We start from the raw sequence: 223884 nt of genomic DNA on the forward strand, positions 1-223884 counted from the left end.
TGCTGTATGACTATGTTTCGGACTCTAATTCACCAGCTGGTCTTACTGGGATATTTGAAGTGCTATAATTTTGCTAGCTTTGGGCTGTATGTAAATCAGATGCTGCCCAATGACCTCAAGCTACTCCAGTGATCTAAACATTCGGAATTAAAAATCTGCTTAAACAACTAGAACAATTACAGTTTAGCTGAGTGATTCCATGAAAGATTGTGCGTTGCAGGGTGAATGAATGAGGTTATGTTTACAGCGGAGCTCAAAGGAAATGCCAAAGACTTGCAGGTTGATAGGTAAATTGGTCATTAGCAATTGCCCCAAGTATAGGTAGGTGGCAGGGAAATATAGGGACAGGTGGGGATGTTTGGTAGGAATATGGAATTAGTGTAGGATTAGTATAAATGGGTGGTTGATGGTCGGCACAGACTCGGTGGGCCGAAGGGCCTGTTTCAGTGCTGTATCTCTAAACTAAAAAAAAACAGTAGATTTAACATCAGTCTTCAGTCTTGCAGTGTGACTGTGATTTCCACTGAGGCACACTTAGTTTTTGTGTTCCCATTCCCTCCCGACGGTTTACCACTGTGCTGCCACCACTGATGGATCTGTGTTGCTGGCCGGACAGGATATACCCAGGGGTGGTGATGGAGGAGTCTGGGACGTTGGCTGATAGATATGATTCTGTCAGTTTGACTATGTCAGGCTGTTGCTGATGGGTCTGTTGGACAGCTGTCCCAATTATAGCACCAGTCCCCAGATGAGAGTGAGGAGGACTTTCCAGGGATGACTGGGCTGAGTGTGCCTTAATAACATGCCTGGGTCAGTTCCCAAGGGGCATCTGATCAACTTATTAGTGAGCTTGTTGAGTGGCTCAGTGGGAAGCACTCTTGTCTTTGACTTAGAAGGTTGTGCTTTCAAATCTCACTCCAGGGCTTAAGCACAAAAATCAAGCATGTCACTCGAGTATAATAGAGTGTTGGGTGAGATGTTATACTGCCTATCCTCTCAGGTAGATATAAAGGCCCTTTCCTGAAGGATATTAATGAACTAGATATTCTTATTGGTTCTTGGGATGTGAGCATCGCTGACAAGGCCAGTATTTATCACTCATCTGTAATTGCCCGTTAGACCGCTGCAGTTTGTGTCGGGTAGGTACACCCGCAGTGCTGCTTGGGAGGGTGTTTCAGGATTTTGACCCAGCGACAGTGAAGGAACGGCGATATAGTTCCAAGTCAGGATGGTGTGTGACTTGGACGGGAACTTGCAGGTGGTGGTGTTCCCATGAATTTGCTGCCCTTGTCCTTCTAGGTGGTGGAAGTTGCGCTTTGGAAGGTGCTGTTGAAGGAGTCTTGGCAAATTGCTGGGGTGCACCTTGTAGATGGTACACACTTCTGCCATTGTGCGTCGGTGATGGAGGGAGTGAATGTTTAAGATGTGGAGTGAATGAGTGGGGTGCCAATCAAGCGGGCTGCTTTGTCCTGGATGGTGTCGAGTTTCTTGAGTGTTGTTGGAGCTGCACCCATCCAGGCAAGTGGAGAGCATTCCATCACACTCCTGACTTGTGCCTTGTAGATGGTGGACAGGCTATTGGGGAGTCAGGAGGTGAGTTACTTGCCACAGAATTTCCAGCCTCTGACCTGCTCTTGTTGCCACAGTATTTATGTGGCTGGTCCAGTTCAGTTTCTGGTCAATGGTAACCCCCAGGATGTTGAAAGTGGGGGATTCAGCGATGGTAATGCCGTTGAATGCCAAGGGGAGATGGTTAGATTCTCTCTTGTTGGAGATGCTCATTGCCTGGCACTTGTGTGGCGCAAATATTGCTCGCCACTGATCAGCCCAAGCTGATAGTACCATAGAAAAAGTACAGCACAGAAAGAGGCTATTCAGCCCATCCTGGCTACCGGCTGAAAAAACTAGCCGCCCAAACTAATCCTACCTTCCAGCACCTGGTCCATAGCCTTGCAGGTTACAGCACTTCAGGTGCATATCCAGGTACCTCCACCACTGATCAGGGCAGTGAATTCCAGACACCTTACATCTGTGTCCACTGGTAACTGACCTCCCCGCCAGGGGAAACAGGTCCTTCCTGTCCACTCAATCTAGGCCCCTCATAATTTTGTACACCTCAATCAGGTCACCCCTCAGCCTTCTCAGTTCCAGTGAAAACAACCCTAGCCAATCCAATCTTTCTCATAGCTGCAACTTTCAAGCCCTGGCAACATTCTTGTAAATCTCCTCTGTACTCTCTCCAGAGCAATTATGTCCTTCCTGTAATATGGTGACCAGAACTGTACACAATACTCCAGTTGTGACCGAACCAGCGTTTTATACAGTTCCACCATTACATCCCTGCTTTTGTATTCTATACCTCGGCCAATAAAGGAAAGCATTCCATATGCCTTCTTCACCACTCTATCTACCTGTCCTGCCACCTTCAGGGACCTGTGGACATTCACTCCAAGGTCTCTCACTTCCTCTACCCCTCTCAATATTCTCCCGTTTATTCCCTTGTTTGATTTGCCCTGATGGGTTGGGTTTTTACAACAATCTGGCAGATTTATTGCTAATTTTATTTGGTGTCAGCTCTCAAATTACCAGCGTTATTGAATTTGAATTGCTATGAGCTCCACCAGCATCAGAACCTCTCGGCTAAATGTACTGTAAAAGGGATAGCAGTGTGGTTTGTTTTACAGAATATTAGACTGCACATTCTGGCTGCAGCACTTCCCAGACACTGTGATCTTGTTTATTTGCGTGGTGTGATTAATGAGTTTGCATCCATGAGGTTGTAATGCACTGCACAAACTCGTCAGTGGCTCAGTCCTGCTTTACGGCAGCTGATAAATTTCTCTTTCTCTTTGCACTTTTGCAAGACTTTTGTTTCTATTTGATTTGCAAGATTTGATTTTCTCTTTGGAAAGTATGTGAAGCACTTTTACAGATTCCTAAAAGCTATTCCCTGCCCCATCTCAGGGTTACAGGTCAAAGGGGGCTTGTGCAGATGATTTTAGGTCAGTTTCAGTCCAACTCTTTGGTATCCTGTTGTAGACGTTTGTGACTCTGACTCTGATGCGTCATGTTTTGCACCCCATATCGCTTGGCATTCCCAACCACAGCTTTTTATCAACTGTTAAACAGCTTGTGAAATACTTTATAAACACTATACATAATAAAATCTAAATATAGTCAGAAAGCTGAAAGTAAATGGTTGCCTTTCAGCTCCTCTCATAGTCCACTGGGTTAATGTCCTGGTGCAGTACTGATGCAAACTGTTCAAATCCTGGCATGTGGTGAGTTAGTGGCTGTACAATCTTTTACCTCCACCCGAGAAGGCAGTTTAACATCTCAACTGAAAGACTTCATCAGTGACAGTGCAGCACTCCCTCAGTACTGACCCTCTGACAGTGCAGCACTCCTCAGTACTGACCCTCCGACAGTGCAGCGCTCCCTCAGTACTGACCCTCCGACAGTGCAGCACTCCCTCAGCACTGACCCTCTGACAGTGCAGCTCTCCCTCAGTACTGACCCTCTGACAGTGCAGCACTCCCTCAGTACTGACCCTCTGACAGTGCAGCACTCCCTCAGTACTGACCCTCTGACAGTGCAGCACTCCTCAGTACTGACTCTCCGACAGTGCAGCACTCCCTCAGTACTGACACTCCGACAGTGCAGTGCTCCCTCAGTACTGACCCTCCGACAGTGCAGCACTCCCTCAGTACTGACCCTCTGACAGTGCAGCACTCCCTCAGTACTGACCCTCCGACAGTACAGCACTCCCTCAGTACTGACCCTCTGACAGTGCAGCACTCCCTCAGTACTAACCCTCCGACAGTACAGCACTCCCTCAGTACTGACCCTCCGACAGTACAGCACTCCCTCAGTTCTGACCCTCCGACAGTGCAGCACTCCCTCAATACTGACCCTCTGACAGTACAGCACTCCCTCAGTGATCTAATTGGCTGCCGCGTTCCCTACATTACAAACGGGACTACACCTCAAGCAGTAATTCAACAGCTGGTGTTTTTTCTGTCCTTCCTTTTGCTGACAGCAAGCAGGATGTGTCTGAGATGTCTCTCCCCCACTCCCCTCCCCTTCACTTGCTTAAAACCTAATTCTTTTCTAACCTTTGCTAGTTCTGATGAAAGGTCACAGACCTGAAACGTTAACTTTGCTTCTGGCTCCACAGATGCTGCCTGACCTGCTGAGTATTTCCAGCATTTCTATGTTTTGTGTCTGAGTGTCCCTGGGCTAGTAAGTGTGCCGCAATCAGCTCGGCATCTTGCTGCTGGTGGTTATCTAGTGGCTTCTGCTGGAGAGTGACAGATGGTGACAGGATCAGGCTGGGCAATAGTTCCCACACTGTCTGTCTGGTCTCGTGCCTGAAGAATGGGCACTCGGGGGCTTGTGGCTATACTTGTGGAACTGAACCCCAGGGGCTATCGAGGTCCCTCAGGACAGAAAAGCACAACTATGGTCAAGCCTTTCAGCGAGCTTAACTTCAGGGGAAAAAAATGTGTAAAAACTAAATTATGGTACTTTTTGTTTGCCTTGAAAGAGAAACAGATTTGCTGCATGCCAGTTGCATAAATTTAAACAATCTTTCTTTGGAATGTTTTGAGTGATTGGCTCAGAGAGAGAGTGAAAAAGGGAGAGTGACAGAAATAGAGGGAGATGGAGGAAGTGGGGGAGGGAGAGAGACAGGGAAAGTGAGTGGGAGAGAGAGTGGCAGAGGGAGAGACAGTGAGTGGGGGGAGGGACACAGAGACAGAGGGAGAGGCAGAGACAGATCAAGAGAGACAGAGACAGGGAGAGTTGGATAGAGCGAGGCAGAAACAGAGTGACAGAAAGAGGGGAGACACAGACACAGAGAGAGGGAGAGACACAGACAGAGTGAGAGAGCGAGAGAGAGAGAGAGAGAGAGAGAGAGCCAGCACGACCGATAGAACATTGACCTTAAATGGTAAAAGCTCCCAGGAGTGAGAGAGAGGCTGGGCTCATAATAGCAGGAATTAGTCCGTCTGTTGGTTGTGTGTATGTAGGGAGATCCAAATAACCGAGATCTGAGGAGTTTGATTCCTCTGGCTGTGAGCAGATGTGAGCTTCTTGTGCCATTTGCCGCCGACAAGGTAGAGTACCTTTGCCATTAGTTCGAAAAAAGAAATTGGAGGAATACTGAAATCAGCCCTCAGCTTTTAAAGATAAGATCTTGGTGATGGAATGAATTAGCTGCATGCAGTAGTTAAACTGTTTAAAAAAGTAGTTACATGTTTTCATGTGGTTCAGTAGCTGTACATGTTGTCAAATGTGTTGCAATCCTCTGGGAGTTCTTTGTGTGACTTGTTGCTGCGTGTCACTGAAGGGGGAGACAGCAGAAAGAAAACAGCCAAGGTTGTTCTTTATAGAGAGATTTGCAGGTAGCGCTCTCTGTAGTATAACCACAGTGAACTGTAGGTGGACTGTACAGGAATGCCAGTGAGGGACAGGTCATCTGGAAATTGGGTCCCTCTCAGCTCGATTGTGTGTTACCTGTTACAGGATTCCTTCTGTCTATTCATCAGCACCTAGTTCAGTGTAAGCTCTCATCTCTGCATCCAAGAATTTATAACAGAGCACAGCAGTATTAAAAGCAAAGTACTGCAGATGCTGGAAATCTGAAATAAAAACAGAAAGTGCTGGAAATACTCAGCAGTGGCATGAGAAACAGAGTTAACTTTTCAGGTCTGTGACCTTTCATCAGAACAGTTCTGTTGAAAGGCCACAGCAGTATTAACATGGGGGAACGCACTAGTCTTAACATCTTATGACGATATACCGTTCTGATGCTATGTCCTGATGGCTCAGTGGGTTTCATCCGGTGAGTGGAAGGTACCAAGTTGGAAAAGCAGTTGGTGTTGGTGCTCATTCATGAGCAGAGGAACACAATCCAGGGATTCCACTGGCCTCTCATTGATGCTTGAAGTTTGTTAGTGTGCTGGTTAAGTTCTACATACCTATCTGTCTTGCAGCAAGTGTCTGTTTCCCTGTACTTTCTGGCATACTCGCCAGCAAGTTGTACGAAATGACTATCAGAGAATTTTAACAGCACAGGGGGAGGCCATTCGGCCCATCATGCCTGTGCCAGCTCTTTGAAAGAGCTCGACAATAGGCCCCACTCCCGTGCTCTTTCCCATATTCCTGCAAATCTTTCCTTTGAAAATTCCCTTCTGAAAGATAGTAAAAAACAATCCTTTTCTGCCATGGATTTCTGCATTTGGGGCAAGATTTTAACTCATTCAAAACCGATCCAGTTGCACAGAGTTAAAATCCAGCCCAATATGTATCAGATGTCAGAACAGCAGGTCACCCATGTCAAGCAGATTTTCCCCTTCTGCATCAATAGTTGCAGGGGGGGCTCCTCATACAGCAAGAGTCAAAAACACTGTCAACATTTCTCAAGGATGGAACAATTTAAGGGGATGGAGAGACCTGGGGGTAAATGTGTACAAATTGAGAATGCTGTTTAAAAAAAAAGCATGCAGGAGTCTTGGCTTTAGAAACAGAGGTTAGGGTACAAAGCAAGGGGCTTTTGCTAATCCTCTATAAGTGACTGGTTAGAGTCAGCTGGAGTTTTGTTTTTTACCAGATTGATACCTGGAATGAGCAGGTTGTCTTCTGAGGAAAGGTTGGACAGACTGGCCTTGTTTTCACTGGAGTTTAGAAGAGTGAGGGGAGACTTGATTGAAGTTTATAAGATCCTGAACGGTCTTGACAAGGTGGATGTGGAAAGAATGTTTCCTCTTGTGGGTGAGTCCAGAATGAAGGGGCACTGTTTTAAAATTAGGTATCACCCTTTTAGGACAGAGATGAGGAGAGATTTTTGCTCTCAGAGGGTTGTGCGACTTTGGAACACTCTGTCTCAGAAGGTGGTGGAGGCGGGGTCATTGAATATTTTTAAGGCGGAGGTAGATAGATTCTTGTTAGGCAAAGGAATCAAAGGTTATTGGGGGTAGATGGGAGTGTGGAATTCGAAACACAAACAGATCAGCCATGATCTTATTAAATGGCGGAGCAGGCTCAATGGGCTGAATGGCCTACTACTGCTCCTAATTCATATGGTCAAGGGCAATTAAGCATAGGCAACAAATGCTGGCCTTGCCAGCAATGCTCAGATCCCATTAAAGAATAAAGGAAAATCAGCAAACATCCACCTTTTTGACCTTATGATTGAAGGAAGGTCATTGATGAAGCAGCTGAAGATGGTTGGGCTTAGGACACTACCCTGAGGAACTCCTGCAGTGATGTCCTGGGACTGAGATGATTGACCTCCAACAACCACAACCATCTTCCTTTGCGCTAGGTATGATTCCAACCAGCGGAGAGTTTTCCCCCTGATTCCCATTGACTCCAATTTACTAGGGCTTCTAGATGCCATACTCGGTCAAATGCTGCCTTGATATCAAGGGCAGTCACTCTCACCTCACCTCTTGAGTTCAGCTCTTTAGTCTATGTTGGGATCAAGCCTGTAATGAGATCAGGAGCTGAGTGGCCCTGGCAGAACCCAAACTGAGCGTCAGTGAGCAGATTATTGCTGAGTAGTTGCTACTTGATAGCACTGTCGACGACACCTTCCATCATTTTACTGATGACTGAGAGTAGACTGATGGGGTGGTAATTGCTTGGATTGGATTATTCTCCTTTTCATGGACAGGACATACTTGGGCAATTTTCCACCTTGTCGTGTAGATGCCAGTGTTGTAGCTGTACTGGAACAGCTTAATTAGGGGCGTGGCTAGTTCTGGAGCACAAGTCTTCAGCACTACAGCTGGAATGTTTTCAGGGCCTGTAGCCTTTGCAGTATCCAGTGGGCTCCGCTGTTTCTTGATATCACGTGGAGTGAATCGAAGTGGCTGACGTCTGGCATCTGTGATGCAGTGGACCTCAGGACGAGGCTGAGATGGATCACTCACTCAGCACTTCTGGCTGAAGATTGTTGCAAATGCTTCAGCCTTATCTTTTGCACTGATGTGCTGGGCTCCCCCATCATTGAGCATGGGGATATTTGTGAAGCCTCCTCCTCGGGTTAGTTCTTTAATTGTCCACCACCATTCATGACTGAATGTGGCAGGACTGCACAGTTTTGATCTGATCCGTTGATTGTGGGATCGCTTATTTATTTATTTAGAGATACAGCACTGAAACAGGCCCTTCGGCCCACCGAGTCTGTGCCGACCATCAACCACCCATTTATACTAATCCCATATTCCTACCACATCCCCACCTTCCCCTACCACCTACCTACACGAGGGGCAATTTATAATGGCCAATTTACCTATCAACCTGCAAGTCTTTGGCTGTGGGTGGAAACCGGAGCACCCGGCGAAAACCCACACGGTCACAGGGAGAACTTGCAAACTCCGCACAGGCAGTACCCAGAATCGAACCCGGGTCGCTGGAGCTGTGAGGCTGCAGTGCTAACCACTGCGCCACTGTGCCGCCCTATCTCTGTCTATAACATGCTGTTTCATGTTCAGCATGTATATAGTCCTGTATTGTAGCTTCACCAGGTTGGCATCTCATTTTTAGGCATGTCTGGTGCTACTCCTGGCATATTCTCCTACACTCCTTATTGACCCAGGTTGTCCCCTGGCTTGAATGGTAATGGTAGAGTGGGGGATATCCTGGGTTACAGATTATGGTTGAGTACAATTCTGCTGCTGATGGCCCACAGAGCCTCATGGCTGCTTAGTTTTGCGCTGCTATATCTGTTCTGAATCTATCCCATTTAGCACAGCGGTAGTGCAACACAACACCATGGAGGGTATCCTCAGTGAGAAAATAGGGCTTGATCTCCATGAGAACTGTTCCTGTGAGGAAGAAGGATAAGTTTGGCAAGTTTCGGGAACCTTGGAGAAAGAGGGATATTGTGAGTCTAGTTAAAAAGAAAAAGGAAGCATTCGTAAGGGCTAGAAGGCTGGGAACAGACAAAGCCCTTGAGGAATATAAAGACAGTAGAAAGGAACTTAAGCAAGGAGTCAGGAGGGCTAAAAGGGGTCATGAAAAGTCATTGGCAAACAGGATTAAGGAGAATCCCAAGGCTTTTTATACGTATATAAAGAGCAACAGGGTAACCAGTGAAAGGGTTGGCCAACTCAAGGACAGAGGAGGGAATCTACATGTGGAGCCAGAGGAAATGGGCGAGGTACTAAATGAGTACTTTGCATCAGTATTCACCAAAGAGAAGGACTTGGTGGATGATGAGTCTAGGGAAGGGAGTGTAGATAGTCTCAGTTATCTCATTATCAAAAAGGAGGAGGTGTTGGGTGTCTTGCAAAGCATTAAGGTAGATAAGTCCCCAGGGCCTGATGGGATCTACCCCAGAATACTGGGAGGCAAGGGAAGAAATTGCTGGGGCCTTGACATAAATCTTTGCATCCTCATTGGCTACAGGTGTGGTCCCAGAGGACTGGAGAATAGCCAATGTTGTTCCTTTGTTTAAGAAGGGTAGCAAGGATAATCCAGGAAATTATAGGCCGGTGAGCCTTACGTCAGTGGTAGGGAAATTATTAGAGAGGATTCTTCGGGACAGGATTTACTCCCATTTAGAAACAAATGAACTTATTAGTGAGAGGCAGCATGGTTTTGTGAAGGGGAGGTCGTGTCTCACTAATTTGATTGAGTTTTTTGAGGAAGTGACAAAGATGATTGATGAAGGAAGGGCAGTGGATGTTATCTATATGGACTTCAGTAAAGCCTTTGACAAGGTCCCTCATGGCAGACTGGGACAAAAGGTGAAGTCACACGGGATCAGAGGGGAGCTGGCAAGATGGATACAGAACTGGCTCGGTCATAGAAGACAGAGGGTAGCGGTGGAAGGGTGCTTTTCTGAATGAAGGGCTGTGACTAGTGGTGTTCCGCAGGGATCAGTGCTGGGACCTTTGCTGTTTGTAGTATATATAAATGATTTGGAGGAATATGTAGCTGGTCTGATTAGTAAGTTTGCGGACGACACAAAGGTTGGTGGAGTTGCAGATAGTGATGAGGATTGTCAGAGGATACAGCAGGATATAGATCGGTTGGAGACTTGGGCGGAGAAATGGCAGATGGAGTTTCATCCGGACAAATGTGAGGTAATGCATTTTGGAAGGTCTAATGCAGGTGGGAAGTATACAGTAAATGGCAGAACCCTTCGGAGTATTGATAGGCAGAGAGATCTGGGCGTACAGGTCCACAGGTCACTGAAAGTGGCAACGCAGGTGGATAAGGTAGTCAAGAAGGCATACAGCATGCTTGCCTTCATCAGTCGGGGCACAGAGTATAAAAATTGGCAAGTCATGCTGCAGCTGTACAGAACTTTAGTTAGGCCACACTTAGAATATTGCATGCAATTCTGGTCGCCACACTACCAGAAGGACGTGGAGGCTTTGGAGAGGGTACAGAAGATGTTTACCAGGATGTTGCCTGGTCTGGAGGGCATTAGCTATGAGGAGAGGCTGGATAAACTCGGATTGTTTTCACTGGAACGACGGAGGTGGAGGGGCGACATGATAGAGGTTTACAAAGTTATGAGCGGCATGGACAGAGTGGATAGTCAGAAGCTTTTTCCCAGGGTGGAAGAGTCAGTTACTGGGGGACATAGGCTTAAGGTGAGAGGGGCAAAGTTTAGAGGGGATGTGTGAGGCAAGTTCTTTACACAGAGGGTGGTGAGTGCCTGGACATTGCTGCCGGGGGAGGTGGTGGAAGCAGATACGATAGCGACATTTAAGAGGCATCTTGACAAATACATGAATAGGATGGGAATAGAGGGATACGGACCCTGGAACTGCAGAAGGTTTTAGTTTAGGCAGGCATCAAGATTGGCGCAGGCATGGAGGGCCGAATGGCCTGTTCCTGTGCTGTACTGTTCTTTGTTCTTTGTGCGGTGGTTACTCCTACCAATACTGTCAGGAACAAATGCATCTGCAACAGGTATCTTGGTGATGACAAGGTTAAGTAGGTTTTTCCCTTGCGTTGGTTCCTTCACCACCTCCCGCAGGCTCTGTCTGGCAGATATGTTCTTTGGGACTTGGCTGGCTTGGTCTGTAGTGGTGCTACTGAGCCACTCTTGCTGATAAACATTGAGGTTCTGCACTCAGAGTATACTCTGTTCCTCAGTGCTTCTTTCAAGTTGTGTTCAACATGGAGGAGTACTGATTCATCAGCTGAGGGTGGGCAGTAGGTGGTAATCAGCAGGAGGTTTCTTTACCCTGTTTGACCTGATGCCATGAGACTTCATGGGGTCCAGAGTCAATGCTGAGAACTCCCAGGGCAACTCCCTCCCGACTGTATACCACTGTGCTGCCTGTCTTGTCATTGGGACAAGACATACCCAAGGATAGTGATGTAGGAATCTGGGACATTGACTGTAATGTGTAATTTGGTAAGTATGACTATGTCAGGCTGTTGCTTGACTATTCTGTGGAAAAGCTCTCCCAATTTTAGTACCACTCCCCAGATGTTAGTGAGGAGGACTTTGCAGGGGTCATCCAGTTTTATACTTTCGTTGATTTCTAGTAGTTTTGAAACAACTGGTTTGCTTATCCACTTCAAAATAGTTTCCCTTCCCTTCTGTGTAACAGTGAGATTTACCTGCAGGTAGCTCTGTGTCACAGAATCAAATATGGAATGACGTAAAATGTACTGGCCATTCAACCCCAACTAATCTATGCTGGTGTTCATGCTCCACACGAACCTCCTCTCACCCCTCTTCATCTCACCCTATCAGCGTATCTTTCTATTCCTTTCTCCCTCATGTGTTTATCCAGCTTCCCCTTAAATGTATCGATACTATTCACCTCAACCACTCTCTGTGGGAGCGAGTTCCACATTCTCACCACTCTCTGGGTAAAGACGTTTCTCCAGAATTCCCTATTGGAGAAACGTAGCTTTAGAATATGTTCAGGCATGACCTGGTAGCATCATAATAGAGCAAAGAGAATTTGGCCCTGTCTAAGTGTGCTAATCATTTTATGTTATGGAATTACATAGGAATACAAAGGCCTGTTTCTGTGTTGTAACTGCTTTCAGCCCAACCAGTCCATGTTATCCTTTACCTTCCGCATGAGCAGATAGTTCTAATCACATATACCTGCCCTGTGCCCATATCCGAGGATTCTCTGGGAAGCCAGGGAGGAGATTGCAGAGCCGTTGTTGTTGATCTTTATGTCGTCATTGTCGACAGGAGTAGTGCCGGAGGACTGGAGGATAGCAAATGTTGTCCCCTTGTTCAAGAAGGGGAGTAGAGACAGCCCTGGTAATTATAGACCTGTGAGCCTTACTTCGGTTGTGGGTAAAATGTTGGAAAAGGTTATAAGAGATAGGATTTATAATCATCTTGAAAAGAATAAGTTCATTTGTGATAGTCAGCACGGTTTTGTGAAAGGTAGGTCGTGCCTCACAAACCTTATTGAACTTTTCGAGAAGGTGACCAAACAGGTGGATGAGGGTAAAGCCGTGGATGTGGTGTATATGGATTTCAGTAAGACGTTTGATAAGGTTCCCCACGGTAGGCTATTGCAGAAAATACGGAAGTATGGGGTTGAAGGTGATTTAGAGCTTTGGATCAGAAATTGGCTAGCTGAAAGAAGACAGAGGGTGGTGGTTGATGGCAAATGTTCATCCTGCAGTTTAGTTACTAGTGGTGTACCGCAAGGTTCTGTTTTGGGGCCACTGCTGTTTGTCATTTTTATAAATGACCTGGATGAGGGTGTAGAAGGGTGGGTTAGTAAATTTGCGGACGACACGAAGGTCGGTGGAGTTGTGGATAGTGCCGAAGGATGTTGTAGGGTACAGAGGGACATAGATAGGCTGCAGAGCTGGGCTGAGAGATGGCAAATGGAGTTTAATGTGGAAAAGTGTGAGGTGATTCACTTTGGAAGGAGTAACAGCAATGCAGAGTACTGGGCTAATGGGAAGATTCTTGATAGTGTAGATGAACACAGAGATCTTGGTGTCCAGGTACATAAATCCCTGAAAGTTGCTACCCAGGTTAATAGGGCTGTTAAGAAGGCATATGGTGTGTTAGCTTTTATTAGTAGGGGGATCGAGTTTCGGAGCCACGAGGTCATGATACAGCTGTACAAAACTCTGGTGAGGCCGCACCTTGAGTATTGCGTGCAGTTCTGGTCACCGCATTATAGGAAGGATGTGGAAGCTTTGGAAAGGGTGCAGAGGAGATTTACTAGGATGTTGCCTGGTATGGAAGGATGGTCTTACGAGGAAAGGCTGAGGGACTTGGGGTTGTTTTCGTTAGAGAGAAGGAGGAGGAGAGGTGACTTAATAGAGACATACAAGATAATCAGAGGGTTCGATAGGGTGGATAGTGAGAGTCTTTTTCCTCGGATGATGATGGCAAACACAAGGGGACATAGCTTTAAGTTGAGGGGTGATAGATATAGGACAGATGTCAGAGGTAGTTTCTTTACGCAGAGAGTAGTAGGGGCATGGAACGCCCTGCCTGCAACAGTAGTAGACTCGCCAACTTTAAGGGCATTTAAGTGGTCATTGGATAGACATATGGATGAAAATGGAATAGTGTAGGTCAGATGTTCGGCGCAACATCGAGGGCCGAAGGGCCTGTACTGCGCTGTAATGTTCTAATGTTCTAAAAAAGATCCCTCCAATCCCTTTTCCTTCATCCACCTCTCCAATCTAATGCTCAATATTGATAGTAGTTTCTGCCACAAACATGACCCCTGGGTTATTTCGCTGGTGTGGACGAGGTGGTGATGGCACGAGAGGCCTTGACTTTGAAGGAAACAGACAGAGCCAAGTTAACAGCTGGTGCGCATGCATGGGTTACTGTGTTAACAGCCAGTGTGCGCATGCACGGGTCGGTGCGTTAACAGCCAGTGTGTGCATGCACGGGTCAGTGTGTTAACAGCCAGTGTGCGCATGCACGGGTCGGCATGTTAACAGCCAGTGTATACATGCACGGGTCGGCGTGTTAACAGCCAGTATGTGCATGCACGGGTCGGTGTGTTAACAGCCAGTATGTGCATGCACGGGTCAGCGTGTTAATAGCCAGTGTGTGCATGCACGGGTCGGCGTGTTAACAGCCAGTATGTACATGCACGGGTCGGTGTGTTAACAGCCAGTGTGCGCATGCACGGGTCAGTGTGTTAACAGCCAGTGTGCGCATGCACGGATCGGCGTGTTAATAGCCAGTGAGTGCATGCACGGGTCGGCATGTTAATAGCCAGTGTGCACATGCACGGGTCGGTGTGTTAACAGCCAGTGTGTGCATGCACGGGGGTCGGCGTGTAAACAGCCAGTGTGTGCATGCACGGGTCGGTGTGTTAACAGCCAGTGTGCACATGCACGGGTCGGTGTGTTAACGGCCAGTGTGCGCATGCACGGGTCAGTGTGTTAACAGCCAGTGTGTGCATGCACAGGTCGGCGTGTTAACAGCCAGTGTGTGCATGCACAGGTCGGCGTGTTAACAGCCAGTATACGCATGCACGGGTCGGTGTGTTAACAGCCAGTGTGCGCATGCACGGGTCGGTGTGTTAACAGCCAGTGTGCGCATGCACGGGTCAGCGTGTTAACAGCCAGTGAGCGCATGCACGACCTGGCGTGTTAACAATCAGTGTGTGCATGCACGGGTCAGTGTGTTAACAGCTAGTGTGCACATTCAATTGTGGGTGTGTTAACAGCCAGTGTATGCATGCACGGGTCGGTGTGTTAACAGCTGAAGCGCATGCACGGGTTGGCGTGTTAACAGCTGGTGTGCATGCATGGGTCGGCGTGTTAACAGCCAGTGTGTGCATTCACAGGTCGGCGTGTTAACAGCCAGTGTGTGCATGCACGGGTTGGTGTGTTAACAGCCAGTGTGTGCGTGCACCGGTCCCTGTGTTAACAGCTGGTGCGCACGCACGGGTGGCGTGTTAACAGCTGGTGTGCGCATTCACAGGTCGGCGTGTTAACAGCTGGTGTGCGTGCACGGGTCGGCGTGTTAACAGCTGGTGTGCATGCATGGGTCGGCGTGTTAACAGCTGGTGTGCATGCATGGGTCGGCGTGTCAACAGCCAGTGTGCGCATGCACGGGTCGGTGCGTTAACAGCCAGTGTTTGCATGCACGGGTCGGTGTGTTAACAGCCAGTGTATACATGCACGGGTCGGTGTGTTAACAGCCAGTGTGTGCATGCACGGGTCGGTGCGTTAACAGCCAGTGTGCGCATGCACGGGTCGGTGCGTTAACAGCCAGTGTGTGCATGCACGGGTCGGTGTGTTAACAGCCAGTGTATACATGCACGGGTCGGTGTGTTAACAGCCAGTATGTGCATGCACGGGTCGGCGTGTTAACAACCAGTGTGTGCATGCACGGGTCGGTGTGTTAACAGCCAGTGTATACATGCACGGGTCGGTGTGTTAACAGCCAGTATGTGCATGCACGGGTCGGCGTGTTAACAACCAGTGTGCGCATGCACGATCGGTTTGTTAACAGCCAGTGTATACATGCACGGGTCGGTGTGTTAACAGCCAGTATGTGCATGCACGGGTCGGTGCGTTAACAGCCAGTGTGTGCATGCACGGGTCGGTGTGTTAACAGCCAGTGTATACATGCACGGGTCGGTGTGTTAACCGCCAGTGAGTGCATGCATGGGTCGGCGTGTTAATAGCCAGTGTGCACATGCACGGGTCGGTGCGTTAACAGCCAGTGTGTGCATGCACGGCTCGGTGTGTTAACAGCCAGTGTGTGCATGCACGGCTCGGTGTGTTAACAGCCAGTGTGCGCATGCACAGGTCGGTGTGTTAACCGCCAGTGAGTGCATGCACGGGTCGGTGTGTTAACAGCCAGTGTGCGCATGCATGGGTCGGCGTGTTAATAGCCAGTGTGTGCATGCACGGCTCGGTGTGTTAACAGCCAGTGTGCGCATGCACAGGTCGGTGTGTTAACCGCCAGTGAGTGCATGCATGGGTCGGTGTGTTAACAGCCAGTGTGCGCATGCATGGGTCGGCGTGTTAACAGCCAGTGTGTGCATGCACGGGTCGGTGTGTTAACAGCCAGTGTGTGCCTGCACGGGGGTCGGCGTGTTAACAGCCAGTGTGTGCATGCACGGGTCGGTGTGTTAACAGCCAGTATGTGCATGCATGGGTCGGTGTGTTAACAGCCAGTGTGCGCATGCACGGGTCGGCGTGTTAACAGCCAGTGTGCGCATGCACGGGTTGGCGTGTTAACAGCCAGTGTGTGCATGCACGGGTCAGTGTGTTAACAGCTAGTGTGCATGCACGGGTCGGTGTGTTAACAGCCAGTGTATGCATGCACGGGTTGGCGTGTTAACAGCCAGTGTATGCATGCACGGGTCGGTGTGTTAACAGCTGGTGTGCATGCACGGGTCGGTGTGTTAACAGCCAGTCTGTGCATGCACGGGTCGGTGTGTTAACAGCTGAAGCGCATGCACGGGTCGGCATGTTAACAGCTGGTGTGCATGCATGGGTCGCCGTGTTAACAGCCAGTGTGTGCATTCACAGGTCGGCGTGTTAACAGCCAGTGTGTGCATGCACGGGTTGGCGTGTTAACAGCCAGTGTGTGCATGCACCGGTCCCTGTGTTAACAGCTGGTGCGCATGCACGGGTCGGCGTGTTAACAGCTGGTGTGCATGCACGTGTCGGCATGTTAACAGCCAGTGTGCGCATGCACGGGTCGGTGTGTTAACAGCCAGTGTCCGCATGCACGGGTCAGCGTGTTAACAGCCAGTGTGTGCATGCACGGGCCGGCATGTTAACAGCCAGTGCATGCATGCATGGGTCGGCGTGTTAACAGCCAGTGTGCGCATGCACGGGTCAGTGTGTTAACAGCCAGTGTGTGCATGCACGGGTCGCTATGTTAAAAGCCAGTGTGCGCATGCACGGGTCGGTGTGTTAACAGCCAGTGTATACAAGCACGGGTCGGTGTGTTAACAGCCAGTGTGCGCATGCATGGGTCAGCGTGTTAACAGCCAGTGTGTGCATGCACGGGTCGCTATGTTAAAAGCCAGTGTGCGCATGCACGGGTCAGCGTGTTAACAGCCAGTGTATGCATGCACGGGTCAGTGTGTTAACAGCCAGTGTGTGCATGCACGGGTCAGCGTGTTAACAGCCAGTGTGTGCATGCACGGGTCGCTATGTTAAAAGCCAGTGTGCGCATGCACGGGTCAGCGTGTTAAAAGCCATTGTATGCATGCACAGGTTGGCCTGTTAACAGTCAGTGTATGCATGCACGGGTCGGTGTGTTAACAGCCAGTGTGCGCATTCAAGGGTGGGCGTGTTAACAGCCAGTGTCTGCATGCACGGTTCGGTGTGTTTACAGCCAGTGTGCGCATGCACGGGTCGGCGTGTTAACAGCCAGTGAATGCATGCACGGGTCGGTGTGCTAACAGCCAGTGTGTGCAACCGCCAGTTGTTAAACACAAGACACATCAAATCACTGATCACACACTGATCCATCCCAACTCAACATCAGGAGAGAGTTCCCGATTTCTACTACCTTTTAGCTGAAGAAGTGCTTCCTGAAATCACCCCTGAATGGCCTGTCTGGGGGGAATTAGAGCCAGGGGCACAGTCTCAGAATAAGGGGCAGGTCATTTAAGATTGAAATGAGGGGGAATTTCTTCATTTAGAGGGTGGTTAATCTTTGGAATTCTCTGCCCAGAGGGCTGTGGAGGCTCAGTCATTTAGTATGTTTAAGACTGAAAATGATAGATTTCTACATATTAAAAACATCAAGGGTTACGGGGATAGTGCATGAAAATGGTGTTGAAGTAGATCAGCCATGATCTCATTGAATGGCAGAGCAGGCTCGAGGGGCTGAATGGCCTACTCCTGCTCCTATTTCTTGTGTTCTCTAATTTTAAGGTTGGGCTCCTTTGTTCTGCACTCCCCCACCAGAGGAAATAGTTTCTCTCCATCTACCCTATTAAATCCTTTAATCTTTTTAAACACCTCAATTAGACCACCCCTTAATCTTCTGTATTCGAAGATCTATTCTGTATTCCTAGTCTATGCATCCTGTCCCATCCTGTCCTGTTAATTTAACACTTTTAGCCCTGGTATCATTCTGGTGAATCTGTGCTGCACCCTCTGCAAAGCCAATATATCCTTCCAGAGGTGCGGGGTGTGGTAGCCAGAACTGAACACAGTTACTCTAGCTGGGGTCTAACAAGAGATTTATATAACTGTAACAAGAAGGTAAACGATTAATCTGGCTTTTGAACAATATTTACAACAGCAGCTTGCATTTATGTTGTGCCTTTAACGTAGTAAATTGTTCCAAGGTGCTTCACATGCATGTTAATCTGACATAAATTTGACACCAAGCCACATAAGATATATTAGGGCAGGTGAAAAATCTTGGTTAAAGAAATATTTTTTAAGGATCACCTTAAAGGATGAGGTGGGGGGTTGTGGTGGTCGAGGTATGTAGAGAGGTAGAGAGATTTAGGGAGAGAATTCCAGAGTTTAAGAACATAGAATAAGAACATAAGGAGCAGAATTAGGGCATACAGCCATTATCCAATATTCATGACTAAACATCAACTTCACTTTCATGCCCTATCCCCATATTCCTTGATTCCCTTGGTGCCAAACATTTATCAATCTCTGTCTTGAATATACTCAATGGCTGAGCATCCACAGCTCTCTGGGGTAGAGAATTCCAAAGATTCACAACCTTTTGAAGTGAAGAAATTTCTCCTCATCTCAGTCCTGAATAGCCAGCCCCTTATCCTGAGAATATACCCCCTAGTTTAAGCCTCCAGCCGGGAGAAACAACCTCGCAGCGTCTACCCTGTCAAACCCTCTAAGAATGTTTTACATTTCAATGCATTCTTCCAAACACATTCTTCCAAAGAGTACATAGGCCCATTCTACTCAATCTCTAATTGTAGGACAGCCCTCCCATCCCAGGAATCACTCCAGTGAACCTTCATCGCAACCTCTCTGGGGCAAATATATCATTCCTAAGGTAACGAGATCAAAACTGTAAGCAGTACTCCAGGTGTGGTCTCACCAAGGCCCTTTATGATTGCAGCAAGGCTTCCTTACTCTTATACTCCAAATCTCTTGTCATAAAGGCTAACAGACCATTTGCCATCCTAATTGCTTGATGTACCTGCTTGTTAACTTTCTGTGATTGTGTTCATGGACCCCCAAATTACTCTGACTCCCAACATTTACTAGACACTTACTTTTAAAAAAATAATTTGCTTTTCCATTTTTCCTACCACACATTCCTAATTTCACACCTCCCCACCTTCTTCCCTACTCATTTAACGGCACAGGGGTGGCACAGTGGCGCAGTGGTTGGCACTGCAGCCTCACAGCTCCAGCGACTCGGGTTCAATACTGGGTACTGCCTGTGTGGAGTTTGCAAGTTCTCCCTGTGTCTGTGTGGGTTTCCTCCGGGTGCTCCGGTTTCCTCCCACATGCCAAAGACTTGCAGGTTGGTAGGTAAATTGGCCATTATAAATTGCCCCTAGTATAGGTAGGTGGTAGGGAAATATAGGGACAGGTGGGGATGTGGTAGGAATATGGGATTAGTGTAGGATTAGTATAAATGGGTGGTTGATGGTCGGCACAGACTCGGTGGGCTGAAGGGCCTGTTTCAGTGCTGTATCTCTAAACTAAACTAAACAGTTTATACCCCTTTGCAGTCTCTTTGCATTCTCCTCACAGCTTAACTTTCCAACTTAGTGATGTATCATCAGCAAATCTATTGGATCTATTACACTCAGTCCCCTCATTTTCTTCATTGATATCGATTGTAAACTGCTGAGACCCAAGTACTGATCCTTATAGCACCCAATTAGTTAGAGTCTGCCCTCCTGAAATGACCCAATTGTTCCAACACTCTGTCCATTAACCAATGCTCAATCCAGACTAATATATTACACTCTAATATTGTGTACCAACCTTTTGTGCGGCATTTTATCAAATGCCTTCTGAAAATCCAAATATATTACATCCACTAGTTCCACATATTGATGCGGTTAGTTGCATCCTCAAAAAAAAAACTCCAACAGATTTGCGAAACACAATTTCCCTTTCTTAAACAAAAACAAGAAATGCTGGAATCACTCAGCAGGTCTGGCAGCATCTGTGGAAAGAGAAGCAGAGTGAACGTTTCGGGTCAGTGACCCTTCTTCGGAGTTCTGAAGAAGGGTCACTGACCCGAAACGTTAACTCTGCTTCTCTTTCCACAGATGCTGCCAGACCTGCTGAGTGATTCCAGCATTTCTTGTTTTTGTTTCAGATTTCCAGCATCCGCAGTATTTTGCTTTTATTTCCCTTTCTTAAAACTGCGTTGCTTCTGGCTGATCATATTGTAATCTTTGCAAGTGCCTTGTTACCACATCCTTAATACTAGATTCTAGCATGTTCCCTAATTCTGATATTGGGCAGCCTGGCCTGTAGTTCGCTGTTTTCTTTCTCCCTCCTTTCTTGAATAGCGGGATTACATTTCCTACCCTCCAATCATAGGGTTCATTCGAGAATCTAGGGAATTCTGGAAGATCAAAACCAATGTATTCACTATCTCTGCAGCCAGAACTTCTAAAGTCCTAGCATGTAGGCTGTCAGGTCCAGGGGATCTGTCAGCTTTTAGCTTTTAGTCTGATAGAGGTGTACAAGATTGTGATAGGTTTAGATAAGGTAGACAGAGAAAAGCTGTTCCCATAAGCTGATGGTATATGGACTAGGGAACATAGATTTAAGGTTTTGGGAAAGAGATGCAGGGGGGATGTGAGGAAGAACATTTTTACACAGTGAGTGGTAATGACCTGGAATTCACTGCCCATAGGAACAGTGGAAATAGTGACGATGAATGATTTCAAAAGGAAATTGGATAGACATTGAGAGAAATAACCTTGCAAGGCTAAAGAGATGGGAGTGGAGGGTGGGGGGTGGGGGGGTAATGGGACTGATTGGATTGCTCTCGGGAGAGCAATCTCAATGAGCTGAATGGCCTCCTTCTGTGCCATAATGACTCTATGACTCTACTCCCATTAATTTTCAGTACCTTTCTTTATTAATATTAATTACTTTATGTTCTTCACTTATTGGACCCTTGGTTCATAATTTGCAAGATGTTGCTAGCAGGTGAATGCATGGCTACCAATGGTGGAGCAAATGCTTGGGGGGTTGCGCAAGAGGCTAGAATTGGAGGGGTGCAGAGTTCTTGGAGGGTTGTAGGGCTGGAAGAGGTTACAGACATAGGAAAGGGTGAGGAAGAGAATTTTAAATTGGAGGTGTTTCTGGCTTTATTTTTCTTAAGTGGTTTCCAAATCCCAACAAGACAATCTGGTAATAATTTACACATAAATAAATGTTATGTTTCCAGTTACTGGTCTAAAGAATGAATTTGAATTTGAAGAAGCTGTGATTAAAAATGGATGTGGGACAGTATTCATCTCCTTGGACTTTTTACATGTGTTTGTGTTCCCTTCGGAAAGGTTCGTGATTGAAAATTGAATTGTTAGCTCCCTGGATAATGCTCATTCAATGCAATAGTTTCAAGGCTTGTTTCCAAATCAGTGGTCCGTGGGTTTGATTCCCAGGACTGCTTGTCAGAGTTGGAATCAAGTGCGTCACTTCTTGACCTTGCTTTTAGGTTGAACGGCCACTGTGCGTGGAGCCTTTCACCATAGGGGATAGAAAAATTGAACAGCTCCCACTTCCCCCTCCCCCCGGCTCTATCCTCACCCCTTCACATCCTCCCACTAGAATCAAGCTCTTTGCCAAAAATACTGAAGCAGATGACATGTGGAGGGAAGGGAATCTGGGAAAAGTCAGAAAAAAAAAATGTAAACACACCACTCGTACAATCCAACCATGGATTTCACACAATATAGTGGATGTTGCAGTATGAATTTCCTGGTCTGTAACCATAAAAATGTAGCCTCCAAAATGCAGCACAAAGCCAAAGGGATCAGAGCAGGGAAAAGAGAATTGGTCCCTTTGTGCTTTAATGGAAGTGGTAACAGACCATGCCTCAAAGCATTGTTCCTATATTATTTGACCCGAACCTGAGCTTCTGACCATATTTCCGTGCCATCACTAAGACCACAGTGGCGCAGTGGTTAGCACCGCAGCCTCACAGCTCCAGCGACCCGGGTTCAATTCTGGGTACTGCCTGTGTGGAGTTTGCAAGTTCTCCCTGTGTCTGCGTGGGTTTCCTCCGGGCGCTCCGGTTTCCTCCCACATGCCAAAGACTTGCAGGTTGATAGGTTAATTGGCCATTATAAGTTGCCCCTAGTATAGGTAGGTGGTAGGGGAATATAGGGACAGGTGGGGATGTGGTAGGAATATGGGATTAGTGTAGGATTAGGTGGTTGATGGTCGGCACAGACGCGGTGGGCCGAAGGGCCTGTTGCAGTGCTGTATCTCTAAACTAAACTAAACTAAACCACCTATTTCCACCTCTGTAACATTGCCCAACTCCACTCCTGTCTTAGCTCATCTGTTTCTGAAACCCTCATTCATGCCTTTGTTACCTCTAGACTTGACTATTCCAGTGCACTCCTGGCTGAACTTATCATCCTCCTTAAACTTGAGGTCATCCAAAACTCTGCTGCCCACATATTAACGCACACCAAGTCGCATTCACCTATCACCCCTTTGATCACTGAATTATATTGGCTCCTGCTCCAGCAATACATTGATTTAAAAATTCTCAACTTTGTTTCCAAACCTGTCCATGGCCTCGCCCCTCTCTGTAACTCCAACCATCCCTACAACCCTCCAAGATCTCTGTGGTCCTCCACTTTTGGCCTCTTGTGCGTCCTGATTTTAATCACTCCATCATTGGCACCAGGCTTTCTGTTGCCAAGACCCCAAACTCTGGAATTTCGTCCCTAAACTTCTCTGCCTGTCTATCTCTCTCTCCTCCTTCAAGACACTCCTTAAAACCTACCTCTTTGACCAACCTTTCGTTGTTCGCTGTCAAACTTTGTCTGGCAAAGCAGCTGTGAAGTGTCTTAGGGCGTTCTACTATGTTAGCGGTGCTAGATAAATTGTTGTTCTCCTATTCAGTGCTTCATTTTCAGATAGCTAAATTAATTGAGTCTATTTTCACCCAGTGAAGCGATGCCTTGCGATTTTGACACCCTGGACTCATTTAAATCAGTCATGAGGCCAAACAGGCTGCTCAGTGAAAGTAGCTGGATTGAGGCCTGGATGGCTGCCAGCAAAGTGGGTGCGTGTGGTGGGTGGAGGTGGCGGGCGATGGGTCCCAAGGTAGATTATTCTTGTGGGTCTCGGTGGTTCCTGTTTCTCTGCGGTCCACGAAAATAATGCAATCTTTCCTGTTCTGTATAACCTCTCAGTTCTGATATTGTTCTTGTAAACCCTTTTTGTACTCTCTCCATTTCCTCTATATCCTTCTTATAATATCCCTCAAGAAATGAACCCCACTGCTTGGCCATGTTAACTGGACTAGTAATTCAGAGGCTTGGACTAACAACTCAGAGAACGTGGCTGGGCCCCTTTGGTTCCACTGCCTGTGGTACTAATTAGAGCCTACAGGGTACAGACTACAAACAGTACAGACCTAAAATGGCAATCGAGGGTCTTATTAAGTCATAAGACAATACCATTCAAATTCCCAAACTTCTGTAGTGGAAATTGAACTCAGGTTCTCTCGAGTTATTAGTCCAAGCCTCTCGATTACTAGTCCAGTTAACATGGCCAAGCAGTGGGGTTCATTTCTTGAGGGATATTATAAGGATATAGAGGAAATGGAGAGAGTGCAAAAAGGGTTTACAAGAACAATACCAGAACTGAGAGGTTATACAGATCAGGAAAGATTGAACAGGCTTGCGCTCTTTTCTCTAGAAAAGAGAAAGCTGAGGGGTGACCTGATAGAAATCTTGAAGGTTGTGATAGGGTTCAATGGGGTAGATGTAGAGAAGATGCTTCCAATAGTAAGAAGACCAGAACTTGAGGCCATAAATATAAGATAGTCACTAATAAATCCAATAGGGAATTCAGGAGAAACGTCTTTCCCCAGAGAGTGGTGAGAATGTGGAACTCGCTACCACAGGGAGTGGTTGAGATGAATAGTATCGATACATTTAAGGGGAAACTGGATAAACACATGAGGGAGAAAGGAGTAGAGGGATATGGTGATAGAGTGAAGTGGGGTAGGAGGAGGCTTGTGTGGAGCATGGACCAGTTGGGCCGAACAGCCTATTTCTGTGCTGTAAATACTTTATAACCACCACAACCTGTTTAATTGTGTGTATAGATGTATGTAGTTTAAAAACATTCCAATAATAAGTGCCAGTAATTAAAGGTGTGGACAGACTGATAGGGGGTGACAAATAAATAAATGTAATTTGTTAACACCTTGTAAACTGAAGAAGGAGGCAGAGATTTGGCCTTCTGCCAGTTTGATGCAAATATAATTGGATTTTGCTCCAGAACTGCCAAACCTTCAGCTGACTTGTGATATAGAAAGTGGAATATAAAGGAGAACTCCCCTGCTTTTCTTCGAAATAGTGCTATGGGATCCTTTAGGCAGACAGGACCTTGGTTTAACATCTCATCCAAAAGGACAACACCTCTGACAGTGCAGCACTCCCTCAGTACAAGTCCTGGAGTAAAGCTTGAACCCACATCTTCTGAGTTACAGGCAAGAGCGCTACCAACTGAGTCACCACTGACATCATTTAAAGCACAGGAAGCAGGATTCATTTCATAAACGCTATAATATGGAATAAGTGATGAAAATTTGATCATTTTCAATTCACTCTTGGGATGTGGGCATCACTGGCAAAGCTGGGAATTATCGCCCATCTCTGATTGCCCCTTGAGAAGGTGGTGGTGAGCCGTCTTCTTGAACCGCTGCAGTCTGTGTGGTGAAGGTGTCCCACGATGCTGTTAGGGAGGGAGTTCCAGGGTTTATACCCAGCAGCGATGAAGGAACGGCGATATAGGTCCAAATCATGATGTTGTGTTTGAAACTCGGAGGGGAACTTGCAGGATATGTTGTTCCCATCACTGTCACTTGGAATTAAAAGGTGAACATGTTACTCCAAGAAAATACAAATAAACAGTGGGATAAAGAACCAGCACCGGATATTTAAACATAAACAGCTGCTGAACATGATGGAAGAGGGAGAAATAACAACATAAAAGTCCTCCTTAGCACAGCAGAGCCAAGTGCTGATGGTATCAGTTTGGCTTGTTTGGTAACACTCTCACCCATTGAATCAGTAGATTGTCAGTTTAAACCCAACTGTGTATAATCCAGGCACTGATAGACTTAGTAAGCCACTGGACAGTTATAGCACCCTTTTCTTATGAGAAAAGGAATATTGCTTGAGGTACCCTCTTTCACATGAAATATTAAACCGAGGCCACATCTGCCAATTCTATGCTTCGTGTGTGGAACTCTAGACTTCAATTTCTTTTGTGTTCTTCTTTGAAGATGCATGCCAGGATTCAGTTCCACTAGAATCCAGTGCAGTCCATCACCCCGGGGCTCTAGGTTATGTGTGAGCTGAGGCCCAGTATAATAAAGCCAAGCACCTCACTGTGACCATACCTGCGACACCGCATGTACGAAGAATAGGGCTTGCATTTCTATAGTGCTTTCCACATCCACAGGCCGAAAGGGTGATGCATCAGTTTTTTGAAGAGCAGTCACATCTTGTGATGTTGGCAAATCAAGGACCCACGGAAATTTGTGATATTAAGGATCTTGGGATCTTGCTGTGCACAAGATGGCTGCCACGCTTGTTTTCATATATCCATATTATGTAGACCTGTTTCTGTTACACCTGTATAGAACCTTGGTTAGACCACACTCGCAGTATTGTGCACAATTCTGGCCTCCATGGATTCTTTTTTATTCATTCCTGGGATGTGAATGTCGCTGGCTGGGCCAAAATTTCTTTCCCATCCCTAATTGTTCTTGAGAAGGTGGTGGTGAGCCACTTTTGTGAACTGTTGCAGTTCATGTGGTGTAGGTACACCCACAGTGCTGTTATGGAGGGACATAGAGGCTCTGGAGAAGATGCTGAAAGATTTAGAAGGGGGATAACAGAACTGAGAGGTTATAGCTATCAGGCAAAATTAAACAGGATGGGGCTGTATTCTCTAGAAAAGAAAAGGCTGAGAGGTGACCTGGTAGAGGTCTTTAAAATTATGAAAGGGGTTTGATAGGGCAGATGGAGAGAAGTGGTTATCTTTCAAAATTCTATAGATTCTGGAAAGGTTCCTGCAGACTGGAAAGTAGCAAGTATAACCCCACTATTTAAGAAGGGAGGGAGAGGGAGAATGGAGAACTACAGACCTGTTAGTTTGATGTCAGTAGTAGGGAAAATGATAGAATCTATTGTAAAGAATGCAGCACAGTGGCGCAGTGGTTAGCACTGCAGCCTCACAGCTCCAGCGACCCGGGTTCAATTCTGGGTACTGCCTGTGTGGAGTTTGCAAGTTCTCCCTGTGACTGCGTGGGTTTTCGTCGGGTGCTCCGGTTTCCTCCTACAGTTAAAGACTTGCAGGTTGATGGGTAAATTGGCCATTATAAATTGCCCCTAGTACAGATAGGTGGTGGTGGGGATGTGAGAGGGTAATGGGATTAATGTAGGATTAGGATAAATGGGTGGTTGATGGTTGGCACAGACTCGGTGGGCTGAAGGGCCTGTTTCAGTGCTGTATCTCTAAATAAAAAAAAATAAAATAAAAAAAAAAGAATGCGATAACTAGCCACTTAGAAAATAATGGTAAAATTGGGCAGAGCTGACATGGATTTGTGAAAGGGAAATCATGTTTGACAAACCTGTTGGAGTTTTTTTGAGGAATTTACTTGTAGCATAGATAAAAGAGAACGAGTAGATGTGGTGTATTTGGATTTTCAGAAAGCTTTTGATTAGGTCCCACACAGGAGGTTAGTAAACAAAATTAGAGCACATGGGATTGGGGGTAACACACTAGTATGGGTTGGTTAACAGATAGAAAGCAGAAAGTAGGAATAAATGGGTCATTCTCAGGATGGCAGGCTGTTACTAGTGGGGTACCACAGGGATCAGTGTTTGGGCTATAGCTGTTCACAATCTGTATAAATGATCTGGATGTGGGGATCAATTGCAATGTTTCCAAATTTGCTGATAACACAAAACTAGGTGGGAATGTGAGTTATGAGGAAGCTGCAAGGAGTCTTCAAGCAGACTTGGACAGGCCAAGTGAATGGGCAAGGACAGGGCATATAATGTGAATAAGTGTGAAGTGATCCACTTTGGTGGAATGAACAGAAAGACAGAGTATTTCTTAAATGGTGAGAGGTTGGGCAGTGTTGATGTCCAAAGGGATCTGGGTGTCCTTGTTCGTGAATCACTAAAAGCTAGCATGCAGGTACAACAATCAATAAGGAAGGCAAATGGTATATTGGCCTTCATTGCAAGGGGATTTGAGCACAGAAGTAAAGATGTTTTGCTGCAATTGTATAGAGAGTTGGTGAGACCACATCTGGAGTATTGTATACAGTTTTGGTCTCTTTATCCATGGTTTTTCTGTGGTTCTATGGAAGTATATACTTGGCATAGAGGAAGTGCAACAGAGGTTCACCAAACTTGTTCCTGGGATGGCGGGACTGTCCTATGAAGAGAGATTGAGGAAACTGGGCCTGTATTCTCTAGAGTTTTGAAGAATGAGAGGTGGTCTCATTGAAACCTACAAAACACTTAAAGGGATAGACAGGGTAGATGCAGCTAAGTTTCCCTGGTTGGGGAGTCTAGAACCAGGGGACACAATTTCAAGGTAAGGGGGAAGCCACTTAGGACAAAGATGAAGGGAAATCATTTTACTCAGAGGGTTGTGGAAGCTCAGTCATTGAATATGTTTAAAGCAGAGATTGACAGATTTCTAAATACCAATGACATAAAGGGATATGAGGATAGTGTGGGGAAAAGGGCATTAAAGTGGATGATCAGCCAAGATTGTATCGAATGGTGGAACAGGCTCAGTGGGCTGAATGGCCTACTCCTGCTCCTATGTTCCTATGTGATGGAAATTTATTAGATGCAAGATTTTAGTGACAGTATACTGGGAATTGAAGGAAATCAGTATTCGTAAGAAGGTTGTATTGGAGAAATTAATGGGGTTGAAGGTTGATAAGTCCCCAGGACCTGATATTCTACATCCCAGAGTGTTGAAAGAGGTAGCTATGGAGATAGTGGATGCATTGGTGATCATCTTCCAAAATTCTATAGATTCTGGAATGGTTCCTGCAGATTGGAAGGTAGCAAATGTCACCCACTATTTAAGAAGGGAGGGAGAGAGAAAAAACAGGGAATTACAGACCTGTTAACTTTATACCAGTCATTGGGAAAATGCTGGAATCTATTCTAAAGGATGTGATAAATGGACACTTGGATAATAATGATCTGATTGGGCATAGTCAACATGGATTTATGAATGGGAAATCATGTTTGATGAACCTGTTGGAATTTTTTGAGGATGTTACTAACAGAATTGATAAAGGGGAGTCGGTGGATGTGGTATACTTGGATTTTCAGAAGGCTTTTGATAAAGTCCCCCACAGGAGATTGGTTAGCAAAATTAAAGCACATGGGATAGGAGGTAATATACTGGCATGGATTAAGGATTGGTTAACAGGCAGAAAGCACAGAGTACGAATAAATGGGTCATTTTCGCGTTGGCAGGCTGTGACTAGTGGGGTACCGCAGGGATCAGTGCTTGGTCCCCAGCTGTTCACAATATATATCAATGATTTGAATTTGGGGACCAAATGTATTATTTCCAAGTCTGCAGATGACACAAAACTAGGTGGGAATGTGTGTGTTGTGAGGAAGATGCAAAGAGGCTTCAAGAGGATTTGGACAGACTTGGTGAGTGGGAAAGAATGTGGCCGATGGAATATAATGTGGAAAAATGTGGGGTTATCCACTTTGGTAGGAGGAATAGATGTGCAGAGTATTTCTTAAATGGTAAGAGATTAGAAAGTGCAGATGTACAAAGAGACCTGGGAGTCCTTGTCAATAAGTCACTGAAAGCTAACATGCAGGTGCAGCAAGCAATTAGGAAGGCTAATGGTATGTTAGCCTTTATCGCAAGAGGATTTGAATACAGGAGTAGTGAAGTCTTGCTTCAATTGTACAGAACCTTGATTAGACTGCTGCTGGAGTACTGTGTGCAGTTTTGGTCCGTTTACCTTAGAAAGGATATTATTGTCATAGAGGGAGCGCAACGAAGGTTCACCAGACTTGTTCCCAGGATGGTGGGACTGTCCTATGAAGAGAGATTGGGGAAACTGGGCCTGTATTCTCTAGAGTTTCGAAGAATGAGAGGTGATCTCATTGAAACCTACAAAATACTGAAAGGGATAGACAGGGTAGATTCAGTTAAGGTGTTTCCCCTGGTTGGGGAGTCTAGAACCAGGGGACACAATTTCAAAATAAGGAGGAAGCCACTTAGGACAGAGATGAGGAGAAATTTCTTTACTCAGAGGGTTGTGAATCTTTGGAATTCTCTACCCCAGAGGGTTGTGGAAGCTCAGTCATTGAGTATGTTTAAAGCAAAGATTGACAGATTTCTAAATACCAATGACATAAAGAGATATGGGGATAGTGTGGGAAAAAGGCATTGAAGTGGATGATCAGCCATGTTCATTTATTTTCTTTTATATATTTATTTAGAGATACAGCACTGAAACAGGCCCTTCGGCCCACCGTGTCTTTGCTAACCAACAACCACCCATTTATAATAATCCTACATTAGTCCCATATTCCCTACCACATCCCCACCATTCTCCTACCACCTACCTACACAAGGGGCAATTTACAATGGCCAATTTACCTATCAACCTGCAAGTCTTTGGCTGCAGGAGGAAACCAGAGCGCCCGGTGGAAACCCACACAGTCACAGGGAGAATTTGCAAACTCCACACAGGCAGTACCCAGAACTGAACCCAGATCACTGGAGCTGTGAGGTTGCTGTGCTAACCACTGCGCCACTGTGCCACCCTGTCATATTGAATGGTGGGGCAGCCTCAATGGGCTGAATGGCCTACTTCTGTTTCTCTGTTCCTATTAGACCAGTAGTAGACTGGGAGCAGACAGGCCATGAAAAAGAAAGAAAAAGGATTGGGGCGGCACAGTGGCGCAATGGTTAGCACCGCAGCCTCACAACTCCAGCGACCCGGGTTCAGTTCCGGGTCCTGCATGTGAGGAGTTTGCATGTTCTCCCCGTGACCGCGTGGGTTTCCGCCGGGTGCTCCGGTTTCCTCCCACAGCCAAAGACTTGCAGGTTGATAGGTAAATTAGCCATTGTAAATTGCCCCTAGTGTAGGTGGGTGGTAGGAGAATGGTGGGGATGTGGTAGGGAATATGGGATTAATGTAGGAATTAGTATAAATGGGTGGTTGTTGGTTGGCACAGACTCGGTGGGCTGAAGGGCCTGTTTCAGTGCTGTATCTCTAAATAAATAAATAAATAGATTGCATTTCTATGACACCTATCACAACCTTGGGATGTTCCAAAGCATTTTACAGCCAAGTAAGTACTTTTTGATGTATAGTCATTGTTGTAATGTCGGAAACTCGGCAGTCAATTTGTGCACAGCAAGCTACCACAAACAGCCATATGATAATGACCAGTTAATCTGTTTTAGTGCTGTTGGTTGAAGGATAAATATTGACCAGGACACTGAGGAGAACTCCCCTGCTCTTCTTTCAATAGTGCCATGGAATCTTTTACATCCACCTGAGAAAACGGATGGCACATCACTTTAATGTCTCATCCAAAGACGACGCCTCTGATAGTGCAGCATTCCCTCAGTACTGCACTGGGAGTGTCAGCCTAGATTATGTGCTCAAGTCTCTGGATGGGACAGTAGACTGGGAGAAGTTTGTATAGACAGAGAGTAGACTGGTGCTAGACTGGGGTAGACAAAAGGTAGACTGGGAGGGTCAGTAGACAGTAGACGGCGGGTAGACTGAAGAGATACTGAGGATAGACAGAGGGTAGACTGGAATGTGACTGGCTTTTTTTCTCATTTTCAATTGGAAACACTGGCTCGTTAAACAAAAATGATGTACATCAATCTCAGTTTTATTTTCAGGGTTAACCTTTGTTTTGGGAGAAGTATAAATAAGTGAAGATATCATTGTGAATCATGCCACTGTAATGTACCAAAACATTACAATAAAACCAGTTAATAGAATCATAAATATATCTTTTTTATAAATTCACCAGGTTTTATAAAGCACCCAGTAAAAGTGACATTACCACTTCGAAATATGAAATGTTTGTGTAAAATTTCATTGGGTCAGACAGGATTCCTTTGTTCTGCTGTTGCAGACAGATCTCGTGAGGTGTTGCTGATAGATGGAGTGGAGTGTAGAAACTGGTGGTATTGCTTAATGTCTCCTCATTCTGATCTGGTGTACAGTGCACACTAGAGTGAGTGGTCAGGCTGTTGGAGCTCAGCAGAGTTGGGGAAGATGGAAGTGGAGAGCAGAGGAAGTTAGATGTCAGGATAACACACTGAGGGGTGCGGAAATTTAAACTGGGAAGAGGATCAGAGCAAGTGGGAGGTAGAGGAACAGAATGGGTGGTGACGGTTGATATGGGAGAGGGGAGCAGAATTTTAGCATTAGAATCATCAGACATTTCGAAATGTAGGGGCTTACTTATAACAGCAGATAACATGCACTTCAGCAGCATAAGCAATGGCCCAGTGTTGCATTTACTAGGGAAATATCATGAGTTTAATAGTGCTTGCTGTTATTAATACTTAACTTAGCCGGCAACTTGTGACGAGAAAGTGATACACCGTGAGTTGTGAATTGCCACAAATTGGTGTACACCTTTGCACAAACTGCAGTTCGTCCTCAAGCTCTGTGACTATCATCAAGTTGCTGCATTTACACATTAACTACCCATTAAACTTGCCGGGGTTGGAACTGGAACTTAACAACACTTTTAATTTCGAGATTGTTCCTGCAAAGCCACTCAACCTCACCAACCCAGAAAAGGAATAATTTAAACTGTGGAATTTTATTTTTAATTTAAATATATATGTATTTATTATTTTTTTCTGACCTGTCCTTTCTGTCTTCTTTTCTTTCTCTCTCTTTTATTCCAATTTTTCTTCACTGTCTCTGTTTGTTTGTGTTTTTGGACCTGATTTGACTCTAATTCACCCGATTTCCTTTTCCATCATACTTGTTTATCTCTCAATCTTTAAATGCCATTGGTTAAGGAGATAGACTGTTGCACCCGTCTGGCACTGAGGTCCCAGAGGGCCCGTTGCCCTCGCTGTGTCTGTGACCAGTTCGCACTTGAAGCAAGTAACGATGCATAAAATAATTGGAATTGAAATGTGAGGGGAAATGTCTAACTAACGGTTAGGGGCAGATCATGAGATGCTCCACTCCATTGTACCAGAGAACCATAGAAAAATTACGGCACAGAAGGAGGCCATTCAGCCTGTTGTGTCCATGCCAACTGAAGAATTTAGCCGCCCGATCTAATCCCACCTTCCAGCACCTGGTCCATAGCCTTGCAGGTTACAGCACTTCAGGTGCATGTCCAGGTACCTTTTAAAAGAATTGAAGGTTTCTGCCTCCATCACCATTCCTGGCAGTGAATTCCAGACACCCACCACCCTCTGGGTGAAAACGTTTTTCCTCATGACCCCTCTAATCCTTCTAACAATCACCTTAAATCTGTGCCCCGGGTAATTGACCTCTCTGGTAGGAGAAACAGGTCCTTCTTGTCTACTCTATCTAGGCCCCTCATAGTTTTGTACATCTCTATTAAGTCACCCCTCAGCCTCCTCTGTTCTAAGGAAAACAACTCTAGCCTATCCAATCTTTCCTCATAGCTGCAATTTTCAAGCCCTGGCAACATTCTTGTAAATCTCCTCTGTACTCTCTCTCCAGAGCAATTATGTCCTTTCTGTAGTGTGGTGACCAGAACTGTACACAATACTCCAGCTGTGGCCTAACCAGCGTTTTATACAGTTCCAGCATTACATCCCTGCTTTTGTATTCTATACCTCAGCCAATAAAGGAAAGCATTCCATATGCCTTCTTCAACACTCTATCTCCCTGTCCTGCCACCTTCAGGGACCTGTGGACATGCACTCCAAGGTTTCTCACTCCTTCTACCCCTCTCAATATCCTCCCGTTTATTGTGTATTCCCTCGCTTTGTTTGCCCTCCCCAAATGCATTACCTCACACTTCTCTGGATTGAATTCCATTTGCTACTTTTCCGCCCACTCAACCAAACCATTGATATCATTCTGGAGTCTACACCCATCCTCTTCACTATCAATGACACGGCCAACGTTTGTGTCATCAGCAAATTTCCCAATCATGTCTCCCACATTTAAGTCCAAATCATTAATATATACCACAAACAGCAAGGCACCCAACACTGAGCCCTATGGAACACCCCTGGAAACAGCTTTCCATTCACAAAAACATCCGTCGACTACTACCCTTTGTTTCCTGTCCCGGAGCCAATTCTGGATCCAACCTGCCACATTCCCCTGTATCCCATGGGCTTTCATTTTATTGACCAGTCTGCCATGTGGGACCTTGTCAAATGCCTTATTAAAATCCATGTAGACCACATCCACTGCACTACCCTCATCAATCCTCCTTGTTACTTCCTCAGAAAACTCAATCAAGTTAGTAAGACATGACTTTCCCTTAACAAATCCATGCTGACTATCCCTGATTAATCCGTGCCTTTCTAAGTGGCAGTTTATCCTGTCCCTCAGAATTTATTCTAATAATTTTTCCACCATCAAGTTCAGACTGACTGGCCTATAATTATTTGGCCTATCCCTTTTTAAACAATTGTACAATGTTCCCAATCATCTGGTACCTCTCCTGTATCTAGTGAGGATTTGAAGATAATCCTCAGCGCATCCGCTATTTCCTCACTGGCTTCCTTTAACAACCTGGGATGCAATCCATCTGGCCCTGGTGATTTATCCACTTTCAGGGATGTCAGACCCTCTAGCACTTCCTCTCTCATTATGCTTATCGTATCTAATATTTCACACTCCTCCTCTTTAACTACAATGTCTACATCAACCCTCTCCTTTGTGAAGACAGAGACAAAAAACTCATTAAGAACCCTGCCCACATCTTCTGCATTCACACATAAGTTCCCTTGTACATCTCTGACAGACCTTACCCTTTCCTTAGTTATCCTCTTGCTCTTAATATACTGATAAAACATCTTTGGGATTTCTTTGATTCCTTGATTGGTCCAGCAAGATCTGGGCCGATATTTCAGTGAGCAAGTGGGGTAATCTATGGAACAGGCTGCCAACCAGTTACTATTGATCCATTCAAAGGCAAATTAGATTTCCTCAGCAGGCAATATTTTGGGCCCCAGCCTATAAGTAATGTGAGACACAATGTGCGGTGAGTGTAACGAGCTTGGGAGGAACAGGTGACTCTGGGCCTATGTTTCCCAAAGCTCTATCACTGGGGGTTTTCCTCACCTCATGTCTGGGTCTGTTGTAGAAACATAGAAAATAGAAAATAGGAGCAGGAGTAGGCCATTCGGCCCTTCGGGCCTGCTCCACCATTCAAAAAAGATCATGGCTGATCGTCTAATTCACTCATTGATAGAGACTCATTGTTAGAGATTGATTGTTGTGATTGGTCAATAACTCCATTACCATTGGACCATGTGACTACCAGGTTGGTAGAAGGTGAATTAGATGAACCCTGGTCTCTAACCTTCTCGCAATCCCGAGGTTCATAAAATCCTGGAGTGCTCTACCTCACACCATTGTGGGTGTCCCTTCACCACACAGACTGCAGTGGTTCAAGAAGAAGGCCCACCATTACCTTCTCAAGGGCAAGTATGAATGGGCAATAAATATTGCCTACCAACTGAGAACAGATTTAAAAAAGGACCCTTTCAGCTGGAGTCATTGGGAATCTGCAGTGATGCTGAGCAGGAACCCTGGCTGACTACTCATCTCACAATCCTAGGATCTCTCAGGCCACATAACGCACCCCTACCACTGTCTTAAATTATATAGCTCAGAATGTGGAACCAATCTATATGGCTCCATACTCTATACAGGTTTCGGAAACATAGTGTTTAAGGACTGGCTACCCAGGGAGGTCACATGCCACCATGGTGATTTGGTAGAATCAAAGAATAATGTAGCACACAGGCCATTCAGTCCATCAGGCCTAGTGTGAGCTCTTTGAAAGAGCCATCCAACCCTCCGCTCTTCTCCCCCTTGGCCATGCAAATTTTCTCCCCTTCCAAGTATGCGTCAATTTGTCTTTTGAAAGTTATTATTGAATCAGCTCCACCGTGCTTTCGGGCAGCGTGTTTCAGATCACAACTCGCAGCCTGAAAAAAATTGTCATCTCCCCAGTGCCAACCACCCCTCTCCCTCCCCCAACACCGCCCCCACCCGTCCCCCGCCCCCAGGTCTTTTCCCAGTTGTGAACATGAATTCAATATGTCTAGTAATCTGCAAAAAAGTGACCATAAAAAGCTCCTGGCTTGTTGAAAAAACTCAGCTGTTTCACTGATGTCTTGGTGTCAGTTCCATGTGACTCCCATCCCACACCTCATACTTTACTCAATGCTGCCTCTAGAGCAGGGGAGGCAAACTCACACTTGCAGGGTGGGTCTGGTCAGACATCCTGGCACTGGGCGTGGGCTGCATTCAACCCAAGTTAATTGGATCCATTTGGGTAGAAGTCAGTTTACATTTATCTGTCCTTTGGCCATAAAAAGAGCACACAATGTAAACCAATTTCTAAACACGAGTTCCTGCATCTGATCCCTGGTGGCAGGATGAAATCAACGTTGGATTAATTTAAATACGCAAAGAAGGTTCCTGTGCCAATTTCAGCAGCCAGAAGTGAGGCAAACTTCTTTTCTAATCAGGTGATGCAGGACTGACGTACACATGAGATTAAAAGCCAAATCCATTCATCACATTAGCTTTTTGTAAACGCTGCTGCTGCTCCCGGCTCTGCAGGAAATGGTGATCCCTCTTCCCAACCAAACTCCGAATGCTCTGACCCCAAATCTTTCTCTCTCACCAATCAAACCCCATGCCCCTAACCCCTAATCTCCCTCTCTCTCCTGCCCAGTCTCCAATCCCCTGATCCCCAGCTTGCCTCTTGCTGTCCTGTCTGAACCATTAATCTCTACCTCTCTCCCTGCCTAAACCCCAATCCCCGAGCTCCATTCCCTAATCTCTTCCTCTCCTCCCCAGCACCTTATCCCAGTCTCTTTCCTCGGAACCATCGGCTCCTCCCTCTCCCCTTTCCTTGAGTCCCAAACTGCTGACTCCCGAGTCAGTAGGTGGGGAGTGATGTGACATCATGGAGCGCGGGGTAGAGGGAAGGGGGAGAGGGGGAGCAGGGGCACAGCCTTGTGTCCCATTCGGGAAGTTTGACTCAGCTCCTCCTTGGGGCTGAGATAGTTCCGTGGTCTGTATGTTTGACTGCATGCTCCCAGATCAGGGGCGGAAAATAACTGGCAATGTTGTCAACTTCTCAAGATCAGATACCAAAGTACTCAAAATGTAGCTCATTTTCCTCTCGCTCTGCTTTACATAGAAACACACACCTTGCTTACATTGATTGGAGTTTGGCATCACCTTCATAGTATTTGGATACAGGACAGTGTGAGCCATTCTTCAAAGTATCTTCATCCCATCTACCCACCTTTGTTCCATAACCTTTAATACCATTGCCTCACAAATATCTATCAGACTCAGTTTTGAAATTATCAATTGACCAAAAACTTCAACAGCTTTTTAGAACCATAGAACCGTAGAAAGGTTATGGCACAGAAAGAGGCCATTCAGTCCATCGTGTCTGTGCCAGCTGAAAAAACTAGCCGCCCAATCTAATCCCACCTTCCAGCACCTGGTCCGTAGCTTTGCAGGTTACAGCACTTCAGGTGCAGGTCCAGGTACCTTTTAATTGAGTTGAGGGTTTCTGCCTCCATCACTGTTCCTGGCAGTGAATTCCAGACACCCACCACCCTCTGGGTGAAAAAGATTTTCCTCATGTCCCCTCTAATCCTTCTACCAATCACCTTAAATCTGTGCCCCCTGATAATTGACCTCTCCGCGAGGGAAAGCAGGTTCTTGCTGTCTATTCTATCTCGGCCCCTCATAATTTTGTACACCTCAATTAAGTCATCCTTCAGCCTCCTCTGATCTGAGGAAAACAACCCTAGCCGATCCAATCTTTCCTCATAGCTGCAGTTTTCAAGCCCTGGCAACATTCCTCTATGTACTTTCTCCAGAGCAATTATATCCTTAATGTAATGTGGTGACCAGAACTGTATACAATACTCCAGCTGTAGACTAACCAACGTTTTATACAGTTCCAGCATTACCTACGTGCTTTTTTATTCCATACCTCAGCCAATTTGTTTTTATTCGTTCATGGGATGTGGGTGTCACTGGCTAGGCTAGCACTTATTGCCCATCCCTAATTGCCCTCGAGAAGGTGGTGGTGAGCTGCCTTCTTGAACTGCTGCAGTCCATGTGAGGTAGGTACACCCACAGTGCTGTTAAGAAGGGAGTTCCAGGATTTTGACTCAGCGACAGTGAAGGAACGGCGATATAGTTCCAAGTCAGGATGGTGTGTGACTTGGACGGGATCTTGCAGGTGGTGGTGTTCCCAAGCATTTGCTGCCCTTGTTCTTCTAGGTGGTAAAGGTCACGGGTTTGGAAGGTGCTGTCGAAGGAAGCTTGGTGTGGAAAGCATTCCATATGCCTTCTTCGTCATTTTATCTATCTGTCCTGCCACCTTCAGGGACCTGTGGACATGCACTCCAAGGTCTCTCACTTCCTCTACCCCTCTCAATATCCTCCCGTTTATTGTATATTCCCTCGCTTTGTTTGCCCTCCCCAAATGCATTACCTCACACTTCTCCAGATTGAATTCCACTTGTCACTTTTCCACCCACTCAACCAAACCATTGATATCATTCTGGAGTCAACAGTTATCCTCTCCAACTGCACGGCCAATTTCTGTGTCATCTGCAAATTTCCCAATCATACTCTCACATTTAAATCCACATCATTAATATATACCACAAAAAGAAAGGATCCCAACACTGAGCCCTGTGAAACGCCGCTGGAAACTGCCTTCCATTTGCAAAAATCATCCATCAGCCATTACCCTTTGTTTCTTGTCACTGAGCCAATTTTGGATCCAACTCATCACGTTCCCCTGTATCCCATGGGCTTTTACTTTTCTGACCTGTCTGCCATGTGGGACCTTGTCAAATGCTTTGCTAAAGTCCATGTAGACAACATCCACTGTACTACCCTCATCAATCATAGAATCATAGAAAGTTTAAGGCACAGAAAGAGGCCACTTGGCCCATCATGTCTGTGCCGGCTGAAAAATGATCCACCCTTTCTAATCGCACCTTCCAGCATTTGATCTGTAGCCCTGTAGATTACAGCATTTGAGGTGCATGTCCAGACTCCTTTTGAATGAGTTGAGGGTCTCTGCCTCAACTACCCTTTCAGGCAGTGAGTTCCAGACCATCACCACCCTCTGGGTGATAAAGTTTTTCCTCATCTCCCCTCTAATTTTTCTACCAATCACTTTAAATCTATGCCCGCTTGTCACTGACCTCTCTGCTAAGGTGAATAGACCCTTCACCTCCACTCTATCCAGGACCTTCAAAAAAAAATTGTACATTTCAATCAGATCTCCCCTCAGCCTTCTCTGTTCCAAGGAGAACAACCCCAGCCTATCCAATCTTTCCTCATAGCTGCATTTTTCCAGTCCTGACAACATCCTCGTAAATCTCCTCTGTACCCTCTCTAGTGCAATTACATCCTTTCTGTAATGAGGTGACCAGAACTGCACACAGTACTCAGGTTGTGGTCTAACCACTGAGTTATACAGTTCCAGCATAACCTCCCTGCTCTTATATTCTATACCTCAGCTAATAAAGGAAAGGATTCCATATGCCTTCTTAACCACCTTATTGACCTGTCCAGCTACCTTCAGGAATCTGTGGATATTCACTCCAAGGTCCCTCACTTCCTCTACACTTCTCAGTATTCTCCCATTAATCATGTATTTCTTTGCCTTATTTGACCTCTCCAAATGCATCACCTCACACTTCTCCAGGTTCAATTCCATTTGCCACTTTTCTGCCCATCTGACCAGACCATCAATATCTTCCTGCAGCCTACAGCTATCCTCTTTGCTATCTACCACATGGCCAATCTATATGTTATCCGCAAACTTCTTGATCATGCCCCCTACATTTACATCCAAATCGTTAATATATAACACAAAAAGCAAGGGACCCAGTACTGACCCTGCGGAACGCGACTGGAAACAGCCCTCCAGTCACTAAAACACCTGACAACAATTACCCTTTGTTTCCTGCCACTGAGCCAATTTTGTATCCATTTTGCTGCATTTCCCTGGATCCCATGGGATTTTATTTTTTTAACCAGTCTGCGATGTGGGACCTTGTCAAAAGGCTTGCTAAAATCCATGTAAACTACATCAACTGCACTACCCTCATCGATCTTCCTTGTTACTTCTTCAAAAATTTGATCAAGTTGGTCAAACAAGATCTTCCCTTAACAAATTCATGCTGGCTTTCCTTGATTAACCTGTGCCTTTCTAAGTGACAGTTTATCCTGTCTCTCAGAATAGATTCCAATAATTTGCCCACTACTGAGGTTAGACTGACTGGCCTGTAATTATTCGGTCTATCCTTCACTCCCTTTTTAAACATAGGTACAACGTTAGCAGTTCTCCAATCCTCCGGCACCACACCTGTATCCAGTGAGGACTGGAAAATGATGGTCAGACCTTCCACTATTTCCTCTCTTGCTTCTTTTAACAGCCTAGGATGCATTTCATCCAGCCCTGGTGATTTATCAACTTTCAAGGATGCTAATCCCATTAATACTTCCTCTCTCCCTATGTTTATCACATCCAGTACTTCACACTCTTCCTCCTTAACGACAGTATCTGCATCATCCCCCTCTTTGTGAAGACAGATGCAATGTATTCATTAAGAACCATACCAATATCTTCCGCTCCTACACATAGGTTACCTTTTTGATCTTTTATGGGCCCTACTCTCTCCTTTGTTATCCTCTTACTCTTAATGTTTTTATAAAACATCTTTGAGTTCACCTTGATTTTGCTTGCCAATATTCTTTCATGCCCTTTGTTTGCTTTCCTAATTTCCTTTTTGATTTCACCCTCCACTTTCTATACTCCTCTTGGCTTTCTGTAGTATTGAGTTTTCGGTGTAAGACATAAGCTTTCCTTTTCTGCCTTATCTTACCCTGTAAGCTCCTTGACATCCAGGGGGCTCTAGATTTGGCCACCTCACCCTTTTTCTTTTTGGAATCATGTTTACCCTGAACCCTTTGAATCTCCCCTTTGAAAGCCTTGCACTGTTCTGACACTGATTTACCTTCAAGTAGCTGTTTCCAGTCCACTTTCGCTAAATCACTCCTCAGCTTAGTAAAATTGGCCTTGCCCCAATCGAGAACTCTAACTCCTGTTCTATCTCTGTCCTTTTCCATAATTATGTTAAAACTGACTGAATTATGATCACTACCACCAAAATGCTCTCTCATTGCCACTCCTTCCACCTGCCCATCTTCATTTGCTAAAACTAAGTCTAAAACTGCACCCTCTCTTGTTGAACTTGCTACATACTGGGCAAAAAAGTTCTCCTGAATGCACCTGAAGAATTCTGCTCCCTCAATTCCTTTCACACTAAAACTATCCCAGTTAATATTGGGGTAATTATAATCCCCTACTATTACTGCCCTATTGTTTTTGTACTTCTCAGAGATTTTCCTACATATCTACTCTTCTATCTCCCTCTGACTATTTGGGGGTCTATAGTACACTCCCAGCAATGTGTTTGTCCCTTTTTTGTTCCTTAGCTCAATCCATATGGCCTTATTTGATGAACCTTCCAACATATCATCCCTCCTCACAGCTGTAATAGTTTCCTTGACCAAAATTGCCATTTCCCCTCCTTTTTTATCCCCCTCCCTATCGCGTCTGAAAACCCTGTAACCAGGAACATTGAGCTGCCATTCCTGTCCCTCCTTAAGCCATGTTTCTGTAATAGCTATGATATCATACTGCCACGTGTCTATCTGTGCCCTCAGCTCATCTGCTTTATTTGCTATACTCCTTGTTATTTCCTCAAAAAACTCAATTAAGTTAGTAAGACACAACCTTCCTTTAACAAATCCATGCTGATTATCCCTGATTAATCCGTGCCTTTCTAAGTGACAGTTTATCCGATCTCTCAGAATTAATTCTAATAATTTGTCCACCACTGAGGTCAGACTGACCGGCCTATAATTATTTGGCCTATCCCTCACACCCTTTTTAAACAATGGTACAACGTTGCAGACCTCCAATCCTCTGGCATCTTGCCTGTATCTAGTGAAGATTTGAAGATGATCCTTCGAACATCCGTTATTTCCTCCCTGGCTTCCTTTAACAACCTGGGATACAATCCATCCGGCCCTCTCGTGGATTTATCCACTTTCAAGGATGTCAGACCCTCTAGTACTTCCTCTCTCATTATGCTTATCGTATCTAATATTTCACACTCCTCCTCTTTAACTACAATGTCTGCAGCATCCCTCTCCTTTGTGAAGACAGAGACAAAGTACTCATTAAGAATACTGCACAGTGGCGCAGTGGTTAGCACCGCAGCCTCACAGCTCCAGTGATCCGGGTTCAATTCTGGGTACTGCCTGTGTGGAGTTTGCAAGTTCTCCCTGTGTCTGTGTGGGTTTCCTCCGGGCGCTCCGGTTTCCTCCCACAGCCAAAAGACTTGCAGGTTAATAAGTAAATTGGACATTATAAATTGCCCCTAGTATAGGTAGGTGGTAGGGGAATATAGGGACAGGTGGGGATGTGGTAGGAATATGGGATTAGTGTCGGATTAGTATAAATGGGTTGTTAATGGTCGGCACAGACTCGGTGGGCCGAAGGGCCTGTTTCAGTGCTGTATCTCTAAATCTAAAAATCTTCTGCATCCACGCATAAGTTCCCTTGTGCATCTCTGATAGGCCGTACCCTTTCCTTAGTTATCTTCTTGCTCTTAATGTACTGATTAAATATCTTTGGGTTTTTCTTGATTTTACCTGCCAATATTTTTTTCATGTCCTCTCTTTGCTTTCCTAATTTCCTTTTTTTACTTCACCCCTGCACTTTCTATACTCCTCCAGGCTTTCTGAAGTATTACATTTTTTGTGACTGTCAGAAGCTTTCTTTTCCTGCTTTATTTTACCCTGTATGCTTCCAGATAACCAGGGGGCTCTAGATTTGGAAGTATCATCCTTTTTCTTTGTGGGGACACGTCTACACTGTGCCCGTGGAATCTCGCTTTTGAATGCCTCCCACTGGTTTGCCAAATGTAGCTGTCTCCAGTCCACTTTCGCCAGATCACCTCTCAGCTTTGTAAAATTTTCCTTCCTCAATTTAGAATTTTTACTCCTGTTCTATCCTTGCCCTTTTCCATAATAATGCTAAATCTAGCTGTATTATGGTCACTATCTCCAAAATGGTCACCCACTGCTACTTCATCCACTTGCCCAGCTTCATTTCCTAAGACTAAATCTAGAATTGCGCCCCCCCCCCCCCCCCCCGCCTCTCGTTGGGCTTATTACGTGCTGGCTAAAAAAGTTCTCTTGAGTGCAGTTCAAGTATTTTGTGCCCTTTGTGCCTTTCACATTGTTTGTATCCCAGTTGTTATTAGGGTAGTTGAAATCCCCAACTAGTATTGTCCTACTGGGGGAGAGAGTTCCAGATTTCCACTATCTTTTATGCGAAGCCCCCACCTTCAACATCACGGGGGTTACCATTGACCAGAAACTTAACTGAACCAGCCATATAAATACTGTGGCAGGTCAGAGGCTGGGAATTCTGTGGTGAGTAATTCACCTCCTGATTCCTCAAAGCCTGTCCAGCATCTACAAGGCACAAGTCAGGAGTGTGATGGAATACTCTCCACTTGCCTGGATGGGTGCCGCTCCAACAACACTCAAGAAGCTCAAAACCATCCAGGACAAAGCGGCCCGCTTGATCGGCACCCCATCCACAAACATTCAACATTCACTCCCTCCATCACCAATGTACCTTGACAGCAGTGTGTGCCATTGACAATGTGCACTGCAGCAACTCACCAAGACTCCTTTGACACCACCATCCAAACCCACAACCTCCACCACCTAGAAGGACAAGGGAAGATGATCTGTGAGAACCACCACCTGCAAGTTCCCCTCCAAGTCACACACCATCCTGACTTGGAACTATATTGCTGATCTTTCACTGTCACTGGGTAAAAATCCTGGAACCCCCTTCCTTACAGCACTGTGGGTGTACCTACCCCACATGGACTGCAGCGGTTCAAGAAGGCAGCTCACCACCACCTTCCCGAGGGCAATTAGGGATGGGTAATAAATGCTGGCCGAGCCAGCGACGCCCACATCTCATGAACGAATAAAAACAATTGCTTCTTTATATCAAACCGGAGTGGCCTAGCTGTAATTTTAGGGTTATGCTCCCAATGGAATGCTATTTAAAATCCAGTTACAATATTCATTCTTATACTGCAAATATATTTTTGGTGCACTTTCTGAAAGTGAATGTCAAAGTGACATTTTTGCTTTGCTTCTAAGGACTTTGCCACAACTTGTTGCAATCACCAGTAAACTGGTCACGTTGATGGGAATGTTTTAGCCTGAAGTAGCTAAAAGAATGTATTCTGACCCCTACAAATGCAAAAAAAAAATCACTGATGTTCTGTTGCTACAAACATGGTCTGCAGTCTGTGACTGTAAGAGTAAGAAAGAAAGACTTGCATTTATATAGCACCTTTCACAGTCTCAGAAAGTGCCAAAGCCCTTCACAGCCAATGAACTTTGAATTGAAATGTAGTCGTTGTGATATAGGAAATACAATAACCAGATTTGTACACAGGCCAGTGTGTACCATCTTGACAAAGTACCACCTTTTGATCTGCATTGAATTAATGATTCTTTTTCTAATAATTCAAGGGATGTGAGCGTCGCTAGGCAGGCCAGCATTTGTTGCTGATCCCTCATTGCCTTTGAGAAGATGGTGGTGAGCTTCCTTCTTGAACTGCTGCAGTTTATCTGGTGCAGGTACACCCACAGTGCTGCTCGGGAGGGAGTTCCAGGATTTTGACCCAGCAACAGTGAAGAAATGACAATAATATTCCAAATCAGGATAGTATGTGAATTGGAGGGGAACTTGTAGTTTGTGTTCATAGAATCATAATAGCATAGAAGGAAGCCATTCGGCCCATCAAGCCTATGCTGGCTCTCTGTAGAGCAATCCAATCAATCCCATTCCCCTGTAAGTTTATTTCCCTCAAGTGTCCGTGCAATTTTGAAATCATCCATCGTCTGCGCTTCTGCCACCCTCGTAGACAGTGAGCTCCAGGTCATTAACACTCACTACATAAAAGAGTTCTTCCTCACATTCCCCCTGTATCTCTTCCCAAAACCTTAAATCTGTGTCTCCCAGTCCTTGTACCATCAGCTAATGTGAGTAGCTTTTCTTTGTCTACCTTATCTGAGGAAGGCTGTTCTTGCTTTAGAGAGAGTGCAGCGAAGGTTTACCAGACTGATTCCTGGGGATGGCAGGACTGACGTATGAAGAGAGATTGAGTCGGTTAGGATTATATTTGCTGAAGTTCAGAAGAGTGAGGGGGGATCTCATAGAAACCTATAAAATTCTAACAGGACTTGACAGGGTAGATGCAGGAAGGATGTTCCCGATGGTGGGGGAATCCAGAACCAGGGGTCATAGTCTAAGGATACGGGGTAAACCTTTCAGGACTGAGATGAGGAGAAATTTCTTCACCCAGAGAGTGGTGAACCTGTGGAATTTGCTACCACAGAAAGCAGTTGAGGCCAAAACATTGTATGTTTTCAAGAAGGAGTTAGATATAGCTCTTGGGTTTAAAGGGATCAAAAGATATGGGGTGAAAGCGGGAACAGGTTACTGAGTTGGATGATCAGCCACAATTATAATGAATGGTGGAGCAGGCTCGAAGGGCCTACTCATAGAGTCTTTCCTGTCTACTCTATCTAGACTCCTCATAATTTTATACACTTTAATTAGGTCTCCTCTCACCTTTCTCTGTCCAAAAAAACAATCTTAGCCTATCCGATCTTTCCTCAGAACTAAAATTCTCCAGGCAACATCCTTGTAAATCTCCTCTGTACCCTCTCTAGTGCAATCACATCTTTCCTACAGTGCGGTGACCAGAACTACATGCAGTACCCTAGCTGTGACCTAACTAGTGTTTTATACAGTTCCAGCATAACCTCCCTGCTCTTATATTCTATAACTCTACGATTCTATAATATATCCTGTCACCTGCAAAGATCGATGCACTGAACCCCCAGGTCCCTCTGTCCCTGCACACTCTTTAGAACTGTATCATTAAGTCTATTTTGCCTCTCCCTTTCCTTTCTGCCAAAATGCATCACCTCACACTTCTCTGTATGAAATTCCATCTGCCACTTGTCTGCCCATTCTGCTAACCTATCTATGTCCCGTTGCAGTCGATTGGTATCATGCTCACTGACTGTCACACCTCCAAGTTTGGTATCATCAGCAAATTTTGAAATTTTACTCTATATTCCAATATCTAAGTCATTTGTAGCGATCAAACAAAGCAGTGGTCCAAGCACTGACCCTTGCAGAACACCACTGTCTACCAAACACTAGTCTGAAAAACAACCATTTACCACAAGCCACTGTTTTCTGTCCTTAAGCCAATTTTTTTATCCAAGCTGACACTGACCTTTATTTTCCATCAGCCTCAATTGCGTTAACCAGTCTTAAAATCCATACAGAAAACATCCACTGCATTCCCTTCAGCAACCTTCTCTGTTACTTCATCAAAAAGTTCAATTAATCAAACACGAGCTGCTTTTTACAAATCCGTGCTGGCTTTCCTTAATTAACTCAAAGTGCCTGATGATTTTTTTCCCCCTGATTATTGTTTGTAAAACCTCACTCACCACTGATGTTAAACTAACTGGCCTGTAGTTACTAGGACTGTCCTTACACCCTTTCTTGAATAAGGGTGTCACATTTGCCACTCTCCAATCTTCTGGCACCTCCCCCGTATCTAGGGAAGATTAGAAGATTTTGATAAACCCTTCCATTATCTCCATCCCCACTTCCTTTAGCAACTGACCAGGCAATTAATCCACTCTATGCATTGCCAGCCTTTCCAGTACATCCTTCCTAACAAGATCTGCCTTTTACAAATCCATGCTTATGTTCCTGCAGTGTTCCCATGCATCTGCTACCTTTGTTCTTGTAGGTGGTAGTGAGTGATTAGGATCTGGAATGCACTGCCTGAGAGCCTGGTGGAGGCAGGTTCAATTAACTGTAGAGAAAAGATTTGCCAGGCTACAGGGAAAAGGCAGGCGAGTGGGTATAGGTGAGTTGCTGTTGCAGAGAGTCGGAATGGACATGACAGGCAGAATGGTTCCCTTCTATGCTGTAACCTTTCTGAGTGCTACTTGCCTCTTATCAGCCCAAGCCTGATGTTGTCCAGTTTCTGCTACATTCAGGCATGGACTGCTTCATTATCTGAGGAGTTACAAATGGAAATGAACACTGTCCAATCATCAACAAACATCCCCACTTTTGACCTTATGTTGAAGAGAAGGTCATTGATGAAGCAGCTGAAGATGGTTGGGCCTAGGACACTACCCTGAGGAACTCCTTATTTTTCGCAGAAATATCTGGAGCGGAGATAATTGACCTCTAACAACCACAACCGAGAATTTTCCTTCTGATTCCCGTTGACTCCGGTTTTGCTAAGGCTCCTTGATGCCATACTCGGTCAAATGCTGCCTTGATGTCAAGGGCAGTCACCCTCACCTCATCTCAGGAGTTCAGCTCTTTTGTCCATGTTTGGGCCAAGGCTATAATGAGTTCCAGAGCTGAGTGGCCCTGGCAGAACCCAAACTGAGCATCACTGAACAGGTAATAAAAAGAAGAAATGCTGTAAATACTCAGCATAAAGGCCTGCTACCCTACCTGAACCCGACGGGACCTGATGACATGTGTCGGGTTCAGGTTGCTCTTCTGGGTCTGGCTTTCGGACTCGGGTTGGGTCGGGCCGGGTCTGGGTCAGACACACACAGCAAGAAGTGTTAAAAGTAAAAAACCTACCTGAGCTGGGAGTCTGGGATGTCAAAGAAGGAAACTCTGAATCTGCGCAGTGAGCTCATTCAGCAGCTTCCCGAAGATTGGGAGTCGCAAGGTAGGTGAAGGGAACATTCCGGTGATCGGGTCGGGTCGGGTCGGGCTGGTCGGGTGCAGGAAAAAAATGGAGGGACTCGGGTTGGGCTCGGGTCCGACATGGTCCTGTTGGGTTCGGGTTGGGGTTTTTTTCGTGACCTGATGGCCTTTAACTCAGCAGGTCTGGCAGCATCTGTGGAGAGAGAAGCAGAGTTAACGTTTCAGGTCACTGACCTTTCATCAGAACTGGCAAAGGTTAGAAATGTATTAGGTTTTAAGCAAATAAAGTGGGGGTGGGACAAGAGATAGCAAAAGGGAAGGTATTGACAGGACAGGGTCACAGAGAATAACTGACCAGAAGGTCTTGGAGGTTATATCAGTGAACAGGTTATTGGTGAGTAAGTGCTGCTTGATAGCACTGTCAATGACAACTTCCCTCACTTTGCTGTTGATTGAGGGTAGACTGATACGCTGGCTGGATTGGTTTTGTGCTGGTTTTTGTGAACAGGACATACCTGGATGTTTCACATTGCCGGGGACATGCCAGTGTTGTAGCCATACTGGAACAGCTTGGCTAAGGATGCGGCTAGTTTTGGAGCGCAGGTCTTCAGTACTATTGCCGGAATATTGTCAGGACCCATAGCCTTTGCAGTATCCAGTCCCTTCAGTCGTTTCTTAATATCACGCGGAGTGAATTGGATTGGCTGAAATCTGGCATCTGTAATGCTGGGGACTTCAGGAGGAGGCGGAGATGGATCATCAACTCGGCACTTCTGGCTGAAGATGTTTGCAAATGCTTCAGCCTTATCTTTTGCACTGATGTGCTGGGCTCCCCCATCATTGAGGATAGAAATGTTTGTGGAGCCTCCCCCTCTGATTTGTTGTTTAATCAACGTGACTCCTGACAGCGCAGCGGCCCGCCGACGTCATCAGAGTGCTCGAAGCTATGGACATGTACAAACAATCTCCTGCTCTCAGTGAGATGCTGCACATGCGCAGTCTACGTCTTGCCAGGTCTAATTGACGCATGTGCGGGAAAACGTCATCACTTCCCCCCACTCAGCTACTCTCTCCCGCCCCACTGGCCGCTCTCCCACCTCGGCCACTCGCTCCATGCCCAGCGCTTTCTCCCCCTACCCCCTCCTCCCTACCGGCCACATCACCCCTCAGTCGCTTGCTCCAGACCTTGCCATTGCTCCCCCCCCACTCTCATCAGCCCATTGTTCCCCGCTCCTCACTTCCTGCGCCCCCCTCCCTCACCACCCTGCTCTCCAGCTGCTCACTCCCTGCTTCCGCCTCCCCTTCAGCTGCTAGCTCCAGACTGTGCTGTTTCCCTCCTCTTGGCCACTCGTTCCTACGTCGCCCCGTCACCCTTTGCGGCCTGCCTTGCTTCTTCGGGTGGTGCGCGGAGAAAAATTGAACATGAGAGCGAGTGGCTAAGAGGAGGGAAGTGGTGCAGCCTAGAGCTAGCATCTGGAGGGGGGGAAGCAGGGAGCGAGTGGTCAGAGAGCAGAGTGGCGGGGAGGGGAAGGGGACGGGAAGCGAGGAGCGGGGAACAATCGGCCGAGGGGAGGGGAAGGGGGAGAGCAGTGGTGAGGTCTGGAGTGAGTGGCTGAAGGAGGGGGGAAAATGGCGAGGCTGTAGCGAGTGTGAACTCGCTTGGGAGAATGGGAGATTGCGGACTGGAGGCGGGGGTGGGGCAAAAATTCAAAGAGTTATTTCCTCTATAAACCTCAGAGTGTAAATGTTAACTTTACTGTCCCATTAAAAAGTTGCTTTACATTCCAAATTTCATTGGTAGTATCATACCAGAGATCCGTCTTTGTCAAAAAAAATCAAAACAGTTGAGCTGGAGACATCTGAGAAATTATACAAATGAAGCAATGGCAGGAGGGAGCGGGGGACTGTTGGGGGTGGGATGGAGGCAGCGATGGTAACCTTTGAGGGGATTTTTCAGGTTGAAGTTGTTTTTCTGTGATAAATTGAGCAGCGCCATCTTTAATCCTGGCAGCTTCCTGACACTGACGTTTCAGTGGTATGAACGACATTTCTGCATGTGCTAGTACTGCGCCACCTAGTGGTTGTCTTGTCTGCAAACACAGCCTTGTTTAACTGGCCTCCGCCATTCATGACTGGATGTGTCAGGACTCCGGAGCTGTGATCTGATCTGTTCGTTGTGGGATCGCTTAGCTCTGTCTATAACATGCTGTTTCCGCTGTTTACCATGCATATAGTCCTGTGTTGTGGCTTCACCAGGTTGGGACCTCATTTATATGTAAGCCTGGTGCTGCTTCTGGCAAGTTCTCCTACATTCCTTATTGAACCAGGGCTGGTCCCTTGGCTTGACGGTCATGGTAGAGTGTAAGATATGCCGGGACATGAGGCTACAGAGTGTGGTTGAACGCAATTCTGCTGATGCTGCTGGTGTCCCGCAGTGCCTTGTGGATACCCAGCTTTGAGCTGTTAGATCTGTTCTGATTCTATTCCATTTATCATGGTGGTAGTGCCAAATAACCTGATGAAGTGTGTCCTCAGTGTGAAGATGGAACTTGCTCTCCACAAGAGCTGTGCGGTGGTTGCTTCTACCAATACTCTCATGGACAGATGCAACTCCAGTAGGTATATTGTTGAGGTCAAGGTCAAGTCGGTTTTTTCCTCTTGTTGGTTCTCTCGCCACCTGCCCCAGGGCCAATCTGGCAAATATGTCCTTCAGGACTCAGCCAGCTTGGTCAGTAGTGATGCTACTGAGCCACTCTTGGTGATGGAAATTGAATTCCCCCACCCAAAGTACATTCAGCATCAAGGACAAGCTTTAATCTGTATTGAAGCTAATAGAAAAGCTTTGCCTGTCAACAAGAGTCACTGCTTTCTAAAGTAAATCATTGTTAGGTGCTTTGAAAAGTTTCTGAGAGGCATGATCCTCTCTCTTTCTCATCTAGTTCTTAACCGGGGCCAGGAAACTTGAGTGCAAGGGGCTGGGTGTGGGAAGGGGGGAGTGCATGGGGTTTAATAATTTCCTGTACCTGTCCAAGGCACCTCCTGACTGCTAGACCATGGATTTTGCCTGTGTCCAATACCTGTGACCATGGCCATGAGCTGTGGGGTCCCGCTTGCTGATTGAGGAGAAACTTTGTTTTGGGTTTTTATTGTATAGTTTGTGTAAGAAGTGCAAATATATATATAAAGTTTATCTCGAAATTCTTATGTTCCTATTTTCCAAAGTGACTCACATTATGACCTAAGTTACATTTTTATGTTGCAATGCTGACAAATACCTTCGGAACATTAGTGAATGACTTCCCAATGCTGACTTTGTCTGTTTAATTATTAGCCTTACTCTTTGCTTACATCATCTCACTGTCAGGTATATGCTGATATTGAACTGCTGGGGAATGTCTTCCAGCAGCTGTCATCTCAACTGTTAGAGTTTCCTCACTGGTTGGACTAAGATTATGTGCCTTCAGTGCAATGCATCGTTGCAACAACATGTATTTATAAAGCGCCTAGAATGTAGTAAAATACCCCAAGGTGCATCACAGGAGCATTATCAAAATTTTTCACTGAGCCACATCAGGAGATATTAGAGCAAGTGAACGAAAGCTTGGTCAAACAGGTAGATTTTAAGGAGGGTCTGTAAATAAGGAGGAGGGAGAGGTGGAGTGAAGGAGAGCTTTAGGGAGGGAATTACAGAGCTTGGGGCCCAGGCAGCTGAAGGAATGGCTGCAAATGCTGGAGCAATGAAAATCAGGGATGTGCAGGAGGACAGAATGGAGGAGCACCAAGATCTCAGTGGGTTGTAGGACAGAGGTTGTGGTTCAGTGCACTCATGCCTCTGAGTTAGTGGACTGTGGGTTCAAGTCCTACTCCAGTGATTTGAACCCATAATCCAGGCTGAACTCCCAGTGCTGGAATGCTGCACTCTTGGAGGTACTGTCTTTTGGATGAAATATTAAACCAAGGACTCATCTGCCCTTTCAGGTGGATGTAAAAGATCCCAGAGCACTATATTGAAGAAGAGCAGTGGAGTTCTCCCAGTGTTCTGGCCAATATTTATCTCTCAAACCACAGCTAAAAAACAGATTATCTGGCAATAATCACATTGCTCTTTGTGGGAACTTTATGTGTGTAATTTGGGTGTTGTGTTTTCTACATTACCTCAGTGACCAAACTGCAAAAGTACTTTATTGGTTGCAAAGAACTTTGGGGCACCCTGAGACTGTGAAAGGTGCTGTAGAAATGCAAGTCTTTCTGCCTGTTTCTGTGCCAGTGTTTATGTGATGTAAGATATATGGAGACCAGAAATGTGCACAGTCCTCCAAGTGTGGTTGAACAAAATTCAACACATGCTTAACATAAACTAGACTGTGACCAGACCTGGAAGAGCACAGTCATGAGAGGAAGTGGTGAATATCAAGAAGAGTGAGTGAAGCCACAGACAGCAAGAGACAAAACAGAGAAGGAAACAGCCAGAGAGACAAACCTATAAGTTAAAGAGAGAAGAGAAACAAACAACAAATGGAATGATAATAATGTGTGCAGAAACTGAAAGAGCTCCTGACTGAGATCCTGGAAGAGAACCTGTCCCAGCAATACTCGCCGGCAGTGAGTAAAGGAAATCAAATGTTGGGAAATATTTAAAGGTCGACATTGAGCCAAAATAGTGAGGTAATCCTGACACTTTGCAAATCATTGGTGTGACTGCACTTAGAATACTGTGAATAGTTCTGGTCACCAGAGATCAAAAAGGATTGCAGCTATTGAAAGGATACAGAAGAGAGCAACTAGAATGATTGAGGAGATGGAGGGATTGGATCATGAGGAATGATTGTGTAAATTGGGCTTGTTCTCACTAAAGAGAAGGCTGCAAGTTGATAGGATGCTGTTTTTAGGATTCTAACGGGACAAGAAATAACATGGAGCATGACAATCTGTTTCATCTTGTCCAGAACAGTGGAACCAACGCAAATAGCCTGAGCTTGAAGTGGATAAATTCAAAACTATTCTGTGGGAACAAGATTTGAGTGAGTGAAGGGGGTCAATCTATGGAACAGGATCCTGAAAGAGATAGGGAGGCAGGGGGTACAAAGGGTGTTGATTCATTCCAATGCAAATTAGAGAGAATTCTTTTATAAACTGTATCCCAAAATATTACATGATCAGTAATTTGAGACATGGCATGATGTGAGTGTAACGAGCTCGGGAGGAGAAGGTGACTTTGGATCTATGGTTCCCAAAGCTCTCTATCACTGGGGGTTTTCCTCACCTCATGTCTGGGTCTGCTGTAGACTCATTGATAGAGATTGATCGCTGTGATTGGTCAATAACTCTATTATTGTTGGATCAAGTGACTACCAGGATGGTAGAATAGACCTGAATCTTTTTGTGCATCTCGCAATTACGAAGTTCCTGTATGTAGTAATCTAGGAGTGACCTTATATAATGTACATTTATGAGTGAGAGCTAATCCATAAACAACATAAGACCCTCACCAAGTTACAAAACAGTTTAGCATGGTCACTTCAATTTCACAGAACCAGATTTACACATTCCCCTAAACGAAACCCTGTTTTGTTCAAGTTAGTTTGTTTGAAAAAAATGGAGTAATTTTTGTTTGATATCAAACCTACAATCAGTTTTTCTCTTGCGATACAGAAACAGGAAACAGATGTGTGGCCTTTATCTCAGGAGATCCTTGTCCAATTACGTCAACAGTCCTACGATATCCACACTGGACTGTACACAGAACATGGCAGCTGGGGACTGCATGTGCCTCTCCTCGGTAAGAAAGAAATAGTTTGTATTTATTGCACTTTTCACAACCTTAGGATGTCCCAAAGTGCTTTACAACCAACGAAGTACTTTTGAAGGGTAGCCATTGTTGTAATGAATCATAGAATGTTTACAACATAGTAGAGGCCATTCAGCCTGTCGTTTCTGTACTGGCTCTCTGCAAGAGTAATTCACCTAGTCCCACTTCCCAGTATTTTTCCTGCTGCCTGCAAATTTTTTCTGTTCAGATAATTGTCCAGTTTTCTTTTGAAGGCCTCAATTGAATCTGCCTCCACCACACTCTCAGACAGTGCATTCCAGATCCTAAACACTCACTGAACCTGCCTCCACCACACTCTCAGACAGTGCATTCCAGATCCTAAACACTCACTGAACCTGCCTCCACCACACTCTCAGACAGTGCATTCCAGATCCTAAACACTCACTGAACCTGCCTCCACCACACTCTCAGGCAGTGCATTCCAGATCCTAAACACTCACTGAACCTGCCTCCACCACACTTTCAGACAGTGCATTCCAGATCCTAAACACTCACTGAATCTGCCTCCACCACACTCTCAGACAGTGCATTCCAGATCCTAAACACTCACTGAACCTGCCTCCACCACACTCTCAGACAGTGCATTCCAGATCCTAAACACTCACTGAACCTGCCTCCACCACACTCTCAGGCAGTGCATTCCAGATCATAAACACTCACTGAACCTGCCTCCACCACACTCTCAGGCAGTGCATTCCAGATCCTAAACACTCACTGAACCTGCCTTCACCACACTCTCAGACAGTGCATTCCAGATCCTAAACACTCACTGAACCTGCCTCCACCACACTCTCAGACAGTGCATTCCAGATCCTAAACACTCACTGAACCTGCCTCCACCACACTCTCAGGCAGTGCATTCCAGATCATAAACACTCACTGAACCTGCCTCTACCACACTCTCACGCAGTGCATTCCAGATCCTAAACACTCTCTGAACCTGCCTCCACCACACTCTCAGACAGTGCATTCCAGATCCTAAACACTCTCTGAACCTGCCTCCACCACATTCTCAGACAGTGCATTCCAGATCCTAAACACTCTCTGAACCTGCCTCCACCACACTCTCAGGCAGTGCATTCCAGATCCTAAACACTGTCTGAACCTGCCTCCACCACACTCTCAGACAGTGTATTCCAGATCATAAACACTCACTGAACCTGCCTCTACCACACTCTCAGGCAGTGCATTCCAGATCATAAACACTCACTGAACCTGCCTCCACCACACTCTCAGACAGTGCATTCCAGATCCTAAACACTCTCTGAACCTGCCTCCACCACATTCTCAGACAGTGCATTCCAGATCCTAAACACTCACTGAACCTGCCTCCACCACACTCTCAGACAGTGCATTCCAGATCCTAAACACTCACTGAAACTGCCTCCACCACACTCTCAGGCAGTGCATTCCAGATCATAAACACTCACTGAACCTGCCTCCACCACACTCTCAGGCAGTGCATTCCAGATCCTAAACACTCACTGAACCTGCCTTCACCACACTCTCAGACAGTGCATTCCAGATCCTAAACACTCACTGAACCTGCCTCCACCACACTCTCAGACAGTGCATTCCAGATCCTAAACACTCACTGAACCTGCCTCCACCACACTCTCAGGCAGTGCATTCCAGATCATAAACACTCACTGAACCTGCCTCTACCACACTCTCACGCAGTGCATTCCAGATCCTAAACACTCTCTGAACCTGCCTCCACCACACTCTCAGACAGTGCATTCCAGATCCTAAACACTCTCTGAACCTGCCTCCACCACATTATCACACAGTGCATTCCAGATCCTAAACACTCTCTGAACCTGCCTCCACCACACTCTCAGGCAGTGCATTCCAGATCCTAAACACTGTCTGAACCTGCCTCCACCACACTCTCAGACAGTGTATTCCAGATCATAAACACTCACTGAACCTGCCTCTACCACACTCTCAGGCAGTGCATTCCAGATCATAAACACTCACTGAACCTGCCTCCACCACACTCTCAGACAGTGCATTCCAGATCCTAAACACTCTCTGAACCTGCCTCCACCACATTCTCAGACAGTGCATTCCAGATCCTAAACACTCACTGAACCTGCCTCCACCACACTCTCAGACAGTGCATTCCAGATCCTAAACATTCACTGTATAAAAAAGTTTCTCCTCATGTAGTAGTTGCTTCTTTTGCCAATCACCTTAAATTGGTGTCCTCTGGTTCCTGATTCTTTGGCCAATGGGAACAGTTTCTCCCCATCTACTCTGTCCAGAGCCCTCATGGCTTTTTGATAACCCAGCAGCCAATTTGCGCACAGCAAACTCCCACAAACAGCAATGAGATAAATGACCAGATCAGCTGTTTTAGTGGTGTTGGCCAAAGGATAAATATTGGCCAGGACACCAAGGGGAACTGCCTGCTTTTCTTTGATTTTTACATCCACCTGAGAGGGCGGACTTGGTCTTCGTTTAATGTCTCATCCAATAGACATAAGAGCATAAGAAATAGAAACAGAAGTAGGCCGTATGGCCCCACGAGCCTCACCAGCTTTCAATAAGGTCATGGCTGATCTTCGACCTCAACTCCATTTTCCTGACCGATCCCCATATCCCTTGATTCCCTGAGGGTTCAAAAGATCTATCGATCTCTCTCTTGTATAGTCAACGACTGAGCATTCACAGCTCCCTGGGGTGGAGAATTCCAAAGTTCACAACCCTCTGAGCGAAGAAATTTCTCCTCAGCTCAGTCCTAAATGCTGACCCCCTATCCTGAGACTATGCCTCTGACAGTGCAGCACTCCCTCAGTACTGACCCTCCGACAGTGCAGCTCTCCCTCAGTACTGACCCTCCGACAGTGCAGCACTCCCTCAGTACTGACCCTCTGACAGTGCAGCACTCCCTCAATACTGACCCTCCGACAGTGCAGCACTCCCTCAGTACTGACCCTCCGACAGTGCAGCTCTCCCTCAGTACTGACCCTCCGACAGTGCAGCTCTCCCTCAGTACTGACCCTCCGACAGTGCAGCACTCCCTCAGTACTGACCCTCTGACAGTGCAGCACTCCCTCAATACTGACCCTCCAACAGTGCAGCACTCCCTCAGTACCGGCCCTCCGACAGTGCAGCACTCCCTCAGTACTGACCCTCTGACAGTGCAGCACTCCCTCAGTACTGACCCTCCAATAGTGCAGCTCTCCCTCAATACTGACCTCCGACAGTGCAGCGCTTCCTCAGTACTGACCCTTCGACAGTGCAGCTCTCCCTCAGTACTGACCCTCCGACAGTGCAGCACTCCCTCAGTACTGACCCTCTGACAGTGCAGCACTCCCTCAGTACAGACCCTCTAACAGTGCAGCACTCCCTCAGTACTGACCCTCCAATAGTGCAGCTCTCCCTCAGTACTGACCCACAAACAGTGCAGCACTCCCTCATTACTGACCCTCCGACAGTGCAGCACTCCCTCATTACTGACCCTCCAATAGTGCAGCACTCCCTCAGTACTGACCCTCCGACAGTGCAGCACTCCGTAAGTACTGACCCTCTGACAGTGCAGCACTCCCTCATTACTGACCCTCCAATAGTGCAGCTCTCCCTCATTACTGACCCACAAACAGTGCAGCACTCCCTCAGTACTGACCCTCCGATAGTGCAGCACTCCCTCATTACTGACCCTCCGATAGTGCAGCACTCCGTAAGTACTGACCCTCTGACAGTGCAGCACTCCCTCAGTACTGACCCTCCAATAGTGCAGCACTCCCTCAGTACTGACCCTCCGATAGTGCAGCACTCCCTCATTACTGACCCACAAACAGTGCAGCTCTCTCTCAGTACTGACCCTCCGACAGTGCAGCTCTCTCTCAGTACTGACCCTCCAATAGTGCAGCACTCCCTCATTACTGACCCTCCGATGGTGCAGCACTCCCTCATTACTGACCCTCCGATAGTGCAGCACTCCGTCAGTACTGACCCTCCGATAGTGCAGCACTCCCTCATTACTGACCCTCCGATTGTGCAGCTCTCCCTCAGTACTGACCCTCCGATAGTGCAGCTCTCCCTCAGTACTGACCCTCCGATAGTGCAGCTCTCCCTCATTACTGACCCTCCGACAGTGCAGCTCTCCCTCATTACTGACCCTCCGACAGTGCAGCACTCCCTCAGTACTGACCCTCTGACAGTGCAGCACTCCCTCAGTACTGACCCTCCAATAGTGCAGCACTCCCTCAGTACTGACCCTCCAATAGTGCAGCACTCCCTCATTACTGACCCTCCGACAGTGCAGCACTCCCTCAGTACTGACCCTCCAGTAGTGCAGCACTCCCTCATTACTGACCCTCCGACAGTGCAGCTCTCCCTCATTACTGACCCTCCGACAGTGCAGCACTCCCTCAGTACTGACGCTCCGACAGTTCAGCACTCCCTCAGTACTGACCCTCTGACAGTGCAGCACTCCCTCAGTACTGACGCTCCGACAGTTCAGCACTCCCTCAGTACTGACGCTCCAATAGTGCAGCACTCCCTCAGTACTGACCCTCCAATAGTGCAGCACTCCCTCATTACTGACCCTCCGACAGTGCAGCACTCCCTCAGTACTGACCCTCCAGTAGTGCAGCACTCCCTCAGTACTGACGCTCCGACAGTGCAGCACTCCCTCAGTACTGACGCTCTGACAGTGCAGCTCTCTCTCAGTACTGACCCTCCGACAGTGCAGCGCGTCCTCAGTACTGACCGTCTGGCAGTGCAGCACTCCCTCAGTACTGCAGTGGGCATGCCATCCTGGATTATGTGTTCATGTTTCTGAAGTGGGACTTAAACTAACGACCTCCTGATTCAGAGGTGAGACGGGGTGCTATAGCCCAGTGGCCTTGACTGATCCATATTATTCCCGTGGTTTTGCCGACATCAGAGAACAAACTGAGCCTGAGATGTTGGGAAATTTGTGAGCCACAAACTGTTGTCCTTTCACTTGCTACTGTTAGAAATGCCACTTACCCAGAGCTCAGTATTCATTTCTGTTATGCTTTGATGTTACAGATGCCCTCAATCTAGAACATTCTGGGAGCTGTCAATCATTAAGAAGCCACAAGCCTTTAAGTCCATTGTCACTCAGTCAAAGTCAATCAGAAGGAGAGAATCTTTCACCATCAAAGGGGCTTTTGACAGAAGAGAAAGACACACAAACCATAAGCAGGTGAGGCCAGAATTACATTTTAATTGCCACATCAGAACAAGCAGTGCCGACAATGGAATGTACTAGTATCAGAATGCTGTGGTGATACCAACACTACCACTATCGTGCAGGTGTCTTTGATGCAGCTGCAGCACTGACCCTCCAACAGTGCAGCACTCCCTCACCAACAGTGCAGTGTTCCCTCAGTACTGCCTCTCCCCCCCATACTGCCCCGCCAACAGTACAGTGTTCCCTCAGTACTGCCTCTCCCCCATACTGCCCCTCCAACAGTATAGTGTTCCCTCAGTACTGCCTCTCCCCCCATACTGCCCCACCAACAGTATAGTGTTCCCTCAGTACTGCCTCTCCCCCCATACTGCCCCTCCAACAGTGTAGTGTTCCCTCAGAACTGCCTCTCCCTCACCAACAGTGCAGTGTTCCCTCAGTACTGCCTCTCCCCCCATACTGCCCCACAAACAGTGCAGTGTTCCCTCAGTACTGCCTCTCCCTCATACTGCCCCACCAACAGTATAGTGTTCCCTCAGTACTGCCTCTCCCCCCATACTGCCCCACAAACAGTGTAGTGTTCCCTCAGTACTGCCTCTCCCCCCATACTGCCCCACAAACAGTGCAGTGTTCCCTCAGTACTGCCTCTACCCCCATACTGCCCCACCAACAGTGCAGTGTTCCCTCACTACTGCCTCTACCCACATACTGCCCCACCAACAGTGCAGTGTTCCCTCAGTACTGTCTCTACCCCCATACTGCCCCTCCAACAGTGCAGTGTTCCCTCAGTACTGCCTCTGCCCCCATACTGCCCCTCCAAGTGCAGTGCCCTCAGTACTACCTCTCCCCCCATACTGCCCCTCCAACAGTATAGTGTTCCCTCAGTACTGCCTCTCCCCCCATACTGCCCCACCAGCAGTATAGTGTTCCCTCAGTACTGCCTCCCCCCCACACTGCCCCACCAACAGTACAGTGTTTCCTCAGTTCTGCCTCTCCCCCCATACTGCCCCACCAACAGTGCAGTGTTCCCTCAGTACTGCCTCTCCCCCATACTGCCCCTCCAACAGTTCAGCGCTCCCTCAGTACTGCCTTTTCAACAGTGTAGTGCTCCTTTAGTACTGCTCATCTGACAATGCAACACTCTATCAGTACTGTTTCTCCAACAGTGCAGCACTCCCTCAGTACTGAGGTACTCCGACAGTGCAGCACTCCCTCGGTACTGTACTGGAAGCGTCAGCCTGAATTACCTGCTCAAGTCTCAGCAGTAGGACTTGAACCCATGATCTTCTGACTCAGAGGCAATAGTGCGAACCATTGAGCCACGGTTGGACAGGGTACTGATTAGATTGGAGCCAAACAAATGAGGCTAGTTATTGCAAAATAAATAAATTACTTTGCTGTTTAGAACTTGTAGGAGTAGCTGTCAAATTTGTTATTTATCTTGTTTCTTTTTTTTAACGTTAAGGAACAATTCGAACAGAACTGCGTCCCAGGAGGTCGTCGAGGAGCAAAGACTGAACCTAGAGTCTGAAGCACAGCCTCCAGCTACTGCAGTGAGTCTGTAGTTTCCTGATCTCCTCCTCAAAAGTAGAGCCCATTACCAGGGCAACTTGATCTAAATTCAGAATCTATCAAATACTTCACCATGTTTGGAACATGGCCCCCTGTGACCATTAGTTCCTGGAGACTTGAGCCTGTATTCCGTAGGGACAGGAGCAGCTTATTTAATCCAATGATCTTTATACGAAAACATAATTTAGCTTGATCACCCACCCACTGATCCTCATCACTGCCGAAGCAAAATCAAACCTAGCCAAATACTTTAATGACACAATCGTATGTCAAAACACAGTTCGAATCATCGAACCAGACAACATAGAAGGAGGCCATTTGGCCTGTCATGCTTGTGCCGGCTGTTTGAAAGAGCTATCCAATTAGCCCCACTCCCCTGCTCTCTTCACCATAGCCCAGCAAGTTTTTCCAATTCAGCTACTCATTCAGTTCCCCTTTTGAAAGTTACTATTGAATCTGCTTCCACTGCCCTTTCAGGCAGCACATTCCAGAACAACTCACTGCATAAAAACAAAATTCTTCTCATTTCCTTTCTTTTTTGCCAATTACTTAAATATGCCTCTATTTTCTACAGGCAATTTATTGTATGGAATAGAACGCTGGAGAGGCAATTTCTGCAAAGCCTCTAATTGGCCTGAAGTTGGTGAATTCACTTTTCCTGTAATCTATTGATTAACAAAGTACAGTTTCCATGCTTGTAAAATCTAGAATTCAGCTGGGCTGGCGATGAGGGGTGAAATACACAAACAACAAAGGATGTGTTGAAGATATAACCTCATTTCTGGTCAACACATCATATTTGCTGCTACCTAGCCCAGTTATTGGATTGGATGTACTGCTAGGCAGAGAGTTATTTGTTTCTTTCCTGGGGCTAAACAGATGCCAAATCCTGGCAGGCCTCAGAAGAGGATGCTTTCAGAGCAACAGGTCCATGGGTAACCAAGGAATGGAGCACCACTATTTTAGTCCTAAATGGACTGCTTTTTTCCCCATCTTTCTTCAACTTTCCAACCTTGTAACTCATCATTCCCTGCACAAGGAGGCAAACAAGAGATTTGATAGTCTGTCTTTGAGTGTCCTGTTTACAGTTTTGGGCACCGCACCTTAGGAAGGATGTACAGACTTTGGAGGGGGTGCAGTGCAGATTCACCAGACTGATAACAGGGCTTCAAGTGTTAGATTATGGGGAGAGATTACATAAACTAGGCTTGTATTCCCTGGAATAAAGAAGGTTAAGGGGTGATTTGATTGGGTGATTTTGGATTTTGAAAGGGATTGATAGGGTGGCTATTAGAATTAGAATTAGAGCATTACAGCGCAGTACAGGCCCTTCGGCCCTCGATGTTGCGCCGACCTGTGAAACCATCTGACCTACACTATTCCATTTTCATCCATATGTCTATCCAATGACCACTTAAATGCCCTTAAAGTTGGCGAGTCTACTACTGTTGCAGGCAGGGCGTTCCACCCCCTACTACTCTCTGTGTAAAGAAACTACCTCTAACATCTGTCCTATATCTATCACCCCTCAACTTAAAGCTATGTCCCCTCGTGTTTGCCATCACCATCCGAGGAAAAAGACTCTCACTATCCACCCTGTCCAACCCTCTGATTATCTTATATGTCTCTATTAAGTCACCTCTCCTCCTCCTTCTCTCCAACGAAAACAACCTCAAGTCCCTCAGCCTTTCCTCGTAAGACCTTCCCTCCATACCAGGCAACATCCTAATAAATCTCCTCTGCACCCTTTCCAAAGCTTCCACATCCTTCCTATAATGCGGTGACCAGAACTGCACGCAATACTCCAGGTGCAGCCTCACCAGAGTTTTGTACAGCTGCAGCATGACCTCGTGGCTCCGAAACTCGATCCCCCTACTAATAAAAGCTAACACACCATATGCCTTCTTAACAGACCTATTAACCTGGGTAGCAACTTTCAGGGATTTATGTACCTGGACACCAAGATCTCTCTGTTCATCTACACTACCAAGAATCTTCCCATTAGCCCAGTACTCTGCATTCCCGTCACTCCTTCCAAAGTGAATCACCTCACACTTTTCCGCATTAAACTCCATTTGCCATCTCTCAGCCCAGCTCTGCAGCCTATCTATGTCCCTCTGTACCCTACAACATCCTTCGGCACTATCCACAACTCCACCTACTTTAGTGTCATCCGCAAATTTACTAATCCACCCTTCTACACCCTCTTCCAGTTCATTTATAAAAATGACAAACAGCAGTGGCCCCAAAACAGATCCTTGCGGTACACCACTAGTAACTAAACTCCAGGATGAACATTTGCCATCAACCACCACCCTCTGTCTTCTTTCAGCTAGCCAATTTCTGATCCAAAGCTCTAAATCACCTTCAACCCCATACTTCTGTATTTTCTGCAATAGCCTACCGTGGGGAACCTTATCAAACGCCTTACTGAAATCCATATACACCACATCCACTGCTTTACCCTCATCCACCTGTTTGGTCACCTTCTCGAAAAACTCAATAAGGTTTGTGAGGCACGACCTACCCTTCACATAACCGTGCTGACTATCGCTAATGAACTTATTCTTTTCAAGATGATTATAAATCCTGTCTCTTATAACCTTTTCCAACATTTTACCCACAACCGAAGTAAGGCTCACAGGTCTATAATTACCAGGGCTGTCTCTACTCCCCTTCTTGAACAAGGGGACAACATTTGCTATCCTCCAGTCTTCCGGCACTATTCCTGTCGACAATGACGACATAAAGATCAAGGACAAAGGCTCTGCAATCTCCTCCCTGGCTTCCCAGAGAATCCTAGGATAAATCCCATCTGGCCCAGGGGACTTATCTATTTTCACACTTTCCAAAATTGATAACACCTCCTCCTTGTGAACCTCAATCCCATCTAGCCTAGTAGGCTGTATCTCAGTATTCTTCTCGACAACATTTTCTTTCTCTACTGTAAATACTGACGCAAAATATTCATTTAACGCTTCCCCTATCTCCTCTGATTCCACACACAACTTCCCACTACTATCCTTGATTGGCCCTAATCTAACTCTAGTCATTCTTTTATTCCTGATATACCTATAGAAAGCCTTAGGGTTTTCCTTGATCCTATCCGCCAATGACTTCTCGTGTCCTCTCCTTGCTCTTCTTAGCTCTCCCTTTAGATCCTTCCTGGCTAGCTTGTAACTCTCAAGCGCCCTAACTGAGCCTTCACGTCTCATCCTAACATAAGCCTTCTTCTTCCTCTTGACAAGCGCTTCAACTTCTTTAGTAAACCACGGCTCCCTCGCTCGACAACTTCCTCCCTGCCTCACAGGTACATACTTATCAAGGACACGCAGTAGCTGCTCCTTGAATAAGCTCCACATTTCGATTGTGCCCATCCCCTGCAGTTTCCTTCCCCATCCTACGCATCCTAAATCTTGCCTAATCGCATCATAATTTCCTTTCCCCCAGCTATAATTCTTGCCCTGCGGTATATACCTGTCCCTGCCCATCGCTAAGGTAAACCTAACCGAATTGTGATCACTATCACCAAAGTGCTCACCTACATCTAAATCTAACTCCTGACCGGGTTCATTACCCAGTACCAAATCCAATGTGGCATCGCCCCTGGTTGGCCTGTCTACATACTGTGTCAGAAAACCCTCCTGCACACACTGGACAAAAACTGACCCATCTAAAGTACTCGAACTATAGTATTTCCAGTCGATATTTGGAAAGTTAAAGTCCCCCATAACAACTACCCTGTTACTCTCGCTCCTGTCGAGAATCATCTTCGCTATCCTTTCCTCTACATCTCTGCAACTATTCGGAGGTCTATAGAAGACTCCCAACAGGGTGACCTCTCCTCTCCTGTTTCTAACCTTGGCCCATACTACTTCAGTAGACGAGTCCTCAAACGTCCTTTCTGGCGCTGTAATACTCTCCTTGATTAACAATGCCACACCCCCCCCTCTTTTACCATCTTCTCTGTTCTTACTGAAACATCTAAATCCCGGAACCTGCAACATCCATTCCTGCCCCTGCTCTACCCATGTCTCCGAAATGGCCACAACATCGAGATCCCAGGTCCCAACCCATGCTGCAAGCTCACCCACCTTATTCCGGATGCTCCTGGCGTTGAAGTAGACACACTTTAAACCAAGTTCTTGCTTGCCAGTGCCCTCTTGCGTCCTTGTAACCTTGTCCCTGACCTCACTACTCTCAACATCCTGTACACTGGAACTACAATTTAGGTTCCCATTCCCCTGCTGAATTAGTTTAAACCCCCCCGAAGAGCACGAGCAAATCTCCCCCCCAGGATATTGGTACCCCTCTGGTTCAGGTGAAGACCATCCTGTTTGTAGAGGTCCCACCTACCCCAGAAAGAGCCCCAATTATCCAGGAAACCAAAACCCTCCCTCCTGCACCATCCCTACAGCCACGTGTTCAACTCCTGTCTCTCCCTATTCCTCGCTTCGCTATCACGTGGTACGGGCAACAACCCAGAGATAACAATTCTGTTTGTTCTCGCTCTAAGCTTCCACCCTAGCTCCCTGAATTTCTGTCTTAAATCCCCATCTCTCTTCCTACCTATGTTGTTGGTGCCTATGTGGACCACGACTTGGGGCTGCTCCCCCCCCCCCACTTAAGGATCCCAAAAACACGATCCGAGACATCACGAACCCTGGCACCTGGGAGGCAACACACCAACCGTGAGTCTCTCTCGTTCCCACAGAACCTCCTCTCTGTTCCCCTAACTATGGAGTCCCCAATGACTAATGCTCTGCTCCTCTTCCCCCTTCCCTTCTGAGCAACAGGGACAGACTCTGTGCCAGATATCTGTACCCCATTGCTTATCCCTGGTAAGTCGTCCCCCGCAACAGTATCCAAAACGGTATACCTGTTGTTGAGGGAAACGGCCACAGGGGATCCCCGCACTGCCTGCTGGTTCCCACTCCTTCCCCTGACGGTAACCCATCTACCTACTTCTTTTACCTGAGGTGTGACTACCTCCCCATAACTCCTCTCAATAACCCCCTCCGCCTCCCGAATGATCCGAAGTTCATCCAGCTCCAGCTCCAGTTCCCTAACGTGGTTCTCGAGGAGCTGGAGTTGGGTGCACTTCCCGCAGATGCAGTCAGCAGGGACACCCTTGGCGACCCTTACCTCCCACATTCTGCAGGAGGAACATTCAACTGCCTTAACCTCCATTCCCACTATTCTAAATGGTGGCAGGTGTCTCGGACAAGTGGACTTAACGTTAAAATCAGAGCCAGACCATTCAAGTGGGAAGTTAGGAAATACTTCTTCATGCAAATAGTGGTAGAAGTGTGGAATTCTCTCCCACAAAAAGCAGCAGATGGTATTTCAATTAATCATTTTAAATCTGAGCGATAGAATTTTGCTTAACAAAGTTATAAAAGGATACGGAGCCAAGGCAGGTGGATGGAGCTCAGATGCGGCTCAGCCACAATCTCATTGAATGGCAGTTGAATGACTCAAAGGGCTGAATGGTCTCCTCCTGTTCCAATGATCTGTGGCAGTGTAGCTCACCTGGTCTGGGATGACTCTCCCTATGTCTTCGTCTCTCTGGCTTGTGCTCTTCACCTCCTTTCTGACCACATGATTGGAACATAGTCTTTGCAATACTGGGAGCATAGGAACAAGAAGAGGCCATTCAGCCCCTCAAGTCTGTTCCGCCACTCACTTAGATCTGCATCTTAACTCCATTTACTCATCTTGGTTCTGTAATCTTTCGTATCCTTACCAAAATCTATCAATCTCAGGTTTTAAAATTTTTAATTGGTCCCCAGCATCCACAGCTTTTTGGGGGAAAGAGTTCCAGATTTCCACTCCTCTTTGTGGGAGAAAGTGCTTCCTGACATCACCCCCGAATGGCCTGGCACTAATTTTAAGGTTATGGCCCCTTGTTCTGGACTCCCCCCACCAAAGGAAATAGTTGCTCTCTATCGACCCTATCAACTCCTTTAATCATCTTAAACACCTCAATTTGATCACTCTTTAATCTTCTATTGTTGCAGGAGGAGGGCAATGTCTACTGCACAGAACAGTGCAGTTCAAGAGATTTGCTAAATGATAAAAAAGATCATCTTCTACCATTCTGGGAGGTGCATGATCCAATGATAATGGCATTGTTGACAAGTTCAGAAAATGACTGAATAATCAAAGAGGGAGCCAAAAAAAGGATAGGAAATCACATACTCATTCTGTTTATTTTAATTGCAACTTGAAGTCTGGAGTGCATTTTCAGTCACAGTGCCTCAGTGTTCAAGCAACTTTAACCTGGTTTTGACAGGCCTTCCCTTTTATATACATGCAGCTATCAGAAGACGAAGGTTCAGCCCAGTGCTCCTCCCTTCGAGCGTTACTGAGCAGTTTCGCTTTGCCAAGGCTCGACCCATCTTGCTGTTCCATTGGCTCTCTGACTCGCAGTCCGCATTGTATTGCACCCCCAACCATGCCCACCCTGCCTGAGGAGGAAGAAGGAGGCGAGCACCAGGATAGAATGCAGAGTTCTTCATCCAGTGTAAGAAATAACTCACTGCAGAATTACATCTGTGTTTTTTCAATATCCAATGTGGGTATGTTCTTTGAAGGGCAGCTCCACTGTTACCTCCCAGCTTGAAATATCACAAAAGACAGCTGGCTAAGTATCTGGCTAGTAAGTGGACTGAGATTAGAAGGATAAACAGAGAGAGAGATAAAGGGTGGTGGGGGGCTGGTGATTTTAATCCAGAGTGGGAAAGCAGCCTAGTGAGTGAGGAGTTTGTTCAGGAGTTTAACGGCTAGACCTCATTAACATGCCAATCAAAGTGGCAGGAAAATGTCAGTCCCTACAATTACCTTGCGCCTGACTTTCTGAGACATGGAGTATTTTTGAAGTGTAGTCACTGTTTTAATATAGAGAAGGCGTCAGGCAATTTGCACACATCAAGCTCCCACAAACAGTAACAAGATACATGACCAGATTATCTGTTTCAGTGAAATTGCTTGGGGAATAAATATTGGGCCAGAACATTGTGAAGAACTCCCTTGTGCTTCTTCAAAATAGTGGCTGTGGGATCTTTTAGGTCCACGAGAGGTCAGAATGGGGACTTGGCTTAATGCCTCATCCAAAATATGGCACCTCCGACAGTGCAGTACACCCTCAGTACTGACCTTCTGACAATGCAGCATTCCTTCAATACTGACCCTTCGACAGTGCAGCACTTCCTCAGTACTGACCCTCCGTCATATGAATTAGGAGCAGGAGTAGGCCACTCGGCCCCTCAGCCCTGCTCCGCCATTCAACAAGATCATGGTTGATCTGATTGTAACCTCAACTTCACATTCCCGCCTACCCCCAATAACCTTTCACCCCCTTGGTTATCAAGAATCTATCTAACTCTGCCTTAAAAATATTCAAGGACTCTGCTTCCACTGCTTCTTGCTCTGCAATTTCTCACCATTTAGATAATATGCTTCACTTTTGCTCTTCTTGCCAAAATGGGCAATTTCACATTTTCTCACACTATACTCCATTTACCAGATCTTTGCTCACTCACTTAACCTCTCTTTATCCCTTTGTAGCCACCTTATGTCCTCTTCACAAGTTACTTTCTTTGTGTCATCAGCAAATTTAGCAACCATACCTTCAGTCCCTTCATCTAAGTCATTTATATAAATGGTAAAAAGTTGAGGCCCCAGCACTGATCCCTGCAGCACACCACTCATTACATCTTGTCAACCAGAAAATGACCCATTTATGCCTACTCTCTATTTCCTGTTAGCTAGCTAATCTTCTATCCTTGCCAATATGGTACCCCCCTACAACATGAACTTTTATTTTCTACAATAACCTTTGATGTGACACCTTATCAAATGCCTTCTGAAAATCTAAGTACAATACATCCACTGGTTCGCCTTTATCCACAGCACATGTAACTCCCTCAAAGAACTCCAATAAACTAGTTAAACATGATTTCCCTTTCACAAAATCATGTTGACTCTGCCTAATTACCTTGAATTTTTCTAAATGCTATGCTATAATCAACGCATCAACTATCTCAATATAATAAAAGCAAAATACTGCGGATGCTGGAAATCTGAAATAAAAACAAGAAATGCTGGAACCACTCAGCAGGTCTGGCAGCATCTTTGGAAAGAGAAGCAGAGTTAACGTTTCGGGTCAGTGACCCTTCTTCGGAACTGACAAATATTAGAAAAGTCACAGGTTATAAGCAAGTGAGGTGGGGGTGGGGCAAGAGATAACAAAGGAGAAGGTGTAGATTGGACAAGGACACATAGCTGACCAAAAGGTCATGGAGCAAAGGCAAACAATGTGTTAATGGTGTGTTGAAAGACAAAGGCCCTAGCATAAACTCCATCAGGATCCAGGGACTTGTCAGCCCGCAGTTCCAACAATTTGTTCAGTACCACTTCCCTGGTGATTGTAATTTTCTTGAGTTCCTCCCTCCCTTTCATTTCCTGATTTACAGCTATTTTTGGGATGTTACTTGTATCCTCTATAGTGAATACCGATGCAAAATACCTGTTCAATTCATCTGCCATCTCCTTATTATCCATTATTGATTCCCCAGACTCACTTTCTATAGGACTAACGCTTATTTTGTTAACTCTTTTTAAAATATCCATAAAAACTCTTACTATCTGTTTCTATATTTCTAGCTAACTTTCTCTCATACTTTAATTTTTCCCTCCTCATTAATCTTTTCATCACTCTTTTCTGTTCTTTATATTCTGTCCAATCTTCTGACCTGTCACCCACCTTTGTGTGATTATATGCTTTTTCTTTAAGTTTGATACTATCTTTAACTTTTTTAGTTAACCTCCACTTGGAATTTTTCTTTCTTGTTGGAATGTATCTATTCTGTGTATTCTGAAATATGCACTTAAATGTCTGCCACTGCATCTCTATTGAACTATCCCTTAATCGAATTTGCCACTTCACTTTAGCTAGCTCTGATTTCATGCCCTCATATTTGCCCTTATTAAAGTTTAAGATGCTAGTCTTCGACCCACACTCTCTCCCTCAAACTGAGTGTAAAATTCAGTCATATTATGATCGACAGTGCAGCACTCCCTCAACCTGCACCTCTGACAGTGCAGCACTCCCTCAGTACTGCCCCTCCGACAGTGCAACACTTCCTCAGTACTGACCCTCTGACAGTGCAGCGCTCCCTCAGTACTGACCCTCTGACAGTGCAGCGCTTCCTCAGTACTGACCCTCTGACAGTGCAGCACTCCCTCAGTACTGACCCTCTGACAGTGCAGCACTCCCTCAGTACTGACCCTCTGACAGCGCAGTGCTCCCTCAGTACTGACCCTCTGACAGTGCAGCACTCCCTCAGTACTGACCCTCTGACAGTGCAGCACTCCCTCAGTACTGACCCTCTGACAGTGCAGCACTCCCTCAGTACTGACCCTCTGACAGCGCAGTGCTCCCTCAGTACTGACCCTCTGACAGTGCAGCACTCCCTCAGTACTGACCCTCTGACAGCGCAGCATTCCTTCAATACTTCCCTGGAGTGTCAGATTGGATTATGCACTCAAGTTCTGGCATGGGCCTTCAACCACAGCCTTCTAACTGAGAGGTCAGAGTGCTACCAATGAGTAAGACACAAGGTTATAATTTGCAATAACTTTAGTGTTACAATTTGACCACTTTTGTATTAAACGCACATTACAGGCATTCCCTTCCTCCAGCCTTGGCTCACCACACCATTGGGAGAATGCCATGTATCATTGGAAGCAGGTTTATCAGTTTCCTATCAGATCAGCATGTCTCTATGTTCAGCAAAACCACATCTAAATTGCACACTTCCTTTAACTATGTGCTGTGTGATTATAGAATGCATTACTCATCAGCGAACAGTCCCTACTCTAACCCAAAAATACACTCTTTGTGAAGAAAGGTGCCCAATATGTGTTGACCTTAACAGCCAGCTAAGGCTGTTAACTCTCTACTTGCCTGGATCAGTGCAAGAATGCCAAGAACGTCAACACCATCCAGGTGTTGATCCAGATAAACTGATCGGCATCCATCAGTTTAAACATTCACTCCCTTCATCACAAGATGCACTGCAGCAATGCACCAAGGCTCTTTCAAAAGAACCTTTCAAACCCACGACCTCTACCACCTAGAAGGACAAGGGCAGCAAATTCATGGGAACACCACCACCTGCAAGTTCCCCTGCAAGTCACACACCATCCTGACTTGGAACTATATCGCCGTTCCTTCACTGTCGCTGGGTCAAAATCCTGGAACTCCCTTCCTTACAGCACTGTGGGTGTACCTACCCCAAATGGACTGCAGCAGTTCAAGAAAGCAGCTCACCACCACCTTCTCAAGGGCAATTAGGGATGTGCAATAAATGCTGGCCTAGCCAGTGATGCCCACACCCTGAGAATGAATAAATTTTGAAAAAAAAACAGATCAGGGACATCACCAGAGTCGGAGCAGAGATAAAACGGTCAGTGTCTGTTTACACCAGAGTCTTCCAGCATTGCTGCTCATACACATCCTGGGTCTTGGGTAAATATATCAATCAAGCATTATTCTCTGGAAACTGTGCTAAGACTGTTATGTCGATAATCCTCTCAACTTTCTAGGCCTTTACCCCTGAATGAGGATCAATACTGTTTATGGCAGTTCTTAAAGGGGGTATTGGTGAATGAGTACATACTCAGTGGAAAGAATTAGTGCTTATCTTGTTCCACGCCTCACATCAGTATGTTTTAAATCATTCAGACCATTTCACAGATGGCCCCTGATGAAGGGAGAATCCACAATTCCTTCCTTAAAAAAAAAGCTTACATTTCTATAGAGCCTTTCAGTACATGAAAACGTTGTTTCAAGTCACTTACAGCCACAGGATGTCCCAAAGTGCTTTACAGCCAATGAAATACTTTTCAGTGCAGTCACTATTTTAAGAAACACAGCACCAATTTGCACACGACAAGCTCCAACACATAGCAATGTGATAATGTTTTATCTGTCCTACTGATGTTAGTGAAGGGATAAATATTTACCCAGGACACAAGGGAGAACTCAGCTGCTCTTCTTCCAGTCCTGATTGTGGGATCTTTTACGTCCACCTGAGAAGGCAGACTGGGTCTCAGTTTAATGTCTCATCTGGAAAATAGGCCCCTGCACTAGGAGTGGTAGCATTTTTGATTTTTGTGCTCATGTCCCCAGGACTTGAACATATAACTTTCTGACTCAGACACAAGAGTGTTACCCACTGACCTACAACTGAAAACTGTGCCATAGCAGTTGCATTTTGACTCAAGAGTTTAATTATTGTTGTAGGTCATTGATTATAGCACATCGAGTTCCTCTCAAGCATAGCCACTTTGAATGGTGATCTCGTTGAAGAAGGGAATTTTGTTTTAAAATTTGTAACATAAGCTGCCAAAGTTAAAAAGAAGACAGGCTGAAGCAGCATCTTCACTCAGTGGGCGGCACAGGGGCGCAGTGGTTAGCACCGCAGCCTCACAGCTCCAGCGACCCGGGTTCAATTCTGGGTACTGCCTGTGTGGAGTTTGCAAGTTCTCCCTGTGTCTGCATGGGTTTCCTCCGGGTGCTCCGGTTTCCTCCCACATGCCAAAGACTTGCAGGTTGATAGGTTAATTGGCCATTATAAATTGCCCCTAGTATAGGTAGGTGGTAGGGAAATATAGGGACAGGCGGGGATGTGGTAGGAATATGGAATTAGTGTAGGGTTAGTGTAAGTGGGTGGTTGATGGTCGGCACAGACTCGGTGGGCTGAAGGGCCTGTTTCAGTGCTGTATCTCTAAACTAAACTAAACTAGTAACACTCTGATGTCAGAGTTGGTAGGCTGAGGTATTTAGATCCACTCCAGGATAATGTAGGCTGACAGCTCAGTGCAGCATTGATGGAGTGTGGTGTTATTTAAAACATTTAAGCCAAGACGCCATTCTTGTTTTCAAGAGGATGTTAAATATCTTTACTGAAGTGTAGAGCTGAGTTCTCCCAGTAGGCTTTCTGTTACGACCAGGTGAGCAATGTGTCTCGGGGTCTCTTGCTGTCTTTACCTGGTCATATTGTAACAGGGTTTAATTGTAAACACTCTGTGTTTTGAGCTCCCCTTTTTGTAAATCCTTGTTCACAGTTTCCAATTATAAGACAAAGAAATGAGCACAAACAGGCTTTCTTTGGTTTAAAGCAGAAAGATGAAATTTATTAAACCTTAAACTTCAATACAGTTCATGTCTACGGATGTATGACGCACCCATATTAGCATGCACACGCGATATAAACATGCAAAATAGAGACAGAAAAGAGCAGAAGAAAAGATAAGTAGAACAGTTTGAGGCAATATCTTGTTACTGTATCTCGAGTTTGCTGTAGTTCTTGATTGAAGATATGGTCTTGCATTCTGTTGGGGCCTCGTATTCATCTTAAAAAACCTTGTTCATGCAGGAAACTGTTCTCTCTTGAATTTCACGTGTTTTCACAAGATTCAGTTCCGTGGGAAGTGATGCAGGCAGGCAGACAGGAGAGGAGATGTTCTCAGTCCCAGGAGAGGTCTTTACTCCATGAGCATACGGCTTTGTCTGTCCTAATCCTTTGTTGGAACTTCAAATTCAAAACTCCAGCCAGCTAGTCATGTGATTAAAACTGGTTTGGCCACTTCTGTGTATTGGAGAAGCAACTGCTGTGTCCCCATTGTTTCAACATTGTCTGGTACTGTGCAAATGTCCTTCTGGTCAGGGCTTGCAGTTTTAAGTTTTAATGTTCATGTGACGAAATAATGTGTGCCTCAGTCTTGACAGGTGGCGTTTGCCTGACATTTCCAAAATTCCTCTTTCAACTCATTTCTGTGTGTGGGATCTTGCTGTGTGCAATTTGGCCACTGTTCCATTGCAAAACACGAGTGACTGCTCTTCAAAAAGTAATTCATGTATATGAAGGACTTTGGGACGTTCTGCGAGAGGGAAGAGAATATACAGTGGCAGATTTGCAGCTTAGGAGGAAGCAATGAGTTAGCAATAAAACAGGAAAAGACTGTAGTGTGATGGTAATTTAAGTCTCTACTAGGTATTCTCTTGGGTTCAGCCTCAATGGTTCTCCCATAAGTAATCCCATGTCCCTTATGAGCATGAGTTTGCCTTTACTAATATCTAGCCCTGCAATTTTGAAACCCAAGATCAATAACAATAAAACTTTTCATTATACAAACTGGATATAGTTCCAATCTTATCCAATTTTCCAAACAGCAGGATGATGAATACTTTCGTGAATCTAGGTATATTCTAAATCAACAGGGCTGATCTGTTTTGCAAATACTAAGTGAACAAACAGTATCACACTCTATTTCAACTTATTCTTGTAACACTCCCTTATCATAGTAGGACGCATTGTCCCTGTTAGTGGGATAACTTCTGACCCCTGGCAATCTGTCTCTTGAAGTAAAAGCACAAAATGCTGGGAATACTCAGCAGGCCAGGCAACATCTGTGGAGCGAGAAACAGTTAACATTAGAGCTTGATGATCAGAGATTCTGTTGCAGTGTCAGCTCTGGATCAGTTGTTAACACTCTTGCTTCTGAGTTGTAAGGCTCTGGGTTCAAGTTTCACACGAGGGCATAAAGGTAAATATCAAGGCTGACACTCCAGTGCTGCACTGAGGGACTGTTGAACTGTTGGAGATGCCGTCTTTCAGATCAAGTGTTAAACTGAGGCCCCATCTGCTTGCTTGGGTGGATGTAAAAGATTCCCTGCCACTATTTTGAGGAAGAACAGCAGAGTGAGTTAGTCTTGGTCAATAATTGTCCCTCAATCAACATCACAAAAATAGATTATCTGTTCATTATCACATTGCTGTTTGTGGGAGCTTGCTGGGTTTCCTGCATTGCAACAGTGCCTGGACTTCAAAAAGTACTTCATTGACTGTTAAGCACGTTGAAATATCTGGTGGTTGTGAAAGATGTTATATAAATGCTAGTCTGTCTTTTTTCCTGAAGCTCAGTTCTATTTGCCCTTCTATTTACATACGCTCCTTCAAAACTGACAGGCAGGAAAAGACCAGCTGTTCCATTGAGCCTGCCTCACACCATGAACCAAGGTTAACTAAGACTGGTTGGCTGGGATGAGGAGAGATTGAGTAGACCTATATTACCTGGAGTTTAGAAGAATGAGAGGTGATCTCATTGAAACATGAAATTCTTAAGGGACTTGGCAGGATAGATGCTGAGAGGCTGTTTACTCAGGCTGGAGAGTACAGAACTCGGGGCTCCAGTCTCAGGACAAGGGGGTAGTCATTCAGGTCTGAGGTGAGGAGACATTTCTTCACTCAAAGAATTGTGAATCTTTGGAATTCTCTATCCCAGGGGGTTGTGGATACTCAGTCATTGAGTATATTGAAGACAAAGGTCGATTCATTTTTGGATACTAAGGCAATTAAGGGATATGGGGAGAGGGTGTGAAGGTGGAGTTGAGGTAGAAGATCTGCCATGATCGTGTGGAATGGCGGAGCAGGCTCGAGGGTCCAAATTGGCCGCCTCCTGCTCCTGTTTATGTTCTTATGATGGTCAGAGCATCATGACTAAACTCTTCCTCCACCCTCGCCCACCCTACCTTGCCAACTTCAATCCACCCGCAGCCTTGTAATCTCCAGAGAGAGGCAAAAAACAGAGAAAATCCCAGGACCAATAAGGGAAAAAAACCTGGGAAATTCCTCTCTCACTCCCCTTAGGCAACCAAAGCCAAGCCAGGAGGTCATATGGACCAAGTGTTATCTCCAAAGACACTTATCTTCTATGTGATGGGATCTCTGTGCCAGTCAGGAACCAGTGCAGCTCCCTCTTAAGGAAAAGAATCACTACACCAGCTGGAAATACATTCCAGAAACTCACTACTCTCTGGGAAATGAAGACCTGCCCAACATCCATTTATTCATACTCTTAGTTTGCCCTGATGTCTCCTGGTCCTCCCCAATCTATCAAACTGGAATAATCTATCAATAGGGACACTATCCAGCCCATTTATAATGGTATAACCCTCATACAGGTCACCTCTAAGCCTACGTTGCAGGTCCTTGAGCCTGTTCAAGCTGCTGAGCTTCTTTAATGTGGAAATCATTTTCATGAGTTTCCTCTGACCCCCGACGCAACACTGTCCCCTGTTAGTTGGTTAAAAGCCCTGTACTGAGCATGAGCAAAGAACAAAGAACAGGAACAGGCCATTCGGCCCTCCAAGCCTGCGCCGATCCTGATGCCTGCCTAAACTAAAACCTTCTGCACTTCCGGGGTCCGTATCCCTCTATTCCCATCCTATTCGTGTATTTGTCAAGATGCCTCTTAAACGTCCCTATCGTACCTGCTTCCACCACCTCCCCCGGCAGCAAGTTCCAGGCACTCACCACCCTCTGTGTAAAGAACTTGCCTCGCACATCCCCTCTAAATTTTGCCCCTCGCACCTTAAACCTATGTCCCCTAGTAACTGACTCTTCCACCCTGGGAAAAAGCTTCTGACTATCCACTCTGTCCATGCCACTCATAACTTTGTAAACCTCTATCATGTCGCCCCTCCACCTGCGTGGTTTCAGTGAAAACAATCCGAGTTTTTCCAACCTCTCCTCATAGTTAATGCCCTCCAGACAAGGCAACATCCTGGTAAACGTCTTCTGTACCCTCTCCAAAGCCTCCACGTCCTTCTGGTAGTGTGGCGACCAGAATTGCACGCAATATTCTAAGTGTGGCCTAACTAAGATTCTGTACAGCTGCAGCATGACTTGCCAATTTTTATACTCTAATTAATTGATCCTGAGCCTAAGGAGGCAGCTGTCTCTCTTTAGGTCTGGTTTTATTACCAGATCCTGAATGTATGTTACTTGGTTCCTCTATTTGTTTTTTTTTACATCAGGACAGGTAGCCAGAGCTTGATCTTTGACCCTTGCCCAGGTCTCAGGGTCTGGGTGTTTGGCAGTAGTGTTTTTACATTCATTCATGAGATGTGGGCGTCACTGGCTAGGTCAGCATTTATTACCCATCCTTAATTGCCCTTGAGAAGGTGGTGGTGAGCTGCCTTCTTGAACCGCTGCAGTCTGTGTGGGGTACATACACCCACAGTGCTGTTCGGAAGGGAGTTCCAGGATTTTGACCCAGTGACAGTGAAGGAACGGCGATATAGTTCCAAGTCAGGATGGTGAGTGACTTGGAGGGGAACTTGCAGGTGGTGGAGTTCCCATATGTCTGATGCCCTTGTCCTTCTAGGTGGTAGAGGTCGCGGATTTGGAAGGTGCTGTCTAAGGAGCCTTGGTGCATTGCTGCAGTGCATCTTGTAGATGGTACACACTGCTGCCACTGTGCGTCAGTGGTGAAGGGAGTGAATGTTTAAGGTGATGAATGGGGTGCCAATCAAGCGGGCTGCTTGGTCTGATCTGATCGAACGAACACCCTCTCAACCATACTGAGTTCGAGTGAGCAGGCCCATTCTGACATTTCGCATGTGAATATTTACCACAAGCGTTCTGAGAACCATCATTGCCTCCAACAATCAGGATAGACGCTATGTCGGGATTCTATTCGGTGTGCTCAGTGTTTGTTCATTGAAATCACTCGTCAGCTAAACTTAGTATACTTTAACATAAATGCTTCTGTGGTCAGATAAGTCTGAAATTCTGAAACATGAGAGTGAACTCAGAGCCCAAAGCTGAATGTGTGCTTGAATATCAAGCTCTTTGCTGTATCCTATCCTACAGAGGTGTCTCGCTGGAGAGTGTGGAGTTATTAAGGGGAGGATAAATGTTTGGCCTCAGACCAGGCTTCTTGGAGGCAGTGGTAAGCCTGGAGGAGATTTCATACAGTCATAGAGTTATTTATGGCACAGAAGGAGGCCATTCAGCCCATCGGGTCCATGCCAGCTCTCCAGGGAGCTATCCATTCAGTCCCACTCCCCGACTCAATACCCCTGCAGCCCTGTAAGTCTATTTATCTCAGGTGACCGTCCAACTTCCTCTTGAAGTCATTGATTGTCTCCGTTTCCCCCACCCTTGTGGGCAGTGAGTTCCAGGTCATTACCACCCGTTGTGTAAAAAAGTGTTTCCTCATATTCCCCCTGCATCTTTTGCCCAAAACTTTCAATTTGTGTTCCCTAGTGCTTGTACCATCAGCTAAAAGGAAGTTTTTGTCTAACTTATCTAAGCCTGTCATAATCTTGTACACTTCTATTAAATCTCCCCTCAATCTCCTTTGTTCTAAGGAGAACAAACATAGCTTTTCCAACCTAACCTTGTAACTAAAATCCTCCATCCCTGGAACCATTCCAGTAAATCTGAGATCCCAAGAGATAGCAAGGCAATGAGTGATGAGTACGAAAAGTCTGTGCTAGCAGGGAGATCCCATCACCAAGGAACTTTGTGTTCTGGGAAGGAGGAAGGGTCACCAAGTTATCGGCCTTTGTGCTTTCTTGTTTTAAAACTTAATTCTTAAATTTAAATTTATTAAAATTTGCAGGGCTGTGGGAAAAGAGCAGAGGGAGTGTGACGAATTTGAGCTCCTTCAAAGAGTCAGTACAGACACGATGGGCTGAATGGTCTCATGTGCTGTATCATTCAATGATTCTAAATGCTGCTCAAACCACATGATTGTAAAAGCAGGGAAATATTGGATGAATGTGATAGAAGGGACTATCATGGGTGAGCAGTTTGGTTTATTTGTAATGTGATTAAACTGTGAGGGTCTAGTGTTCTTCAGTACTGTAACTTCCATTGGACAAGTGCACATTCACCCAAATCTGATTGTACCACAGCATCCAACCCATACCCTCACTATGTTTACTCACATTCTGACATTTCACCTGAATGAAAAAGAAACATCTTGCGTCTTGACAGTGAAATGTTTAAAACAATGACACGAGCCATAAATCTGCAAAACTCAACAGGGGAAAAACGATTCTCTTTTGTGCGTGTCAGCTGTGGCTCAGTGGGTAGAACACTTGGTTCCAAGGCAGAAAAGTGTGGGTTTCAGTCCCCATCCAGAGACTTCAGCCTAGAATTTAGGCCTACACTCTATTAGTACCATTAGGGGAATACTGCACTAAATTCTTTCATAGGATGTGGGCATCATTGGCAAGGCCAGCATTTATTGCCCATCACTAATTGCCCTTAACAACTGAGTGACTTGCTGGGCCATTTCAGAGGGTAGTTAAAAGTCAACCACATTGCTGTGGGTCTGGAGCCACATGTAGGCCAGACCAGGTAAGGACAGCAGATTTCCTTTCCGAAAGGACACAAGTGGACTAGGTGGGTCTTTACAACAATTAATGATAGTTTCATGGCACCATTGCAGGCTAGCTTTCAATTCCAGATTTTTTTTTAATGTATTAATTGAATTTAAATTCCACCAGCTGCCATGGTGGGATTTAACTCTGTGTCTTGTGGGCATTAGCCTGGGCCTTTCGATTACTAGTCCAGTGACATTACCACTACGCCACCGTACTGAGGGACGCTGCATGGTCGAAGGTTCAGTACAGAGGGAGTGTACACTGTTGGAGGTCAGTACTGAGGGAGTGTACACTGTTGGAGGTCAGTACTAAGGGAGTGTGCACTGTTGGAGGTCAGTACTGAGGGGGTGCTGCACTGTTGGATGGACAGTACTGAAGGAGTGCTGCACTGTCAGATGGGGCAGTACTGAGGGAGTGCTGCACTGTCAGAGGGGCAGTACTGAGGGAGTGCTGCACTGTTGGAGGGGTAGTACTGAGGGAGTGCTGCACTGTTGGAGGGGCAGTACTGAGGGAGTGCTGCACTGACCAAGGGACAGTACTGAGGGAGTGTACACTGTTGGAGGTCAGTACTGGGGGAGTGTACACTGTTGGAGGTCAGTACTGAGGGATTATGCACTGTTGGAGGTCAGTACTGGGGGAGTGTACACTGTTGGAGGTCAGTACTGCGGGATTATGCACTGTTGGAGGTCAGTACTGAGGGATTGTGCACTGTTGGAGATTCAGTACTGAGGGATTGTGCACTGTTGGAGGTCAGTACTGAGGGATTGTGCACTGTTGGAGATTCAGTACTGAGGGAGTGTACACTGTTGGAGGTCAGTACTGCGGGATTATGCACTGTTGGAGGTCAGTACTGAGGGATTATGCACTGTTGGAGGTCAGTACTGAGGGATTGTGCACTGTTGGAGGTCAGTACTGAGGGAGTGTGCACTGTTGGAGGTCAGTACTGAGGGATTGTGCACTGTTGGAGGTCAGTACTGAGGGATTGTGCACTGTTGGAGGTTCAGTACTGAGGGAGTGTACACTGTTGGAGGTCAGTACTGAGGGAGTGTGCACTGTTGGAGGTTCAGTACTGACGGAGTGTGCACTGTTGGAGGTTCAGTACTGAGGGAGTGTGCACTGTTGGAGGTTCAGTACTGAGGGATTGTGCACTGTTGGAGGTCAGTACTGAGGGAGTGCTGCACTGTCAGAGGGGCAGTACTGAGGGAGTGTACACTGTTGGAGGTCAGTACTGAGGGAGTGTGCACTGTTGGAGGTCAGTACTGGGGGAGTGTGCACTGTTGGAGGTCAGTACTGAGGGAGTGTGCACTGTTGGAGGTCAGTACTGAGGGATTGTACACTGTTGGAGGGCAGTACTGAGGGAGTGTGCACTGTTGGAGGTCAGTACTGAGGGATTGTACACTGTTGGAGGGCAGTACTGAGGGAGTGCTGCACTGTCAGAGGGGCAGTACTGAGGGTGTGTACACTGTTGGAGGTCAGTACTGAGGGAGTGTGCACTGTTGGAGGTCAGTACTGAGGGAGTGTACACTGTCAGAGGGGCAGTACTGAGGGAGTGTACACTGTTGGAGGTCAGTACTGAGGGATTGTGCACTGTTGGAGGTTCAGTACTGAGGGAGTGTACACTGTTGGAGGTCAGTACTGAGGGAGTGTGCACTGTTGGAGGTCAGTACTGAGGGAGTGTACACTGTCAGAGGGGCAGTACTGAGGGAGTGTACACTGTTGGAGGTCAGTACTGAGGGATTGTGCACTGTTGGAGGTTCAGTACTGAGGGAGTGTACACTGTTGGAGGTCAGTACTGAGGGAGTGTGCACTGTTGGAGGTCAGTACTGAGGGAGTGTACACAGTCAGAGGGGCAGTACTGAGGGAGTGTACACTGTTGGAGGTCAGTACTGAGGGATTGTGCACTGTTGGAGGTTCAGTACTGAGGGAGTGTACACTGTTGGAGGTCAGTACTGAGGGATTATGCACTGTTGGAGGTCAGTACTGAGGGATTGTGCACTGTTGGAGGTTCAGTACTGAGGGAGTGTACACTGTTGGAGGTCAGTACTGAGGGAGTGTGCACTGTTGGAGGTTCAGTACTGAGGGAGTGTACACTGTTGGAGGTCAGTACTGAGGGATTGTGCACTGTTGGAGGTCAGTACTGAGGGAGTGTACACTTTTGGAGGTCAGTACTGAGGGAGTGTACACTGTTGGTGGTCAGTACTGAGGGATTGTGCACTGTTGGAGGTTCAGTACTGAGGGAGTGTACACTGTTGGAGGTCAGCACTGAGGGATTGTGCACTGTTGGTGGTCAGTACTGAGGGAGTGTGCACTGTTGGAGGTTCAGTACTGAGGGAGTGTACACTGTTGGAGGTCAGTACTGAGGGAGTGTGCACTGTTGGAGGTCAGTACTGAGGGAGTGTACACTGTTGGAGGTCAGTACTGAGGGAGTGTACACTGTTGGAGGTCCGTACTGAGGGATTGTGCACTGTTGGAGGGGCTTTTGCAGGGGCAGTTCTGAGGAAGTGTGCACAGTCGGAGTGGCAATACTGAAGGAGTTTTTTTTATTTGTTCGTAGGACGTGGGCATCACTGGCTAGACCAGCATTTATTGCCCATCCCTTATTTGCCCTTGAGAAGGTGGTGATGAGCTGCCTTCTTGAACCATTGTAGTCCTTAGGGTGTAGGTACTCCCACAGTGCTGTTAGGAAGGGAGTTCCAGGATTTTGACCCAGCGACAGTGAAGGAACGGCCATATAGTTCCAAGTCAGGATGGTGTGTGCCTTTGAGGGGAACTTGCAGGTGGTGGTGTTCCCATGCATCTGCTGCCCTTGTCCTTCTAGGCGATAAGGGTCATGGGTTTGGAAGGTGCTATCAAAGGAGCTTTGGTGAGTTGCTGCAGTGCATCTTGTAGATGGTACACACTGCTGCCACTGTGCGTCGATAGTGGAGAAGCTGAATGTTGAAGGTGGTGGATGGGGTGTCAATGAAGCGGGCTGCTTTGTCCTGGATGGTGTCGAGCTTCTTGAGTGGTGTTGGAGTTACACCCATCCAGGCAAGTGGAAAGTATTCCATCACACTCCTGACTTGTGCCTAGTAGATGGTGGACAGGCTTTGGGGAGAGAGGAGGTGAGTTACTCGCTACAGGATTCCTGGCCTCTGACCTGCTGTTTTAGCCACAGTATTTATGTATTTGGTCCCGTTCAGTTTCTGGTCAATGGTAGCCCCTGGAATGTTGATAGTGGGGGAGTCAGCGATGGTAACGCCATTGAATGTCAAGGAGAGATGGTTAGATTCTCTCTTGTTGGAGATGGTCATTGCCTGGCACTTGTGTGGCACGAATGTTCTTCTTCTTTCTTCTTTTGGGCCTCCTTATCTCGAGAGACAATGGATACGCGCTTGGAGGTGGTCAGTGGAGTGACTGCCACTTAACAGCCCAAGCCTGAATATTGTCCAGTTCTTGCTGCATTTCTACACGGACTGCTTCAGTATCTGATGAGTCACGAATGGTGCTAAACATTATGCAATCATCAGCGAACATCCCCACTTCTGACCTTATGATGAAGGGAAGATCGTTGATGAAGCAGATCAAGATGGTTGGGCCTAGCACACTACCCTGAGGAACTCCTGCAGTGAAGTCCTTAGACGGAGATGGTTGACCTCCAACAACCACAACCATCTTCCTTTGTGCTCGGTATGATTCCAATTAGCGGAGGGTTTTCCCCCTGATTCCCATTGACTCCAGTTTTGCTAGGGCTCCTTGATGCCATACTCAGTTAAATACTACCTTGATGTCAAGGGCAGTCACTCTCACCTCACCTCTTGAGTTCAGCTCTTTTGTCCATGTTTGAACCAAGGCTGTAATGAGGTCAGGAGCTGAGTGGCCCTGGCGGAACCCAAATTGAGCATCAGTGAGCAGATTATTACTGAGCAAGTGCCGCTTGATAGCTATGTCGACGACACCTTCCATTACTTTGCTGATGATCGGGAGTAGACTGATAGGGCAGTAATTGGCTGCGTTGGATTTGTCCTGCTTTTTGTGCACAGGTTCTACCTGGACAAGTCTCCACATTGCCGGGTAGATGCCAGTGTTGTATAGAGTCATAGAAAGATGCAGCACCGAACAGGCCCTTCGGCCCACCGAGTCCGCGCCGACCATCTACCACCCATTTGTACTAATCCTGCATTAATCCCATTTCCCTCTCAAATCCCCATCGTCCCTCAATTCTCTGACCACCTACCTACACTAGGGGCAATTTTTTTACAATGGCCAATTTACCTCTCAACCTGCAAGTCTTTGGCATGTGGGAGGAAACCGGAGCACCCGGAGGAAACCCATGCGGTCACAGGGAGGACTTGCAAACTCCACACAGGCTGTAGCTGTACTGGAGCAGCTTGGCTTGTGGTGCAGCTATTTCTGGAACACAAGTCTTCAGTACTATTGCCGGAATGTTGTCAGGGCCCATAGCCTTTGTAGTGTCCAGTACCTTCAGTCGTTTCTTGATATCATGTGGAATGAATCAAATTGGCTGAAGACTGGCATCAGTGATGCTGGGTACTTCAGGAGGGGGCCGAGATGGAGTGTGCACTGTCGGAGGGACAGTACTGAGGGAGTGCTGCACTGTCGGAGGGGCAGTACTGAGGGAGTGCTGCACTGTTGGAGGGACAGTACTGAAGGAGTGCTGCACTGTCAGAGGGGCAGTACTGAGGGAGTGCTGCACTGTTGGAGGGGCAGTACTGAGGGAGTGCTGCACTGTTGGAGGGGCAGTACTGAGGGAGTGCTGCACTGTTGGAGGGGCAGTACTGAGGGAGTGCTGCACTGTTGGAGGGGCAGTACTGAGGGAGTGCTGCACTGTTGGAGGGACAGTACTGAAGGAGTGCTGCACTGTCAGAGGGGCAGTACTGAGGGAGTGCTGCACTGTTGGAGGGGTAGTACTGAGGGAGTGCTGCACTGTTGGAGGGGCAGTACTGAGGGAGTGCTGCACTGTTGGAGGGGCAGTACTGAGGGAGTGCTGCACTGTTGGAGGGGCAGTACTGAGGGAGTGCTGCACTGTTGGAGGGACAGTACTGAAGGAGTGCTGCACTGTTGGAGGGACAGTACTGAGGGAGTGCTGCACTGTCAGAGGGGCAGTACTGAGGGAGTGCTGCACTGTCGGAGGGGCAGTACTGAGGGAGTGCTGCACTGTTGGAGGGACAGTACTGAGGGAGTGCTGGACTGTCAGAGGGGCAGTACTGAGGGAGTGCTGCACTGTCAGAGGGGCAGTACTGAGGGAGTGCTGCACTGTTGGAGGGGTAGTACTGAGGGAGTGCTGCACTGTTGGAGGGGCAGTACTGAGGGAGTGCTGCACTGTTGGAGGGACAGTACTGAAGGAGTGCTGCACTGTCAGAGGGGCAGTACTGAGGGAGTGCTGCACTGTTGGAGGGGTAGTACTGAGGGAGTGCTGCACTGTTGGAGGGGCAGTGCTGAGGGAGTGCTGCACTGTTGGAGGGGCAGTACTGAGGGAGTGCTGCACTGTTGGAGGGGCAGTACTGAGGGAGTGCTGCACTGTTGGAGGGACAGTACTGAAGGAGTGCTGCACTGTTGGAGGGACAGTACTGAAGGAGTGCTGCACTGTCAGAGGGGCAGTACTGAGGGAGTGCTGCACTGTCGGAGGGGCAGTACTGAGGGAGTGCTGCACTGTTGGAGGGACAGTACTGAGGGAGTGCTGGACTGTCAGAGGGGCAGTACTGAGGGAGTGCTGCACTGTCAGAGGGGCAGTACTGACGGAGTGCTGCACTGTTGGAGGGGTAGTACTGAGGGAGTGCTGCACTGTTGGAGGGGCAGTACTGAGGGAGTGCTGCACTGACCAAGGGACAGTACTGAGGGAGTGCTGCACTGTTGGAGGGGTAGTACTGAGGGAGTGCTGCACTGTTGGAGGGGCAGTACTGAGGGAGTGCTGCACTGACCAAGGGACAGTACTGAGGGAGTGCTGCACTGTCGGAGGAGCAGTAATGAGGGCTTGTGCGCTGACAGAAGTGCTGTATTTTAGATGAGACATTGAACCGAGGTCCCATCTTCCCTCTTAGGTGGGTGTAAAAGCTCCCACAGTTCTATTTTGAAGAAGGGCAGGGGAGTTACCCTGATATCCTGACCAATATTTATCCCTCAACCAATATCCCTAAAGAAAATTGTCTGCTTATTAATTTTATTGCTGTATATGGGATCTTGCTGTGTACAAATTGCCTGCTGCTTTTCCAAGATTGCCTGGAGGGAGGAGATAGGGGGAGATGAGGGAGATGGAACCTGTGCAGGCCTGGCGGATTGCACCTGAACCGAGCCGGGACTGAGTTCCTTACGGGATGTTTTGCTAGTGCTGTTGGGGAGGGTTTAAACTAGTTTGGCAGGGGGATGGGGACCTGAGGGTAGACTCAGCTGGGACAAAATCAGGAATTAAAATGGAAGGCAGAAAATTAGTGGCTGAGTCTGGAAGGCAGAGGAAACAAAGTTTAGAAAATAAAAATAAAGAGTTTGGCAGTTCTTAAAGGTATCTACTTCAATGCAAGGAGGATAGCAAATAAAGCAGATGAGCTGAGGGCACACATAGACACGTGATAGTATGATATCATAACTATTACAGAAACATGGCTTAAGGAGGGTCAGGAACGGCAGCTCAACGTTCCTGGTTACAGGGTTTTCAGACGCGATAGGGAGGGGGATAAGAAATGAGGGGGAGTGACAATGTTGGTCAGATGAACTATTACAGTTATGAGGAGGGATGATATTTTGGAAGGTTCATCAAATGAGGCCATATGGATTGAACTATAGAACAAAAAAGGGGACATCATACTGCTGGAAGTGTAATATAGACCCAAAAACAATCAAAGGGAGATAGAAGAGCAGATATGTATTTATCACAGGGAACAAAGGGTAATGGTTGATGGATGTTCTTGTGAATGGAAAGCTGTTTCCAGTAGCGTTCCACAGGGCTCAGTGTTGGGTCCTTTGCCGTTTGTGATATATTTTAATGATTTGGACTTAAATGTGGGAGGCATGATTGGGAAATTTGCTGATGACACAAAAATTGGAAACAGCTACTTGTAGGTAAATCAGTGTCAGAGCAGTGGGAAGCATTCAAAGGGGAGATTCAAGGGGTCCAGGGTAAATATGTTCCTACAAAGAAAAAGGGTGGGACGGCCTGATCTAGAGCCCCATGGATGTCAAGAAGCCTACAGGGCAAGATAAGGCAGAAAAGGAAAGCTTATGTCCGACACCGAGAACTCAATACTACAGAAAGCCGAGAGGAATATAGAAAGTGGAGGGGTGAAATCAGAAAGGAAATTAGGAAAGCAAAGAGAGGGCATGAAAGTATATTGGTAAGCAAAATCAGGGTGAATCCAAAAATGTTTTACCATTACATTAAGAGTAAGAGGATAACTAAGGAAAGTGTAGGGCCATAAAAGATCAAAAAGGTAACCTATGTGCAGGAGCAGAAGATACTTTGGGTTTGTCTCCACAAGAGAGGGGAACGTTGCAGATATTATAGATAAGGAGGAGGAATGTGAAGTATTGGATATGATCAACTTAGGGAGAGAGGAAGTATTAATGGGATTAGCATCCTTGAATGTGGATAAATCACCAGGGCCAGATGAAATATACCCCAGAATGTTCAAAGAATCCAGGGAGGAAATAACGGAAGGTCTGACCATCATTTTCCAGTCCTCACTGGATACAGATGTGATGGCGGAGAATTGGAGAACTGCTAACATTGTACTTTTGTTTAAAAGGAGCGAGGGATTGACCAATTAATCATAAGCCAGTCTAACCTCAGTTGTGGGGAACTTTTTGGAATCAATTCTGTGAGACAGGATAAAGGCACAGATTAATCAAGGATAGTCAGCATGGATTTGTTAAGGGAAGATCGTGTCTGACTAACTTGATAGAATTTTTTGAAGAGTAACAAGGAGGATTGATGAGGACAGTACACTTATTGTGATCTACTTGGATTTTAGCAAGGCTCTTGACAAGGTACATATGGCAGACTGGTTAAAAAAATAAAATCCCATGGGATCCAGGGAAATGCAGAAAGCTGGATACAAAATTGGCTCAGTGGCAGGAAACAAAGGGTAATTGTTGACGGGTGTTTTTGCAACTGGAGGGCTGTTTCCAGTGGTGTTCCGCAGGGCTCAGTACTGGGTCCCCTGCTTTTTGTGGTATATATTAATGATTTGGACTTAAATGTAGGGGGCATAATCAAGAAGTTTGCTGACAACATGAAAATGGGCCGTGTGGTAGATAGCAAGGAGGATAGCTGTAGGCTGCAGGAAGATATTGATGGTCTGGTCAAGTATGCAGAAAAGTGGCAAATGGAAATCAACCTGGAGAAGTGTGAGGTGATGCATTTGGGGAGGTCAAACAAGGCAAAGGAATACACTGTTAATGGGAAAATACTGAGAAGTGTAGAGGAAGTGAGGGAGCTTGGAGTGAATGTCCACAGATCCCTGAAGGTAGCAGGACAGGTCAATAAGGTGGTTAAGAAGGCATATGGAATCCTTTCCTTTATTAGCTGAGGTATAGAATATAAGAGCAGGGAGGTTATGCTGGAACTGTATAACTCATTGGTTAGGCCACAACTTGAGTACTGTGTGCAGTTCTGGTCACCTCATCCCAGAAAGGATGTAATTGCGCTAGAGAGGGTACAGAGGAGATTTAAGAGGACGTTGCTAGGACTGGAAAAATGCAGCTATGAGGAAAGATTGGATAGGCTGGGGTTGTTCTCCTTGGAACAGAGGAGGCTGAGGGGAGATCTGATTGAAATGTACAAAATGTTGAGGGGCCTGGATAGAGTGGAGGTGAAGGGTCTATTCACCTTAGCAGAGAGGTCAGTGATGAGGGGTCATAGATTTAAAGTGATTGGTAGAAAGATGAGAGGGGAGATGAGAAAATGTTTTTTCACCCAGAAGTTGTTGGGGGTCTGGAACTCACTGCCTGAAAGGGTAGTCGAGGCAGAAACCCTCAACTCATTTAAAATGTGTCTGGATATGCACCTCAAGTGTCGTCATCTGCAGGACTGCAAACCAAATGCTGGAAAGTGAGATTAGACTGGGTGGCTTGTTTTTCAGCCAATGCAGGCACGATGAGTCAAGTGGCCTCTTTCTGAGCTGTAAACTTTCCAAAAGCAATTACTGGGCTCTAACATAATTTGAGACATTCTGAGGTGGTGACAGATGCTATATAAATGCAAGTCTTTCTTTTTAGCAATCTTGTTTGGCAATGCAGTGTTTAATGAGGGGATCTCGAGTCAGTGGGAGTGCCAGGAAAGAGCAGTGTTTACAGGATCTCTAAGGGTTGATATTTGCATTTATTATCAGTGTGAAGGGAGGATTATAAATATCTCTCCCAAGCTATGGTGATAAATACAGATCCAGGATTTGGAGAGGCCATTTTGTTTAAAGTTTTATTGGGGTAGAGGGAGTTAAATCTTATTTCTTTAAAGGTTTGTTATCTGTGTATAAAATCTGTTTGCAGGTTATAGGAGCTGATCTCAGGATGAGTACAACACCTGCAATAGTCCTACCAGACGTCACCAGCTGTCCGGACAGGGAGTTTGACCAAACGACACAGATAAGGTAAACACCATGAAGTTGGAAATCTGTGGAGATTCTCATGAACAACCATTGCAACTTCAGTGGAAGATCTGCAGGAAATCCCAGAGAAGTTGCGTAAACGGTGGACAATCCGCGAGGAACTGCCCACAAATTAATGGCCTGTTCGTTTCACCCTGTCCTCCCCTGAAGGCAATGATTCTTGTTCAGTCCCACGATGAGGGTTGTCAGCCATCGTTCAGTACATAACCCAAACTCCTGCTCATCATAGCACTCTCTTGCCTCTGAGTCAGGAGGTTATGGGTTCGTGTTCCACTCCAGAGACTTGAGACCATAATCCAGGCTGACATACTCTGTGCCATACTTAGAGAGTGCTGCACTGTCGGAGGGTCAGTACTGAGGGAGTGCTGCACTGTTGGAGGATCAGTACTGAGGGAGTGCTGCACTGTCGGAGGGTCAGTACTGAGGGAGTGCTGCACTGTCGGAGGGTCAGTACTGAGGGAGTGCTGCACTGTCGGAGGGTCAGTACTGAGGGAGTGCTGCACTGTCGGAGGGTCAGTACTGAGAGAGTGCTGCACTGTCAAAGGGTCAGTACTGAAGGAGTGCTGCACTCACTAATGCCAGTTTTTAATGTCCAGATTTTTTGTAAACTGAATTCAAATTCTCAAACTACCACAGTGGGATTTGAACTCACGTTCACTGGACTATTAGTCCACTTATGCTGTCCCTCCATGTTTGCTGTAAACTGATGTAAATGAGAAACTGTTGTAGTCCCAAAACAGTGTCCCGGGAACACCCACCACCCCCCCCTCGGTCCCCATCATTCCTGCAATCTCCTCCAACAAATACCCGCTGTGTTCCTAACCAATCCCAAAGTTTAGCCGAAATTCCCAGTTTCAAGCTCAATTGCAGCCTTTCATGTGCAACTTTGTAAAAAAGCTTTTTGGAAGCCTCTGTTCACCATATTATCAGCTCTACCACTGTCCAATCTCATGTTACCTCAAAAAGACCATGAAAAATATATCAACAAATGGTAGTCGTTCCTGGAAATATAATCACAGATGCTCGCCCTCACAGTCATGCTCACTCATGCACATTCAACACCAATTTGCATTTATCTAGCACTTTTAATGCAAGGTGCTTAATAGAAGCATTACTAAACAAAATTTGACACCGAGCCACATAAGGAGATATTAGGGTAGGTGATCAAAAGCTCAGTCAAAAAGGGCAGTTTTGATGAGTGTCTTATAGGAGGAGAGAGAGGTGGAGAGGTTTAGAGAGAGAGTTCTAGAGCTTGGGACCCAGGCAGCTGAAGACCTGGCCACCAATAGTGGAGCAATTAAAGTTGGGGATACTCAAGAGGCCAGATTTAGAGGAACGCAGAGATCTCAAAGGATTGTAGAGGTGGAGGAGCTAAGGAGTGGTGAGGCCGTGGAGTGATTTGAGAACAAGGATGAGAATTTTAAAATTGAGGTGATTTTTAACCGTGAGCCAATGTAGGTCAGCGGGCACTGGGGTGATAGGGGAATGGCACATGATGCAAGTTAAGACACAGGCAGCAGCGTTTTGGATGACCTCATGTTTGTAGAGGGGAGAATGTGAAAGACCAGCATTGAATTCATTAGAATAGTCAAGTCTAGAGGTAACAAAGGCATGGATGAGGGTTTCAGCAGCAAAGAACTGAGGCAGAGGCAGAGTTGGATCATGTTACAGAGATGGAAATAGACACGGATATGTGGTTGAAAGCTCATCTTGGGGCCAGGTATGACAGCGAGGTTGCGAACAGCATGGTTCAGCCCAAGATAGTTGCCAGGGAGAGGGATGGAATCAGTGGTTAGAGAACTGAGTTGTGGCAGGGAATGAAAACAATGGATTCAGTATTCCCAATATTTATTTGGAGGAAACACTCCCGTTCACGCTCATGCACATTCATACTCAAACACACACACATTCACACTCACACAGTCTCACACACACACACATCTACAGATACGCACACTCAAACTCAAACACACATTCACACTCACACACAGTCTCACACACACACACATCTACAGATACGCCCACTCAAACTCAAACACACATTCACACTCACACACAGTCTCACACACACACACATCTACAGATACACACACTCAGACTCAAACACACATTCACACTCACACACAGTCTCACACACACACACATCTACAGATACACACACTCAAACTCAAACACACATTCACACTCACACACAGTCTCACACACACACACATCTACAGATACACACACTCAGACTCAAACACACATTCACACTCACACACAGTCTCACACACACACACATCTACAGATACACACACTCAGACTCAAACACACATTCACACTCACACACAGTCTCACACACACACACATCTACAGATACACACACTCAGACTCAAACACACATTCACACCACATACACTTCCCCAGTGTTTATTCGCCCTTCCCCAGTGTTTGGAGATTCTTTCCTCAGATGAGGAACAGGATCCCATTAAAGTTACACTGCATGAATTCATTTAGTTTCCAATTGTGTCCGAACTTTTCTCTTGTTTTCTGCAGATCCCACAGTCCTATCCAGAGACGGTCCAGCAGAAACTCCAGAACCTCCTGTTCCTCAGCAAGTTCCCTAACTTCTGTTGGTAAAGTATTGTTCAGCACAGAGATCTGGGACTGACTTCAAAGTGTATTCACGGTCTTCAATTATTAATGTTACAATTGATCTTTCTGTCTTCATTTCTCATACTGATACAGCAGGGTTTTCTGACTCTGCTCCTGTCTTTGTTTCTCTCAGTTTTTTCTCCCTCTCTGCCTATATCTCTCTCTGTCTCCCTATCTCGTTCTCTATCTCTCCTCTCTCCGTGTCTCTATCTTTATCTCCATATCTCCTCTCTGTCTGTATCCCTTCATCTTTTTCTTCCTCTCCGTCTCTGTCTCTTTCTTTATCCCTCTCAGTTTATTTCTCCATTTCTCTATCTGTCTCTCTGTCTTTCCCTTGCTTTCCGTCTCCTCTCTCTGTTCATCTAATTTGCTATATCTCCCTTTCTGCCTTCCTGTAGTTCCCTCTCTCTATCTCTCATTTTGACCCTCACTTTGTCTGGCTGTCTGTGTTTCACTTTGTATCTTGTTTCCCTTTTCCCTCTTTAACTTAGAAAATATATAAATTGGGAGGGCAACAATATTAATCACAACATTTTCCTCAATGATCCTTTCTTCAGGGACACACTAATAATAATGTAACCGAATCGGTGCTAAATCTGTGCCACCTAATCTAATCCAGTCATTAGAAGTGTGGGACTCTCTCCCAAAAAAAAAGCAGTAGATACTAGCTCAAATAATCATTTTAAATCAGAGATTCATATTTTTTTTGCCAGCCAAGGGCATTAAAGGATATGGAGCCAAGGAGTGAGGGTACAGATCAGCCATGACCTCAATGAGTGGCAGAACAGGTTCGAAGGGTTAAATGGCCTCTTCCAGTTTCTGTCTTCCTATGTCCCACTGCTCTTTTAACAATCACAACTGACTTCCTTCGTGTTGAGATAAAACCTGCCTTTTAACCTCCATCAAATGGAATGGAATAGCCTCACTATTACATGATCTAGCCATCAACTTCACACACTCTTATCAAAGGCTTCTGGCCTTATCTCTTTGCTGTATTACGCTTGTATGAAGTACAGAAAACACCTTGAGTAACAGTGGAATATTCGGGAAGTTTACTCTCTAGAAATTTCAGCTCATCCAAAATGCACCTGCCCATATCCTAATTCTCACCAAGTCCTGCTCACTTATCACCCCTAGTGCTCTCTGACCCAGTTCAACAACACTCAATTTTAAAATTCTTATTCTTGTGTTTAAATTCTTCCGTAGCCTCTCTATCTCCCCTTCCTATCTCTGTAACCTCCTCTAAGCGCTACCAGCCTCTAAAATCTCTGCACTCCTCAAATTCTGGCCTCTTGAACACCCCCCAGTTTTAATCACTCCACCATTGGCGGCTGTGCCTTCAGCTGCCTGGGCCTTAAGCTCTGGAATTCCCTGCAGAAACTCAGTCTCTTGAAACTTCTTCCTACCTTCCATGTTTCAACAGGGTGGCTGGCGTGATGCAGATGTTGACTGCTGTTAAGGTTGTGGTTGTTGAATTGATTACAATATACTGGGAAGATTTAAGCCATTGTTTTCTGTCCCTGCAACAAACTCGGTCCCCTAGCTACTGACTCCATCCCTCTCCCTGGCAACAGTCTGAACTGGAGCCAGACTGTTTGCAATCTCAGTCTCATACTTGACCCCAAAATGAGCTTCCAATCACAAAGCCGGGCCATCACTAAGATCGCCTATTTCCACCTCTGTAGCATCACCTGACTCTATCCCTGCCTCCTGCTGAAACCCTCATCCATGCCTTTGTTATCTCCAGAATTGACAATGCACACCTGGACAGCTTCCCATGTTCTATCCTCGAGAAATTTGAGGTCAAGAGGGAACATAAGAATAGAATGGCAGTCAACATAAAAGGGAACCCAAAAATCTTCTACTGGCATGTGAGTAGTAAGTGGATAGTAAGAGGTGGAGTGGCACCTATTAGGGACAAAGAGGGTAATATATGCTTAGAGGCACAGGGCAAGGCTCGAATACTTAATGAGTAATTTGTATCAGTGTTAACTAAGGAAGAGGAATCTGACAAAATATCAGTAGAAGCAGAGTAGAGGCAATGGATAGGGTAAAATGTGAGAGGGGGGAGGTACTAAAAAGGTTGGTTATGCTTAGGGTAGATAAGTCACCTGGTCTGGATGGTTTGCATCTCAGGTTGCTAAGGGATGTGGGGGTGGAGATAGTGGAAGGGCTTGTCATAATCTTCCAATCTTTCCTAGATATGGAGGGGGCGGGCGTGCCAGGGGATTGGAGAGTGGGAAATGTAACACCCTTATTCAAGAAAGGGTGTAAGGACAGTCCTAGCAACTACAGACCAGTTAGTTTAACATCAGTGTTGGGTAAGGTTTTAGAAACAATAATCAGGGGAAAGAAATCAACACACACTTGGAGAGGTTTGAGTTAATTAAGGAGACCAGCATGGATATGTAAAACGGAGATCATGCTTGACAAATCTAATTGAATTTTTTGATGAAGTAACATAGAAGGCTGATGAAGAGAATGCGGTGTATGTTGTTTACATTAATTTTAAGAAAGCATTTGATAAAGAACCACATGAAAGGCTGTTTAACAACCTTCTGTGCCAGAAGGGGGAAAGTGAACAGCCAGCAGTCATGGTCCACATCAGAACCAACGACATTGGTGGAAAGAGGGATGTGGTCCTACACTCAGAATTTAGGGAGCTAGGTAAAAAATTAGCAAGCAGGACCTCAAAAGTAGTCATCTCCAGAATACTCCCAGTGCCATGAGCAAGTGAGTATAGAAATAGAAGGATAAGACAGATGAATGCGTGGCTGGAAAGATGGTGCAGGAGGGAGGGCTTCAGATTCCAGGGACATTGGGACCGGCTCTGGGGGAGATGGGATCTGTACAGGCCGGACGGGTTGCACCTGAACAGAGCCGGGACTGAGTTCCTTGTGGGACGTTTTGCTAGTGCTGTTGGGGAGGGTTTAAACTAGTTTGGGAGGGGGATGGGGACCTGAGGGTAGACTCAGTTGGGACAAAATCAGAAATTAAAATGGAAGGTGGAAAATTAATGGATGAGTCTGGAAGACAGAGAAAACAAAGGTTAAAAAATAAAAAAGAGTTTGGCAGTGCTCAAGGGGATCTATTTCAATGCAAGGAGGATAGTAAATAAAACAGATGAGCTGAGGGCACAGATAGACACGTGGCAGTATGATATCATAACTATTACAGAAACATGGCTTAAGGAGGGACAGGAATGGCAGCTCAATGTTCCTGGTTACAGGGTTTTCAGACGCGATAGAGAGGAGGATAAGAAAAGAGGGGATGTATAGGGGGAGGCGGTGGTGTAGTGGTATTGTCACCCAGAAACCCAAGGTATTGCTCTGGGGACGTGGGTTCAAATCCCACCACAGAAGAAGGTGGAATTTGAATTCAAATAATAAATCTAGAATTAAAGCCTAGTCTAATGATGTCCATGAAACCATTGTCAATTGTTGTAAAAACCCATCTGGTTTACTCATGTACTTTAGGGAGGGAAATCTGCTGTCCTTACCTGGTCCGGCCTACATGTGATTCCAGACCCACAGCAATGTGGTTGACTCTTAAATGTCCTCAAATGGCCTAGCAAGCCACTCAGTTATATCTAATCGCTACGGAGGCAATAAAGAATGAAACCGGACGGACCACCCAGCATTGACCTCGGCACCGGAAATGACAACGGCAAACCCAGCCCTGTCGACCCTGCAAAGTCCTCCTTACTAACATTTGGGGGCTTGTGCCAAAGTTGAGAGAGCTGTCCCATAGACTAGTCAAGCAACAGCCTGACATAGTCATACTCACAGAATCATACCTTACAATGTCCCAGACACTGCCATCGCAATCCCCAGGTATGTCTTGACCCAGCAGAGGTGGTAAACAGCTGGGAGGGAGTCATCCTGGGAGTCCTCAACATTGACTCCCGACCCCATGAAGTCTCATGGCATCAGGTCAAACATGGACAAGGAAACTTCCTGCTGATTACCACCTACCGCCCTCTCTCAGCTGATGAATCAATACTCCTCCATGTTGAACACCACTTGGAGGAAGCACTGAGGGTGGCAAAGGCACAAAATGTACCCTGGGTGGGGGACTTCAATGTCCATCACCAAGAGTGGCTCGGTAGCACCACCACTGACTGAGCTGGCCGAATCCTAAAGGACATAGCTGCTAGACTGGGTCTGCGGCAGATGGTGGGGAAACCAACAAGAGAGGAAAAACATATTTGATCTCGACCTCACCAATCTGCCTGCCGCAGATGCATCTGTCCATGACACTATAGGTAGGACCACCGCACAGTCCTTGTGGAGACGAAGTCCCGCCTTCACATTGAGGATCCTCTCCATTGTGTGGCACTACCACCGTGCTAAAGGGGATAGATTTCGAACAGATCTAACAATACAAAACTGGGCATCCATGAGGTGCTGTGGGCCATCAGCAGCAGCAGTAGAATTGTATTCAACCACAATCTGTAACCTCATAGCCCGGCATATCCCCCACTCTACCATTACCATCAAGCCGGGAGATCAACTCTGGTTCAATGAAGAGTGCAGGAGGGCATGACAGGAACAGTACCAGGCATACCTCAAAATGAGGTGTCAACCTGGTGAAGCTACAAGCCTGGATTATTTGCATGTCAAACTGCGTAAGCAGCATGCAATAGACAGAGCTAAGCGATCCCATAACCCATGGATCAGATCTAAGCTCTGCAGCCCAGCCACAACCAATCGTCAAAGGTTTTGGACAATTAAACAACTAACTGCAGGAGGTGGCTCCACAAATATCCCCATCCTCAATGATGGGGGAGCCCAGCACATCAGTGCAAAAGATAAGGCTGAAGCATTTGCAACAATTTTCAGCCAGAAGTGCCGAGTTGATGATCCATCTCGGCCTCCTCCTGAAGTCTCCAGCATCACAGATGCCAGTCTTCAGCCAATTCGATTCAATCCTCATGATGTCAAGAAATGACTGAAGGCACTGGATACTGCAAAGGCTATGTGCCCTGACAACATTCCATCAATAGTACTGAAGACCTGTGCTCCAGAACCTGCCGCACCCCGAGCCAAGCAGCTCCAGTACAGCGACAACACTGGCATCTACCCGGCAATTTGGAAAATTGCCCAGCCTACTCTCAGTCATTAGTAAAGCAATGGAAGGTGTCGTTGACAGTGCTATCATGCGGAACTTGCTTAGCAATAACCTGCTCAGTGACGCTCAGCTCCTGACCTCATTACAGCCTTGGTTCAAACATGGACAAAAGAACTGAACTCAAGCAGTGAGGTTAGAGTGACTGCCCTTGACACCAAGGCAGCATTTGACTGAGTATGGTATCAAGGAGCCTGAGCAAAACTGAAGCCGATGGGAATCAGGGGAAAAACTCTCCGCTGGTTGAAGTCATACCCAGCGCAAAGGAAGATGGTTGTGGTTAGAGTCATAGAGTTGTTGAAGGTCAATCATCTGAGCTCCAGGACATCACTGCAGGAGTTCCTCAGGGTAGTGTCCTAGGCCCAACCATCTTCAGCTGCTTCATCAATTGACCTTCCTTCAATCATAAGGTCAGAAGTGGGGATGTTCGCTGATGATTGCACAATGTTCAGCACCATTCGTGACTCCTCAGATACTGAAGCAGTCCGTGTAGAAATGCAGCAAGACTTGGACAATATCCAGGCTTGGGCTGATAAGTGGCAAGTAACATTCACGCCACACAAGTGCCAGGCAATGACCAGCTCCAACAAGAAAGAATCTAACCATCTCCCCATGACATTCAATGGCATTACCATCGCTGAATCCCCCACTATCTAGGGGTTACCATTGACCAGAAACTGAACTGGAGTAGCCATATAAATACTGTGGCTACAAGAGCAGGTCAGAGGCTGGGAATCCTCTGGTGAGTAACTCACCTCCTTACTCCCCAAAGCCTGTCCACTATCTACAAGGCACAAGTCAGGAGTTTAGTTTAGTTTAGAGATACAGCACTGAAACAGGCCCTTCAGCCCACCGAATCTGTGCCGACCATCAACCACCCATTTATACTAATCCTACTCTAATTCCATATTCCTACCACATCCCCACCTGTCCCTATATTTCCCTACCACCTACCTATACTAGGGGCAATTTATAATGGCCAATTTACCTATCAACCTGCAAGTCTTTGGCATGTGGGAGGAAACCGGAGCACCCGGAGGAAACCCACGCAGACACAGGGAGAACTTGCAAACTCCACACAGGCAGTACCCAGAATTGAACCCGGGTCGCTGGAGCTGTGAGGCTGCGGTGCTAACCACTGCGCCACTCTGCCGCCCTAAAGTGTGATGGAATATTCTCCATTTGCCTGGATGGGTGCAGCTCCAACAACATGCAAAAAACTCGACACCATCCAGGACAAAGCAGCCTGCTGGTTGGCACCCCATCCACAACATTCACTCCCTCCATCACTGACGCACAGTGGCAGCAGTGTGTACCATCTACAAGATGCACTGCAGCAATGCACCAAGGCTCCTTAGATGACACCTTCCAAACCTGCAACCTCTACCACCTAGAAAGACAAGGGCAGCAAATGGTTGGGAACACCACCACCTGCAAGTTCCCCTCCAAGTCACACACCATCCTGACTTGGAACTATATCACCGTTCCTTCACTGTCGCTGGGTCAAAATCCTGCAACTCCCTTCCTAACAGCACTATGGCTGTCCCTACCCCACATGGACTGCAGCAGTTCAAGAAGGCAGCTCACCACCACCTTCTCAAGGGCAAATTAGGGACCGGCAGCAAATGCTGGCCTGGCCAACAATGGCCAGATCCCATGAACGAATAATTTAAAAAAATTTGGTTAAGGAAACTATTACAGCTGTGAGGAACATAAGAAATAGGAGCAGGAGTAGGCCATTCGGCCCCTCAAGCCTGCCCCGCCATTCAATAAGATCATGGCTGATCTGCCCCAGACCTCAACTCCTCTTTCGTGCCAGCTCCTCATAGCCCTCAACTCCCCAATATTTCAAAAATCTATCTACCTCCTCTTTAAATACTTTCAGTGATCTAGCCTCCACAACTCCCTGGGGTAGAGAATTCCAGACATTCACTACTCTCTGAGAGAAGAAATTCCTTTGCATCTCAGTTTTAAATGAGTATTCCCTTATTCTGTAACTATGTCCTCTAGTTCGAGATTCTCCCACTAGTGGAAACATCTTCTCAACATCTACCCTGTCAAGCCCCCTCAGAATCTTGTACGTTTCAATAAGATCACCCCTCATTCTTCTAAACTCTAATGAATAAAGGCCGAACCTGTTTAGCCATTCTTGATAAGTCAACCCGTTCATCCCAGGAATCTACCTAGTGAATCTCTTTTAGAAACATAGAAACATAGAAAATAGGAGCAGGTAGCAGCGGGCAGCACAGTGGCGCAGTGGTTAGCGCCGCAGCCTCACAGCTCCAGCGACCAGTGTTTGGTTCTGCGTACTGCTCGTGCGGAGTTTGCAAGTTCTCCATGTGACCGCGTGGGTTTCCTCCGGGTGCTCTAGTCTTCTCCCACATGCCAGAGACTTGTGGGTTGATAGGTAAATTGGCCGTTGTAAAAATTGCCCCTAGTGTAGATAGGGGGAAGGTGGGGATGTGAGAGGGAAAAAATGGGATTAATGTAGGATTAGTATAAATGGGTGGTTGATGGTTGGCGTTGGGCCGAAGGGCCTGTTTCGGTGCTGTATCTCACTATGACTCTGTAAGTAGGCCATTCGGCCCTTTGAGCCTGCTCCGCCATTCATCCAACTCAGTAACCTTTTCCCGCTTTCACCCCATACCCTTTGATCCCTTTAAACCCAAGAGCTATATCTAACTCCTTCTTGAAAACATACAATGTTTTGGCCTCAAGTGCTTTCTGCGGTAGCGAATTCCACAGGCTCACCACTCTCTGGGTGAAGAAATTTCTCCTCACCTCTGTCCTGAAAGGTTTACCTTAGACTATGACCCCTGGTTCTGGACTCCCCCTCCATTGGGAAAATCCTTCCTGCATCGACCCTGTCAAGTCCTGTTAGAATTTTATAGGCTTCTAAGAGATCACCCCTCACTCTTCTGAACTGCAGCGAATATAATCCTAACCGACTCAATCTCTCCTCATACGTCAGTCCTGCCATCCCAGGAATCAATCTGGTAAACCTTCGCTGCACTCCCTCCATAGCAAGAACATCCTTCCTCAGATAAGGAGACCAAAACTGCACACAATATTCCAGGTGTGGCCTCACCAAGGCCCTGTATAATTGCAGCAAGACATCTCTGCTCCTGTACTCAAATCCTCTCGCTATGAAGTCCAACATACCATTTGCCTTTTTTACCGCCTGTTGCACCTGCATGCTTACCTTCAGCGACTGGTGTACGAGAACACCCAGGTCCCGCTGCATATTCCCCTCTCTCAGTTTATAGCTGTTCAGATAATAATCTGCCTTCCTGTTTTTGCTACCAAAGTGGATAATCTCACATTTATCCACATTATACTGCATCTGCCATGCATTTGCCCACTCACTCAACTTGTCCAAATCACCCTGAAGCCTCTCTGCATTCACTAGTTAACGTCTTTCCAACCTGAAAAAGATCCATTAATCCCGTCTCTCTCTCTCCTGTGAGTTAACCAATCCTCAATCCATGCTAATACATTACCCCCAATACCGTGAGCTCCTATCTTGTACAATAATCTTTTATGTGGCACTTTATCAAACGCCTTCTGGAAATCCAAATACACAACATCTACAGGTTCCCCTTTATCAAATCTGCTTGTTATAACCTCAAAGAACTCTAGCAAATTTGTCAAACATGATTTCTCTTTCACAAAACCATGTTGACTCTGTTTGATTGCGTTAAGCTTTTCTAAATGTCCTGCTATTTCTTCCTTAATAACAGACTCAAGCATTTTCCCAACGACCGATGTTAGGCTGACTGGCCTATAGTTTCCTGCTTTTTGTCTCCCTCCCTTCTTGAACAGGGGCGTCACATTAGCGGTTTTCCAATCCACGGGGACCCTCCCGGAATCCAGTGAGTTCTGGAATATTTCGACCAATGCCTCCACTATCTCTGCAGCCACTTCCTTTAAAACCCTTGGATGTAGGCCATCAGGTCCTGGAGACTTGTCTGCCTTTAGTCCCATCAGTTTGTCAAATACTTTGTCCCTCGTGATAGAGACTGTTACAAGATCTTTCCTCCTATTAGCTCCTTGTTTGCCTGATATCTGTGGGATGTTTATAGTGTCCTTCACCATGAAGACTGATGCAAAATATTGGTTTCAATTATCTACCATTTCCCTGTTCCCCGTTATCAATCCTCCAGTCACTTCCTTCTAGTAAAAGGTGTCGCTATGGGTACCCGCATGGGTCCTAGCTATGCCTGTCTTTTTGTGGGATATGTCGAGCATTCTTTGTTCCAGTCCTACTCAGGCCCCCTCCCCCAACTCTTTTTCCGGTACATTGATGACTGTATCGGTGCCGTTTCCTGCTCCCGCCCCGAACTAGAAAACTTTATCAACTTTGCTTCCAATTTCCACCCTTCTCTCACCTTTACATGGTCCATCTCTGACACTTCCCTTCCCTTCCTCGACTTCTCTGTCTCCATCTCTGGGGATAGGTTGTCTACCAATATCCATTATAAGCCCACTGACTGCCACAGCTACCTTGACTACACTTCTTCACACCCTACCTCCTGTAAGGACTCCATTCCATTCTCCCAGTTTCTCTGTCTCCGACGCATCTGCTCTGATGATGCTACCTTCCATGACGGTGCTTCTGATATGACCTCCTTTTTCCTCAACCGAGGATTTCCCCCCACTGTGGTTGACAGGGCCCTCAACCGTGTCCGACCCATTCCCCGCACCTCTACCCTCACCCCTTCCCCTCCCCCTCCCTCCCAGAACCGTGACAGGGTTCCCCTTGTCCTCACTTTTCATCCCACCAGCCTCCATATCCAAAGGATCATCCTCCGCCATTTTCGCCACCTCCAGCGTGATGCCACTACCAGTCGCATCTTCCCCTCCCTTCCCCTGTCAGCATTCCGAAGGGATCATTCCCTCCGCGACACCCTGGTCCACTCTTCCATTACCCCCACCACCTCGTCCCCGTCCCAGGGCACCTTCCCCTGCAATCGCAGGAGGTGTAATACCTGCCCATTTACCTCCTCTCTCCTCACTATCCCAGGCCCCAAACACTCCTTTCAGGTGAAGCAGCGATTTACTTGTACTTCTTTCAATGTAGTATACTGTATTCGCTGCTCACAGTGTGGTCTCCTCTACATTGGGGAGACCAAGCGCAGACTGGGTGACCGCTTTGCGGAACATCTCCGCTCAGTCCGCAAGCAGGACCCTGAGCTTCCGGTTGCTTGCCATTTCAACACTCCCCCCTACTCTCATGCTCACATCTCTGTCCTGGGATTGCTGCAGTGTTCCAGTGAACATCAACGCAAGCTCGAGGAACAGCATCTCATCTACCGATTAGGCACACTACAGCCTGCCGGACTGAACATTGAGTTCAATAATTTCAGAGCATGACAGCCCCCCATTTTACTTTCATTTTTAGTTATTTTTTCTTCCTTTTTTTTACATTCCTTTTTACATTTTTTACAATCTTTTTTTGCATTTATTTCATTTCATCTTAGTTTGTTCAGTTTGCTTACCCACTGTTTTTTTCAGGTTGTTTTTCTTCAGGTTTGCACTTGCTGCTGTTCAATATTCAGTGTATTCACACCTAATCTGTACTAATGCTTTGTCTTTCAACACACCATTAACATATTGTTTGCCTTTTCTCTGTGACCTTTTGGTCAGCTATGTGGCCTGGTCCAATCTGCACCTTCTCCTTTGTTATCTCTTGCCCCACCCCCACCTCACTTGTTTATAATCTGTGACTTTTCTAATATTTGTCAGTTCCGAAGAAGGGTCACTGACCCGAAACGTTAACTCTGCTTCTCTTTCCACAGATGCTGCCAGACCTGCTGAGTGATTCCAGCATTTCTTGTTTTTGTTTCACTTTAGCTACTCTCTTTTTATATACCCGTAGAAGCATTTGCTGTTTGTGTTTATATTTCTTGCCAATTTACTTTCATAATCAATTTTCTCCCTCTTTGTTAGTTTTTTAGTCATCCGCTGCTGGTTCCTAAAAAAATCCCAATCCTCTGGCCTACCACTAGTTTTCGCCGCTTTGTATGCCTTAGTTTTTCATTGGATGCTCTCCTTGACCGCCTTTGTTAACCACGGGTGGTTCATCCTTCTCATCGAGTCCTTTTTGACCAGGATAAAGTTTTGCTGAGCGTTATGAAATATCTGCTTAAATGTCTGCCACTGCTCATCCACTGACCTTCCCCTTAGTCTATCTTCCCAGCCCACTTTAGATAACTCTTTCTTCATACCTCCGTAATTGCCCTTGTTTAAATTGAAGACACTGGTTTGAGACCCGAGTTGTTCGCCCTCAAGCTGAATTTGAAATTCTACCATGTTGTGATTGCTTCCCCCTGGAGGATCCTTACTTACAATATCTCTTATTAATCCTACCTCATTACACATTACTAGATCTAAAATAGCCTGTTCCCGGATAGATTTTGCAACGTATTGCTCTAAGTAACAATCCCTGATGCACATTGCAAATTCGTCTTTCATGTTACCTCTGCCAATCTGACTTGTCCAGTCAATATGCAGATTAAAATCACCCATGACAATTGTAGCGCCGTTCTTACACGGCTCCATTATTTCCCGACTTATACTTTGTCCAACAGTGAGGCAACTCTTCGGGGGCCTTGGACGACTCCCACCCGTGACTTCTTCCCCTTGCTATTTCTTATTTCCACCCAAACTGATTCCACATCACGATCTATTGCACCTATATCACTACTCACCACCTCACTGATACCTTCCTTTATTAACAAAGCTGTTTTTCCAGAACATCGAATACCCTTGAATATTGCGTTCCCAGTCTTGGTCACCCTGTAATCACGTCTCTGTAATAGCTATCAAGTCATATTCATTCATTTCTATTTGTGCCGTCAACTCATCTATCTTGTTACAAATACTACGTCCATTCAGATAAAGAGCCTTAAGCTTTGACTTTTTACCATTATTTCTCATTCTGGTTCTAATTTTTGCTGCACCCTTCTGTTTATATTTTCTGCTCCTTCCTGTCACACATTGATTACCGTTCACCTCTTCATTACCCTGCACCTCTGCTCTCTCGTTTCTTTTTGATTTTTTAAACTTCCCTTCAATTGAACCCTCTCCCTCACTAATTAGTTTAAAGTCCTATCTACAACCCTAGTCATACGATTCACCAGGACACTGGTCCCAGCATGGTTCAAATGGAGCCCGTCCCAACGGAACAGCTCTCTCCTTCCCCAGTATTGGTGCCAGTATCCCATGAATGGGAACCCATTTCTCCCACACCAATCTTTGAGCCACACGTTTACCTCTCTAATCTTATTTACCCTGCACCAATTTGCACATGGCTCAGGTAGTAATCCAGAGATTATTACCTTTGTGGTTCTGCTTTTTAATTTAGCCCCGAGCTGCTTATAGTCACTCAGCAGAACCTCTTCCTAGTCCTACCTATGTCGTTGGTACCTACGTGGACCACGACAACTGAATCCTTCTCCTCCTACTCCAAGTTTCTTTCCAGCTCAGAAGAGATGTCTTTAACCTTAGAACATAAGAAATAGGAGCAGGAGTAGGTCATTCAGTCCCTCAAGCCTGCCCCACCATTCAATAAGATAATGGCTGATCTGTCCCAGGCCTCAACCCCTCTTTCGGGTCTGCTCTGCCTAACCTTGGCACCAAGAAGGGATGATATGTTGGAAGGTTCATCAAATGAGGCCATATGGATTGAGCTAAGGAATAAAAAAGGGGCAATTACAATGCTGGGACTGTACTATAGTCCCCCAAACAGTCAGAGATAGAAGAGCAGATATGTCGGCAAATCTCTGAGAAGTGCAAGAACAAATAGGGCAGTAATAGTAGGGGATTTTAATTACCCCAATATTAACTGGGATAGTTTTAGTGTGAAAGGAATTGAGAGAGCAGAATTCTTCAGGTGCATTCAGGAGAACTTTTTTGCTCAGTATGTAGCAAGTCCAACAAGAGAGGGCGCAGTTTCAGACTTAGTTTTAGGAAATGAAGCTGGGCAGGTGGAAGGAGTGGCAGTGGGAGAGCATTTTGGTGGTCATGATCATAATTCAGTCAGTTTTAACATAATTATGGAAAAGGACAGAGATAGAACAGGAGTTAGAGTTCACAATTGGGGAAAGGCCAATTCTACTAACTGAGGAGTGATTTAGTGAAAGTGGACTGGAAACAGCTACTTGAAGGTAAATCAGTGTCAGAACAGTGGGAGGCATTGAAAGGGGAGATTCAAGGGGTTCAGAGTAAACATGCTCCCACAAAGAAAAAGGGTGAGCCGGCCAAATCTAGAGCACCATGGATGTCAAGAAGCCGACAGGGTAAGATAAGGCAGAAAAGGGAAGCTTATGTCCGACACTGAGAATTCAATACTACAGAAAGCCAGAGAATATCTGCATGCACAATCAAGGTGCACCCAAAGATGTTTTATCAATACATTAAGAGTAAGAGGATAACTAAGGAGTGAGTAGGGCCCATAAAAGACCTAGAAGGTAACCTATGTGTAGGGGCGGAAGATGTTGGAACGGTTCTTAATGAATACATTGCATCTGTCTTCACAAAAGGGAGGGACGATGCAGATATTGTAGTTAAGGAGGATGAGTGTGAAGTGTTCGATATGATAAACATAGGGAGAGAGGAAGTATTAATGGGTTTAGCATCTTTGAAAGTTGATAAATCACCAGGGACAGATGAAATGTATCCTAGGCTGTTAAAAGAAGCAAGAGAGGAAATAGCAGAAGGTCTGACCATCATTTTCCAGTCCTCACTGGGTACAGGTGTGGTGCCGGAGGATTGGAGAACTGCTAACATTGTACCTCTGTTTATAAAGGGAGTGAAGGATAGACCGAATAATTACAGACCAGTCAGTCTAACCTCAGTAGTGGGCAAATTATTGGAATCTATTCTGAGAGACAGGATAAACTGTCACTTAGAAAGGCACAGGTTAATCAAGGATAGTCAGCATGAATTTGTTAAAGGAAGATCTTGTTTGACCAACTTGATCAAATCTTTTGAGAAAGTAACAAGGAAGATAGATGAGGGTAGTGCAGTTGATGTGGTCTACATAGATTTTAGCATTGCGGTTGACAAGGTCACTCATGGGAGACTGGTTAAAATAATAAAATCCCATGGGATCCAGGGAAATGCAGCAAGGTGGATACAAAATTAGCTCAGTGGCAGGAAACAAAGGGTAATTGTTGACGGCTGTTTGTGTGACTGGAGGGGTGTTTCCAGTGGTGTTCCGCAGGGCTCAGTACTGCGTCCCTACTTTTTGTGGTATATATTAACGATTTGGATGTAAATGTAGGGGGCATGATCAGGAAGTTTGCAGACGACACAAAGATTGACCGTGTGGTAGATAACAAGGAGGATAGCTGTAGGCTGCAGGAAGATATTGATGGTCTGGTCAGGTGGGCAGAAAAGTGGCAAGTGGAATTCAACTGGATAAGTGTGAGGTGATGCATTTGGGGAGGTCAAACAAGGCAAAGGAATACACGATTAATGGGAAAATAATGAGAAGTGTAGAAAAAGTGAGGGACCTTGGAGTGAATGTCCACAGATCCCTGAAGGTAGCAGAATAGGTCAATAAGGTGATTAAGAAGGCATATGGAATCCTTTCCTTTATTAGCTGAGGTATAGAATATAAGAGCAGGGAGGTTATGCTGGAACTGTATAAATCATTGGTTAGACCACAACTTGAGTACTGTGTGCAGTTCTGGTCACCTCATTCCAGAAAGGATGTAATTGCACTCGAGAGAGTACAGAGGAGATTTATGAGGATGTTGCTAGGACTGGAAAAATGCAGCTATGAGGAAAGATTGGATAGGCTGGGGTTGTTCTCCTTGGAACGGAGAAGGCTGAGGGGAGATCTGATTGAAATGCACAAAATTTTAAGGGGCCTGAATAGAATGGAGGTGAAGGGTCTGTTCACCTTAGCAGAGAGGTCAGTGACAAGGGGGCATAGATTTAAAGCGATTGGTAGAAAAAGTAGAGGAGAGATGAGGAAAAACATTTTCACCCAGAGGGTGGTGGGGGTCTGGAACTCACGGCCTGAAAGGGTAGTTGAGGCAGAGACCCTCAACTCATGCAAAGGGTGTCTGGATATGCACCTCAAACGCTGTAATCTGCAGGGCTACGGACCAAATGCAGGATGGTTTTCTTTCTTTTCTTTTGGGCCTCCTTATCTCGAGAGACAATGGATACGCGCCTGGAGGTGGTCAGTGGTTTGTGAAGCAGCGCCTGGAGTGGCTATAAAGGCCAATTCTGGAGTGACAGGCTCTTCCACAGGTGCTGCAGAGAAATTTGTTTGTTGGGGCTGTTGCACAGTTGGCTCTCCCCTTGCGCCTCTGTCTTTTTTCCTGCCAACTACTAAGTCTCTTCGACTCGCCACAATTTAGCCCTGTCTTTATGGCTGCCCGCCAGCTCTGGCGAATGCTGGCAACTGACTCCCACGACTTGTGATCAATGTCACACAAATGCAGGATGGTGGGATTAGAATAGGTGGAATGTTTTTCAGTCGGCACAGACATGATGGGCCAAGTGGCCTCTTTCTGTGCCTCAAACTTTCTATGATTCTATGATTCTAAAAGCAGAAAAATTATGCTGATTTTTTATAAAGGTCAGGGTAAGCCCCAACTGGAGTATTGTGTCCACATTTTAGGAAGAATCCTTGAGAGGGTGCAGAGGAGATTCACCAGAATGATTCCAGGGATGGGGGATTTTAGTTACAAGGTTAGGTTGGAAAAGCTGGAGTTGTTCTCCTTATAGCAAAGGAGATTGAGGGGAGATTTGATAGAGGTGTACAAGATTATGACAGTGTTATGGCCAAATGAGGAGGGGGTCTCAGGCTCCCCTCTTGCCTTTCCTCTTGTTTGATCACAACAGGGTTTATTCCTTTTAAACAGGTTGTACTTACCACCTCTGTGAGTGTTTTACCTTTTACCTTTCATGTGATTGTGAAAGGACCAATCGGACAGGTTCTTGAGTTTAAACAAGAGGTATGTTTATTATACTTGACAATCTAACCCAGATTTGAAATAATTTAAAAAATACGCTACACTTGCACGCACACATTCAAACAGGAATTACACACAGATAGATAGATTACCGAGGCAAAAATAGATTTGGTGGTTGGATTAAAGTCCTGAATAAATGGAACCTAGGTACACAGTCTGTGCAGTGGATGATCTGGTGGTCTTCAGCTGAAGCTGTATTCTTGAAGTCCTCGCTGGTCAAAGTGAACTTTGTGGTTGGCCTGCTTTGCTCAGGGCTTTCTTGAAGGCAGAAGTGTAGTTGGCTCTCTTCCCCTGGTCTCTGTCTGTTGCAGTCTGTAGGCTTGGAGGGTCCACAGTCGCAGACGGTTTTCAAACTTGTAGTTTTCTGAGGAGAGAGAAAGAGAGAGGGAGAAAGGGAAGCCCACAGCTTTCACTGCTACTGCAGTCTCAGTTTCTGTTTGTCTCTCCGTCCAAAGGAAACAAAACCAGCATCCCCCCACCAGAGATGGACAGACGGTCACATGGCTTCTTCAGGTTTTCTGGAACCTTCTAATGAAATTAAAGGATAGGAATTGACTTCACATGCCCCAGGATGCCAATTTACACTTGGAGGGGTTTTGCTCTTTCAAAGTCAATATATTAGGATTGACTTGACTGTTGTGTTAATGAAGCCATTTTAGGTAATTAGAGCACGTCATTGTTCTGGCTGAGCTTCTTGTTAGTCTTTTGTCTCCAGTTCAGTCTCCTGGTATTTCAGATGCAAATTGCAGTGGCCATCTTGTCTGCTAGTTTTTTAAAAGTTACTGTGGGATTTTTTTCCATTAAAAGTCTAATGTAAGTTTCCAACCAATGAAATTAATATTTCTTATATAGCATATGGGGTTTCTTAGATAAGTTAGACAAGGAAAAGCAGTTCCCATTAGCGAATGGTACATGGACTAGGGGACACAGATTGAATGTTTTGGGCAAGAGATGCACGGGGAATACGAGGAAAAACCTTTTTACGCAGCGAGTGGTAATGTCCTGGAACTCGCTGCCCACACGGGTGGTGACTGCAGAGACAATTAATGATTTCAGAAGGAAATTGGATGGCCACTTGAAGGAAATAAACTTGCAGGGCTACAGGGATTGAGCAGGAGAGTGGGACTGACTAGATTGATCTGTGGAGAGCTGGCATGGACTGGATGGGCCGAATGGCCTCCTTCTTTGCCGTAAATGACTCGATGACTCATCCAAAACTCTGCTGCCTGCACCCTAACTTACACATCTCACCCTTGGCTTCCAGCCAAGCAATGCCTCAATTTTAAAATTCTCATCCTTGTTTTCAAGTCCCTCCATGGTCTCGCCCCTCCCTAGCGCTGTAATCTCCTTCAGCCATACAACCCTCCAAGATCTCTGTGCTCCTCCAATTCTGGTCTCTTGAACATCCTCAATTTTAATCGCTCCACCATTGGTGGCTGTGCCTTCAGCCTCCTGGGCCCTAAGCTCTGGGATTCCCTCCTTAAATGTTTCCGCCTCTCTACATCTTTTTATTCCTTTCAGATGCTCCTTAAAACCTACCTCTTTGATTAATCTTTGGGCCATCTGACCTACCATTGCCTGATGTGGCTTGGTACATACGAACACATGAACGTGGTGTCTAATTTTGCTTTATAATGCTCCTGTGAAGGGCCTTTGGACGTTTTATAATGTTAAAGGTTCTATGCAAATATAAGTTGTTGTTGTTATTGATTGAGGTTGCATTACTGATTGATATTTGTTGCTATTAGATGGCGATGGCCAAGTCTATGATCTGGTAAACGACGAGTTACCGGACGTGCAGCTTTCAGATGAAGATAAGAAGAAAAATGCGGAGCTGCTGGAGGAAGCAAAGAAGATCAGTGAGAGGTTTCTCACACGTAGGTGCCGTCGTTCCAGAACCAGTGATTCTGATTTACCAACAGGTAACTGCGCTTTTCATAGCTACTGGAAATCACCTTTCCTGCCTTGTTCAGGTCGTCACAGAGTAAAGCTCCCTCTACACTGTCCCCATCAAACACTCCCAGGACAGGTACAGCACGGGGTTAGATACAGAGTAAAGCTCCCTCTACACTGTCCCCATCAAACACTCCCAGGACAGGTACAGCACGGGGTTAGATACAGAGTAAAGCTCCCTCTACACTGTCCCCATCAAACACTCCCAGGACAGGTACAGCACGGGGTTAGATACAGAGTAAAGCTCCCTCTACACTGTCCCCATCAAACGCTCCCAGGACAGGTACAGTACGGGGGTTAGATACAGAGTAAAGCTCTCTCTACACTGTCCACATCAAACACTCCCAGGACAGGTACAGCACAGGGTTAGATACAGAGTAAAGCTTCCTCTACACTGCCCCCATCAAACACTCCCAGGGCAGGTACAGCACGGGGTTAGATACAGAGTAAAGCTTCCTCTACACTGCCCCCATCAAACACTCCCAGGACAGGTACAGCACGGGGTAGGGTCCGTCCTCCCCGATTGCCTGCCCCTCTTCCGCGGTTACGTTCGCGCCCGGGTGTCCCTGGAAAAGGAGCATGCGGTGTCCGCCGATACGCTTGAGGCCTTCCGCGACCGGTGGGCACCGCAGGGACTGGAGTGCATCGTCGACGCCGAGAATGGCATTTTAATTTGAGTTTTTTTGTTTATTTATCTGGTTTTAATAAAGTTATTTTAAAAAAAAACGGGGTTAGATACAGAGTAAAGCTCCCTCTTCACTGTCCCCATCAAATACTCCCAGGACAGGTACAACACGGGGTTAGATCAAGAATTGTGTTCTTGGATGTGACAGGGGTTTTACCATGAAGTCCACAAACACACTATTGAGATGTTAGTGAGTTTGAAGGCTTTGAAAGTCACATTATATCTAGATTAAAAAGTAACATTCCATGGGCAAGGGCGGGGACAGTTGGTTATCTTAACTGTCATGGACATTTAAAGGAAAAAAGTTTTAATTTTGGCTTTATTTGGAAAGATTTTAGAAGCATTTGTATGTTAAACAGCCTAAATGTTTGGTAACTCGTGTGCCCATTGTTGAAATTTTAATAGATAACTTTGCCTAATAAAACCTGCTTTAGTCACAGATTTCCCTCTTAATCTGTGGCAATGTTGTCTTGGCTATATCTGTAATAGTGTTCCTTGGATTTCCTTTTGCTTCTGTGAATAGGTTCAGTATGATAGTTTTGGGGGTTTATAGTGTTACTTGTCAGCAGTGTGAATAGGTGAAGTTGCCTACTGGAAAAAACTGACCACCATAGGTGCATAACAGGAGTGTTAAAAATATCTCGTCGATGTTACTGACATTCTGTTTTCAAAAACATCATGCTGAAAAGTCACTGGAACTTTAGAATTATGGTATTAACATTTAACTACATGTATTGGAGACATACAGTTTCTATTTCAGTACAGGTTCTGTGTAGGATTGTACAGACTGTTCATAGCTGTATCTGTGTAATGGTGAATTAAAAAAATAAATCAATAAAATACACGGATTAAAAAAAAAAGGGGATAGATACAGAGTAAAGCTCCCTCTACACTGCCCCCATCAAACACTCCCAGGACAGGTACAGCACAGGGTTGGATACAGAGTAAAGCTTCCTCTACACTGTCCCCATCAAAAAAAAGAAAAGGAAAAAAAACGGGGTTAGAGACAGAGTAAAGCTCCCTCTATACTGCCCCCATCGGCGGTGCGCATTTGAAGGTGGCTCTATCATGGTGAGCAAAGAGTTTCTGATGGCGAAGCCCACTCCATGCTGTCTTGGTTCTTCTTCAGGATCCCAACCCTGCTCGTAGAAGGTGTAGTCTTGCTCTCTTAGAGATCCACTCACAGGGAGGCGTGTCTCCTGAAGTGCTGCAATGTCCACATTGAGTCTACTGAGCTCATTGTTAATGATGGCGGTCTTCCGAGAGTCGTTGATTTGTGTAAGGTCTTCGGACAGGCCAGGACACATAGTTCTGACGTTCCAGCTTGCAAAATGAAGGACTTGTACCTTCTTTCCTTTTTTTGTTGTGCTGTTTGGTGCGGTGTTACAGTCCATTTGTCAGGCAATGACCCTGAGCTCCAAGCACCGATTGAAGCAGGTGCTCCAACACTCTGCTCCCCACCTGAAGTTAAAGACCAGTTCTACGAGAAACTCCATAATATCGTTAGTAGCATTCCCAATACCGAACATTTGCTCCTGCTGGGGGACTTTAACGCCAGGGTTGGGGCCGACCATGACTCATGGCCCTCCTGCCTTGGGCGCTATGGCATTGGAAGGATGAATGAGAATGGACAGAGACTGCTGGAGTTGTGTACCGATCATAACCTCTGCATCACCAACTCGTTCTTTCATACTAAACCCTGTCACCAGGTTTCATGGAGACACCCAAGATTACGTCATTGGCAACAGCTGGACCTCATCGTCACAAGGCGAGCCTCTATAAACAGTGTCCAAATCACACGCAGCTTCCACAGTGCGGACTGCGACACCGACCACTCCCTGGTGTGCAGCAAAGTTAGACACAAACCAAAGAAGCTGCATCACTCCAAGCAGAAGGGCCGCCCGCGCATCAACACTAACAGAATTTCTTATCCACAGCTGTTACATAAGTTTCTAAATTCACTTGAAAAAGCCCTTCAAAACACTGGACATCACTGCAGGAGTTTCTCAGGGTAGTGACCGAGGCCCAACCATCTTCAGCTGCTTCATCAATGACCTTCCTTCAATCATAAAGTCAGAAGTGGGGATGTTCGCTGATGATTGCACAATGTTCAGCACCATTCACAACTCCTCAGATACTGAAGCAGTCCGTGTAGAAATGCAGCAAGACCTGGACAATATCCAGGCTTGGGCTGATAAGTGGCAAGTAACATTTGCACCACACAAGTGCCAGGTGATGACCATCTCCAACAAGAGAAAATCTAACCATCTCCACTTGACATTCAATGGCATTACCATCGCTGAATCCCCCACTATCAACATCCTAGGGGCTACCATTGACCAGAAACTGAACTGGAGTAGCCAAATAAATACCGTGGCTACAAGAGCAGGTCAGAGGCTAGGAATCCTGAGGCGAGTAACTCACCTCCTGACTCCCCAAAGCCTGTCCACCATCTCCAAGGTACAAGTCAGGAGTGTGATGGAATACTCTCCACTTGCCTGGATGGGTGCAGCTCCAACAACAGCTCGACACCAGCCAGAACAAAGCAGCCCGCTTGATTGGCACGCCATCTACAAACATTCACTCCCTCCACCACCGATGCACAGTGGCAGCAGTGTGTACCATCTACAAGATGCACTGCAGCAATGCACCAAGGCTCCTTAGACAGCACCTTCCAAACCCACGACCTCTACCAACTAGAAGGACAAGGGCAGCAGATGCATGGGAACACCACCACCTGCAAGTTCCCCTCCAAGTCACACACCATCCTGACTTGGAACTATATGGCCGTTCCTTCACTGTCGCTGGGTCAAAATCCTGGAACTCCCTTCCTAACAGCACTGTGGGTGTACCTACCCCACATGGACTGCAGCGGTTCAAGAAGGCAGCTCACCACCACCTTCTCAAGGGCAATAAGGGATGGGCAATAAATGCTGGCCTGGCCAGCGACGCCCACATCCCCATGAATGAATTTAAAAAACACTCCCACAGGGGATGCTGAGACTAAGAGGGCCCACATCAGAGACACCATCTATGACTCAGCAATGACCACCTTTGGCAAACGTGAGAAGCTGAATGCAGACTGGTTTCAATCTCACTTTGAAGAGCTGGAACCTGTCATAGCCGCTAAGCGCACTGCACTGCTGAACTACAAGAAAGTCCCCAGTGAGTTAACATCCGTAGCACTTAAAGTAGCCAGAAACGCTGCACAAAGAACAGCCAGGCGCTGCACAAATGACCACTGGCAACACCTATGCAGTCGTATTCAGCTGGCCTCTGACACTGGAAACATCAGAGGAATGTATGATGGCATTAAGAGAGCTTTTGGGCCAACCATCAAGAAGATCGCCCCCCTCAAGTCTAAATCAGGGGAAACGATCACTGACCAATGCAAGCAAATGGACCATTGGGTGGAGCACTACCTCGAACTGTACGCCAGGGAAAATGTTGTCACTGATACCGCCCTCAATGCAGCCCAGTCTCTGCCAGTCATGAATGAGCTGGACGAATAGCCAACAAAATCGGAACACAGTGATGCCATTGATTCTCTAGCCAGTGGAAAGGCCACTGGAAAGGACGGCATTACCCCTGAAATAATCAAGAGTGCCAAGCCTGCTATACTCTCAGCATTCCATGAACTGCTTTGCCTGTGCTGGGATAAGGGAAGCAGTACCACAGGACATGCGCGATGCCAATATCCTCACCCTCTATTAGAACAAGGGTGACCGCGGTGACTGCAACAACTACCGTGGAATCTCCCGGTTCAGCATAGTGGGGAAAGTCTTCGCTCGAGTCATTTTAAACAGACTCCAGAAACTGGCTGAGCGTGTCTACCCTGAGGCACAGTGTGGCTTTTGAGCAGAGAGATCCACCATTGACATGCTGTTCTCCTTTCACCAGCTACAGGAGAAATGCCGTGAACAACAGATGCCCCTCTATGTTGCTTTCATAGATCTCATCAAAGCCTTTGACCTCGTCAGCAGACGTGGTCTCTTCAGACTACTAGAAAAGATCGGATGTCCACCAAAGCTGCTAAATATCATCACCTCATTCCATGACAATATGAAGGGCACAATTCAGCATAGCGGTGCCTCATCAGACCCCTTTCCTATCCTGAGTGGCGTGAAACAGGGCTGTGTTCTCGCACCTACACTGTTTGGGATCTTCTCCCTGTTGCTCTCACATGTGTTTAAGACTTCAGAAGAAGGAATTTTCCTCCACACAAGATCAGATGGCAGGTTATTCAACCTTGCCCGTCCAAGAGCGAAGACCAAAGTATGGAAAGTCCTCATCAGGGAACTCCTCTTTGCTGACAATGCTGCATTAACATCCCACACTGAAGAGTGTCTGCAGAGACTCATCGACAGGATTGCAGCTGCCTGCAATGAATTTGGCCTAACCATCAGCCTCAAGAAATTTAACATCATGGGACAGGACGTCAGAAATGCTCCATCCATCAATATCGGCGACCATGCTCTGGAAGTGGTTCAAGAGTTCACCTACCTAGGCTCAACTATCACCAGTAACCTGTCTCTCGATGCAGAAATCACCAAGGGCATGGGAAAGGCTTCCACTGCTATGTCCAGACCGGCCAAGAGAGTGTGGGAAAATGGCGCACTGACACGGAACACAAATGTCCGAGTGTATCAAGCCTGTGTCCTCAGTACCTTGCTCTACGGCAGCGAGGCCTGGACAACGTATGTCAGCCAAGAGTGACATCTCAATTCATTCCATCTTCGCTGCCTCTGGAGAATCCTTGGCATCAGGTGGCAGGACCGTATCTCCAACACAGAAATCCATGAGGCGGTCAACATTCCCAGCATATACACCCTATTGAGCCATCGGTGCTTGAGATGGCTTGGCCATGTGAGCCGCATGGAAGATGGCAGGATCCCCAAGGACACATTGTACAGCGAGCTCGCCACTGGTATCAGACCCACCGGTTGTCCATGTCTCCACTTTAAAGACGTCTGCAAATGCAACATGAAGTCCTGTGACGTTGACACAAGTCGTGGGAGTCAGTTGCCAGTGATCGCCAGAGCTGGCGGTCAGCCATAAAGGCGGGGCTAAAGAGTCAAAGAGACTTAGCAGTTGGCAGGAAAAAAGACAGAAGCGCAAGGGGAGAGCCAACTGTGTATCAGCCCCGACAACCAATTTTATCTGCAGCGCCTGTGGAAGAGTCTGTCACTCTAGAATTGGCCTTTATAGCCACTCCAGGCGCTGCTTCACAAACCACTGACCACCTCCAGGTGCTTACCCATTGTCTCCCGAGACAAGGCAGCCAAAGAAGAAGAACTGTCCCCATCAAACGTTCCCAGGACAGGTGCAGCACGGGGTTCGATAGAAAAAGAAAGAAAAAAAAACGGGGATAGATACAGAGTAAAGCCCCCTCTACACTGTCCCTATCAAACAGTCCCAGGACAGGTACAGCACAGGGTTAGATACAGAGTAAAGCTCCCTCTACACTGTCCCCATCAAACACTCCCCAGGACAGGTACAGCAGGGGGGGTTAGATACAGAGTAAAGCTCCCTCTACACTGTCCCCCATCAAACACTCCCCAGGACAGGTACAGCACGGGGGGTTAGATAGAAAAAAAAAACAGGGTTAGATACAGAGGAAAGCTCCCTCTACACTGTCCCCATCAAACATTCCCAGGACAGGTACAGCACGGGGCTTGGGCCGGGAGGAGGATCTCCTCGTCGGTCTGCTCCTGGGCCTGGCCAAGGTGGCAATTCACAGGTCCAGGCTGCGGGCCGTCGGGGTGTCCGTCCTCCCCAATTGTCTGCCCCTCTTCCGCGGTTACGTTCGCGCCCGGGTGTCCCTGGAGAAGGAGCATGCGGTGTCCGCCGGTATGCTTGAGGCCTTCCGCGACCGGTGGGCACTGCAGGGACTGGAGTGCATCCTTGACGCCGAAAATGGCATTTTAATTTGAGTTTTTGTTGTTTTATCTGGTCTTAAATAAAGTTATTTAAAAAAAAATGTAAATATGTATATAAAGGGGGCCTGAGGAATAAAGGCCCCCTCAACAAAAAAAGAAAAAAAAAAAAACAGGGTTAGATACAGAGTAAAGCTCCCTCTACACTGTCCCCATTAAACACTCCCAGGACAGGTACAGCACAGGGTTAGATACAGAGTAAAGCTCCCTCTACACTGTCCCCATTAAACGCTCCCAGGACAGGTACAGCACAGGGTAAATAGAAAAAAAAACAAAAAAAAAGATACTGGGGCGCTGGACAGGACTGCTCCAAGTGCTTTCCTACAGGGGCCGAGCGCTGGTCATAAATCAACTGGTGGCCTTCATGCTGTGGTACCGGTTGGTCACTTTGGCCTTGCCCCCTGCATTTGCCACCAAGATCCAGAAGAAGCTTGTCGATTTCTTCTGGGGCAAGAGGAAACACTGGGTCTCTGCCGCGGTCCTGAGTCTCCCAATAGAGGGGGGCGGCCAGTCGCTGGTGTGCGTCCGCACCGAGGCTGTGACTCTCCGCCTTCGGACCCTGCAGAGATACCTGTATGTCGAGCGTCCTCCCAGATGGTGTGCGCTGACGACGTATTATTTCCGCCACTGTCACTCCCTTCAAGACGACACGCAGCTCCCAGCGGAAACCGTTAGCCGCGCCTCTCTGAGGGAGTTGTCTGTCTTTTACCGAGATCTATTCCGAGTCTGGAGCAACGTCGCCTCCAGTCAGGGCGTGCCCCCGCTTGCAGAGGAGAGCGCCTCGGCTGTCCGGGTGGCCGACTCTGGGGACGGACCGGCGGGCGGAGGAGTAGCCAAAGCCCCCGGGACGCCCCTCACTGTGGGTGGCGAGGGGGCTTGGGAGAGCGGAGTGCTCCCGGCCGAGCTGACCCCCGTTCGGCCGGAACTTCTCATCGGACCCAGGCCCCGAAACCCTCCTCGGGAGCCGGTCCCGCACAACCCGAGCCGCCTCTTGGAAATGCCCTCCGTGCCATTCCAATCGGCGTGGAGGGGTTTCCTGTACGGGCTGTTCCTGCACACTCTGCACTTCCTCGCCCTCGTCAGCCGGCCGGACACGCCCTGGCGGTCCGCGTTGCCATCTGGCGGCGAGGGGAAACCCCGATGGAGGTCGCTCTACGCAGGAGTCCTCCCCCTTTACATCGGGGACCTGGGGTGGATGGTGATGCACAGGGCAGTCCCGTGCAACAGACGTTTAGGTAGGTTCACGGACTCCCAGGCCGCCTGTACTTTCTGTGGCCTGGACGAGTCCGTGTTTCATGTATCTCTGGAGTGTGCGAGGTTGCAGCCCCTGTTTGCGTAGTTGAAGGGGCTGCTCCTCAAGTTCTGGCTGCACTTCAGTCCCACGCTCCTGATCTTTGGGCACCCGGTGCGGAGGGGCGTGGTCCAGGAGGAGGATCTCCTCGTCGGTCTGCTCCTGGGTCTGGCCAAGGTGACAATTCACAGGTCCAGGCTGCGGGCTGTCGGGGGGTCCGTCCTCCCCGATTGCCTGCCCCTCTTCCGTGCTTACGTTCGCACCCGAGTGTCCCAGGAGAAGGAGGATGCGTTGCCCGCTGGTACGCTTGAGGCCTTCCACGACCGGTGGGCACCGCAGGGACTGGAGTGCATCGTCAATGCCGAGAATAGCATTTTAATTTGAGTTTTTGGTTTATTTATCTGTTTTTAATAAAGTTATTTTAAAAATGTAAATATGTATATAAAGGGGGCCTGAGGAATAAAGGCCCCCTCGACATGAAAAATATAACAGGGGCCTGGGGTATAAAGGCCACCAAAAAAAAAAACCGGGGCTAGATACAGAGTAAAGCTCCCTCTACACTGTCCCCATCAAAATAAAAAAAAAACAGGGTTAGATACAGAGTAAAGCTCCCTCTACACTGTCCCCATCAAAATAAAAAAAAAACAGGGTTAGATACAGAGTAAAGCTCCCTCTACACTGTCCCCATCAAACACTCCCAGGACAGGTACAGCACAGGGTAAATAGAAAAATAAGGAAAAAAAAAAACGGGGTGCGATACTGAGGCGCTGGACAAGACTGCTCCGAGTGCTTTCCTACAGGGGCGTGGGCCGGGATGAGGATCTCATAGAAACATAGAAAATAGGAGCAAGAGTAGGCTATTCGGCCCTTCGAGCCTGCTCCGCCATTCATTATGATCATGGCTGATCTTCCAACTCAGTAGCCTGTTCCCGCTTTCGCCCCATACCCTTTGATCCCTTTAGACCCAAGAGCTATATTTAACTCCTTCTTGAAAACATACAATGTTTTGGCCTCAACTGCTTTCTGTGGTAGCGAATTCCACAGGTTCACCACTCTCTGGGTGAAGAAATTTCTCCTCATCTCAGTCCTGAAAGGATTACCCTGTATCCTGAGACTATGACCCCTGGTTCTGGACTCCCCCACCATCGAGAACATCCTTCCTGCATTTACCCTGTCAAGTCCTGTTAGAATTTTATAGGTTTCTATGAGATCCCCCTCACTCTTCTGAACTCCAGCGAATATAATTCCTAACCAACTCAATCCCTCCTCATACGTCAGTCCCGCCATCCCAGAACTCAGTCTGGTGAACCTTCGTTGCACTCCCTCTATAGCAAGAACATCCTTCCTCAGATAAGGAGACCAAAACTGCACACAATATTCCAGGTGTGGCCTCACCAAGGCCCTGTATAATTGCAGAAAGACATCCCTGCTCCTGTACTCGAATCCTCTTGCTATCAAGGCTAATATACCATTTGCCTTTTTTACCGCCTGTTGCACGAGCATGCTTGCCTTCAGCGGCTGGTGTATGAGAACACCCAGGTCTCGTTGTATATTCCCCTCTCTCAGTTTATAGCCACTCAGATAATAATCTGCCTTCCTGTTTTTGCTACCAAAGTGGATAACCTCACATTTATCCACATTATACTGCATCTGCCATGCATTAGCCCACTCACTCAACTTGTCCAAATCACCCTAAAGCCTCTCTGCATCCTCCTCACAACTCACCTTCCCACCCAGTTTTGTGGCATCTGCAAATTTGGAGATATTACATTCAGTTCCCTCATCTAAATCATTAATGTATATTGTGAATAGCTGGGGTCCGAGCACCAATCCCTGCGGTACTCCACTAGTCACTGCCTGCTATTCGGAAAAAGACCCATTTATCCCTACATTTTGTTTCCTGTCTGCCAATCAATTTTCTATCCATTGCAATACACTGCCCCCAATCCCAAACGCTTTAATTTTACACAGTAATCTCTTATGTGGGACTTTGTCAAAGGCCTTCTGAAAGTCCAAATAAACCACATCCACTGGCTCCCACTCATCAACTCTATTAGTTACATCCTCGAAGAATTCTAGTAGATTTGTCAAGCATGATTTCCCTTTCATAAATCCATGCTGACTCTGCCCGATTCTAACACTGTTCTCCAAGTGCTCTGCTATAAAATAGATAATGGACTCTAGAATTTTCCCCACTTCCGACGTCAGGCTGACTGGTCTATAATCCCTGCTTTCTCTCTACCTCCCTTTCTAAAAGTGGGGTTACATTAACTACCCTCCAATCTGTATAGTCTATAGAATCTTGGAAGATGACCACCAATGCATCCACTATTTCGAGGGCCACTTCCTTAAGTACTCTGGGATGCATACCATCAGGCCCTGGGGATTTATCGGCCTTCAATCCCATCAATTTCCCCAACACCATTTCTCTACTAATACTGATTTCTTTCAGTTCCTCTCTCTCACTAAGCCCTGTGTTCCCCAATATTTCTGGTATGATATCTGTGTCCTCCTTTACGAAGACAGAACCAAAGTATGCATTTAGTTGGTCAGCCATTTCTTTGTTCCCCATAATAAATTCCCCTGTTTCTGACTGTAAGGGACCTACATTTGTCTTCACCAATCTTTTTCTCTTCATGTACCTATAGAAACTTTTACAGTCAGTTTTTATGTTCCCCGCAAGCTTGCTCTCGTGCTCTATTTTCCCCTTCTTAATCAATCCCTTGGTCCTCCTTTGCTGAATTCTAAACTGCTCCCAATCCTCAGGTCTGTTGTTTTTCCTGGCAAATTTATATGCCTCTTCCTTGGATCTAATGCTATCTCTAATTTCCCTTCTAAGTCATGGTTTGTCTACCTTTCCTGTTTTACTTTTGCGCCAGACAGGGATAAACAATTGTTGCAGTTCATCCATGTGCTCTTTAAATGTTTGCCATTGCCTATCCACTGTCATCCCTTTAAGTAACATTTCTCAATCCATCATAGCCAACTCACACCTCATACCTTCGTAGTTTCCTTTATGAAGATTCAGGATCCTAGTCTCAGAATCAACTACGTCACTCTCCATCTTGATGAAGAATCCTATCGTATTATGGTCGCTCATCCCCAAGGGGTCTCGCACAACTAGATTGTCAATTATTCCACTCTCATTACACAATACCCAGTCTAGGATGGCCTGTTCTTTAGTTGGTTCCTCAACGCATTGGTCCAGAAAACCATCCCGTATACACGCGAAGAATTCCTCCTCTGCAATATTGCGACTAATTTGATTTGAGCAATCTATATGCAGATTAAAATCACCCATAACTACAGATGTTCCTTTATCGCATGCATCTCTAATTTCCTGTTTAATGCCATTCCCAACATCACACTACAGTTTGGGGGTCTATATACAACCCCCACTAACGTTTTTTGCCCCTTAGTGTTTCTTAGCTCTACCCGTACAGATTCCACGTCATCAGAGCTAATATCTTTCCTCACTATTGCATTAATTTCCTCTTTAACCAGGAATGCAACGCCACCGCCTTTTGCTTTTTGTCTGTCCTTCCTAAATACTGAATACCCCTGGATGTTCATTTCCCATCCCTGGTCACCTTGCAGCCATGTCTCCGTCATCCCAAATATATCATACCCGGAATGATATAGTGATGGAATACTCTCCACTTGCCTGGATGGGTGCTCCAACAACAACTCAAGAAGCTCGACACCAGCCAGAACAAAGCAGCCCGCTTGATTGGCACCCAATCTACAAACATTCACTCCCTCCACCACCGACGCACAGTGGCAGCAGTGTGTACCATCTACAAGATGCACTGCAGCAATGCGCCAAGGCTCCTTAGACAGCACCTTCCAAACCCGTGATCTCTACCAACTAGAAGGACAAGGTCAGCAAACACATGGGAACATCAACACCTGCAGGTTCCCCTCCAAGTCACACACCATCCTGACTTGGAATTATATCGCCGTTCCTTCACTGTCGCTGAGTCAAAATCCTGGAACTGCCTTCCTAACAGTACTGTAGGTGTACCTACCCCACATGGACTGCAACGGTTCAAGAAGGCAACACACCACCATCTTCTCAAGGGCAATTAGGGATGGGCAATAAATGCTGGCCTGGCCAGTGACACCCACATCCCATGAATGAATATAAAAATAAATTGTGGGGTGTGTGACCTGACCTTTTGTCCTGCGTGTAGCAGAGGTAGTTCCACCCCTGCATGTCAGTCATGCACCATCTTCATTCTCCCCTGCTTTTCGAGCAGTGTCTCCTGCATCTCAGAGAATTTGGACAGATGATGGCTTGGCAGAGTTGCTCGCACTTGTCTGCCAAACATGATCTCTGCTGGTGACGGTAAACCCATACTCATAGGTGCAGCTCTGAGGTGGAGCACGGCAACACGAAAAACCTGTTTCGTCATCCCACATTTCAGAATAAGTGACTTGACTGTGCAAACCATTCGCTTGGCAAAACCATTAGACCTAGGCTAATGTGGTGAGCCTATCACACGGTTCACGCCCCATTTGGCAAACATATCCCTGAAAGGTTTGCCCCGTATACTGTGACCCAATGTCGGAAATGATTTCTTCAGGTACACTGAATAGACTGAATATCATACTCAATGTGTCTGCAACGAGCACGCTTGAAGTGTCTTTTACCTGTCTGACAATTGGAAATTTGGAGAAGTAATCGTCTCCATTAACTGAAAATAAGCCAGTGGCAATTTTGGACCAAGGGACTGACGGAATCTCGTGAGGGTGTAAAGGTTCTTTGCATTGTTGTGGCTGGTGGCTCTGGCATGCCTCACACATTCTCACTAACTTTTTGATGTCACTGTTGATCCCTGGCCAATAAACAGTGTCTCATGCCAGTCGTCTTGTTCACTTTATACCCATTTGGCCTTGGTGAAGTTGTGACAAGACGTCCTCTCGGAGAGCTTTGGGCACAATCACTTGTTTTCCCTTGAAGGTGACACCTCTCGAGATACCGAGTTCATCTCTATAAGGCCAAAAGCATCTGAGGGTTTCTGGCACCTCTTTTACTGTATCAGGCCATCTTTCTATGATGACTCTCCACAGTGCCTTCAGTTGTGGATCATCAGCTGTTTCTGATTGTAGTTGGTCACATTGTGCTGACCAAAATGCAATAAATCGATTTTGAGCACATCTTCCACCTCGATGTCCATGCTGTCCACTTGTTGCTCGGGTTAGGCAATCTGCTCAGCGTATCTGAAGTGACCATTTTTGGTACCCAGTTTGTTGCAGAATTCAAAATCGTACCCCTTTATTTTCACTAAGAGTCGCTGCAATTGAGGGGGTGCGCTTGTCAATGGTTTGCGCCAGATCATCTCCAGTGGTTTGTGATCAGTTTCCACTGTGAACTGCTTACCGAACAGGTAGGTGTGGAACCTTGTAATCCCAAACACCAGAGCAAGTGTTTCACGCTCTATGTTTGAGCAATTGGATTGTGCTGAGGATAAACATTTGGACCCGAATGCAATTGGTTTGCCATCCCCCAGAATGCACGCTCCTAGCCCTTTCTGTGAGGCGCCGACTTCCAGGATTATCTTCTTCCTTGGATCATAGTACTGCAGGGAACAGGTTTCTGCTGACAATGCTTGCTTGAGAGACTCAAACATATGCTGATGGTCCTCCTGCCATACAAATGGTACGTCTTTCTTTAAGAGCTCTCTCAGTGATGATGCTTTGTCAGAATGTATGGTGCCAAGAAGTTGAAAAATCCAAGACATCTCTGGAGGCCTAGCTTGTCTTGTGGTGTAGGCATATGGCTTACATCTTCGACTTTGCCTGGGTCAGGACGGAATCTGCAACCTGAATAGATGGAGCCAAAGAAATTGATCTGACTTACATTCACCTGGCACTTCCTGCTGTTAAAAACGAGCCCTTCTTGATGAACTACTGCCATCAGTGAGTGAAGATTTCAATCTTGCTCTTCTTTAGTTTTAGATTTTAGATTTTTAGATTTAGAGATACAGCACTGAAACAGGCCCTTTGGCCCACCGAGTCTGTGCCGACCATTAACCACCCATTTAAAATTCTTTTGGGCCTCCTCATCTCGAGAGACAATGGATACGCGCCTGGAGGTGGTCAGTGGTTTGTGAAGCAGCGCCTGGAGTGGCTATAAAGGCCAATTCTGGAGTGACAGGCTCTTCCACAGGTGCTGCAGAGAAATTTGTTTGTTGGGGCTGTTGCACAGTTGGCTCTCCCCTTGCGCCTCTGTCTTTTTTCCTGCCAACTATTAAGTCTCTTCGACTCGCCACAATTTAGCCCTGTCTTTATGGCTGCCCGCCAGCTCTGGCGAATGCTGGCAACTGACTCCCACGACTTGTGATCAATGTCACACGATTTCATGTCGCGTTTGCAGACGTCTTTATAACGGAGACATGGACGGCCGGTGGGTCTGATACCAGTGGCGAGCTCGCTGTACAATGTGTCTTTGGGGATCCTGCCATCTTCCATGCGGCTCACATGGCCAAGCCATCTCAAGCGCCGCTGACTCAGTAGTGTGTATAAGCTGGGGATGTTGGCCGCTTCAAGGACTTCTGTGTTGGAGATATAGTCCTGCCACCTGATGCCAAGTATTCTCCGAAGGCAGCGAAGATGGAATGAATTGAGACGTCGCTCTTGGCTGGCATACGTTGTCCAGGCCTCGCTGCCGTAGAGCAAGGTACTGAGGACACAGGCCTGATACACTCGGACTTTTGTGTTCCGTGTCAGTGCGCCATTTTCCCACACTCTCTTGGCCAGTCTGAACATAGCAGTGGAAGCCTTACCCATGCGCTTGTTGATTTCTGCATCTAGAGACAGGTTACTGGTGATAGTTGAGCCTAGGTAGGTGAACTCTTGAACCACTTCCAGAGCGTGGTCACCAATATTGATGGATGGAGCATTTCTGACATCCTGCCCCATGATGTTCGTTTTCTTGAGGCTGATGGTTAGGCCAAATTCATTGCAGGCAGACGCAAACCTGTCGATGAGACTCTGCAGGCATTCTTCAGTGTGAGATGTTAAAGCAGCATCGTCAGCAAAGAGGAGTTCTCTGATGAGGACTTTCCGTACTTTGGACTTCGCTCTTAGACGGGCAAGGTTGAACAACCTGCCCCCTGATCTTGTGTGGAGGAAAATTCCTTCTTCAGAGGATTTGAACGCATGTGAAAGCAGCAGGGAGAAGAAAATCCCAAAAAGTGTGGGTGCGAGAACACAGCCCTGTTTCACACCACTCAGGATAGGAAAGGGCTCTGATGAGGAGCCACCATGTTGAATTGTGCCTTTCATATTGTCATGGAATGAGGTGATGATACTTAGTAGCTTTGGTGGACATCCGATCTTTTCTAGTAGTCTGAAGAGACCACGTCTGCTGACGAGGTCAAAGGCTTTGGTGAGATCAATGAAAGCAATGTAGAGGGGCATCTGTTGTTCACGGCATTTCTCCTGTATCTGACGAAGGGAGAACAGCATGTCAATAGTCGATCTCTCTGCACGAAAGCCACACTGTGCCTCAGGGTAGACGCGCTCGGCCAGCTTCTGGAGCCTGTTCAGAGCGACTCGAGCAAAGATTTTCCCCACTATGCTGAGCAGGGAGATTCCACGGTAGTTGTTGCAGTCACCGCGGTCACCTTTGTTTTTATAGAGGGTGATGATGTTGGCATCGCGCATGTCCTGGGGTACTGCTCCCTCGTCCCAGCACAGGCATAGCAGTTCATGTAGTGCTGAGAGTATAGCAGGCTTGGCACTCTTGATTATTTCAGGGGTAATGCTGTCCTTCCCAGGGGCTTTTCCGCTGGCTAGGGAATCAATGGCATCACTGAGTTCCGATTTGGTTGGCTGTATGTCCAGCTCATCCATGACTGGTAGAGGCTGGGCTGCATTGAGGGCAGTCTCAGTGACAGCATTCTCCCTGGAGTACAGTTCTAGGTAGTGCTCAACCCAGCGGTCCATCTGTTTGCGTTGGTCAGTGATTATGTCCCCCGATTTAGATTTGAGGGGGGTGATCTTCTTGATGGTTGGCCCAAGAGCTCTCTTCATGCCATCATACATTCCTCTGATGTTTCCGGTGTCTGAGGCCAGCTGAATATGACTGCATAGGTGTTGCCAGTAGTCGTTTGCGCAACGCCTAGCTGTTCTTTGTGCAGTACTTCTGGCTGCTTTAAGTGCTGCGGATGTTAAATCGCTGGGGGCTTTCTTGTAGTTCAAAAGTGCAATGCGCTTAGCGGCTATGACAGGTTCCAGCTCTTCATTATGAGATTGAAACCAGTCTGCATTTCTCTTCGCACTTTTGCCGTAGGTGGTCAAAGCTGACTCATAGATGGCGTCTCTGATGTGGGCCCACTTGGTCTCAGCATCCCCTGTGGGAGTGTTTTGAAGGGCTGTTACAAGTGAATTTAGAAATTTTTGTAACAGCTGTGGGTGAGAAATTCTGCTCGTGTTGATGCGCGGGTGGCCCTTCTGCTTGGAATGATGCAACTTCTTTGGTCTGAGTCTAACCTTGCTGCACACCAGGGAGTGGTCGGTGTCGCAGTCCGCACTGTGGAAGCTGCGTGTGATTTGAACACTGTTTAAGGCGGCTCGCCTTGTGACAATGAGGTCTAGCTGGTGCCAACGACGTGATCTTGGGTGCCTCCATGAAACCTGGTGACAGGGTTTAGTGTGAAAGAACGAGTTGGTGATGCAGAGGTTATGATAGGTACACAACTCAAGCAGTCTCTGCCCGTTCTCATTCATCCTTCCAACGCCATAGCGCCCAAGGCAGGAGGGCCATGAGTCATGGTCGGCCCCAACCCTGGCATTAAAGTCCCCCAGCAGGAATAGGTGTTCGGTGTTGGGGATGCTGCTAATGATGTTATGGAGTTGTTCATAGAACTGGTCTTTAGCTTCAGGTGCGGAACAGAGTGTTGGAGCATAGATGCTGAGTAGGTGTACTGGACCAGAGGTGGTGAGCAGTCGGATGGACAGTATGCGTTCCGAGCCATTTGAGGGAGGCTCTATCATGCTGAGCAAGGAGTTTCTGATGGCGAAGCCCACTCCATGCTGTCTTGGTTCTTCAGGATCCCTGCCCTGCCAGAAGAAGGTGTAGTCTTGCTCTGCTAGAGAGCCACTCGCGGGGAGGCGAGTCTCCTGAAGTGCTGCAATGTCCACATTGAGTCTACTGAGCTCGTTGTTAATGATGGCGGTCTTCCGAGAATCGTTGATTTGTGTAAGGTCTTCCGACAGGCCAGGACACATAGTTCTGACGTTCCAGCTTGCAAAGCGAAGGGCTGGTACCTTCTTTCCTTTTTTCATGTTGTTTGGTGCGGTGTATCAGTCCACCTTTCGGGCAATGACCCTGAGCTCCAAGCACCCATTGAAGCAGGCAGACTGTGGCGGGACAGAACCTTATTGACCGGGGGCTGCCCGGTTTGAGGCGGGCGGTAGCTGTCCAGTGAGGTGCAATGACCTCTCCCACCGACAAAGGCAACCCGTGGCGCCCAGTTTCTACGCCAATTTATCTGGACTTATAACCCGTAACTGCTGCCTTCCGTGTTGTTTCAGTCGCTGTGAGGCAACTATGGAGTGACCTCTCCATGGCGCATGCCTGGGCAAATTTATGGAGGTTGAGAGTTGCCCAGTCGTCAAAACCCCCCTCTCGGCCTTTCTGGTGGGGTCCAAAGGAGTGCAGGACACGACGTTTGGCACCAGTATGGCTGCAGGAACTGCCGGAAACATGCCAAAGGTGACACATGACCGCCTACGGGGTTCCGCTCCGGATTTTCTGTTAGGGTTTACTCCCTTAGCCTTGGTCTCTCCCGAGACGCCCACAAGGCAGTGGGGTTGTTGGGGCCCCTACACAGGTGTAGGATGGTGCCGGTGGGAGGAGGGGATGCAAGGGGGAGGGCTAGAGGGAGGGGGTGGGGGGGGGGGTGCAGGGGAAGGGGGTGCGGGGTGAAGATGGTGCGAGGGGGGGGCGGGCTGGGACGGGGTTGTGAGGGGGGTGAGCTGAGAGGGTGGAGCAGGGAAGGGGACGGGGGTGGGGGGGGGGGTGGAAGGGGGGTAAAGGGGGGGGGAGGGGGGGTGGAATCTGGTGCAGGTAATAAGCCATTTCCTCAGTGCCCACCATCGACGTCCGGAAAGCTCATCCACGTCCTTCGGGAGGTGAAGCATCATTTGGCAGACTTAGAGGTGATTACATTTGCTAAGGGTTTTTTTTTTGCAGTGGTTTAAATAAAGGCATGCAGCATTGCCGACAGTGCGCTGCAGATGCTCTCCGAGCCATCTCCCGCGGGCGCTTTGAAGTTGCGGCCGGGGGTGCCGTTCGTGGATGTTTTGGGTGTTCGGGGCACCTTTTCACAGGACTTCTCTCGGGTCCCGCAGCTCCTTCTTCACCTCAATGGACTTACCGCATGCCGTGGCTGCAGACACTCTGGACTGTGAAGACAGCAGGATCGGAGATTAAAGTATCCATTTAAAATAATCCTACACTAATCCCATATTCCTACCACATCCTCACCTGTCCCTATATTTCCCTACTACCTACACTAATGGCAATTTATAATGGCCAATTAACCTATCAACCTGCAAGTCTTTTGCTGTGGGAGGAAACCGAAGCACCCGGAGGAAACCCACGCAGACACAGGGAGAACTTGCAAACTCCACACAGGCAGTACCCAGAATTGAACCCGGGTCGCTGGAGCTGTGAGGCTGTGGTGCTAACCACTGCACCACTGTGCCGCCCATTACCTCACTATCATCCAGGTACGTTTTCTATAATTCTGTCCATGTGCTGCTGAAATAGATCTTGACTGACAGATAAGCTGAAGGGTAGTCTCTGGAAGAAATATCTTCCAAATGGTGTCCTGAAGGTGGTGACTTCTTGAGATTCCTTAGCTAGGTGTGCCGACCAATATCCATGTTTATCATCCAACTTGGAGAAGCATTTGGCTCCTGTGAACTTGGGATTCAGTTCCTCTAATGTCAGAATCTCGTGGGGGAATCTCTTTGGAAGAGGTTTAGACGCCTTGGATCTAGGCATACCCTGATTGCTCCATCCTTCTTTTGCACACACGTAATTGAACTGCACCAGTCTGTGTGATGATGCACACGACAGATGATGCCATTGTGTTCCATGTCATCTAACTCGTGCTTAAGCTTTTCTTGTACATGCATGCTGCACTTTCTGGGAGGGTCAATTGACCATCTCTGAGGTGCAGTACAGCATCGCCTTTGATATCTCCTATGGCGTCGAACCTGTCCTGGTACATTTGTTGTAGGTCGTGGACTGACTCAATGCGGGTACCCTTGGTCTATTCTGCTGTAATGGGTACCTTGGTGACCTCATGGATAGTTATGATGTTCAGGTCCTTACACACTGGTAGTCCTGCCACTGCTGGTGTACTTGCGTCTACCAAGTAAAATGTTTATAGTTTCCATGTCGACTTGCGATAGCGGCATTGCATTGTTAGTGTGCCACTGCAAGGGATGGGTGACCCCTTGTATGCAGATAACTTTTCAGTTGCCGGTTGTATCATTAATTTCCAATGACCCGATACATATCCTTCATGATTCCGACTGGTAGGATATTTGCACTAGTTCTGGTGTCAATCTTAATCCTGAGTCTGTGTTTGCCAACTTTCTTTGGGCACATGATGTTAAAAGTAGCAAAAGCTTTGTAGTAGCAAATGTGTTTGATTTCATCAACACAATGTGTCAGGTTCACAATGTGAAAAACCTGCTCGTCTTCTGACTGAGAACTACTCCTCTCTGAGTCTTGTCTCAGGTCTGTTTCGCTGTGGACTTTGTGTATCAGCTTGCTTTTATGCAGGTCTCAAGCTGCCACCATATAATGAGTTCTTTATGTTGTCTGAAGCAACATAAATGAGATGCATGGAGTCTAGTTTTCTGAAGATCTCAAACAGGTTTATTAACAGCTAAACTATTATATACAGTACGGAGCAAACTATTTACAGAACTTTCTTCTGGGTGTTACAGTTGCAGAGTGACTCTGGCTTGTAGTCACATGACTACATACTGATACTTAGCTCATTAGGATACTGAGATCTTAAGGGACATCACTCTTAAAGGCAATCATGCAACAGAACTGACATCTAAAACTGATTAAATACAAACAGAAAATGCTCAGCAGGTCAGACAGCATCTGTGGGGAGAGAAACAGAGTTAATGTTTCAGGTCAATGACCTTTTGTCAGAACGTAAAACCGATTATCTCGTCATGTATTGCATTGCTGTTTGTGGGAGCTTGCTGTATACAAATTGGCTGCTGCATTTCCTTCATTACAGTAGTGACTACACTTCAAAAACTGATTCATTGGCTGTATGTGCTTTGGGATGTCCTGAGGTTGCAAAAGGTGTGATAGAAATGCAAATTCTTTCTTGGGAGCATGGGACAGAATGCAAGCAGCATTGGATGGGGAGTGAGCATTTGAACATTAGTGTGAACTTGGGAAATATGTCAAAAGTCAACTTGCAGTGTTGCCTCTGACTTCTCTCTAGTGTTGTAAACCTAGGAACAGGAGCTTATTCCACCATTCAATCAGGTTTTGGCCGATCTGTGACTCAACACCAAGAGGCTTTACTTCTCCTCCATAAAATACGAATAGTTTGATGATAAAAAGGAGTTAATCACAAACACAGTGAAATTCTCAGAGCCCATCCCATGAAGCAATTGCAGATGCTCCCTTTGTCGAAGTGTTAGTAAATACCTGTTTCTGTTTCTGCAGCGTGTCCTTGACGGGTGAATTCTTCGCCTTGCCCACGGCATCTCTGCATGATGTTTTTCCTTTTATTTATTGCAGCACACACTCCATCACGATCTCCGATACCTTCGCCGAGCCCCTCCAGAAGTAACTCTGTGACAGTACAGCCACAGACTGGTAGGTGTACAGCATCGCTGCATGTGTTAGTGGGGGAATGAGGCTTGTTTAGAACAGCACTGTGTACACTGAAAGGTATCCAGACATTCTGTTCCTATTTATATGTTCGTCCCCACCTCTTCAGTGACTCATTCTCCACTGCAAGTTGTCTCCACGCATGAGTCTAGACAGCGAATGTCTACAGGCTATCCGGTCATGGGGGGCAGGCAGCATCGTCACAGCCAAACCCAACCATCTCCTCACCAAAACAACCACAGGAATCCTTCCAGCTGCAGCTATTGTATGGCCATTGCCAAGAGAGACACTGACTGATCTCCAGGAGTATTGAGGTCTATTAAAATAACCCATCACCATCCTGACTTGGACCAGCTCATTTTACACAAGCTATCCATCAGTGTAGAACTGTTCTTGTACTGTATGCCAGGGAACTGCACCAGGCAGTGCATGTACCCTCTGAGCCTTCCTTTTGGATTAATCATTCTGACGGGATATTCAATATTCAATAGACGTCTCTGTGTCTGAGAGGAGGTGGAAACGTAGAAATTCGATTCTGCTTGAATGTGCCAGCACTGTTTCACCTGGTTCATGAAGAAGGACATGTAGTTACTCCTCCTGTAGGTGTTAACTGTGGCTCAGTGGGTAGTATACTTGTCTCTGAGTCGAGCAGTTAGGAGATCAAGCCCTATTTCAGAGACTTGAGCCCAGAATCCAGGCTGACACCCGATGTAGGAAGTGTCTTCTTTTGGATGAGACATTAAACCATGGCCCTGTCTGCTCTCTAAAGTGGATTTAAAAGATACCCTGACATACGGGCCAAGTGCTGGAAAATGGGATTAGAATAGATAGGTGCTTGATGGCCAGCATGGACACGATGGGCCGAAGGGTCTGCTTCTGTGCTGTATAACTCTATGACTCTATGACTATTTTGAAGAAGAGCAGGGGAGTTCTCCCCGCTATCCTGGAGCCAATATTTATCCTTCAACCAACATCATAAAAACCGATCATCTTGTCATTGCCACATTGCTGTTTGTGGGAGCTTGCTGTGCGCAAATTGGCTGCTATGTTTCCTACATTACAACAGTGACTGCGCTTCAAAAGTACTTCATTGTCTGTGAAATGTTTGGGGACATCTTAAGGTTGTGAAAGGCGCTATAGAAATACAAGTCCTTGTGTCTTTCTTTCTTAGATTCCTTCCAATGGGAGATTGGCTTTGATCTTGTACAGTGTAATGAGAGATTTGATGTGAACCACACCCGCTAATGTAAACACTGTAATGATTCTGCCATTAGGTTCAGATCCGCTCACTGTAAACTGTGTAGGAACAACGGTCGTGCCTTCAACTCAAGCGGGGGAGAAACCTCTTCTGTCGCCCAACAGGGACAAAGAAATGAAGGTAAAACACCAACGCTTGGAATGGTACAGACCTCCAGGGAGCTGCTGAGGGGGAGATGCAGTGCTGAATTCTTGTCTTGTTAATTAACAGCCCAGAAACTTTCTACCAGTTCATGAGCTGTTTGGTTGGAATTAACTGGAACGTAGATCTATCTTCAGGCTTCACCTTTGACCTAGAGATGAGTGGAGAATAATAGCCTTGGTCATTAGAATCAATCAGATAAGGATTTCTGCAGGGTACACAGTGATTCTCATGATCTTCAAACAATTAGTGAAGTGTGAATATTCTAACTGGTACAACCCAGTGAGCTCGGGCTCCATGAGAAAGTTCCTGTCGCTATCTCCTCTGTACTTGGGCTAATCCAGTACCAAATTGATCTGGGTTAGTTGGGCGAATTATTTAACCCTTTAACATTCTTGTTATTTTATGCCCTTTGGGCATCTTAACATCCCCGATTGCTCTCCCCTGAGGATAAACAGTCGAATGGTAGGGTGAAACTATTCATATTTGAAATTTATAAATGTGCTTATGTTTTGGCCTGATAACTGTATTCTCCAGCAATCATATAAGTCCTGCTATTTATTAACTCAATTATGTCACATTAAACCTGGCAATATATCTAATAACTCGAGCTCTGTTGCTAACCTTATGATAGTTTTTTATTTATAACCTGGTGTGAGAAAGGTCTGGGTCTGATTAGTCGTTGATAACGTATGAATGGTTTATTTACACTAATCTGCTGCCCTGCCTGATCTTCAAATGGATACAGTTGCTTCACTTTCAGCCCTCACTTTTGCTCACACTGACCTCCTCTCCTACTCACACCCACCTTACCCCCTACTCACACCCACCTTACCCCCTACTCACACCCACCTTCCCCCCTACTCACAACCACCTTCTCCTCTACTCACACCCACCTTCCCCCCTATTCACACCTAACTTCCCCACGACTCACACCCACCTCCTCCCTACTCACACCCACCTCTACCTCACTCACACCCATCTCTCCCTGCTGCTCACACCCACCTGCCCCTCCTGCTCACACCTAGCCTTTGCTCCTGCTCAAACCCAACTCACTGATATCCCACTCTCCCTGTAACCTCACTCTCTCAGTTACCCCACTCTCCCTGTTTTCCCTCTCCCTGATACCTCACTCTCTGTCTCACCCTACTCCTCATTACTGCACTCTTCCACTTACCCCACTCTCCTTACCCACTCCCCCTGGCAGTGCCAAAGGATCAGCTGCAATATTTCTATAACAGGTTTCAGTATAAAAGCTCTCCTGTTTTCTGGAATGTGATTTGATTGTACATGACAAGCACAAACTCACTGAAAGACTGAGATAAAGAGAGAGAACAAACTAACTTGGGGAAAACATTTAATGGAATGTCTGTAGTATTTTCATCCTCCTGCAATTTGGTGATGGAGATTACAATGATATACTTTGGGTTGAGAAATAGACTTCAGTGAGTGTGACAGAGGTGACTGAACTTGGGCTTTGAGGATCTGCATCAATTGGGAAGCAATGTTGGAAGAGTTACATTGCTCTTTAATCTTTTTCTCATCCTTTCACATCCTGCTCCTGCCACGTGGCAGCTCCTTGAGAAAGAGGCAAGTCTCAATCTTCACCGACCATCAATATGTCCAAGCTACTTCTTCTAACTCTGCTATTGCTGTCGAGATTACACATTTGGAAGAAATGGTGACTCCGTAACCTGCATCACGCTCTCCACATTCTCATGGAACTGGCTTGGACACATGTGACACAAGTACACTACTGCTGGCTAACTTCACTTTTCACACTCAGTTATTGCATGCGTATGTGGCTCTGTGGACAATCAGGCGCTTTCACTAACGAAAAGAGCAGAATTCTGTGTGTTCACTTTCTGCATTAATGCTCGGACTACTTCACCCCTGCATGTTGGCCCCTCTCTGTCTGCCAGCCCTGGTCCACTCTGGTGGCTGGTATTACTGCCTTCTGTCCTACTTAATAAATGTCTTGTCCATGTTGGATGTAAAAGTCCAACTGCAATGAGATGGTAAGAGCTTCCAGGAGAGGCTGTGTGAATAGCTTTGGCCTGTGAGTTGTGTCTTGGTGTGCACAATTCTGTGGAAAAGCAGGAAGGGATCCAACTGGTTCACGAATGTCCTTCAGGGAAAAAACCTGCCTTTCGTGCTCAGTCTGGCGTCTATGTGACTCCTGTCCCACACCGACTCTTAACTACCCTCTGAAGTGGCCTAACAAGCTTCTCAGCTGTATCAAACCTCAGCAACTAGGAATGGGCCATAAATACTGACCTTGCCAGCGATGCCCAGATTTTGAGAATTAATTTTTTTTAAAAAGACACTGTTGTGCGTGAGTTGTTGTCCTATAACCAGCTAGCAAATTCTCTCAGTTTAATAATCCTAAAAACAATTTTTTTATTTGTGGGATGTGGGTGTTGCTGACCAGGCTAGCATTTATTGCCCATCTCTAATTGTCCTTGAAGTGAGTGGCTTGCTAGGCCATTTAAGTTGTCAACCACATTGCTGTGGGTTTGGAGTCACATGTAGGCCAGACCAGGTAAGGACGGCAGATTTCCTTCCCTAAAGGACATTAGTGAACCAGATGGGTTTTTACAACAATCGACAATGGTTTCACTGTCACCATTAGACTAACTTTTTTTTAAAGAATTCCAGATTTATTAATTGAGTTCAAATTTCGCCATCTGCTATGGTGGGATTCAAACCCAAGTCCCCAGACCATTAGCCTGGTCTCTGGATTACTAGTCCAGTGATGTTACCACTAAGCCACCACCTCCCCCTAAACATCATAACTGATGTAGTCTTTAGCACAAAACCCAAAGCACACTAAGAACAGTCTCTCAGCGTCAACTTGGCTGCTCCATTATAACTGTGAGGCTAACAGACCCGATTATGGGAACTTGAGATGGTGGAACCAATTCTGGCCACTTCTGGTGGGTAGACATAGCAATAAGTGCCTTATGGGGTGAACTTGCATGTTGTAACTCCATGATCTATCACCCTACCTGAGAGAGCTATTTCTTTATCGCTTTTTGCAGCTGTGGTAGTTTTTGGAAGTGACCATCTTGCTCTTCAGGTTTATCCTGAATCTTTGAGGGTGACATGACGTTGAAGAGGCTGTTTTGAAAAATCTGGGATCCTTAGCTAGTATTGTGTCCAATTGTAGGTATTGCACTTTAGGAAGGACGTCAAGGCCTTGGAGAGGGTGGAGAGGAGATTTACTGGAATGATTCCAGGGATGAGGGACTTCAGTTAATGTGGAGAGACTGGTGAAGCTGGGATTGCTTTCCTTAGAGCAGAGAAGGTTAGGGGAGATTTAATGGAGGTGTTCAAAATTGTGAAAGATATTGATAGAGTTAATAAGGAGAAATTGTTTCCTGTGGCAGAAGGGTCAGTAACCAGAGGATACAAATTTAAAATAACTGACAAAAGAACCAGTGTCGACATGAGAGGAAAAAATGTACACAGTGAGTTCTGACGGTTGGGAATGTGCTGCCTGAAAGGGCGGTGGAAGCAGATTCAGTAGTAACTTTCAAAAGGAACTTGAAGGAAAAACACTTGCAGGGCTATGGGGGAACGACGAGAGGAGTGGGATTAATTAGATAGCATTTTCAAAGAGTCAGCACAGGCATGGCGGGCTGAATGGCCTCGTTCTTTGCTGTATCATCCTATGATTCTGTGATGAGGATTTTTAATTTTCTCTATTGAGAATCCAAGGTGAAGGGCTATGATTCATCAGGCAGAATGTCACCACAGTTGAAGTATGGCAGATGCAGTTAAGTGAGGAATTAGTGATCACGTGTCACAGAGTTTGAATTTTGGAAGCCTGCAGAATGTCAGGGGAAAGAAATGGCGGAGGAACTAAGAAATTCCACATCTTTGAAGTGCTGTGAAAGAATGAGTTACCGTATGATATTAAGCTAAGTCTTTGATTTCAACACGGTGGAAATGCAGTCTGGAGGAAGTGTGTGAGGAATCACAGCTACAGCATAGGAGGAGGAGGAGGAGAGGATGCTTTTGCAACATTGACCATGGTATCCATTATGATAAAGGAGGGAAGGGAAGGTTGCGAAAAAGAGAGATTGGAAGATAGAGGTGAGAGATGGCTTGCCTATCACATGGCAGGTTTCTCTCCGTGTCTTGCCCAGAGTTTCCACAAGATAGTGGGAAACCATTTTAAATTTTGGACAGACTTGAGTCCTTGTAGAGAGTTTGGATACATTGAAGTGTTTGACATGAAAGAGCTAACTTGCCGATAGTTCTCAGATAGGAGGTGGCGTGGGTGATCCATTTGAGAATGGGCCAATGGTGAAGAGACAGGGGGAGAGGGAATCTTTCAAAGCGCTGGCACAGGCATGACAGCCTGAGTGGCCTTCTTCTGTGCTATATGATTCTAAAGGAGTTAGTGAGGCCAAGACTATCGAAGCGTGGAGACACCAGAGGTAAAAAGTAGATTTAGTGTCGAACAAACTGGCATAGAAGACAACAGTAAGAAAGATAATAGGAATAATTGGCAAAGTCTCGTCTATTGTCAAGGTCGTTGATAGAAACACACAGATTGTGGCAGGAAAGTTTAGCGTTATTGCAGTGTGTTATGTTACCGACACAGTTTCTATTGGTTACAAGGCAAGAATGACTCAGTGTTTATTGGGAAGATTCCTCAATCCAGTGTAAATTGTGAATAATATTAATTAGGTTGTGAATTGCAATCTAGGGACCAGTTCCTAACAATGGTAGCATAAACACAGAAGGTTGCTTGGAACATGCTGTAGCAGGGACTTTGTACTTTAAATGTACAACCTCGGTGTCACAGTAACCTTGCTTTGTTTTAGTGATATAAGATGTCATTCGCTTATAGCTTTTGGAAGTCCCTGGCACAAGAGAACAAGACATTCAACTAAATTCTGAGGTTAGTTCTGTTAATATATATTCATTTCATTACAGGTTCATGAGCAACACTGTTTTCTGACTGATTTCTTTTTTATCCTAAACCATTGTATTAGAAACACATCAGAAAATTATCTCCAACAAGAAAGATTGTGGAGGCCAGAAAATCATCTCCAGCAGCAATGTGTTCTCAAGTCAGTCCTTCTGCAAAGTTATTGGAGGCATCAGTCCAACTGAAAGACCCTACTTCCCTGGGAACTGATGGCTGTAGGGAATACGAGTCGTTGGACAGGAGTGACCATATCAAATCAGACCCCAGTATAGATACCAACAGGGCAGAAGGTGCATTGGGCAGTCTTACAAAGCTGAGGGCTCTGGAGTGCAAGGAGTTTCCTTTAAGGCCCTCTCAGCTTCTGGTTTCTGAGTTAGCCACTCCGAAAGCAGCCCCCAAAAGCACAGAGCAGGCTGTCCCTCACTCCAGAATGCCCTGCAGAGCTGAAATCAAGTCATTTAGCTCACAGCCTCTTTTGCGCGCCGTTTCCTGGGAATGCCTGGAGCTCGATGAGGATCTAAGCTCACCACCAAAATCAGCCCCCAAGGCAGCAGACAGACTCGGGATCGACGCTGTTTTTGACTCCAGTCAACTGAAAGCGTCCAACTGCAAGGACCTGACCGTCGAACCGAAGATGCAGAAGCTTGCCAAGCTCCGACAGGTAATGTTGCAGCTCATTAAAAGGGCTTTCCGCAGAGAAAGGGCCTGCATGCTGGGGCGTAAGCATTTCCCTTTAAGGGCCATCGAGGGGCTGTCACGTACAGTTTCTATTGTGATCCTGCAAGCATGAGAGACAACAAACAAAACCAATGATGTCCTGCCTTAGTCAAAGAGGTCGTGAGCGCACATTGCATGTGTTTCTTGTCATCTGCCCAGATACACTATGCCATCACTGCTTGACAGGAAATAAACTGATACATAACAGAGAATGAAATGAGCGGAATCAGTGAGATTTTCCGTTATTGCTCCCTCAATCATCAATCTGCTGTTGAGCACATGTGCGAATGTGATCTGCCTTTGCAGGAACTTTCACCCTACACGATAAACATCTGTCATATATTAAAAGTCCAAAATCTGTGCATAATTTCTATCTACAAATCTCACTGCCTGCTGTCACATTTCTGTCACACTTTTTCCCATTATCAATTCCAGCATCCACATTTATAATGGGAATTGCCTATGTAAACAAGTCATGCAGTAATTACACCCACCCACCAGTGATGGCACTGCAGTGTTGCAGTTTCTCCTCTTTCAGCTCTCAAGCCTGTTCTGTACTCCAACCAGCTCCACATCTCTGCTTGGCAAATTGCTGTTAAGATTTTGCTCTCTAACTATAAATAATAAAATATATAATTTAATTAAAATAGGGAATGTATGACTTTAAAATGGGTTTTTGAATTATATCGGTGTGCTTGCTCATCTGAAGCTTGGACGTGCCTCTCTGAGTGCAACTAGTTTATAAACAATATATTGCAAGGAAATTTTAGGAAACTGTATATTTTTGGGAGGGTGCAGGGAAATCAACAGGCTAAGATTGGATTCTCTACTCAAAGACTTCCATTTATAACGTCGCTTCCCACATCTGGAATGTTCTACCTGAAAAGGTGGTGGAAGCTGATTCCATAAATAACTTTAGTAGTGAGTTGGACAGATACTTGAGGACACAGAATTTACAGGGATCTGGACAAAAAGTGAGACTGTGGGACAAAGCATGATCGGTCTTTCAAAGAGCCAACACAGGCACGATGGGTCGAATGGCCTCTTCTGTACTGTAAATTTCCATCATTCTATCTCTCAGAAACATCTCAAAGCACTTTCAATGCAATGAGCTGCTTCGAAACTGTTTTATTATTGGTAATGTACATCAAATACAGCAGCAATTCCACATAAAGAAAATCCCACAAGTCTTCTTCTTTGGCCTCATTGTCTCGAGAGACAATGGGTAAGCGCCTGGAGGTGGTCAGTGGTTTGTGGGGCAGCACCTGAAGTGGCTATAAAGGCCAATTCTAGAGTGACAGACTCTTCCACAGGTGCTGCAGAGAAATTTGTTTGTCGGGGCTGTTACACAGTTGGCTCTCCCCTTGCGCTTCTGTCTTCTTTCCTGCTAACTGCTAAGTTTCTTCGACTCGCCACACTTTAGCCCCGCCTTTATGGCTGCCTGCCAGCTCTGGCGATCACTGGCAACTGACTCCCACGACTTGTGATCAATGTTACAGGACTTCATGTCGCGTTTGCAGACGTCTTTAAAGTGGAGACATGGACGGCCGGTGGGTCTGATACCAGTGGCGAGTTCGCTGTACAATGTGTCCTTGGGGATCCTGCCATCTTCCATGCGGCTCACATGGCCAAGCCATCTCAAGCGCCGCTGACTCAGTAGTGTGTATAAGCTGGGGATGTTGGCCGCCTCGAGGACTTCTGCGTTGGAGATATGGTCCTGCCACCTGATGCCAAGGATTCGCCGGAGGCAACGAAGATGGAATGAATTGAGACGTCACTCTTGGCTGACATACGTTGTCCAGGCCTCGCTGCCGTAGAGCAAGGTACTGAGGACACAGGCTTGATACACTCGGACTTTTGTGTTCTGTGTCAGTGCGCCATTTTCCCACACTCTCTTGGCCAGTCTGGACATAGCAGTGGAAGCCTTTCCCATGCGCTTGTTGATTTCTGCATCGAGAGACAGGTTACTGGTGATAGTTGAGCCTAGGTAGGTGAACTCTTGAACCACTTCCAGAGTGTGGTCGCCGATATTGATGGATGGAGCATTTCTGACGTCCTGTCCCATGATGTTGGTTTTCTTGAGGCTGATGGTACTATTGAGGGAATGGACTAGTTGGTCTCTTTTTGGTGGTGTTGCATCAGGAAGGAATATTGGCCCAGACACCGGAAGAATTCTTTGTTCTTCAGGTAGTGCCGTGGAATGTTTAACTTCACTATAAGCAAACCAATGAGGCCTCTCATTAATGTACCTTCTAAAACATGGCCCCTCTGACAGTGCAGCACTCCCTCAGTACTGCCCCTCTGACAGTGAAGCGCTCCCTCAGTAGTGACACTCAGATGCTGCACCCCTCCCTCAGTACTGACCCTCTGACAGTGCAGCACTCCCTCAGTACTGCCCCTCCGACAGTGCAGCACTCCCTCAGTACTGACCCTCTGATGGTGCAGCACTCCCTCAGTACTGACCCTCTGACAGTGCAGCTCTCCCTCAGTACTGACCCTCTGACAGTGCTGCTCTCCCTCAGCACTGACCCTCTGACAGTGCAGCACTCCCTCAGTACTGACCCTCTGACAGTGCAGCACTCCCTCAGCACTGACCCTCTGACAGTGCAGCTCTCCCTCAGTACTGACCCTCTGACAGTGCAGCACTCCCTCAGTACTGACCCTCTGACAGTGCAGCACTCCCTCAGCACTGACCCTCTGACAGTGCAGCACTCCCTCAGTACTGACCCTCTGACAGTGCAGCACTCCCTCAGCACTGACCCTCTGACAGTGCAGCTCTCCCTCAGTACTGACCCTCTGACAGTGCAGCACTCCCTCAGTACTGACCCTCTGACAGTGCAGCACTCCCTCAGCACTGACCCTCTGACAGTGCAGCACTCCCTCAGTACTGACCCTCTGACAGTGCAGCACTCCCTCAGTACTGACCCTCCGACAGTGCAGCACTCCCTCAGTACTGACCCTCTGATAGTGCAGCTCTCCCTCAGCACTGACCCTCTGACAGTGCAGCACTCCCTCAGTACTGACCCTCTGACAGTGCAGCCCTCCCTCAGTACTGACCCTCTGACAGTGCAGCACTCCCTCAGTACTGACCCTCTGACAGTGCAGCTCTCCCTCAGCACTGACCCTCTGACAGTGCAGCACTCCCTCAGTACTGACCCTCTGACAGTGCAGCTCTCCCTCAGCACTGACCCTCTGACAGTGCAGCACTCCCTCAGTACTGACCTTCTGACAGTGCAGCACTCCCTCAGTACTGACCCTCTGACAGTGCAGCTCTCCCTCAGTACTGACCTTCTGACAGTGCAGCACTCCCTCAGTACTGACCCTCTGACAGTGCTGCACTCCCTCACAGGATCTGATTCAGTGTATATTCAGATCATGAGCCCATTCCTTCAGAACACATTTACAGGGTCTCTGTGCACAGAAAACAAAGCAATTGTTGCCTCGTTTTGTGAACAATGTCAAAGTAGTGAAGGTGTTAAATGTTTTACTATAAACCAGAAAATACTGGAAATCCGGCATCTGAGGAGAGAGAAACAGAGTTAACGTTTCATCCTAGCAATTTTGATGAAAGGTCATCGACCTGAAACTTTGGGCTGAATTTTTTTTCATTATTCGGTCGTGGGATGGGGATGTCGCTGGCCAGGCCAGCATTTATTGCCCATCCCTAATTGCCCTTGAGAAGGTGGTGGTGAGCTGCCTTCTTGAACTGCTGCAGTCCATGTGGGGTAGGTACACCCACAGTGCTGTTAGGAAGGGAGTTCCAGGATTTTGACCCAGTGACAGTGAAGGAACGGCGATATAGTTCCAAGTCAGGATGGTGTGTGACTTGGAGAGGAACTTGCAGGTGGTGATGTTTCCATGCATCTGCTGCCCTTGTCCTTCTAGTTGGTAGAGGTCGTGGGTTTCGAAGGTGCTGTCTAAGGAGCTTTGATGAGTTGCTGCAGTGCATCTTGTAGATGGTACACACTGCTGCCACTGTGCATCAGTGGTGAGGGGAGTGAATGTTGAAAATGGTGGATGGGGTTCCAATCAAGTGGGCTACTTTGTTCTGGATGGTGTGAAGCTTCTTGAGTGTTGGAGCCGTATCATTCAGGCAAGTGGAGAGTATTCCATCACACTCCTGACTTGTGCCTTGTAGATGGTGGACAGGATTTGGGGAGTCAGGAGGTGAGGTACTCGCCTCAGGATTCCTAGTCTCTGACCTGCTCTTGTAGCCACGGTATTTATGTGGCTGGTCCAGTTCAGTTTCTGGTCAATAGTAACCCCTAGGATGTTGATAGCGTGCCAATCCTGGCATCAGGATGAGTTCTGTGTTGGGAACCCAGAAGTGGATGTGGTGAAATATCACTCGCAGTCTTCCCGGAGGTGGACAATCCAGGAGCCCCATCCAATTAGGAATGGTGACCAGGTTACAACGTCAGGAGGTCCAATCAGCCCAGCCTGTGGGGAGGGCTGCTGGCCACCCTTGCAACATGGGCGATGCCTGAACGCCAGCAGGAGCGGAGCGAAGTGGAGCGAAGTGGCACAACAGAGGCATCTTCAATAGAACGGAAGCAGCTGCCATTGCAGCAGCAATAGCATTAGTGGAGACTTCAGTCCCCATGAAGTGGTTGCGAAGTGTTCCTGCTGCCTTGGGATAGACCTCCTTTGTAAATTACTGCCAACACATAAATTATAAACCATGAACTGATTTGCAGCTTGGACTCTTGCGAAACCACTTCTCATCCATTTTCAGATTTCTAACACAGCAGGGGGCCTGTACGCCCTGCGGAAAACCTCTTGTGGCCTGGAAAATAGCAGATAAGTGGCTCGTTACTAGCCTTAATTGGCCTCTAACTGCTGCCGGGCTGGTTGCCTTCCAACCCACTAGTCCAGCTCCAGGAGAAGCACATAAAGGCGGGAACACGTCGGGGAGCCAACCCAACCCTCATCCATGGGCCTGGGAAAATTCAGCCCATTAACTCTGTTTCTGTCCCTACAGATGCTGTCTAACCTGCTGAGTATTTCAGGCATTTTCTGTTTTTATTTCAGATTTCCAGCACAGGCTGTACATTTTATATGAGTGTTAATTGTTTTGATATATTGTAGGTAACTGGGTCATTGTGTACAAATCACATGTCACACGACCCTCTATTACAATTATTTACATGGTAGTTACAGCAAGCAAACAGGCCATTCGGTCTAAGCAGTCTATGCCAGTGCTTACTCTCAGCAGAAGCCTCTTCATCTCACTCGACCACCATATCCTTCTATTCCTTTCTCCCTCATGTGTTTATCCAGCTTCCCCTTAAATGTATTGATACTATTCACCTCAACCACTCCCTGTGGTAGTGAGTTCTACATTCTCACCACTCTCTGGGGAAAGAGATTTCTCCCGAATTCCCTATTGGATTTATTGGTGACTATCTTATATTTATGGCCCCAAGTTCTGGTCTCCCCAACAAGTGGAACCACCTTCCCATCTGATCTCCTCCCTCCAGATGTGTCCTCCTTTCTCCTTTTATAGTATTTGATTGTTTCTCAATGGGTTGCAGAATTTTCGCCTCTTCCTGGGAGATGAGCAAGTGTCGATCATTCCTCCTGTGAAGAACTGCCTGACCCTATATCCCCCTTGTCCATTTTTCATCCCTCTGAACAGCAGAAGCAGTTTGGATCAGAGACAGAGTTGCTGGGGCGAGGAAGAGCTTGGCACTTCACAGACCATGCATTGATGCTATACATCACTCTGTCACCAATAGCCAGTAGAATGTGATGTTGTGACTGTGATTGTACCCTCCCTCCCAACACTTCACCCTCCCATCCTCCATCCCCACCCTCTCATCATCCCTCCCTACCTACCCCTAACCCTCCCACCCTCCCCAAACCACCCCCTCCTTCCCCCACCAGCTCCCTGTGCGATGCCCATTGCACTCCTTTGCCAATTATGTACCCAAGGCTCATTAAGACCCCATATATTGTGGCTGATGGGCCTGAAATCCAGTGGCTGAACGATCGAGGCAGCCCTGGCCCTCAGAATCTCCAGCACTGAACCTTCTGGGCAGTGTGGGGCCAGAGGGAGGTCACTTAATTTAAATGCACTGGAAGGTTCCCACGGTACTGAGGAAAATCCTCACGCACTCACCGTGCTCCAGAGGCTGTTAAATCGTCCACTTGCTGTCGCTCTGGGATCCATCTGGTCTCTCCACTGAAAAAGAATTAAAGTGCTCCCATTGGCCCCCAATTGTTAGAGGTGCAGGGCTATATTTAAATAATAGGTCCACCACCACCTCCAAGTCTGCCTCCAAGTCACACACCATCCTGACTCGGAACTATATTGCCCTTCCTTTATTGTGACTGGGTCAAAATCCTGGAACTCCCTCCCTAGCTGCACTGTGGGAGCACCTACAGCACACAGGCTGCAGCAGTTCAGGAAGAGGTCCCAGCAGCATTCTGGCAAGGGGCAATTAGGGATGTGTAGTAAATGTCAGCCTTCCCAGCAATGCCTGTACCTCGAGAACGAACTGGAAAAAGAAGCTCACCTACTCCTTTAAGGATTCAGGCATAGATCCCCACATCTGTCAATAAGCTTCTTCCCCATGGGCGTACCAGCTGCCCATTTTGCCCTAACCTCTGCTCAGCTCGGAATACAGTAACTCCCAATATAGGGAACAACACTCACTGCCTCAGCAACCGCCCGGTCCCTGTGTCAATGACTCTGCCTCACACAAAGACCACGGGTAAATACAGAGATGCTAGGTGCTGCTTAGCAGCCCTTCCATTGCTCCCTTTCTAGTGTCATGGCAAGGCCACGTGACTCGCGGTGCCCATTGCAACTGGGCACTGCAGGAAAGTCAGTGCTGTTCTGTGACCGGTTATTATCGGGTGGTCCTGACCATGTAACATGATCACCCTGGTTCATCAGATATTGACCTCAAAAGGCTGGCATGTTGCTGACACTGTCTTCCATTGACCACCTCTGAGTGGAATGCCCCCTTAGAAGCAGCTGCAGCCCTTTTCTAGCTACTGGTCCTAGAAATCCTATCGGCACCATGACATCAGCAGGCTCCCAGTGTACTGTGCTCAACAAGAATTTACTTAACTCCCAGGCACAGGGTTTGTGTTTTGGCCCTTGGGTATTGTTGTGTTTTATGTCTCTCTATTACCCTCTCTGTTTTCTCATTCTCCCATTCTCTATAATTTCAGTGTTGGTTTCTGTTTCTCTCTCTCTCTCTTGCATGTGCCTGTGCTCCTTTATCTGTTTTTGTTGCATGTGTGTGTGTGAAAATATTCCTCTTTGTGTGTGCGTGAATTATCATCCTCTCTGCTCTTTTACATAGTCTCTCACCATCTTTTTCCCCTTTCTTTATGCCTCTACCAGCACTACTGTCACTTCTCTCTCTCCTCCGGTCTACCCTTGCTTTCCCCCTCTTTGTGCTCTCTCTCTCTTTCCTCTCCCATTTTCCCTTTGATCTCCCGCTCGCCTTTTCCTGTCTTACTGTCTGGTCTCGGTCTCAGTCCCACATCTCTTTGTCCTATATGATAATCACTCCCGCCAAGCATCTTGGGACATTTTACTGCATTAAAGGCGCTGTATAAATGCAAGTTGTTATTGTGGTTAGTTTAGATTGTGTTATCTTGGGGACAACATTTGCTCCACTGGAGTCTGAGGGAGTAGGAGTGCAATTACCCAGAGGTATTTGGCTGTTCCAAGGGACTGTTACTGGAAGGTTGGTCAGCAGCATGTGAGGTTATACTGGATGGGCTGAACTTGATAGGCCTTTCTCACTCTGCTATTGGCAGGTTCTTCTGCAAATGATTTTGCCTTTACTGACAATATTTGCAGCATCAGTGGCATTAATTAGTAAATTATCTTTGGTAAATATGCCACATCTCTTTGCAGATCTAATACACAGCAAGGAACAATTTGTGACAAACTGACAGACTTTAAAAGCTAAGGTAGAAATGTAATCTGACATCATGCCTGCTGCACATCACAGCTTCCTGTGCAGCTTATAACCTGTGAACCTAGGACAGTGAATCGCTACCGGTGATGCCTTGTGGCTAAGGCATTAAACTCACAGAGGCAACTTATACATTGGTGTGATTTATACACTGATCTTTATGGTAATTGTAAGGTGCTTTACAGTATCTGTAGGATTTTTTTTAATCAAAAGATCCAGCATTTTAGTGCAGTCCACAATAGCCATTTTGCTTGTCTGGGAATCTCTTTCTGTATGTTGAATAATTCCGGGAGTAAACCAATCTCCAGTGCAAAACAGGTAAAAGATTTCTTTTTATTTAACCAGGAGAATAAACTGATGAGGAATCAAAACCTGTCAGCATTGAGATTACCAGATCTCAGTGAAACAATCGAGCAGGACAGAGGTAAGAGACAGTGGCTGAACCAGGCACAGATTTCTGTGTCTGTGTGGGGTTGAGGGTGTGTGTCAGTGGTGTGTGTATCAGTGGTGTGTGTGTCAGTGGTGTGTGGGGGGTGGGGGTGGGGGTGGGGGAGGGGTTGGCATTTGTATGTGTGTCAGAGTTTTGTGGTTGGGGGTATTTGTATGTGTATGGATGTGTGTGTGTGTGTGTGTGTTCGGGATTTGTGTGTGTGTTGAGGGGATTTCTGTATGTATGTTGAGGTTTTTTGTGTGTGTGTCCGAGTTTCTGCGTGTGTGTCGGGGTTTGTGTGTTTGTGTGGTTGGGGGCTTCAGGTTTGGAAGTGGTTGGAGGTGTTTATATGTGTATGGATGCATGTGTTGGGGTTTTGCGTGTGTGTGTCAAGGTGTATGTGTCGGAAGGGTGGTTTGGCGTGTTTGTCAAGGTGTGTGTGGTGGTGGGTTGTGTGTGTGCATGTGTGTGGGGCACGGTTTGGGGTGTTTGTGATGTGTGTTACAATGCGAGCTGTGTATTGGTGGGTAGCAGATGTGAGTTTGAATTGAGTCAGTAAGCTCCCACACTAATGGAAAACATTGATTGCTCTGTGGGAATGGAATCACTGGTTATATAAAAAACGTGAGCTGCATGAAATTAAATATTTTTAATTTCTTTGCCCATTGAAAATCTAATTAATTTTATTGATGTCACTGGGCTCAGTGGCCCTCAGTTTAACCTGTGGGGTACCAGAGGATGAACAGCTGCGTGGTTTTAACAGAGTGCTAGTCCCTTTCATTGTAAATGGTTTAACACCTCCACAATTTCAGGGTCACAAAGTGTTCCTATGCTGCAATCACACCGGGTAAACTCAGAACCTTTTGCTTTTGCCATTTAGAAAAGTCTAACATTTTATGGAAACTTGTTACCACAATGTTTTTAAGGTCCGTCTCCTACCCCTTGCCCAGCAGCTGATGGGAGTTCCGACATCACACCAAGTATTCCAGACTCACTGCTGCGGAAGTTGAAGGTTCACAGGTCACTGCCTGGAGGGTAAGAAGTTACAGCCTCTCAGAGACAGGCTCTGCTCTCAAATCTCGACAATTCTCTCTTTGTTTCTATTTCTCTGTCTCTGTTTCTCTCTATCTCTCTTTGTCTCTCCATCTCTCTCTGTGTCTTTATCTCCTTCTCTATCTATCTCTGTTTTCTCTATTTCCCAACTCTTTCTCTTGCACCTTTTATTTCTCATATCTCTTTCTGTACCTCACTCATTTCCTTTCTTCTATCCCTCTCTCCATCTCTCTATCCTGTCCCTCTCTGCATCTCTCTCTCTTTCCCTGTTGTCCTCTTTGTCCCCCCCCCACTTGTCTTTCCCTCCTTCTGTCTCTCTCTGTCCGTTTGCCTTGTTTTCTCTCTTTCTGCCTCTCTCTGCCCTACTTGCCTGTTTCTTTTTATGTTTCTTTCCCTCCTTCTTTCTGTCTTTCTCTCCCTCCAGTTATCTCTCTCTCTCCCTTTTTTCTTTCTGTCTCTCTATATTTCTCTCTCACACATAGACACACACATGCTTCCAATAACCCTTGTGTTTGAGGAATGTTGAGTGGAAGAGGTCACTGTCCTAGGCCTGTTACCGATGAAATTCATGACCTACTAGTGAACAGGCAGGACGACTGATTTCAGTGGGTTTGGCAAGGCCTACAGCAATGATTCCATTCTGATAAGACAACTGCACAATTTGATGGCAGAGCCAATTAACCATTTAAAACATGATCTTCATTCATAGCAACAGCACCTTGCATTTATATAGCACCTTTAAAGTAGTGTCATGCAGGCCCCCACCTGCCAGGAATGAGGCACATTGGTTTTGTCAAATGACCATTGATTTTGAACTGTTGCTGGAGCACGGAAATTACTTGTTGAACAGATCAACCGTGGCTGGAAAAAGCATTTTTGCATACTAACAGACAGTGCTTGTGTAAACAAAGGACCATTCCCTGACACATTCAACCCACAATGGATGTTGATCACCGGACAGTGAAGAGATGGGGAAGCCTGCTGGGGTGATGCAATCCACAGAGGCCAGGACATGTTGGACCAGCTGGTCAGATGACTAACAGGCTGTTCCAGGGTTTTTTTGAACTAGCCACAGAGAGTTTGAGCAGAAAGACTGTTTTCTTCTGGACTGAGAAGATCTCTCCTGTCTGCTCCCATCTCTTTCTCAGAAGCCTCGGAATCCACTGAAGACACATGAACCCCAAGAGAGAAAAGTCTCCTACAGCGAACAAGGTTTAAGAAGAATACTGGGCCGCAACGAAAAGCAAGATCTACCTACAATCAAGGACTCTCCAGTGAGCTCAAAGAACCCTAACAAAAACTCTTCAGATATTGCCTCAAACTTTTCCACTTTACTTTTCTTCTGCTCTTTTCTGTCCCTATTTGCATGTATGTATCACATATGTATGCTAGCGTGGGCACGTCGTGTATCCGTATTTGAGTTTAGGTTTAAGTTTAATAAATTTCAACCTTTCTTCTTTAAACCTAAGAAAACCTGTTTGTGCTGATATCTTTGCCTTATAATGGAAAGCGGTGAACAAGGATTCACCAAGGGGGAACTAAAAACAGTGTATTTAAAATTGAACCCTGTTACGGTAAGATCAGGTGAAGGCTGAGAGGGAACCCTAGACCCCTTTCTCACCTGGTCGTAACAGTAGTAAAATATCCTAATGCAGTTCACAGGAGCGTTAGCAAACAAAAATTGACACTGGAGATTTTGGGGTAGGTGACCAAAAGCTTTGTCAAAGCACCTTAAGGAGCACCTTAAAGGAGAAGAGAAAGAACCAGAGAGGTTTAGGGAGAGAATTCCAGAGCTTGGGGCCCAGGCAGCTAAAGACACGGCCGCCAATAGTGGAGTTGTTAAAATCGGGGATGCTGAAGAGGCCAGAATTAGAGGAGCACAGAGATCTCGGAGGGTTGTGGGGCTGGAGGAGATTACAGAGTTAGGGAGGGGCGAGACAAAGGAGGGAAGCATGGGAATTTTAATATCGAGGGGTTGCTGGACTGGGAGCCAATGTAGATCAGTGAGCACAAGAGTGATGGGTGAACAGGACATAGTGCGAGCTGGGATACAGAGGCAAGGATAAGGGTTTTAGCAGGAGATGAGCTGAGGCAGGTGCAGAGTTAAACAATGTTACAGAGGAAGAAAGGAAGCTAATGGTCTACAAAGAACTAATGCAACTAAGACTCGCCAACTTTAAGGGCATTTAAGTGGTCATTGGATAGACATATGGATGAAAATGGAATAGTGTAGGTCAGATGGTTTCACAGGTCGGTGCAACATCGAGGGCCGAAGGGCCTGTACTGCGCTGTAATGTTCTAATTCTAATTCTAATACCAGAACTGAGAGGTTATCGCTATCAGGAATGGTTGAACAGACAGGGACACCTTTCTCTAGAAAAAAGGCTGAGGCATGATCTGATAGCGATCTTAAAATTATGAAAGGGTTTGAGATGTTTCCAATTGTGAGAGAGCTCAGATTAGGGGCCATTGATATAAAATAGTCGCTAATAAATCCAACAGGGAATTTAGGCAAATCTTCTTTACCCAGAGAATGGTGAGAATGTGGAACTCGTTAACACAGGGAGAGTGAATAGTATCGATACATTTAAGGGGAAGTTGGATAAACACATGAGGGAGAAAGGAATAGAAGGATATGCTGATAGGGTGAGATGAAGAGGAGTGGGACGAGGCTCGTGTGGCGCATAAACACCAGCACAGAGCAGATGGGCCGAATGGCCTGTAAATTCTTGGTGATTCTATGTAATAAAACCGATTAATGTGAAAATGCCTCGGTGGGAAGCTCTCTGGTCTTTGAATATTGAGTTGATAATTGTGCAAGTGATCGGGGGGAGCAAATACCACAGACGGGGTTCACTCTGAACTCTTTTTGCTCACAGCATCAGACCACTGCTTTCTGACATGACTCGGTGTGTCTCTGATACTCAGCAGGCCCTGAAATGTGCTGCACCAAAATAGCACGAGGTCTGAAAAATGTCTTAGGTTCCTCAGGTTGCATTGTACAACGATGCTGTCTCAAGAATAGACAGTGGACAGGAAGTTAGCGGAAAGCTAATCATCATCATTTTGGTTTCCGCCATAAAACACCTTGAGAAAGTGGTGGTGAGCTGCCTTCTTAAATCTCAGCAATCTGTGTGAGGTAGGTACACCCACAGTGCTGTTAGGAAGGGAGTTCCAGGTTGAGATGAAGAGGAGCAGATGGTCCTAGGGTTGGAGGCATTCTTGCAGGTTTGATCATGTGACAGTTTGACCACCTGACACATGACCATGCGATGCCAAATCACATGACCTCTGAACATGTTATTTCATTTACCTTCTATAGGCAAGGGAATCAAGAGTTATCGGGGGTAGATGGGAGCATGGAATTCGAAACACAACAGATCAGCCATGACCTTATTGAATGGCAGAGCAGGATCGAGGGGCCAAATGGCCTACTTCTGCTCCTAATTCGTATGTTTGTATGTTCTAAAGGTTGTTTCCCCTGTAGTTGGGCATTTCGCTTCTGGTTTCATGCCAGCAGCTGTTGTGCAGGAGGTAGGCCTCCCATGAGTAGGGGAGGGGAAATCAGAGTTGGTGAGGGAGGGATGCTGAGGAATCTGTCCTATTTCCCTGTGTCTCCCGCTCATTGCAGAGACACACCTCCCCCAATTTCAGAGAGCCCCCCCCCCCTCCCATTTCACAGCCTTCCCCTTGATTGCTGCAGCTCCTTGATTCCCATCTGCGTTCTGCATGCTCCCTACTCCCTGGGGGTGACTTCCCCAGGCCCATAGCTTGTCTAACAGCAGCCAGTGGTGTCACAGAGCAGGGACTGACCTGGGCTGGAGGTGGGCGGATACGGGGAGTCACACGCTGGGACAGGAAATGTAAATCTGATCTCCCAGGCTAATGGAGGCAGTGCCCGGGAAAGGAATCCCCAATTCTGGGAAACTACTGGTCATTTGGGAGGGTTAGGAACCCTAGTTGGTCCGAATGACCTGTATCTGTGTTGTAACTTCTATGTAACTTACAATTTCTCATTTTTCTTGCAGTCTGCCTCCTCTGACAGAGAAGGAAATTGAGGTGGGTGTCTTTTGTTTCCATGCCAACAGCGGTTTATACTGTGCTGGAGTATAACCTCATTGAAACATCCTCTTCTCATTGAAAATGTAAACCAACATGAGCATAAATGTAACAAGTCTTCCATCAAAGGCCCTCTCAGAGTCTCCTGTGGGTATTTATGACGTGTCTGTTTGCATAAAGGTCAAAGGAGCAGATTCTCAACATCAGAGAGTCCTGGCATCGAGTCAGCGATAACTGGCTGGCTTCTAAATGCTGAATGAGACTGAAAATCCCAGAACTTGAACCAACAGTCGAAGAAATCCAGTCCTAAGCTGAACGGTGTATTTAAACACATTCTTTATATCATTCCCGCCACCTCTAAAGTGTGGGATTTAAATCCGATCCTTACATTAAGGGGATTCTCCAGGGTAACGACTTTAAGGACAGCTTGCATTCATATAGAACCTTTAACCTCAAAAACATCCCAAAGGCCCTCCACAAAGGCATATTAGACGCTGAGATGAAGAGGGAGAGATTATGAGGGGGTGGGGGGTGGAATTAATCAGAGACAAAAGCAAAATATTGCAGATGCTGGAAATCTGAATTAAAAGCAGAAAATGGTGGAAATACTCGGCAGGTCTGACAGATATCTGTGGAGATGGAAAAAGTTAACGTTTCAGGTCTGTGACCATTCATCAGAACTGGGTTAAGTTAGAAATGTAATAGATTTCAAACAGGTGAAATTGGGGAGGGTGGGAAGAAGAACAAAAGGGAAGGTCTGTGATAGATAGGGTGGAGGGCAGGAAAGATTAAATGACCAAAGGTTTCCTGGTGCCAGTCCAAAGGGAGTGGTAATGGGAAAAGTAAAGAAACTAGTGGAGGTGTGAATGGCAGGATCATGAATAGTTGCCATCTGAATGTGGAGAAAAGGAAATGAGAGAGAAAAACAAGGGGGGAAAAAAACAAACCAGCAAAGAAAAGGGGAACAAAACGGGGGCAGAGATTGTGGTCTGAAATTGTTGAACACAACGTTGAGTCCAGAACCCTGTAAAATGCCCATTCAAAAGATAAGATGCTGTTCCACAAACCTGCGTTGAGCTTCTTTGTTACCCTGTGGTAGGTCGAGGACAGAGAGGTGAGAGTGAGAGCAAGGAGGAGAATGAACATGACAGCTGACCAGAAGCTTGGGGTCACGCCTGCGATTGAGTGGAGCTGTTCCGCAAAGCAGTCACCCAGTTTGCTTTTGGTCTCCCCAAATGGGAGGTGACCGCATTGTGAACAGCAAATACAGTATACTAAATTGAGAGAAATGCAAGTAAATCGCTGCTTCACCTGGAAGGACTGTTTGGAGCTTTGGATGGTGAGAAGAGAGGTGGCATCATGCTGGAGGTAGTGGAAATGGTGGAGGATGATCCATTGAATACGGAGGCTGATGAGGGGGTAGGTGAGGACAAGGGAAACCCATTCGTGGTTCTGGGAGGGAGAGGAAGGGGTGAGCGTAGAGGTGCGGGAAATGGGTCGGACACGGTCAAGGGCCCTGCTGACCACAGTGGGGGTAATCCTTGGTTGAAGAAACAGGAAGACATATCAGAAGCACCAGTGTGGAAGGTTGCACTGTCTACATAGATGTAATGGAGGCAGAGAAACTGGGAGAATGGAATGGAGTCCTTACAGGAAGTGGAATGTGAGGAAGTGTTGTTCAGGTAGCTGTGAGAGTCGGTGGGCTTATAGTGAATACTAGTGGACAACCTATCCCCAGAGATGGAGACTGAGAAGTCGAGGAAGGGAAGGGAAGAGTTGGAGATGGACCATGTGAAAGTGAGAGAAGGGTGGAAATTGGAAGCAAAGTTGTTGCAGTTTTCCAGTTCAGGGTGAGAGAAGGAAGCGGCACCGATACAGTCATCAATGCACCAGAAGAAGAGGTGGGGGAGGGGGCCTCAGTCGGACTGGAACAAGGAATGTTCCATATATCCCACAAAAAGACAGGCATAACTGGGACCCATGCGGATACCTGTGACGTCCTTGGGACTTGAGTAAGATTTAGCCGAGTTTAGGATAGAATGTGAAACAATGACAGAGAGACAAAGACTGCAGCAGCTGAACATAAAGGCTTCTTCATTTATTCTCTCTTAGTTTCACTTTCTCTTTGCTAACATGTGTGTTCTACAGCAGCCTCTAGAGTACACAATGTACAATGCAATTGCAATTTCAAAAGACAGGAACACTACATATCCCTCCCCTTAGTAAATGAACATGTTTCAATGGTTTGTTTCTAAAAATGTAAATGATAAACTTAAACATAAATAGTTCATTTCGTAACATAGTCACTTAAGTATGGTGGATGTTTTCTCTTATGAATAGAATATCGTCTGATGCTGGGGCTGAATTTTACCAGCCTCCTGACGCGGGGGTTGTGACAGGGGGCCCGGAAAATACCTCTGGGAGAGGCCCATCACGGGCCTCGATGTCTTGAAGGGCCCGCCCCATTTTACCAGCGGCAGCGAGGCCTCATGGTGGCTCCCCCGCCGCTCGGCAACAGAAACGTAATTTGAATATTTAAATAAATGTTCATAAAAGTATTGCAGAGAGCCCTCAAACCGTCCTGGTGAAGGTGTAGAGGGATTGGACATCCATGGTGAAGGGAAGACAGTGAGGGCCAGGAAACTGGAAACTCTTGAAGTGATGGAAGGCATCAGAAGAGTTATGAATGTAGCTTGGAAGAGACTGGACAAGGGGAGAAAAGAATAGAGTTGAGATAGGAAGAAACCTGTCATATTTGTCACTTTTGCCAGTTCAGACCAAAGATCACACGCCGGAAAGGGTTAGCTGGATTTTGAGCCCCTGCCGGGGCCGGAATCGGACACGAGCCTGTGTGCCAGTTCCCCAGCTCTGGCCCTGGCCATTTTTGCGGAGGTGGAATTGTAGGGTGGGGGGTGCGACAGCAGGGGTACCTGCCTGCATATGGCCAGTAGCTGATCCGGCTCATTAAAGTCCTATTTAAGGCCAATTAAAGGAGTGATTTTCCAGTCAGCCTCCAGGTTCCGGATGAGGCAGGGGTCAGTTTAGCTGCCTGGAAGCCCTCACTACCTGTTTGGGTGCTGCAGCAGCTGCAGGCCACCCTGTAGAGGGGTTCCCCACCACCTGCAACCCACCCACCACCCGCACCCCCCCCCCCCCCCCCGCCAACCCCCCACTAACAGTGTGGCCTGGCTGAAAATGCCTTTTTTAATTTAAACTTTTAAAATGTTAAAGACAGGGTGCCACCATCCGTCCTCTCCCTTACTTACCTGCCATGCTGCTGCTTTCAAGCTGAAAGGCTTCTGATTGACCCTCCAGCTTCGAGAGCCTGCCCTCTGGCCATTAATTGGCAACTGCAGGGAAAACCACATTGAGTCACTGTTCCCCACACAGTGCGGCCTTCTGACCCCCATTTGAGTCTGACAGCGGAGTTCAGAAGCGCACAGGGAAAATCCTGCCCATTAACTCTATTTCCCTCTCTACAGTCGCTGCCAGACCTGCTGAGTAATTCCAGCATTTTCTGTTAACTCAGTCAAAGAAGTGGGTTTTAAGGAAAGCCTTAGCAGGGGAGACAATATAAACTAAATGGTCCAATTTTAAAGGGGGTGTAAGAATAGAGAGACCTGGGGATGTATGTACACAAATCTTTGAAGGTTACAGGACAAGTTGAGAAAGCTGTTGAAAATACATATGGGGTTTCTTGGCTCTATTAATAGAGGAATAGAGTACAAAAGCAAGGAGGTTATACTAAATCTTTATAAAACACAGATTCGGCCTCAACTGGAGTATTGTGTTCAATTCTGGGCAACACATTACAGGGAGGATGTCAAGGCCTTAGAGAGGGTGCAGAGGACATTGACTAGAATGGTACCAGGGATGAGGGACTTCAGTTATGTGAAGAGACTGGAGATGTGGAAATTGTTCTCCTTAGAGGCGGCACAGTGGCGCAGTGGTTAGCACCGCAGCCTCACAGCTCCAGTGACCCGGGTTCGATTCCGGATACTGCCTGTGTGGAGTTTGCAAGTTCTCCCTGTGTCTGCGTGGGTTTTCTCCGGGTGCTCCGGTTTCCTCCCACAAGCCAAAAGACTTGCAGGTTGATAGGTAAATTGGCCATTATAAATTGTCACTAGTATAGGTAGGTGGTAGGGGAATATAGGGACAGGTGGGGATGTTTGATAGGAATATGGGATTAGTGTAGGATTAGTATAAATGGGTGGTTGATGTTCGGCACAGACTTGGTGGGCCGAAGGGCCTGTTTCAGTGCTGTATCTCTAATCTAATCTAGAGCAGAGAAGGTTTAGAGGAGATTTAATAGAGGATTTCAAAATTATGAGCACTTGTAGAGTTTTTTTATTCATTCATGGGATGTGGGTGTCATTGGCTATGCCAGCATTTATTGCCCATCCCTAATTACCCTTGAGAAGGTGGTGGTGAGCTGCCTTCTTGAACCGATGCAGTCCATGTGGGGTAGGTACACCCACAGTGCTGTTAGGAAGGGAGTTCCAGGATTTTGACCCAGCAACAGTGAAGGAATGGTGATATAGTTCCAAGTCAGGATAGTGTGTGACTTGGAGGGGGACTTGCAGATGGTGGTGTTCCCATGCATCTGCTGCCCTTGTCCTTCTAGGTGGTAGAGGTCGTGGGTTTGGAAGGTGCTGTTGAAGGAGCCTTGGTGAGTTGCTGCAGTGCATCTTGTAGATGGTACACACTTCTGCCACTGTGCATCGGTGGAGGGAGTGAATGTTTGTGGATGGGGTGCCAATCAAGCAGGCTGTTTTGTCCTGGATGGTGTCGAGCTTCTTGAGTGTTGTTGGAGCTGCACCCATCCAGGCAAGTGGAGATTATTCCATCACACTCCTGACTTGTGCCTTGTAGATGGTGGACAGGCTTTGGGGAGTCAGGAGGTGAGTTACTCGCCGCAGGATTCCTAGCCTCTGACCTGCTCTTGTAGCCACGGTATTTATATGGCTACTCCAGTTCAGTTTCTGGTCAATGGTTACCCCCAGGATGTTGATAATGAGGGATTCGGCGATCATAATGCCATTGAATGTCAAAGGGAGATGGTTAGATTCTCTCTCGTTGGAGATGGTCATTCCCTGGCACTTGAATGGCGCGAATGTTACTTGCCAGTTATCAGTCCATGCCTGGATATTGTCCAGGTCTTGCTGCATTTCTACACCGACTTCTTCAGTATCTGAGGAGTCATGAATGGTGCTGAACATTGTGCAATCATCAGTGAACATCCCCACTTCTGACCTTATGATTGAAGGAAGGTCATTGATGAAGCAGCTGAAGATGGTTGGGCCCAGGACACTACTCTGAGGAACTCCTGCAGTGATGTTCTGGAGTTGAAATGATTGACCTCTAACAACCACAACCATCTTTCTTTGTGCTAGGTATGACTCCAACCAGCAGAGTGTTTTCCCCCTGATTCCCACTGACTCCAGTTTTGCTAGGGCTCCTTGATGCCATACTCGGTTAAATGCTGCCTTGATGTTAAAGGCAGTCACTCTCACCTCACCTCTTGCGTTCAGCTCTTTTGTCCATGTTTGAACCAAGGCTGAACCAATGAGGTCAGGAGCTGAGTGGCCCTGTCGGAACCCAAACTACGCCACTAAGCAGGTTATTGCTAAGCAAGTGTCACTTGATGGCACTGTCGACGACACCTTCCATCACTTTACCGATGATCAGGAGTAAACTGATAGGGCAGTAATTGGCCGGGTTGGATTTGTCCTGCTTTTTGTGTACAGGACATACCTGGGCAATTTTCCACATTGCAGGGTAGATGCCAGTGTTGTAGCTGTACTGGAACAGCTTGGCTAGGGGTGTGGCAAGTTCTCGACCACAGGTCTTCAGTACTATTGCCGGAATATTTTCAGGACCCATAGCCTTTGCAGTATCCAGTGCCTTCAGTCATTTCTTGATATCACGCGGAGTGAATCGAATTGGCTGAAGACTGGCATCTGTGATGCTGGGGACTTCAAGAGGAGGCCAATCATCAAGCCGGCACTTCTGGCTGAAGATTGTTGCAAATGCTTCAGCCTTATCTTTCACACTGATGTGCTGGGCTCCCCCATCATTGAGGATGGGGATATTTGTGGAGCCACCTCCTCCAGTTCGTTGTTTAATTGTCCACCACTAGAGTAAATAAGGAGAAACTGTTTCCGGTGGCAGGAGGATTGGTAACCAGAGGGACACAGATTTAAGGTGATTGGCAAAAGAACCAGAGGATAGAAGAGGAGACATTTTACACAGCGAGTTGTTGTGATCTGGAATGCGCTGCCTGAAAGGGCGGTGGAAGTAGATTCAATAGTAACTTTCAAAGGGAATTGAATAAATAGTTTAGTTTAGTTTAGTTTAGATACAGCACTGAAACAGGCCCTTTGGCCCACCGGGTCTGTGCCGACCATCAACCACCCATATATACTAATCCTACACTAATCCCATATTCCTACCACATCCCCACCTGTCTCTATATTGCCCTACCACCTACCTATACTAGGGGCAATTTATAATGGCCAATTTACCTACCAACCTGCAAGTCTTTTGGCTTGTGGGAGGAAACCGGAGCAACCGGAGGAAACCCACGCAGACACAGGGAGAACTTGCAAACTCCACACAGGCAGTACCCAGAATTGAAACCGGGTCGCTGGAGCTGTGAGGCTGCAGTGCTAACCACTGCGCCACTTGAAAAGGAGATATTTGCAGGGCTATTGAAAAAGAACAGGGCAGTGAGACTAATTGGATATCCCTTTCAAAGAGCTAGCACAAGCAAAATGGACCAAATGGCCTCCTTCTGTGCTGTAAGATTCTATGGTTACAGCGGGTTTTTAACGCGAGGAGCACAGTCTCTGTACTACATCACTCCTGCTCATCCCTCGCCTGTGTGTGTGTGTGTGTGTGTGTGTGTTTGTTTGTGTCTGTGTCTGTGTCTGTCTGTAGGATGTTTAAATCTCCAGTCTTATTTCTTCCCTGCAGAATACGTTTATACAGCTTTCCCTAGCATTTAAAAATGACAGCTACACACTGGAAGCTAGGCTGGGTCTGGCAGAGAGGGAGAGAAACCTGGCTGAGGAGAACACAGAAAAGGAACTCGAAAACTTCAAAGCAGAGATGAAGGTGAGGCTCACTGCCCATGAACCCATTGATGCTCACTGTCCATGAACCCATTGATGCTCACTGTCCATGAACCCATTGAGGCTCACTGCCCATCAACCCATTGATGCTCACTGTCCATGAACCCTTTGATGCTCACTGCCCATGAACCCACTGATGCTCACTGCCCATGAACCCACTGATGCTCACTGTCCATGAACCCTTTGATGCTCACTGCCCATGAACCCACTGATGCTCACTGCCCATGAACCCACTGATGCTCACTGCCCATGAACCCACTGATGCTCACTGTCCATGAACCCACTGATGCTCACTGCCCATGAACCCATTGATGCTCACTGTCCATGAACCCACTGATGCTCTGCCCATGAACCCATTGATGCTCACTGTCCATGAACCCACTGATGCTCACTGTCCATGAACCCACTGATGCTCACTGCCCATGAACCCACTGATGCTCACTGTCCATGAACCCACTGATGCTCTGCCCATGAACCCATTGATGCTCACTGTCCATGAACCCACTGATGCTCACTGTCCATAAACCCACTGATGCTCACTGCCCATGAACCCACTGATGCTCACTGTCCATGAACCCATTGATGCTCACTGTCCATGAACCCACTGATGCTCACTGTCCATGAACCCATTGATGCTCACTGTCCATGAACCCACTGATGCTCACTGCCCATGAACCCATTGATGCTCACTGTCCATGAACCCACTGATGCTCACTGTCCATAAACCCACTGATGCTCACTGCCCATGAACCCACTGATGCTCACTGTCCATGAACCCATTGATGCTCACTGTCCATGAACCCACTGATGCTCACTGTCCATGAACCCATTGATGCTCACTGTCCATGAACCCACTGATGCTCACTGCCCATGAACCCACTGATGCTCACTGCCCATGAACCCACTGATGCTCACTGTCCATGAACCCACTGATGCTCACTGCCCATGAACCCATTGATGCTCACTGCCCATGAACCCACTGATGCTCACTGTCCATGAACCCATTGATGCTCACTGTCCATGAACCCACTGATGCTCACTGTCCATGAACCCATTGATGCTCACTGTCCATGAACCCATTGATGCTCACTGTCCATGAACCCACTGATGCTCACTGTCCATGAACCCACTGATGCTCACTGTCCATGAACCCATTGATGCTCACTGCCCATGAACCCATTGATGCTCACTGCCCATGAACCCATTGATGCTCACTGTCCATGAACCCTTTGAGGCTCACTGTCCATGAACCCACTGATGCTCACTGTCCATGAACCCACTGATGCTCACTGTCCATGAACCCATTGATGCTCACTGTCCATGAACCCTTTGAGGCTCACTGTCCATGAACCCATTGATGCTCACTGTCCATGAACCCACTGATGCTCACTGTCCATGAACCCATTGATGCTCACTGTCCATGAACCCTTTGAGGCTCACTGTCCATGAACCCATTGATGCTCACTGCCCATGAACCCACTGATGCTCACTGTCCATGAACCCATTGATGCTCACTGTCCATGAACCCTTTGAGGCTCACTGTCCATGAACCCATTGATGCTCACTGTCCATGAACCCATTGATGCTCACTGTCCATGAACCCACTGATGCTCACTGTCCATGAACCCATTGATGCTCACTGTCCATGAACCCTTTGAGGCTCACTGTCCATGAACCCATTGATGCTCACTGTCCATGAACCCACTGATGCTCACTGTCCATGAACCCACTGATGCTCACTGTCCATGAACCCACTGATGCTCACTGTCCATGAACCCACTGATGCTCACTGTCCATGAACCCATTGATGCTCACTGTCCATGAACCCTTTGAGGCTCACTGTCCATGAACCCATTGATGCTCACTGTCCATGAACCCACTGATGCTCACTGTCCATGAACCCACTGATGCTCACTGTCCATGAACCCACTGATGCTCACTGCCCATGAACCCACTGATGCTCACTGTCCATGAACCCACTGATGCTCACTGTCCATGAACCCACTGATGCTCACTGTCCATGAACCCACTGATGCTCACTGTCCATGAACCCACTGATGCTCACTGCCCATGAACCCATTGATGCTCACTGTCCATGAACCCATTGATGCTCACTGCCCATGAACCCATTGATGCTCACTGCCCATGAACCCACTGATGCTCACTGCCCATGAACCCATTGATGCTCACTGCCCATGAACCCATTGATGCTCACTGCCCATGAACCCACTGATGCTCACTGTCCATGAACCCATTGATGCTCACTGTCCATGAACCCACTGATGCTCACTGTCCATGAACCCACTGATGCTCACTGTCCATGAACCCATTGATGCTCACTGCCCATGAACCCATTGATGCTCACTGTCCATGAACCCATTGATGCTCACTGTCCATAAACCCACTGATGCTCACTGCCCATGAACCCATTGATGCTCACTGTCCATGAACCCATTGATGCTCACTGTCCATGAACCCATTGATGCTCACTGCCCATGAACCCATTGATGCTCACTGTCCATGAACCCATTGATGCTCACTGTCCATGAACCCACTGATGCTCACTGTCCATGAACCCATTGATGCTCACTGTCCATGAACCCATTGATGCTCACTGCCCATGAACCCATTGATGCTCACTGTCCATGAACCCATTGATGCTCACTGTCCATGAACCCACTGATGCTCACTGTCCATGAACCCATTGATGCTCACTGCCCATGAACCCACTGATGCTCACTGTCCATCTACCCTTTGAGGCTCATTGCCCATGAACCCTTTGAGGCTCACTGTCCATGAACCCATTGAGGCTCACTGCCCATGAACCCTTTGAGGCTCACTGCCCATGAACCCATTGATGCTCACTGTCCATGAACCCACTGATGCTCACTGTCCATGAACCCACTGATGCTCACTGTCCATGAACCCATTGATGCTCACTGCCCATGAACCCATTGACGCTCACTGTCCATGAACCCATTGATGCTCACTGTCCATGAACCCACTGATGCTCACTGTCCATGAACCCATTGATGCTCACTGCCCATGAACCCATTGATGCTCACTGCCCATGAACCCACTGATGCTCACTGCCCATCTACCCTTTGAGGCTCATTGCCCATGAACCCTTTGAGGCTCACTGTCCATGAACCCATTGATGCTCACTGCCCATGAACCCATTGATGCTCACTGTCCATGAACCCACTGATGCTCACTGTCCATGAACCCATTGATGCTCACTGCCCATGAACCCATTGATGCTCACTGTCCATGAACCCATTGATGCTCACTGTCCATGAACCCACTGATGCTCACTGTCCATGAACCCATTGATGCTCACTGCCCATGAACCCACTGATGCTCACTGTCCATCTACCCTTTGAGGCTCATTGCCCATGAACCCTTTGAGGCTCACTGTCCATGAACCCATTGAGGCTCACTGCCCATGAACCCTTTGAGGCTCACTGCCCATGAACCCATTGATGCTCACTGTCCATGAACCCACTGATGCTCACTGTCCATGAACCCACTGATGCTCACTGTCCATGAACCCATTGATGCTCACTGCCCATGAACCCATTGACGCTCACTGTCCATGAACCCACCGATGCTCACTGTCCATGAACCCATTGATGCTCACTGCCCATGAACCCATTGATGCTCACTGTCCATGAACCCATTGATGCTCACTGCCCATGAACCCATTGATGCTCACTGCCCATGAACCCACTGATGCTCACTGCCCATCTACCCTTTGAGGCTCATTGCCCATGAACCCTTTGAGGCTCACTGTCCATGAACCCATTGAGGCTCACTGCCCATGAACCCTTTGAGGCTCACTGCCCATGAACCCATTGAGGCTCACTGCCCATGAACCCTTTGATGCTCACTGCCCATGAACCCATTGATGCTCTGCCCATGAACCCATTGATGCTCACTGCCCATGAACCCATTGATGCTCACTGCCCATGAACCCATTGATGCTCACTGTCCATGAACCCATTGATGCTCACTGCCCATGAACCCATTGATGCTCACTGCCCATGAACCCATTGATGCTCTGCCCATGAACCCATTGATGCTCACTGCCCATGAACCCTTTGAGGCTCACTGTCCATGAACCCATTGAGGCTCACTGCCCATGAACCTATTGATGCTCACTGCCCATGAACCCATTGATGCTCACTGCCCATGAACCCATTGATGCTCACTGCCCATGAACCCATTGATGCTCACTGTCCATGAACCCACTGATGCTCACTGTCCATGAACCCATTGATGCTCACTGCCCATGAACTCATTGATGCTCACTGCCCATGAACCCACTGATGCTCACTGCCCATCCACCCTTTGAGGCTCACTGTCCATGAACCCATTGAGGCTCACTGCCCATGAACCCTTTGAGGCTCGCTGTCCATGAACCCTTTGATGCTCACTGCCCATGAACCCATTGAGGCTCACTGCCCATGAACCCTTTGATGCTCACTGCCCATGAACCCATTGATGCTCTGCCCATGAACCCATTGATGCTCACTGCCCATGAACCCTTTGATGCTCACTGCCCATGAACCCATTGATGCTCTGCCCATGAACCCATTGATGCTCACTGCCCATGAACCCTTTGAGGCTCACTGTCCATGAACCCATTGATGCTCACTGCCCATGAACCCATTGAGGCTCACTGCCCATGAACCCTTTGATGCTCACTGCCCATGAACCCTTTGAGGCTCACTGTCCATGAACCCATTGATGCTCACTGCCCATGAACCCATTGATGCTCACTGCCCATGAACCCATTGAGGCTCACTGCCCATGAACCCATTGATGCTCACTGCCCATGAACCCATTGAGGCTCGCTGTCCATGAACCCATTGAGGCTCGCTGCCCATGAACCCATTGATGCTCACTGCCCATGAACCCATTGATGCTCACTGCCCATGAACCCATTGATGCTCACTGCCCATGAACCCATTGATGCTCACTGTCCATGAACCCATTGATGCTCACTGCCCATGAACCCATTGAGGCTCACTGCCCATGAACCCTTTGAGGCTCATTGCCCATGAACCCATTGAGGCTCACTGCCCATGAACCCATTTATGCTCACTGCCCATGAACCCACTGAGATTGATCCTCCCGCACACAATGGGTACATTATAACCTAACACAGCCAGCGGGAAGGAAACTTGTTGGGTTTAAATGCCCATTTCACACCACACTCCATTTACACCCCATTGACCTCAGCGGAGCTTTAACATAGGAAGATAGGCCTTAACTCCCATCCCATTTCCCCCATCAACCCCACCCTGGACATGTGAGGTTCAAATAACCCCATCATGCTTTGTACCAGAGTCTCACTTAGGATACAATTCAACCAGCAAGATCTGTATGCTCCCCAATGGTCCTGCAGTGTGTGGGTGTCTGGACAAGGGGAGCTGGAGGCTATTAAACAAATTGCATTTATATAGTGCCTTTAACCTAAAACGTCCCAAGATGCTTCACAGGACCATGAAATTTGCCATTAGGTCACCTAAGAAAGAATTTGGACAGCTAACTAAAAGCTTGGGCAAAGAGATAGGTTTTAAGAAGCGTGTTAAAGGAGAAGAGAGAGGTAGCGAGATGGAGAGGTTTAGCGAGGGCTGAGGCACAGCAGCCAATGGTGGAGGGATGCACAAGAGGACAGAACTGGAGGGACCCTGCACAGCCAATAAAGTATATTTTTGAAATGTAATCACTTGAAATGTGGGATTGCAGCAGCCAATTTGAGCACAGCAAGATCCCACAAACAGCAATGAGATCAATCACCAGATCATCTTGTTTTAGGTGTTGGAGTGATAAATGTTAGCCCAGGACTCGACTGGTCAGTGGATTATAGTTCCAGCAACGAGTGGGAACCATCATTAGTGGGGGACAATGTACACTCTTGTTAGATTGATTTAACAAATACTTTCCGAGTGACATATAACAAAGCTGCATTTCCATAGCGCTTTTAACATTGCAAAACATCTCAAGGCACCTGACAGGAGTGTAAGCGGGCAAAATTTGACACATGATTTCCATGCCTGAAGGAGAGGAACCTTGATGTTGAGGGTGTTGGGAAAAGTGTACAAACTATTGGAGATAACTTCTGCTCCCGACTTCAGATGTGACATGAAACATCTGCCCTCTCAGAAGGGCATAAACATCCCGTGGCCACTGTTTCAAAGAAGAGGAGGGGAGTTGTCCCCAATGTCCTGGCCAATATTTATCCTGCAAACAGCATCACTAAAAAACAGGTTATCATTGATCATATTGCTGTTTTTTGGGATCTTGCTGTGCACAAATTGGCTGCCACATTTCCTATATTACAACAGTGACTACATTTCAGAAATGCTTCATTGGCTGTGAAGCACTTTGGAACGTCCTGAAATGGTGACTGGTGCAGTAGATCTGCAAGTTTTTGCCTGCTTTCCTTTTACTTGAATTCCATCTGTCTTGCAGTCCTCAACTTCACTCTGGGTGCACTCTGACCATCGAGACGCCCAGCAGAGGCTCCTAGAGACTATTGCCGTGCTGCAGCGCTTAGCTATCAGACTGTCTGGTCGAGCTGAAATGGTGGGGGCTGTTCGGCAGGTGAGTGCTGCTAAATAACTGGAAGAATTTAGTCCAAGCAAGCTTCTCTTGCCCTGATATGTCTCAAGTCCCACCTTCTCACCCTATTCCTAAGTGCCCGATCAGCCTATTAAACTATAGCTTACACCACAGGTCTACCACCCTGGGTATAAAATGTTTCTGCTTGACTGCTCTACTTATCCCTAAGGTGCTGAAATTTAACCTCTGCTCTCTGGTCTTTGACCCTTTCACTCCAGTTTCCCCAGACCAACCTTGACTGTTGCATTCATTATCTGAAAAACTCTTCAGTTTCCCGATGATATCAACTCCAATTTAATATCCACTCTCAGGGTGTGGGCATCACTAACAAGTCCAGTATTTATTACCCAACCCTAGTTACATTGAGAAGGTTTTGGTGAGCCATCTTCTTGAAAAATGCTTTTTGATACAACTGAGGAACTTGCTTGGCCCGTTAATGTTAACAACTTTGGTGGGAAGTATTCTTGGAGATTTGATCACATGACATCTGCAAATGTTATTGCATTTACCCTAACTTTTTATTTGTTTCATGGAATGTGGGCATCACTGGCCAGGCCAGTATTTATTGCCCATCCCTAATTTCCCTTGAGAAGGTGGTGGTGAGCTGCCTTCTTGAACTGCTGCAGTCCTTGTGGTGGACACACCCTGGGCGTTCCAGGATTTTGACCCAGTGACAGTGAAGGAACGGCGATATAGTTCCAAGTCAGGATGGTGTGTGGCTTGGAGGGGAATTTGCTATGTCCGCTGGAATTGAGGGTTTTTGCTCCTGGTCTCACACCAGCATCTGGTGTGTGAGGAGTTCCAGGCACCAAGAGTCTTCCTGTGAGCAGGGGAAGGGGAAACTGAGGGTGGGGAAACCAAGGGAGAGGGAACCGATGGCAGGAAATCAAGGCTCCTCCCTGCACTGTGAATCTCTCGTGTCTCAATGACCAGAAATGGACGGAGTACATAAAATGTGGTCTGACCAGAGAACTGTACCATTTGATCACAGTTTCCTCTGAGCTGTATTGACCTGGTTTTGCTAAGTAGTTCAATATCCTGTTGACTTTGAGTGTCTACTCCGACATCACTTCACACCAACACTGTGGGTGTAGTGTGTAACCACAGCTTTAAATCCCAGACCTGCATAACACTCAAAGAGATCATTCACTGAATGTATAACTTGTTACTGCCTTCACTTTCAGTTTTTCCTCTCTGTCATGGGATTATAGCTGCTAAGCTTAACAGTGACCGAACAGGAACATTAGGACTAGGAGGAAAGCCATTCATTTCCTGATCCACCATTTACCTGCCTTTGCTCCATATCCCTCGATACCCTTACTCACAACAAGAATCTATCAAACTCAGTCTTGAAAGCTTCAATTGACCCCAGCATCCACTAGCCTTTTTGTGCGAAGTGCTTTCTAACATCACCCCTGAACGGCCTGACTCAAATTTTAAGATTTTGGTCCATTGTTCTGGACATCCCCCACCAGAGGAAACAGTTTCTCTCCATCTACCCGATCAAATCCTTGTAACATATTAAACGTCTCGATCAGATCACCCCTTAGTCTTCGATAGTCAATGGAATACAAGCCAAGTCTGTGCAACCTGTCCTCATAATTTAACCCTTTCAGCCCCTGAATCATTCTGGTCAATTGCATTGTATCCCCAACGAGGCCAGTATATCTTCCCGAGGTACGGTGCCTGGAATTGAACACAGTTACTCCAGCTGGCGTCTAACCTGTGCTCTAGCAAAATTTACACCCCTTTGTATTCCAGTCCTCTTGAGATAAAGGCCAACATTCCTTTTGCCTTTTAACCTATTTTTGGATCTGTCCACTAGATTTTGCTGATTACTGTATTTGGATCCTGAACTCTCTCTGCTCCTCCACTGTCCCTAGCTCCTCGCCATTTATGGTCATAGAGTTATTTACGGCACAGAAGGAGGCCATTTGGCCCATTGAGTCCATGCCAGGACTAATACCAATAATATAATAATAAATATAGATAATACTCTGATCAATCTTAGGTGTAAAGTGGATGCTGAATATCTGCAGCATTTTCTGTTTTTGTTTTGGAAGACCTCATACTTTCCCACATTGATCTCCATCTGCCACAGTTTTGCCCGCTCATTTAATCTGCATTTATATAGCATCTTTAATGTAGCAAAACATCCTAAGGTGCTTCACAGGAGCATTACCAAACAAAATTTGACACTGAGCCACATAAAGAGACATTAGGACAGGTGACCAAAAACCTGGACAAAGATGTAGATTTTAAGGAGGAGAAAGGTAGAGATGCGGAGAAGTTTAGGGAGGGAATTCCAAAGCTTAGCACCTATGTAGCTGAAGGCACGGACACCAGTGATGAGGTGATTAAAATTGGGGATACACAAGAGGCCAGAATTGGAAGAGTGCATATACCTCAGAGGGATGTAATCTATCAATGTTCCTTTTGCATGGAGCCTTTAAGTGTGGCCTCTTGTTAGTCTGAAGGTATTTTGCGTGTTTACAGGAGAAACGAATGTCCAAGGCCACGGAAGTGATGATGCAGTATGTGGAGAACTTGAAGAGGATGTACGAGAAGGATCACGCTGAGCTAACGGAATTCAAGAAGCTGGCCAATCAGAATTCGAACCGTAGCTATGGTCCATATGGAGACAGTAGCGGTAGGAGCATGCAGTCCTCTCTGGGTTCCGGGGGAGTCTGTCTGGTTTGTGATTAACAAAGAGCTCACTCCAATATGTGCTTTTCAAAACTGGCAGGACACCAGCTCAAGGGACCAAGTGATGAGTGCCTCATCTCGGCCCGGTCACTGTGAGAGGGTTCTAAGCAGAGATCATAACTCATCCCCAAAGTGAGGCTGAGACACTCGGTCTCATGACAGCTGGCTTAAAAGGGGCGGGCAACATCTTGCCAAAAACAAATCCATAGTCTTATCCTGGTTTTATCCCAGTTTTAGTCCTGGTGTGTTATCCTATACCTCACTGTATCTTTTTGTAATCTTGGACACAAATGCCATTCTTTTCTTTAAATTGTTTGCTAACTCCCACTGAACTCTATTGAATACACTGACTCCTGGATGGGGCAGAGACAGAGAGTGATGGAAGGCTATACCACCGTGAAAGGTTACACAACCAAGCCTGATCCTCTTCATACCGTATGGAACAATGGATATCTGTCAGCAGGAACCCTGGCCATTTTTTATACTCCCTGTCCTCAACCTCAAGGGTCCTGAGACCAATTGGTGTGCCCTAAGCATTGCCACAATTGAGATTGGCTAACTCACACCATCCAGGATGTAAAGAGATATTAAGTGATATGGGAAGGGGGGAGAGAGTGGGATTAGACTGGGTGGGATATTAAAGGGTATGGGGAGTGAGGGGGAGAGTGGGATTAGACTGGGTGGGATATTAAAGGATACAGGAAGTGAGGGGGAGAGTGGGATTAGACTGGGTGGGATAGTAAAGGGTGAGGGGAGTGAGATTAGACTGGGTGGGATATTAAAGGATACAGGGAGTGAGGGGAGAGTGGGATTAGACTGAGATAAAGCACTGAGCATTCCATCTCCTCCAAGTTGGCATTCGATATTCAGTCACTGAAATGCTTGAATTAAATTTGAGTGAAGTAGTGAGTGTTTGGTGAGCACTCACTTACCACAGAAGGGGTGTTCAAATAATCTAAGAACAAGTTCTCAAAATTGGGAAGAGGAGTTGTTGCTTTGGGACAAACATTTTTATTTCTCAGACTAGGATTAAAACTGGTCAACTTCAAAGTGAGTTCCAAGAGAAACAAAGCACGTGACAGTCACTCATCCAACTATTGAATTCTTTCAGCCAGCAATAAACCCGTTCGGAGGAAAGTTTGTAGTATCAATTCACCAACAGTAGGTGGCAGAACTGAACTATCCAAAGGAGCCTCCATTGTTTCCCTGACATCCCTTGCTTGGATTCCCCTCCCCCTCATCCCCTCCCTGGCCTTCCATCTCGCACTCACTCACCCTTTATTTATCAGAGGGAAACTCACAGGCTGCATTTACAGACTTAAGAATTACTGTCCTTGCTATTTGCATGAGGTTTTAATCTGAGAGGTTTTTAATGATAATGCTGGTGAAAATTCCTACGATGTTTCCCTTCAGATCTTCAATGCAATAAAGACAAAATGCTGAGTTTCAAACTGTCCTTTCACTTGCACACTTTTTCTTACAATCTTGCAGCACAGAACATAAGTGCATAAGAAATAGGAGCAACAATAGGCCATTCAGCCCCTCGAGTTGGCTCTGCTATTTAATAAGATCTTATGGCTGATCTTCAACCTCAACTCCACTTTCCCACCCTATCCCCAAATCCCTTCATTCTGGGCATTAGTCTGTCTATCTCTGTCTTGAATATACTCAATGACAGATCATCCACAGCCCTCTGGGCAGAATTTCAAAGATTCACAACCATCTGAGTGGAGAAATTTCTCCTCATCTCAGCCCTAAACGGCCAATCCCTTTTCCTGAGACTGTGTCCCCGTGTTCTAGATTCTCCTGCCAGTTCCCTAAGAGGTTTATTTGTTTCAATGAGATCACCGCTCATTCTTCTAAACTCTAGGGAACATAGGCTTAGTCTATAGGAGGCCAATCGGCCCATCATGCCTGTTCTGGCTCTTTGGTAGAGCTATCTAATTAGTCCCACTCCACTGCTCTTTCTTCATATTTTTCCTTTTCAAATATTTATTTAATTCCTTTTTGAAAGTTAATATTGAATCTGCTTCCGCTGCCCTTTCAGGCAGCACATTCCTGATTGCAACAGCCCACTGCACAGATGTTATTTTTTCCTCATCTCCCCACTGGAACTATTGACACCTTAAATATGTGTCATCTGGTTACCGACCCTCTTGGCACTAGAATCCATTCCTCTAAGGAACAATAGTGTAGTGGTAATGTTACTCAACTCATCAACCAGAAATATTAATGTTCTGGAGGCATGAGTTCAAATCCCAATACAGAATCTGTGGTCTTTAAATTCAGTTGATTAGTTAATAAATCTGGAATTTAAAAAACTAGTCTCAGTAATGGTAAAACTACCAGATTGTTGTAAAAACCCATCTGGCTCCCTAATGTCCTTACTGAGTCTGGCTGATATGTGACTCCAGACCCACTGCAATGTGGTTGACTCTTAACTGCCCTCTGAAATGGCCCAGCAAGCCACTCAGCTGTCGAGGGCAATTAGTGATGGGCAACAAATGCTGGCCTTACTAGTGACACTCACATCCCAAGAATAAATGCAGAAAGCTCTGACAAATCCATTCATGATTTTTATCTATCAGATCTCCCCTCAACCTCCTTTGCTCCAAGGAGCAACACCCCAGCTTCTCAAATCTCTCCACATTTTGTTTTTTCTTTACCCGATTGCAAGAGCTAAGAGTTATTCCTTTGAAATATATTATCCTTGTTGAATGAGCATTGTCCCCGCAGATTAAACACTCTGTGCAATTCAGACAAACTCTGTCTGTGGCGAGGCCTGACATCGGAGAGTTCAAATGGTGGATGGCTGGATAGCCATACACAGCTCCTGAGAACTGGGCATTCATCCCTCAATGTTTATGCCACCTGGCACTATTTGTGCTTCTATCTTTCACAAGAAATAGGAGCAGAAGTAGACCATATGGCCCATCGAGTCTGCTCCACCATTCAATACAATCATGGCTGATCTTGGGCTTTAGTTCCACTTTCCTGCAGCTCCCCATATCCCTCGATTCCCTGCGAGACCAGAAATCTATCTTTCCCAGCCTTAAATGTATTCAACGATGGAGGATCCACAACTCTCTGGGGTAGAGAATTCCAAAGACTCACAACCCTTTTACTGTCATAATTTCTCCTCATCTCAGTCCTGAATTATCGGCCCCTTATCCTGAGACTGTGTCCTCACATTCTAGATTCCCCGACCAGTGGAAACATTCTCTCAGCTTCTACCCTATCAAGCCCTTTCAGAATTTTGTATGTCTCAATTAGATCACCTCTCCTTTGCTCGGTTGTCCTGTTTGGAATTTGCAGAGTTATGGGGGAAAGAGTGGGAATAATGGGATAACTGTTTCAAAGAGTTGGCACAGACATTTGTTTTTATTCATTCAGGGGATCTGGATGTCACTGGCTAGGGCAGCATTTATTGCCCATCCCTAATTGTCCTTGAGAAGGTAGTGGTCAACTGCTTTCTTGAACTGCTGCAGTCCTTGGGATGTAGGTCATTCCTTTTGTTTTTTTTTATTTATTTAGAGATACAGCACTGAAACAGGCCCTTCGACCCACCGAGTATGTGCCGACCAAGAACCACCCATTTATACTAACCCTACAGTAAGCCCATATTCCCTACCACCTACCTACACTAGGGGCAATTTACAATGACCAATTTACCTATCACATGCAAGTCTTTGGCGGTGGGAGGAAACCGGAGCACCCGGCGAAAACCCACGCGGTCACAGGGAGAACTTGCAAACTCTGCACAGGCAGTACCCAGAATTGAACTCGGGTTCCTGGAGCTGTGAGGCTGCGGTGCTAACCACTGCGCCACTGTGCCGCCCTTAGGCTTTTCTTAGGCTTCATAGGAGTTTGGTACAACTGAGTGGCTTGCTAGGCCATTTAAGAGTCAACCACGTTGCTGTGGGTCTGGAATCAGATGTCGGCCAGACCAGTTAAGGATGGCAGATTTCCTTCCCTAAAGGACATTAGTGAACCAGGTGGGTTTTTACAAAAATCTACAATGGTTTCATAGTCACCATTAGAGTAGCTTTTAATTCCTGATTTATTAAATGAATTCAAATTTCACCATCTGCCGTGTGGGATTCGACTCCCCAGAGCATTAGCCTGGGCCTCTGGATTACTATTATCCAGTGACATTACCACTACGCCCTCCCCCAAATGGCCTCCTTTTCTGCTGTATGATTTGGAAAGAACTGTACTTGGCACTGATGTCTCGTCGGTGAAAAAATCCTCAGAGCATCTAGATCTCAGCTGTTTGAGATACATGGGACTTAATGAGGGTGGGGGAAGTTGTTGGCTGGGGTTGTGGTAAAATGTAGCAATGTGAGAAACTTTCAGGGGCTAACGTCTGACCTGATCTCCAAGAATTGTGATTAACTGTTTTGTATTTTGTTCCCAGATGATGGCGTTCCCAGAACAGCCCGATCTATGTCACTCACACTGGGAAAGGTAGGACCCAAACCAAGGAAGCCATTTTATTTGCATGTTCAAAGGGGTTGTCATGGATTCCAGCCAATCCTCGAAACAGATATTGAATACCAACCTGTTCTTGAAGTTGTTCAAGTCTCTCTAAACGTTTCTGTGTCCCAATATACATCCTTTTCATTGTTATCTACAGATGTGATTAGAAAGCAGCAGGGACTTGTATTCATAAAGTATCTTATCACATCAGCAGGATATCCCAAAGCACTTACAGCCAATAAAACAGTTTTGAAGTGGAGTCACTGTTGTAGTGTAGGAAACGCAGCAGGCAATTTGTGCAAAGCAAGATCCCACAAACAGTGATGTGATAAATGACAGGATCATCTGGATTTGTTTTGGTGATAGTTATCATGATAAATATTGGCCCAGGACACGAGGGAGAACTCCTCTGCTCTTCTTTAAAGAGTAGCCGTGGGATCTTTTATGTCCACCTGAGAGACCTGGCGTAGTTTCAGTTTAACGTGTCATCCGAAAGACTTTAGCTAGACGATAATCTGTCAGAGTGGATTGCCATGCGGTTGTAAAATGCTCCCAGTGTTCATTCTATTGAGATCGAGGCACTGCAATAATCCCTGTATTAACAAGTCACAAGTGGTGGACACAGATTTCCAGTCCAGGTCAGCTAACTTCTTTCTGAATAGGTTGCCGAGCAAAGGAACCATACCCAAAGGCCACCCCACCCATTCACGATGGAGCCATCTCCCTGCTTCAATACCAGAATCATGATCTGGTCATATATATGATGTGTTCTCCCTACATCACAACATTGTCTACACTTCAGAAGTACTTTATTGAGTGTATAGGGGAGGCAGTGGCGTAGTGGTAATATCACTGGACTAGTAATCCAGGCTAATGCTCTGGGGACTTGGATTCAAATCCCACCACAGCAGATAGTGAAGTTTGAATTCAATTAATAAAATTGGAATTAAAATCTAGTCTAATGATGGCTGTGATTCCATTGTCGATTTTTGTAAAAACCCATCTGGTTCACTAATGTCCTTTAGGGAAGGAAATCTGCTGTCCTTACCTGGTCTGGCCTACATGTGACTCCAGATGCACAGCAATGTGATTGACTCTTACATGCCCTCGAAATGGCCCAGCAAGTCACTCAATTTGTCAAGGGCAATTAGGGATGGGCAATAAATGCTGGCTTTGCCAGTGATGCCCACATCCCTTGAATACATATATAAAAAAACTCAGCTCCAGGACATCACTGCAGGAGTTCCTCAGGGTAGTGTCCTAGGCCCAACCATCTTCAGCTGCTTCATCAATGACCTTCCTTCAATCATAAGGTCAGAAGTCGGGATGTTCACTGATGATTGGACAGTGTTCAGTTCCAAGTACCTCACCTTCTGACTCCCCAAAGCCTGTCCACCATCTACAAGGCACAAGTCAGGAGTGTGATGGAATTCTCTTCACTTGCCTGGATGAGTGCGGTTCCAACAATATTCAGGAAGCTTGACACCATCCAGGACAAAGCAGCCCGCTTGATCGGCACCCCATCCACCATCTTAAACATTCACTACCTCTACCACCAATGCACAGTGGCAGCAGTGTGTACCATCTGCAAGATGCACTGTAGTAACTCACCAAAGCTTCTTAGATAGCACCTTCCAAACCCGCGACCTCTACCACCTAGAAGGACAAGGGCAGCACCTGCAAGTTCCCCTCCAATCCTGGAACTTCCTTCCTTTCAGCACTGTGGGTGTACCTACACCCCATGGACTGTAACTGAAGTGATTTATGATTTTAATCCCTTATAGGGACAAATCGCCTTTAAGCAAGTTCAAACCAGACAAATTCTCATAGCCACTTATTAGGGTCCAAAAAATTGTACTAGCTTTCCCTCAAAGAAAGAAAACCAACAGAGAATATTACCATCTTTCGGATAGCCTATTTTAACAATTATGGCTAAGTCATAAATATCCCAGCTATTATAAGGGTCTGGGAACTCTCTTCAATACGTATCTCTCCAATCAAAGAGACACAGAGAGGGAGTTCTTTGTAGTTGTATACAGAATGCTACATGAGATGATTTATTAACTTTTATAGATTTATTAAAGAATTTAACATGCAATATACACTTCTAAGTGGATAAGTATATCACAATACCAATTATTACTAAAAGATGTAATACATAATCTTATTTCTAACATAGAATCCAAAAGTTTAACCTTGCTAATGTTACAGCAAAAATGTCTTAGAATATCCAGAATATCCATCAAAATTTAAAGTAAACTTTTTACCTTAAATTCCCCTTAGTTGAGAAGCATTGTTGAGGATTCAACACTTCTAATCATTGCTTCAACACCTCTCATGTTTATACTGTTTCTGAAGTGTCATCTGACTTTTAGCATTTAAATGTGACCTTCCTGTTTTGCTTCCTTTTAAAATCCATATCTTTTATTCCCATTTCCACTTAATGGTTTACTGAAATTCCTTTGCTGTTGAAGTTGTGAGCACTTATCTGGTCAAAATGTTTATAATTGTGATTACTTAACCTCTCTTGTTCCTGTGAGTCCATTCCATTTATGGTTTCATTATCTATAATTGCCCTTTCCATGGCACCCCAAAGCAACCTCCGGAGCCAACCTGTCTGCACAAACCAATTAAGTTTCTTGCTACCTCTTACTGACAGGATATTTCAATGTGTGTGTTTATCTTCCAAGCCCCTGACAACAGAGACACAAATGGATTTCCCAACTTGTTTCTGGTTCATAACAGGGACCTGAAATTCTTTAAGTCTATCTTCTTAAAGGGGAATGTTAGTGATTTTTAAAAACTCACCATTTATTCAATCTTAAATTCTAAAAGGTATAATATTTTAGCTATTTCTAAATTCTACTTAATTAAGCCTATTACACCTATATTCCGTCACACATCGGATCAAGATGACAGCTCACCAACACCTTCTCATGGGCAATTCGGGATGGGCAATAAATGCTGACCTAGCCAGTGACACCCACATCCCAAGCATGAATAATAAAAAAGGAGGCCATACATTCCATCATGTCTCTGCTGGCTTTTTGAAAGAGCTACCTAATTAGTGCCACTACCCTGCTCTTTCCCCATTGCCCTGAAAACTTCTTCGGCTAAAATTAGTGTAATAAAATTGCCATTTGTATTTTCGTAGCATTATTACTGAATTTTTAGTGCTCATTAGAACATCAGAGCATATGGAAATAAATATAACTGGTCCAGAGAGGCTGAGGTTTCCCTGGGTCTGTGCTCAGCTGAATGATTCATTGATGTTTAGCTGCATGCTATGATTACTTGATTTCAGGCACTAGGGGAATGCAAATATTGTTGATAAAAAAGAATATCATTATGATTGCCGCAGTTTTTTCGAGGCTTAGTGTTGTTGGTCATCCTTCTGAGACGCGTGTAGAAGTAAAAGCCGTCAACATTAACGAGAGCACACGAGCCACATTACTATGAAATTCCTCTAACTGCTACTTTAGGGGAAGTATTAATCCCTTTAAACTAAAGGAGGCTTAACAACTCTGTTAAAATAGACTGGGGAGTTTCGTACCAGTACATTAAATGATGTTTCACTGATATTAATTATTAGAGCACAGTCTCTCACCCTGGTAGACTCCTTACCACCTTGGCTGTAATCCGTTCACACAGCCTCAGGCTGAAAGATTAATATTGGTAACTGCAGAATAAAATCAATGGGGGTGAAATTGTTCTTGAGCGATAATGCATCAGACTCTGCTTAACATCCTTTTCAAAATGTTATCGCCTGACTTTTCCCTGTTGCCCAAGGCAAATTTCACTCCCAGTTACTTGCCTTTTAAATACAGTGGTGTGTTTTCTTTCCCACAGACTATGCCTCGCAGGAGGGTCAGTGTGGCAGTAGTTCCAAAGTTCATTAACTTCCCTGGGCAGCCTGCCAGCAGCTCCACATTGCCTGCCATCACTACTGTGGTAGGTCAACAACTTGTCTTTGAAAGCTGCTTATCTGAATATTGATAAAAGTACAAAAGATAAAGGGAGAACTCGTGTTAAGATGCCATATGACAAACAATTTATAAGTTGCATAGAATTACATTGAATTTGCAGACAGAAACAGGTCATAGTAGTGTTTAGGCTCCACACAAGCCTCCTCCCTCCTGACTTCATCTCACCTGTTACGACCAGGTGAGAAAGGTGTCTAGGGGTCTGCTACTGTCTTCACCTGGTCTTATTGTAAAAGGGTTTAATTTTAAACACATAGTGTTTTGAGCACCGCTTTTATGAATCCTTGTTCACAGCTTTCCAATAATAAGGCAAAGAAATGAGCACACCAGGGTTTTCTTAGGTTTAAAGAAGAAAAGTGAAATTTATTAAACTTACTTAACCTTAAACTCTAATACGGTTCACGCCTACAGATATACAACGTGCCCACGCTAGCATGCACACGGAATACACACATGCAAATAGGGACAGAAAAGAGAAGAAAAATAAAATGGAGAGGTTTGAGGCAATTTCAAAAGAGTTTCTTGTTTACTGTGCTGTGTTTCCAGCTCTCCATAGAGTCCTTGATTATAGACAGCTCTTACTTTTCATTGGGGCCCAGTATTCTTCTTAAAACCTGTTCACTGTAGGAGAATTTTCTCTCTTAGTGTTCATATGTCTTCAATGGTTTCCGATGCTGGTGTGAGCAAAATGAGAGCAGACAGGAGAGAGATGTTCTCAAATCAGGAACCAGAAGCTTTTTAATCACAAATTCCCTGTTGGAATTTCAAATTCAAAAACTGCAACAGTCAGTCATGTGACCAAAACTGGTCTGACTACTTCTGTGTATTCGGCCATCTTAGTAGTTAACCTGGAATGCTTCAACATCTGGTAATCAAACGTCCATTGTTGGTTGAATGTGTCAGGACATGGTCCTTTGTCCCTTGTTCCAAAACTGTCTGTTACTATGCAAATGTCTTTCCATTCAGGGGCTTGCAATTTTAAGTTTTAATGTTCATGTGGTGAAATAATGCGTATCTCAGTCTTTGCAGATGTGGGGGAGGGGGGGGGTGCGGTTTGCCTGACATCACCACATCCTGGGGAATGAATTGCGATTTGATGAAAAACGGCACATTTCAGTACAGAGATTGAGAGAAATATAAGATACAGAAAGAAAAACCATGAATTTCTCTCATTCATTTCCATTCATTCACCAATCTTAAAGCTTATTAAAAATGGTCTGTTCTGGGTGCCAGGGCTGTTTTAATTTTCCCCTTTTTTTTCTCAGGAGAGTAGTAGTGGGCGGGTCCATCCTGAACTCCCCGAGTCATGCAAAGACTTTTGACTTCAGGGGATGGCTGGTTCCCTTTTCCTCTGACTGTGGGGGAGGAGTCTTTGTTACTCTCCCCTTTGTTCTCTGGGACACTCCTATCTGTAGGTATTTGTGCAGATTTGGCTGCACTCTCCTGTGGCACTTCAATTAGGTGAGGCATAACCCTCACGATTTCTGTGCCCCCAAGAAGTCTCTCTTTGTCTCTGAAGGTTCCTGTAAATGCTGTTAGCAACTCTGGTGGGGTGCTTCTAGAGTCTGCATTTACATAGGAGGATGTGGGGTCTATCTTTTCACATTATTCTGGGTTGGTTGACCGGATGGTAGGGGTTTTCATCCGAGATTCTTCCCAGACTTCCTTTTACCTGCCCTCTTGGTCAATTTTTCCTCTTCTCCTTCTAAACTTTTGCCAGCCATGTGCCCTTTTGTTCTCAGGGGGTCCCTTACAGTTCATCAGCCCTCTGCTGGATGGTCCTCCTAATAACAGTACAAGACTTAGGGGTGCAGATTTCACTAGAGGTTGGGGGTTTCCCCTCAACCTGGCATATGTGGCAACTCCTGCAGTATTCCACCACATCTTTGTGGAGTTTTGGCCAGTCAAACTGCTGTCTTATGCGAGCTTTGGTCTTTTGTATACCAGCATGTAATGCCACAGTAATCTCGTGGGCTCTTCTTAATATTTCTCCCCGGTACCTCTGTGGCATCACTAACTGGTGAACTACTGTCCACTCCTTGCTCTCAGGTCTGTGAGGAGAACTCCATTTCCTCATCAGTACCTCATTCTTCAAATAGTTGCAATCAGGGACTCCCTCTGCTTCACTTTCAGACTGGGCAGCCTGTGCTAACTCTTGCAATACTGGGTCGGTTCGCTGAGCCTCAGCCAGGGAAAATCCATTTAATTCATTCCCTGGGTCTCCTAACTTTCCAAAGGAAGTCTCGGCCAGGCAGACCTCATGGTCATCTGCCTGCAGTGCCAATGCAGTCTCCTCTGGGGAGCTGGTTTGATCATGGCCTGACCCACTACACATTCAGGGACTCTGAAGGGGACCATCTCCTGCCACTGCCCTGTCTCTCTGACCTCCTGTGGTCTCTCTTTCACTACTGGGGAAACTACCACCTTCACCCCCACCAGATCATTACCGAGGAACAGGTCAACCCCGTCCACAGGCAAACTAGGGACAATCCCTACAGTCAGCGGTCCCGAAACTAGGTCGCATTCCAGGTACACCCGGTGTATAGGTCCAGGCATACACTACCCTCCAATACCATTCACCAACATTTTGGTGTTCACTGCACTCTCTGGGGGAAAGGTCAGGCCTTTTCCCAGTAAAAGGGATCTAGTGGCCCCTGTATCCTGAGAATTGCTATGGGCTTGCTGGCCCCACTCGAGGGATATGGGGTTACTTTACCTGCAAACACGAAACTCTGATAACCTTTGGGAATCCTATTAACTTTTCCTGCACTGGCCATAGTAAGCTTCCTGGGTAGCACTCTTACCACAGTTAAAGCCACAACTTGTTCTGTGTTTTCCATCAGGCCCTCGTCTTCACTGAATGGCTGTGCCCTGATTAACCCTACCAGTTTCCCCTTTAGTTTCCAGCAGTCAGCTTTTAAATGCCCTGCCTTATTACAATGGAAGCACACAGGTCTGCGAGTCTCACTCTTGCTCACAGCACCTTCCCTTTTGGCTGGAGGAGGGCCCCCTGTGTCTCCTGCTTTCCTTTCTCTTCCAGGACTGCCTGGACAGATATCACCTTCCCAGCCTTTGTCCTTTTCACGTTTGTGGGGGTGATTAGGAAAGGTTCTCCCCTGGGAAACCGACTTATAAATTAAAGCAAACTCATCGGCCAAAATGGCCGCTTGCCGGGCTCCCTGAACCCACTGCTCCTCGACATGGATCTTTATTGTGAATGGGAGAGAGTTTTTAAATTCCTCTAACAGGATTACTTCTCTGAGAGTCCCAAAGCTGAGTTGTATTTTTAAAGTCCTCAGCCACTGGTCAAAAGCCAGTGCTTGCTTCTTTGAAACTCCAGATAAGTTTGATTAGCTTGCTTTTTGAGGGTTCTAAACTTTTGGCGGATTGGCTTCAGGTACTAATTCATATGCCCCAAGGATAGCATTTTTGGTCAGTTCATAACTTGATGAACTCTCGTCTGGCAACAAAGAATAAACTTCATAGGCTTCTCCAGTTAGTTTGCTCTGCAATAAGAGAGACCAGGTCTCAGCTGGCCATTTTAGCTGCCTTGCCAGTTTCTCAAAAGACACAAAAATGCTTCCACATCTTGAGTTTTGGAATTGGTTGAGCAAGTTTTAGCAATTTTGTACCCAGCCCAGAATTCTGCTCCTCCATATTGACCATACTTTCACTAGGGCTACTCTACAGCTCCCTAGTTAACTCAAGCTGGTTCAGCTCTCTTTCTTCACATTCCTTCCGGAATATTCTTTCTCTCTCTCTCTCTCTCCAGCAGAGGGCTGGTGAACTGTAGGTTGGGGTTTCCCCTGAACCTGGCACATGTGGCAACTCCTGCAGTATTCCACCACACCTTTGTGGAGTTACATCCTTGGTTCTTGAAAGAAGTCAAAGCAGAACTAGCAGAGGCTCTGGCCACAATATTATTAAGACTTCTGAAATGTGAAAATTGTGTCAGGGTACTGCGGAGTGTCAGTTTTGTTCAAGAATAGACAGCAGGATAGACTAGGTAACCATAGACCAGTTCGTCTAGTGTCAGTCATGGATAAACTCTTAGAATCTATAATCAAGATAAAATCGGGAAACAATGAGGGATGCATGGGTTAATCAAGAATGACCAGTAAAGGCGAGTCGCGTTTAACAATTTTAATAGAATTTCATGAAGCTGATAAATAAAAAAATACAGTAAATGTTATGTATAAGGTACACAGATTTAAAGTTTTGGGGAAGAGATGCAGGGGGGATGTGAGGAAGAACTTTTTTATGCAGCGAGTGGTAATGACCTGGAACTTGCTGCCTCCGAGGGTGGTGGAAGTGGAGACGATCAATGATTTCAACAGGAAATTGGATGGGCACTTCAGGGAAATAAACTTGCAGGGCTACAGGGATACAGTGGGGAAATGGGACTGAATGGATTCCTCTACCGAGAGCTAGCATGGACCCGATGGGCTGAATGGCCTCCCTCTGTGCTGTAACGACGCTATGACTCTATATGGATTGCCTGAAGGCATTTGATAAGGTACCTTAGCAAGATGAATCAATATGCCCCGAAGGAGCTCTGTATTAACATAGGTTTCATTACATGGGACTAATGTGGGTGCATATGTCATGAAATACTGCAGATGCTGGAAATCTGAAATAAAAACAGGTCAGGCAGCATCTATGGAGAGGGAAACAGGTCGATGAGCTGCACTCTGACAAAAAGCTGTTGACCTGAAGCCTAAAATCTGTTTCTCTCTCCACAGATCTGCTGACTGTTCCACATTTCCTGCTTTTAATACAATATGTCATCATTTTCTGTGTGTGTGCTGTTGATATCATTTAGTTTAAGAATAGCTAAATGTTTCTCAGCTGCAGCTGGGTATCTTAATGAAGCATGGTTTAGCTTAACAACTCTCTAGATCAATGTTATATAGATCTATGCGTAACTATCCTTACGGGGGTTGGTGTTGGGAGGTATAATGTTGTCATTGGAGATTTGCTGCTGGCATCCAAAGTGTCAACATTGAGCGAACGTTCCTGAACTGGCCCTCCAAACAACACACGGTTAACAAACTGTCTTTTCCTTCGTTATATATCCTTCCTTTGTAGGCAGAGTCGAATAACAACACCAGCAGCTCCAACATCGTCACCAGCACCACCACCAGCAGTCCCAGCAGCATCAATCCCAGCAGCTCCAGCGGAATCAGCATGCATTCCATCCCGACACTGGCTCCTGTTGTGGAACAGTGAGTACAGCACCAGGACTTAAATTCACCGCTGAATCCAGTTTCATCCTAGAGTTTTTTATTATTTATTCATTCTTCAGTATGTGGGCATCGTTGGGAAGGCAGGCATTTATTCCCCATCCCTAGTTTCCCCAAGAAGGTGGTTGACCTTCTTGAACTGCTGGCTTGATACAACTCAGTGACTAGTTAAGAATCAACTACATTGGTGTGGGACTGGAGTCACAAGTAGGCCGAGACCGGGGAAGCGGGTGAGGATGGCAGGTTTCCTTCCCTACAGGGCATTAGTGAACCAGATGGGTTTTTAGTTTCATGGTCACAATCACTAACAGTAGCTTTTTATTTTACAACTTTTTAAAAAACTGAACTGAAATTCTCAAATTCCCTTGCTGGGATTTGAACTCATATTCTCTGGATTATTAATTCAGTCCTCTGGGTTACTTGTCCAGTAACGTAACCGTTGCACCATCAAATCCCTATCAACATTACAGCCAAGGGGCTGGAGCCCCCAGAACCTGGTATTCCACCCCCTCGAGATTTCCCACTTTGACCTATTTTTTGGGGGATTATATTCCGTGTTCCCAACTCTGATTGGATATTCCTGGAGGTTTGATCACAAGGCCTTTCACTTCCAATTGCCCCACTCAGTCAAACAGTCTTTTTTCTGTCTCCAATATTTTCATGACAAATAAATGAAACTGTTTGAAGATAATGAAACCCCAGTTTTTGCTCAGAGCATCGTCCTTGAAATTAATCTTTAATTCCTGGAGACTCCAGGACGGGTTGATAAATTTAACTCCTGCACAGCCAGCAGAGATCTGCTCTGGTTGCGAGTGAAGTTTGGAAAATTAAAAAGGTTAATGGAATGTTGGTCATGCCCTCACGGGGGATGGAATACAAAGGACTGGATGCTATGTAGCAGTTGTACAGAGCTTTGGATAGACCCGATCTGGAGGAATTACATTCAGTTCTGGACACTGATATCTTGGCCTTGGAGTGGGTATAGTGCAGATTGACCTGAATGATACCAGGACTAAAAGGGTTAAAATATGAGGACAGGTTGCATAGACTAGGCTTGTCTTCCATTGAGTTCAGGAGATTAAGTGGGTGATCTAATCAAGGTGTTTAAGATGATTAAAGGAGTTGATCAGGTAAATAGAGAGGAATGATTTCCTCTGGTGGGGGAGTTCAGAAAAAGGGGACATAACCTTAAAATTTGAGCCAGGCCGTTCAGGGATGATGTCAGGAAGCACTTCTTCACACAAAGGGGAGCGGAAATCTGAAACTCTTCCCCCAAAAAGCTGTTGAGGCTGACGGTCAGTTGAAAATGCTAAAACAGAGATTGATAGATTTTTGTTGGGTAAGGGGATTAAGGGATATGGAAACAAGGCGGGTAAGTGGAGTTAATTTGCAAATCAGCCATCAATGGTGGAACAGGTTCAATGGGCTGAATGGCCTCCTCCTGGTCCTGTGTCCCTAAGCTCACCTCTGATCCACACTGGAGATGCAGATCCCCTCTGGGAGCATGGGATTGTGGATTTATTCCTCATTTGCTGGTTAATATTGTTTGAGTTTTGTGGGTTGAGAGGTTTGGGAAAGGGCCTATCCATGGAACTGCAGCCTTATTGGTGAATAAATCCTCAATGGGAATATGGAGATCACATGTCAGCAACGTGCAATATCTGAAAACTAATGACGGGTTCAACATCAAGGGGCTTGGAGAGTCAGAACATTAAAAAAGTAATTCAATCGTTTCATAGTCAACTAGATATATAACGATGCAAAATGTTTCCAAACACTCATTTGTTACCTTGGCAGGTTTCCTGCTTCTATCCCTGTAGACTTGGATTCATTAAAGAAGTGACTTGAATTAACAACATCCTTACGCCCTCTTTCTCCCACCTACCATGGACAGTGTTGCCTGTAGTTCAGTGGGTAGCTATCTCTCACCTCTGAGTCAGAAGGTTGTGGTGTTTGAGTCCCCACTCCCAAGACATGAGGCCATAATCCAGGTTTATACTCCAGTACTGAAGGAGTGCTGCACTGTCTGAGGTGCCATCTTTTAAACCGAGGCCCTGTCTGTCCTCTGAGGTGAGTGTAAAAGATCCCATGGCACTATTTGAAGAAAAGCAGAGGAGTTCTCCCTTGATTCTTGGCTGATATTTATCCCTCAAACAACATCACAAAAAATAGTTGATCTGGTCATTCCTAGTTGTGGGATCTTGCTTTGTGCAAATTGGCTGCTACATTTCCTACATTACAACAGTGACCACACTTAGAAAGCACTTCATTGGCTGGAAAGTGCTTTGGCTTGACCTGTTATCAGACAAGTCTTTCTTTCAAATTATTTAATCGAGGTATGTTGAGATCACTGTATCTTGTCAATCAAAGTTGGTTGTTAGCAAACTGGGAGGTGAGCATCTTAACCTCCAACACACCTAGCGATAGCAAAAGGTGCTGCTTGTTCTGTAAGATCAGCAATGGGCAGGCTTTCCTCCCTTTCTGATTCAGTGAATCTGACTTCTTGTTTCCTATCTCCAAAGCGGGAAGCAGAATGGAGATAAGGAGAATGAATGTCCTACTCCAGGAGAGGGCCAGCCGGTCAAGGTCGAGATAACGAGCTCAGAGACAAAAGCCAAGATCGAAGAGGAAGCTTACAATAAAGGGTGAGATTCCCTCTGTGCCTGGAGAGAGGCTGTGTATAGAATGGAAGGATATATATATGATAGTACAGCATCCACCCTCACAATCACATAGTGTGACCTGCTCAATACTGAGAGTCCTCACTGCTCAGACTCTGCAAAGAAATTCCTGAGCTCCCAGATATCACAACAACCGCTCCCTCCATATAGTCAGGATCTTGGGAATCCTATTATTCGGTGCCTCTTGCTAAAACTTTAAGAAATGCTTCTTGTCCTTTGGCTTAGCTGCTTAACTTGTTCTCTTGCTGTATTTTTCCCCTCTCTCCATAACTGAACCCTAGGAAAACCTTTCCCGGAATTATGGAAGTGCTTTGAGAGCTCCATGTGTTGAGCATTCCCATCCCATCCACTGATGATCCACTGTCCTTTCTTTCTGGTCTAGCAATGCTTTGATTTAAAAATTCTCATCTTTATTTTCCTATCTCTCCGAGGTCCTTATCTCTGTAATCTCCTCCAGTCAGTCCCTCTGAGATCTCTGCCCTTCTCCAATTCTGGCCTCTTGCGCATACCCAATTTTTATTGCTCCACTATTAGATGGGCCAAATGGCCTCGTGTGCCATTTTGATTCTATGACAATTGAAGGCTGTGTCTTCAGCTGCTATGTGCTAAGCTCTGGAATTCCCTCCCTAAACCTCTTCGACTCTCTACCTCTCTCTCCTCCTTTAAGACATTTTTAAAAACCTACCACTTTGACCAAGCTTTTGGCTATCCGCCCTAATATTTTCTTATGTGGTTCAGTGTTGAATCTTGTTTGATAATCGCTCCTGTGAAGCACCTTGGGATGTTTTACTAGGGTAAAGGTGCTATATAAATGCAAGTTGTCATTGTTATTTGTTCCTTTGTGAGGCCAGTAGGGATGGCCATTGAGAGGTGCTTGAGATAAATACCTCAGAGGTCGGGCTGCAGTCAGGGTGGTGCAGGAGTTTAGGGTTGAATGGACCTGCGCCCAAACTGCCCAATCCAATTGCACTCTGTGTTTAGGGCCAATGAAATTTGACAAAGCAATCCATTTAAAAGTTGGGCAGAACTTTTAAACTGTTTCTCTCTCCAAGTTACCAAGAAGGTTTGAAAGCCCAACTGAGCCAGGAACAGGAGTTAAAGGATAAGCCTGAGAAGGTGGAGGGGCCGAACAAGGAGGAACAGTCAGAGCCCAGCTGCAAAGAAGAAAGAAAAAGCAGGTTAGTTCCAGAACTCCTCACTCACATTAATAAAAAGAGTTGTTGCAGTAACTCTGGGGCTGCTCTCCCATTGTCGGGCTCGGTACCAGGTGCTGTGTTTAATATAACCCATCACAAATCATGCTTGTGCTGATTTTAAAGATTCAGGGCTGCATTATTACCAGTGGTGGCGAGCTTCAAAAACGGCAGAGCACACGCATGAGATTTACTCCACAGAGCTACCGCGATATTTAGCACGGTGGCTCATTTACATGGCCAGGGCAATCCGCAACCCCCCCCTCACCCCCTCCGATGAAGTGCAGGGGGCAGTCGCTTCATCCCCTGCAATGGCTGCACAGCCACTGTCACCATTTTTAAAGGGCTTCCAGTTTACTTTAAATTTTTTAATTTACAGGACCTATAAAATTAAAGTGAAAAGTTTTCTAAAAGTTTCAATCCCCTCTCCCACACCCCCAATGAATAAACAATTTATTAATTGCCCCCCAAAAAAACTTAGCTTGCGATCCCGACCTTCCCCCCCCCCACCAACAAAGTTTATAACCTTTTAGCTTCAACCCCTTTCCACCAATCGCAATAGTTTTCCCCGCTCCCCCCACAACTCTGAAAACTTACCTGCTCCCCACCCCCTCCAAACCAGTGTTGCTCCTCGGATCTCCAAACAGAGATCCGAAGGCACGGGAGTTCTGGCAACCGACCGGAATATCACAGTGGGACAGCTGGCAGCGGCAGGTATGTGATTAAATCATTAATTATAATATATTAACTTATGTAAATTGTGATGCCGCCACCAAGCGACGGGGGTGGGGGCCTCCATGAGGCCCTGCCACTGCCAGTAATATGGGATGGGGCCTTCCCGGCATCGAGGCCCGTGGCAGGCCTCTCCCGGAGGTATTTTCCCAGCCCACCCCCCCCACCCCGCCACAACCCCCATCGTCGGGGGTCTGGTAAAATTCACCCCTCAGTGTGTAATATCCCAGAGTCAGGTCTCGATATTCTGGATTCAAAGTTTATAATCCCAAATTCATGGCTCGATATCCCACATTCAGCATTCGATATCCTGACTTCAGGTCTTGATTGCCCTGATTCACAGTTCAGTATCCCTAAGCAGTGAGCTGGAAAGGTTTAGCATAGCTTCCTTGTTTCTGTACTTTATTCCTCTGTTTATAAAGCCCAGGATCCCATCTGCTTTTTTAACAGCCTTCTCAATCTGTCCTGCTACCTTTAAAGAGATGTGTACATACACCCCCAGGTCTCACAGGTCCTGCACTCCCTTTAAAATTGGATCATTTAGTTTATATTGTCGCTCCTCATTCTTCCTTGGTCTTGTTATAATAATAAAGAACTAGTAACCCCACAGATCATGAGTTCAAACCCCACCATCCTACCTTTACCCAGTCTGGCCTATACGTGACTCCAGTCCCAGCCTTACCCAGTCTGGCCTATACGTGACCCCAGTCCCAGCCTTACCCAGTCTGGCCTATACGTGACTCCAGTCCCAGCCTTACCCAGTCTGGCCTATACGTGACCCCAGTCCCAGCCTTACCCAGTCTGGCCTATACATGACTCCAGTCCCAGCCTTACCCAGTCTGGCCTATACGTGACCCCAGTCCCAGCCTTACCCAGTCTGGCCTATACGTGACTCCAGTCCCAGCCTTACCCAGTCTGGCCTACACGTTGGCCACCATGTAATGAGAAGATTTTTATGTTGTCTGATACAACATAAATGAGATGCGTGGAGTTCAGTTGATTGAAGATCTCAAACAGGTTTATTAACTGCTAACGAGTATATTAAGTGCAGAGCTACTTATATACAGGGCTTGCCTCTAGGTGTTACAGTAGCAGAGTGAGACTAATATGTAGTCATGTGGCTATGTCCTGGCACTTAGCTCATTAGCATACTAAGATCTTAAAAGGATATCTCTCTTAAAGGCAATTACGCAATACACATGACTCCAGTCCCACGTTGTGTGCCAGCTCATATGGATCAGAAAGTCACTCTGTTGTGAAAATAAACTTCAGAAAATCCATCACGGTGAGACTGTGTTCAGTTCTGAGCAGCAAACCTTGGGTTATTCACCCCTTTGTTCTGAACTCCCCCAACCAGAGGAAATGGTTTCACTCTATCGACCTTATTAAACCCTTTTAATATTTTAATAATTGAAATTAGATCACCCTTTAATCTTCTATATTCAAGGTAATAAAAGACTAGTCTATGCAACCATATACTGGCCTTGAAAAGGCTGCAATGCAGATTCACTAGAATGATGCTGAGCTTTAAAGGATTCGATTGTAAGGACTAGTTGCATAGACTAGTCTTTTATTATCTTGAATATAGAAGAAAAAAGGTGATCTAATTTCAATTATTAAAATATTAAAAGGGTTTAATAAGGTCGATAGAGAGAAACCATTTCCTCTGGTTGGGGGAGTGGGGTGCCAGAACACGGGGGTGAATAACCATAAATTCGAGCCAGGTCGTTCAGGGGTGATGCCAGGAAGCACTTCTTCACACAAAGGGGAGCGGAAGTCGGGAACTCTCTCCCCCAAAATGCTGTTGAGGCTGAGGGGTGGGGGGAGGGAGTGGGGGGGAGGGAGGGCTGGGGGAGGGGTAGGGAAGGGAATGGGGGCGAGGGAGCGGGTGGAGGGGTGGGGGGGGTAGGGGAGGGAATGGGGGGGAGGGAGCGGGTGGAGGGGTGCGGGGAGGGAGTGGGGTTGGGGGTGAATGGAGCTTTCCAGATCAAAGTCAATAGATTTTTGTTGGGTGAGGGTATCGAGGGAGGTAGATGGAGTTGAGGTACAGATCACCCATGATCTAATTGATTAGTGGAGCAGGCTAGAGGGACAGGATCACCTCCTCTCATTGCTAAACCAAGAATGGGCAATCAAAACAATGATTTTAAGAAATGCAGAAGCCTGGAGACTGTTTCCTTTCAGCTCAGTTGTGTTTTGGTCACGTTTTATACATCCTTAGCCTGCATAACTATGGACGTCTGAATAATTTTTGGCAATCAGTACTTACTGAGAGTTTGTAATATTAGTCTGCTGTACTCACCAGAGCAGTCACACCAGAGCAGTACACACCAGAGCAGTACACATGGCTTGAACTGGAGGCAGCAGAAACGGAAGGAACTTTCTGGGTAAAGAGATAACAAAGCTTTAATGTTGATAACGCTGATTAAAATCCTCACTTTGTTAGATAACAAAAGTGCAGCAACTTCACCTCTTCCTGTAAACAAAAACTGCAACCTTGTGCACTTTCCAAACCCTCTCCCTACCCCACTCCCCGCTACCTTTGGAAATAAAATTGCTGAGTTTGAGTTGTGCTGTTTCTGTCAGTGCACAGGTTGAAATCTCAGTGCCTGCCAGCAGGGGATGGGCATGGTCTTCCTGCCCATTTCTCTCAGTCCCAGAGTCACTCTGCCCATGCTGGGAGATCCACAGGACTTCAGGGCCCTTTGAACTTGGCTCCTCCACAGGAGTCTCTCTGCCCAGTCTGTGGGCATAGGGAACTGGCTCAGTAAATCAAAGAGGGGAACTCACCCGAGTTACTCCAGATATTGAATTAAGAAAAGCTGGTCACTAATCTTGATACAATTAATGAAAAGCAGTGTATCTCGCTGTCTGTCTGACTGTCTCTCCTCTCTCTCTCACTCTGTTTCTGTCTCTCTCTATCTCTGCCTCGTTTTTTTATCTTTCTCCTTCTTTATCTCACTCTCTCATGTTCCTCTCCCTCTGACTGTTTGTTTCTGTCTCTCTCTCTCTCTGTCTGTCCCTCTGTCGCTCGTTCCCTCTCCCTTGCTCACTCGCTCTCTTGCTTCCTCTCTCTGTTTCTCCCCTTCAATATTTTCCTCTGTCTCTCTGTGTCTCTCTTTTGTTCCCTCTTACGCTATATCTCTGCCTCTGTCTGTCTGTGTCTCTCTATCTCTCTCTGTCTCACTCACTCTCTCTGCCTCTCTTTGTCTGTCTCTATCACTCTCTGAGTCTTTCTTTTTCTTTGACTCCATTTGTATGTCTCTGTCTCTCTTTCTCCCTCCCTCTCTTTACCCTCTTTCTGTCTCTGTCTGTCTGTCCCTGCCATGTTTTTTCTCGTTCTGACTGTCTGCCTTCTCTCTCTGTTTCTCTCTATTTCTGTCTCTGTCTCGATCTCCCTGTCTCTCTCTGTCTGTCTGTCTGCCTTCTCTCTGTCTCTCTCTGTCTCTCACTCTTTCCACCTATTCCACTCTTTTTGGCTTGGTCTCTCTCTCTTGTCTCTCTCTCTGTCTCTCTCTCTTTCTCTCTCTGTCTCTCTCTCTCTTGTCTCTCTCTCTCTGTCTCTCTCTCTTTCTCTCTCTGTCTCTCTCTCTCTGTCTCTCTCTGTCTCTCTCTCTGTCTCTCTCTCTTTCTCATTCCCCTTCTTACAGTAAGTTTGAAGAAGTTTCAGAGCTGATCGACAGACTGTGTCCGAAGTGTTTGAAGCACCGCGGTGTGATCTGGATTGCGGGGGCTGTGGTCCTCTTGTTTGCTGTTCTCATCAGCATCTTCACCTCTCTCCATTATCCGTGTGATGACCTTTCGAACACACCTCGCGGGAAGAGCAGCTGCTCATCAGTGCAGAAATACCTCTGGCCATTCTCAGGATCAAGGCACAAGAACCGTGCACAAGTATAACTGAAAGTGCGGCCTCTCTAGGAGAACGAGAGTGCGAATCATTCCACAAGTCAAACTACCAGGCGACAGCTTTCACAAGACTTCGAAAGGTGTGTGAACACAGGCATGTACAGAGGAACTCTTCAACACCTTTGTTGCTTGAACCATTGATTCACGCAGTGACTGGCTGCCAACTGGGAAGTGGGAACAGTATAGCACTAAGTGGGCGTAGCACTCTGAGATATTCCAGCTATTTAACAGTTTCACCCTAACAGGCATCTAATGATTTTATTGTTTCTCTTTGTGTTTGAATGTTATTTCTGATACAGGGATGTGAGTAAATATTCATATTTCTGAACAATCTTGGAGCAAACCTTTTTCTATTGTCCATCTGTGAGTGGAGGACAGATCAGGTTATCAGAAATGGTTCTTTTAGTAACTATGTTGTTGTTTTCACTGGCGCTTTCTTCCCTGATTTTCAGTTTAAGAGAAATAAAATCTAGCTTTAATCCATCACGCTGAACTACCCAAAACAGGAGAGTCACAGAGCTGGTTGTGATCAAGCTGTACCATGCTTTAATCAGACCCATCTTGAGCACTGTGTCTAGTTCTGGTCATGAAGACACAAGAGAAACATTCATCCACTGGAGGCAGAGCAGAGAGTGGAGCCATGTGTCTGATAGCATCAGAGAGACTGAGTAATCAGATTCCTGGCTTGAAAGGAAAGAACTGAGAGGTGATCTTAAAGAGTTTTGTAAAATAATAAAGGATATTGAAAAGAGAAAAAAATGGCAGGGCTACAGGGAAAAGGTGGGGGTGTGGGACTGACTGAGTAGCTCTTACAGGGAGTTGACACGGACACGACAGACAGAATGGCCTCCTTCTGTACTGTAACCGTTCTATCATTAGTGACTTGGTAGTATAGAACTTAAGTATTGCTGAAAAAAGAGAGGTGCTGTTGAAGTCTTTTGGCTTGCACTCATCAGGACAGATGCAAGAATACATAATTTCAAAGGGAGCAACAATTTATACTGCATGAGAAAAGATGCTGATTGGTTGCCAAGTAGACTCTGATTGTTCGAGGTGTTGCCATGGAGATTGCATGAGGGAACTATTGTTCCCCAAGCTTTTGTTAAATTCAAAAACAGCACCACACCTGGACATGTTCCTTTTGCCTTCAGAGGACAGGTCTCTGCTTATGAATATATGTAGCTTTGAGCAACGTAAATGAGCCACCTTGCGAGCCCGACTGATAATCTTAAATTGGTTGTTAGTGTAATTCTTAGCATGCTCGGGATTGTTCAGTAAGTGCTATCCAATCGCGGAATCACATCTAACATTAACAATTGTATTTTGAGTTTTGCAAGTACAGGCTGGTTGAGTACGGTCAGTACTCTGCCTCTTGCAAACAATGGAAGGGACGTGCTGTTTGATACAAATCACCAGTCATTGGGACTTACGGACAGCAGCATCCTGTTATTGGAAAATACCATTTGTGTTGTTACTGCATAGTAGCAGTGTGAAACAGCTAGCTTCACATTTTTAAGATACCTTATCCTTCCAGGGTAATTTGAGGTAGACTGGGCACTTTTCAGGCTGGATCTTGTTCTCCCGCTGCCCAGAGAACATTCTTTATGATTGATTATATTTAATCCAGAATCAAATAGGAAACGTTTCTTCAATCAGTGCTTTCCCAACAGGCATTACAGAACCATTGAAGAATAACGAGCCAAACCAATTGCAGCCAAAAGGAACATGTCCAGGCATTGTGCCTTTTTTGAATTTAGCAAAAGCATGGAGAACAATAGTTCCCTCATGCATTCTCCATGGCAATGCCTTGACCAATCAGAGTCAACTTTGCAACCAATCAGCACCTTTTCCTCATGCAGTATAAATAGTAGCTTTCTTTGAAATTTGGCATTCTTGGGTCTGTCCTGATGAGTGCAAGACGAAAAGCTTCAACAGCATGTCTCTTTGTTTAGTGATACATTCTATGATTCTCTGAAGTACATCCAGAAAATGACTGCTAATTAAACCATGAAAGTAGGATAAGGGAGCACATGCTCAAACTAGTAATTGGCAAATCCAGCACTGATTTCCTTGCAGAGAATGATCAATCCACATAGAGCAAATGCTTGAATAGGATAGTGGAAGTAACAACTCTGGGGTCATTTTAGTTATAGTTGGGTGCCATGATTGGTTAGAGGAATCTATGGGGTCTCTCTGGTTGCATTCAACTAGCCTTCCTAATCCTCATTCTCTTGTGACCTTCAACTTTAATGATCACTTTAAGAGTGATGAGCTTTATGTCTTAATAGAATGGCAGTATGATACTTCTAACTGTTATGCCTCTCAAGAAGATACATGAAACAATGAATGGAAAATTAGAAATAAGAACACAACTGTAATCCCCAGAGAATCAGATGCACTCTCCTACTCTAGCTCACTCTTTCCCGGGACTCATAAACCGGTTAAGCTTCTCACCGTCTCTTCCCCCTACAATCTTGAGAGCTTTTTGAACCCAAATATTAGTGCCATCTATCCACTGACTTGACCTTTTCACTTTGATCAACCTGAATGATGCCTCCCCAATGTGAGGCTCGACACTTCACCTGAATAAACGGAGTGAGGAGCATTCTCCTCACCTCACGCCATAGCTTTGGCAGAAGATTGACACATGAGGAGAGCAATCGGGAGATTTCCCGGCAGACATTTTAACCCCAAACTTGGCCACCTCGTGTTGGTTTGTGTGGGTGGCAGGCAATGCATTTCCTAGACTGGCATTGCCCAAGTTCAGGGGTAAACCTATGAGTAACTTTGCACTTTTGTCACACTGGTTCTAAAGGCATAAATTAGACAAGAGAAGAGAAACAATGAGAATGATGGACTCACCTGAGCCGGGAGTTAGCTGACAGACAAATATAGACAAATCCACTTTCTTTTTCATGCGGGGGATGTGGGCGTCATTGGTGGTGAGTTGCCTTCTTGAATCGTTGCAGTCCATGGGAGGTAGGTACACCCACAGTGCTGTTAGGAAGGGTGTTCCAGTATTTTGACCCAGCGACAGTGAAGGAATTGCGATATAGTTCCAAGTCAGGATGGTGTGTGACTTGGAGGGGAACTAGCAGGTGGTGGTGTTCCCATACATCTTCTGCTCTTGTCCTTCTAGTTGGTAGAGGTCCTGTGTTTGGAAAGTGCTGTCTAGGAGCCTTGGTGAACTGCTGCTGTGCATTTTGTAGATGGTACACACTGCTGCCACTGTCCGTCGGTGGTGGAGGGAGTGAATGTTTGTGGATGGGGTGCCAATCAAGTGGGCAGCTTTGTTCTGGATGGCGTCGAGCTTCTTGAGTGATGTTGGAGCTGCACCCATCCAGGCAAGTGGAGAGTATTCCATCACACTCCTGACTTGTGTCTTGTAGATGGTGGACAGGCTTTGGGGAGTCAGGAGGTGAGTTACTCACCTCAGGATTCCCAGCCTCTAACCTGCTCTTGTAGCCACAGTATTTATATTTATATGATCAATATTATAAGCATTCTCAACCATCGTGCTTTTAATTAATAGAAACTAATAAACAATAAAAAGTTAAAGTTGTGTTGAATTGAAACATATGGTAAAATTAAAAATGACAGATTTATAATTGAGTGCCCAGTGACTGTGATGGTAAAGCCTTTGTTTTGTTGATAAGATGATCCTTAAATTTAATATTTCTGTTTTAAAGTGCAATATTTCTGAGCAGTTTCATTGATTGAGCTGGGATACTCCCCCCACCAAAGCACTGAGTGTATTTGTAACAGGAGCTTTTGAAAGTAAGACAACAATAATTCTCCTTAGTGTCTTAATGTTTGTATTTTATATCCATATCCCTGTAAAGGTTTGCACCTTTAAGCTAACGCATTGTACTGTATAGTTCCACATACTTGATTTTGTTAAAATAAAGTTGTCCTAAAAAGTTTCTGTCTAACGTTTTTGATTGAAAAGAATTTTTTTCTATTTAGAACCCTGAAGATTTATAGCAGAGAAGACTGTTCAGCCCATCTTATCTGTGCCAGCTCTTTGCTACAGCAATCCCAAACTAATCCCACTGCCCCACTCTCTCTCCATAGCCCTGTATCAATCCCAAACTAATCCCACTGCCCCGCTCTCTCCCCATAGCCCTGTATCAATCCCAAACTAATCCCACTGCCCCACTCTCTTCCCAAAGCCCTGTATCAATCCCAAACTAATCCCACTGCCCCACTCTCTTCCCATCGCCCTGTATCAATCCCAAACTAATCCCACTGCCCCACTCTCTTCCCATAGCCCTGTATCAATCCCAAACTAATCCCACTGCCCCACTCTCTCTCCATTGCCCTGTATCAATCCCAAACTAATCCCACTACCCCACTCCCTCCATAGCCCTGTATCAATCCCAAACTAATCCCACTGCCCCACTCTCTTCCCATAGCCCTGTATCAATCCCAAACTAATCCCACTACCCCACTCTCTCTCCATAGCCCTGTATCAATCCCAAACTAATCCCACTGCCCCACTCTCTCTCCATTGCCCTGTATCAATCCCAAACTAATCCCACTGCCCCACTCTCTTCCCATAGCCCTGTATCAATCCTAAACTAATCCCACTGCCCCACTCTCTTCCCATAGCCCTGTATCAATCCCAAACTAATCCCACTGCCCCACTCTCTTCCCATAACCCTGTATCAATCCCCAAACTAATCCCACTGTCCCGCTCTCGTCCCATAGCCCTGTATCAATCCCAAACTAATCCCACTGTCCCAGTCTCGTCCCATAACCCTGTATCAATCCCAAACTAATCCCACTGCCCCACTTTCTTCCCATAGCCCTGTATCAATCCCAAACTAATCCCACTGCCCCACTCTCGTCCCATAGCCCTGTATCAATCCCAAACTAATCCCACTGCCCCACTCTCTTCCCATATCCTAATATCATTGCCAAACTAATCCCACTGCCCCACTCTCTCCCCATAGCCCTGTATCAATCCCAAACTAATCCCACTGCCCCACTCTCTTCCCATAACCCTGTATTAATCCCAAACTAATCCCACTGTCCCGCTCTCGTCCCATAGCCCTGTATCAATCCCCAAACTAATCCCACTGCCCCACTCTCGTCCCATAGCCCTGTATCAATCCCAAACTAATCCCACTGTCCCGGTCTCGTCCCATAACCCTGTATCAATCCCAAACTAATCCCACTGCCCCACTCTCTCCCCATAGCCCTGTATCAATCCCAAACTAATCCCACTGCCCCACTCTCTTCCCATAGCCCTGTATCAATCCCAAACTAATCCCACTGCCCCACTCTCTTCCCATAGCCCTGTATCAATCCCAAACTAATCCCACTGCCCCACTCTCGTCCCATAGCCCTGTATCAATCCCAAACTAATCCCACTGCCCCACTCTCTTCCCATAGCCCTGTATCAATCCCAAACTAATCCCACTGCCCCACTCTCGTCCCATAGCCCTGTATCAATCCCCAAACTAATCCCACTGCCCTGCTCTCCCCATAGTCCTGTATCAATCCCAAACTAATCCCACTGCCCCACTCTCTTTCCATAACCCTGTATCAATCCCAAACTAATCCCACTGCCCCACTCTCTTCCCATAGCCCTGTATCAATCCCAAACTAATCCCACTGCCCCACTCTCTTCCCATAGCCCTGTATCAATCCCCAGTCTAATCCCACTGCCCTGCTCTCCCCATAGTCCTGTATCAATCCCAAACTAATCCCACTGCCCCACTCTCTTTCCATAACCCTGTATCAATCCCAAACTAATCCCACTGCCCCACTCACGTCCCATAGCCCTGTATCAATCCCAAACTAATCCCACTGCCCCACTCTCTTCCCATAGCCCTGTACTAATCCCAAACTAATCCCACTGGCCCACTCTCTTCCCATAGCCCTGTATCAATCCCAAACTAATCCCACTGCCCCACTCTCGTCCCATAGCCCTGTATCAATCCCAAACTAATCCCACTGCCCCACTCTCTTCCCATAGCCCTGTATCAATCCCAAACTAATCCCACTGGCCCACTCTCTTCCCATAGCCCTGTATCAATCCCAAACTAATCCCACTGCCCCACTCTCTTCCCATAGCCCTGTATCAATCCCAAACTAATCCCACTGGCCCACTCTCTTCCCATAGCCCTGTATCAATCCCAAACTAATCCCACTGCCCCACTCTCTTCCCATAGCCCTGTATCAATCCCAAACTAATCCCACTGCCCCACTCTCGTCCCATAGCCCTGTATCAATCCCCAATCTAATCCCACTGCCCTGCTCTCCCCATAGTCCTGTATCAATCCCAAACTAATCCCACTGCCCCACTCTCTTCCCATAGCCCTGTGTCTCTCTCTTTCGTCTTAAATATTTATCCAATTTTCTCTTGTGCCTCAGGCTCTCCCTGTGGTAGAGCATTTCCTGCTGCAACAACCCTTTGTGTGAAGACATTTCTCCAAACTCTACCTTCAGTCTTTCAATGACAACATTAAATTGCTGAGCCCTCGGCACTGACTATCCAAGCAGAGGTAACAGTCTTTGCCTGTTCACTCTCTGAAGTATCTCCAGTCTCATAACTCTAGTCTCCCATTCTGAAGAATCACCCTGGTGTATCTACACTGCGTTTACTTTGCCATCTGCAATGTGACACTGAAAACGGCACATATTCTCTAACTGGCCTGGTCAATGTTTTGTACACATTTATCTTTACTTCTTTATCCTTCTACTCTATGCCCCAATTTATAAAAACAAATTCTATTGATCTTTTAAAAAAAAGATTTACATATATATAGAGTAAAGCCTGGCTCGGGTATAAAATTAAAACATGACCCGGGTCCGAGTCCTTCAATTTCTTTTCATGCCCGACCCAACTTGAAAATATCAAACATGTTATTAGTACAGAAAAAAAATCACATCTAAACATAGATTAAAAAGAAAACAATGCAAACAAAATCCAATCACAGCCAACCCAAGCCCGACCCGACCTGAGCCTGAATACTGGACATAGAATATAATCGCGACCCAACCCGTACCTGAACCCGGCACATGTAGTCGGGTTTGGTCGAGTTTAGTTTAGTTTAGTTTAGTTTAGAGATACAGCACTGAAACAGGCCCTTCGGCCCACCGAGTCTGTGCCGACCATCAACCACCCATTTATACTAATCCTACACTAATTCCATATTCCTACCACATCCCCTCTGATGCAGTCCCTGAAGGGCAATAGTGAGCCAATTATGTTTTTATGGCAAGATCACTTTTTCTGGTGCTAACCCCCAAGTTACCAGATTTATGGTTTGGGTCGGGTAGTCTGACTTTAATATTGAGTATCTTTCTGAACCAAAGTGTTTTACAGCCAATGAAGTACAAACGAACCTACAAATTAGGAGCCTGCTCTGCCATTTGATAACATCATGGCTGATCTGATTGTGGCCTCAACCCAACTTCCCTGTCTACCTTCTGTACATCTTGACTCTCTTATCAATCAAGAATCTATCTAACTCAACCTTAAAAATATTCAATGACCCAGCCTCCACTGCTCTCTGGGGAAGAGAATTCCACACACTATCAACTTTCTGAGAGAATAAAATTCTCCTCTCCATCAGGAGACCCCTGGCTGGATTTTACAGCCCTCAGATGTTGGGGGTTGTAGCAGGTGCGGGGGGGGGGGGGGGGGGTGTTGTTTCCAGAAAATGCCTCAGGCATATTAAATACAGAATACTTCAATAATGAATTAAATACTGACCGGCTCCCGCCATCTGTTCTGGTGCCATACTGGTGGCAGCAGTCGGCACTGCCGTGCCTTCAGATTTCCATTCGGAGGTCCGATGTGGGAGGCTGGTGGGGCGGGGGGAGCAGGTAAGTATTTCAGTGCGGGGGTGGGAGAGGCGGGGTCAAACTATTCTGATTGGTGGAGGGGATGGTGGGAAGGGGTTGAAGTTAAAAGTTTTTTAAAATAAATTTTAATGGACGACTGCTTTAAAACTTTAAAATGTATTGATGGGGCTCGAAGCCCTTTAAAAATGGCATCGGCACCTGCGCAGTGGCACCTGACGCCATTACCAGGACAGATCACCCGCCCCCTGCACATCATCGGGGTGGGGGGACGATCTACCCCGGCCGTGTAAATGAGCCGCCATGTTTAATATTGCAGCAGATCCACGACGAGCCGTCTATACGTGCAGACCGCCATAGTTTCCGGCCACCGCTATTTTTGGCAGCTGCAATATAAAATCCAGGCCCCCTTTTTTAAAACTGTGTCCCCTAGTCTCTCCCATAAGGGGAAATTTCCTTTCAACATCCACCCTGTCAAGTCCCCTCAGAAACTTATATGTTTCAATAAGATCACCTCTCCTGCTTCTAAACTCCAATGAATACAGACGCAATCTGTCCAATCGTTCCTCATTAGATAACCCTCTCATCCCAGGAATCAGTCGAGCGAACCTTCTCTGAACTGCTTCCAATGCAATTATATCCTTTCTTAAGTGAGGAAACAAAAACTGTACACAATACTCTAGATGTGCTTTCACCAATGCCCTGTACAACTGCAGCAAAACATCTCTACTTTTACATTCCATTCCCCTTGCAATAAACGACCACATTGCATTTGTCTCCTTAAACACTTACTGTACCTGCATACTAACATTTTGTGATTCATGGACCAGGATACCCAGAACCCTCTGCACTGCAGAGTTCTGCAAACTCGCTTCATTTAAATAATATGTTGCTTTTCTATTTTTCTGGCCAAAGTGGGAAAGTTCACATTTTCAAACCTTATACTCCATCTGGCAAATCTTTGCCCACTCACTTCACCTATCTACATCCTTTTGCCGGTGCCTTATGTTCTCTTTACAACTTACTCTCCTATTTATCTTTGTGTCATCAGCAAATTTAGCAACCGTACATCCTGTCCCTTCATTCAAGTCATTGATATAGATTGTAAATAGTTGCGGCCCAAACACTGATCCCTGTGGCACACCACGAGCTTGCCAACCAGAAAATGACCTATTTATCCCTACTCTCTGCTTCCTGGCAGCTAACCAATCCTCTATCCATGCTAATATGGGCGGCACAGTGGCGCAGTGGTTAGCACCGCAGCCTCACAGCTCCAGTGACCCGGGTTCAGTTCTGGGTACTGCCTGTGCGGAGTTTGCAAGTTCTCCCTGTGTCTGCGTGGGTTTTCTCCGGGTGCTCCAGTTTCCTCCCACATGCCAAAGACTTGCAGGTTGATAGGTAAATTGACCATTGTAAATTGCCCCTAGTGTAGGTAAATGGTAGGAGAATGGTGGGGATGTGGTAGAGAATATGGGATTAACGTAGGATTAGTATAAATGGGTGGTTGTTGGTCGGCACAGACTCGGTGGGCCGAAGGGCCGGTTTCAGTGCTGTATCTCTAAATAATATGTTACCCCTACACCATGAGCTCTTATTTTGTGCAGTAATTTTTGATATGGCACCTTATCAAATGCCTTTTGGAAATCCAAGTACACCACATATACATGTTCCCCTTTATCCACCTTGCTTGTTACTTTCTCAAAGAACTTTAATAAATTAGTCAAATATGATTTCCCTTTCACAAAACCATGTTGGCTCTGCCTGATTGCATTAGGATTTTCTAAGTGCCCTGCTAAATCTCCTTAACAGATTCTAGCATTTTCCCGATGACAGATGTTAGGCTAACTGGCCTGTAGTTTCCTGCTTTCTATTTCCATCCTTTTTGGAATAGAGGAGTTACATTTGTTATTTTCCAATCTGATTGGACCTCGCTATTGTAATGTTGGAAATGCGGCAGCCAAATTGTGTACAGCAAGATCCCAAAAATAGTTGTGTGATATGTCATGTGATGTCCTCAGGACTTGAGTGATGTTTAGCCGAGTTTAGCAGAAGGTTTGAAGCAAAGACAGAGAGACAAAGACTGCAGCAGTTGAACATAAAGGCTTTTCCTTATATTCTCTCAGTTTTAGTTTTATTTTGCTAGCATGTCTGTTCTACCAGACTACACAACGTACCAGGTAATTGCAATTTCAAAACTCTACAACACTACAATAGCGACCAGATTATCTGTTTTAGTCATGTGGATAGAGAGATAAATATTGGGGTGAACAATGGGGTGAACTCCCCTGTTCTTCAAAATAGTGACCATGGGGACCTTTACATCCAACTGAGAGAGCAGACAGGGACTTGTTTTAACATCTCATCTGAACATTGGCTCCTCCCACAGTGCAGCACTCCCTCAGTACTGACGCTCCGACAGTGCTGCGCTCCCTCAGTACTGACGCTCCGACAGTGCAGCACTCCCTCAGTACTGACGCTCCGACAGTGGAGTGCTCCCTCAGTACTGACCCTCCGACAGTGCAGCACTCCCTCAATACTGACCCTCCAACAGTGCAGAGCTCCCTCAGTACTGACCCTCTGACAGTGCAGCACTCCCTCAGTATTGACCCTTCAACAGTGCAGCACTCCATTAGTACTGACCCTCCGACAGTGCAGCTCTCCCTCAGTACTGACCCTCCGGCAGTGCAGCACTCCCTCAATACTGACCCTCCGACAGTGCAGAGCTCCCTCAGTACTGACCCTTCACCAGTGCAGCACTCCCACAGTACTGACCCTCTGTCAGTGCAGAACTCTGTCAATGCTGACCCTCTGACTGTGCAGCGCTCCCTCTGTACTGACCGTTGGACAGTGCAGTTCTGCCTCAGTACTGACCCTCCAACAGTTGCAGCAATCCCTCAATACTGAGTTTCCGACAGTGTAGAGCTCCCTCAGGACAGACCCTCCAACAGTGCAGAACTCTCTCAGTACTGACCCTCCAACAGTGCAGCGCTCCCTCAGTACAGACCCTCCAACAGTGCAGAACTCCCTCCATACTGACCCTCTGACAGTGCAGCAATCCCTCAGTACTGACCCTCCAACAGTGCAGCGTTCCCTCAGTACGGACCCTCCGACAGTGCACGGCTCCAATATTGAACCTCCGACAGTAAACGCTCCCTCAGCACTGACCCTCCGATAGTGTAACACTCCCTCAGTACTGACCCTCCGACACTGCAGCACTCCCTCAGTCCTAACCCTCCGACAGTGCAGCGCTCTCTCAGTACTGACCCTCCGACTGTGCAGCGCTCCCTCTGTACTGACCATTGGACAGTGCAGCACTCCCTCAGTACAGACCCTCCAACGGTGCAGCAATCCCTCACTACTGACCTTCCGACAGTGCAGCACTCCCTCAGTAGTGACCCTCCCATAGTACAGTGCACCCTCAGTACTGATCCTATGACAGTGCAGCGCTCCCTCAGTACAGACCCTCCGACAGTGCAGCGCTCCCTCAGTACTGACCCCATGACAGTCCAGCGCTCCCTCAGTACTGACCCTCCGACAGTGCAGCACTCCCTCAGTACTGACCCTCCGACAGTGCAGCACTCCCTCAGTACTGACCCTCCAACAGTGTAGCACTCCCTCAGTACTGACCCTCCGACAGTGCAGCACTCCCTCAGTACTGACCCTCCAACAGTGTAGCACTCCCTCAGTACTGACCCTCCGACAGTGCAGCGCTCCCTCAGTACTGACCGATAGTGTAACACTCCCTCAGTACTGACCCTCCGATAGTCTAACACTCCCTCAGTTCTGCCTACCCTCCTTACTGACGCTATGAGTGTCAGACTATATTTTCGTGCTCAAGTCTTTGGAGTTTGACTTGAAATAAGTTTGTTTACCTGGCCTTTAACCTTCAGGGAATCATATATTTGAATGTAGAGTGTCTCTGTTCACCTGGACCCTTCAGCAGGGAGTTTAATCCCCATTCCTTGTTTTTCTTCCCAAAATGCATTTATTACTTAGACATGGTGGGACAGACCTTGTCATTGACGGATGCAAATTCCAGGCAGACTGTAGCCCATGGTTTATCACTGTGGGTTTCAGTCTGATGTTAACTCTGTTCCCTTAGATTGTAGAATTCAGTAAAATCTCCTTCCTGCTCCCAACTACTCCTATTTCAGAGGGTGAAACTTCAGCAAAGTTACTCACAAAATGTAGCCGCATGCTCAGAGTAACTGAGACTAAAACGAGGAGTCATTATTTCAGAGAAAAGTTTTCTCTCAGAGGGTTGTGAGTCTCTGAAATTCTCTTCCCCAGAGAGTGTTGGAGGCAGGGTCCTTGAATGTTTTTAAGAAAAGGTAGACAGCTTCTCGACAAACAAGGGCGTCAAAGGATATTGGGAGCAGGCAGGAAAGTGGAGTTGAGTCCACAAACAGATCAGCCATGATCTTGTATAATGGCGGAGCAGGCTCAAGGGGCTGAATAGCCGACTCCTGCTCCTAGTTCATATGTTCATATTCGCAACTTCTCAGATACTGAAGCAGTTCATGTCCACATGCAGCAAGACCTGGACAACATTCAGCCTTGGGCTGATAAGTGGCAAGTGACATTCACGCCACACAAGTGCCAGGCAATGACTGTCTCAAACAAGAGAGAATCTAACCATCTCCCCTTGACATTCAAAGGCATTACCATCACTGAATCCCCCACTATCAACATCCAAGGGGCTACCATTGACCAGAAACTGAACTGGAGTAGCCATATAAATACTGTGGCTACAAGAGCAGGTCAGAGGCTCGGAATCCTGAGGCGAGTAACTCACCTCCTGACTCCCCAAAGCCTGTCCACCATCTGCAAGGCACAAGTCAGGAATGTGATGGAATACTCTCCACTTGCCTGGATGGGTGCAGCTCCAACAACACTCAAGGGCTGCATTTAAAATTGCTACCACCGAGATTGGCAGCAGACGTAAACAATGGCAGCCCGCACACTTTGGGGGGCTCATTTAAAAGGCTGGGGTAGACCGCCCACCCCAATAACCTGGAGGGAGCATGCGGGCAATCCCCAGAAATGGCGTCAACAGCCTTTGTGCAGGCACGGACACATTTTTAAAGGGCTTTGAGCCCTTCCATTTAATTTAAATATTTAAAGAGAGATGTTGCAATAACATTTCAAAACATTTAATTTGCCCCTCTCCCACCATCCCAATAACCCTGCAATGCTTTACTTGCCCTCTCCCTCCAAAACACTTCCCCTGCCCACCTGACTTTCCCACCCTACCAAAGTTCATAAACTATAAACTTAACCCCTTCCCACAATCCTGCCCACCAATGAAATTACTCTGATGCCACTCCCTGACCCCCGCCCCCACCCCACCGCACTGGAAAACTTACCTGCTCCCCCACCAGACGGCGATCCGAAGGCACAGAAGTGTTGGCCGTCGGCACCAATATGGCTTCGGAATGGATGGCGGGAGCGGACGGATCATTTATTCCTTCGTTTCTATTATTTTACAGATGCAGATTTGGCTTCCGTCTCCAAGCAGTGATGGGGGGGAGGCTGTCGCAAGGCCTCGCCGCCACCAGCAATATCGGGCCGGGCCTTCCCAGCGTCAAAGCCCGTGGCGAGCCTCTACTGGAGGCATTTTACGCCCCCCCCCCCAAACACCCCCCACCTCACCCCACCTCACTCCCCAATGTAAAATTCAGCCCCAAGAAGCTCGACACCATCCAGGACAAAGCAGCCCTCTTGATTGGCATCCCATCTACAAACATTCACTCCCTCCACCACCGACGCACAGTGGCTGCAGTGTGTACCATCTACAAAATGCACTGCAGCAACGCACCTAGGCTCCTTAGACAGCACCTTCCAAACCTGTGACCTCTACCACCTAGAAGGTCAAGGGCAGCAGATGCATGGGAACACCACCCCCTGTAAGTTCCCCTCCAACTCACACACCATCCTGACTTGGAACGAGCTCGCCGTTCCTTCACTGTCACTGGGTCAAAATCCTGGAACTCCTTTCCTAACAGCACTGTGGGTGTACCTACCCCACATGGATTGCAGCGGTTCAAGAAGGCAGCTCACCACCACCTTCTCAAGGGCAATTAGGGATGGGTGATAAATCCTTATGAAGTGATGCCCACATCCCACCAAATGAAAAAAATAGTCTGGGGAGGGGGACTGTGAGGGTATAGTCATGGTGTGGAGTGGGGGCTGTTATAGGGAGGGTTTTGTGTCATGAATTGGTGACAGATATAGTGCAGGGGGGTACAGTGAGGTGTTGTGCAGAGTAATGTTTTCTGTGCAGTGAATTATTGGTGGGGTGAAGATTTCCTGTCTATGTGTGATATCACATATGCAACAGGCTGCACAATGTGCTATGCTGACAGCAAAAACTTTCTCAAAAAAACAGCGCTTGTGATTTCACTGGAAGCAGTAATGAGTCATCTTCCACAGCTACTGACATGTTTAAGTGAGGGGAGGTAGGGTGTCTGCCCTTGGTGAATCTGATCACATCATTGCCATATCTTTCAGATCCCAATATAGTACCAGGTTATCAGCGGGTGGAGGGGCTTGGGAGACCGGAAACGGACGATGTGAAGCAGAGATCTCTGCAAGGTGTTCAAAATTCTGAGGGGTTTTGATCTGGTCAACCTGGGAAAGCTAATTCCAATGGCCAGTGAGTCGAGGTCCTCAACATAAGATCATCACCAAAATAAGACTAAGGGCTGCCATGAACAGACCTGGTCTCCATAAAAGGTGCAAAAAAGATTTACTTTTTTATTCATTCATGGGATGTGGGTGTCACTGGCCAGGCCAGCATTTATTGCCCATCCCTAATTGCCCTTGAGAAGGTGGTGGTGAGCTGCCTTCTTGAACCGCTGCAGTCCATGTGAGGTAGGTACACCCACAGTGCTGTTAGGAAGGGAGTTCCAGGATTTTGACCCAGAGACAGTGAAGGAACGGCGATATAGTTCCAAGTCAGGATGGTGTGTGACTTGGAGGGGTAATTGCATGTGGTGGTGTTCCCATGTATCCTTATCAGGATCTTAATGGTTATGCCCTCACCAAACCTCTGAGGACTACACCCTGACGAGACCCTGCAGGACTATATCCTCACTGTACCCCCCAGGACAATAAGCTCACTAAACCCCTGAGGATTACACCTTGACTATACTCCCCAGGAGTGTACCCTCACTATACCCCCAGGACTATACACTCTTTATTGAAATTCAGTGACCTCACACTACCTCGTTGCACCATGTGTTAAAATACAAGCATTTACATCAAATCTACAGCACAGAAACAGGCCATTCGGCCCAAGTGGTCTGTGCTGGTGTTTATGAACAAAGAACAAAGAACAGTACAGCACAGGAACAGGCCATTTGGCCCTCCAAGCCAGCACCGATCTTGATGCCTGTCTAAACTAAAACCTTCTGCACTTCTGGGGCCCATATCCCTCTATTCCCTTCCTATTCATGTATTTGTCAAGATGCCTCTTAAACATCCCTATCGTACCCGCTTCCACCACCTCCCCCGGCAGCAAGTTCCAGGCACTCACCACCCTCTGTGTAAAGAACTTGCCTCGCACATCCCCTCTAAACTTTGCCCCTCGCACCTTAAACCTATGTCCCCTAGTAACTGACTCTTCCACCCTGGGAAAAAGCTTCTGACGATCCACTCTGTCCATGCCGCTCATAACTTTGTAAACCTCTATCATGTCGCCCCTCCACCTCTGTCATTCCAGTGAAAACAATCCGAGTTTATCCAACCTCTCCTCATAGCTAATGCCCTCCAGACCAGGCAACATCCTGGTAAACCTCTTCTGTACCCTCTCCAAAGCCTCCACGTCCTTCTGGTAGTGTGGCGACCAGAATTGCACACAATATTCTAAGTGTGGCCTAACTAAAGTTCTGTACAGCTGCAGCATAACTTGCCAATTTTTATACTCTATGCCCCGACCGATGAAGGCAAGCATGCCGTATGCCTTCTTGACTACCTTATCCACCTGCGTTGCCACCTTCAGTGACCTGTGGACCTGTACGCCCAGATCTCTCTGCCTGTCAATACTCCTAAGGGTTCTGCCATTTACTGTATACCTCCCACCTGCATTATACCTTCCAAAATGCATTACCTTACATTTGTCCGGATTAAACTCCACCTGCCATTTCTCCGCCCAAGTCTCCAACCGATCTATATCCTGCTGTATCCTCTGACAATCCTCATCACTATCCGCAACTCCACCAACCTTTGTGTCATCTGCAAACTTACTAATCAGACCAGCTAAATTTTCCTCCAAATCATTTATATATACTACAAAGAGCAAAGGTCCCAGCACTGATCCCTGCAGAACACCACTAGTCACATCCCTCCATTCAGAAAAACACCCATCCACTGTTACACTCTGTCTTCTGTGACCGAGCCAGTTCTGTATCCATCTTGCCAGCTCACCTCTGATCCCGTGTGACTTCACCTTTTGCACCAGTCTGCAATGCGGGACCTTGTCAAAGGCTTTACTAAAGTCCATGCAGACAACATCCACCGCCCTTCCTTCATCAATCATCTTCGTCACTTCCTCAAAAAACTCAATCAAATTAGTAAGACACGACCTCCCCTTCACAAAACCATGCTGTCTCATGCTAATAAGTTCGTTTGTTTCCAAATGGGAGTAAATCCTGTCCCGAAGAATCCTCTCTAATAATTTCCCTACCACTGACGTAAGGCTCACCGGCCTATAATTTCCTGGATTATCCTTGCCACCCTTCTTAAACAAAGGAACAACATTGGCTATTCTCCAGTCCTCTGGGACCTCACCTGTAGCCAATGAGGATGCAAAGATTTCTGTCAAGGCCCCAGCAATTTCTTCCCTTGCCTCCCTCAGTATTCTAGGGTAGATCCCATCAGGCCCTGGGGACTTATCTACCTTAATGCTTTGCAGGACACCCAACACCTCCTCCTTTTTGATAATGAGATGACTGAGACTATCTACACTCCCTTCCCTCGGCTCATCATCCACCAAGTCCTTCTCCTTGGTGAATACTGATGCAAAGTACTCATTTAGCACCTCGCCCATTTCCTCTGGCTCCACGCATAGATTCCCATCTCTGTCCTTGAGTGGGCCAACCCTTTCCCTGGTTACCCTCTTGCTCTTTATATCTGTATAAAAAGCCTTGGGATTTTCCTTAATCCTGTTTGCCAATGACTTTTCATGACCCCTTTTAGCCCTTCTAACTCCTTGCTTAAGTTCCTTCCTACTGTCTTTATATTCCTCAAGTGCTCCGTCTGTTCCTAGCCTTCCAGACCTTGCAAATGCTTCCTTTTTCTTTTTGACTAGGCTCACAATACTCCGTGTTACCCAAGCTTCCCGAAACTTGCCAAACTTGTCCTTCTTCCTCACAGGAACATGCTGGTCCTGGATTCTAATCAACTGACGTTTGAAAGACTCCCACATGTCAGATGTTGATTTACCCTCAAACAGCCGCCCCCAATCTAAATTCTTCAGTTCCTGCCTAATATTGTTATAATTAGCCTTCCCCCAATTTAGCACCTTTATGCTCTATACGATCTCCTCCCACCCCTCTTCATCTCACCCTATCACCATATCCTTCTATTCCTTTCTCCCTCATTTGTTTATCCAGCTTCCCCTTAAATGTATCGATACTATTCACCTCAACCACTCCCTGTGGTAGCGAGTTCCACCTTTTAGCTCTGGCATCATACTTGTGAATCTTTTGCACCTTCTTCAGTGCCTCTACATCCTTTTGGTTGTAGAGACTGGAACTGTGCACAGTTCTCTGAGTGTGGTCTAACCAAATTTCTATACAGATGCGGCCTCCTTATCTGTCCGACTCAAATGAATCATTTAACACTTGAACAACACTGAGTTTAGTGCCCAAAAGGTTATTAAGCGGGAATCAGCAAATCTTGCAGCCTTTGATTACAAGAGGAGTGATGAGAACATGTTGTTAAGAATTCAATCCAGCTGGAGACCCTGATAAGACAGTACATGAAATTGATGGTATCTGACAGGAATATATGCCAGCAGCTTTGTGATAATGTTCATGAGTTCAGTTACTAACCCTTTCATCTTGTTCAGTAACCAGGACCCGAACAAACCATCACCTTAATGGTTCCATTGATACTCCGATCAATACTGGATCAGATAAACTATTAGAACACGGGAATGTTTAGGGTATCAATCTGAAATGAAACCGGACGGACCGCCCGGCATCGACCTAGGCACCGGAAACGACAACGGCAAACCCAGCCCTGTCGACCCTGCAAAGTCCTCCTTACTAACATCTGGGGGCTTGTGCCAAAGTTGGGAGAGCTGTCCCACAGACTAGTCAAGCAACAGCCTGACATAGTCATACTCACAGAATCATACCTTACAGACAATGTCCCAGACACTGCCATCACCATCCCCGGATATGTCCTGTCCCACCAGTAGGACAGACCAGCAGAGGTGGTGGCAGAGTGGTATACAGTAGGGAGGGAGTTGCCCTGGGAGTCCTCAACATCGACTCCGGACCTCATGAAGTCTCATGGCATCAGGTCAAACATGGACAAGGAAACCTCCTGCTCATTACCACCTACCGCCCTCCCTCAGCTGATGAGTCAGTTCTCCTCCATGTTGAACAGCACTTGGAGGAAGCACTGAGGGTGGTAAGGGCACAGAACATACTCTGGGTGGGGGACTTCAATGTCCATCACCAAGAGTGACTCGGTAGCACCGCTACTGACCGAGCTGACCGAGTCCTTATGGATATATTTGCTAGACTGGGTATGCGGCATGTGGTGAGGGAACCAACAAGAGGGGAAAACATACTTGACCTTGTCCTCACCAATCTGCCTGCCGCAGATGCATCTGTCCATGACAGTATTGGTAGGAGAGACCACTGCACAGTCATTGTGGAGACGAAGTCCCGCCTTCACATTGAGGATACCCTCCTTCGTGTTGTGTGGCACTACCACAGTGCTAAATGGGATAGAATTTTAACAGATCTAGCAATGCAAAACTGGGCATCCATGAGGCTCTGTGGGCCATCAGCAGCAGCAGAATTGTACTCAACCACAATCTGTAACCTCACAGCTTGGCATATCCCCACTCTACCATTACCATCAAGCCAGGAGACCAACCCTGGTTCAATGAAGAGTGCAGGAGAGCATGCCAGGAGCAGCATCAGGCATACCTCAAAATGAGGTGTCAACCTAGTGAAGCTACAACACAGGACTATCTGCATGCCAAACAGCGTAAGCAGCATGTGATAGACGGAGCTAAGTGATCCCATAACCAACGGATCAGATCTAACCTCTGCAGTCCTGCCACATCCAGTCGTGAATGGTGGTGGACAATTAAACAACTAACCGGAGGAGGTGGCTCCACAAATATCTCCATCCTCAATGATGGGGGAGCCCAGCATATCAGTGCGAAAGATAAGGCTGATGCATTTGCAACAATCTTCAGCCAGAAGTGCCAAGTTGATGATCCATCTCGGCCTCCTCCTGAAGTCCCCAGCATCACAGATGCCAGTCTTCAGCCAATTCGATTCACTCTGCGTGATATCAAGAAACGACTGAAAGCACTGGATACTGCAAAGGCTATGGGCCCTGACAATATTCCGGCAATAGCACTGAAGACCTGTGCTCCAGAATTTGCTGCACCCCTAGACAAGCTGTTCCAGTACAGCTACAACACTGGCATCTACCCTGCAATGTGGAAAATTGCCCAGGTATGTCCTGTACACAAAAAGCAGGACAAGTACAACCCAGTCAATTACCGCCCCATCAGCCTACAGTTTGGGTTCCGCCAGGGTCACTCAGCTCCTGACCTCATTATAGCCTTGGTTCAAACATGGATAAAAGAGTTGAACTCCAGAGGTGAGGTGAGAGTGATTGCCCTTGTCATCAAGGCAGCATTTGACCGAGTATGGCATCAAGGAGCCCTAGCAAAACTGAGGTCAATGGGAATCAGGAGGAAAACCCTCCGCTGGTTGGTGTCATACCTAGCGCAAAGGAAGATGGTTGTGGTTGTGGGAGGTCAATCATCTGAGCTCCAGGACATCACTGCAGGAGTTCCTCAGGGTAGTGTCCTAGGCCCAACCATCTTCAGCTGCTTCATCAATGACCTTCCTTTAGTCATAAGGTCAGAAGTGGGGATGATCGCTGTTGATTGCACAATGTTCAGCACCAATCGCGACTCCTCAGGTACTGAAGCAGTCCGTGTAGAAATGCAGCAAGACCTGGACAATATCCAGGCTTGGGCTGATAAGTGGCAAATAACATTCGCGCCACACAAATGCCAAGCAATGACCATCTCCAACAAGAGAGAATCTAACCATCTTCCCTTGACATTCAATGGCATTACCATCGCTGAATCCCCCACTATCGACATCCTAGGGGTTACCATTGACCAGAAACTAAACTGGAGTTGCCATATAAATACCGTGGCTGCAAGAGCATGTCAGAGGCTAGGAATCCTGTGGCAAGTAACTCACCTCCTGACTCCCCAAAGCCTGTCCACCGTCTACAAGGCACAAGTCAGGAGTGTGATGGAATACTCTCCACTTGCCTGGATGGGTGCAGCTCCAACAACACTCAAGAAGCTCGACACCATCCAGGAAAAAGCAGCCTGCTTGATTGGCACCCCATCCACAAACATTCACTCCCTCCACCACCGACGCACAGTGGCAGCAGTGTGTACCATCTACAAGATGCACTGCAGCAATGCACCAAGGCTCCTTAGGCAGCACCTTCCAAATCCACGACCTCTACCAACTAGAAGGACAAGGGCAGCAAATGCAAGTTCCCCTCCAAGTCACACACCATCCTGACCTGGAACTATATCGCCGTTCCTTCACTGTCGCTGGGTCAAAATACTGGAATTCCACAGGCTCACCACTCACTGGGTGAAGAAATTTCTCCTCATCTCAGTCCTGAAAGTTTTACCCCCTATCCTTAGACTATGACCCCTGGTTCTGGACTCCCTCACCATCGGGAACATCCTTCCTGCAGCTACCCTGTCAAGTCCTGTTAGAATTTTATAGGTTTCTATGAGATCCCCCCTCACTCTTCTGAACTGCAGTGAATATAATCCTAACCGAATCAATCTCTCCTCATACGTCAGTCCCACCATCCCAGGAATCAGTCTGGTAAATCTTCGCTGCACTCCCTCTATAGCAAGAACATCCTTCCTCAGATAAGGAGACCAAAACTGCACACAATATTCCAGGTGTGGCCTCACCAAGGTCCTGTATAATTGCAGCAAGACATCCCTGCTCCCGTACTCGAATCGTCTTGCTATGAAGGCCAACATACCATTTGCCTTTTTTACCGCCTGTTGCACCTGCATGCTTACCTTCAGTGACTGGTGTATGAGAACACCCAGGTCTCGCTGCATATTCCCCTCTCTCAGTTTATAGCTGTTCAGATAATAATCTGCCTTCCTGTTTTTGCTACCAGGTAGATAGAGAGAAACTATTTCCGTTGGTCGGGGAGTCGAGGACTAGGGGGCAGAGTCTAAAAATTAGAACCAGACCTTTCAGGAGTGAAATTAGGAAACACTTCCACACACAAAGGGTGGTAGAAGTTTGGAACTCTCTTCTGTGGATGGCAATTGATGCTTGATCAATTGTCAATTTTCAATCTGAGATTGATCGATTTTTGTTAACAGCAGGTATTAATGGATACGGGGCTATGGTGGATATATGGAGTTAGATCACAGATCCGCCATGATCTCATTGAATGGCAGAACAGGCTCAAGGGGCTGAATGTCCTCCTCCTGTTCCTGTGTTCCTGTGTTCCTGTGTTCCTATCCACTCTGCTCTGCTCCAATCCCACCAGTGACATTAGCAGGGAGTCCGATTGATTTTCCCATTTAAATCCAGGAGCTGTCGGTAAAGCAGTGGCTGAAACGGTTATGCATAAAAATCTTAAAGGAGACGGTTATTGCCACAGCAGATTGGAGGAGCAGGGAATTGCGAAGCATGCAGCAAGGAGACATAGAGTCAAAGAATCATTTACAACATAGAAGGAGGCCATTCAGCCCATCGAGTCCATGCCAGCTCTCCGCAGAACAATCCAGTCAGTCCCACTCACTCGCTCAATCCCTGTAGCATTGCAAGTTTATTTCCTTCAACTGCCCATCCAATTTTCTTTTGAAATCGTTAATTGTCTCCATTTCCACCACCCTCATGGGCAGTGAGTTCCAGGTCATTACCACTCTCTGTGTAAAAAACTTCTTCCTCATATTCCCCCTGCATCTCTTGCCTCAAATCTTCAATCTGTGTCTCCTAGTCCTTGTACCATCAGTTAATGGGAACAGTTTTTCCTTGTCTAACTTATCTAAACCTGTCATAATCTTGTACACCTCTATCAAATCTCCCCTCGATCTCCTTTGTTCCAGGGAGAACAAACCCAGCATTTCCAACCTAACCTTTTAACTAAAATTCTCCAGGAGCTGAACTTAAGGAAACCTTTAAGGATCAACAATGCCAAAAATGATGAAGGCAATGTCCTCAAAAATAATGAAGGCAATGTCCTCAATAGACCTGGTTCCACCTGTAACCAACTGCACTCAACTTAACCAGCTCCCAATCAGTACTTGGGGATTCTGTGTGGGTTCAGGAAGCAGCAATAACAATACTGATTGACATACAAGTGATGTTTGGGTGATAACAACAGCATAGCTCCCATTTCAGGCAGAAAAGCTGGTCGCCAAAATCACAATCCAGATTGTAACTTGGGGATTTTATGTTTTGTTTTTCGTCCCATTACCACCCACATTCACATCTCAAAACGGGGCAGAAGGAAGACAAAAATGAGCTCATAGATGTGGAGACACCATGAAGAGCAGGAAATGTAAAAGCTTTAGGTAGCTCAGTTGAGTGCACTCTCACTTCAGAGTTAGCAGGATCAAGACCAGTCCGGAGACTTGAGCATAAAATCCAGGCTGATACTTTAGTGCAGTACTGAGGGAGTGCGACACTGTCAGAGGGTCAGTCCTGAGGGAGTGCTGCACTGTCAGAGGGTCAGTACTGAGGGAGTGCTGCAGTGTCAGAGGGTCAGTACTGAGGGAGTGCGACACTGTCAGAGGGTCAGTCCTGAGGGAGTCCTACACTGTCAGAGGGTCAGTCCTGAGGGAGTGCTGCACTGTCAGAGGGTCAGTACTGAGGGAGTGCGACACTGTCAGAGGGTCAGTCCTGAGGGAGTCCCACACTGTCAGAGGGTCAGTCCTGAGGGAGTGCTGCAGTGTCAGAGGGTCAGTACTGAGGGAGTGCTGCAGTGTCAGAGGGTCAGTACTGAGGGAGTGCTGCACTGTCAGAGGGTCAGTCCTGAGGGAGTCCTACACTGTTGGAGGGTCAGTACTGAGGGAGTGCTGCACTGTCAGAGGGTCAGTACTGAGGGAGTGCTGCAGTGTCAGAGGGTCAGTACTGAGGGAGTGCTGCACAGTCAGAGGGTCAGTACTGAGGGAGTGCTGCAGTGTCAGAGGGTCAGTACTGAGGGAGTGCTGCACTGTCAGAGGGTCAGTACAGAGGGAGCGCTGCACTGTCGGAGGATCAGTATTGAGGGAGCGCTGCACTGTTGGAGGGTCAGTACTGAGGGAGTGCTGCACTGTCGGAGGGTAAGTACTGAGGGAGTGCTGCACTGTCAGAGGGTCAGTATTGAGGGAGTGCTGCACTGTCAGAGGGTCAGTACAGAGGGAGCTCTGCACTGTTGGAGGGTCAATATTGAGGGAGCGCTGCACTGTTGGAGGGTCAATATTGAGGGAGCGCTGCACTGTCAGAGGGTCAGTACTGAGAGAGAGTTGCACTGTCGGAGGGTCAGTACTGAGGGAGCGCAGCACTGTCAGAGGGTCAGGACTGAGGGAGTGTTGCACTGTCGGTCAGTACTGAGGGAGCACTGCACTGTCGAAGGGTCAGTACTGAGGGAGCGCAGCACTGTCAGAGGGTCAGTACTGAGGGAGTGCTGCACTGTCGGAGGGTCAGTACTGAGGGAGCACTGCACTGTCGAAGGGTCAGTACACAGGGAGTGCTGCACTGTCAGAGGGTCAGTACTGAGGGAGTGCTGCACTGTCAGAGGGTCAGTACTGAGGGAGTGCTGCACTGTCAGAGTGTCAGTATTGAGGGAGTTCTGCACTGTCGGAGGATCAGTACTGAGGGAGTGCTGCACTGTCGGAGGGTCAGTACTGAGGGAGTGCTGAACTGTCGGCGGGTCAGTACTGAGGGAGCACTGCACTGTCGAAGGGTCAGTACTGAGGGAGCACTGAACTGTCAGAGGGTCAGGACTGAGGGAGCACTGTACTATCGAAGGGTCAGTACTGAGGGAGCGCTGAACTGTCAGTGGGTCAGTATTGAGGGAGCGCTGAACTGTCAGTGGGTCAGTACTGAGAGAGTGTTGCACTGTCGGAGGGTCAGTACTGAGGGAGCGCAGCACTGTCAGAGGGTCAGTACTGAGGGAGTGTTGAACTGTCGGAGGGTCAGTCCTGAGGGAGCGCAGCACTGTCAGAGGGTCAGTACTGAGAGAGTGTTGCACTGTCGGAGGGTCAGTACTGAGGGAGCGCAGCACTGTCAAAGGGTCAGTACTGAGGGAGCGCTGCACTGTCGGAGGGTCAGTACTGAGGGAGCACTGCACTGTCGCAGGGTCAGTACTAAGGGAGCGCTGAACTGTCGGAGGGTCAGTACTGAGGGAGCGCTGCACTGTCAAAGGGTCAGTACTGAGGGAGTGCTGCACTGTCGGAGGGTCAGTACTGAGGGAGCACTGCACTGTCGAAGGGTCAGTACTGAGGGAGCACTGCACTGTCAAAGGGTCAGTACTGAGGGAGCGCTGAACTGTCGGAGGGTCAGTACTGAGGGAGCACTGCACTGTCGAAGGGTCAGTACTGAGGGAGCGCTGAACTGTCGGAGGGTAAGTACTGAGGGAGCGCTGAACTGTCGGAGGGTCAGTACTGAGGGAGCACTGCACTGTCGAAGGGTCAGTACTGAAGGAGCGCTGAACTGTCGGAGGGTCAGTACTGAGGGAGCACTGCACTGTCGAAGGGTCAGTACTGAGGGAGCACTGCACTGTCGAAGGGTCAGTACTGAGGGAGCGCTGAACTGTTGGAGGGTCAGTACTGAGGGAGCACTGCACTGTCGAAGGGTCAGTACTGAGGGAGCGCTGAACTGTCGGAGGGTCAGTACTGAGGGAGCGCTGAACTGTTGGAGGGTCAGTACTGAGGGAGCACTGCACTGTCGAAGGGTCAGTACTGAGGGAGCACTGCACTGTCGAAGGGTCAGTACTGAGGGAGCGCTGAACTGTCGGAGGGTCAGTACTGAGGGAGCGCTGAACTGTTGGAGGGTCAGTACTGAGGGAGCACTGCACTGTCGAAGGGTCAGTACTGAGGGAGCGCTGAACTGTCGGAGGGTAATTACTGAGGGAGCACTGCACTGTCGAAGGGTCAGTACTGAGGGAGCACTGCACTGTCGAAGGGTCAGTACTGAGGGAGTGCTGAACTGTCGGGGGGTCAGTACTGAGGGAGCACTGCACTGTCGAAGGGTCAGTACTGAGGGAGCGCTGAACTGTCAGTGGGTCAGTATTGAGGGAGTGCTGCACTGTTGGAGGGTCAGTACTGAGGGAGCACTGTACTATCGAAGGGTCAGAACTGAGGGAGCGCTGAACTGTCAGTGGGTCAGTATTGAGGGAGCGCTGCACTGTTGGAGGGTCAGTACTGAGGGAGTGCTGCACTGTTGGAGGGTCAGTACTGAGGTAGTGCTGCACTGTCAGAGGGTCAGTACTAAGAGAGAGTTGCACTGTCGGAGGGTCAGTACTGAGGGAGCGCAGCACTATCAGAGGGTCAGTACTGAGGGAGTGTTGCACTGTTGGAGGGTCAGTACTGAGGGAGCACTGCACTGTCGAAGGGTCAGTAGTGAGGGAGCACTGCAGTGTCGAAGGGTCAGTACTGAGGGAGTTCTGCACTGTCAGAGGGTCAGTACAGAGGGAGCGCTGCACTGTCGGAGGATCAGTATTGAGGGATCGCTGCACTGTTGGAGGGTCAATACTGAGGGAGCGCTGCACTGTCAGAGGGTCAGTACTAAGAGAGAGTTGCACTGTCGGAGGGTCAGTACTGAGGGAGCGCAGCACTATCAGAGGGTCAGTACTGAGGGAGCACTGCACTGTCGAAGGGTCAGTACTGAGGGAGCACTGCAGTGTCGAAGGGTCAGTACTGAGGGAGTTCTGCACTGTCGGAGGATCAGTACAGAGGGAGTGCAGCACTGTCAGAGGGTCAGTACAGAGGGAGTGCTGCACTGTCAGAGGGTCAGTACTGAGGGAGTGCTGCACTGTCAGAGGGTCAGTATTGAGGGAGTTCTGCACTGTCGGAGGATCAGTACTGAGGGAGTGCTGAACTGTCGGAGGGTCAGTACTGAGGGAGCACTGCACTGTCGCAGGGTCAGTACTGAGGGAGCGCTGAACTGTCAGTGGGTCAGTATTGAGGGAGCGCTGCACTGTTGGAGGGTCACTACTGAGGGAGTGCTGCACTGTCAGAGGGTCAGTACAGAGGGAGTGCTGCACTGTCGCAGGGTCAGTACTGAGGGAGCGCTGAACTGTCAGTGGGTCAGTATTGAGGGAGCGCTGCACTGTTGGAGGGTCACTACTGAGGGAGTGCTGCACTGTCAGAGGGTCAGTACAGAGGGAGTGCAGCACTGTCAGAGGGTCAGTACAGAGGGAGTGCTGCACTGTCAGAGGGTCAGTACTGAGGGAGTGCTGCACTGTCAGAGGGTCAGTATTGAGGGAGTTCTGCATTGTCGGAGGATCAGTACTGAGGGAGTGCTGAACTGTCGGAGGGTCAGTACTGAGGGAGCACTGCACTGTCGCAGGGTCAGTACTGAGGGAGCGCTGAACTGTCAGTGGGTCAGTACTGAGGGAGCACTGCACTGTCGCAGGGTCAGTACTGAGGGAGCGCTGAACTGTCAGTGGGTCAGTATTGAGGGAGCGCTGCACTGTTGGAGGGTCAGTGCTGAGGGAGTGCTGCACTGTCAGAGGGTCAGTACTGAGGGAGCACTGCACTGTCGCAGGGTCAGTACTGAGGGAGCGCTGAACTGTCAGTGGGTCAGTACTGAGGGAGCACTGCACTGTCGCAGGGTCAGTACTGAGGGAGCGCTGAACTGTCAGTGGGTCAGTATTGAGGGAGCGCTGCACTGTTGGAGGGTCAGTGCTGAGGGAGTGCTGCACTGTCAGAGGGTCAGTACTGAGGGAGTGCTGCACTGTCGGAGGGTCAGTACTGAGGGAGTGCTGCACTGTCGGAGGGTCAGTATTGAGGGAGCGCTGCACTGTTGGAGGGTCAGTACTGAGGGAGCGCTGCACTGTTGGAGGGTCAATACTGAGGGAGCACTGCACTGTCAGAGGGTCAGTACTGAGGGAGCACTGCACTGTCGAAGGGTCACTACTGAGGGAGTGCTGCACTGTCAGTGGGTCAGTATTGAGGGAGCGCTGAACTGTCAGTGGGTCAGTACTGAGAGAGTGTTGCACTGTCGGAGGGTCAGTACTGAGGGAGCGCAGCACTGTCAGAGGGTCAGTACTGAGGGAGTGTTGAACTGTCGGAGGGTCAGTCCTGAGGGAGCGCAGCACTGTCAGAGGGTCAGTACTGAGAGAGTGTTGCACTGTCGGAGGGTCAGTACTGAGGGAGCGCAGCACTGTCAAAGGGTCAGTACTGAGGGAGCGCTGCACTGTCGGAGGGTCAGTACTGAGGGAGCACTGCACTGTCGCAGGGTCAGTACTAAGGGAGCGCTGAACTGTCGGAGGGTCAGTACTGAGGGAGCGCTGCACTGTCAAAGGGTCAGTACTGAGGGAGTGCTGCACTGTCGGAGGGTCAGTACTGAGGGAGCACTGCACTGTCGAAGGGTCAGTACTGAGGGAGCACTGCACTGTCAAAGGGTCAGTACTGAGGGAGCGCTGAACTGTCGGAGGGTCAGTACTGAGGGAGCACTGCACTGTCGAAGGGTCAGTACTGAGGGAGCGCTGAACTGTCGGAGGGTAAGTACTGAGGGAGCGCTGAACTGTCGGAGGGTCAGTACTGAGGGAGCACTGCACTGTCGAAGGGTCAGTACTGAAGGAGCGCTGAACTGTCGGAGGGTCAGTACTGAGGGAGCACTGCACTGTCGAAGGGTCAGTACTGAGGGAGCACTGCACTGTCGAAGGGTCAGTACTGAGGGAGCGCTGAACTGTTGGAGGGTCAGTACTGAGGGAGCACTGCACTGTCGAAGGGTCAGTACTGAGGGAGCGCTGAACTGTCGGAGGGTCAGTACTGAGGGAGCGCTGAACTGTTGGAGGGTCAGTACTGAGGGAGCACTGCACTGTCGAAGGGTCAGTACTGAGGGAGCACTGCACTGTCGAAGGGTCAGTACTGAGGGAGCGCTGAACTGTCGGAGGGTCAGTACTGAGGGAGCGCTGAACTGTTGGAGGGTCAGTACTGAGGGAGCACTGCACTGTCGAAGGGTCAGTACTGAGGGAGCGCTGAACTGTCGGAGGGTAATTACTGAGGGAGCACTGCACTGTCGAAGGGTCAGTACTGAGGGAGCACTGCACTGTCGAAGGGTCAGTACTGAGGGAGTGCTGAACTGTCGGGGGGTCAGTACTGAGGGAGCACTGCACTGTCGAAGGGTCAGTACTGAGGGAGCGCTGAACTGTCAGTGGGTCAGTATTGAGGGAGTGCTGCACTGTTGGAGGGTCAGTACTGAGGGAGCACTGTACTATCGAAGGGTCAGAACTGAGGGAGCGCTGAACTGTCAGTGGGTCAGTATTGAGGGAGCGCTGCACTGTTGGAGGGTCAGTACTGAGGGAGTGCTGCACTGTTGGAGGGTCAGTACTGAGGTAGTGCTGCACTGTCAGAGGGTCAGTACTAAGAGAGAGTTGCACTGTCGGAGGGTCAGTACTGAGGGAGCGCAGCACTATCAGAGGGTCAGTACTGAGGGAGTGTTGCACTGTTGGAGGGTCAGTACTGAGGGAGCACTGCACTGTCGAAGGGTCAGTAGTGAGGGAGCACTGCAGTGTCGAAGGGTCAGTACTGAGGGAGTTCTGCACTGTCAGAGGGTCAGTACAGAGGGAGCGCTGCACTGTCGGAGGATCAGTATTGAGGGATCGCTGCACTGTTGGAGGGTCAATACTGAGGGAGCGCTGCACTGTCAGAGGGTCAGTACTAAGAGAGAGTTGCACTGTCGGAGGGTCAGTACTGAGGGAGCGCAGCACTATCAGAGGGTCAGTACTGAGGGAGCACTGCACTGTCGAAGGGTCAGTACTGAGGGAGCACTGCAGTGTCGAAGGGTCAGTACTGAGGGAGTTCTGCACTGTCGGAGGATCAGTACAGAGGGAGTGCAGCACTGTCAGAGGGTCAGTACAGAGGGAGTGCTGCACTGTCAGAGGGTCAGTACTGAGGGAGTGCTGCACTGTCAGAGGGTCAGTATTGAGGGAGTTCTGCACTGTCGGAGGATCAGTACTGAGGGAGTGCTGAACTGTCGGAGGGTCAGTACTGAGGGAGCACTGCACTGTCGCAGGGTCAGTACTGAGGGAGCGCTGAACTGTCAGTGGGTCAGTATTGAGGGAGCGCTGCACTGTTGGAGGGTCACTACTGAGGGAGTGCTGCACTGTCAGAGGGTCAGTACAGAGGGAGTGCTGCACTGTCGCAGGGTCAGTACTGAGGGAGCGCTGAACTGTCAGTGGGTCAGTATTGAGGGAGCGCTGCACTGTTGGAGGGTCACTACTGAGGGAGTGCTGCACTGTCAGAGGGTCAGTACAGAGGGAGTGCAGCACTGTCAGAGGGTCAGTACAGAGGGAGTGCTGCACTGTCAGAGGGTCAGTACTGAGGGAGTGCTGCACTGTCAGAGGGTCAGTATTGAGGGAGTTCTGCATTGTCGGAGGATCAGTACTGAGGGAGTGCTGAACTGTCGGAGGGTCAGTACTGAGGGAGCACTGCACTGTCGCAGGGTCAGTACTGAGGGAGCGCTGAACTGTCAGTGGGTCAGTACTGAGGGAGCACTGCACTGTCGCAGGGTCAGTACTGAGGGAGCGCTGAACTGTCAGTGGGTCAGTATTGAGGGAGCGCTGCACTGTTGGAGGGTCAGTGCTGAGGGAGTGCTGCACTGTCAGAGGGTCAGTACTGAGGGAGCACTGCACTGTCGCAGGGTCAGTACTGAGGGAGCGCTGAACTGTCAGTGGGTCAGTACTGAGGGAGCACTGCACTGTCGCAGGGTCAGTACTGAGGGAGCGCTGAACTGTCAGTGGGTCAGTATTGAGGGAGCGCTGCACTGTTGGAGGGTCAGTGCTGAGGGAGTGCTGCACTGTCAGAGGGTCAGTACTGAGGGAGTGCTGCACTGTCGGAGGGTCAGTACTGAGGGAGTGCTGCACTGTCGGAGGGTCAGTATTGAGGGAGCGCTGCACTGTTGGAGGGTCAGTACTGAGGGAGCGCTGCACTGTTGGAGGGTCAATACTGAGGGAGCACTGCACTGTCAGAGGGTCAGTACTGAGGGAGCACTGCACTGTCGAAGGGTCACTACTGAGGGAGTGCTGCACTGTCAGAGGTTCAGTACTGAGAGAGTGTTGCACTGTCGGAGGGTCAGTACTGAGGGAGCACTGCACTGTCGAAGGGTCAGTACTGAGGGATCGCTGAACTGTCGAAGGGTCAGTACTGAGGGGGCACTGCACTGTTGAAGGGTCAGTACTGAGGGAGTGCTGCACTGTCAGAGGTACCATTATTCGATTGAGATGTTAAATCGAGGTCCTGTTTGTCCTCTCAGGTAAACATAAAAGATGACGTGTCACATTTGGAAGATGAACAATAGATCATGGCCAATATTTATCCCTCAACCAACAACATGAAAGCAGATTACATGGTGACTATGACAATGCTGTTTGTGGGAGCTTGCTGTGTACAAATTGGCTGTTGTGTTCCTTACATTAGAACAGTGACTACACTTCAAAAGTACTTCATTGGCTCTAAAGCATGGGATGGCCTGAGTTTCTGAAAGGTGCTATCGAAATGCAATTTATTTATTTGTTAACCTATTATCTAAAAGTTTGTTGCTACGAAGGGTTAAACGTTCAAACAATGAATTTTGACCTTGAGGTTAAAGTTCAACCAGATTAATGAGATGTGTTCGGCATGAGGATGGACAGTGTCAGAAATGGAAACATCTGGGAGGTCACAGATTTGAGATTTTGGTTGTGTTTCTCAGCTCCATTCTCCTGCCTTTACTCCATCATCTCTTCAGACCCTTTCCCAAAAAAACTCCATCCTTCTCCACCTTGAAAATTTCCACAGTCTCTTTTTGCCTCTGCTGGGATTGAGGTTCTTGTATCAGTTTCAGACGCAGGGCAATTCCATCGGTTTATACTGAACTAACTCCAATCGGAAATTCTCTATTGCTGACTGCCATCTGGGAAGGGAAGGACTGGGGGCTGCTCAGAATTGCTCCAGTCATTCTGGAAGAGTTTCTGTTGGCTTCACAAAACACCAGGAGGCTGCTACTGGCTTGCCCCCCACCCCCCTCTCCTCCTTCCCCTCCCACTCCCCCGCCTTTTCCCTTTCCCTCCTCCTCCCTCTGCCCCTTATCCCTTCCTTCCCGCTTTGATGCTCTCCTCCTAAACCCCCAAACTCCCTGACTTTCCCCTCCACCTCCCTTCCTCCTCCCCCCTCCCCTTCCTCCTCAACTTCCCCCAACTTCTCCCCTCTTCCCCTCCCAGGATTTCCTGTGCCTCTCAGAATGAAGGAATCACCAAGGCCTTGACTGCCAAACTGCCTCAGGGTTTTTGACTGGAGCTGGTAGCTCACCTGAATGATCATGATGGGCCTGGGTGTGAACGTAGGCCGGGCCTCGATCTTCTCCTTTTCCAGTGGCACCATTGCTGTTGCAAGCATTGTGCCCGGTTTCAGCAACAATGAATTCAGGGTACGGAGAGTCTCGGAGCATTCGCATGTCCTTTAGAAACCACTGGCCTCGCAAATTATTCCACAATTTTGGCCCAGAATCTCCATTCCACTCATCAACACAGCCACAAAGCCACAAGCTGCAAAAGTAGTGTTTTATTTCTAGCAAACCAAATGTTGGTTCTGTTCCCCTGCGGAGTGGTTTTGTACAAACAATCATTACAGGAAATGGGCAGGTTAGACTTACCTCCTGCTCCCGCAGTGTAGAACTCTAAAACAAAACCTCAGTGATGGGCTAGAAACCAACCCAACAACCACAACTTAAATTTATCTAGTGCCTTTAACGTTATAAAATGTCCCAGAGAGTGGTGAGAATGAGGATCTCGCTACCTCAGGGAGTGGTTGAGGTGAATAGTATCGATACATTTAAGGGGAAGCTGGATAAACACAAGAAGGAGGAAGGAATAGAAGGATATGGTGATAGGGTGAGATGGAGAGGGGGTGGGAGGAGGCTCATGTGGAGCATAAACACCAGCACAGAGCAGATGGGCCGAATGTACCTGTAATTTCTTGGTGATATGGGGATAGTGTGGGGAAAAGGCATTGAAGTGGATGATTTGCCATGATCATATTGAATGGCAAAGCAGACTCAATGGGCTGAATGGCCTACTCCTGCTCCTATGTTCCTATGATTCTATGTAATAAAACCGATTAATGTGAAAATGCCTCGGTGGGAAGCTCTCTGGTCTTTGAATATTGAGTTGATAATTGTGCAAATGATCGGGGGGAGCAAATACCACAGACGAGGTTCACTCTGAACTCTTTTTGCTCACAGCATCAGACCACTGCTTTCTGACATGACTCGGTGTGTCTCTGATACTCAGCAGGCCCTGAAATGTGCTGCACCAAAATAGCACGAGGTCTGAAAAATGTCTTAGGTTCCTCAGGTTGCATTGTACAACGATGCTGTCTCAAGAATAGACAGTGGACAGGAAGTTAGCGGAAAGCTAATCATCATCATTTTGGTTTCACTATAAAACACCTTGAGAAGGCGGTGGTGAGCTGCCTTCTTGAATTGCTGCAGTCCGTGTGAGGTAGGTACACCCACAGTGCTGTTAGGAAGGGAGTTCCAGGATTTTGATCCAGCGACAGTGAAGGAACAGCGATATAGTTCCAAGTCAGGATGGTGTGTGACTCGGAGGGGAACTTGCAGGTGGTAGTGTTCCCATGCATCTGCTGCCCTTGTCCTTCTAGGTGGTAGAGGTCGGGGGTTTGGAAGGTGCTGTCTAAGGAGCCTTGGTGCGTTGCTGCAGTGCATCTTGTAGATGGTACACACTGCTGCCACTGTGCGTCAGTGGTGGAGGGAGTGAATGTTTGTGGATGGGGTGCCAATCAAGCGGGCTGCTTTGTCCTGGATGGTGGGCAGGCTTTGGGGAATCAGAGGGTGAGTTACTCACCACAGAATTCCCAGCCTCTGACTTGCTGTTGTAGCCACAGTGTTTATGTGGATGGTCCAGTTCAGTTTCTGGTCAATGGAAAGCCCCAGGATGTTGATGCTGAGGGATTCAGCAATGGTAATGCTGTTGAAAGTCAAGGGCAGATGGTTAGATTCTCTCTTGTTGGAGATCATCATTGTCTGGCACTTGTGTGGCACAAATATTACTTGCCATTTATCATCCCAAACCTGAATGTTGTCCAGGTCTTGCTGCATGCGGTCTTGGACTATTTCATTATCTGAGGAGTTGCAAATGGTACTGAACACTGTGCAATCATCAGTGAACATCCCACTTCTGAGCTGATGAAGGGAAGGTCATTGATGAAGCAGCTGAAAATGATTGGTCACCAACAACCACAAACATCTTCCTTTGTGCTAGGTATAATTCCAACCAGTGGAGAGTTTTCCCCTGATTTTCATTGACTTCAATTTGCTCGGGCTCCTTGATGCCATACTTGGGACAATGCTGCCTTGATGTCAGGGGCAGTCACCCTTACTTCACCTCTGAGATTCAGCTCTTCTGTCCATATTTGGACCAGGGCTGTGACAAAGTCTGGAGGCAATTTGTAATGAGGTCCCACATCCAGAGACAGAACACTAAACCTAAGCAGATATTCCATGGTAGTACTGAGGGAATGCTGCAGTCTTGGAGGTGCATCTTTCGAATGAGACATATATGTAAGACCTTGTCTTCCCTCTCGGGTGGATATGAAACACCCCTAGAAGGGTACGTCTCCCCAACATTTAGCTGTCAACTAATATTACAACAAATGTCTTAGGTTCCTCAGGTTGCATTGTACAACGATGCTGTCTCAAGAATAGACAGTGGACAGGAAGTTAGCGGAAAGCTAATCATCATCATTTTGGTTTCACTATAAAACACCTTGAGAAGGCGGTGGTGAGCTGCCTTCTTGAATTGCTGCAGTCCGTGTGAGGTAGGTACACCCACAGTGCTGTTAGGAAGGGAGTTCCAGGATTTTGATCCAGCGACAGTGAAGGAACAGCGATATAGTTCCAAGTCAGGATGGTGTGTGACTCGGAGGGGAACTTGCAGGTGGTAGTGTTCCCATGCATCTGCTGCCCTTGTCCTTCTAGGTGGTAGAGGTCGGGGGTTTGGAAGGTGCTGTCTAAGGAGCCTTGGTGCGTTGCTGCAGTGCATCTTGTAGATGGTACACACTGCTGCCACTGTGCGTCAGTGGTGGAGGGAGTGAATGTTTGTGGATGGGGTGCCAATCAAGCGGGCTGCTTTGTCCTGGATGGTGGGCAGGCTTTGGGGAATCAGAGGGTGAGTTACTCACCACAGAATTCCCAGCCTCTGACTTGCTGTTGTAGCCACAGTGTTTATGTGGATGGTCCAGTTCAGTTTCTGGTCAATGGAAAGCCCCAGGATGTTGATGCTGAGGGATTCAGCAATGGTAATGCTGTTGAAAGTCAAGGGCAGATGGTTAGATTCTCTCTTGTTGGAGATCATCATTGTCTGGCACTTGTGTGGCACAAATATTACTTGCCATTTATCATCCCAAACCTGAATGTTGTCCAGGTCTTGCTGCATGCGGTCTTGGACTATTTCATTATCTGAGGAGTTGCAAATGGTACTGAACACTGTGCAATCATCAGTGAACATCCCACTTCTGAGCTGATGAAGGGAAGGTCATTGATGAAGCAGCTGAAAATGATTGGTCACCAACAACCACAAACATCTTCCTTTGTGCTAGGTATAATTCCAACCAGTGGAGAGTTTTCCCCTGATTTTCATTGACTTCAATTTGCTCGGGCTCCTTGATGCCATACTTGGGACAATGCTGCCTTGATGTCAGGGGCAGTCACCCTTACTTCACCTCTGAGATTCAGCTCTTCTGTCCATATTTGGACCAGGGCTGTGACAAAGTCTGGAGGCAATTTGTAATGAGGTCCCACATCCAGAGACAGAACACTAAACCTAAGCAGATATTCCATGGTAGTACTGAGGGAATGCTGCAGTCTTGGAGGTGCATCTTTCGAATGAGACATATATGTAAGACCTTGTCTTCCCTCTCGGGTGGATATGAAACACCCCTAGAAGGGTACGTCTCCCCAACATTTAGCTGTCAACTAATATTACAACAAAATGGATTATCTGATCATTGTCACATTGCTGCTTGTGGGATCTTACTGTGTGCTAATTGGCAGCTGTGTTTCTGGCATTACAACAGTAACTACATTTCATTGGCTGTGGGGTGCTTTGTGATAGCCTGAGGTCAGGCAAGGTGCTACAGAGA

At 46.9% G+C, this 223884-nt stretch overlaps 1 protein-coding gene across 2 annotated transcripts; it reads left to right on the plus strand.

Moving 5' to 3' along the window:
• The first annotated feature begins 66232 nt into the window (after positions 1–66232).
• mrvi1 (murine retrovirus integration site 1 homolog) lies at positions 66233–189410 on the plus strand. Of its 2 annotated transcripts, none has more exons than XM_068046706.1 (20): positions 66233–66386; positions 87591–87691; positions 90245–90324; positions 108213–108386; positions 129129–129206; positions 130496–130599; positions 135482–135532; positions 135627–136223; positions 144565–144643; positions 145576–145684; positions 149731–149761; positions 156737–156877; positions 163375–163506; positions 166021–166174; positions 170648–170697; positions 174559–174660; positions 179781–179917; positions 182458–182580; positions 183669–183794; positions 188192–189410. In XM_068046706.1, exons 1-20 carry the CDS (start codon positions 66318–66320, stop codon positions 188436–188438), a joined length of 2685 nt encoding a protein of 894 aa, XP_067902807.1. In that variant the 5' UTR covers positions 66233–66317; the 3' UTR covers positions 188439–189410. The 2 variants fall into 2 exon arrangements, with proteins under 2 accessions (XP_067902807.1, XP_067902808.1); XM_068046707.1 differs by having other exon boundaries at positions 188369–189410.
• Positions 189411–223884: the final 34474 nt, after the last annotated feature.

This window comes from Heterodontus francisci, chromosome 14 (genome assembly GCF_036365525.1).
Source record: "Heterodontus francisci isolate sHetFra1 chromosome 14, sHetFra1.hap1, whole genome shotgun sequence".
Taxonomy (NCBI): Eukaryota; Metazoa; Chordata; class Chondrichthyes; order Heterodontiformes; family Heterodontidae; genus Heterodontus; species Heterodontus francisci.

Coding starts and splice junctions, on each gene's coding strand:
- mrvi1 (XM_068046706.1), top strand. CDS start 66,318: ATGCCCACCCTGCCTGAGGAGGAAGAAGGAGGCGAGCACCAGGATAGA. Junction 135,533..135,626: donor ACATTCAACTAAATTCTGAG/GTTAGTTCTGTT, acceptor CCATTGTATTAG/AAACACATCAGAAAATTATC. Junction 166,175..170,647: donor TCCATATGGAGACAGTAGCG/GTAGGAGCATGC, acceptor TTTTGTTCCCAG/ATGATGGCGTTCCCAGAACA.